Source organism: Somniosus microcephalus, chromosome 1 (assembly GCF_052327205.1).
Source record: "Somniosus microcephalus isolate GS21.2 chromosome 1, FLI_Smic_1.0, whole genome shotgun sequence".
NCBI lineage: Eukaryota > Metazoa > Chordata > Chondrichthyes > Squaliformes > Somniosidae > Somniosus > Somniosus microcephalus.
Genome location: NC_140987.1, coordinates 18550635 through 18838992, shown reverse-complemented (window position 1 = coordinate 18838992; position 288358 = coordinate 18550635). Strand labels below are relative to the sequence as shown.

General features: G+C 50.7%; 1 protein-coding gene across 1 annotated transcript; it reads left to right on the top strand.

The window, feature by feature from the left end:
* Positions 1-49395: 49395 nt before the first annotated feature.
* On the top strand, positions 49396-226104 carry LOC147123965 (DNA polymerase nu-like). Its single transcript, XM_085972254.1, has 8 exons — positions 49396-49518; positions 76946-77033; positions 116431-116557; positions 157937-158047; positions 159810-159888; positions 185521-185588; positions 191250-191311; positions 223522-226104. Exons 4-8 carry the CDS (start codon positions 157954-157956, stop codon positions 223603-223605), a joined length of 387 nt encoding a protein of 128 aa, XP_085828380.1. The 5' UTR covers positions 49396-49518; positions 76946-77033; positions 116431-116557; positions 157937-157953; the 3' UTR covers positions 223606-226104.
* Positions 226105-288358: the final 62254 nt, after the last annotated feature.

Genomic DNA, 288358 nt, shown 5'->3' with positions numbered 1-288358 from the left:
ATTGATAAAGAGGAGGTACTCAAAAGGCTGGCTGTACTTAAAGTAGATTGGTCACCAGGATCAGATGGGATGCATCCTAGGTCGCTGAGGGAAGTGAAGGAAGAAATCGTGGAGGTGTTGACCATAATCTTCCAATCCTCCTTAGAAACGGGGGTGGTGCCAGAGGACTGGAGAATTACAAATGTTACACCCTTGTTCAAAAAAGGGTGTAAAGATAAACCCAGCAACTACAGGCCAGTCAGTTTAGCCTCGGTAGTGGAGAAGCTTTTAGAAACAATAATCAGGGACAAAATTAACAGTCACTTGGACAAGTGTGGATTAATTAAGGAAAGCCAGCTCGGATTTGTTAAAGGCAAATCGTGTTTAACCGCCTTGATCGAGTTTTTTGATGAGGTAACAGAGAGGGTTGATGAGGGCAATGCGGTTGACGTGGTGTACATGGATTTCCAAAAGGCGTTTGATAAAGTGCCACATAATAGGCTTGCCAGCAAACTTGAAGTCCATGGAATAAAAGGAACAGTGTCAGCACGGATACGAAATTGGCTAAGCGACAGGAAACAGTGGTTAATGGTTGTTTTTCGGACTGGAAGAAGGTATACAGTGGTGTTCCCCAGGGGTCGGTTCTAGGACCACTGCTTTTCATGATATATATTAATAACTTGCATGAGGATATACAGGGCACAATTTCAAAATTTGCAGATGACACAAAACTTGGAAGTATAGTGAACTGTGAGGAGGATAGTGATAGACTTCAAGAAGACATAGACAGGCTGGTGGAATGGGTGGACATGTGGCAGATGAAATTTAAAGCAGAAAAGTGCGAAGTGATGCATTTTGGTCGAAAGAATGAGGAGAGGAAATATAAACTAAAGGGTACAATCCTAAAGGGGGTGCATGAACGGAGAGACCGAGGGGTATATGTGCACAAATCGTTGAAAGTGGCAGGGCAGGTTGAGAAAGCGGTTAAAAAATCTTAAGGAATCCTGGGCTTCATGAATAGAGATAACGGGGGAAAAATTTGGTTGCTTACCGCCTCCCGTTAGCGCCCTAGTTCCCGGACGCGGCGATGTTTGCACCGCTCGTGAAATTGACTAGACATTTTGCGGCGGTGCTAAACACTACCACCACGATCATGACATCAGTCGAGCATGTAACGCCCTGGTTGCGCCCTGGACCCGATATTGAGTGGCGCCCCCTGCCTTACCGCCTGCCGCTAGCAACGACAGGTTGAGGGGAACGTTTTGCAGTCGGGAAGGGACTGGGGGAGCGCTATTTAAAGGCGACCGCTTCCTGCCTTTTTTTTTCGACGACACTTTTGCACCACGCATTCTGAGAGAGAGAGAGAGACTTCTGAGAGAGAGAGAGAGACTTCTGAAAGAGAGAGAGAGACTTCTGGAGAGATTCAACGCTGTGTGAAGGAGTTTTGGGTACTGAGCAGCACTTTGCAGGTTCATTTTGATTTGACCTTCCTTGCATCAATTTAGAAGAGACTGTGGGGGCTGCACTCTGAGCTCTTTCCCTGGGCCTCTCCATTGTTCTTTCCAGCAGATTTGATGTACAGGTCTCTCCAGGCCGAGATTCAAGGCTGCAATGAGCAGGGTGTGGATGGAGAGCAAGATCAACCCTCCCCTTTAAGAACTGGCCTGCGCCAGTGTGTCTGTGTTCCATTGCTGACTGACATCACAGGAGCTTCGCCCGCGCTCTGAGTTAGCACCTCGCTCCTCGGTCTTTGCGCCTTAAGACAGGTGTGTAACGCCTGATTTAGTGCTCCAATCACCTCCCGGGGCGTTAAAAGCCAAGTTTGCAGCCGGAGATGATAATTAGCGCCAGGTGCTAAACTTTGCGCCCGGCCAATAATTGCGCCCCAAATGGGGCGATACCGAATTTCTCCCTCATAGAGTACAAAAGCGTGGAAATTATGATGAACCTGTATAAAACACTGGTTCGGCCTCAACTGGTGTATTGTGTCCAATTCTGGGCACCGCACTTTAGGAAGGATGTGAAGGCCTTAGAGAAGGTGCAGAAAAGATTTACGAGAATGATTCCAGGGCTGAGGGACTTCAATTACATGGACAGACTGGAGAAGCTGGAGTTGTTCTCCTTAGAGCAGAGAAGATTGAGAGGAGATTTGATAGATGTGTTGAAAATCATGAGGGGTCTGGACAGAGTAGAGAGAGGGAAACTGTTCTCATTGGCAGAAGGGTCGAGAACCAGAGGACACAGATTTAAGGTGATTGGCAGAAGAACCAAAGGCGACGTGAGGAAAAAAATTTTTACGCAGCGAGTGGTTATGATCTGGAATGCACTGCCTGAAAGGGTGGTGGAGGCAGATTCAATCGTGGCTTTCAAAAGGGAGTTGGATAAGCACCTGAAGGAAAAATATTTGCAGGGCTACGAGGAAAGGGCAGGGGAGTGGGACTAGCTGAAGTGCTCTTGCCTTCTTCCATGCTGTAACCATTCTACGATTCTATGATTCTATGAGAGGATATGGGGTCAGAAGCTCAGCTCAGGGTCAAATAGGACAGTGTAGTTGTGAAAGGCCAGGTTCAGCCTCAGCGGAGGAGGCCAGGGAGGGGGGATGGAATCAGTGACTAGGGAATGGAGTTTGTGGAAGGGGACCGATGACAATGGCTTCTGTCTTCCCAATATTTAGTTGGATTAAATTGCAGCTCATTCAGGACTGAACATCATTTTTCAATACCCCCCTCTGGCTTCAGGTGTGGTGCCGGAGGACTGGAGGACTGCTAATGTGGTACACTTGTTTAAAAAGGGAGAAAAGGATAGACCATGTAATTACAGGCCAGTCAGCCTAACCTCGGTGGTGGGAAAATTATTGGAAAGAATCCTGAAGGACAGGATAAATCTTCATTTAGAAAGACACAGATTAATCAAGGATAGTCAGCACGGATTTGTTAAGGGAACGTCGTGTCTGACAAACTTGGTTGAATTTTTTGAGGAGGTAACAAGGAGGGTAGATGAGGGTAGTACGTTTGATGTAGTGTATATGGACTTTAGCAAGGCTTTCGATAAGTTTCCACATGACAGACTGGTCACGAAGTTAAAAGCCCATGGGATCCAGGGCAAAGTGTCAAGTTGGATTCAAAACTGGCTCGGAGACAGGAAGCAGAGGGTAATTGTTCATGGGTGTTTTTGTGACTGGAAGGCTATTTCCAGTGGGGATCCGCAGGGCTCAGTAGTAGGTCCCTTGCTTTTTGTGGTATATATCAATGATCTAGACTTGAATATAGGGGGTATGATTAAGAAGTTTGCAGATGATACTAAAATCGGCTGTGTGGTTGATACTGAAGAAGGAAGCTGTAGACTGCAGGAAGATATCAATAATTGGTCAGGTGGGCAGAACAGTGGCAAATGGAATTCAATCTGGAGAAGTGTGAGGTAATGCATTTGGGGAGGGCTAACAAGGAAAGGGAATACACATGAAATAGTAGGAAACTGTAGTGTAGAGGAACAAAGGGACCTTGGAGTGCATGTCCACAGATCCCTGAAGGTAGCAGGCCAGGTAGATAAGGTGGTTAAGAAGGCATACGGAATGCTTGTCTTTATTGGGAACGGTAGCATAGTGGTAATATCACTGGACTAGTAATCCAGAAATTTAAATTAATGATCGCAGAGATATGAGTTCAAATCCCACCATGGCAGCTGGAGAATTTAAATTCTGTCAATTAAATAAATCTGGAATAAAAAGCTAGTATCAGTAATAGTAATCGTGAAACTATCGGATTGTTGTAAAAACCCATCTGATTCACTCATGTCCTTTAGAGAAGGAAATCTGCTGGTTTGGCCTATATGTGACTCCACACCCACAACAATGTGGTTGACTCTTAATTGCCCTCTGAAATGGCCTAGCAAGTCACTAGGCCTTGCAGCGTGCTAAATGGGATAGATTTGGAACAGATCTAGCAGCTCAAAACTGGGCCTCCATGAGGCACTGTGGGCCATCAGCAGCAGCAGAATTGTATTCCACCACAATCTGTAATCTCATGGCCCAGCATATCCCTCACTCTACCATTACCACCAAGCCAGGGGAGTCATACCTAGCACAAAGGAAGATGATTGTGGTGGTTGAAGGTCAATCATCACAGCTGCAGGAGTTCCTCAGGACAGTGTCCTAGTAGGCCCAACCATCTTCAGCTGCTTCATCAATGACCTTCCCTCCAACATAAGGTCAGAAATGGGGATGTTTGCTGATGACTGCACAGTGTTCAGTGCCATTCAGAACTCCTCAGATAATGAAGCAGTCCATACCCGCATGCAACAAGACCTAGACGATGTTCAGGCTTGGGCTGATAATTGGCACGTAACATTAGTGCCAGGCAATGACTATCTCCAACAGGCGAGAGTCTAACCACCTCCCCTTGACATTCAATGGCATTCCCCACTATCAACATCCTGGGGGTCACCATTTAACTGGACCAGCCACATAAATATTGTGGCAACAAGAGCAGGTCAGAGGCTAGGTATTCCACGGCGAGTGTCTCATCTCCTGACTCCCCAAAGCCTTTCCACCATCTACAAGGCACAAGTAAGGAGTATGATGGAATACTCTCCACTTGCCTGGATGAGTGCAGCTCCAACAACACTCAAGAAGCTCGACACCATCCAGGACAAAGCAGCCCACTTGATTGGCAACCCATCCATCACCTTAAACGTTCACTCCCTCCACCACTGGCGTACCGTGGCTGCAGTGTGTACCATCTACAAGATGCACTGCAGCAACTCGCCAAGGCTTCTTCGGCAGCACCTTCCAAACCCGCAACCTCTTCCACCTAGAAGGACAAGGGCAGCAGGCGCATGGGAACACGTTCCCCTCCAAGTCACACACCATCCTGACTTAGAAGTATATCGCCGATCCTTCATCGTCGCTGGGTCAATATCCTGGAACTCCCTACCTAACAGCACCTTGGGGGTACCTTCACCACACGGACTGCAGCGGTTCAAGAAGGCGGCTCACCACCACCTTCTCGAGGGCAACTAGGGATGGGCAATAAATGCTGGCCTTGCCTGCGAAGCCCAGATCCCATAAATGAATAAAAAAATTTTTTAAATAAATTAGCCGTGGCATAGAATACAAGAGCAGGGGGTTATGCTTCAACTGTATAAAACACTAGTTAGGCCTCAGCTAGAGTACTGCGTGCAGTTCTGGTCACCACATTACAGGAAAGATGTGATTGCACTAGAGAGGGTACAGAGGAGATTTACAAGGATGTTGCTGGGAGTAGAGAATCTTAGCTATGAGGAAAGACTGGATAGGCTGGGTCTGTTTTCCTTGGAACAGAGGAGGCTGAGGGGAGACCTTATTGAGGTGTATAAAATTATATGGGCCATAGATAAAGTGGATAGAAAGGACCTATTTCCCTTAGCAGATGGGTCAAAAACCAGGGGGCACAGATTTAAAGTAATTGGTGGAAGGTTTAGAGGGGATTTGAGGGGAAATTCCTTCACCCAGAGGGTTGTGGGGGTCTGGAACTCGCTGCCTGAAAGGGTGGTAGAGGCAGGAACCCTAACCACATTTAAAAAGTACTTGGATGTGCACTTGGGATGCTCTAACCTGCAGGGCTACGGACCAAGAGCTGGGAAGTGGGATTAGGCTGGATAGCTCTTTGTTGGCCGGCGCGGACACGATGGGCCGAAATGTCCTCTTTCCATGCTGTAACTGTCTATGATTCTATGATTCTGTGGATGTCGGAGAAGCAGGCTGACAACACAGAGGCAGTGGAGGGGTTGAGAGAGATGGTGGTGGGTGTCGCCAGTGTACATGTGGAACCTGATGCTATAAGTCTTTGGGTAATGTCGCAGAGTGGCTGCATGTAGATGAGGAATAGGAAGGGACCAAGGATAAATCCTTGGAGGATTCCAGAGGCGTCCTTAAATGAGCAATATGTAAACAGATTAAATTCAAGTATATGCAAATTATAATATATTTTAATATTTCCTTTAGCCATTGTAGCTGTTCATTGTGACAACAGATTATTAATCTACAATCGCAGTACTTGCTATTAGTTATAGATCACAGTGCAACCCTTATAAAGAATTCCGTAGAATGGTTACTACGGTAACTATTATGCTGTAAGGAGAGAGTCCTGCTGCACTTTAGTATTCATTGAATGGAAATCACGACCAGGGAGTCGCTATGAAATTAAACAGTCGTGTGTTTCACAGTGTTAAATGGATTGCCCCGGACCCCCTTGGGCCAGGGTGCTGGATATACACAGCGAGCCAGAAGTGTGCTGTACCTGTTCAGGTTGAGCGGCCCCTGGATTTGGTGGGCTGTCCTGGCAGGGTGCATTTGGAAATTGGGGCGGAAACTGAGAGGCCTGGCTGAGGCTTTGTACTGGGCTGTAGGCCTTGGGACCTTCTTACTCCTGTTAGAGAACAGCGGCGAGAAGGCCTTTGGTACCCAAAATCTTGTGACTGTAAAAAAGTTACCTATTTGGGCCTCTTTGCCTAGCTGACTGGCCTCCTCCAGACCTACTGATTTGAGGTGGTAGGGTGTTCCAGGATTTTGACCTAGCGACGATGAAAGAACAGCAACATATTTCCAAGTCAGGATGATGTGTGACTTGGAGGGGAACTTGGAGGTGGTGGTGTTCCCATGCGCCTGTTGCCCTTGTCTTTCTAGGTGGAAGAGGTCGCAGGTTTGGGAGTTGCTGCCGAAGAAGCCTTGGCGAGTTGCTGCAGCGCATCTTGTAGATGGTACACACTGCAGCCACGGTGCGCCGGTGGTGGAAGGAGTGGATGTTTAAGTTGGTGGATGGGGTGCTGATCAACGGACTGCTTTGTGCTGGATGGTGTCGAGCTTCTTGAGTGTTATTGGAGCTGCACTCATCCAGGCAAGTGGAGAGTATTCTATCACACGCCTTACTTGTGCCTTGTAGATGGTGGAAAGGCTTTGGGGAGTCGGGAGGTGAGTCACTCACCGCAGAATAACCTAGCCTCTGACCTGCTCTTGTAGCCACAGCATTTATGTGGCTGGTTCAGTTAATTTTCTGATCAACGGTGACCCCCAGGATGTTGATGGTGGGGGATTCGGCAATGGTAATTGTAATGTATATACCTTTAAGGGGGGGGGACTATCTTTTACAGCTCATGTATACTGCAGTACCGGCAGTGACCACACCTATATGTAACACTGAGTAGTAATCTGTACAGATCAGTTCCACTGTGAGCCATGTTGAGTAAACACCTGTTGTACCGTTCTCCTGCAGTCTGTGTCTTATTATACACGGACACAACATTGGCGACGAGGCAAGTTCGAACCTACCTGCAACTCTGCATCACCTCCCGGGGATTCGTTCCTGGAGATCAGTGGATTGGAGGTCAAGGCCAGAGACTCGGGCGTCGACCACGGGCAACCGCCCAGTCATCCAGCAGAGACTCGAGAATTGTGGGGGAGGCTGTCGAGAGCCAGGCTTGGCTTTCCAGTCGAGGCGGTCCAGTGAAACGGGCTAGCAACAGGTAGTGCGCAGACCCTTCCCGGACAGCGGCGGGCTAGAGCCCGACCGAGCGGCACAGCAAAGGGCCGAGCAGCGTCGACGGGGGAGAGAGAGAGAGGGCAGAGCGAACAGGGCGCAGCCGGTGTTCAGGGGCCGAGCAGCGTCGGAGAGAGGGAGAGAGAGACGCACAGAAACCCGCGAGGCGCCGCCATTGTCACGAGGACCGCTGAGAGCGGCGTTGGCAGCAGCGCAGGAGAAGTGCGCGAAACCTACAGGGCGCCGCCATTGCCACGAGAACCGCCGGGAGTGGCGTTGGCAGCAGCAGGGGAAGAAGGAAAGCGCGGGAGACGCCATTTTAAGTCATTGGGAGACGCCATTTTAAACCACACCCAAAATGCCGAAGAGTGGCAGTATCACCGCATTTGATAATGAAGTCAAAGATTGGACTACATATGTCGAACGAATAGAGGTGTACTGCAAGGCAAATGAGGTGTCAGATGACAAGAAAGCATCGGTATTGTTAAATTTAATGGGTGCAAAGACGTATGGTTTATTACAAAATCTAGTAACCCCAACAAAGCCAATGGAAAAGAGTTTTGAAGACATAGTAACGACACTTCAGGAACATTTAAACCCCACACCGCTGCTGATAGCAGAAAGATTCAAGTTTCACAAACGGAACCAGCATAAGGATGAAAGCAATGCTGATTATTTAACAGAACTGCGCAAACTATCGAAACACTGCCAGTTTGGAGCGGGACTGGCAGATACCTTAAGGGACAAGTTTGTGTGTGGGCTTCAAAGTGAAGGAACCCAGAAACAGCTTTTATCTGAAAAGGACCTTATGCTGGAAAAGGCTTTCAGCATTGCGGTATCATATGAAGCAGCAGCATGGGGCGCTGCAGAGATACAACAGAGACCGCAAGAATATGGCACAAACGAAATGTCATATGGAACAGAGAAGTGCTATCGCTGCGGCAGAACAACACACGACCAGAATGATTGCTGGTTCAAAGACAAAGTGTGCAGACAGTGTGGAAAAGTAGGACACATAGCACGAGTCTGCAGGTCGGGAAAGAAAACCAGCAATAAGAAACCTACCAAAGGGAAGTACAAGAAGGTACATATGATGACGGAGAATAGTTCAGACGAACAAAAGAGTGATAATGACTCCAAAAGCAGGGAAATGAGTTGTCTGAAACTACATAATGTGATCACAACGGAGGATCACCGAACCATTTGGGTCACTCTCAAGATAGCAGGAGTCCAGGTAAAGATGGAATTGGACACAGGATCAGCCCTAACAGTCATAAACCGACGGGACTACGAGCGACTATTCTCACACATACCCTTGAGAGACACAAAAATTATTTTGAAGACGTACACGGGGCAAAAAGTCTACCCCAAAGGAAAAATAAGGGTGACCGTTATATATAACGGTAAGGAAACACCAAAACTAGACCTGTATGTATTGCAAGATGGAGGACCACCATTACTGGGACGTGAATGGATCCGGAAAATACAACTGGATTGGCATTCCATACAGGCACTGACTGTGGCTGACAAAAAGGATGATGACGTCACACCTGGGCGACTGTCAAAGATCCTAACTGACGCGAAAGAAGTGTTCCAGCAAGGACTCGGAACACTAAAAGGCATGACAGCGACGATTAAAATTGAAGAAAACGCAAGCCCAAAATTTTTTAAGGCCAGATCGGTACCTTATGCGATCCGCCCAGCCGTCAAAGCAGAGCTGGAGAGTCTGGAACGTTCAGGTGCACTGTCCAAGGTAGACTGGAGCGAGTGGGCTACACCCATCGTCCCTGTGATGAAAAAGTCGTTGAGCAGCATGCCTGGGGAACCAAGGAAGGTTCGCATCTGTGGGGACTTTAAGGTAACAGTGAACCCAGTCCTTCACACCGTACAATATCCACTTCCGCGGATTGAAGATATTTTCACCTCGCTATCTGGAGGGAAACGGTTCACTAAGATTGATCTGGCCCAGGCGTATCTGCAAATGGAGGTAGAAGAAGCATAAAAAAAATACCTCACAATCAACACCCATAAAGGTCTCTACCAATACAACCGGCTGGTATTCAGGGTAGCATCAGCTCCGGCTATTTGGCAGAGGGCAATGGAACAAGTCCTGCAAGGGATCCCAGGGACCCAGTGTTATTTGGACGACATCCTGGTCACGGGCGAAAATGACAGTGATCACCTTGCCAACCTGGAGCAGGTGCTCACTAGATTGCAGGAATATGGGCTCCAAGCTAACCGCCCCAAATGCGAGTTTTTTAGAAAACAGATCCTGTATTGTGGCCACGTTATCGATAAAGAGGGGTTACATAAGTCCCCAGGAAGATTGAGGCAGTAGTCAAGGCTCCAGCACCGGAAAATGTGTCACAACCGAGGTCGTTCCTCGGGCTGGTAAACTACTACCATAAGTTCTTGCCAAATTTGTCTACAATACTACACCCACTGAACACCCTACTGCAAACTGAGGTGCCATGGAAGTGGAGTGACGAATGTAGACGAGCTTTCCAGAAGAGCAAAATACTAATCACATCGAAAGAGGTATTGGCCCATTACAACTCGGCATTACCAATTCGGTTGGCATGTGATGCATCACCCTACGGCATTGGAGCGGTGCTGTCGCACAAATTCTCGGACGGCTCAGAGAGGCCAATAGCCTTTGCGTCACAATCACTAACCTCAGCCGAGCATAACTACGCCCAGATTGACAGGGAGGCCCTCAGCCTAGTGTGGGGAGTGAAAAAGTTCAATCACTATCTGCACGGGCAGAAATTCACCTTGCTGACTGATCACCAGCCTCTTGTCTCCATTTTTAATCCGAAGAAGGGCGTTCCGGCAATGACTGCGCAACGACTACAAAGATGGTCACTTTTTTTAGGGGCGCACCACTATGAGATTGAATATGAGGGCACGAAACAGCATGGAAATGCTGATGGGCTATCACGCCTGCCACTGCCTACTGCGGAGGAAGCACCAGCAGTGGATCCTGTCGATATATTCCATTCGACTACAGTTGAATACCTACCGGTAACTAACGCTTGTATCGAAAAGGAAACCCGAAATGACCCGACACTGTCCCGGGTATATGATTTGACGGTGAAGGGATGGCCAGCACATGGCGACTCACTATTGCCAGCATTCTCGACAAGGATAGAACAGCTGTCAGTGTGCCGGGGGACCTTGATGTGTGGATCCCGAGTGGTAATTCCACCCAAGTTAAGGGATAGAGTGCTCAATGAGCTTCATGAGGGTCATCTGGGAGGGGTAAAAATGAAAAGCCTAGCCAGGGCTTATGTGTGGTGGCCGGGAATCGATAACAAATCGAGGACCTGACCAAGAGCTGCTCAGGATGCCAGAAAGTCCAAAATGCACCACCACATGCCCCTCTACACCCATGGGAGTGGCCCTCATCTCCATGGCAATGGGTGCATATTGATTTTACTGGTCCATTCATGGACTCAATGTTTTTAATAGCCGTGGATGCGCACTCGAAATGGCCTGAGGTCATCAAAATGTCCTCCACCACCACGGAGAAAACTATTGCAGTCCTACGGATCATTTTTGCCAGGAATGGCTTGCCAGGACAGATTTGCTCCGACAACGGACCACTGTTTGTGTCTGAAGAGTTCTGGAGATTCTTGAAAAAGAATGGGGTAAGGCATTACACATCCGCCCCGTATCATCCAGCCACAAATGGATTGGCTGAGAGGTCCGTACAAGCATTTAAGAAGGCAATAAAGGCTATGTACAATGACAACATTCCACTGCAGCACAAGGTGGACAATTTCCTGTTCGCCTACCGGAATGCGACACATGCAATCACCAACCAGGCCCCAGCCGTGATGTTCTTTAACCGAAGGTTACGATCTTGCCTGGATTTGCTCAGACCAAACGTACGAAGAGATGTTGAGAGTAAGCAATTCCAGCACATCCATGAGAAGCCAACAAGGAGCTTCAATGTAGGGCAACCAGTCTTGGCCCGCGACTACCGAACAGAAAAATGGCAGCCAGGAACGATATGCACACGGCAGGGCCCACTAATGTACACAGTGGACGTTGGGGAGTGCATCATGAGACGCCATGCTGACCAGATCCTAGAGTCACAGGAACAAGTCAACCCCATGCCTCGCCCATACGTACCTGGTGATGAACCTGACGTACAGGTCGCATCTACCCCAGAAACAGTAGCATCGGAAGCTGATGAACCAACCGACGACAGCGGGCAAGAATCGCCTCCGCACCAAGAGCAAGACACTCGGGAAAGGCACTATCCAGAAAGGATCAGGAAGCCTCCCCAAAGACTGAATATATAAATAGACTATTTTCAGCTAATGTTGCATGTTAAAAGTGTTAATTGTAATTAGTTTGATATTTAATTGTTAAATGAGTGTTATGGTACTGTTAATCTAAAAGGGGAGGAATTGTAATGTATATACCTTTAAGGGGGGGACTATCTTTTACAGCTCATGTATACTGCAGTACTGGCAGTGACCACACCTATATATAACACTGAGTAGTAATCTGTACAGATCAGTTCCACTGTGAGCCACGTTGAGTAAACACCTGTTGTACCGTTCTCCTGCAGTCTGTGTCTTATTATACACGGACGCAACAGTAATGCCGTTGAATGTCAAGGGGCGGTGGTTAGACTCTCAGCTGTTGGAGATGATCATTGCCTGGCACTTGTGTGGCGCAATTGTTTCTTTCCACTTCTGTTGTGCAGGTCTTGTTGCCTGTGGGCATGGACTGCTTCATTATTTGAGGAATTGCGAATGGAGCTGAACACTGTCCAACCATCAGCGAACATCCCCACTTCTGACCTTATGATGGAGGGAAGGTCATTGATGAAGCAGCTGAAGATGGTTGGGCCTAGGACACTGCCCTGAGGAACTCCTGCAGCGATGTCCTGGGGCTGAGATTATTGGCCTCCAACAACCATAACTATTTTCCTTTGTGTCAGGTAGGACTCCAGTCAGTGGAGGGTTTTCCCCTTGATTCCCATCAACTTCAATTTTACTAGGGCTCCTTGATGCCACACTGGGTTAAATACTGCCTTGATGTCAAGGGCAGTCATTCTCACCTCACCTCTAGAATTTAGCTCTTTTGTCCATGTTTGGACGAAGGCTGTAATAACCTTTGGAGCTGAGTGTTCCTGGCGGAACCCAAACTGAGCATCAGGGATCAGGTTATTGGTGAGTAAATGCCGCTTGATAGTAATGTTGATGACACCTTCCATCACTTTGCGGATGATTGGAAATAGGCTAATAGGACGATAATTGGCTGGGTTGGATTTGACCTGGTTTTTGTGGACAGGACATACCTGAGCAGTTTTCCACATTGTTGGGTAGATGCCAGTGTTATAGCTGTACTGGAACAGCTTGACTAGAGGCGCGGCTAGTTCTGGAGCACAAGTCTTTAGCATGATAGCTGGGATGTTGTCAGGATCCATAGCCTTTGCTGTGTCCAGTGTGCTCAGCCATTTCTTGCTATCGCGTGGAGTGAATCGAATTGGCTGAAGGCTGACATCTGTGATGGTGGGGACCTCAGGAAGAGCCTGAGTAGGATCATGTAGGTGCCACTTGTGGCTGAAGCAGATTGCAAACACTTCAGCCTTGTCTTTTGCACTCCGGTGCTGGGCTCCACCATCGTTGATGATGGGGATGTTCATGGAACCTCCTCCTTCTGTTGAACTCGATGGACCGAAAATCAGACGTGCTCTACAATGGGTGGGCAGTCCCTTCTGTCGGATTACCGCCCAGGCGGTGAAGCAAAAATTACCCTCTTCATTTTCAGGAGCCTTTCCCATATGAACTGAAGTATATTTACCTCCTTTTGTATAGCAGGAATATCAGGTTGTCTACTGGGAAGAGTCCAGCTGTTTGCTGCGCACAATAGCTCATGAATATTTATACCAAACAGAAATATGTAAAGCTGATTAGCCCCAACATGTTGTAAGAAAATCACATTTAATTATAAAGTAGAACCACCTCACCTGTACACTGGGACGGAAATCACCATGGGACACAGCATCTTTTAAAAATGTATGTGTAACGATCAAAGGACTTTTTATAGTTCTCTGCTTTATACTATTTCTTCACTAAAAATAGCAAACAGTAAAATGTATCCTTCAGTGTTTAGGTTGAGCCCTGTTCCCTATCTGAATGTAACGTTCCTTGGTGGTGCAGTAGTTAGAATTCACTGCTTGATTCCCCATTGGATTTTAGCCTGGCTCGTTGGTCTAGGGGTATGATTCTCGCTTACTAGAGATTATACTACTGAAAAATTGGGGGTTCAAATCCCAGACGAGTCCTAGTTTTTCTTATGGGATAAGGAGATCGGGCAGGAAAGTGGAGTTGAGGTCGAAGATCAGCCATGACCTTATTGAATGGCGGAACAGGCTCGAAGGGCCATATGGCCGATTCCTGCTCCTAATTCTTATGTTTTTATGTACAAACATGCCTGGTGTCCAGAGCAGTGCATTAGTGTAGACCAGGCGCAACCCGAGTGTTAAAGGTCTGAGTTCTGGGCAAGTGCAATGGGAAATAAAAAACCTTTAAGAGTTGCCCTCCTTGCTAAGAGTGTTTAAACTGTGTAACATTAGGAATAAACTAGATGCCTTCAAGAAGGAGCTGGACTGGTTCTTGACTTGTGCCGGGATCGCATCACACTGAAGGTAAGTGGGTAATTGGTCCATGTGATCTCCTGGACTTGTTTCGATCGCCCGGGAGGGTCGAAGAGGAATTTCTCACAGTTTTTGTTCCTCCTTTTTTGGCCCTGGGTTTTTTCTCTTTTTATTTTGCCTCTCCCAGTAGATTAGATGGCTGCAGGGGTTGGTAGAAAGTGTCTCCTCATGACGCTTCAGCACATCATGAGTGTGGGGCAGGCTTGATGGACCAGTTGGGCTTTTCCTGCCTGTCATTTTCGTATGTTTGCAGGGGTGGGGGATGCGGGAGGGATGCTGTGGCTAAAAATTGCTTCTGGTGGACAGGGGAACTGGCAGTTTCCCTCCTCCCTCCCCTCCCTCCCCGCCCCCTTGGCAGTCTATTCTTCTGCCCTAGACTTTCCGGCCTTCAGATGAGCCCCGAGCCTTGCGAGCAGCTGTCATTGGCGTTTGAACTGAGGGACCTTCCCCTGAAGCCTACACTTTTGCGGGAGTACCGACAGAGATTCCCAGAGCGGGGGCATCTCGACGCCTATGTGGGGATGCACCTTCCCCTCCTCCCCTCTCCCCCACCCAGCGGAGTTTTGGGGCCGCTGTGCGAGGGTTGTTCAAAGTAATTTAAGAAGGCAGTAAAGTTCACCCGCACCCAAGGTAACTTTGGCAAAGGATCAAACCAGAAGACATGGGCAATGTGACCTTGGCCAGTGATCCATAACAAGGCAGCAAACAGGATAATCTTTCACAGTAATCCCCTTCCCTTTGGCTTTTTAATGTCACTGGGATCATGTAACATGCAGCAGTTCATCATATTTATGAGGTAAATATTGTTGTGCCTGCATGATTCTCCTGGAAAATTCTGCTCAAAGACTAAATATTCATAGGCCTAGAAATTCAGTTGCGTTCGCCAGCCGTTAGCGCCATAAGAGGAGTAGATCTCGAGCGCTAGGCACTTAGCGGCCGGGCGCAGAACGATCTGCGCCTACGCCCAACTTCAGTTGACATTTAGCGCCGGCGCAAAGGGTTTGTGCGCGCTCAGCTGCGCGCGCAACTTATGACGTCATTTCGTCGTGCAACGCCGTTTGTGCGCCCCAAACCGGAACTTCAGTGGCGCCCGCCCAATGTGGGCGTGGCGCTGTTAAGAACTGTGAGGTGGAACGCAGCAGAGGCCCTGCGGGCCTCGGGGAGCGCTAATTAAAGGGCACTTAGACTGAACTATAAAGGGCTGCCATTTTGCTGCAATGACTTTAGTGCTACGGATTTCTGGACAGAGACCAAGGAAGAGACCTTACTGATTTGGGCCAACATAGGAGAGGTATTTTTGGCTTCTGGCCAGAGCTTGGAAATTTGACTCATTGTGATTTCACTGTTTGCAAGTATATTATGGGGGCTGCATGGGGTTCCAACCCTCAGTTCCAGCATTATGTGCGAAGGGCTCGCAGACGTTGTGTGAGAGGGGCAGCCATGCCTAGACGCAGAGGGGCCATCAGGCGTCGGCAACGTAGGCCTTACCCACTCAGGGAATACCGCCAGCAGGTGTCCTATCTCACCATGACTGCCGCGCATTGTGTTAAGAGGCTGCGCTTCAGAAGGGAGGTGGTTGCAGAGATCTGCCAGCTGCTTCACAGAGATCTGCGTCCACAGCTGATGTGCAGGACGTCTCTGTCGGTGGAAGTGAAGGTCACGGTGGCTCTGAACGTTTATGCAAGCGGCTCCTTCCAAGCCGCTGCTGGGGACATAGCGAACATCTCCCAGTTCGCCGTGCATCGCTGCATCCGGCAGGTCACCGACGCCCTTTTCACAAGGAGACACCAATTCATCTCCTTCCCCATGACCCTAGAGAGGCAGGAGCAGCGTGCAGTCGGATTTGCGAGGATCGCCGACTTCCCCATGGTGCAGGGCGCCATTGACTGCACGCATGTGGCTATGCGGGCACCTATCGACAATGCCGAGGATTACCGCAACCGGAAGGGCTACCATTCCCTCAATGTACAGCTGGTGTGTGACCACAGGCAGCGCATCCTAGCTGTCAATGCCCGCTTTCCAGGCAGCAGCCACGATGCATTTATCCTGCGCCAGACTACTGTGGCTGACATGTTCCAGGCACAGCCTCCCCCAAGAGGATGGCTTATCGGGGACAAAGGCTATCCTTTGTGTACATGGCTCATGACCCCGCTCCGCGCGCCCAGGACCCCTGCTGAGGAGGCATACAACGAAAGCCATCAAGCCACAAGGAACATCATAGAGCAAACGATTGGCGTCCTCAAGCAATGGTTCCGCTGCCTGGATCGCTCCGGCGGATCTCTCCAGTATTCGCCGGATAGAGTCTCCCAGTTCGTCGTCATTTGCTGCATGCTGCACAACCTGGCTATCCGCAGGACTCAGGCACTGCCACCTCACGTTGGACCACCACCTCAGGAGGACGAGCAGGAGGACCATGAGGAGGAGGAGGAGGAGGGGGAGTACCAGCCCAGGAGGGAGCCACAAGGTCCAAGGGCCGTCCGTCGGCGGCTTATTGAACGACACTTCTAGGCCCCCTGTCAGGGAATGGCTTGCGGCAATGAAGGCACATGAATGCAGCCGCTCCGCAAGCCCTCAGCCGGTTAACGCAACAACCACTTGAAACATCACACATGGACAAGCTGAATAAATAAAAAGCTTTATTGAACAAACTCAGGGCCCTTCCCACATGAAACCCAAAAACAGACAACACCCCCAAAAAACAGTCAAAAACATATCTCACTCCCACAACCTGGGGAGGAATAACAAAACTTGTCCATCCAAATGGCCTTCATCCTCGGCCTTACCAAAATAAACCCCCCCCATAGAGAACACAAACACCCCCAGATAAAAAAACATTTGGCAACACACTCTACTTTGTGTGCCGAGAGGGCGAGTCCTTGTCCAGGCTTTTCCGGCCCCTGGCCGACCTGCTGCTCCGCCTCAACCTGGGCCCTGTGGGTGTTGCAAGGCTGGGGGAAGGCTCCTGAGGGGCACATTGCGTGACGACAGATGCCCTTGGGGGTCGGCCTAGACGAGCTCCGGCCCTCGAGGGGCCGGCTGCTGACTGCTGCAGCTGTGGCTGGGCAGCATCAGTCTCTCCAGCAGCTCGTCGCAGCTTTGCTGGGGGAGTGGCAGTGGCGGCTGCAGCAATGGGGGCAAGCTGGCTGATGCCAGGCGCTCGCTGGTCGCCAGAGACACTGGCACTCGGCCGGGCTGGCACTGCAGCAAGCGCAGCAATCTGGTGAAGGCCAGACCGCTGTGCTGCAGCAGCGCGGCGGGTGCCCTGGCGATGCGTGCGTGACACAGCGAGTGTGGCAGCAGTGAGTGCCCGTACTGCCCTGGTCTGTGCCCGCATCAGACCAGCCAGTGACTGCACGGCACCACTGATCAACTCTCCACTCGCTGCCTGTGCTGCCCTGAAGTCGTCCCGACTCGCGTCCTGTGCTGCCCTGAATTCGGCCCGACTCGCGTCCTGTGATGCCCTGAATTCGGCCCGACTCGCGTCTTGTGATGCCCCGAATTGTTCGAGACCCCTGGCCTGTGCTGCCGCGAGTTGTTCGAAACCCCTGGCCTGTGAGGCCCCGAAATCGGCCACACTATGAGCCAGGGACTCAATGGCCTCAGGCAACCGTCCCACAACCCCCATGAACTCGGTGTGCCGACGATCCGAGTCCGCGGACATTTGATCAAGGAGGCGCACCTCCTGGGCGAGGACCGTCTCCGGACTGGAGGCCAGACTCTCCCTCTGGGGAGAAGGCCGCCGAGCTGGCCGACCCTTCCCGTGTGGCTGCACGCCACTGGGCCCAGGAGCTACACTCCCCTGCAACACTTCCCCCCTCTGGGGAGAAGGCCGCCGAGCTGCCCGACCCTTCCCGCGTGGCTGGACGCCACTGGGCACAGGAGCTACACTCCCCTGCAACACTTCCCCCCTCTGGGGAGAAGGCAGCCGAGCTGCCCGACCCTTCCCGCGTGGCTGGACGCCACTGGGCACAGGAGCTACACCCCCCTGCAACACTTCCCCCTGGCTCTCCTCCAGGGAAGACGTGTCCCCTCCATTGCCATCCCCTGGTGCGGATGAGGGTTCCCCCGATGTGCCGCCTTCCTCTTGCTCCTCCTCGTCCTCCTCTTCCGAGGGACTGACACTCGCAGCTTCAGGGACCTCCTCCTCACCAGCTGAAAGCAGGAAGGCACAAGAGTAGCTTTAGAGTGAGGACAGGGCGTCAGCGAGGGAGGCATGAGTGGTGGCATTCTGCGCATTGGTCGGACAGTGGCAAAGGATGTAGATCTGAAGCGCAAGGGGAACGAGAGAGGTCCAAACGGTCATGTCTTTACCATTGGGGCCCAGCACAGGGTCGGCATCTCCAATTGCAACGGGGCCAATCACCCGGGCACCCATGAGTCGACCCACGCGCTCCTCCAGGTCACTGAGCTGCTGGAACTGGGCACGGCCTCCCCCGGTGACAGTCCGGCTCTTCAGATTCTGGGCCAGCTTGGCCTGCAAGAGAAAGGACGGCCTCTAAGTACAGTGTGGTGCCCTGTTGTTGTGTGCACTGCCTCCCATGGTCGAATAGCTTGGCCAGTGTGGTGCCCTGTTGTTGTGTGCACTGCCTCCCATGGTCGAATAGCTTGGCCAGTGTGTAAAGTGCAGAAAGTGCAATTGATGTTCATGCCAGTGCCATAGCTGCTGGATGAGGGCTGGCCATTAGGCCTTTGAGGTCCCTTTGCCCATAATGTGAGGTGCACATGCAAGGATGAGGAGGACACTGGAAAGGGTACTCACCCCGACCAACCGAGTGAGGTCGTTAAACTTTTTCCGGCATTGGTCACCAGTCCTGGGGACATCGCTGTTGGCTGTGACCCTCTGGGCGATTTCCCTCCAGGCTCTCCTGTACACCCTCTTGGGAGGCTTCTTGCCACTGTCCGGGAACAAGATATGGCTTCTCTTCTCCAAAGCCCTAACCAGCACCTTTAAATCATGGGCAGAGAAGCGCTGCGCTCGCTCACGGGCCCTCTGCATCCTTGCTGGCGCTATTTCTCTTCAGCAGCAGTGTTTAGGCCTAGCTGGAGGGCTGCAGTATCCAGGGCGTGGCAGCAGACCAAGTCGACCCTTCCCCCTTTCAGAGCTGGCCGGCGCCAGGGTGTCTGCTGTCAATCAAAACATGACCGCACCTGCGCTGCGCCCGGCCTCGGCGGTATCAGTCTGCACTGCCGGCTTAGCGCCTAAAGATAGGCGTGCAACGCCAGTTTTAGCGCTCGAGCAAACTCCTTGGCCAAAGCTACTGAATATCGGTGAAGTGGCCTCCACTTTCCGGCGGGCGCAAACTTTAGCGCCCGCCCGACTTTAACGCCCCAAAAGTGGCTATACTGAATTTCTAGGCCATAGTCCTTTAATAATAGACCTTACTTATTCGGAGCCCATGTGTCTGCCTGCCCCAAGTAATGTGTTTCAGAAACAGCAGACTCCTAGTCATAGAGTCATAGAGTCATAGAGTTTTACAGCACAGAAAGAGGCCCTTTGGCCCATCGTGTCCGCGCCGCCCATCCATCCCTGTCCTGTCTAATCCCATTTTCCAGCATTTGGTCCATAGCCTTGTATGCAATGGCATTTCAAGTGCTCATCCAAATGCTTCTTGAATGTTGTGAGGGTTCCTGCCTCTACCACCCTTTCAGGCAGTGAGTTCCAGATTCCAACCACCCTCTGGGTGAAAAAATTCCTCCTCAAATCCCCTCTAAATCTCCTGCCCCTTACCCTGAATCTATGCCCCCTTGTTATTGATTCCCCTACTAAGGGGAAAAGTTCCTCTTTATCTACCCTATCTATGCCCCTCATCATTTTGTACACCTTAATCAGGTCCCCCCTCAGCCTTCTTTGCTCCAAGGAAAACAACCCCAGCCTGTTTAGTCTTTCTTCATAGCTGAGGCGCTCCATCCCAGGTAACATCCTGGTGAATCTTCTCTGCACCCTCTCCAAAGCAATCACATCCTTCCTATAGTGAGGCGACCAGAACTGCACACAGTACTCCAGCTGTGGCCTCACCAGCGTTTTGTACAGCTCCATCATAACCTCCCTGCTCTTATATTCTATGCCTCGGCTAATGAAGGCAAGTATCCCATATGCCTTTTTAACCACCTTATCTACCTGTTCCGCTGCCTTCAGAGATCTATGTACATGTACACCAAGGTCCCTCTGACCCTCTGTACTTCCTAGGGTCCTACCACTCATTGTGTATTCCCTTGCCTTATTTGTCCGTCCAAAATGCATCACCTCGCACTTTTCAGGGTTAAATTCCATTTGCCACTTTTCCGCCCATCTGACCAACCCGTTTATATCGTCCTGTAGCCTGAGGCTTTCCTCCTCGCAATTTACCACCCCACCAATTTTCGTGTCATCTGCGAACTTACTGATCATACCTTTTACATTCTCATCCAAATCATTTATGTAGATCACAAACAACAAGGGACCCAGCACCGATCCCTGAGGTACCCCACTGGACACAGGCTTCCAGTCACAAAAGCATCCTTCGACCATCACCCTCTGCCTCCTGCCACTCAGCCAGTTTAGGATCCAACGCGCCAAGGCACCCTGGATCCCATGGGCTCTTACCTTCTTGACCAGTCTCCTATGCGGGACTTTGTCAAAAGCTTTACTGAAGTCCATGTAAACCACATCCACAGCATTTCCCTCATCCACCCCCCTAGTCACCCCCTCGAAAAATTCAATCAGATTTGTCAGACATGATTTACCCTTGACAAAGCCATGCTGACTATCCCCGATTAATCCTTGCCTCTCCAAGTGGAGACTAATTTTGTCCCTCAGAATTTTTTCCAATAATTTCCCTACCACAGATGTTAGGCTCACTGGCCTGTAATTCCCTGGTTTATCCCTGCTACCCTTCTTGTATAATGGTACTACATTAGCTGTTCTCCAGTCCTCTGGTACATCCCCTGTGGCCAGAGAGGTTCTGAAAATTTGTGTCAGAGCCCCTGCAATCTCCTCCTTTGCCTCCCACAGCAGCCTGGGATACATCTCGTCCGGGCCTGGGGATTTATCCACTTTTTGGCCTGCTAAAACCGCTAGCACCTCCTCCCTCTTGATGCTAATATGTTCAAGTATGTCACAGTCCCCTTGCCCGATTTCTGTGTCTGCATCGTCTCTCTCCATAGTGAACACAGATGCAAAAAAATTATTTAAAACCCCGCCTACATCATCTGGCTCTACACACAGATTGCCACTTTGGTCCCTAATGGGCCCTACCCTTTCCCTGGTTATCCTCTTGCCCTTAATATACTTATAAAACATCTTAGGATTTTCCTTTATTTTGCTCGCCAGTGTTATTTCATGGCCCCTCCTCGCCCTCCTAATTTCTTTTTTAAGTATGCCCCTGCACTTTTTATACTCCTCTAGGGCTTCTTCCGTCTTTAGTCTTTTGTAACTGCCAAAAGCCCCCCTTTTATTTCTAATGCATTTTTGTATATCCCTTGTCATCCAAGGTTCCCTTTGCTTGTTGGTCCCACCCTTGACCTTTACAGGAACATGTTGGCGTTGTACTCTCTCTATTTCCCTTCTGAAAGTCTCCCACTGTCTTGATGTGGATTTTCCTATAAGTAGCTGCTCCCAGTCCACTTTGGCCAGATCCTGCCTTATCATATTAAAATCGGCCTTCCCCCAATTTAGAACCCTTATTTCCGGGCCGTCTTTGTCTTTTTCCATGACCACCTTAAATCTCACCGAATTATGGTCACTGTCGCCAAAATGCTCTCCTACTGACACTGCCACCACTTGCCCGGCTACATTCCCCAGAATTAGGTCCAGTATCGCCCCCTCTCTTGTAGAACTTTCTACATGTTGGCTCAAAAAGCTCTCCTGGATGCACTTTAAGAATTCTGCACCCTCTAAGCCTTTCACACTCTGACTATCCCAATTTATATTGGGGAAGTTGAAATCCCCCACTATTATTACCCTATTATTTTCGCACTTTTCTGAGATTTGCCTACATATCTGTTCCTCTATCTCCCCCTGACTGTTTGGGGGCCTATAGTACACTCCCAGCAAAGTGCTTGCCCCCTTTTTGTTTTTAAGTTCTACCCATATGGCCTCATTAGAGGAACCCGCTAATATATCATCCCTCCTTACAGCAGTAATTGACTCCTTAATTAATATTGCAACACCCCCTCCCCTTTTACACCCCCCTCTGTCTCGCCTGAAGATTCTATACCCCGGAATATTGAGCTGCCAGTCCTGACCCTCCCTCAACCATGTCTCCGTGATAGCAACAATATCGTACTCCCATGTGTTCAACAACAACTTCAGTTCGTCCACCTTATTTGCAAGACTCCTTGCATTAAAATAAATGCCTTCCAGCCCTGCCATATTCCCTTTTGCCTTCACATATTTGCTCTGCCTTGTTTTTTTCTCTGTATTTGGCTGTAAATCACCCCCTGCTATAGCTCCACTCTGTACCCCATCCCCCTGCCAAGTTAGTTTAAACCCCCCCCCCAGCAGTGCTAGCAAACCTCCCCGCTAGGATATTGGTTCCCCTCTGGTTCAGGTGTAAACCGTCCGACTTGTACAAGTCCCACCTTTCCCAGAAGCAGACCCAGTGATCCAGGAAACTAAAGCCCTCCCCCCTGCACCATCCCTTTAGCCACGCATTCATCTGTTCTATCTTCCCATTCCTATACTCACTAGCACGTGGCACCGGGAGTAATCCAGAGATTACGACCTTTGAGGTCCTGCTCTTTAATCCTTCACCTAGCTCCCTAAATTCTTGCTGCAGGACCTCATCCCTCTTTTTACCTATGTCGTTGGTACCAATGTGGACCACGACCTCTGGCTGTTCACCCTCCCCCTCCAGAATGCCCTGCAGCCGCTCAGTGATATCCTTGACCCTGGCACCAGGGAGGCAACAAACCATCCTGGATTCACGTCTACGGCCACAGAAACGCCTATCTGTTCCCCTTACTATAGAATCCCCTACCACTATTGCTCTCCCACTCTTTTTCCCCCCTTGCTGGGCAGCAGGAGCACCCCCAGTGCCAGGAAGTTGGCTGCTGCTGCCTTCCCCTGGTGAGTCATCCCCCTCAACAGTATCCAAAGCGGCATACCTGTTTGAGAGGGGAATGGTCACAGGGGTCTCCTGCACTACCTGCCTGCTTCTATTGCTCCTCCTGGTGGTCACCCATTTCCTATCTTCCTGTGCAGCCCTTCACTTGGCTTATAAAAAAAATAAGAAAACCCAACATTTGAACTGGCTAATCATTAATGAAACTCAAAATCCTCTAATGCCGTCCTGTAGTTGCTGCACTCAAAACCATTAAGCACGCTATCTTGGCACAACAGCGTGTGATCACGCAGTGCAACCGTTAAATTACTTGGCCTAGAAATTCAGTATAGCCACTTTTGGGGCGGTAAAGTCGGGCGGTCGCTAAAGTTTGCGCCCGGCGCAAAGTCGCGCCCCGTTCGCCGATATTCAGTCGCATCGCCCCAAGAGGTTGCTGCTGCGCAAAAACAGGTGATGCACGACTATCTTTAGGTGCTAAGCCGGCGGTGCTGAGCGATACCCCCGAGGCCGGGCGCAGCGCAGGTGCGGCGAGTTCTTGATTGACGGCAGACACTCTGGCGCCGGTCATCTCTTAAAGGGGGAGGGTGGATTTGTTTGCCTGCCACGCCCTGCACACTGAAGCCCTCAACCTAGGCCTGACCACTTCAGCTTCACCTGTACAACGCCCAGGACTGTGGAGAAGGCCAGGGAGAGAGCGCAGCGCTTCAGTGACGGTGACCTGAGGCTGCTGGTTGGCGCAGTGGAGCGCAGGCGCCATGTTTTGTACCCAGAAGGTGGCAAGAGGCCGCTGCCCAGCGCCTACCGGAAAGCCTGGAGGGAGGTGTCCAACAGGGTGTCTTCCAACAGCGTGGTTGCCAGGACTCCTGTACAATGCCGGAAGAAGTTCAACAACCTCACTCGGATTGTCAGGGTGAGTACCCTTTCCAGTGTCCTCCTCATCCTTGCATGTGCACCTCACATTATGGGCAAAGGGACCTGAAAGCCCTAATGGCCAGCCCTCATCCAGCAGCTATGGGACTGGCATGAAAATCAATTGCACATTCAGCACTCTTCACACTGTCCAAGCTATTCGACCATGGGAGGCATTGCAGACAAGATCAGGGCTACACACTGTCCAAGCTATTCGACCATGGGAGGCAGTGCAGACAAGACCAGGGCTACACACTGTCCAAGCTATTCGACCACGGGAGGCAGTGCAGACAAGATCAGGGCTACACACTGTCCAAGCTATTCGACCATGGGAGGCATTGCAGACAAGATCAGGGCTACACACTGTCCAAGCTATTCGACCATGGGAGGCAGTGCAAACAAGATCAGGGCTACACACTGTCCAAGCTATTCGACCATGGGAGGCATTGCAGACAAGATCAGGGCTACACACTGTCCAAGCTATTCGACCATGGGAGGCAGTGCAGACAAGACCAGGGCTACACACTGTCCAAGCTATTCGACCACGGGAGGCAGTGCAGACAAGATCAGGGCTACACACTGTCCAAGCTATTCGACCATGGGAGGCATTGCAGACAAGATCAGGGCTACACACTGTCCAAGCTATTCGACCATGGGAGGCAGTGCAAACAAGATCAGGGCTACACACTGTACAAGCTATTCGACCATGGGAGGCAGTGCAGACAAGATCAGGGCTACACACTGTACTTAGAGGCTGTCCTTTCTCTTGCAGGCCAATGTTGCGCACAACCGGCGCAACCAAACTGAGACCGGGGGAGGCCGTCCTGACCTCAAAGAGCTCTCCGACCTCAACCAGCGTGTGGAGCGCATTATGGGAGGCCGGCTGATTGGCCCCGTCGCCACTGGAGATGCCGACCCTGTTCTGGGCACCAATGGTAAGGGCATCACCTTTTGGACCTCTCTCGTTCCACTTGCGCATCAGATCAGCATCCTTTGCCACTGTCCGACCAATGCGGTGAATGGCACCACTCATGCCTCCCTCGCTGACGCCCTGTCCTCACTCTAAAGCTACTCTTGTGCCTTCCTGCTTTCAGATGGTGAATCGCCAGGTGAGGAGGCGGGCCCTCAAGCTGCCACTGTCAGCCCTTCGGAAGACGAGGAGGAGGAAGAGGAAGCCGGCCCATCAGTGCCACCCTCAGCCGTGCCAGTCCATGGCGATGTAGGGGACACGTCTTCCCTGGAGGGGAGCCGGGGGGAAGGGTCGGAGGAGAGTGAAGCTCCGGGGCCCAGCAGCCTGCAGCAATGCGGGAGGGGTGCGGAAGCTCGGCGGACTTCTCCCCAGAGGGTGAGTGCGGCCTCCAGTCCTGCGACGGTCAGCGCAGAGGAGGTGCGCCTCCTAGAGGAAATGGCTGTCCAGGCTGAGCGCAGGCACACTGAGCTCATGGCTGCAGTGGGAAGGATGCCTGACTCCATAAAGTCACTGGCAAGGAGTGTCCAGGAATTCGGGGCAGCACAGGCCAGGAGTCTGCAACAATTCAGTGCAGCACAGGCCAGGAGTCTGGAACAGTTCAATGCAGCACAGGCCAGGAGTTTGCAGGACATCAATGCAGCACAGGCCAGCAGTCTGCAGGACATCGCGGCAGCACAGGCCAGGAGTCTGCAGGACTTCGCAGCAGCACAGTCGGCTTCTAGCCAAGTGCTCAGTCGTGCCGTCCATTCACTGGCTGGTGTGATGCGGACACAGACCAGGGCCACACGGGCACTAACTGCTGCCACCCTCGCTGGATCAGCCAGGCATCGCCAGGGCACTCGCCGCGCAGCAGCAGCCCAGCAGTCTGTCCTTCAGCTGTTTGCTGCGCATGCTGCAGTGCTGGCCCGTGCGAGTGCCAATGTGTCAGGCGACCAGCGAGCACCTGCGATCTGCCAGGTTGCCACCATTCCTGCAGCCGACACTGCCACTCCGCCATTGCAGCTGCCAGGAGCTGCTGGACACACTGCTGCCGCCCAGCCAGAGTTGGAGCAGTCAGCAGCCGGCCACTCCAAGGCCAGAGCTGGTGCAGGCCGACCCCCAAGGGCATCTGCCGTCTCGCCATCTGCCCCTCAGCAGCCTTCCCCCAGCCTTGCTGCAGCCGCTGGGGTCCCATTGAGGAGGAGCTGCAGGGCAGGAAGGGGCCACTCGCGGAAGCGAGGTGGATCACCCTCGCAGGAGAAAAAGTAGAAGGTGTGGCCATGTGTTTTTTTTATATATGAGGCCGAGAAGGTTTTTTTATATATGAAGGCCAAGGTTGTTGTGTTTTTTGATATATGAAGGTCGAGACTGGTGTTTATCTTTTTTTGTGTAAGGCCGAGACTGGTGTCTTTCTTTATTTGTGTAAGGCCGAGACTGGTGTCCTTCTTTCTTTTTGTAAGGCCGAGACTGGTGTCCTTCTTTCTTTTTGTAAGGCCGAGACTGGTAGTTTTGTGTTTTTGGAGGGGGCTTCTCCACATGAGCATGTAATGTGGGAAGGGCAGAGGTGTTCAATAAATTTTTGTTGTTAAATTGCAGTGTGCATGGTTTTTTGGTTAAGTCCTGGTTGCCCTGCTCGGCTGAGGGCTTGTGGAGCGGCTACATTCATCTGCTGACATTGGCACAAGCCAGTCCCTGAGAGGGGGCCTAGAACCGACGTTCAATAAGCCGGCGACGGGCGGCCCTTGCACTTTGTGCCTCCCTCCTGTGCTGGTCCTCCTCCTCCTCCTCCTGCTCCTCCTCCTGAGGTGGTCCTCCAATCTGTGGTGGCAGTGGCTGAGTCCTGCGGATAGCCAGGTTGTGCAGCATGCAGCAAACGACCACGAAATGGGAGACTCGCTCCGGAGAATACTGCAGGGCTCCACCGGAACGATCGAGACAGCGGAACCGTTGTTTCAGGACGCCGATTGTTTGTTCGATGATGTTCCTGGTCGCTTGATGGCTCTCGTTGTATCGCTCTTCAGCAGGGGTGCTGGGCGCACGGAGCGGGGTCATCAGCCAGGTACACAAAGGATAGCCTTTGTCCCCGATAAGCCATCCTCGTGGGCGAGGCTGTGCCTGGAACATGTCTGCCACAGAAGTCTGTCGCAGGATGAAGGCATCGTGGCTGCTGCCTGGAAAGCGGGCATTGACAGCTAGGATGAGCTGCCTGTGGTCACACACCAGCTGTACGTTCAGCGAATGGTAGCCCTTCCGGTTGCGGTAATCCTCGGCATTCTCCAGAGGTGCCCGCAAAGCCACATGCGTGCAGTCAATGGTGCCCTGCACCATGGGGAAGCCCGCGAATGCTGCAAAGCCCATTGCACGCTGTTGCTGCTTGTCAAGGGCCATGGAGAAGGAGATGAACTGACGTCTCCTTTGGAAAAGGGCATTGGTCACCTGGCGGATGCAGCAATGCACGGCGAACTGGGAGATGTTGGCAATGTCCCCAGTAGCGGATTGGAAGGAGCCGGTGGCATAAAAGTTGAGAGCCACCGTCACCTTCACTGCCACCGACAGAGACGTCCTGCTCCTCAGCTGTGGCTGCAGATCAACGGCAACCAGCTGGCAGATCTCTGTGACCACCTCCCTTCTGAATCGCAGCCTCCGAACACACTGCTCCTCAGATATCTGGAGATAGGAGAACTGCTGGCGGTATACCCTGGGTGGGTAAGGCCTCCTTTGCCGATGCCTGTTGCCCCCTCTCCGTCTAACCAGGGCTGCCACTCTCTCACGGCGTCTGTGAGCCCTTTGGATGTAATTGAGAAAGCCTGCGTTGACACCCATTGCAGCCCCCATAATATGCTGGCAAACAATGAGATGTCAATGAAGGCAAAAACTTTTTGAAAGCTGTGGCCTGAAGCCTAGAAGTACCTGTCCGAGTGTTGGGCCAAAGCAGAAAGCTATCTACCTTGGTCTCTCTCCAAAGATCCGTTTCGCAAGAAGGTGTGCTGCAAAATGGCAGCCTTTTATATTGCAGGATGAGTGCCCTTTAATTTGCGCCCCCCGCGCCCCGCATCGGCTGAGCACCGTTCCACTTCACAGTCGCTAGGGGCGCCAGGCGCACAATGGGGCGACGCGACTGAAGTTCCGGTTGGGGGCGCACAAAGGGCGTTGCACGAGGAAATGACGTCATGATCTGCGCGCGCAGCTGAGCGCGCGCAAAGACTTTGCGCCGGCGCTAAATCTCTACTGAAGTTGGGGCGAGGCGCAGTTCGCGCTGCGCCCGGGCGCAGTTCGCGCTGCGCCCGGGCGCAACCCGCCTAGCGCCCGACATCTACTCCTCCTAAGGCGCTAACGGCTGGCGCAGCCAACTGAATTTCTAGGCCCTAGTCTCTACCTGTAGATTGAAACGTTTTAGAGGTTGCATAGTACAGAACAGTGGAATAGCTGAGGATCTAAGTCAGAAGTGCCTTACTGATATATCCGTTGAGGTTGAGCATAGGAAATATGGGAAATTAGAGGACATTAATAACAAAAGCAAAATACTGCGGATGCTGGAAATCTGAAATAAAAACCGTAAATGCAGGAAATACTCAGCAGGTCAGGCAGCATCTGCGGAGAGAGAAACAGAGTTAACGTTTCAGGTCGGTGACCTTTCATCAGAAGTTCTGACGAAAGTTACCATACACCAAGTAAATGGAACAAGCACAAATAGGATCCTAGACACAAAAGGAGGCCATTCAGGCCATCGTACCTGTTCTCCCTCCAATTCCCTTTTGAAAGTTACTATTGAATCTGCTTCCACCGCCCTTTCAGGCAGCGCATTCCAGATCATAACAACTCGCTGAGTAAAAAGCAATTCTCCTCATCACACCTGTGGCTCTTTTACCAATGACCTTAAATCTATGTCCTCTGGTTACCGACCCTTGTGCCACTGGAAACAGTTTCTCCTTATTCATTATCAAAACCCTTCATGATTTTGAACGCCCCTATTAAATCTCCAATTAAGCTTCTCTAAGGAGAACATCCCCAGCTTCTCTACTCGCTCCACGTAATTGAGGTCCCTCATCCCTGGTACCATATTAGTAAATCTCCACTTCATTCCCTCCAGGGACTTGACATCCTTCCCGGCTTGTGGTTACACGCATTGGACACAATACCCCAGCTGAGGCCTAACCAGTGATTTACAAAGGTTTAGCATAGCTTCCTTGTTTTTGTAGTCTATGGGCTCGATTTTGCCAGGCCTGAGGAGGCGGGATTGGAGGCGTGTGAGGTGTTAACATCGCAAAAAAATGTCGTGCGGGCCCGATCCTGCCTCCATCCCGTCTCCGAGCAATTTTCCCAGAATCGGGGTTTCAGACCCCGTTTCCAGCCCCCCTCCAAGAGGCGGGATAGGCCCTTAAGGCCCTTAACAACCACTTAATTGCCTCTATAATCCAATTTTGAGAGGCCTTTCCGATTTTTAGACATTTCCCCATCCTACACGCCCCCTCTGGAACACGCCAGGTAATCCTGGCGGCCTCACAAGTGGATTGCTTAGTAACAGCTGCAGCTCCACCATTAAAAAGGAGTTTTCAGCAATCATCATTTGCAGGTGGCAGAACTTTGTTGTCTCAGGTCTGGGGGAACTTTTAGCAGGCATACCCATTGTTGTGGAAGTCTGGAGTCTGAGACCCATCTCCAGTGTGACCTCCTGGGAAACCCCTCTCCCCACCTTGACTGAGCGCTTCCTCAACTGAGGCATATAGCAGAAGCATGGGAACCATTTATTTCCTTTCCTCCTGACATCAGAATCGGACGAAGACCAGCCGCGGCAGCAGCAGAACCCTGAACAACAGCAGCACCAACAGCAGGAGCAACAATAGGAGCGCCCAGCTGCTGCTCACCCACCTGAAACTGCACAGGCCAGAAGGCGCCAGAGCGCGACCACATTGCTGCCCGGGATGCAAGGGATGCACTCATGTTGAGCAGATTTGCTTAGCCTGCACAATCAAACACTTTTGTCTCGCACCTTCTTACCAGATCATCGACAATGGACAAGAACCTGTGGATTCCTATCACTCTGACAACCATACTGACAATTGCAAGTCGTCCTAAGCCCTCAGTGTGAAAGTCCCATTTGCGAAATGACACAGGCCACAACTTCAACAGTTTGCCATCATATCTGTTTATGATACCATGACAAGGATGGCTGGTCCAAATACAATACATCACAGCACCCAAGTGACTACCCTTGTGACTACTTGTGCATTATCTTCCTCTTACACGTGCTCCTACGTGGTGCTTCCCCTGTGGCTTCAGCAGATGTGGAGGCCCCTTGCTCACTTTCTTGCTGCTCCTGTCTCGACGCCTTTGGCGGGCGTCCTCTGGGGTTGCGAACCTGTGAGGGCTCGGCAACAGTCTGCTGCTCCTGCGGCTGTGCAGGTGCTGAGACGCCCATCTCAGTTGGATGAGTACTCTGGTGGGGCTCTGACTGAGGGCTTTGCAGTGGCATGGTCGTGTGAGTGCTTGGAGAGGAGCCCCCACTTCCTTGTTGTCTGCCACCAACATCCCTCTCATGGGTCTGCCCCACTTCAGAGCTAGCAAGTGGCTTGACAGCACCTTGCTGCACTTCAGGGGGGCCATGAGGACCCGTTTCTGCACTGGAAGTCCTAATCCAGAGGACTTCCATGAAGGTCTGGTTTCTATGCTCAATAGCTGACCATCGCTCCTCAAGAGATGTCATTCTATTCTGAACAATGACCATGTTTTCAAGACCCTGGCGACTAAGCTCCTCCATGGCCGTAGCCATCCTCTCCTCTACCATAGCCATCCTCTCCTCTATGGTAGCCAGCCTTACCACGGAGTTAGCCATCCTTTCCACAGAGGTTGCCATCCTTTCCGCGGTGATGTGTTCATGCGCCAATGCCTCCACAAAGGCTCTGCTCATGTTCACGATGGAATCCTCCATTCGCTCCACATTCGCAGCGACCCTGGAGACAAAACCTGCCAGAGACTCCTGCACCTGTTCCTGGAGTTCCAGCACCGCTCTCCTTCTGGATGGAGCCGGAGGCACAGGGTCAACATGCAGCTGAGCCGAGCTGGCAGAGTCCTGTGTCCTCCAACAAGGACCCTCCACTGCTTGGTCTGTCTCCACCATCTGCTGATGCTCATTTGTGAGCTGTGATACACCAGGTGCCAACACTGCTCTATCTCGCGAAGGTCCCACCGAGGTGTGAGTGTCTGCACTGGTGCTGGGTGCGCTGAATTCTGCTGACGCTGCGCCCTCAGAGGTTGCAGCTTCCTCTAAGGATTCTGGAAGCTCAGGCTCTTCCTCCTGGACAGTGGGGATGGGGGCTTTCGATGGTCCTGTGGGGGAGTAAAGGAAAGAGTTAGAGATGTGAGGTAAATGTTACATGCACATTGAATAGTGCAGATGATCATAAGTCAATCTGTTAGAGCATCAGATTCATTATCAGTGACTCATGCAATGTCAATGAGAGAGATGCTAAACTATTCTGTCACCAGCTTGCTGTGATGCGCCCGCCTGTCCGTCCCCCACTTGGAAATCCTCCTCGATCCCAGCAATTTCCAGGGCCGCCTCCTCCCAGGCAGTGAGCTGGGCTACTGAGGGTGGCCCTCCTCCTGTCCTCGCTCTTTCCCTCTTATTGTGGGCTCTCTTTTCCTGCAATGAGGGACACAAGTGGAGTTTGAGTGAGAATGAAGGAGTGAGTGTAGAGATTCCATAGCATAGATGCTTAGGAGACAAAGGGCCCTCCCTGTGTGTTGTAAGTTGTTGTTGTTGTTGCATCACAGTGATAGAGAGTGTGAGGGCTGCATGGTCGAATAGCTAAGTGAATGTGACCATAGAGAGAGAGGCAATGGGTAAGTGTGCAGGGATGTAAGTGTCAAGTGTGATGTGGAGGAAGAGGTTAGCAAAGCAGAGTGCTGGTGAGGAGAGGCGATGGGGATCAGATTGAGGGAGATGGGAAAGTCATACTCACTTTTCCTGTGCGGAGAAGGTCATGAAACCTCTTCCTGCATTGCACCCAGGTTCTTGCGGTGATTGATATGGAGTTGACCTCTTGGGCCACTTGCAGCCACACAGCTTTAGTCTGCTGGGTGGCCTTTTTCTCCCTGAGGAAGGGAAGAGCACCTCCTTATTAGATCTTGCTCCCTCCACCAGCCCATATGCTTCTATTTATATGCTGCAAAGTGTTGAATGTCAAACTGCTACACATTTGCCGCTGCCACTTGCCGAACCGTAAAACAACCTTACAGTGTTTTCATTATTTACTGTATGTACCCATACTCTAGCAGGGCACACATTCAAGCTGCAACTTATAATTGAACGCCTTGGCACAATGACACAAGGGCTTCAGATGTAAAAGTCGGATAGCCAGATGGTGAAAGATAGCATATTAGAGCTTAGTCATCAGACTTGGGAACGGTAGCATAGTGGTTACGTTACTGGGCTAGTAATCCAGAGGCCTGGACTAATTAATCTTGGAGATGTGACTTTAAGTCTCACCACAACAGCTGGAGAATTTAAATTCAATTAATTAAATAAATCTGGAATAAAAAGCTAGTATGAATAATGTGTGACCATGAAACAATTGGATTATCGTTTAAAAAAAACACATCTGGTTCACTACTGTCCTTTAGGGAAGGAAATCTGCTGTCCTTACCCGGTCTGGCCTATATGTGACTCCAGACCCACAGCAAAGTGGTTGACTTTTAACTGCCCTCTGAAATGGCTGAGCAAGTCACTCAGTTGTAAAAGTCCGCTACAAAAAACAATAAGAATAAAACTGGACAGACCATTCGGCACCAGCTAGGGACACAACAACGGCACACCCAGCCCAGTCGACCCTGCAAAGTCTGCCTCGCCGACATCTGGGGACTTGTGCCAAAATTGGGACAGCTGTCCCACAGACTCGTCAAGCAACAGCCTGACATAGTCATACTCACAGAATCATACCTTTCAGCCAATGTCCCAAACTCCTCCATCACCATCCCTGACCGACCCTCCAGGGGTGGCGGCACAGTGGTATACAGCCAGGAAGGGGTGGTCCTGGGAGTCCTCAACATTGACTCCGAACAGAATGAAGTCTCATGGCTTCAGGTCAAGCATGGACAAGGAAACCTCCTGCTGATTACCACCTACCGCCCTCCCTCAGCTGATGAATCAGTACTCCTCCATGTTGAACACCACTGAGAGTAGCAAGGGCACAGAATGTACTCTGGGTGGGGGACTTCAATGTGCATCACCAAGAGTGGCTCAGTAGCACCACTACTGACCAAGCTGGCTGAGGCCTGAAGGACATAGCTACCAGTCTGGGCCTGTGACAGGTGGTGAGAGAACCAACACAAGGGAAAAACCTACTGGATCTCGTCCTCACCAATCTATCTGTCACAGATGCATCTGCCCATGCAGTGACAACCCCACAGTCCTTGTGGAGACGCAGTCTCGTCTTCACATTGAGGACACCCTCCATCGTGTTGTGTGGCAGTATCACTGCTAAATGGGATAGATTCAGAACAAATCTAGCAGCTCAAAACTGGGCATCCATGAGGCACTGTGGGCCATCAGCAGCAGCAGAATTGTATTCCACCACAATCTGTAACCTCATGACTTGGCATATCCCTCACTCTACCATTACCATCAAGCCAGGTTCAATAAGGAGTATAGAAGAGCATGCCAGGAGCAGCACCATGCATACCTAAAATTGCAGTGCCAACCTGGGGAAGCTGCAACACAGGACTACATGGTGCTAAAAAGCAGAAGCAGCATGCTATAAACAGAGCTAAGTGATCCACCAATCAATGGATCAGATCAAAGCTCTGAAGTCCTGCCACATCCAGTCATGAATGGTGGTGGACCATTAAACAACTAACGGGAGAAGGAGGCTTCATGAATATCCCCATCCTCAATGATGTGGAGGCCAGCACATGAGTGCAAAAGACAAAGCTGAAGCATTTGCAACCATCTTCAGCCAGAAGTGCCGAGTGGATGATCCATATCTCCCTCCTCCTGAGGTCCCCACCATCACAGAAGTCAGTCTTCAGCCAATTCGATTCACTCCACGTGATATCAAGAAATGGCTGAGCGCACTGGATACAGCAAAGGCTGTGGGCCCCAACAACATCCCGGGTGTCATGCTAAAGAATTGTGCTTCAGAACTAGCCGTGTCTCTAGCCAAGCTGTTCCAGTACAGCTATAACACTGGCATCTATTTGACAATGTGGAAAACTGCACAGGTATGTCCTGTCCACAAAAAACAGGACAAATCCAATTCAGCCAATTACTACCCCATCAGTCTACTCTCAATCATCAGCAAAGTAATGGAAGGTGTCATCGACAGTGCTATCAAGCAGCACTTGTTGACCAATAACCTGCTCACTGATGCCCAGTTTGGGTTCCACCAGGACCACTCGGCTCCTGACCTCATTACAGCCTTGGTCCAAACATGGAGAAAAGAGCTGAATTCCAGAGGTGAGGTGAGAGTGATTGCCCTTGACATCAAACCAGCATTTGACCGAGTGTGGCATCAAGGAACCCTAATAAAACTGAAGTCAATGGGAATTGGGGGGGAAAACTCTCCACTGGCTGGAGTCATACCTAGTACAAAGGAAGATGGTTGTGGTGGTTGGCGTTCAGGTAACATTCATGGCACACAAGTGCCAGGCAATGAATATCTCCAACAAGCGAGCGTTTAACCACCGCCCTTTGACATTCAACAGCATTACCATCGCCGAATCCCACACCATCAATATCCTGGGGGTCACCATTGATCAGAAACTTAACTGGACCAGCCACATAAATACTGTGGCAACAAGAGCAGGTTCAGAGGCTGGGTATTCTGCGGCGAGTGTCTCACCTCCTAGAATCATAGTATCATAGAAAGTTACAGCACGGAAGTAGGCTGTTTTGGCCCATCGTGTCCGCGCCGGCCAACAAAGAGCTATCCAGCCTAATCCCACTTCCCAGCTCTTGGTCCGTAGCCCTGCAGGTTAGAGCATCCCAAGTGCACATCCAAGTACTTTTTAAATGTAGTTAGGGTTCCTGCCTCTACCACCCTTTCAGGCAGTGTGTTCCAGACCCCCACAACCCTCTGGGTGAAGAAACTTCCCCTCAAATCCCCTCTAAACCTTCCACCAATTACTTTAAATCTGTGCCCTCTGGTTTTTGACCCCACTGCTAAGGGAAATAGGTCCTTTCTATCCACTTTATCTATGCCTCTCATAATTTTATACACCGCAATAAGGTCTCCCCTCAGCCTCCTCTGTTCCAAGGAAAACAGACCCAGCCTATCCAGTCTTTCCTCATAGCTAAGATTCTCTACTCCCGGCAACATCCTTGTAAATCTCCTCTGTACCCTCTCTAGTGCAATCATATCTTTCCTGTAATGTGACCAGAACTGCACCCAGTACTCTAGCTGAGGCCTAACTAGTGTTTTATACAGTTGAAGCATAACCCCCCTGCTCTTGTATTCTATGCCACGGCTATTAAAGGCAAGCATTCCGTATGCCTTCTTTACCACCTTATCTACTTGGCCTGCTACCTTCAGGGATCTGTGGACATGCACTCCAAGGTCCCTTTGTTCCTGTACGCTACTCAGTGTCCTACCATTTAATGTGTATTCCCTTTCCTTGTTAGCCCTCCCCAAATGCATTACCTCACACTTCTCCGGATTGAATTCCATTTGCCACTGTTCTGCCCACCTGACCAATTTATTGATATCTTCCTGCAGTCTACAGCTTCCTTCTTCAGTATCAACCACACAGCCGATTTTAGTATCATCAGCAAACTTCTTGATCATACCACCTATATTCAAGTCTAGATCATTGATATATACCACAAAAAGCAAGGGACCGAGTACTGAGCCCTGCGGAACCCCACTGGAAACAGCCTTCCAGTCACAAAAACACCCATCAACCATTACCCTCTGCTTCCTGTCTCCGAGCCAGTTTTGAATCCAACTTGACACTTTGCCCTGGATCCCATGGGCTTTTAACTTCGTGACCAGTCTGCCATGTGGAACCTTATCAAAAACCTTGCTAAAGTCCATATACACTACATCAAATGTACTACCCTCATCTACCCTCCTTGTTACCTCCTCAAAAAATTCAATCAAGTTTGTCAGACACGACCTTCCCATAACAAATCTGTGCTGACTATCCTTGATTAATCCATGTCTTTCTAAATGAAGATTTATCCTGTCCTTCAGAATTCTTTCCAATAATTTTCCCACCACCGAGGTTAGGCTGACTGGCCTGTAATTACTTGGTCTATTCTTTTCTCCCTTTTTAAACAAGGGTACCACATTAGCAGTCCTCCAGTCCTCCGGCACCACACCTGAAGCCAGAGAGGATTGAAAAATGATGGTCAGGGCCTCTGCTATTTCCTCTTTTGCTTCGCTTAACAGCCTGGGATACATTTCACCCGGGCCTGGGGATTTATCCACTTTTAAATCTGCTAAACCCCTTAATACTTCTCGTCTCTTTGTTTATTTGATTTAATACTTTGCACCCCTCATCCCCAATAGCAATGTCTGCTTTGCCCCTCTCCTTTGTGAAAAAAGACACAAAGGGCTGGATTTTCATTGGGCCGTGGAGTCGGTATTGGAGGCGTATGGGGGTTTAAAATCCTGAAATCGGGGGTCCCGACCCCACCCCACCCCCAACCCGCCTCCATTCCAGTTTCAAAGGAGGCGGGTACCCGCCCCGCACTGGGACCCGCCTCCCCGAGGCGGGAAGGGGATTAGTGCCAATTAACTGCTTGTTAACAGGTAGTTTTTAGCCTAATCCCTATTTTCATTGTTGAAATGTGGGATTCCCGACGGCTCCAAACCACGCCAAGTTAGCGAGGCGGACCGTCGGGATGAAGGGCTTGGAGGGGTCGAGATGTCCGGTGTTCAGGTGAGTGATGTGTGCATGAGTGCAGAGGTAAGTGTGTTTGGTGTGTTTAAAGTGTTTAAAGAAGTTCTACTAGCCTTTACTTACCTTTACAGCCTTCCTTCCTTCGGGTCTCTGGAGTCCCTCATCTCACCGGCACAGAAAGCAGAATGGCCGCCAGCTATCAAAATCTACAGCCTCTGCTTTCTGTTCCGGGGAGATCTCTAAATCATCCTGAGAGGAAGGAATTAACTTGGAGTACAGATTGTCAGTGTTTGACAGCTTCAAACAGCTGTGAAACGCTGATATTTCATCTGTCAAAAGGTCTTGACAGATGAAATTTCAATCTGTGATGTCACCTGTTGCCGGGTGGCCCTTAATTGGCCTGTTGAGCCCGCTGGGTGGGCTCAACAAGGTCAATCAAATCTATATCGCGTGGGTTGGCTAGAACTCGATGGAGGCGGGACTACAACCCCAAAAGTTGTAGTCCCGTCTCCTACCCGACTCCTCAATGAAAATCCAGCCCAAAGTATTCATTAAGAACCCTACCAACGTCGCCCGCCTCCACACACAGATTACCCTCATGATCTCTAATAGGCCCTACCCTTTCTTTAGTTATCCTCTTACTCTTAATATATTTATAAAACATCTTTGGGTTTTCCTTGCTTTTACTTGCCAAGAATTTTTCATGCTCTCTCTTTGCTTTCCTAATATCCTTTTTAATTGCACCCCTGCACTTTCTGTACTCGTCTAAAGATTCTGGAGTATATAGCCCTCGGTATCTGTCATACGCCTCCTTTTTTTTCTTTATCCTACCCTGTATGTCTCTAAACATCCAGGGGGCTCTAGATTTGTTAGTCCCACCGTTTTTCTTTAAGGGCACATGTTTGGTCTGAACCCTCCGGATCTCCTCCCTGAATGCCTCCTACTGCTCTGACACTGATTTACCTTCAAGTAGTTGTTTCCAGTCCACTATGGCTAAATCTCCTCTGAGCTTAGCAAAATTTGCTTTTCCCCAATTTAGAATTTTTATTCCTGGTCTATCCTTGTCCTTTTCCATAACTACTTTAAATGTAACAGAATTATGGTCACTAGCACCAAAATGCTCCCCCACTGATACGCCTTCTACCCGCCCAGCTTCATTCCCTAAAACTAAGTCCAGAACCGCCCCCTCCCTTGTTGGGCTTTCTACATACTGGCTTAAAAAGTTCTCCTGGATGCATTTTAGGAATTCCGCACCTTCTATACTCTTCACACTAATTTTATCCCAGTTAATATTGGGGTAGTTGAAATCCCCTACTATTACTGCTCTATAGTTTTTGCACTTCTCAGAAATGTATCTACATATTTGTTCTTCTATCTCCCTCTCACTGTTTGGGGGTCTGTAGTACACTCCAAGCAGTGTGATTGCCCCTTTTTTGTTTTTTAATTCGACCCATATGGCCTCGTTTGATGATCCCTCCAACATATCATCCCTCCTCACAGCTGTAATAGTTTCTTTAATCAATACCGTGACTCCCCCCCCTTTTTTACCTCCTGACTCCTTAAACTATTCCACCATCTACAAGGCACAATTAAGGAGTGTGATGGAATACTCTCCACTTGCCTGGATGAGTGCAGCTCCAACAACACTCAAGGAGCTAGACGCCACCAAGACAAAGCAGCCCGCTTGATTGGCACCCCATTCACCACCTTAAACTTTCACTCCCTCCACCACCGGCGTACCATGGCTACAATGTGTACCATCTACTTGATTCACAGCAGCAATTCGCCAAGTTTTCTTCGGCAGCACCTCCCAAACCCGTGACCTCTACCACCTAGAAGGACAAGGGCAGCAGGCGCATGGGAACACCATCACCTCCAAGTTCTTCTCCAGGTCACACACCATCCTGACTTCGTAGTATATCGCCGTTCCTTCATCGTCGCTGGGTCAAAATCCTGGAACAGCACTGTGGGAGTACCTTCACCACACGGACTGCAGCGGTTCAAGAAGATGGCTCACCACCACCTTCTCAAGAGTAATTCGGGATGGGCAATAAATGCTGGCCTTGCCAGCGACGCCCACATCCCATGAACGAATAAAAAAAATGTGGCTTACAAGCCTTCATTTACAGAGACACACATTACATATCGTGCACCCCTAAGACAAGCTTTTTCTTCCCGAGCCTGCTCCCATATATATTGTATATGAACACAAGCGAGTCCCCAATTAATGCCCACCTCCTGAATGCAATTAACATCAGACAGTAAACACAACCTGGATGCTTGATGCATGGTCAATTACTGATGGCTGCAGGTTGGTCACTGTATGTACTCTAACACAAGGAGGTATAGGGGTACCTCAATTCCAAGAGGCACACACCGGCACCCAGCATCTAGCGACCTGACTTACTACAGCTATTAGGAAAGTGACACGTGAACAGGTTCTAGAAGACACAAATTGTACACTGTCATCAAAGGGAAGCACCAGGGCAAACCAGTAAAGGCACACACACATGCTGCTAAGGGATAATTCATTGCTGGCCTTTATTTCAACTCTGTTAATACAGATTACCTCTGATAAAGTGGAATAAGGTAACAGCAGTCTAAAGGGTAGCTGTCAAAGGTTGTTCAGATAGTGCCGAGGGACGATGTATTGAGTCTCTATACTGTGCACAGTTGAAGGTAAATTCAATAATTCTACCATCCTAGTGGGGAGGCACACTCAAAGGGAACGCGGGTCAGAGAATCAGCAATATGACGCTGCAGCCCTGTCTCCGACCCACTGCCTCGTGAAACGCAAGTCCCCAATGGGAGTGGAGCATCAGGAATTTGATCGTTAGTGCATTGGGCAGATCAGGCACTTAGCTGATGGCCTCGATTATGCGAGTCTTTCGAACCAGCTTTCAGTGGGAAACATCTCTTTGGGTCATTGCCAGCGTCCTGTGCTGTCTTTGGCCCTGGCTGGGCCTCCCCCTCTGCATGCTCCATGGTAAAGTCTCTCTGGATGACAAAGCTGTGCAGCAGGAAGCAGACAACAAACCTAGAGTGTCAGCCTAGATTTTTGTGCTCCAGTGTCTGGAGCAGGACTTGAACCCACAACCATTACTGACTCAGAGGTGAGGGTGCTGCCCACTGAGCCACGGCTGACAATGCAGTAGTCTAGAACTAGGGGGTCACAGTTCAAGATAAGGAGTCGGCCATTTAGGGCTAAGATGAGGAGAAATTTCTTCACTCAGGGGGTTGTGAATCTTTGGAATTCTCTACCCCAGAGGGCTGAGGATGCTGAATCGTTAAAAGAAATAAAACTTATAAACAAATAAATTCTATTGCTGGCTGCTCTTTCAAAATAAAAAACATAAAATGGTCATACCAAGCATTTCTGTCTTAAATTTTGCTCTTCGTATTTCTGCTTTGGGTTCTGTACTCTGACTTGGCTTCTGACTTAATTGATTTCCACAGAACCTTGTAGCCAGTCACATGTTTCAGACAGATGCAAGCCTGGAGGATACTTGCAAACCGCTGCACAGTATTGATTCCCACTTAACAGTCATCAGTGGAACGGAATCATTCAGCCAGATATTTGTATTAATTGGTCCATACTACGTGCCATAAGACAGAAGGGTTGCTGTATCCTACTCAACTTTATTTCCATATTCGCGGCACTACATTATTAAGAAGAAAGGTGTGTGGGATGGAGTGTGGATATGAAACATAGAACATAGAAGCAGGAGTAGGCCATTCGGCCCCTCGAGCCAGTTCCGCCATTTAATGAGATCATGGCTGATCATCCAAATTCGGATACTTTGGTTCTGTCTTCACAAAGGAGGACACAAATAACCTCCCAGAGATGTCGGGGAACATAGGGTCTAATGAGAGGGAGGAATTGAATGAAATCAGTATTTGTAGGGAAATGGTGTTAGGGAGATTGACGGGATTGAAGGCCGATAAATCCCCAGGGCCTGATAATCTACATCCTTGGGTACTTAAGGAAGTGGCCCTAGAAATAGTAGATGCATTGCTGGTCATCTTCCAACATTCTATAGACTCTGGAACAGTTCCCATGGATTGGAGGGTAGCTAATGTAACCCCACTGTTTAAAAAAGGTGGTAGAGCGAAAACGGGGAATTATTGACCGGTAAGTCTGACATCGGCAGTGGGGAAAATGCTAGAGTCCATTATAAAAGATGTAACAGCAGAGCACTTGGAAAACAGTGACAGGATCGGACAAAGTCAACATGGATTTACAAAAGGTAAATCATGCTTGACTAATCTATTAAGCCTAATCGACCCAATCTCTCCTCATACGTCATTCCTGCCATCCCAGCTATCAGTCTGGTGAATCTTCGCTGCACTCTCTCCATGGCAAGAACATCCTTCCTCAGATAAGCTAACCAAAACTGCACACAATACTCAAGGTGTGGTCTCACCAAGGCCCTGTACAACTGCAGCAAGACATCCTTGCTCCTGTACTCGAATCCTCTCACTATGAAGGCCAACATACCATTTGCCTTCTTAACCGCCTGCTGCACCTGCATGCTTACCTTCAGTGACTGGTGCACAAGGACACCCAAGTCTCGTTGCACTTCCCCTTTTCCCAATCTATTGCCGTACAGATAATAATCTGTCTTCCTGTTTTTGCCACCGAAGTGGATAACCTCACATTTATCCACATTATACTGCATTTGCCATGCATCTGCCCAATCACCCAACCTGTCCAAATCATACTGGAGTCTCTGCATCCTCCTCACAGCACACACGCCCACCCAGCTTTGTGTTGTCTGCAAATTTGGAGATATTACATCTAGTTCCCTCATCTAGATCATTTATATATATTGTGAATAGCTGGGGTCCTAGCACCGATCCCTGCGGTACCCCACTAGTCACTGCCTGCCATTTGGAAAAAGATCAGTTTATTCCAACTCTTTGCTTCCTGTCTGCCAACCAGTTCTCTATCCAAGTCAGTACCTTACCCCCAATCCCATGTGCTTAAACTTTGCACGCTAAACTCTTATGCGGGACCTTATCGAAAGCCTTCTGAAATACACCACATCTACTGGTTCTCTCTTATCTATTCTACCAGTTACATCCTCAAAAAATTCCAGTAGATTAGTCAAGCATGATTTACCTTTTGTAAATCCATGTTGACTTTTTCCGATCCTGTCACTGTTTTCCAAGTGCTCTGCTATTACATCTTTTATAATGGACTCCCCAATCCATCCTAGACAACTCGTGCCTCATACCATCGTAGTTTACTTTATTTAAATTCAGGACCCTAGTCTCTGAGTCAATTACTTCACTCTCCATTTTAATGAATAATTCTACATATTATGATCGCTCCTTCCCAACGGGCCTCGCACAACAAGATTGCTAATTAATCCTTTCTCATTACATAATGATCTCTAGTTGGTTCCTCGACATATTGGTCCAGGAAACCATCCCTTATACACTGTAGGAATACCTTCTCCAGAGTATTGTTACTAATTTGGTTAGCCCAATCTATATGTAGATTAAAGTCACCCATGATAACTGCTGCGCCCTTATTGCACGCGTCTCTAATTTCCCGTTTAATGCCATCCCCAACCTCAGCATTACTGTTTGGGGGTCTGTATACAACTCCCACTAACGTTTTCTGCCCCTTGGTATTTCTCAGCTCTGCCCATACAGATTCCACATCATCAGAGCTAATATCCTTCCTTACTATTGTGTTAATCTCCTCTTTAACCAGCAGTGCTACCCCACCTCCTTTTCCTTTTGTCCTGTCCTTCCTGAATATTGAATATCCCTGGATGTTGAATTCCCAAACTTCCTCACCCTTAATAGACACATATGCCTATTGATCCCTGCTTAGTGTCAGCTGTGGCTCAGTTGGCAGCACCCTCACCTCTGCTTAGTCCTATCAAGACTGTGGGTTCAAGTCCCACTCCAGTGATTTGAGCATAAAAATCTAGGCTGACAACATCCAGGGGAGTGCCGCACTATCCAAGGGTGCTGTCTTTCAGATGAGATGTTAAATTGAGGCTGTTAAGTATGTGTATTGTATTGAACAATTAACACAAAGACTTAAACGTATAACTCAACAGGTCTTTACTGGTTGGAGGTAGGGACTATACTGAATACAAGATTACTGCACAGTGCTTATATACCGGTGTGTTCACCCCCGGTATTACGTCTACAGCAGCCTGAGAAAGTAGTACATCTCTTAAGGTGGAACAGGCTTAAGCTCTCTTAAGGTGGAACAGGTTACATACACAACACTCCTCCCTTCTTAGCTTTATAGTCATCCCCCCCATTTAACATAACGTAATAACATATATACATATATAACTTCATGTTTAACGTAACATATCACAGATTCAGTCTCTGCGGAAAACAGTTCACAGATTCAATCTCTGTGGTGTAGTCGGTTCACGTTACTCATTCAATAGTCCTTTCATGGATTTAACAGCTTGAACTTCCGAACTGATTTGGCTCCGTTTGGAGGGACCACGTGTGTGATCTGGTAGAGGTGATAATGGTTCAGATGGGTCATCTTCTGTTTTTACTTTTCCTTTTCTGCTTCTTGGAGACTCTCTGGGCTCCATTGTCAGCTGCCACAGCTGCCAGCTGCATGCGCAGTTCCTCCTTCTCTTCCTCCTGTTTCCGTCGTAGAGCCAGCTTCTCCCGATGTTCCGTAGACTTTTGGTGCTCCTCCATGATTTCTGCACTTTGGGAGTCGAAGTTACAAGCTGGGCAGGACAGGACATCGTAATATTCGGTGTCGTCCACCAGGTCATGGTAATATTCGGTGTCGTCCTGAGCTAGACCAGTGAGAGGGTCGTCTATTTCCTCCATACCCAGCTGGACGTTAGCCAGCTCTTGTTCCAAATCCAGACATCTTTCCTGAAGAGACTTCTTCATGTGTACCTCTGCATCCAGCTTTTTCTGGGCTTTCAGCAAGTCGTTTACTAGTGACCACATTTGTGATTTTAATACTTCAACTTCCTTTGGAGATTGATTGATCGGACTATGCAATCCCTCTACCGGAGCAGCTGTTTCAGCGGTCTGTTGTTCTACATTGACGTGAGTCAGCGTACTTTTGGCATCCAATGGCTGCTCTGTTGCAGTCGTTTCAGTCTGTGTCGTCACATCAGCCATCTCAATGACTTTTGAGAGCTCCGAACCCTTTTCCTTTGAAGATCGCAGCTCGTGTTCAAGTTTTTCCCATTTCAGAGTCTTGTCCCTCAGCATATGAAGGAGTTGGCTGACCGTTAACTCTTCTGACACCAGATTATGGCACGCACCTTCAGAACCTGAATCAGCTTTGATTCGTTCGGCCTCCTCGCGCAGATGGTTGGTGTGCTCCTGCTCCATTTTCTCCATCAGTTGCTTCTGTTGACTTTCCAGATTCTCCCACTCTGTAACAAAGAACTTTATTATTTCATTCATCTCTTGCTCAAAACGGCGAATCATTTGTTCTAATTGCTGTTGTAGTTTGAAATGGAGTTGAGTTCGAGCCCAGTGTCCCTCAAAAATGTGCATATCAGTAGACTTGACAGACTCAGAATTCTCTGTTAAACTATGTTGTTGTTGCTCAGTGGAATTCTGTGCTGAAACTTTGTCTTTTGCACATGGGTTGGTCTTACCATCATCAGTTCTAGAGTCTGGGCTGATTATCTGCACCGAGTTCTCACTCTTTATGGCTTTTAGCGAATGCCAGTCCATATTTATGTTTCTAAACCACTCCCGGCCTAGTAGTGGTGGACCTCCCTCCGGTAGCACATATAAGTCCATTATTTGACTTCCTTCGCCCTTGTTGGCCACTGCAACCTTTATTGTCCCGATGGGGTACACTCTCTGCCCCGTGTAGGTTGTCAATATAATCTCCGTATCCTGTAGGGGAATATGTTGGAATAACCTTCTGTAATCTTTCTTATTCATGACCGACAATGCCGATCCAGTGTCCAATTCCATTTTTACTTGGACTCCTTCTATCTGAAGAGTAACCCAAATTGTCTGGAGGTCTGCACCCTTACCAACGTTGAGTACCCTTAAGCTAGCCAGTTCAATACTGCTTGCGTCTGAATCGGACTCCTGTTCGGCCACCTTGTGTACCTTTGCGTATTTCCCTTGCGGTGACTTCTTGTTGCTGGTCTTCTTCCCTGACCTGCATACTCTAGCTATATGTCCAAGCCTACCACAAGTTCTACATTCTTGGTTTTTAAACCAACACTGGTTCTGATCATGCGTTGTCTTTCCACAACGATAACATTTGCCAGAACTCACACCCAATTTGTGTGCACTGAGCTCCGGTGACCGTAGCTGCATTACTGCCGTGCCTCTCGCTGCGGCTTCGTGTGCTGCTGCCATAGTGACCGCCTTCTCAAGCGTCAGCTCATTCTCCTCGAGCAGTCGCTTTTGTGTATCCTGTTTAAATAAACCACACACAAATTTGTCTCGAAGTGCCTCTGTCAGTCCCGTTCCAAACTGGCAATATTTCGCTAATTTACGCAATTCCAGCAAATATTCAGCATTGCTTTCATGCTGTAGCTGCCTTCTGTCGTAAAATTTAAATCGTTCCGCTAGCATCAGCGGCGTGGGGTTTAGATGATCTTTCAGGACAGTAACAATCTCATCGAACGTCTTATCCGCCGGTTCATCTGGTGATAACAGGTGTTTCAATTGCCCGTATGTCTTCGCACCCATTAAATTTAATAATGTTAGAGCTTTATCTTGGTCATGAATTTTATTGGCCTTACAATAATTTTTTACTCTTTCAACATATATGGCCCAATCTTCGAGGTCACTATCAAAGGTGCTAATATTCCCGTGTTTAGGCATTGTAGATTTGCAATTTCTCAGATTTTATTTTCTTTACTTGTTATCAAAGATGGCAGCTTCCCGCTCTTGCCGTCGTCCTCCGCCCACAAAATGGCGGTTTTCCCGCGCTTGGCGGTCTTCACCCGTCCCCCGACGCCGTCTCCCTTCAGCCCCCGAGTGCGGCCCTTATCAGCGGATGCGATCGATGGCCCGGCTGCGCCTCGCACTTGAAAGCGGCCCGGCCCTTATCTGCCGATCGCTATCGCCCTGTACCTCTCTCTTCCCCAGTCCTGTCTTCTACTCCGGTTCACAAGCTGATGGCGGCTTCAGGGTCCTAATGCCTGTCGCTTCCAGTGGGGTGGTGAGTGGTGAGGTTTGAAACCTCTCTTCAACCGCCGTGGAATAACTGCCGCAGAGTAAGAACCTGACTCGTCGCCAGTGTTAAGTATGTGTATTGTATTGAACAATTAACACAAAGACTTAAACGTATAACTCAACAGGTCTTTACTGGTTGGAGGTAGGGACTATACTGAATACAAGATTACTGCACAGTGCTTATATACCGGTGTGTTCACCCCCGGTATTACGTCTACAGCAGCCTGAGAAAGTAGTACATCTCTTAAGGTGGAACAGGCTTAAGCTCTCTTAAGGTGGAACAGGTTACATACACAACAGAGGCCCTGTCTGCCGTTTCAGCTGGACTTAGAAAATCCTACGGCACAATTCGAAGAAGAGCACTGGAGTTCTCCTGGGCCAATATTTCTCCCTCAATCAACATCACTAAAAACAGATTATCCGGTCATTATCACATTGCTGTTTGCGGGAGCTTGCTGTGCGCAAATTGGCTGCTGCGTTTCCTGCATTACAACAGTGACTACGCTCCAAAAGGTACTTCATTGGCTGTAAAGCGCTTTGGGATGTCCGGTGGTCGTGAAAGGTGCTATGTAAATGCAAGTCTTTCTTTCCTGTATTGTGCTCTGAATTTTACCTTTGTTTATTCTTTATTTCAATATATAGTTGTACTTTGTGCAGGCAGCACCAGACGTGATGTCAAATCTGCTGCTCGAGCAGTTTCACAGCGTTTTACACAGTACTGCAGGGCGTTATAAGATGGTGGCAGACTGCCAGACTCACTGCTCTGACCCTCCTCACACACAGGTCCCTAATTGATGTGACCGAGACACCATTAATACTTGTGCATTTACACTGATATTTTTTTAATGCATTTTATCCTCTCAAACTACTTGGCAAAGATGATCACCAAGCAGTAGGTGGCAGCAGCACAGCGTAAAACTTGAGCAGAAATGTTTCTAAATGTTTGGCAGAGGCAAACGGGCTCGTAGACTGGTCATTGTTACCCGTGCTGCTATTTAATGCTCCCTTTAGTTTGCTTCTTGTTCTGTTCTGCCTTCCTGCACAAATCAAGTTTAAGAAGACTTTTGATAGAGTAAATTGGGAGAAACTGTTTCCACTGCCGGGAGGGTCGGTAACCAGAGGACACAGATTTAAGGTAATTGGCAAAAGAGCCAGAGGGAGAGATGAGAAGACATTTTATTTTTTACGCAGCGAGTTGTTGTGATCTGGAATGCGCTGCCTGAAAGGGTGGTGGAAGCAGATTCAATAGTAACTTTCAAAAGGGAATTGGACATTGAAAAGGAGAAATTTTCAGCACTATGGTGAAAAGAGCAGGGGGTAGAGAGACTAGTTGGATAGCTCTTTCAAAGAGCCGGCACAGGCACGATGGGCTGAATGGCCAGCTCTATGAGCCTCTGACCCGCGGTCAGCTGATGTCTCGCCACTATGGCGGTTCTTAAATGTGAGCCTAGACGCTGATGGTTGGCAGACTATTTAGCTGTGAGTGTCAATCACAGTCGAGCCCAACTGTCCTTATCTGATGATCATACACGCAGGTTCTCCACCGGCGGTTGCTGGTCAGCGATCGGGAGCAGGACCGTGGTCCGATTCCCCCTCCCTTAGCACTGAGGCCAGTTGTAGCTCCCCCTGCTGCCACCCTGGCCTCGGCTGAGATCAGTTCGCTCAGCACAGGCAGCAGTCGAACTTGGGGACTTTCCTGGTGCGTCTATCTCAGCCATCAACTGCCTACAACAACAAACAGGAGCGTTATCAAACAAAATATGACATAAGAAGATATTAGGACAGGTGACCAGAGGCTTGGTCAAAGCGGTAGATTTAAAGGAGCGTCTTTAAGGAGGACAAAGGCGGAGAGGTTTAGGGAGGGAACGTTTATAGCTAATTATCTTAAATCTGTGTTCTCTGGTTATCGACCCTCCTGCCATTGAAAACAAGTTCTTCTTATTTCCTACATTATAAATGACGACACTTCAAAAAGTACTTCATTGACTGTAAAGCGCTTTGGGATGTTCAGTGGTCGTGAAAGGCGCTATAGAAATGCAAGACCTTTCTTTTATTTATTCTATCAAAACCCCTTATAATTTTAAACACCTCTATCAAATCTCCCCTTAGCCTTCTCTGCTCTAAGGAGAGCAATCTCAGCTTCTCCAGTCTCTCCATATAACTGAAGTCCCTCATTCCTGGAATCATTCCAGTAAATCTCCTCTGCACCCTCTCCAAGGCCTTGACATCCTTCCTAAAGTGCGGTGCCCAGGATTGGCCGCAATACCCCAGCTGAGGCCTAACCCAGTGATTTATAAAGGTTTGGCACAATTCCCTTTGTGCTCTATGCCTCGTGGGACTTTGCACCTGTAAGGTGGTAAGTAATTGACTTCATGGGAAGGGGAGAGGCGAAGATTGGCAAGACGGGGAAAAAGAGGTTTGAATGAGCGAACTTTTAGTTTGGCAGCGAGTTCCGACTGGGGCAAAAAGTGAGGTTCAGAAAACAGGTGAGGCACAGTCAGGCTGCAAAACATACCAGACAAGTCACCCTGGGTTACCCTTACAACGCCCAGGTTGCTGGTTGCAGAGAGGGTGCGGCAGAGCCTGGGTAGCAAGTTCTTGCACAGCTGGATTACCTGACCATGGTAAAGGATAACAAACTGAGAAGAACCTTGACAAGGTACAGACTTAGCGAACATAGCCTAGCGATCGAAAAAGGCAGACACAGGCAGACCAGGCTGCCAAGAGAGGACAGGATATGCTCTCACTGCAGTCAGGGAGTGGTGGAGACAGAGATGCACTTCCTCACAGCTTGTGGAAAATATCAGGGCATCAGGGAGAATTTCTACCAAAAATTCTCACAAATATGCCCTGATTTCAGAAATCTGAATGACAACCAAAAACTCCCATTCCTACTGGGAGAGGAGAGAAGCTGTATAACACTGGCGGCACACTATGTTACAGCTTGCCATGAACAGAGGGACAACCAGTAAACTAAGAAAAGAATATATATAAACAATGCGAATGTATATTTATACACTCAGGGATATACCTGTTTATACACTGTATGAATAGAACTGCGTTTATGTGCTAAACCACAAATGTATTTTGATGCTTTGGCAACATAAGATGTAACTTATCATGCCAATAAAGCGATTTGAATTGTGAATTGTGAATTGTGAATTGGAGGGTAAAATATACCCCCCCCCTCCCCCCCCCAAATAATTTCTGATGAAGGGTCCCAGACCTGAAACGTTAACCCTGTTTCTCTCTCCACGGATGCTGCCTGGCCTGCTGAGTATTTCCAGCATTTTCTGTTGTTATTTCATTTTTATTTTTCATTTCAGATTTTTCCCACATTGAATTGCGAATCCTAGCGCACCTCACCTCAGACCCGGAACTCCTGAAGCTGTTCCAGGAACCGGAGCCGCCAGATGTTTTTTCCACCCTTGCTTGTCAGTGGTAAGTGTTGCGATCTCCAAATCCGAAAGTGTTTAAATTGGAACGGTTTACTAAAAGCCAGCTAGCTCTTTTCCCAGCAGGAGTGTGACCTACACTATTCACACAATCATCTCACTGCTTTCTGTGCAAAGCTTCCTGGAGAAGGTTAATTGGCACAAACAACACGGTGTCAGCTGTGGCTCAGTTGGTGAGGTCAGTGCTGCGCTGGAGTGTCGGCCTAGCCTTTTGTGCTCCAGTCTCCGGAGTGGGACTTCAACCCACGACCTCCTGACCCGGAGACCAGAGTGCTACCCACCGAGCCACGGCTAACGCTCGCTTTCCTGCACTAGCTTGTTTCACTTTACAGCAGCCGTAGTTAGCCACTGTGCAGCTGACGGCTGTGTCGCTCGGCAGGGTCCATACACGCCAGTGAGCACAAAGGCTGGTGCGCACGGGACAGGTGGAATTGTTTGACCAGCCAGCAGACAAAAAAAAAAGATGGTCACCACCTGCGCTTTCAACTGGCAATCCCGCGTTCTGGGTTATGGTGGCATTAAGTGATAGATGCACTTCTTAAGTGATAGATACCCTCAAAGACTCCTTGAAAAAGTACAACATCCCCACCGACACCTGGAAATCCCTGGCCCAAGACCGCACAAAGTGGAGGAGAAGCATCCGGGAAGGCGCCGAACACCTCGGGGTCGATTTTGTCGAACCTGTCGGGAAGGCGGCGGGACTTCCCTTTTCGGGTTTCTGACCTGCCTACTTCGACGTCTGGCCAATCTGCGCGATTTTCCCTTGATTGACCTTGTTGAGCCCGCCCAGCGGGCTCAGCAGGCCAATCAAGGGCCACCCGGCAACAGGTGACGTCACAGACTGAAATTTCATCTGTCAAGATTTCTGACAGATGAAATATCAGTGTTTTACAGCTGTTTGAAGCTGTCAAACACTGACAGTCTGATTTCTAAGATGAGTCCTTTTGCGCAGATTTATTTAGAAATCTCAGCAGCACTGAAAGCTAAAGGCTGTCACTTTTGACAGATCGCAGCCGTTCAGTTTTCAGTTCCGGCTGAGTGATGTGCTCCCGACGGCTACAGGAAGAAAGGCTGTTAAGGTAAGTAAAGGTAAGTAAAAGTTCTTTACACACTTTAGACACACCAAACACACTTGGCCTAGAAATTCAGTTGCGTTTGCGCCCAATTAGGGGCGAAAGAGTGGGTTGCGCCGGAAGTTGCGTCGCGCCCGATATTAGGTGGGCCCTAACATCTGCGTTAGCCAGTAGCGCTGCGCCGGCACCGATGACGTCATCGGTGTGCGCAGTGCCCCGGTACCGCCCGAAACCACGCCGATCCCCATCTTCAGTAGCGGCCGCCTCTTCCGTGGCGGGCGCTAACAACATCGGGAGACCGGGTCCTTACTGCAGCCTTAGCGGCGCAAGTTAAGGTGGAGGTGCGGGGCGGCCGCTTTTTCGGCGGCCGCCTGCCCGCACCTCCTTCCCCGGCCTCCTCCACCCCCCCCCCGCGGCATTGCCGGCTGGTTTCCGTGGAGCCCGGCACTTCTCCGTTGTGCCGGGCTCTTTTGCCGGCACTTGCAATCGGGGCTCCGGCCGTTGCAGGCACCTCCCCCTTAAGAGAAGGGGGAGGCCTGCAGTACAGCAGCCTGCCGCACCGCATCGGGTGGCGCAGCGGGACCGGGAGCGCTGAAATTCACTTTCAGCGCCCCAAGCGGGGCGGCCAAACCTTGGAACAGCGCCCGGTTCCGCTTTGGGGCGCTGAAAGTGAATATGGGGCGGGCACAACTGGCTCCGCGGCGGGCGCAAAATTTACGGCGCAAACGAGCTGGCGGGGCTATACCCAATTTCTAGGCCACTTACCTTTACACTCATGCACCCATCACTCACCTGAGCGCCGACATCGCGCGACCCCTTCAACTCATTCAACCCGACGGCCCGCCTGCTCTAACTTGGCGTGGTTTGGAGCCGTCGGGAAACCCACACGAAACCCCTCAAAATGGGGATTAGGCTAAAAACTGCCTGTTAACAGGCAGTTAATTGGCACTAATCCCTTCCCGCCTGGTTTCGGCGGGTCCCAGTGCGGGGTGGGTACCCGCCGCCCCTGAAACTTACGTGGGGTGGGGTTTTGGGCGGGATGGTGTCAGGACCCCCAAAGTCGGGATATTCCCCCCCCCACACGCCTGAAACCCCGCCTGACGGCTCCCCGAAAATCTAGCCCCTCGAGTCTCTTTGCCGGGAGCAAGCGGAAGCCAAGCGCAAACAGCGGAAGGAGCGCACGTCAACCCAAGCACCCCACCCACCCGCCCCTTCAACCACCGTCTGCCCCACCTGTGACAGAGACTGTAGCTCCCGCACTGGACTCATCAGTCACCTGAGAACTCATTTTTAGTGTGGAAGCAAGTCTTCCTCGGTTCCAAGGGACTGCCTAAATAGAAGTGATAGATGGTGCCTGTTTGAGTGACAGTCTCCCAGACCCCAGCAACAATGCAAAAGTGTCTGTAGCTTAACACTGTGAACACCATTGCTGGGAGTTTGATCACATGATGTTCTGACAACATGACATCTGACCGTGTGACCTCCGATCACGTAACCGCTGATCACGTGCCATCATGTGGACGCACTGAGGTGGGAAATTTAAATCGCTGCTCTCCCGGGCTGGAAGCAGCGCTCGGGATAGGGACACCCAATTCCGGAAGACTCCCCTTCATTCCGGGAGGGTTGGGAACTCTACATTATGCCTCCCCCGATTTAGTTGCCTGAGTAGGTATTGTGACTGTTAGGGTAGATCCTTTTCCCTTTGTCTCCCTTCAGTCCAATAGCTCACCTCGGCTTGGTTTAGCAGGTATGGAGCCAGCTATGATTGGCATCTTGCTGAATGAATTCTGGTGCAATTATTTTTTTTAAATTATTCATTCACAGGATGAGGGCGTCGCTGGCAAGGCCAGCATTTATTGCCCATCCCTAGTTGCCCTTGAGAAGGTGGTGGTGAGCCGCCTTCTTGAACCGCTGCAGTCTGTGTGCTGATGGTACTTCCACAGTGCTGTTAGGGAGGGAACGCCAGGAGTTTGACCCAGCGATGATGAAGGAATGCTATATATTTCCAAGTCTGGATAGTGTGTGACTTGGAGGGGAACTTGGAGGTGGTGGTGTTCCCATGCGCCTGCTGCCCTTGTCCTTCTAAGGTGGTAGAGGTTGCGGGTTTGGGAGGTGCTGCCGAAGAAGCCTTGGAGAGTTGCTGCAGTGCATCTTGTAGATGGTACACACTGCAGCCACGGTACGCCAGTGGTGGAGGGAGTGAATGTTTAAGGTGGTGGATGGGGTGCCAATCAAGCGGGCTGCTTTGTCCAATTACGCGCACAGGCTAGAGTTTCGATCCTTTCCAATCATTTGATCTCCAGCATCAGAGAACTGAGCTTTGAGAAGAGGCTGGAGAAACTTCAATCATGAAAGGAGGTGACTAAGAGCTGTGACCTTATAGACGTATACAGGATAGTAGACAGTATATCCATCTTGTGATCTGCCAAACTGACAGTTCAAACACTTGATCACCAATCTGCTGCTTTCTGTTGTGGACTCACTCTGAAAGAAGCCTGACTATAGCCTTTCCTGTGTGAAATCGGTCTGCTCTTATTGTCCAGTCTGAACACAATGCAAATTATATCTCTGCCTATTGAGGAGAAATCAGAGGCGCAATAAGGAAATGGTGTTAGGAAAATTGATGGGACTGAAGGCCGATAAATCCCCAGGGCCTGATAATCTACATCCCAGGGTACTTAAGGAAGTGGCCCTAGAAATAGTAGATGCATTGCTGGTCATCTTCCAGAACTCGATAGACTCTGGAACAGTACCCATGGATTGGAGGGTAGCTAATGTTACCACACTATTCAAAAATGGTGGTAGAGAAAAAGCGGGGAATTATAGACCGGTAAGCCTGACATCGGTAGTGGGGAAAATGCTAGAATCTATTATAAAAGATGTAATAGCAGAGCACTTGGTAAGCAGTGACAGGATCGGACAAAGTCAACATGGATTTACAAAAGGTAAATCATGCTTGACTAATCTACTGGAATTTTTTGAGGATGTAACTGGTAAAATAGATAAGGGAGAACCAGTGGATGTGGTGTATTTGGACTTTCAGAAGGCTTTCGATGAGGTCCCACATAAGAGATTAGCGCGCAAAATTAAGGCACATGGGATTGGGGGCAAGGTATTGACTTGGATAGAGAACTGGTTGGCGGACAGAAAGCAAAGAGTTGGAATAAACGGGTCGTTTTCCGAGTGGCAGGCAATGACTAGTGGGGTACCGCAAGGATCGGTCCTAGGACCCCAGCTGTTCACTATATATATTAATGATCTGGACGAGGGAATTGGATGTAATATCTCCAAATTTGCAGACGACACAAAGCTGGGTGGGAGGGTAAGCTGTGAGGAGGATGTCGTGAAACTCCAGTACGATTTGGACAGATTGGGTTATTGGGCCGAAACATGGCAAATGCACTATAATGTGGATAAATGTGAGGTTATCCACTTTGGTGGCAAAAACAGGAAGGCAGATTATTATTTGAATGGCAATAGATTGGGAGAAGGGGAAGTGCAAAGAGACCTGGGTGTTCTTGTGCACCAGTCGCTGAAGGTAAGCATGCAGGTGCAGCAGGCGGTTAAGAAGGCAAATGGTATGTTGGCCTTCGTAGCGAGAGGATTCGAGTACAGGAACAAGGATGTCTTGCGTGCAGTAGTCACCACATTACAGGAAAGATGTGATTGCGCTAGAGAGGGTACAGAGAAGATTTACAAGGATGTTGCTGGGAGTAGGGAATCTTAGCTATGAGGAAAGACTGGATAGGCTGGATCTGTTTTCCTTGATATAGAGGAGGCTGAGGGGAGACCTTATTGAGGTGTATAAAATTATGAGAGACATAGATAAAGTGGATAGAAAGGACCTATTTCCCTTAGCAAAGGGGTCAAAAACCAGGGGGCACAGATTTAAAGTAATTGGGGGAAGGTTTAGAGGGGATTTGTGGGGAAATTTCTTCACCCAGAGGGTTGTGGGGGTCTGGAACTCACTGCCTGAAAGGGTGGTAGAGGCAGGAACCCTAACCACATTTAAAAAGTACTTGGATGTGCACTTGGGATGCTCTAACCTGCAGGGAAGTGGGATTAGGCTGGATAGCTCTTTGTCGGCTGGTGCAGACACAATGGGCCGAAATGGCCTCCTTCCATGCTGTAACTTTCTATGATTCTATGATTCTATGATCCTTGATGCCACACTGGGTCAAATGCTGCCTTGATGTCAAGGGTAGTCACTCTCACCTCACCTCTGGAATCCAGCTCTTTTATCCATGTTTGGACCAAGGCTGTAATGAGGTCTGGAGCAGAGTGGTCTTGGTGGAATCCAAACTGGGCATCAGTGAGCAGGTTATTGGTGAGTAAGTGCTGCTTCATAGTACTGTCGACAACACCTTCCATCACTTTGCTGATGATTGAGAGTAGACTGATGGAGCAGTAATTGGCCGGATTTGATATGTCTTGCTTTTTGTGGACAGGACATACCTGGGCAGTTTTCCACATTGTCGGATAGATGCCAGTGTTGCAGCTGTACTGGAACAGCTTGGCTAGAGGCGCGGCTAGTTCTGGAGCACAAGTCTTCAGCACGACAGCCGGGATGTTGTCGGGACCCACAGCCTTTGCTGTATCCAGTGCGCTCAGCCGTTTCTTGATATCACATGGAGTGAATCGAATTGGCTGATGACTGGCTTCTGTGGTGGTGGGGACCTCAGGAGGAGGCCGAAATGGATCATCCACTCGCTGTTGTGGAATGTCACATCATATCACATCAAATCAATTGCATTAGTTACAATATTGGGTTTATTTTAGTCATGAAAAGCAATCTCTTTATTCTAAGGAACTGTTGTAAAGCATTTAACATACTATCCCATCCCTTAATCTAACTGTGACAGTCTATAACTAGATGGTAAAAATACTAATTTGATCTGAACTTTAAAGTGTGATTCTGCAATTCATTGATCTCTACTGAGGGAGTACTACGTTGTCAGAGGTGCTGTTTTTCAGATGAGAGGTTAAGCCAAGCCCCCGCCTGCCCTTTCAGTAGATGTAAAGGATGCCATAACACTATTTTTAAGAAGAGCAGGAGCGGTCTATCTGGTGTCCTGGGCCAATATTTGTCCCTCAACAAATATCACCAAAACAGATTATCTGGTCATTATTACATTGCTGTTTGTGGGATCTTGCTGTGCGCAAAGTGGCTGCCATGTTTCCCACGTTAAAAACAGTGACGACACCTCAAAAGTACTTCATTGGCTGTGAAGCACTTTGGGATGTCCTGAGGTTGTGAAAGGCGCTATAGAAATGCAAGTCGTTCTTTTTTATCCCTTTGGGCAAGAAACCTATCTAGAGACCTCACAGGCGCCAGGCCCATGGTTTAGCATCGATTAGTTTGAATCTCAGAGGCAGAGGTTGCCCAACCCCCTTTTCTACTTCTGGATATTCCAGCCCGGTGTTATGGGTGATTGAATCTCCTCTAACACAGCACCAATGGGAGGCCTTTAGATCAGGTGAATTGTCACAGCCATTCGCAAACGTCATCAGGCGTTTGTGGGAAAAATCACGCTGAGGACAGGTCCAGACATGGAGGATCATCGAGTCTACAGCACAGAAACAGGCCCAACTGGTCTATGCCGGCGTTCATGCCCCACACGAGCCTCCTCCCGCCCCGCTTCATCATCTCACCCTATCAGCATATCATAGAAACATAGAAACATAGAAGATAGGATCAGGAGTAGGCCATTCGGCCCCTCGAGCCTGCTCCGCCATTCAATGAGATCATGGCTGATCACCCAAATTCAGTACCCTGTCCCTGCTTTCTCCCCATATCCCTTGATCCCTTTAGCCTTAAGAAATATATCTAACTCCTTCTTGAATATATTTAATGAATTGGCCTCAACTGCCTTCTGTGGTAGAGAATTCCACAGGTTCACCACTCTCTGGGTGAAGAAATTCCTCCTCATCTCTGTCCTAAATGGCTTACCCCTTATCCTTAGACTGTGACCTCTGGTTCAGGACTCCCCCGCCATCGGGAACATCCTTCCTGCATCTAGTCTGTCTATTCCTGTTAGAATTTTATAAGTTTCAATGAGATCCCCTCTCATTCTTCTAAACTCCAGAGAGTATAAGCCCAATCGACCCAATCTCTCCTCATACGTCATTCCTGCCATCCCAGGTATCCTTCTATTCCTTTCTCCCTCATGTGTTTATCTATCTTCCCCTTTCTCCTAAATTCCTTATTGGATTTATTAGTGACTATCGTATATTTATGGCCCCTAGTTTTGGACTCCTCCACAAGTGGAAACATCTTCTCTACGTCTACCCTATCAAACCTTTTCAGAATTTTAAAGACCTCTATCAGGTCACCCCTTATCCTTTTCTTTTCTAGAGAACAGAGCCCCAGCCTGTTCAATCTTTCCTGATAAGTATATCCTCTCAGATCTGGTATCATCCTTGTGAACCTTTTTTACATCTTCTCCAGTGCCTCGATATCCTTTTTATAATATGGAGACCAGAACTGTGCACAGTACTCCAAGTGTGGTCTAGCCAATATTATATACAAGTTTAACTGTCATGAGCAAGAAGTTAGGAGCAGTTCCATTGCAGCATGAGATTCAGTTCAATCAAGAGCCATAAGTGATTGAATGGCACTAAAATTGTCAAAATTAATATCCTCACATGGTCACATGTAAGAGGAGATTCTGCAGGAGAAAATTGCAGACAAATGGAAAGAAGTCTAAAAGGCCCTCAAGAGTAATGATGCTATAGTAAATGGCACAATTACCTTGCATAACCAGCAGCTGATCATACGCACCCACCGTCTCTCCATCTCTGATGGGCATGTTGTGAAATTGCGTCGGCAGTTTCAGGTCAGAAGCCCTCAAGTTCCATACCAACAATTTCCTGGAGCGATATATAACCCTAAACACCTCAGTGGCTTTGGGAACAAGATACAGTGATCAGCAAGAGTAAATGAGGCACGCTTATTTTTCCATCAGGCCAGAACAGGTAGAAAACCAAAGGTGTTGACCATGAATGAGGTGATTTTAGAGTTGTGTTAACAAATGATAAAGGTTGATATTAACTAAACTAGACCTATATTCCCTAGAGTTTAGAAGAATGAGAGGTGATCTCATTGAAACGTATAAAGGGGCTTGACATGGTAGATGTAGGGAGGATGTTTCCCCTGGCTGGGAAGTCTAAAACTATGGGTCACAGTCTCAGAATAAAGGGTCGGCCATTTAGGACTGAGATGAGGAGAAATTTCTTCACTCAGAGGGTGGTGAATCTTTGGAATTCTCTACCCCAGAGGGCTGTGGATGCTCAGTCGTTGAGTATATTCAAGACAGAGAGCGATAGATTTTTGGATATGGGGATAGGGTGGGAAAGTGTTGCGTTCAGCCATAATCTTACTAAATGGCGGAGTAGGCTCGAAGGGCCGAGTGGCCTATTCCTGCTCCTATTTCTTACGTTCTTATTAGAGAAAACTCCCCCACCTATCCAAAGACCAAATCAGCAAGAAAAGATTCAGGAAAGTGGGCACAGACAAGGAGGTTACAGCAGGTTGTTAAAATCATTGGATTTGTGGAATATTGTGCCTTGACAAATCATTAACCATAGTGATGATTGAAGAGAGATCCTAAGATTGTCTAGCCAAGGTTCATTGCAGTTTCACTCATTGGCCTGGATGCTTTCCAGCCATCTAACTATGTACCATCACATTATGACAGATTTTCTGTCACCCACTTAAAGTGGGTGCAGATGTTATGGACGTTATTATAAAATGAAGTAAACTCGTGTAGTTGTTGTATCTCAATCAATCAGAAGTTCCTTCAGATGCACTCCCTTTGAATACCATAAGTGCATCCTATCTCTGTGTCAACTGAGGCTCAGTTGGTAGCACTCTCGTCTCTGAGTTAGAAGGTTGTGGGTTCCACTCCAGAGACTTGAGCAGAAAAAAATCTAGGCTGACACTCCAGTGCAATACTGAGGGAGTGCTGCACTGTCGGAAGTGCCGTCCTTTGGATGAAATGTTAAACCCTGCTCTCTCAGGTGGACGTAAAAGATCCCATGGCATTATTTCAAAGAAGAGCAGAGGAGTTCTCCTGGGTGTCCTGTCCAATATTTATCCCTCAATCAACATGACTAAAAAAAAACTGTTTATTTGGTCATGATCACTTTTGCTGTTTGTGGGAGCTTGCTGTGTGCAATTTGGCTGCCGCATTTCCTACATTACAACAGTGACTACACTTCAAAAAGTACTTCATTGGCTGTAAAGGGCTTTGGGAAGTCCTGAGGTTGTGAAAGGCGCTATAGAAATGCAAACCTTTCTTTCTTTGTTTCATTCTTTAAACTTTCTTGAGCATGAACACCCTGAAGATGCTCTTCTCTCACACTCCTATCTTTCTACTCTTCTCCATTTATTTTATTTTATCCACATCTCTGCCACATGGAACTTTCAGCTGTCCATGTTGCTGGATTCCTTGCTCCTTGTCCTTATAATGGCCTGTTAGTAGTTGCTATGCTGGATTGCTCTGCTTGAGTGAGTTAGCCTTGCATCATACAAGTGCTTGAACCCATTCAGGGATTTACAGTGGAAAGGTTTGCTCTGCATATTTTGTAAAGCTGCTGGTTGAAGACCAAAAGGAAACCTTCCCTGGGTGTCAGTTTTATAGGACCGCAGCTGCAACTAAAAGATGGCTGCAATCTCTAGCACTTTAAAAACAAAACAATGAGGTTTTGTACAGTGGGACACTCTTTATTGGAACAATAGTTCGTGCTTATATAGCACCCTTGGCATAGAAAAATGTCCCACAGCACTTCACAGAACCGTAAGGGAAAAATTAACACAGTTTGGCAAACACACCCCTGTTTGGATAAATGAGTAATTTGGATAACTGATCGCATTTTGATCCCGATGTTAAACTGTACTGGGAGATATTCATTGAGCAACTGCACTGATACACTATCTGACAATATAATTATACCTACAGGTCAAGCATAATGAAGGAACGACGATATATTTCCAAGTCAGGATGGTGTGTGACTTGGAGTTCTCCTCCAAGTCACACACCATCCTGACTTGGAAGTATATCGCCGTTCCTTCATCGTCGCTGGGTCAAAATCCTGGAACTTCCTACCTAACAGCACTGTGGGAGTATCTTCACCACACGGACTTCAGCGGGTCAAGAAGGCGGCTCACCACCACCTTCTCAAGGGCAATTAGGGATGGGCAATAAATGCTGGCCTTGCCAGTGATGCCCACATCCTAAGAATGAATTCAAAAATGCTGTGAGCTCTAGCCAGTCACATTATGTCACATTGTAAAAGAAAATATATAATATATATACATCGTAATGCACATCACAATACTCTGTTGGACTGAAACATTTAATATTCAAATAGGACATCACTCCAAATCAGAGATTGGCTTGGGTTCAAAAACACAAAAAGTAGTAACCAAATAAATGTTGACAACTGCCACTCCTGGTATACACAAATCAGTAACTTGGACTAATTGAGTGTTACATTAAGGGTTCTCAGGGTAAAAGAACATATAGAGTCATAGAGTCATAGAGTTTTACAGCACAGAAAGAGGCCCTTCGGCCCATCGTGTCTGCGCCGCCCATCCATCCCTGTCCAGTCTAATCCCATTTTCCAGCATTTGGTCCATAGCCTTGTATGCAATGGCATTTCAAGTGCTCATCCAAATGCTTCTTGAATGTTGTGAGGGTTCCTGCCTCCACCACCCTTTCAGGCATTGAGTTCCACATTCCAACCACCCTCTGGGTGAAAAAGTTTCTCCTCAAATCCCCTCTAAATCTCCTGCCCCTTACCCTGAATCTATGCCCCCTTGTTATTGACCCCCCCACTAAGGGGAAAAGTTCCTCTTTATCTACCCTATCTATGCCCCTCATTATTTTGTACACCTCAATCAGGTCCCCCCTCAGCCTTCTCTGCTCCAAGGAAAACAACTCCAGCCTGTCCAGCCTCTCTTCATAGCTGAGGCGCTCCATCCCAGGTAACATCCTGGTGAATCTTCTCTGCACCCTCTCCAAAGCAATCACATCCTTCCTATAGTGAGGCGACCAGAACTGCACACAGTACTCCAGCTGTGGCCTCACCAGCGTTTTGTACAGCTCCATCATAACCTCCCTGCTCTTATATTCTATGCCTCGGCTAATGAAGGCAAGTATCCCATATGCCTTTTTAACCACCTTATCTACCTGCTCCGCTGCCTTCAGGGATCTATGTACATGTACACCAAGGTCCCTCTGACCCTCTGTACTTCCTAGGGTCCTACCACTCATTGTGTATTCCCTTGCCTTATTTGTCCGTCCAAAATGCATCACCTCGCACTTTTCAGGGTTAAATTCCATTTGCCACTTTTCCGCCCATCTGACCGACCCGTTTATATCGTCCTGTAGCCGGAGGCTTTCCTCCTCGCAATTTACCACCCCACCAATTTTCGTGTCATCTGCGAACTTACTGATCATACCTTTTACATTTTCATCCAAATCATTTATGTAGATCACAAACAATAAGGGACCCAGCACCGATCCCTGAGGTACCCCACTGGACACAGGCTTCCAGTCACAAAAGCAACCTTCGACCATCACCCTCTGCCTCCTGCCACTCAGCCAGTTTAGGATCCAACGCGCCAAGGCACCCTGGATCCCATGGGCTCTTACCTTTTTGACCAGTCTCCTATGCGGGACTTTGTCAAAAGCTTTACTGAAGTCCATGTACACCACATCCACAGCATTTCCCTCATCCACCCCACTAGTCACCCCCTCGAAAAATTCGATCAGATTTGTTAGACATGATTTACCCTTGACAAAGCCATGCTGACTATCCCCGATTAATCCTTGCCTCTCCAAGTGGAGATTAATTTTGTCCCTCAGAATTTTTACCAATAATTTCCCCACCACAGATGTTAGACTCACTGGCCTGTAATTCCCTGGTTTATCCCTGCTACCCTTCTTGAATAATGGTACTACGTTAGCTGTTCTCCAGTCCTCTGGTACATCCCCTGTGGCCAGAGAGGTTCTGAAAATTAGTGTCAGAGCCCCTGCAATCTCCTCCCTTGCCTCCCACAGCAGCCTGGGATACATCTCGTCCGGGCCTGGGGATTTATCCACTTTTTGGCCCGCTAAAACCGCTAGCACCTCCTCCCTCTCGATGCTAATATGTTCAAGTATGTCACAGTCCCCTTGCCCGATTTCTATGTCTGCATCGTCTTTCTCCATAGTGAACACAGATGCAAAAAATTCATTTAAAACCCCGCCTACATCCTCTGGCTCTACACACAGATTGCCACTTTGGTCCCTAATGGGCCCTACCCTTTCCCTGGTTATCCTCTTGCCCTTAATATACTTATACTTATAAAACATCTTAATATACTTATAAAACATCTTAGGATTTTCCTTTACTTTGCTCGCCAGTGTTATTTCATGGCCCCTCCTCGCCCTCCTAATTTCTTTTTTAAGTATATCATGTGGTTGTCTACGTAACTAGATCATTAGTGAATGTGACAGGATGATGATTACAGCCTCTTCAGTGCAGCGCTGAGAGAGAGCTGCGTCGTTCAGATGAGAACTTCAATCGGAATCCTTGACTTAAGTTTGCGATGTGGCTGTAAAAGATCCCACGGCATTGTTCTAAGATAAGCAAGGAGTTCTCCTACTGCTCAGGCCAACTTTCCTCCCTCAACCATGAACAGATTACATCAAATGTAAGAAGTCACACAACACCAGGCTATAGTCCAACAGTTTTATTTGAAATCACAAGCTTTTGGAGCGCTGCTTGTGATTTCAAATAAAACTGTTGGACTATAACTTCAATCGGAATCCTTGACTTAAGTTTGCGATGTGGCTGTAAAAGATTTCGGAGCGCTGCTTGTGATTTCAAATAAAACTGTTGGACTAGAACTTCAATCGGAATCCTTGACTTAAGTTTGCGATGTGGCTGTAAAAGATCCCACGGCATTGTTCTAAGATAAGCAAGGAGTTCTCCGAGTGCTCAGGCCAACTTTCCTCCCTCAAAGGACCTCAAAGGTTGTAATCTCTGGATTACTCCCAGTGCCACGTGCTAGTGAGTATAGGAATAGGAGGATAGAGCAGATGAATGCGTGGCTAAAGAGTTGGTGTAGGGGGGAGGGTTTTACTTTCCTGGATCACTGGGCCTGCTTCTGGGAAAGGTGGGACTTGTACAAGTCGGACGGGTTGCACCTGAACCAGAGCGGGACAAATATCCTTGCGGGGAGGTTTGCTAGCACTGTTGGGGGGGGTTTAAACTAACTTGGCAGGGGGATGGGATACAGAGGGGAGCTGAAATAGGGGGTGATGTGCTGCCAATTATAGGGAAAAAAACAAGTCAGCTTGGTAGACAGGGCAAATATATAAGGGCAAGGCTGGATGGCATCTATTTTAATGCAAGGAGTCTTGCAAATAAGGTGGATGAACTGAAGGTGTTGATAAACACATGGGAGTATGATATTGTTGCTATCACGGAGACATGGTTGAGGGAGGGGCAAGACTGGCAGCTCAATATTCCGGGGTACAGAATCTTCAGGCGAGACAGAGGGGGAGCTATAAGAGGAGGGGGTGTCGCAATATTAATTAAGGAGTCAATTACTGCAGTAAAGAGGGATGATATATTAGCAGGTTCCTCTAATGAGGCCATATGGGTGGAGCTTAAAAACAAAAAGGGGGCAAGCACTTTGCTGGGAGTGTACTATAGGCCTCCAAACAGTCAGGGGGAGATAGAGGAACAGATATGTAGGCAAATCTCAGAGAAATGTGCAAATAATAGGGTAATAATAATGGGGGATTTCAACTTCCCCAATATTAACTGGGATAGTCAGAGTGTGAAAGGCTCAGAGGGTGTAGAATTCTTAAAGTGCATCCAGGAGAGCTTTTTGAGCCAGCATGTAGAAAGTCCTACAAGAGAGGGGGCGGTACTGGACCTAATTCTAGGGAATGTGGCCGGCCAAGTGGAAAAAGTGCTAGTAGGTGAGCACTTTGGTGACAGTGACCATAATATGGTGAGATTTAAGGTGGTCATGGAAAAGGACAGGGATGGGCCGGAAATAAAGGTTCTAAATTGGGGGAAGGCCGATTTTAATAGGATAAGGCAGGATCTGGCCAAAATGGACTGGGATCAGCTACTTGTAGGAAAATCCGCATCGGAGCAATGGGAGGCTTTCAGAAGGGAGATTGAGATCATACAATGGCAACATGTTCCCGTAAAGGTCAAGGGTGGTTCCAAAAACCACAGGGAACCTTGGATGTCAGGGGATATACGAGAATGGATTAGAAAAAAAAGGAGGGCTTTTGGCAGATACAAAAGGCTAAAGACGGAGGAAGCCCTAGAGGAGTACAAAAAGTGCAGGGGGATACTTAAAAAAGAAATTAGGAGATCAAGGAGGGGCCATGAAATAACACTGGCGAGCAAAATAAAGGAAAATCCTAAGATGTTTTATAAGTATATTAAGGGTAAGAGGATAACTAGGGAAAAAATAGGGCCCATTAGGGACAAAAGTGGCAATCTGTGTGTGGAGCCGGAAGATGTAGGAAGGGTTCTAAATGAATTTTTTGCATCTGTTTTCACTATGGAGAAGGACGATGTAGACATAGAAATAGGGCGGGGGGACTGTGATATGCTCGAACATATTAACATCGAGAGGGAGGAGGTATTGGCGGTTTTAGCAGGCCTGAAAATGGATAAATCCCCAGGCCCGGACGAAATGTATCCCAGGCTGCTGTGTGAGGCAAAGGAAGAGATTGCGGGGGCTCTAACACATATATTCAGGACCTCTCTGGCCACAGGGGATGTGCCAGAGGACTGGAGAACCGCTAATGTAGTACCATTATTCAAGAAGGGAAGTAGGGAAAAACCGGGGAACTACAGGCCAGTGAGCCTAACATCAGTGGTAGGAAAATTATTGGAAAAAATTCTGAGGGACAAAATTTGTCTCCACTTGGAAAGGCAAGGGTTAATCAGGGATAGTCAACATGGCTTTGTCAAGGGAAGATCATGTCTGACTAATTTGATTGAATTTTTTGAGGGGGTGACTAGGTGTGTGGATGAGGGTAACGCAGTGGATGTGGTATACATGGATTTCAGTAAGGCCTTCCATAAAGTCCCACACAGGAGACGGGTCAAGAAGGTAAGTGCCCATGGAATCCAGGGTGCCTTGGCACATTGGATACAAAACTGGCTTAGTGGCAGAAGGCAGAGGGTGATGGTCGAAGGTTGTTTTTGTGACTGGAAGCCTGTGGCCAGTGGGGTACCACAGGGATCGGTGCTGGGTCCCTTGCTGTTTGTGGTCTACATTAATGACTTGGATATGAATGTAAAAGGTATGATCAGTAAGTTCGCGGATGATACAAAAATTGGTAGGGTGGTAAATAGCGAGGAGGGTAGCCTCAGTCTGCAGGACGATATAGATGGGTTGGTCAGATGGGCGGAACAGTGGCAAATGGAATTTAACCCGGAAAAGTGCGAGGTGATGCACTTTGGGGGGACTAACAAGGCAAGGGAATACACAATGAATGGTAAGACCCTAGGCAAGACGGAGGGTCAGAGGGATCTGGGTGTGCAAGTACACAGATCCCTGAAGGCGGCGGAACAGGTGGATAAGGTGGTAAAAAAGGCATATGGGATACTTGCCTTCATTAGCCGAGGCATAGAATATAAGAGCAAGGAGGTTATGATGGAGCTGTATAAAACACTGGTTAGGCCACAGCTGGAATACTGTGTGCAGTTCTGGCCGCCACACTACAGGAAGGATGTGAACACTTTGGAGAGGGTGCAGAGGAGTTTCACCAGGATGTTACCAGGGCTGGAGCGCTTCAGCTATGAAGAGAGACTGGGCAGATTGGGTTTGTTTTCCTTGGAGCAGAGGAGGCTGAGGTGGGACATGATTGAGGTGTACAAAATTATGAGGGGCATAGATAGGATGGATACTGAGGAGCTTTTTCCCTTAGTAGAAGGGTCAATAACTAGGGGGCATAGATTCAATGTAAAGGGCGGGAGGTTTAGAGGGGATTTGAGAAAGAACTTTTTCACCCAGAGGGTGGTTGGAGTCTGGAACTCACTGCCTGAAAGGGTTGTGGAGGCAGAAACCCTCACAACATTTAAGAAGCATTTGGATGAGCACTTGAAATGCCATAGCATACAAGGCTACGGACCAAATGCTGGAATATGGGATTAGATTAGACAGGGCTTGATGGCCGGCGCGGACACGATGGGCCGAAGGGCCTCTATCCGTGCTGTATAACTCTATGACTCTATAACCTGGTGTTGTGTGACTTCTTACATTTGTCCACCCCAGTCCAACACCGGCATCTCCACACCAAGATTACATCAACAACAACTTGCATTTATATAGCACCTTTAACGTAGTAAAACATCCCAAGGTACTTCACAAGAGGGTCAAACTAAATTTGACACTGAGCCACATAAGGAGATATTAGGACAGATGGCCAAAAGCTTGGTCAAAGAGGTAGGCTTTAAAGAGCGTTTTAAAGGAGGAGAGAGATATAGAGAGGTGGAGAGGTTTAGGGAGGGAATTCCAGAGCTTGGGGCCCAGGCAGCTGAAGGCACGGCCGCCAATGGTGGAGCGATTAAAATAGGCGATGCGCAAGAGACCAGGATTGGAGGAGTGTGGAGATCTTGGAGGATTGCAGGGCTGGAGGAGGTTACAGAGATAGGGAGAGGCGAGGCCATGGAGGGAGTTGAAAAGAAAGATGAGAACTTTAAAATTGAGGCATTGCCAGACCGGGAGCCAATGTAGGGGTGATGGGTGAACCGGACTTGGTGCGAGTTAGGACACGGGCAGTAGAGTTTTGGATGAGCTCAAGTTTACAGAGGTTGGAAGATGGCAGGTGACTAGGTGAGTGTTGGAATAGTCAAGTCTAGAGGCAACAAAGGCATGGATGACTTAAAAATCAGGAGAGATGTAAAACAAGCTGCTAATTCGCTGTCGCCCATTTCACACTATCGCACGAAGTCAAGATCTACCCCATTGCCTGGTAAAGTATTGAGCCATGCGAGTCCGCAGAGGTCCCAGGGTCAATCCCCGCTCTGTGCTGAGTGAGCTGATTTCCACTGAAGCAACGGTTAGTCTACTACAATGGCTGTCAGTGGCCTGAGCTAGGGAGGAGGGAAATAATTAGCCCCTCCTGATCACTTTCCAGGGCCCCCTGCTGGCTGCATGCGGACATCAAGGGCTAGATTTTCATTGAGGCGGGTAGGAGGCGGGACTACAGCTTTCGGGGTTGTAGTCCCGCCTCCATCAAGATATAGCCAACCCACACAATTTTGACTTGATTGAGCTTGTTGAGCCCGCCCAGCAGGCTCAGCAGGCCAATTACGGGCCACCCGGCAACAGGTGACGTTACATATTGAAGCCGTCAAACACTGACAATCTGCACTCTAAGTTAATTCCTTCCTCTCAGGATGATTTAGAGATCTCCCCGGAACAGAAAGCTGAATGCTGCAATTTTTGACAGATCACGGCCATTCTGCTTTCTGTGCCGGTGAGATGAGGGACTCCCGAGACCTGAAGAAAGGCTGTAAAGGTAAGTAAAACTTCTTTAAACACTTTAAACACACCGAGCACACTTACCTCTGCACTCATGCACCCATCACTCACCTGAACACCAGACATCTCGACCCCTCCAAGCCCTTCATCCCGACGGCCCGCCTCGCTAACTTGGCGTGGTTTGGAGCCATCGGGAATCCCGCATTTCACCAATGAAAATAGGGATTAGGCTAAAAACTGCCTGTTAACTACCTGTTAACAGGCAGTTAATTGGCACTAATCCCCTTCCCGCCTCGGGGAGGTGGGTCCCAGCACAGGTCAGGTATCCACCTCCTTTGAAACTGGCATGGAGGCGGGTTGGGGGCGGGATGGGTTCGTGGGATTTTAACCCCCCACGCGCCTCCAATCCCACCTCCACGGCCCAATGAAAATCCTGCCCCAAGTGAGGGCAAGATCTTGCTAAGCTGTGATGCTTGCTAGAGCTGAATTGCCTGCCAAGACTCACAGCTATCTAGGCTCACACTTGAAGAGATGCTTCTTGAGCCGGGTATGGAAGGGTGAGTGCCGTGGAAGCTGCAGTTTGCACCTTCAGGAGAGGTGAGAAAATTGGATGGGTGACCTCAAAGTGTTTTACTGCCAATGACGTACCTTTTGAAGTTGTAATGTTGTAATGTCGGAAACGCAGCAGCCAGTTTGCGCACAGCAAGCTCCCACAAACAGCAATGTTGGGAGGAGAAAGACTTTTAAAAAACAGGGTCTGAATGAGATTTAAGGGCAATTTTTACAAATCCATTCTCCCAGCACAGACCGTCACCTTGCTGAGAGTGCATCATTTCAATTTTTTACATAGGATTCCATAGGATACACATGACAGAAACAGGCCATTCGGCCCAACCAGTCCATGCCGGCGTTTATACTCCACTCGAGCCTCCTCCCATCTTTCCTCATCTAAATCTATCAGCATAACCCTCTATTCCCTTTTCTCTCCTATGCTTGTCTAGCCTCCCCTTAAATGCATCTATACTATTCGCTTCATCCACTCCCTGTGGTAGCGAGTTCCACATTCTCACCACTCTCTGGGTAAAGAGGTTTTTTCTGAATTTACCCTTTACTGTTCTAGATCAAATACTGTATGCTACTCTATGGCTCGTAGAGCCATGGGACTGTCCTCAGGGAATTTCAGGTCTGATTGATGTCGATTGTAATGCGTCAGGTTGATATCCTGCAGTTTCTATCTAATTGCCTTTGGGAGTTGGGAAGAAATCTCAGATCTGTCTCTGTAGACATTTTCTGTTCGGTTGGTCCTTTCCCTTGGGCTACGATACAAGTTTGCGGGAAGTTTGCACGTGTACAAATTGTCCCGTGCCTGCTGGAAGGAAGTGACCACTCCTTTCTCATTGCACATCACTTATGTAATTGATCAGAATCAGGTAGAAAGCACTGCAAAGCTCTTTTAGATTTTATCTTGTGTCAGCCGTGGCTCAGTGGGCAGCAGTCTCGACTCTGAGCTAGGAGGTTGTGTGTTCAGAGTCCCACTCCAGAGGCTTGAGCGCAAAAATCTAGGCTGATACTGCATCTGCCCAATCACCCAACCTGTCCAAATCATACTGGAGTTTCTCGGCATCCTCCTCACAGCACACACGCCCACCCAGCTTTGTGTCATCAGCAAACTTGGAGATATTACATCTAGTTCCCTCGTCTAGATCATTAATATATATTGTGAATAGCTGGCGTCCAAGGACCGATCCCTGCGGTACCTCACTAGTCACTGCCTGCCACTTGGAAAAAGACACGTTTATTCCTACGCTTTCCCATCGCATATTCCAAATTGTCCAATTCTGTCGCTCACATTCTATCCACTAAGTCCTGCTCATCAATCATCACCCCTGGCCTTGTCGTCCTCCACTGACTTGCCATCCCCCAACACATCTGTTTCAAAATCTTTTTTGTTGTGTACAGATCCCTCCTTGGCTTTGTGCACTCTACTGTGCAACTTTCTTCAGCCCCACACCTCCGTTTGCAGCCTTCACTATTCCTACCCTGGTTCACTTTGTTCCTAAATAGTGACTAAAAGTCGACAAATCCCAAGGACCGGATGACCTACATCCTAGGGTTTTGAAAGAGGTGGCCGTTGGAATAGTGGGCGCATTGGTTGACATCTTCCAAAATTCTATAGATTTTGGAACGGTTCCTGCAGATTGGAGGAGAGCAAATGTAACCCCACTATTTAAGAAAGGAGGGAGTCAGAAAACGGGGAACTGCAGACCTGTTAGCCTCACATCAGTAGTTGGGAAAATGCTGGAATCTATTATAAAGGATGCAATAACTGGGCACTTAGAAACTAATAGTAAGATTGGGCAGAGTCAACATGGATTTATGAAAGGGAAATCCTGTTTGACAAACCTATTGGAGTTCTTTGAGGATGTAACTAGTGGAGTAGACAAAGGGGAACCGGTAGATGTGGTGTATCTGGATTTTCAGAAGGCCTTTGATAAGGTCCCACACAAGAGGTTGGTGAACAAAATTAGGGCACATGGAATTGGGTGTAATATACTAACTTGGATTGAGAATTGGTTAACAGACAGAAAACAAAGAGTAGGGATAAACGGGTCTTTTTCGGGATGGCAGGCTGTGACTAGTGGGGTACCGCAAGGATCGGTGCTTGGGCCCCAGCTATTCACAATCTATATCAATGATTTGGATGAGGGGACTAAATGTAATATTTCCAAATTTGCTGATGATACAAAGCTAGGTGGCAGTGTCAGTTGCGAAGAGGATGTGAAGAGGCTTCAGGGGGATCTCGACAGGCTCAATGAGTGGGCGAGAACATTGCAGATGGAATATAATGTGGATAAATGTGAAGTTATCCACTTTGGTAGAAAAAACAGAAAGGCAGAGTATTTCCTAAATGGTGAAAGATTGGGGAATGCAGATGCTCAAAGGGACCTGGGTGTCCTTGTATATGAGTCACTGAAAGTGAATGTGCAGGTATAGCAAGCCATTAGGAAGGCAAATGGTATGCTGGCCTTCATTACAAGAGGATTTGAGTACAGTAGTAAAGAAGTCTTACTCCAATTATATAGGGCCTTGGTGAGACCACACCTGGAGTACTGTGTGCAATTTTGGTCCCCTTACCTAAGGAAGGATATACTTGCCATAGAGGGAGTGCAACGAAGGTTCACGAGATTGATTCCTGGGATGGCGGGACTGTTGTATGAGAAGAGATTGAGTAAACTAGGCCTGTATTCTCTTGAATTCAGAAGAATGAGAGGGGATCTCATTGAAGCATACAAAATTATTACAGGGCTTGATAGGGTGGATGCTGGGAGAATGTTTCCCTTGGCTGGGGAGTCTAGAACCAGGGGCCACAGCCTCAGGATAAAGGGTAGGCCATTCAGGACTGAGATGAGAAGAAATTTCTTCACACAGAGGGTGGTGAATCTCTGGAATTCTCTACCCCAGAGGGCTGTGGCGGCTCAGTCATTGGGTATATTCAAAACAGAAGTCGATAGATTTCTGACTAGTAAGGGCATCAAGGGATATGGCGATAGGGCCGGTGAATGGAGTTGAGGCAGAAGATCAGCCATGATCTCATTGAATGGTGGAGCAGGCTCGAAGGGCCGAATGGCCTACTCCTGCTCCTATTTCTTATGTTCTTATGATCTTATCCTGCTTAAATAGAAGGGAGACTGTAATTCCCAATGTTCATCTAAAAATATTACTGCTGTTGGCTGGAGCAGTTTCTCCAATGCCTGACTGAACATCGCAGAGTGCTACAGACAGTTCATAGCTCTGTCTTTGGTTCACTGTGCGCAATAAAGAATTGATGAAGATTCGGTTTAGCAGCTACTTCGCAATAGTCGGGACAAGCAAGGCAGCGGCAAGATAAAAAAAAAGGTGTCTGCGGCCATCCATTATGTGACAGGTATTCGCCTGTCACTGGCAACCTCGCCAAACCCAAATCAAAATGAATTAGGAGAGTACGTTTCAAGCAATCCCGCAGAAGAGCACTTGTGGTGCGATTTGAGGCAGCCCTGAGACTGTGACAGAAGCTGACAAGCTAGCCTGTCTGGTTCTGTTCAAGCTGAGCAGTGATCGGTGACTGGGGTCATGTGCTGTCGGCTGCAGGCTGCAAATGCAGCAGGATCAGATGTGCATCTCCAGCCTGCCCCGCACACACACACACAGCACCATATTATCACAGTGCACAGCTAATTCTGTATTCTGCACTGCAAAACGCCAAACAGGTCCCATGGCGTGAAAACATTGTCACGAAGAATAAGCATTAAAATAAAATTCATGGGATTTTTTTTCTGAAGCTGTTGGGTAGCATCTCCTATGATTTTAACTGTCTATTTGCTGCATAGTAACTACTCCCATCAATATTTTGCACCCAATGATATTCAATTGAAAATAGTAAGTAGGTCAAGATGTTCTATAAATATGTGGCAGTGGGTTGGATGATATTTGCCAGGTTAATTAGTCTTGAAGTTCTAGGATTATATGGGCCGATTTTCCTTCACCCCCACCACCATCCCAGCCCCGGCTAATGTAGGAGTCGCCTACATTACAACAGATTACAACCTGGGATGAGAGGGTTGTCCTATGAGGAGAGATTGTGTAGAATGGGCCTATACTTTCTTGAGTTTAGAGGAATGAGAGGTGATCTCATTGAAACATATAAGATTCTGAGAGGGATTGACAGGCTAGATGCTGAGAGGTTGTTTCCCCTGGCTGGAGAGTCTAGAACTAGAACTGAGATGAGGGATATGGGGAGAAGGCAGGGACAGGGTAGTGAATTTGGATGATCAGCCATGATCTCATTGAATGGCGGAGCAGGCTCGAAGGGCCGAATGGCCTACTCCTGCTCCTATCTTCTATGTTTCTATGTTTCACTGAGAGGGTTGTGAATCTTTGGAATTCTCTGCCCCAAAGGGCTGTGAATGCTGAATCGTTGAGTATATTCAAGGCTGAGATCAATAGATTTTTGGACTCTAGGGGAATCAAGGGATATGGGGATCGGGCAGGAAAGTGGAGTTGAGGTCGATGATCAGCCATGATCTTATTGAATGGCGGAGCAGGCTCGAGGGGCCAAATGGCCGACTCCTGCTGCTACTTCTTATATTCTCATATTCTTAACAGTGACTACACTTCAAAAGTACCTCATTGACTGAAGAGCTTTTGGACATTCTGAGGTCGTGAAAGGCGCTGTATAAATGCAAGCTCTTTGGGATGGCAGGACTGTCGTATGAGGAGAGATTGGGTTCACTAGGCCTGTATTTACTAGAGTTTAGAAGAATGAGGAGATCTCATTGAAACATATAAAATTCTGACAGGGCTAGACAGACTGGATGCAGGAACGATGTGTCCCCTGGCTGGGGGGGTCTAGAACAAGGGGTCACAGTCTCAGGATACAGGGTAGGACATTTAGGACTGAGATGAGGAGAAATTTCCTGCCCCTTGCTGGGCCTTGTTCTGGGCAGAAGAACTTCAGGCCTGAGGGACACTGCAGCTACATTTCTGGCCCTCAGCATCGGCGCCTTCTGGCTATCGCTGGTGAGCAGCAGCAAGAAGCCCTGAGGCTTGAAGGTCACCCTGGGTGCCAATCAAGTTTCAGGCACCTTCCTACCTCCTCCTCAGCCTGCCCCAACACTGCTGGCCCAAGGCCCAATGGCTGCTGTCTTCAGGTGCCCGTGAAAGTGGAAGCCCAACAGGCAGGAAACATAGAAACATGGAAGATAGGAGCAGGAGTAGGCCATTCGGCCCCTCGAGCCTGCACTGCCATTTAATGAGATCAGCCAAATTCAGTACCCTGTCCCTGTTTTCTCCCCATATCCCTTAATCCCTTTAGTTTTAAGAAATATATCTAACTCCTTCTTGAATATATTTAATGAATTGGCCTCCACTGCCTTCTGTGGTAGAGAATTCCACAGGTTCACCACTCTCTGGGTGAAGAAATTCCTCCTCATCTCAGTCCTAAATGGCTTACCCCTTATCCTTAGACTGTGGCCCCTGGTTCTAGACTCCCCCGCCATCGGGAACATAGAAACATAGAAGATCAGAGCAGGAGTAGGCCATTCGGCCCCTCGAGCCTGCTCCGCCATTCAATGTGATCATGGCTGATCATCCAATTTCAGTACCCGGTCCCTGCTTTCTCCCCATACCCCTGGATCCCTTTAGCCTTAAGAAATATATCCAGCTACTTCTTGAATATATTTAATGAATTGGCTTCTACTGCCTTCTGTGGTAGAGAATTCCACAGGTTCACCACTCTCTGGGTGAAGAAATTCCTCCTCATTTCTGTCCTAAATGGCCTACCCCTTATCCTTAGACTGTGACCCCTGGTTCTGGACTCCCCGACCATCGGGAACATCCTTCCTGCATCTAGTCTGTCTAGTCCTGTTAGAATTTTATAAGTTTCAATGAGATCCCCTCTCATTCTTCTAAACTCTAGCGCATATAAGCCCAATCGACCCAATCTCTCCTCATACGTCATTCCTGCCATCCCAGGTATCAGTCTGGTGAATCTTCGCTGCACTCCCTCCATGGCAAGAACATCCTTCCTCAGATAAGGCGACCAAAACTGCGCACAATACTCAAGGTGTGGTCTCACCAAGGTCCTGTACAACTGCAGCAAGACATCCTTGCTCCTGTACTCGAATCCTCTCGCTATGAAGGCCAACATACCATTTGCCTTCTTAACTGCCTGCTGCACCTGCATGCTTACTTTCAGCGACTGGTGCACAAGGACACCCAGGTCTTGTTGCACTTCCCCTTCTCCCAATCTATTGCCATTCAGATAATAATCTGCCTTCCTGTTTTTGCCACCAAAGTGGATAACCTCGCATTTATCCACGTTATACTGCATCTGCCATGCATCTGGCCAATCACCCAACCTGTCCAAATCATACTGGAGTTTCTCTACATCCTCCTCACAGCACACACGCCCACCCAGCTTTGTGTCATCTGCAAACTTGGAGATATAACATCTAGTTCCCTCGTCTAGATCATTAATATATAATGTGAATAGCTGGGGTCCAAGGACCGATCCCTGCGGTACCCCGCTAGTCACTGCCTGCCACTCGGAAAAAGACTCGTTTATTCCAACTCTTTGCTTTCTGTCTGCCAACCAGTTCCCTATCCCATCTGCTTTAACTTTACACACTAATCTCTTATGCGGGACCTTATCGAAAGCCTTCTGAAAGTCCAAATACACCACATCCACTGGTTCTCCCTTATCTATTCTACCAGTCACATCCTCAAAAAATTCCAGTAGGTTAGTCAAGCATGATTTACCTTTTGTAAATCCATGTTGACTTTGTCCGATCCTGTCACTGTTTTCCAAGTGCTCTGATATTACATCTTTTATAATGGACTCTAGCATTTTCCCCACTACCGATGTCAGGCTTACCGGTCTATAATTCCCCGTTTTCCTCTTTAACCAGCAATGCTACTCCACCTCCTTTTTCTTTTTGCCTGTCCTTCCTGAATATTGAATACCCCTGGATGTTGAATTCCCAACCTTGGTCACCTTGGAGCCATGTCTCCGTAATCCCAATTATATCATATCCGTTTACATCTATTTGCGCAGCTAATTCATCCACCTTATTACGAATGCTCCTCGCATTAAGACACAAAGCCTTCGGGCTTGTTTTTTTAATACTCTTAGAAATTTTAGAATTATTATTTACTGTGGCCCTGTTTGATTTACACCCTTGATTTCTCTGCCTTCCACTTTTGCTTTTCTCCTTCCTGTCTTTTGCTTCTATCCTTGCTTCCCTATCCTCTGTCTTCCTGCACAGGTTCCCAACCCCCTGCCATTTTAGATTAAACCCTCCCCAACAGCACTAGCAAACACTCCCCCTAGGACATCGGTCCCTGTCCTGCCCAGGTGCAAACCGTCCAGTTTGTACTAGTCCCACCTCCCCCAGAACCGTTTCCAATGTCTCAGGAATTTGAATCTCTCCCCCTTGCACCATTTCTCTAGCCACGTATTCATCTGAAATATCCTTCTATTGCTACTCTGACTAGCATGTGGCACTGGTAGCAATCCTGAGATTGCTACCTTTGAGGTCCTATTTTTTAATTTACCTCCTAACTCCCTATATTCAGCTTTTAGGACCTCATCCCATTTTTTACCTATATCATTGGTACCTATGTGCACCACGACAACTGGTTGTTCACCCTCCCCCTCCAGAATGCCCTGCAGCCGCTCCGAGACATCATTGACCCTTGCACCACGGAGGCAACATACCATCCTGGAGGCTCGTTTGCGGCCGCAGAAATGCCTATCTATTCCCCTTACAATAGAATCCCCTATCACTGTAGGTCCCCTGCTCTTTTTCCTCCTGTCGTGTGCAGCAGAACCACCCATGGTGCCAGGAAGTTGGCTGCTGCTGCCTTCCCCCGATAAGCCATCTCCCCAACAATATCCAAAGCAGTATATCTGTTTGAGAGGGGGATGGCCACAGGGGTCCCCTGCACTACCTGCCTGCACCTACTACTCTGCCTGGCGATCACCCATTTCCTTCCTGCCTGTTTATAAACTATTAACCTTAACTGTCAAACTGTAGAGTAGTATAAATACTCACCTGGCCGTACTCACCCAATCAGCTGCTTCCTCTTGCCCGCGTCACTTTTTGAATTGTGACGTGGCTCTGGAACACCGCCGCCGGTCTGTGAGATTGGTAAGCCTCTGAAAAATGCCCGCGAAAGTGAGTTTAAATTCTCACTGTACCGCCGCTCTCCTGCTGCTCCCGACACTGGCCTCTGAAAAAAGCCCGTGAAACGTTAACTCTGTTTCTCTCTCCACAGATGCTGCCTGACCTGCTGAGTATCTCCAGCATTTTCTGTCTCTGAAAAAACTATTGGCTGAGCCCCATTACACTACCACTTCCATACCCTTCTTAAATTTTTCTTTCAAATATTTATTCATTTCCCTTTTAAGAGCTCGTGGTGATTTCTGCTTCTTCCACTGTTTCTGATAGGGCATTCCAGGTCTCCACAACCCTTCTTTAAAAACATTTCTTCTGGTGACAGTCTTAAAATTATATCCTCTTGTTAATGACTCATCGACCAATGGAAATAGTTTTTCACTATTTACCTTTATCAAAATTTTGAGCACCTCTATTAGAGGTGATGTTCACCTCCTCTTTGCTAGTAAGAGAGCCCCAGTTTCTCCTCTTAAATAAAGCCTCTTATTCTTGGGATCATCTTAGTGAATCTCTTCTGCACCCTTGCCATGGCCTTTTTTTAAATTAATTCTCGGGTTGTGGGTGTCGCTGGCAAAGCCAGCATTAATTGTCCACCCCTGACTGCCCTTGAGAAGGTGGTGGTGAGCTGCCTTCTTGAACCGCTGCAGTCCGTGTGGTGTTAGGCACGAGGGAGTTCCAGGTTTTTGACCCAGCAATGATGAAGGAACGGCGATATATTTCCAAGTCAGGATGGTGTGTGACTTGGAGGGGAACTTGCGGGTGGTGGTGTTCCCATGTGCCTGCTGCCCTTGTCCTTCTAGGTGGTAGAGGTCGCGGGTTTGGAAGGTGCTATCGAAGTAGCCTTGCCATCCTTGTCGAAGTAACGAGCCCAAAACTGGACGCAATATTCTAACTGCGGCTTAACTATCTTCTTCTCCCCTTCCTCCTCGATCCCCATTTCTTAGACTTTCTATTCCCTGTCTCCTTCCTGTTCCGTGTCGTAAAGTTCTCTCAGCCCTCTCTCCGCACACGAGGTGTGCTGTAGGAATATAAATTGTAGCAGATTGGAATTGCTTCAGCTTCTGTTCTCCTTTGTCTATATTCATAAAATCTTTGTTATGCTGTTGGTAGGAAAGGAATTTCTGTGGATCAGGTGAAGAACGCAGATCGAGAGCAAGCCAAACGAATTGTCTATGCCGTGGTGTATGGAGCAGGTAAGGTTCCCCAAGCTAATAGGAGGGAATAAATAAATAAGGTTTAATTTTCAAATATCTTTTATACATTTTTGCATAGAATGTGAGGTATATTCCCATATTAATCATACAGTTGTTAAAAATATATTCTCGGGATGTGGGCATCATTGGCAAGGCCAGCATTTGTTACCCAGCCTTAGTTTCCCTTGAGAAGGTGATGGTGGGTCTTCTTGAACCGTTGTAGTCCATGTGGAGAAGGTGCTACCACAGTGCAGCTAGGTAGGGATTTCCAGGATTTTGATCCAATGGCCATGAAGGAACGGCCGATATATGCCCACGTCGGGATGGTGCGTGACTTGGAGCGGAACTTGGAGGTGATGGTGTTCCCAAGCCCTTGCCCTTCAAGGTGGTGGAGGTCGCGGGATTGGGAGGTGCTGCCGAAGAGGCCTTGGCGAGTTGCTGCAGTTGCAAACTCTTAAAGAAAGAAGGTATTGAGTATCACAGAGAACTGTCTTTCATAATGAGACAAGTCTTAACAACAACAAGTCCAACTTGCTCTGATATAGCATTTAACGAAAAGGTGCTTTACAAAGTGGGGCTCTGGCACTGAGCAGGAGGTTGGGAGGAAGGTTGGGGCAGCTGGCCAAAGGCACAGTCGAAAGAGGTAGGTTCTGAGGAGGCTTTTGAGAGTGGGGAGAGACATGGCGAGGTTGAGGGATTTAGGAAGAGCGGGGTTGATTTGCAGTTTGACACTGCTGATGAAGAGCTTTGTGTGTCGAGTGTGCCAATCAGGAATTTGCACCAACACTCAGTTCGTGCATGCGCAGAGGAACAGGAGGAGGCCATTCAGCCCCTCCAGCCTGTTCCGCCATTCAGTTAGATCATGGCTGATCTGTATCTTAACTCCATCTACCCACCTTGGTTCCCTAGCCCTTAATACCGTTACCTAACAAAAATCTATCAATCACAGTTTTGAAATTTTCAATTGACCCCCAGCCTCAACGGCTTTCTGGGGGAGAGAGTTCCAGATTTCCACTACCCTTTGTGTGAAGAAGTGCTTCCTGACATCACCCCTGAACGGCCTGGCTCTAATTTTAAGGTTATGTCCCCTTGTTCTGGACTCCCTCACCAGAGGAAATAGTTTCTCTCCATCTACCCTATCAACGCCGTGAAACACCTCGATCAGATCTTCTATACTCGAGGGAATACAAGCCCAGTCTTTGATACTTAGAATCATAGAAACTTACAGCCATTCGACCCATCGTGCCCGTGCTGGCTCTTTGAAAAAGCAGTCGTGCTTAGTCACACACCCCTGCTTTTTGTCTGTAGCCTGTCCTCGGAATATAACCCTTTTAGCTTTAGGATTTTTCCATCGACACCATCGTGTGATGCACGCTGACCTCCATGCCTGAATTTCCTACGGGCAAAATGTTCCGCGACCCCGCGTCACGGGCAGAGCTTCGTTAATGGACGGGAAAGCCCGGTCGGAGTGCCTACTGATAGTCCGCCCCCCACCCTCCCTCCACAGGTGAGGCCCGGCTGGTGGCTTGGTCCATCGGCCACCCTTGCCCGATATGCTCTCCCGGCACCTTGCAAAAATTCTGTGTAGGGAGCACGAGTTTGTAGGATTACAACTAGAATTCCAGGGGTAAGGGGAGAGGGGTGGGGCAGTGATGGGTAAAGGCTCTGCCACCAATGGGAGCCCCTTCAACAAGATGGATGGCACATTGGTGCAGTGTGTGGGAGCTACAGTGCACTGTATCATGCAGTGGTGGGACGCGAGTGTCAAATTTTTGTTTGTTAACGTTCCTGTGAAGCACCTTGGGACGCTTTGCTACGTTAACGGCGCTATATAAATACAAGTTGTTGTTGTTAACGGCGCTATATAAATGCAATTTGTTGTTTATAAATGCCAGTTGTTTTTTGTACTTACCCCTAAAGTGACTTTGTGACCTCAGTGGTGCCAGCATGGGGAGGAGCCAGGGATTGCCTTGAAGGGAGGATGGAAGGGACGGTGAGGTGGCCCGTCTCCCCAGCCACCCTTGGGCACTCCCTCGAGCAACACTGACAGAGGCTAGGGAGCTGAACCCAAGCCTCTTCCCTCGGCTGAGGAGGTTCGCTCCAAAGGGAGTCCACAACGAGCCACCCGTACATGTTGAATTCTTTTTTAAAACTTTTTTTGAAATTAAGTGGCAAACCTATCCATAGGGAACTGCCGAGGGGGAATTAACTGCACCTGACTGCAGAGGAGTTAATTAGCGTGAGCTCAGACACTGTGACCACTGGTTCCAGTTCCCTTTAATCTTAGTTTTGTAATTTGCTTTACTCCTGGAAGGAATTCTGACAACCTGTTTAAAAATTAAACTTGGCACTTGGCGATGTACAACTGCTGCATCATTTCACGAATCGAGCACTAAATTGTAGTTGTTTCGAAGGCTGAGTTTGGAAGCAGTGAGAACATAAGAATTAGGAGCAGGAGTCGGCCATTCGGCCCCTTGAGCCTGCTCCACCGTACGGCCCCTCGAACCTGCTCCACCATACGGCCCCTCGAGCCTGCTCTGCCATACGGCGCCTCGAGCCTGCTCCGCCATTCGGCCCTTCGAGCCTGCTCCGCCATACGGCCCCTCAAGCCTGCTCCGCCATACGGCCCCTCGAGCCTGCTCCGCCATACGGCCCCTCGAGCCTGCTCCGCCGTACGGCCTCTCGAGCCTGCTCCGCTGTACGGCCCCTCGAGCCTGCTCCGCCGTACGGCCCCTTGAGCCTGCTCCGCCATACGGCCCCTCGAGCCTGCTCCGCCATACGGCCCCTCGAGCCTGCTCCGCCGTACGGCCCCTCGAGCCTGCTCCGTTGTACAGCTCCTCAAGCCTGCTCCGCTGTACGGCCCCTCGAGCCTGCTCCGTTGTACAGCTCCTCAAGCCTGCTCTGCCGTACGGCCCCTCAAGCCTGCTCCACCATACGGCCCCTCGAGCCTGCTCCGCCATACGGCCCCTCGAGCCTGCTCCGCTGTACGGCCCCTCGAGCCTGCTCCGTTGTACAGCTCCTCGAGCCTGCTCCGCTGTACGGCCCCTCGAGCCTGCTCCGTTGTACAGCTCCTCAAGCCTGCTCCGCCATACGGCCCCTCGAGCCTGCTCCACCATACGGCCCCTCGAGCCTGCTCCGCCATACGGCCCCTCGAGCCTGCTCCGCCATACGGCCCCTCGAGCCTGCTCCGCCACACGGCCCCTCGAGCCTGCTCTGCCATTCAATAAGATCATGACTGATCATCGACCTCAACTCCACTTTCCCACTCCATCTCCATATCCCCCGATTCCCCTAGAGTCCAAAAATCTATTGGTCTCAGCCTTGAATATACTCAACGACTCAGCATCCACAGCCCTTTGAGGTTGGGGTGAGGGTGAGACTTCCCCTGGATCTTACAAGTAACAACATCCTAAATGTGATTTTGTGAAAAAATCCTCCTTTCCGTATTTCTAAGGAATTCCGTTAAATATGGAGCAGAAGGAGTCTTCATGAATACATTTACAATCCTGTACTGACAGGTGAACTAGCTGTGTAGAATACAGGGGGGAAAACCCTCAGAGCAGTTCTTAACAAATATTAATAATTAAATAATTCTAGTATGCAAGTTGGAGGATACTTGTTGATGAAAGATATATATAAATATCCTTATAAATTGATTATGATGGCTGTATTACGCATGTACTTTATAAATTATTGATGTACTTTTCTTCATTGGCTTGACAGAGCCATGAATTATTTTGTCTGCACAAAGTTCAGAAATAGATTTTAATCAATATTAGATTAGTTTAAATTAAATGAAAGGTCACTTTGATGTTTTAATCAAAAGGGTCGTGATTACCTCAAATGGAAATAGTGACGGAATCAGTGAGAAGGTGCCAGAAAGTTCTCCATGTGTTTTCAGCCTGAGAACAGCAAGGCGCCCTGTGATATTATTATAATGCATGATGTTTTGCGGCAATGGATGGGGTTCTTGGCAAAAGGCCACTTGAGCAGCCATTCAGGAGCTGCTGTGTTTGTGGAACCATAACCCCAGCATGATTCATTACCCACAAGACAGTAAACAACACCAACAACTGGCCATTGATGTAGTAAAATGTCCCAAGGCCCGTCACAGGAGCATTATCAAACAATCCGAGCCACATAAGGAGATATTAGGGCAGATTGGTCAAAGAGGTAGGTTTTAAGGAGCATCTTAAAGGAGTAGAGAGAGGTGGAGAGGCGGTGAGACTTAGGGAGGGAATTCCAGAGCTTAGGGCCCAGACAGCTGAAGGCACGGCCGCCAATGGTGGAGCGATTAAAATCAGGGATGCGCAAGAGGCCAAAATTGGAGGAGCGCAGATATCCCGGAGGGTTGTAGGACTGGAGGAGATTACAGAGATAGGGAGGGGTGAGCCCATGGGGGCATTTGAAAACAAGGATGAGAATTTTTAAATTGAGGTGTTGCTCAACCGGGAGCCAATGTAGGTCAGCGAGTACAGGGGTGATGGGTGAACGGGACTTGGTGCGACTTAGGACACGGGCAGCAGAATTTCGGATGAGCTCAAGTTTACGGAGGTTGGAAGATGGGAGATCGGCCAGGAGAGCGTTGGAATAGTCAAGTCTAGAGCAGCAGATAAACTGAGGCTGGCGGGTGGAGGGGGAGAAATGGATAGACAACTAGTGGGGTAAAAGTGGAACAAAGGAGAGAGTTTCTTCTTCATTTCCCATCCTCCCCTCGCCACTGCTCATCATATAACCGTACCCAGCGGAAGAGACTGGTCAGGCGTTCTGACCACAATATTCTGCCCATGTATGGCACGGGAGCAGAGTAGTGTCACTCAACCTCTCACTTTATTCCTCCTGTTCTCCTCTTCACTCTGCACTTCCTCCTAACATCATGCAACTCGGTTCCTTGTGAATCCCGGGTGTAGACCACTGCTTGAAGCTGCACATTAGTACCACGCCATGGCATGTCAACTAATCAATGGGTTTCACCTCCTTTGATGGCGCACTGTTTAGTGCGTCCTAATCGCTGAATTCCCTCCCTAAACCTCTCCGCCTCAAGAGGGAGGGCTTTAGTTTCCTGGATCACTGGGCCTGCTTCTGGGGAAGGTGGGACTTGTACAAGTTGGACGGGTTGCACCTGAACCAGAACGGGACAAATATCCTTGCGGGGAGGTTTGCAAGCGCTGTTCGGGGGGGTTTAAACTAAAATGGCAGGGGGTTGGGAACCTGAGCAGGGAGACAGAGGAAAGGGAAACAGGGATAAAAGCAAAACATAGGAAGGAGAAAAACAAAAGTGGCAGTCAGAGAAATCAACGGTTTAAATCAAACGTGGCCACAGTAAATAATAATTCTAATAGGTCTAACAGCGTTAAAAAAACAAGCCTGAAGGCTTTGTGTCTTAATGCGAGGAGCATTTGTAATAAGGTGGACGAATTGGCTGCGCAAATGGAGATAAACGAATATGATTTGGTTTGGATTACGGAAACGTGGCTCAAGGATGGCCAAGACTGGGAACTCAACATCCATGGGTATTCGATATTCAGGAAAGATAGGCAAAAAGGAAAGGGCGGTGGGGTAGCATTACTGGTTAAAGAAGGGATTAATACAATTGTAATGAAGGATATTAGCTCTGATGATGTGGAATCTGTATGGGTAGAATTGAGAAATACTAAGGGGAAAAAAACATTAGTGGGAGTGGTATATAGACCTCCCAACAGTAAGGCGGAGCACTCCCCCACCCCCCTGCCAACCCCACGGGGTCTCCTCGCAGATCGGACCCGAGATCAGCTCGGCACCCCCACGGCGAGCACTGGACGGATGGCTGGTCTGGCGATGTGCTGGATGCTATCACAAAGCACTTTGCGCTGCCGCTGCACTTGGCTCCGCCTTTTCTCGGACCGTCCCCTCCTCTACCTCTGCCAGACGCGATGGTCCTTCAGCAGAAGTGCACTGCCAGGGGGCAAATGAAACTGCTCGGAGAGGAAATGGGGCCACTTCAAAGGAAAATCGATGATGTTGGTGCAATGCTGGGTTGAAGCGGGTGAGCTCCGAGCCTGCCTGGGGACATTTAGGGCCATGCGTATCTCCAGTCAGACTGGAATTAATCTGGTGAAAGTGATACCACTCTACAGTCAGTTAGGAGAGACAAAAGATGCTTTTGTGCTCTGCCAAGTCAAACTATTGCAGTTAGATAACTGCCCTGTAAACTTGTTTTGTCTGTACATTATATTCAGAATTAATCGATCATAAGGGGGCATAGATTTAAAGTACTTGGTAGGAGGATTAGAGGCAATTTGAGGAGAACGTTTTTCACCCAGAGGGTGGTGGGGCTCTGGAACTTACTGCCTGAAAGGGTGATAGAGGCAGAAACCCTCATCACATTTAAAAAGTACTTGGATATGCACTTGAAGTGCCGCAACCTACAGGGCTACAGACCAAGAGCTGGAAAGTGGGATTAGGCGGGATAGCTCTTTTTTGGCCGGCACAGACACAATCGGCCAAATGACCTCCTTCTGTGCTGTAAATTTCATCCTCCTCCTCGTCCCGTCCCTCTTGCTCCTCCTGAGGTGATCCCGCAATCCCTGGTGGGAAGGGCTGGGCCCTCATGATGGCCAAGTTGTGGAGCATGCAGTAGACCACGATGAAATGGGACATTCGCTCAGCCGAGTACTGGAGAGCTCCTCCCGAGCATTCAAGGCAGCGGAACCATTGCATGAGCACCCCGATGGTCTGCTCGGTGACGTTCCTGGTGGCAGCATGGCTCTCATTATATGAGTGCTAGGCAGGAGTGTTGGGGTTGCGGAGGGGAATCATGAGCCTGGTGGAGAGCGGGTAGCCCTTGTCTCTCAGCAACCAGCCGCGAGCTTGATGTGGTGGCTGGAAGAGTGCTGGCACACTGGTCTGGCGCAGGATGAAGGCACCGTGGCTGCTGCCAGGATAGCGGGCATTGATGGTGAGGATTCGCTGTGTGTGCTCGCACACCAACTGCACATTAAGTGAGTGGTAACCTTTGCGGTTACGGAAGGTCTCAGGATTGTTATGCGGTGCCTGTAAAGTCACATGGGTGCAGTCAATGGTGCCCTGCACCATGGGGAATCCCGCTATCCTGGCAAAGCCACATGCACGCTCGTCCTGCTTCTCTCTGGTGATGGGGAAGGAAATGTAGTCCCTTGTCCTACTGTAGAAAGCCTCTGTGACCTCCCGGATGCAGCGATGGATGGCTAAAAGTAAGATGTTAGCTATGTCAACTGTTGTAGACTGGAAGGATCCGCTGGCGAAGAAATTGAGGGCGATGGTGACCTTGACTGCCACTGAAAGAGCCGTGATCGCCCTGATCTGAGGCTGGAGGTCTGGTTGCAGGAGGTGGCAGAGTTCTGTGACCACCTCCTTGGTGAAGCAGAGCCTTGTAATACACTGCTCCTCACGTAATTGGAGGTAAGCGAAGTGCTCTCGGAATACCCTCGGAGGGTAAGGCCTCCTATTGAGAGCCCTGATGGCCCTCCTGCCTCTGAGCACATGTTCCAGTCTTTCTCGCTGCCTACTGTGGTGTATGTAACCGTTCCACCTTTAAGAGAACTATTTTAAGAGTTGCACTACTTTATCTTGGCTGCTGTATACTGTAATACCGGTGGTGACCACACCGGTATATAAGTGCTGTGTAAGGATTTATTGGGCAGTTCAGCCCTGACCTTCGACTAGTAAAGACCTGTTAAAATTTACTCTTGTGGTCTGTGTAGTAATTCTCACTATAACACACAGACTTAACAGTGGCGACGAGTATGATCTTACCCTGCGGCAGAGATACACCCAAGGCAGTTTAACGGGCGTTGAGAGGAGGCATCCGCCCTCATCACCCTGCTGAGAAAAGACGCGGGTCTGAAGAGCAAAGGAAGAATACTGACACAAAGCCTTCCATCAGCAACAGGCAGTGATCATCCCTTCTATCACGGTGGTGGGTAAGCCGATCAGCGACGAGCAGCAAGTCGGCCACGTTGGCTGTGAAGTAGGGGAGGGAAAAACGGAGGATATAAGGGCGGAGAACTCGACCACGGCCGGGGAAAAGAGCCGGACAGAAGTCGGGGCCAGAGGCGCTGAGACTGGGGCAGCGTAAGGCACGGGAGCCGCGGTGAATGCAAACGCAGCCGGTGTAAAAGACCGGGCTGCAAGCGGGCTGGGAGACGCAACAGCGTCGAGAGAGAGCTCGACCGCGACCGGTGAAAAAGGCCGGGCAGCTACCGAGGCCGCGAGGCGCAGCGACCGGGACAGCGTAAGGCGTGGGAGAAAATAAAAAAACCGCGGAGAACTCAGCCGCAGCCGGGGGAAAGGACCGGACTGCAAGAGGGGCTGGGAGGCACGATTTGAGAACCGCTGGGGAGGGCGAACGCAGCAATACGGCAATCGCCATTACAGCCAGCGGGGGAGAAAGGCAAACGCGGGAAGCCGCCATTTTCGTAGGCGGGGGAAGAAGACAAGCGCGGGAAACCGCCATTTTGAAAAAAAAAAGAAAAGAAAAATTTATTTTTGTTTCTCAAGAAGATTGCGAGGATGCCTAAGCGTGATAACATCAACGATTTCGATCCCGATGTTGAAGATTGGGCCACGTATGTAGAACGCATAGAGATTTATTGTAAGGCAAATAAAATATCCGATGAAGATAAAGCACTAACCTTACTAAACTCAATGGGTGCGAAGACATACGGGCTATTGAAGCATCTTCTATCACCAGCTAAACCGGCGGATCAGGCTTTTGCTAATATTGTTGCTGTCCTGAGAAATCATTTGAACCCCACACCGCTGATGTTAGCGGAACGATTTAAATTTTATGCGAGAACGCAACTGAAAGAGGAAAGCAACGCGGAGTATTTAATTGAACTGCGTAAGCTAGCGAAATACTGTCAGTTTGGGGAAGGACTGACAGAGGCACTGAGAGACAAATTCGTGTGTGGATTGTCGAAAGAAGGAACACAAAAGCGGCTGCTTGAAGAGAATGATCTTACACTTGATAAGGCTGTCACTATTGCAGCATCGCACGAAGCCGCAGCGAGAGGCACTGCGGAAATGCAGCTGAAGGCAGCGGTACTCAGCGTAGATCAAATGGCTTTGGGTACAACGAAATGTTATCGTTGTGGAAAGACAACACACGATCAGAACCAATGCTGGTTTAAAAACCAGGAATGTAGAAAATGTGGCAAGCTTGGTCACATAGCTAAAGTATGCCGGTCAGGAAAGAAGACCAGCAACAAAAAGTCACCGCAGGAAAAGTGCAGAAAGGTACATAAGGTGGCTGAGAAGAGTTCGGATGAACAGAATTCGGATTCAGACTCCAACAGCAAGGAACTGGGTAGTCTGAGAATTCACAATGTGAGTAAAGAAGCTGACCTACAAACTATCTGGGTCACACTGCAGATAGCAGGAGTCCAAGTGAAGATGGAATTGGACACCGGATCGGCGTTGACGGTCATGAATAAGCAAGATTACAAAAGGTTATTCACACATATTCCCCTACGGGATACAGAGATAGTATTGCAGACATACACGGGGCAAAGAGTATACCCCATCGGAAAGATAAAAGTCAAGGTGATACACAAGGGCAAAGAACACCAAGGAATGGACTTATATGTACTGTCTGAGGGAGGTCCACCACTTCTGGGACGGGAGTGGATCAGGAAAATAAATATGGACTGGCATTCCCTAAAAGCAATAACGGTAGATTCCGGAAAAAAAGATGTCAAACCTGAACAATTGTCCAGAATATTGGATGAGGTTAAAGAGGTGTTCCAACAGGGACTGGGAACACTGAGAGGAATTAAGGCAAAAATCAAGATTGCAGAACATGCAAACCCAAAATTTTTCAAAGCCAGACCGGTACCTTATGCGATACGACCTGCTGTGGAAGCTGAGCTGGAAGGGCTAGAACGTTCAGGAGTACTGTCTAAGGTGGACTGGAGTGAGTGGGCCACGCCCATTGTTCCCGTCATGAAGCGTTCATCGAGTAACAAGCCAGGGGAACCGGGGAAGGTCCGCATCTGTGGAGACTTCAAGATCACAGTTAATCCGGTGCTTCACACGGTGCAATATCCGCTTCCGCGGATTGAGGATATCTTTGCTTCATTGTCTGGTGGGAAACACTTCACCAAGATAGACCTGGCGCAAGCGTACTTACAGATGGAAGTTGAGGAAGAGTCGCGCCAGTATCTCACAATCAACACGCACAGAGGCTTGTATCGATATAATAGACTGGTTTTTGGAGTGGCTTCGGCTCCAGCAATTTGGCAGAGGGCCATGGAGCAGGTATTACAGGGAATTCCAAACACTCAATGTTACTTGGACGATATCCTGATTACAGGAGATGATGATGAGGAACACCTTGCAAATTTGAAACTGGTGCTCACCAGATTGAAGGAATATGGACTTCGAGTTAATCGCCAGAAATGTGAGTTCTTTCAGAAACGGATCTCGTACTGTGGTCATGTTATTGACCAGGAGGGGCTGCACAAGTCACCTGACAAGATCGAAGCTGTTGTGAAGGCTCCCGCTCCGGAAAATGTATCCCAGTTGAGGTCGTTCCTAGGGTTGATTAACTATTACCATAAGTTTCTGCCAAATCTATCCACGGTGCTGCACCCGCTGAATGCTCTTTTGCAGAAAGAAGTACCATGGAAGTGGAGCGAGGACTGTAAGAAGGCCTTTCGCAAAAGCAAGGCATTGATCACCTCAGAGGAAGTGTTGGCTCATTTCAACCCAACGCTACCTATTCGTTTAGCTTGTGATGCTTCTCCTTATGGTATTGGAGCAGTACTCTCACACAAGTTGCCAAATGGCTTGGAAAGGCCAGTCGCATTTGCATCCAGATCATTGACCTCCGCTGAGCGCAACTATGCTCAGATAGATAGGGAGGCTCTCAGCCTGGTGTGGGGAGTAAAGAAGTTTAATCATTACCTGCAGGGCCAGAAGTTTACACTGCTGACAGACCACCAGCCGTTGGTATCCATATTCAACCCTAAAAAGGGCGTTCCCATTATGACAGCGCAAAGGCTACAGAGGTGGTCCCTTTTCCTAGGGGCACACCAATATGACATAGAATACAAAGGATCAAAACAGCATGGGAATGCTGACGGTTTATCGCGCCTACCGTTGCCAACGGTAGAAGAGGCGCCTACAGTGGACCCAGTGGAGATGTTCCACTCAACCATAGTGGAATGTCTACCAGTAACACATTCTACCATTGAAAAGGAAACGAGAAATGACCCGACTCTCTCACGAGTCTACGATTTAACGGTGAAGGGATGGCCAGCACATGGCGAACCACTGTTGCCAGCATTCTCGCAAAGAAGAGAACAGCTGTCAGTGTGCCGAGGAACCTTGATGTGTGGATCCAGAGTGGTGATTCCACCCAAACTCCAGTATAAAGTGCTAAAGGAGCTTCACGAGGGGCATCTGGGTGGAGTGAAAATGAAGAACCTAGCCAGAGCGTTTGTGTGGTGGCCAGGTATCGATGGAGACATCGAAGAAATGACCAAGAGCTGTCTAGGATGCCAGAAGGTCCAAAACGCCCCACCACAAGCCCCTCTACATCCATGGGAGTGGCCCTCATCTCCATGGCAAAGGGTACATATCGACTTTGCTGGTCCATTTATGGACTCAATGTTCTTAATCGCGGTGGATGCACACTCCAAGTGGCCGGAGGTAATAAAGATGTCCTGCACCACCACGGAAAAAACCATCACAGTATTAAGGACCATATTTGCCAGGAATGGGCTGCCGGAACAGATCTGTTCTGATAATGGACCGCAATTTGTGTCCGAAGAATTCAGGAAGTTCTTAAAAAACAATGGGGTTAAGCACTACACGTCCGCCCCATACCATCCCGCCACCAATGGATTAGCTGAAAGGTTTGTCCAGACCTTCAAGAAGGCCATAAAGGCCATGGGTAATGAAGACATAAATCTACAACATAAGGTAGATAACTTCTTGTTTGCGTACAGGAATGCAACATGTAAAGTCTGTGGGTTGTGCAGTTAATAAATACACAGACTTCAGAAGTAACAAACAAACAGGTCTTTAGTATTCGAAGGTCCGGGCGAATCTGCCCCAGCAATCATGCCACAACACTTATATACTGGTGTGGTCACTATCGGTATTACAGTATACAGAAGCCAAACAAATAGTGCCACACCTAAAGTAGTTCCCTTAAAGGTGAACGGTTACATTCAATAGTTCCCTTAAAGATAGACGGGTACATACACTACACTCCTCCCTTTTTAGCTTATTACTTACAGAGTCCCCGTTAAACATACATATCTTCAAATTCCTATAAAACAAATTACAGATATAATCTCGGTGGAGTCAATGTCAGATAAAACAATTTACAAATATAATCTCGGTGGAAACAGTTCACAGGTTCAGTCTCTGCGGAAACAGTTCATAGATTCAGTCTCTGATCTTGACTCGTTCCGAACAACATTTCTTTGGTGTAGCCGGTTCACCTGGCTAGCGTGACTCCTCCATAGCCTTTTTCTTGACGTAACAGCTTGAACTTTCGTCCTGTTGAACCAGCAGTGCGGACTTTTACAACCAACTGGCTGTCTTGACATTTTCCAGTTTTTCAACTAATTTAGCTCCTTTCGTAATGTCCCGCCTGGAATGGTAGAAGTGCTAATATTTTAGACAGTTATTATCTTCTGCTTCTTCTTTTTCTTTTCTACCTTTTTGAAACTCTCGGAGCTCCTTTCTCGGCTGCCAGCTGTAGCGCCACCAACTCTCTATGTTCCTTAGACCTTAAGTGCTTCATCCGGATTTCAGCACTTTGAGAGTTCTCATCACAAGCTGGGCAGACCACATCCTCATAATATTCAGTGTCACTCAACAGGTCATGGTAATATTCAGGTTCGTCCTGAGTTAGGCCAGCGAGAGAGACTTCTTCTTCCTCCTCACCCGTCTGGACGTTAGCTGACGGTGGTTCCTTCCCTAAACATCTTTCTTGAAAAGCCTTCTTCATGCATTCATATTCATCCCGCTCTTCCTGGGTTATCTGCCATTCCTTCACGACGGACCTCATTTGTGAGTTCAATACCTTCCTTTCCATCGGTAATTGCGTTATCAGGCTATTTAACCCTTCTACTGAAATAACGGTTTCCACATTCTTCTGTTCACCTTGACGTGATTCAATGTACTTTTGGCATCCTTGTAAAATTTGTGTTGCCACCTCAGCTATCTCCGTGACTTTTGAGAGCTCCGAACTCGTTCCCCCTGAAGATTGAAGCTCGTGTTCAGATTGTTCCCCTTGCCGAGTCTTGTCCTTCAGCATATGAAGGAGTTGGCCGACCGTTAACTTTTCCCTGGGAACACGGTGGATCAGAGTCTTCTCCATTTCATCCACCTCTTTCTCCAATACTTCCACCTTACGTTCCTCTTGAACTTTGGCTTTCAGCGCTCGGCAAAGTTGCGCCCTGATGCTCTCTAGTTCATGTTCAGGGACCATTCTTACAGTGTCCTGTTCTTCCACTGAAAGGATTCCCAGTTGAATCTGTTCTTCAAGTTGTTGAACCTCGGTCATTGCCGCCTCATACTTGTCTTGGGTGTCCTTCAATGTTTTTATAAGTTCTTGGACATCCTGTCTTTCATGCTCTGCCATGATTTTCACCTCTAATTGCTCATCTATGGATGGAGCTTCTATCGATGAGTCTGTCTTGGCCTTAAGTTCATCAAGAATTTCCTGCAGCCTTTGGACTTCTTGCTCATGTTCAACCTTTAGTTGTTCATATGCTTCTACTGAAACTAGCTTTTCGGAGGCTGCCGAGTTAACCCCCTCCAGAATTGTAGCCTGGGCCTGTTCATACTGTTCTTTCAACTTCTCACACTCTGCTTGTAAGGAGTCGTAGAGAAGAACTGGAATAAAATCCTGGCTCCCTGAAGATTCCTCTTCCTTTGGTTCATTCTGTAAATATTCTAGTTCCTGAACAGCCTCAGGGGAATGTGATTGGTATTTGACCACGATGGCTCTATGGTCGCTCTCTGCTTGAGCTAGCTGTCTCTGTAGTCTTTCCAGGTTCCCCCATTCAGTGTCCCAGAACTTTTCCATATTTTTCATCTCCTGTACGAGACGGTCACTCAACTGTTCTAATTGTTGTCGTACTTTGACATAAGTTTGCGTCCGAGCTCGGTGTTCTTCCGTCATGGATGAATCCTTTGCTTGAACAGGCTCAGAATTCTCTGTCAACCTGGAGTTCTGCTCTGCAGCTTTATTCTTCTTGGTACCATAAGTCCTTCTGCATGTCTTCGTTTTCTTTCCCATCGTCGGCAAGTCCCTTTTAGCCTTGTCTTCCATTTCCGACTTGGTCTTATCATCATCCATTTCAGAATCTGAGCTAATAGCTTGCACCGAGTCCTCCCTCATTATGGCTTTTAGGTAATGCCATTCCATGTCTATTTTCTTAATCTACTCCCGTCCTAGAAGTGGTGGTCCTCCCTCAGATAATACGTACAAGTTCATTCTTGGGTGTTCTTTACCCCTATCTCTCACCTTGACTCTTATTTTCCCCACGGGGTATACGCTATGCCCTGTGTATGTCTGTAATACGAACTTGGTATTTCTTAAAGGTATGTGAGAGAATAGCCGGTGGTAGTCCCTTCGGTTGATGACTGATAGAGCTGATCCAGTGTCCAGCTCCATTCTTACTTGGACTCCAGCTATTTTTAGTATGACCCAGATGGCCTGTAGATCCGTTTCTTTACCCACATTGTGGATTCTCAGACTACCCAGCTCCTGGTTGTTTGGGTCTGAGTCTGAATTCAGTTCGTCTGAACTCTTCTCAGCCACCTTGTGTACCTTGTTGTACTTTTCTGGTGGTGGCTTCCTTTGATTATTGGTCTTTTTCCTGGACTGGCATACCTTCGCGATGTGACCCAGTTTGCCACACTTCCTACACTCTTGGTTCTTAAACCAGCATTGATTCTGGTCATGCGTTGTCTTCCCACAACGGTAGCATTTTGTTGTGCTTGAAGTAATTTGGTCCACCCCGAGTGCCGCCGCCTTTAGTTGCATTTCCGCCGTTCCTTTCGCTGCGGCTTCGTGCGATGCAGCTATAAGGACAGCCCTGTCCAGTGTGAGGTCGTTCTCTTCCAGTAGTCGCTTCTGCATCCCTTCTTTGGACAATCCGCATACGAACTTGTCCCGCAGCGCTTCTGTCAGATTCCCTCCGAACTGGCAGTATTTCGCTAGCCTACGCAGTTCGACCAAGTATTCCGCATTGCTTTCGTCTTTCTTCTGCGTTCTTGCGTAGAATTTGAATCGTTCAGCCAGCATCAGCGGTGTGGGGTTCAAGTGGTCCTTCAGCACAGCCACAATCTCTTCGAAGGTCTGATCCGCTGGTTTATTTGGTGCTATTAGATGCTTCAAGAGCCCGTATGTTTTTGCCCCCATCGAGTTTAGCAATGTTATCGCCTTGTCGTCTCCCTTTATTTTGTTGGCTTCGCAATAGATCTCTATGCGTTCCACGTACGTGGCCCAGTCTTCTATTTCAGAATTAAAGTCGTTAATATTCCCTCGCTTAGGCATCTTTCTTCCCTTGGGAGCAGCACCAGTATTTCTTTAAGTATTCTTATTTATTTGTTTGTTTCTAAGATGGCGGTTTTCCCGTGAAATCGGCGGTTTCCCGCTCTTTCCTTCTCTCCCCGCCCACTTCAATGGCGGTATGTCAATCAAGATGGCGGTTTTCCCGCGAAAATGGCGGTTTCCCGCTCTTCCTTTCTCGCCCCGCCCACTTCAATGGCGGTTTCCCGCTTCTGGCGTCTTCTCCGCCTAATGGCGGCTTCCCGCGTTTCTTCCCGGTGGAAGGGGTACGCTTCCTCCACAGCGGACAGGTTCAGCCGCTGGCTGGCTACCGCACAGCTCCCCCTACTCGGCTATGTCTTTTCCTCCCGCCCGCACGGCTCTACCGGCGCTGGGTACACCCCGTTAACGGAGGACAGTTCAGCCGCTGGACTGGCTCTCGCGCAGTCTCTCTCTCTGTACCCGGCTCTGTCGCTCTCTCACCCGCACGTTCGGTGCTACCGGCCCTGGGTACCCCGTTGGTGGAGAACAGCTCAGCCGCTGGACTGGCTCTCGCGCAGTCTCTCACCCCGTTTTCGGCTGTGTCTCTTACCCACTCCCGCACGTTCGGTTTTGCCGGCTCTGAGTACCCCGTTGGTGGAGAACAGCTCAGCCGCTGGACTGGCTCCTCGCAGTCTCTCTCTCCACACCCGGCTCTCACCCGCACGGTTCCCGTTCGCCTCCCCAGCCCTCTCGCAGACCGGTGTTTCCCTCCCCGGCTGCGGCTGGGTTTCTCTTCCCGCGCCTACTCGCAGGCTCAGCGCTTTGTGGCTGCGGTCGCTGCCCGGAGTTTTCCCGCCGATCGCGGTCCGGCTGTCACCCGACGCCATTGGACCCGACTTTTGGCCGGCACAGCTCCCCCTCGACCGAGGTCGAGTGCTCTGCCCTTATCCTCCGGATACTTCTACGCCTTCCCCTACTCACAGTCTCTTCGGCCGCCTTGTTTCTTGCTGGTCGGCTCACTCCGCACCGTGGCAGAAGGGTAGTCAGTGCCTGTTGCTGATACAGCTTTTGTTGTTAGTCTTCCTGCTTTCTGTTGTTGCAGCCTCGTGTTTTCTTTTGGTAGCACGACGAGGGCGGTTGTCTCTCTTCGACGCTCTTCATTGCTTTTGGTAGTCTTGCCGCAGGGTACGATCGGACTCGTCGCCACTGTAAAGTCTGTGGGTTGTGCAGTTAATAAATACACAGACTTCAGAAGTAACAAACAAACAGGTCTTTACTATTCGAAGGTCCGGGCGAATCTGCCCCAGCAATCATGCCACAACACTTATATACTGGTGTGGTCACTATCGGTATTACAGTATACAGAAGCCAAACAAATAGTGCCACACCTAAAGTAGTTCCCTTAAAGGTGAACGGTTACATTCAATAGTTCCCTTAAAGATAGATGGGTACATACACTACACAACACATGTGGTTACAAACCAAACTCCCGCCATGATGTTTTTCAATAGAAGACTAAGATGCCGGCTGGACCTGATCAAGCCAAACATCAGAAGGGATGTAGAGAACCGGCAATTTCAAGGCATGAATGAAAGGCCAACTAGAACCTTCCAGATAGGTCAACAAGTTTTGGCCCGAGACTACCGTACCGAGAAATGGCAGCCTGGAACTATTTGCACACGACTAGGACCGCTGATGTATACCGTGGACATTGGTGAAAGCATAATAAGGCGCCATGCTGACCAGATCATAGAGTCATCCGAAAAGGGACAACCTACACCACAACTCTATACGCCTAATGATGAAGCAGAGATACCCATAGTATCTACCTCCGATCCGGTGATACTGGAACCAGATGAACCCGACACTGGCATTCAAGCCGAATCGACCTTGCCAAAAGAACCTACTACATCACCGAAAACTACTACACCACCGAGGCGTTATCCGGACCGAGTCAGGAGGCCTCCTCAGAGACTGAATCTGTGAACTGTTTTTACATGAAGTTGTGTATATGTTATTATGTTATGTTTAATGGGGAATATATACTGTTAAGCTAAAAAGGGAGGATTGTGGTGTATGTAACCGTTCCACCTTTAAGAGAACTATTTTAAGAGTTGCACTACTTTATCTTGGCTGCTGTATACTGTAATACCGGTGGTGACCACACCGGTATATAAGTGCTATGTAAGGATTTATTGGGCAGTTCAGCCCTGACCTTCGACTAGTAAAGACCTGTTAAAATTTACTCTTGTGGTCTGTGTAGTAATTCTCTCTATAACACACAGACTTAACACCTACGCTCCCTCCGCAGTAGATGCTGGTGGATGAGGTCGACTGTCAGTACAGCCCCCAATAATGTTATCAAGTTTAGCAGTTTGATTCTTTGAAGAATAAATGTAGCTTGTTGAGATACCGCAGCAAATGTGGGAGTCGAGACCAGAGCTATTGAAAACACAACTGCTTTATTCCATCCACATGTCAAACAGGAACTAGAAAAGCCCGCGCATCCACTTAAATACTTCCCAGACAGGAAGTGCTCCCGGCAGCCTGTCCCTGCGGGAAACAAGTTGCTGGAGGAAAGGGCCCCCGGCTGGGAGCTTCTGCTTAGACTGTCTGTGCCGCTGTGAGCGGATTATGTCCAGTGGTGGCGTGTCGCCACAGAGCTCCCCCCAGAATCCGCTTAGGAGGAGTGGATGAGTCGTGACGGTGGTCTAATGGTTCTGCCGCAGCGGCTCTGAGTGGTCGCCGGTCTGGTTGGTTGGGTCGGGCGGTTCGCTGCCGGCTGTGCTGGCTTGCCGGGGGGACGGCCTCTAGTTGGAGGCTGGGCCACGGGGACCTGTTCCCCTGGTTCTGTGTGTGCTGGTTTGAGCTGGTCGATGGAGACTGTGTCGACCCTGTCGCCGAGTCGCAGCTTGAAGACCTTGTCCCCGGTTTGTAGTACCTCGTACGGTCCGTCGTACGGGGGTCGCAGGGGCCCGCGGTGCGCGTCGTGTCGCACGAAGACGAAGCGCGCCTGCTGTAAATTTGGCGGGACGTGAGGTGCGAGTTCGCCGTGTCGGTTGACCGGAAGTGGGGCGAACTGCTGAGTGGAAGAGGAAGAGTTGAGCCGCTGCTGTTCGGCCGACCAAGGCTTGGTAGGCTCCGGAAGGAATTCGCCTGGGACGCGCAGCGGTTGTCCGTAGACTAACTCCGCTGCCGAGGACTGGAGGTCTTCCTTGACCGCGGTGCGTAGGCCGAGTAGCACCCACGGCAGGCGGTCAGTCCAGGTACTGTCCTGCAGGCCGGCGCGGAGTGAGGCCTTGAGTGACCTGTGGAAGCGTTCACAAAGTCCGTTGGCCTGCGGGTGGTACGCCGTGGTGCGGTGGAGCGTCACCCCGAGGTTGCGTGCTGTGGCCGTCCAGAGTTCGGAAGTGAACTGGGCGCCTCTGTCGGAGGTTATGTCGGCCGGTACGCCGAACCTCGCAACCCAGGTGTTAACGAACGCCCTGGCGATGTCGGCTGTGGTGGTGGAGGACAGCGGCACTGCCTCAGGCCAGCGTGTGTAGCGGTCGACCATCGTGAGGAGATAAGTTTGGCCTTGCGATGGCGGCAGGGGACCGACGATGTCAACGTGTACGTGGTCGAAGCGGCGGCTGGGTACCTCGAAGTCTCCCAGGGGTGCTTTGGTGTGCAGCTGTACCTTAGCCCGTTGGCAGGCGAGGCAGGAGGTGGCCCAAGTCCGAACATCTCTGCTGAGGCCGCGCCAGACGAAGCGCTTGGAGAGGAGTTTGACGGATGCGCGGGAACCCGGGTGAGAGAGCCCGTGGAGTGCGTCGAAGACGCGGCGGCGCCAGGTCTCAGGGACGACCGGCCTGGGGTGGCCGAGTGAGACGTCGCAAGTGACTGCCGTGGCTTCGGGCCTGTGCGCGACCTTGGCTAGGCGTAGCCCTGGCAGGCTGGTAGCCGCCGAGAGGAGGTCTGGGTCCGTGAGCTGGGCCGCTGCTAGTTGTGCGTAGTCGACCGCGAGGTGATTCGCACAGACGGCGGGACGGGAAAGGCAGTCGGCGACCACGTTGTCTCTACCGGAGACGTGCTGAATGTCCGTAGTAAACTCGGACACGGCCGCGAGCTGGCGTTGCTGCCTAGCGGACCAGGGTTCGGTGTGCTTGGCCATCGCGTATGTGAGTGGCTTGTGGTCCACATACGCAGTGAAGGGGCGGCCTTCCAGGAGGAACCTGAAATGGCGGACCGACAGGTGGAGCGCGAGAAGCTCGCGGTCGAAAGTGGAGTATTTGACCTCTGGGGGGCGCAGTTGGCGGCTGTAGAAGGCAAGTGGCTGCCACGCGCCATTGACCCACTGCTCGAACACGGCCCCGACCGCGTGGTCGGAGGCGTCGGTGGTGAGCGCGACCCGGGCATCGGCCCTCGGGTGCGCGAGCAGAGTGGCGTCGGCGAGCGCGTTTTTGGTGGCGTTGAAGGCGGCTGCCGTGTCAGTGGTCCAGGCTACGCCCATCTTGCCGGATTTTCCTTGGAGGGAGTCGTATAGGGGCTTCATGAGGGCTGCAGCTCTGGGGCTGAACCTGTTGTAGAAGTTCACCATCCCGAGGAACTCCTGGAGGCCCTTGATGGTTGTGGGGCGGGGAAATTGCTGGACGGCCTGCACCTTGTTGGGCAGGGGGACGGCCCCAGCAGGGGTGATGTGGTGACCGAGAAAATCGATCTCGGTTAGGCCGAATTGGCACTTCGCCGGGCTGAGGATGAGCCCGTGTTGGGCTAGGCGCCCGAACAGGATGCGAAGGTGTTCGAGGTGTTCCTGTTTGGAGGAGCTGGCCACGAGAATGTCGTCTAGATAGACGAATAGGAAGTTCAGGTCCCGGAGGACTGAGTCCATAAGGCGCTGGAAAGCCTGTGCTGCATTCTTGAGGCCAAAGGGCATCCTCAGGAACTCGAACAGGCCGAATGGGGTGATGACGGCTGTTTTGGGGATGTCCGCGGGGTGTACGGGGACTTGGTGGTAACCGCGCACCAGGTCGACTTTGGAAAAGACGGTTCGTCCGGCCAGTCGGGCCGAGAAGTCCTGGATGTGTGGCACCGGGTATCGATCGGGGGTGGTGGCGTCGTTGAGGCGGCGGTAGTCCCCGCAAGGGCGCCAGCCTCCGCCGGGCTTGGGGGCGATGTGGAGGGGCGAGGCCCAAGGGCTGCTGGAGCGGCGGATGATGCCGAGTTGTTCCATGGTGGTGAACTCGGCCCGCGCGATTTCCAGCTTGAGTCTGCGGGCGTGGGCTGAAACTGGGGGGCCGGTGGTGGGGATATAGTGTTCCAGACCGTGCTTGGCGGCTTTGGCCGAAAAGGTCGGGTTAGTGAGGGCGGGAAACTCAGCTAGGAGTGCCGAGTAGTCGTCCGTGGCTCTGGCGAGGCAGTAGGTCGTCAGGCCGGCCGAACGGGCCGGGGTAAAGGCGCCGGGGATGGGGGCCATAGTGTTGATGTCGACGAGGCGGTGCCTCGGAATGTCGACAAGGAGGCCGTGGGCGCGTAGGAAGTTGGCGCCGATGAGTGGGCAGAGGACCTTGGCTGTGAGGAACTCCCAGCGGTAGCGGCGGCCCGCGAGGTCGAGCGTGACCATGCGGGTGCCATATGTGCGGATGTCAGAGCCGTTGGCTGCAGCCAGTGTGATACCCCGTGTGCCGCGTTGGATCTCGAGGGCGGAGGCGGGGGTGATGCTGTGCTGGGCCCCTGTGTCGCACAGAAATCGGTGGTTGGTTCTGTCGTCAGTGACGTACAGTAGGGGCTCCTTCTGCCCCGCGGCCATCGCGGGGGCCGGTGCGGGGGGGGTTTGAAGGTACACGGTGGCGTGCAGCGTTGAGCCCTAGCGCCAAAACGGGTGTGGTAGTAGCAGTGACCCGGAGTGGTAAGGCGGTCGGGCCTAGTGGCCCGGGAAGACCGCGAGGTCGTTGCCGTGAGGTCGGGCGCGACGTCACGAGCGGCCTGTGCAGAGAGCAGCCGGTCGGCCTTTTCAGCTATATCATTCAGGTCCGTGGAGTCAGACTCCACAATGAGCGGGCAGATGCTGGCGGGGAGCTGCCGAATGAAAAGCGTGCGAAAAAGGGCGCCGGGATTTTTGTCGTCTGAGAGGGACAGCATGTGGGAAAGCAGGTCTGATGGTGAAGCGTCACCAAGGCCGGGGAGGTCCAGGAGTTGGCAGTGGCGCTGGTAAGAGGACGTTTGAAATTTTTTAAGTAGCGCAGCCTTCAGATGTTCGTACTTGCCATCCGTTGGTGGATTCTGCAGCGCTGCCCAAACCTTGGGGACTGTAGCGTAGGTGAGCGAGGCGACGAGGTAGTCGTACTTCGTGGCGTCGACTGTAATGCCTTTCAGCCGGAATCTGGACTCAGCTTGAACGAACCAGGCTTCGGCGAGGTTCTCCCAAAAGTCTGGTAATTTAACCGTGACTGCGTTTGTATCCGCCATGCTAGCTTAGGATTCGTCCTGAGCGTCGGGGTCACCAGTGTTGAGATACCGCGGCAAACGTGGGAGTCGAGACCAGAGCTATTGAAAACACAACTGCTTTATTCCATCCACATGTCAAACAGGAACTAGAAAAGCCCGCGCATCCACTTAAATACTTCCCAGACAGGAAGTGCTCCCGGCAGCCTGTCCCTGCGGGAAACAAGTTGCTGGAGGAAAGGGCCCCCGGCTGGGGGCTTCTGCTTAGACTGTCTGTGCCGCCGTGAGCGGATTGTGTCCAGTGGTGGCGTGTCGCCACAAGCTACTATTTAGTTGCTACAACACTCCTGATAAAAAAACATTGAAATTACTGAATGAAACTGTTGGGAGTATGTGAAACTGACAAGAAACCACTGAAACTGCAGTAACCTGACAGCTGCGAGTGATTACTGATGATTCCTTTAAATAACGTCCCTGGAGCCGGTTTCCTGGTGCTTCACGTCAGCTCTCCCTGTTGGTGTTTATTCCAGGCGCTAAGGTAGGTGGTGACAATCAATTTAGCAGATTGGGCACTCAGTGAGCGTTTCACACTCACTGACATCACAATCCACCTGATGTTGACGTTCCCGGTGATAACTCTTACCAGTGGTGCTACGGCGGGGGGCGGGGGGGATTTGGCATGCATTGCTGGATTTGCCTCGCCCCGGCGATACGGCTCTAGTGCCCCATTAACGCCATCTGCTGCCGCTAACGGGATAAATTTCCCCCCTTTGATTCTAAGGATCCATGAGCCGGAAACAATCTTGAGAATAATTTAAGAAATCTTTCGAGAATATATTAGCTCTGATTTTGCTAGTGTGGGGCATCTTGTGGCATGCCCTGTTAGTTAGACTTGTCTGTGCACATTTAGGTTTTAAAATGTTTTGCCCACAAAGTTGCTGGAAGTGCGAGCTGATATCGGCGCAGCGAGGGCAACGGTGCACCTGGGACCTTGGTGAATGACGAGGTCAACAGTTTATCTCCTTAACCAATGAGATTTTAAGGATTGAGAAATAAGCAGAGGAAGGACTGAGAAGAAGGGTGAATTAGTCAAATCAGGTCCAGAAAGAGAAATAAAAAGAGGGAAAGAATGATTGGATTAAGAGAGGGAGAAAAAAGAGACAGAAAGGAAAAGTAAGAAAAAAACATAAAAATGAAAAACTTGACATTTTTAACCTCCAACAATAATTCACAACCTGAAGAAATGAGACTCCAGATTTGTAATTGTTCAGTTTCTGGGCCAGAGAGCTTGATTGGCAGTCATGAACAATTATCACATCATTAAGAGTACTTACGCTGTTAATTACTAGACTTAACTTTCGGTGGCAAATTTAATGAGCAATGAAAAAGCAGCAACTTCATGAAGCGTTAAGGGCGCGATGACGTTTTCGTGAAGCTAACAGCGGAACGGCGCAAATCGTCCAGCAACTTGCGGCGATTCACAGTTCACGAGGGACCTCTTCCTTGCCTCAAGTTGCTGGATCATATGCGCATTAATAACGGCGAGCGTCGTTCGGATGCCCTTATTATTTCAGCAAAACCTGGGCTATTAATTTGCATAGGAGAAATAAAACCAAACGGAAAGGCTTGTATTCACGCAGCACCTTATTGCGTTGCTCACAAATGTACCAAGGTGCCTCGCACACAATCAGCTACCTTGAAATGTAGTGACTGCTGTTATGTAAATTTAAAAATAATTATCATGTAAATTAGGCAGGTTCATTCAGCTGCTTTTTAAGTTAATTTTTATTTGATTTTAACCACATTGTGAGTAAATGCAAATGATTATGAACTATGTTCTGCAGCACGGCTATAAGTTATGGTACCCACGCAGCCATTAGGATTAACATGCAGGAGAACTCATTTATTTGGAACAATTATAAACAGTGCCGTGCATCACATTGCTGCCCCCTCTTCACGATCTTGCCAATTAAAAATTAGTTTATTTTTAATGCGATGCAATTAACTTAAGATAAAATTGAGACCTTTGGCTTCCCCAGCAATGATTAAGCGACAACTACAGTAGACTATAATATGTTTTAAAAACTGCTGGATCAGGCGTTAAACCGAGGCCCCGTCTGCCCTCTCAGGTAGATGTAAATGACCTCGTGATCCTGGGTCAATATTTATCCCTCAACCAACATCACTAAAAAAAACAGATGATCTGGTCATTATCACATTGCTATTTGTGGGAGCTTGCTGTGCACAAATTGACTGTAGCGTTTCCTACATTATAACAGTGACTACACTTCAGAAGTACTTCATTGGGTGTAAAGCGCTTTGGGACGTCCTGAGGTCATGAAAGGGGCTATAGCAATGCAAGGACTTTCTTTTTAAGACTGGCCTTGCAATCCCTCGGACGTTCTACTGCTGCATCACTGTAACTGCGCCAGAAGCAAGCTGGGAACCCCCTTTACATATTCTGGAGGAAGCAGGAAATGCTGGAAATACTCAGCAGGTCAGGTAACATCTGTGGAGAGAGAAACAGATGTCAGTGACCTTTCATCTCTCCCCAGATGCTGCCTGACCTGCTGAGTATTTCCAGCATTTTCTGTTTTTATTTCGGATTTCCAGCATCCGCAGTGTTTTGCTTTTGACATGTTCTGGAGGGTTTGATTTGCTATTGCCCAACTACTTTGGCGTCTGCCTTTGTGCCGCCTGCTGTGTAGTTGCTATTCCTCCACCCCCCACCATTTCACACACAGGTCTCCCATTGGGAATTTCCTCGTGATTTTGTTTTCATAGAATCATAGAAATTTACGGCACAGAAGGAGGCCATTCGGCCCATCTTGTCCGTGCCGGCCGACAAAGAGCTATCCAGCCTAATCCCACTTTGCAGCTCTTGGTCCGTAGCCTTGTAGGTTACGGCACTTCAAGTGCTTTTTAAATGTGACGAGGGTCTCTGCCTCCACCACCCGTTCAGGCAGTGAGTTCCAGACCCCCACCACCCTCTGGGTGAAAACATTTCTCCTCAAATCCCCTCTAATCCTTCTACCAATTACTTTAAATCTGTGACCCCTGGTTATATTGACCCTTCTGCTAAGGGAAATAGTTCCCTCCTATCCGTTCTATCTAGGCACTTCATAATTTTATACACCTCAATTAAATCTCCCCTCAGCCTCTTCTGTTCCAAAGAAAACAACCCCAGCCTCTCCAATCTTTCCTCGTAGCTAAAATTCTCCAGTCCTGGCAGCGAAGAGCAGCAGTAACAAAGGGGTGCCAGGCTGATCAAAACGTACCCACAGAATGTAGAGGTGGCAGCGCACTTACCTGCATTGAGCCCATGCTGCAAATGGACCAATAACCCATCTCCACCACCGCCACTGCACTACCGGTGATTGGAAAGGTCACAACCGCCCTTAACTTTAATGCTACGGGGTCATTCTTGGCTGCTACATTTGGACATCGCTAACATTAGCCAATCAGCTGTGCACAGCTGCATAAAGTAAGTCGCGATGCATTGTTTGCTAGAGCCAACAATTTCATCTCCTTCCCCGTTACCTCTTTGGGATCCAGAAATTTGAGACATGATGTGGTGAGTGTAGGGTGCTCGGGAGGAACAGGTGACTTTGGACCTCTGGTTCCCAAAGCTCTCCACTACTGGGGGGTTTTCCTCACCTCATGTCTGGGTCTGTTGTAGACTCATTGATAGAGACTGGTTGCTGTGATTAGTCAACAACACCATTGTCGTTGGATCGTGCGCCTACCAGGATGGCAGAAGGTGAACTCGATGGGCCTTGGTCTTTTTTCATCTAGCAGTTTCGAGGATCCTACAACAATTAATGCCAACATGACAGAGCATTAGGCACCTGTTGAGGGTGCTTTACAGTGCATTGAACCATTGCACTCATTGGTCTGTAATGCTTGATGCTGCCAGTGGATGCAAAACTGGGACAATATTCCATACCCCACTGCTGACATCTCTCACGTTGGTTTGTGACCAAAAGCATTGTATAAATAGTACTGGACTCAGAATATTTCTGGGTTTGAGAATTATTTTCACATTCTACACGAAAACATGATGGCTGCCAAGCATCACTGCAGTAAATTAATGCTGCTGTTTGTAACTGAGTACTGTATATACATAAGGCAGAGTAATAGAATCGTACAATTCCTGCCCCTCCTCCCATGATGGACTGGTGAGTTTATCCATAAGTAACTGAACCATACAAGCTGGGAAAGTCTCAGATGTAGATCAGGGATAGTCCAGGTACAGACTAGGAATTTCCCAGGTGCGGTCCCTGGTCTGATCTCTGTTGGGGCAATGACGACAAAGAAGAAAGAAAGACTTGCATTTTTTGAGGTAGCTAATGCCGCCTCAAACAGCAATGAGATACATGACCAATTAATGTGCTTTTTGGTGGTGTTAGTTGAGGGATGAATGTTGGCCAGGACACGAGGAGAACTCCCTGCGTTTCTTCAGATAGTTCCATGGGATCTTCAACTTCAGCTGCCTTGGCCCTGTTGTTTGGAATTCTCCCTGAACCCAAAGCACCTCCCTTCGCCTTTAAAAACTTACGCTTTTCAAGCAATCTTTCATTTACCTCCCCTAGCTCTTCCACCATGACTCAGTGTCCTTTCTTTTATTCCTTTTATCTATATCTATATATATAAAGCGGTCGATCTGTCTGTCTGTCATTCCGTCTGTCTGTCTGTCTGTCTGTATTGAATAAACTCGAAAGTTATAGAGCGTACCTACACGTGTGTTACATCGAAAGAAAGCTTACAATTCCAGAACCGTCATAAGCATATTTACGTTTTGGCCAGACAAAAATTGCGTCTGCGGTATCCAAAAAACGTTCAACATTCCGCTCATTATCCGCTCATTAGCATCGAGTGACGTTGAGGTCGACCAATCATACAGCCGAGCGACCCGACGGTCGACCAATCGCTGCGTGGCGGGGGCGGGTTCTTGGCGCTTGCGGGCGAGCCCTCCTAGAGTCGAGTGACGGGACGATTGACCAATCCTATGCTTCGGTGACCCGATGGTCGACCAATCGGTGCGTGTGTGGGCGGGCCTTATCGTTCTGAACTGAGGTGAGTCGCCGCCATCTTGATTCCAAACTTTTCATTTCTTTTTCCCGCTTTCTGCGTGTTTCTTTTCAAATCTATATTTCCAGCAAAAAAGAAGTTGCTTTTAAAACACAAATTGTTTTTAAAAAAAAGTTAATTAATTTGTAAATCTTTTCTGTAACATCTAGAATTTTCCTACCTTTAACTGTTTTTCCAGGCCTGTAAGCCTGGGCCTCTGTTGCCCAGCCATGCCCGAGCTAGGCACCTCCCGTCGCGCTGAACAAGTGGCTCGCGATCTCCGCCATCTTTGTGAAGGCTGGAGGGGGCGGGCCTGAGCCGAGCGTCGCCACCGCCGCCATGTTAGTAAAGGCGGGTGGGGCAGGAGTCAGCGCACGTGACTTGAGTTCGGCCGGGCCTCACGCGGTAGGTTGCGCGGCGGCGTCTCTCTCTCTGCTCTTGAAGCCAGCTCGGGCGGGGCTTGGGAGATCGGGCCTCCGGAGATCGGGGGGGGGGGGGGCGAGCCTCGGGAGATTGGGGGGGGGGCGGGGCTCGGGAGATTGGGCCTCGGGAGATCGGCGATCGGGGGGCGAGGCTCGGGAGATCGGGCCTCGTGAGATCGGGCCTCGGGAGGGCGGGGCTCGGGACATCGGGGGGCGGGGCTCGGGGACTCCCCCCCTCCTCCCTCTCCCCCTCCTGCCCTCCCCCTCCCCTCCCCCACTCCCCCTCCCCCTCTCCCCCCTCCCTCCTCTCCCCCCTCCCCCTCCCCCCTCCCACCCGCCCCCCCGCCGCCTCCCCTCCCCTTCCCCCCTCCCCTCCCCTCCCCCCTCCCCTCCCCCCCCCTCCTCCCCCCCTCCCCTCCCCTCCTCCCCTCTTCCCCCCTCTCCCCGCCCCTCCCCCCCCCCCCTTCCCCCCAGTCGCTCTCTCTCTTCCCCCCCCAGTCACTCTCTCTCTTCCCCCCAGTCGCTCTCTCTCTTCCCCCCAGTCACTCTCTCTCTTCCCCCCAGTCGCTCTCTCTCTTCCCCCCAGTCACTCTCTCTCTCTCTTCCAACAACAACATGCCCTCAAAAGACCCTCGGCTCTGCCGGGCACTTCAGCTAGTTATTTATATTTTCCTTCCCCGTCCACAAGGCACCTTGGGACATTTGACATTTTCTAAAGATATTGGTACTGAATGTCTTTGCCGTTTGTGGTGTATCTGGGGCTTAGAATCAGCACAAGACAATTTGCTGGCTTGGGAATTGAGGCGGAGGGAAACCTGCTGTCTTTACCTGGTCTGGTCTACTTGTGAGTTCAGACCCACACCAATGGCCTCTGAAGTGGCCTAAAAAGCCATTCAATTGTATCAAACTCAGGGCAAGAAATGTTGGCTTTGCTGGTGAGGTCCACATGCCGAGAATGAATTTTAAATATGGGTAACTAAAGTGACACACTGCTTGCCTCAATGTTGCTTGTATATGGAAGGGGAAATTGGTCAGGAAAGTGCATGTTTGTGGCTGTTGACTGAGCAAAGCATCTATCTTGAACAGGATGTTCTCCCCCATCCCCCACAATAGGCAGCATGGGGGTATGGCAGCATTGTGGTTATGTTACTGGACTAGTCATCCTGGCCTTGACTAATGATCTGGAAACAAGAGCTCAAATCCCAGCACGGCAGCTGGGGAATTTAAATTTAATTAAATAAATCTGGAATAAAAAGCTAATGGCCCAGAAATTCGGGTCGGGGGCTTCCCGTGGGTGTAAGCCCCCGACCTGCACTCACCTTGCGCGCCGGCCGTTGTGCTGTGGGCCCCCGTGGGATTCCGATCCTGGGCCTGCTCCAGCTGCCGGCGCGCAGTGCTTGCATATCCCAGGGGCGCAGTTAGTTCGATGCATCCCCTGGGATCACGTGAGCCAATCGGAGCAGGGGATGCTCCATTCATAAGTCTGACATGAAGTGCTGTCAAACTTAGAAATACTACGGGCCCCAAAACATCACTAAATCTTCAAATAAATTTAAAAAAACATCACATTTTTTAAATAAACTATAAATTACATGAAATAACTATTTTAAACAATAATTTAAATTTTTGAAAAAAATAATTTTATTTTCTAACGGGGCTAAAAATAAACTTACCTTTCTTTAAAGTATTTAAAAATAATAAACGTGTGGAAAAAATGTTTTAATTTTAATTAATTCACCACTTACCTTGTAAAAAGCAGGCCTTACGCCTGCTTTTTACATGTCTAACTTCTGGAGACTTACCCTCCCGGGAAAACCTGTAAAAAAAAACGAAGTTCGATGCGCACGCGCAGCCTCTCCCGCGCACGCGTTCGACCTCTGAACCCCTGCTTTCAGGGGAACGGAAGTGCCGGTTTCCTGCGCATGTGCAGTGCATGCAGGAAACCGGCACTTCCATTGGGCCTATGGGTGAGTACCCCGTGCGTACTCACCCGTGGAGACCCGAATTTCTGGGCCATTATCAGTAATGGTGATTCATGAAACTACTAGATTGTTGTAAAAACCCATCTGGTTCATTAATGTCCTTTAGGGAAGGAAATCTGCCGTCCTTGCCTGGTCTGGCCTATATGTGACTCCAGACCCACAGCAATGTGGTTGACTCTTAACTGCCCTCAAAAGTGGGCCTAGCAAGCCACTCAGTTGATTTCAGGGTGGCGGCTCACCACCACCTTCTCAAGGGCATTTAGGGATGGGCAATAAATGCCGGCCTGGCCAGCAACGGCCACGTCCCATGAATGAAGAAAAATAATACTGACAGGACTCTTGCATACATAATGGCAACTTAGGTAAGGGAATGGAGTGTGATTGGCCTCCGTGGGACTGTATCCCAACGAGGATTCAAAATCTCCAGGAGAGGAGGGGAGGGGAGAAGATTGGTGAGAAGATAAAGAGTTTGCATACAACTGAAAAACTCAATTAAGGAAGGTGTCACAGAAAAAGATTCCTGAAAATTCTAGCAGAACTGGGTCAAAGGGAAAAAGGACATCATTGTTAGGGGATTAAAAAGGAGCTTGGGGAGCCAGGCCGATTCAGCACCAGATTTCATGGTTAGACTGTCTCATTAGGTTAATACAATGCAGATCAGCAAACTGAAATCACAAACAGGGAGACCAGTAAATCTTCCTTCATCAGATTGAACAGACAAACAATTTCATTATTACAACAAGAACTTGCATTTAAATAGCGCCTTTAATGTAGTAAAATGTCCCAAGGCGCTTCACAGGAAAGTTATAAAATGAGTTTTGACACCGAGCCACGTAAGGAGATATCAGGACAAGATGTAGGCTTTAAGGATCATCTTAAAGCAGGAGAGAGAGGCGGGGAGGTTTAGGGAGGGAACTCCAGAGCTTAGGACCTAGGCAGCTGAAGGCACAGCCACCAACGGTGGAGCGAAGGAAATTGGGGATGCGCAAGAGGCCAGAATTGCAGAGATCTTGGAGGGTTGTAGGGTTGGAGGAGGTTACAGAGATAAATGTAAGAAATCACACAACACCAGGTTATAGTCCAACAGCTTTATTTGAAATCACAAGCTTTCGGAGCGCTGCTCCTTCATCAGGTGAAGTGGAGAGATGCATAAAAACACAGCTTATATAGTCAGAGAATAATGTCAGATGTTTACAGGTAATCTTTCTAACTGCCATTTATCACACCTCGGCAGAGAGATAATCACAGCAATCAAAGGTGTAAATGGTGTCCAAACAGGTCAGTCAGGAAAACATTACAACAAAGAGCAATGAGGTGGGGTCATAAGGGGTCAAATGTTGCAGATGCTGGGGTCTGTATGAAAAACAAAAAAACAGACAAAAAACATTTTTTTTGCTGGAAATCACAGCAGGTCCGGCCGCATCTGTGTGGAGAGAACAAGCCAACGACGACTCGAGTCTGGATGACCCTACGTCAGGTGGGGTTACATGTAGCGTGACATGAACCCAAGATCCCGGTTCAGGCCGTCCTCATGGGTGCGGAACTTGGCTATCAGTTTCTGCTCGATAATTTTGCATTGTCGTGTGTCTCGAAGGCCGCCTTGGAGAATGCTTACCCGAAGATCGGAGGCTGAATGTCCTTGACTGCTGAAGTGTTCCCCGACTGGGAGGGAACACTCTTGCCTGGCGATTGTTGCACGGTGTCTGTTCATCCGTTGTCGCAGTGTCTGCATGGTCTCGCCGATGTACCATGCTCCGGGGCATCCTTTCCTGCAACGTATGAGGTAGACAACGTTGGCCGAGTCACATGAGTATGTACCATGTACCTGGTGGGTGGTGTCCTTACGTGTGATGATGGTATCTGTGTTGATGATCTGGCATGTCTTGCAGAGGTTGCTGTGGCAGGGTTGTGTGGTGTCGTGGTCGCTGTTCTCCTGAAAGCTGGGTAATTTGCTGCGAACGATGGTCTGTTTGAGGTTAGGCGGCTGTTTGAAGGCGAGTAGTGGAGGCGTGGGGATGGCCTTAGCGAGGTATTCATCGTCATCGATGACATGTTGAAGGCTGCGAAGAACATGGCGTAGTTTCTCCGCTCCGGGGAAGTACTGGACGACGAAGGGTACTCTGTTGGTTGTGTCCCGTGTTTGTCTTCTGAGGAGGTCTATGCGATTTTTCGCTGTGGCCCGTCGGAACTGTCGATCGACGAGTTGAACATCATATCCCGTTCTTACGAGGGCGTCTTTCAGCATCTGTAGGTGTCCATCGCGTTCCTCCTCGTCTGAGCAGATCCTGTGTATTCGCAGGGCTTGTCCATAGGGGATGGCTTCTTTAACGTGGTTAGGGTGGAAGCTGGAGAAGTGGAGCATCGTGAGGTTGTCCGTGGGCTTGCGGTAGAGTGAAGTGCTGAGGTGTCCGTCTTTGATGGAGATTCGTGTGTCCAAGAATGAAACCGATTCTGAGGAGTAGTCCATGGTGAGTTTGATGGTGGGATGGAACTTGTTGATGTTATCGTGTAGTCTTTTCAGTGATTCTTCGCCGTGGGTCCATAGGAAGAAAATGTCGTCGATGTATTCAGAATTCATTAGACTCGGGAACAGTGCCGATGGATTGGAGGGTAGCTAACGTTACCCCACTATTCAAAAAGGGGGGTAGGGAAAAAGCAGGTAATTACAGACCTGTAAGCCTTACATCAGTTGTGGGCAAAATGCTGGAGTCCATCATTAAGGATGAAATAGCGGAGCACTTAGCAAATGGGGACAGGATAGGACAGAGTCAACATGGATTTACAAAGGGTAAATCGTGCTTGACTAATCTATTGGAATTTTTTGAGGGAGTAACTGGTAGAATAGATGGGGGAGAGCCAGTAGATGTGGTGTACCTGGACTTCCAAAAGGCCTTCGATAAGGTCCCACATAAAAGATTAGCATGGAAAATTGAGGCTCATGGGATAAAGGGGAAAGTTTTGGCGTGGATAGGGAACTGGCTGTCAGATAGAAAACAGAGAGTTGGAATAAACGGCTCATTTTCTGAATGGCAGGCAGTAACAAGTGGGGTACCACAGGGATCTGTCCTGGGCCCCCAGCTGTTCACAATTTACATTAATGACCTGGATCAGGGAGTCGGATGCAGCATTTCCAAATTTGCAGACGACACTAAACTAGGAGGGGGGGTGGGCTCAGAGGAAGAGACCAGGAAGCTCCAGAGCGATTTGGACAGACTGGGCGATTGGGCGGATAAATGGCAGATGCACTATAATGTGGACAAGTGCGAAGTTATCCACCTTGGGTGCAGGAACGGGAGGGCAAATTATTATTTAAATGGCAATAGATTGGGAGAGGGGGAAGTACAGAGAGACCTGGGTGTTCTTGTACACCAGTCACTGAAGGCGAGCATGCAGGTGCAACAGGCGGTCAAGAAGGCAAACGGTATGCTGGCCTTCATAGCAAAAGGGTTAGAATACAGGAACAGGGATACCTTGCTGCAGCTGTACAGGGCACTGGTGAGACCACACCTCGAGTACTGTGTACAGTTTTGGTCGCCTCATCTGAGGAAGGATGTTCTTGCCATGGAGGGGGTGCAGCGGCGATTCACCAGGCTGATACCAGGAATGGCGGGAATGACCTATGAGGAGAGACTATGTAGTTTAGGGATGTACACACTGGAGTTTAGAAGATTGAGAGGGGACCTCATAGAAGTGTATAAAATTCTGACAGGTCTAGACAGACTGGATGCAGAAGGAATGTTTCCCTTGGCGGGTGAGAACAGAACTAGAGGACATAATTTAAGGATAAGGGCTAAACCATTTAGGACAGAGATGAGGGGGAATTTCTTCACTCAGAGAGTGGTGAACCTGTGGAACTCATTGCCACAGAGGGCAGTGTACGCCAGCTCATTAAATATATTTAAGAGGGAATTAGATATATTTCTACGGGCAAAAGGGGTTAAGGGTTACGGAGAGAAGGCGGGGACGGGATACTGAATTAAAGGATCAGCCATGATCTCATCGAATGGCGGAGCAGGCACGAAGGGCCGAATGGCCTACTCCTGCTCCTATCTTCTATGTATCTATGTATCTATGTATCTGGTGTATAGCGTTGGTTGGAGGTCCTGTGCAGCGAAGAAGTCTTGCTCGAACTTGTGCATGAAGATGTTGGTGTATTGGGGTGCGAATTTAGTCCCCATGGCTGTTCCGTGTGTTTGGGTAAAGAACTGGTTGTCAAAGGTGAAGACATTGTGGTCAAGGATGAAGCTGATGAGTTGTAGGATGGCGTCTGGAGATTGGCTGTTGTTGGTGTTGAGTACTGAGGCTGTCGCAGCGATGCCGTCATCGTGGGGGATACTGGTGTAGAGTGCCGAGACGTCCATCGTGGTGAGGAGTGTTCCTGGTTCGACTGGTCCGTGGGTGCTGAGTTTCTGTAAGAAGTCTGTAGTGTCACGACAGAAGCTGGGGGTTCCCTGTACGATGGGTTTCAGGATGCTCTCGACGTATCCAGAGAGGTTCTCGCACAGGGTTCCGTTGCCTGATACGATAGGACGTTCGGGTGTGTTGGCTTTGTGTATCTTTGGGAGGCAGTAGAAGTCTCCCACGCGGGGAGTACGTGGGATGAGAGCACGTAGGATGCTTTGAAGGTCTGGATCGAAGGCCTTGATCAGTCTGTTGAGTTGGCGGGTGTGTTCTTTGGTCGGATCTGCGGGTAACTGTCTGTAGTGTTCCTGGTTGTCCAGTTGTCGGTATGCTTCTTTGCAATAGTCCGTTCTGTTCTGTATGACGATGGATAGAGAGGGGACGAGGCCATGGAGGGATTTGAAAACAAGGATGAGAATTTTAAAATCGAGGCGTTGCTTTACCTGGAGCCGATGTAAGTCAGCCAGCACAGGGGTAATGGGTGAATGGGACAGGACGGGACTGAATAATGGTATAAAAGAAAATTCAGACCCAAGTGGTCTAGCATTGGGAGTAATAGAATCATAGAATCATAGAAATTTACGGCACACAAAGTGGCCATTTGGCCCATCGTGTCCTTGCCAGCCGAAATAGAGCTGTCCAGCCTAATCCCATTTTCCAGCTCTTGGTCCGTAGCCTTGTAGGTTACAGCACTTCAAGTACATATCCAAATAACTCAAAGAGGATAAAACCCCTGGTCCGGATGGATTGCATCCACACATTTTAAAAGAATCTAGGGAAGAGATAGCAGAGGCATTACTACACATATTTAATAATTCGTTAGAAAAAGGTGTAGTGCCAGAGGACTGGCGGACAGCTAACGTAATACCTATATTTAAGAAGGGGGATAGACCATGTCCAGGGAATTATAGACCAGTCATCTTAACATCGGTGGTAGGAAAAATAATGGAATCCCTACTAAAGGAAAAAATAGAAGAACATCTAGAAACCAAAAACTTAGTAATGAATAGTCAGCATGGATTTCAAAAGGGAAAGTCTTGCTTGACCAACCTCATTGAATTTTTTGAAGAGGTAACAGAGAGAGTAGACAAGGGTAATGTAGTAGATGTAATTTATCTAGATTTTCAAAAGGCCTTCGATAAGGTACCCCATAATAGACTGATGAACAAGATCAGAGAATGCGGAGTCAGGGGACAAGTAGCAGAATGGATTGCTAGCTGGCTTCAAGACAGAAAGCAGAGAGTGGGAGTAAAGGGCAGCTATTCAGAGTGACAGAAGGTGGGTGGTGGTGTTCCACAAGGATCAGTGCTGGGACCACTGTTGTTCACAATTTATATTAACTTGGAGGGTGCGAGTCTAGGTGGGGTACAGGAACAATGGGATCTCGGAGTACAAATACACGAATCACTAAAAGTTGCGACACAGGTTAGTAAGGCCATAAAAAAGCATACCAAGCATTAAGGTTTATTTCTAGAGGTATAGAATTGAAAAGTAGGGAAGTTATGCTAAACCTGTATCGAACCTTGGTTAGACCACACTTAGAGTACTGCGTACAGTTCTGGTCGCCATATTATAAAAAGGATATAGAGGCACTGGAGAGGGTGCAGAGAAGTTTTACGAGGATGATACCAGAAATGCGAGGTTATACATAACAGGAAAGGATGAACAGGCTGGGTCTCTTTTCTCTTGAAAAAAGAAGGCTGAGGGGTGACCTATTGGAGGTCTTTAAAATTATGAAATGTTTTGATAGAGTGGATACAGAGAGAATGTTTCCACTTGTGGGAAAGAGCATAAATAGAGGCCATCAACATAAGATAGTCACCAAGAAATCCAATCGGGAATTCAGAAGAAACTTCTTTACCCAGAGAGTGGTGAGAATGTGAAACTCGCTACCACAGGGAGTGGTTGAAGCGAATAGTATAGATGTATTTAAGGGGAGGCTAGACAAGCATATGAGGTAGAAGGGAATAGAAGGTTATGTTGATAGATTTAGATGAGGAAAGACGGGAGGAGGCTCGAGTGGAGCATAAACGCCGGCATGGACTGGTTGGGTCGAATGGCCTGTTTCTGGGCCGTAATGTTATGTAAATGTGATGAGGGTTTCTGCCTCTACCACCCTTTCAGGCAGTGAGTTCCAGACCCCCATCACCCTCTTGGTGAAAAAAGTTTTCCTCAAGCCCCCTCTAATCCTTCTACCAATTACTTTAAATCTCTGCCCCCTGGTTATTGACCTCGCTGCTAGGGGAAATAGGTCCTTCCTATCCACTTTGTCTAGGCATTTCATAATTTTATACACCACAATCAAGTCTCCCCTCAGCCTCCTCTGTTCCAAAGTAAACAAGCACAGCCTATCCAATCTTTCCTCATAGCAAAAATTCTCCAGTCCCGGCAACATCCTCGTAAATCTCACTCTGAACAGCTATCTAGTGCAATCACATCTTTCCTGTAATGTAATGACCAGAATTGTACGCAGTACTCTAGCTGAGGCCTAACTAGTGCTTTATACAGTTCAAGCAGAACCTCCATAATTCATGCACTGAGCTGACAGATCTGAAATAAAAGTTGAGTCAGCTTCAACCCAATTGTCAATGACATCATGTGAAGTAGTAGACCTGAATGAGACAGAGCAGCCAGCGTGCATGGGACTCGCCAATAAAGACAACATATTGTTATCCAGATCTCCCATTCCACCTTGTGCCAAAAGAATTGGAGGCTCAGTCCACTCATTAATAGAACACCGATACAGAATGTACTGTAGATGCAATTTTAGAATGCAAGGATTGGGCGAGTTGAGCATTCAGCTTCTTATTAAGATTCTGGATTTTGAACTTAAGTTATTTTGAAGCTGTAGAATGGCTGATGTGTAACTGGCCCAATTAGCGGAGGGAACGTGGAAGAACTGCCTTCCTTCAGTGGATCGTCGAGACGAATACTCACCACTGGGCCTCAGTGAAGAGCAGAGGCTACTCCCCGCGCCCCAACAAGACACCAACCACTGCACATTATACCACTGGATCAGCTTTGAATGCAAGCCCACCATCATACTGCCATTGTACCATGAAGAAGCATAACGCGCAGAGAGTAGCAGAGATTAGATACATCATGGTCCCAAAAGCACCAAAATCTATATATTACTAAAATCCCGTGTAGTGCACCCAGTCCCTGTCAACAACCCTTACTTCCTTTTGCCGTGCTTTCTGGCCATGCTTTTGTGTCAGTATCTCCCATTCTATATTCTATATCGTGTCAGCCATGTCTCAGTACGTAGCAAGTCAAGTCCCGCTCCAGAGACTCGAGCACAAAAAATCTAGGCTGACAATCCCAGTGCAGTGCTGAGGGAGTGCTGCACTGTCAGATGTTCCGCCTTTCAGATGAGATGTTAAGCCGAGGCCCCGTCTGCTCTCTCAGGTGGATGTAAAAGATCCCATGGCACTATTTCGAAGAAGAGCAGGAGCGTTATCCCCGGTGTCCTGGCCAATATTTATCCCTCACTCAACATCAGTAAAAAAAATTATCTGGTCATTATCACGTTGCTATTTGCGGTGCGCAAATTGGCGACCTCGTTTCCTACATTACAACAGTGACTACACTTCAAAATACTTCATTGGCTGTAAAGCGTTTTCAGACATCCTGAGGTCGTGAAAGGCGCTATATAAGTGCAAGTCTTTTCTTATTGCTATACCAGAATTTCCATTTCAATTTTGCCACGTCAACTTACATGGTGTAATTACAAGCTCTGGCCACTATGTGGGGCCACGGGTCTCCCACCCCAGACCGTCTGCCAGCACGTTTTCCCCTTTTATGCAGATAAGCTTTTTTTACATTTACATTTCCACCCCGCCACCCCCCCACCACCATGCTACCTCCTCGCCACAATTATCTAGATATAAAATATTCATATTTTTAAATCCTGAAAATGAATATTTTAACACTGACCAACAAATATATAAATGGACTCACTGCTGTGCCAATAAATAAATGAACTGACTCTCCAATGTTGCAGATACTCGCACTCAACTGCGATTTGAAAATTGTTTGGCATTTCCTGCTGCTGTCTTCTCCCCCCAATCCTCTCACTACCCAAATTCCATATTATTATAGCTGACGGGTAAATAAAAGGATTGGCTGCTACCCACTGTTTGAAAACTGTTTTCCCTCCTCCTCACTATTTTGACTGTTCCCACTGCTGTCCTGTTCCCTGATCCTTCCAATGCCAAGAGATTGTGGCCAGTTATTTTTTTATTCATTTATGGGATGTGGGCGTCGCTGGCAGGGCCAGTATTTATTGCCCATCCCTAGCTCCCCTTGAGAAGGTGGTGAGCCGCCTTCTTGAACCGCTGCAGTCCGTGTGGTGAAGGCACTCCCACAGTGCTGTTAGTGAGGGAGTTCCGGAATTTTGACCCAGTGACGATGAAGGAATGGCGATATATTTCCAAGTCAGGATGGTGTGTGACTTGGAGGGGAACTTGGAGGTGGTGGTGTTCCCATGCGCCTGCTGCCCTTGTCCTTCTAGGTGGAAGAGGTCGCGGGTTTGGGAGGTGCTGTTGAAGAAGCCTTGGCGAGTTGCTGCAGTGCATCTTGTAGATGGTACACACTGCAGCCACGGTGCACCGGTGGTGGAGGGAGTGAATGTTTAAGGTGGTGGATGGGGTGCCAATCAAGCGGGCTCCTTTGTCCTGGCTGGTGTCGAGCTTCTTGAGTGTTGTTGGAACTGCACTCATCCAGGCAGGTGGAGAGTATTCCATCACACTCCTGACCTGTGCCTTGTGGAAAGGCTTTGGGGAGTTAAAATAACAGGCGTCAGCAATCTCTCTCCGATCCTGCCCTGTACCCATAGCAACCTGCTCGTTTGAGCAGATGAACAGGACTCTCACAGGAAGGAAATGTCGTCCATGTTTTAAATATGCAGATCGGGTCCGAAGACGTCACCAGGATCCGATCTGCAATTTGGAGCTGCGGCCCGAGCGGGGGAGGGGGCAGTGTCGTGCCTGCTTCCCCCCGTCAGGGAAAAACCTACCGGGAACCGGATCCTGGCCCAGAAGAGGCCCAGAAGGTAAGCGTTAAAAATGTATTTTTCCAGTTTCCTCATGGGTCAGGAGGGGCAAGTGCGCTTCCCTCCACCTCTCTCTCATCCTTTAGGACCCTCCTTAAAAGCCGCCTCTTTGGCCAAACCTTTTGCCACCCCTCCTAATATCTCTTTCTTTAGCTTGGTGTCTGTCCACTTTTAACTGATTACGCTTCTGTGAAGTGCCTGAGGACGTTTCTCTTACATTGAAGGCGCTGTGTAAATTCATCCCGAGAAATAATTTTTAATAAAACAGGGACTGTGTGTTGGGAGATTCTGTTGCATTGGACAGTGAGCAAGGCAAATACATGACTCACTACATGTTTCTACATTAAAGGCTCTATATAAGTGGTGTTATTAAACAGGTATTCCCCAAGCTGCTTTTTAAAGGAATTAGTAGTTATGGCAATAACTGACTTCGATCAGAATCAATTCTCTGTGCGGAGATAAAAATAAATTACCTGATCATCGTTTCGGCTAGTTTTATTTGATAATAATATTCGGGTTTTTCTCACAGGTAAGGAACGTTTATCCGAGTGTCTCGGAGTCTCTGCAAGCAAAGCCAGTGAGTTTATTGAAAGTTTCCTACAGAAGTATAAGGAGGTCCGCACGTTTACTCAGAGGACCATACAGCAGTGCCACCAGCAAGGTATTCTTAAATAATCATCACCTTCCCATGCGTAGAAATCGATGGCAGGTCGGTGTTGTTTTTATGCAGTGCTTCCCTTGCTCACTGTCCAATGTACGTCTGTTTTTTTAAAAATACATTCATGGGATGTGGGCAGCGCTGGCAAGGCCGGCTTTTATTGCCTATCCCTAGTTTCCCTGAGAAGGTGGTGCTGGGCCTGCTTCTTAAACCGCTGAGAGTGGTTTGATACAACCGAGGGCGTTTAAGAGTCGACCACGTTGGTGTGGGACTGGAGTCACATGTAGGCCCAGACCGGGTAAGGATGGCAGGTTGGATTTTTAGCGACAATCCTATAGCCTCACAGTCACTTTTACTGATATATAGAAACATAGAAACATAGAAGATAGGAGCAGGAGTAGGCCATTCGGCCCCTCGAGCCTGCTCCGCCATTCAATGCAATCATGGCTGATCATCCAAATTCAGTACCCTGTTCCTGCTTTCTCCCCATATCCCTTGATCCCTTTAGCCTTAAGAAATATATCCAACTCCTTCTTGAATATATTTAATGATTTGGCCTTGGGATTTGAAATCTGTTCTCTGGATTATTAGTCAAAGTCTCTCTATTACGACTCCATTAATTTAACCACTACAGCCTTCTGTGGTAGAGAATTCCACAGGTTCACCACTCTCTGGGTGAAGAAATTCCTCCTCATTTCTGTCCTAAATGACTTACCCCTTATCCTTAGACTGTGACCCCTGGTTCTGGACTCCCCGACCATCGGGAACATCCTTCCTGCATCTAGTCTGTCCAGTCCTGTCAGAATTTTATAAGTTTCAATGAGATCCCCTCTCATTCTTCTAAACTCCAGCGAGTATAAGCCCAAACGACCCAATCTCTCCTCATATGTCATTCCTGCCATCCCAGGTATCAGCCTGGTGTATCTTCGCTGAACTCCTTCCATGGCAAGAACATCCTTCTTCAAGCTTTTTATTTCCAGATTTTTAGAGTTCAGTTCAAATACTCAAACTGTCCTGGTGGGATTTGAAATCTGTTCTCTGGATTATTAGTCAAAGTCTCTCTATTACGACTCCATTCATTTAACCACTACAGCCATAGCTTAGTCCAGTTTTGTCCTCACTCAATGCCTGCATATCTGCATTTCCAACAGTAGTGACCACTCAAATTTAAAAAGGAACAGTATGGGCTGGATTTTACCAGCCCTGCAGAGGCGGGTTTGGAGGCGGGACTGCTGGGAAAATCCCCCAAAATGGGAGCGGGTCCCAAACCCGCTCCCAACCCGCCTCCAACCTATCTTCCCGGTAGTCGGGTCCCCGATTTGCGCAGGGACCCGACTTCTGGCAGTGGGAAGAGGATTATAGCTACTTAACTGCCTGTTTTTCGACTGCTGCTGCGGGCTTCCCGATGCCGGGGAACCCCGCCAGGGTAAATGGGGCGTGCTCTGGGTCTGTTGTTATGTTGGTGTTTGGATGACAGCTGCAGAAGTGGTGTGAAGGATGCAATGGGACACTGGTTAGTATCAGAGGTAAGGACATGCTGGGAAAGTCATTTTTAATGTGGTTAGATGTTTCTGCAGGTGACAAGCTGTGAAGTGTTTGTGTAGCCTCATCTCATCGGGAGAAGTGACAGATGGCTTCTGCAATCTCAGCTGCAGCTGCCATCTGTTTTATCCTCAGGAGAGAGTAATTGGAGAGTCTGGGTGCAAGGGCTCACCTTTGGACAGTGATTGTCAGTGTTTGACAGCACCTCAATGCTGTCAAACACTGTCAAATCATCTGTCAAACAAGAGTGGTGCATATGCCTTTAAGAAAGCCGGCAGATGAAGTGTCATCAACTGGAACCCGAAAACCAGCAGTCCCACCACAAACTCGGCCTGGAAGGTAAGATGAGTTTGAATTATTCCCCTCTCAAGTCTATAAACTAACATTGTATTGGGTTAAACTCGGTCCAAGAATCTGAACTGCAGTTGTTTTTTCTTTAAATTGCTTATCATAGAATGATACAGCAGTGAAGGAGGCCATTCGGCCCATTGTGCCTGTGCCGGCTCTTTGGTAGAGCTATCCAATTAATCCCACTCCTCTGCTCTTTCCCCATAGCACTGTATTTTTTTCCTTCAAGTATTTATCCAATTCTATCCTGAATGTTACCATTGAATCTGCTTCCACCGCCTCTTCAGGCAGCGCATTCCAGATCACAACAACTCCCTGCATAAAAAATGGCGTCTCTCATTCTTTTACCAAACACCTTAAATCTGTGTCCTCTGGTTACCAATCCTTCTGCCACTGGAAACAGTTTCTCCTTGTTTACTCTATCGAAACCGTTCATGATTTTGGACACCTCCATCAAATCTCCTCTCAACCTTCTCTGCTCGAAGGAGAACAACCCCAGCTTCTCCAGTCTCTCCACGTAACTGAAGCCCCTCATCCCTGGTACCATTCCAGTAAATCTTTTTTGCAGCCTCTCCAAGGCCTTGACATCCTTCCTAAAGTGCGGTGCCTTAATATAATACTCCAGCTGAGTCCTAACCAGTGTTTTATAAAGGTTTAGCATAACTATACCCTTTAATGGATTTAAAGGAACCGCCACCATACCAAAACTAAACAAAAAATACCCTGTTTTTGTCACAGTCATCTTATTTAGTTTTGTGGTGCTCCTGGTTCTGTAGCACACGCAATGCTAGGAGCTCTGCATGGGTTAGGGCTAGAATGTCTTGGGCCAGCTGCCAGTAAAGATGCTGCTGCCTGCCCCTACAGCACCGCCAGTTTTCTTTGATGGCGGCAGTGGGGCCCTAACGCCCTCCCTCTTCATAATTAAACTGTTGGCCACCAGAGGCAGCAAGGAAGAGTACAGCCCTCGAACAAAGAGAGTGGCCCAGGAGAGAAATGTTCACCATTTGGATGGACCCTCGTGGAAGAAACATAGAAACATAGAAGATAGGAGCAGGAGTAGGCCATTTGGCCCCTCGAGCCTGCTCCGCCATTCAATGAGATCATGGCTGATCATCCAAATTCAGTACCCGGTCCCTGCCTTCTCCCCGTATCCCTTGATCCCTTTAGCCTTAAGAAATATATCTAACTCCTTCTTGAATATATTTAATGAATTGGCCTCTACTGCCTTCTGTGGTAGAGAATTCCACAGGTTCACCACTCTCTGGGTGAAGAAATTCCTCCTCATCTCTGTCCTAAATGGCTTACCCCTTATCCTTAGACTGTGACCCCTGGTTCTGGACTCCCCCGCCATCGGGAACATCCTTCCTGCATCTAGTCTGTCTAGTCCTGTTAGAATTTTCTATTTTTATAAGTTTCAATGAGATCATCTGTGTCGGTAGGCACTGAGCATCTGGAGCACCATTCAAGTGTTTCAGCTGCATAAAGAGGCGTGACCTAACATCCATTGAAATTGGAGGCCTAGTGACCTTAGCACACATTCACTGTGGGAACGTTATGTACCAAATACACAGTCAGCGAACTCTATTTTGTCTGGCATATCTGGAGCCTGGCCTATCGTTCTGGCAGACTACTCCTCAAGTTACGGCGAGAGTATTCCAGAAAGGGCACCTGTTTTTGGCCCTATCCTAACCTTTCCTTTAATTATTTATTTTTCTGTCTTCTTGCTTCATTTTGGCTGAGATATGAGTCTGAAAAAAAATTGTTTTTCCAACCAACTGAAAGGCCAGATTTTGAAAATTGAGCTGGTAAACCTGATCTCGAAAGAACATGAGAAATCTAAGAACATAAGAACTAGAAGCAGGAGTAGGCCATTCAGCCCTTTGAGCCTGCTCCGCCATTCAATGGGAAAGGGTCACATTGAGACTCAGCAGTAGGCCCCTTAGGTCAACAGCACCCGGATAAATAGACTTCTGCGATGCTCAGTAGGTTAAGATGTACTTCTTACCATGACCCTACTTCCTGCAGCCATGTTGTATCTCTGTGAGCCAACCTACAGCAACTGAGCAACAGAATTTGACCCGTGTTACCTTGACAACCCAAATGTTGTTGTTTGCCAATATTTGTTCCACCACATCCTTCTGATTTATCCTTTATAATAAAAATTCTCCCATATACAAAATAATAATAAAAATATCCCACAGAGTTGAGTAACATGTAGTAATTCTTCAACTTATTGATACTTGCATCATTCCATCTTGTACCCCAAATTAATCTTTGGCTGCCCTAAGTTCTAGCCCTATGTATAGTATTTCATCGTGACAGCCCTTAAAAGTTAACTAATAACTGATGGCCATGCAAGCATTTGCACAATCAACAGTTTAATTTGCAGACAACACTCTACCCTTCTATAAGTCTGTAAATCTTTATAAGTCTAATGCAAGGTAAACCACTCAGAGTCATTTTTTTAATTAATTCTCGGACGCAGGTATCTCTGGCAAAGCCAGAATTTATTGCCCATCCCTAGTTGCCCTGGGAAGGTGGTGATGAACCCTTGCATGTAGCAGTTTGATATGACTAAGTGCCTCACTAGGCAACTTCAGAGGGCAGTTAAGAGTCAACCATGTTGTTGTGGGACTGGAGTCACACATAGGCCAGACCGGGTAAGGACAGCAGGTTTTCTTCCCTAAAGGACATTAGTGATCCACTTGGATTTTTACGACAATCCGACAGCTTCATGGTCATTTATTTTTTTTACTGACACCAGTTTTTTATTTCCAGATTATTTTTGAAACTGAATTTAAATTCTCCAACTGCAATGTTTGTGGTGTATGTAACCTGTTCCACCTTAAGAGAACTACCTTAAGAGATGTACTACTTTCTCTTGGCTGCTGTATACTATAATACTGCAATACCGGTGGTGACCACACCGGTATATAAGTGTTGTGCAAGGATTTGCTGGGCAGTTCAGCCCTGACCTCCGAATAGTAAAGGCCTGTTAAAAGTTATTCTTGTTGTCTGTGTCCAGTGATTGATCCTAAACATAACTGGGACACACAGACTCAACAGTGGCGACGAGTCCGATCTTACCCTGCGGCAATTTTACATCCAAGGCAGCTTCGTCCTCAAAACGGGCGTCGAGAAGAGGCATCCGCCCTCATCATCCTGCTGAGCACCATCGCACGGGAGGCATCGAGAACCCGGGTTAAAAAGAAAAAGAATTCTGACCACGAAGCCCTCCATCAGCGACAGGCAGTGATCATCCCTTCTACCACGGTGGTGGGTAAGCCGATCAGCGACACGAGCAGAAAGTCGGCCGCGTTGACTGTGGAGTAGGGGAGGGAAAACGAAGGAATAAGGGCGGAGAGCTCGACCACGGCCGGTAGAAAGGGCCGGGCTGCAATTGAGGCTGAGAGGCGCAGCGACTGGGGCAGCTTAAGGCTCGAGAGCCGCGGAGAACTCAAACGCAGCCGGTGTACAGGACCGGGCTGCAAGCGGGGCTGCGAGGCAAAGCAGCGTCGGGGAGTTGAGAAGCTTAAGGCACGAGAGCCGCGGAGAATTCAAACGCAGCCGGTGTAAAGGACCGGGCTGCAAGCGGGGCTGCGAGGCAAAGCAGCGTCGGGGAGTGAGAACCGCTGGGGAGGCGAGAACGGCAGCAGCAAGGCAATCGCCATTGCAGCCAGCGGGGGGGAAGAAGGCAAACGCGGGAATCCGCCATTGTAGTCGGCGGGGGAAGAAGACGAGCGCGGGAAAGACCGCCAAGCGCGGGAAGCCGCCATTTTAGTAGGCAGGGGAAGAAGACAAGCGCGGGAAGCCGCCATTTTGAGAAAGAAAAAAAAAAAATTTTAAACTTGCAAGGATGCCTAAACATGGGAGCATTAATACCTTTGATAGTGATATCGAAGATTGGACCACGTATGTAGAACGCATGGAAGTTTATTGTAAAGCAAATAAGATACCAGATGATGAGAAAGCGTTAACCTTATTAAGCTCAATGGGTGCGAAGACATACGGGCTATTGAAGCACCTTCTATCACCAAATAAACCGGCGGATCAGACTTTCGCGAATATTGTTACTGTCCTGAAAAATCATTTAAACCCCACGCCGCTGATGATAGCGGAACGATTTAAATTTTACAGGAGAACGCAGTTGAAAGACGAAAGCAACGCTGAATTTTTAATTGAACTACGTAAACTATCGAAGTACTGTCAGTTTGGAACAGGACTAGCAGATGCGCTGAGAGATAAATTTGTGTGTGGATTGTTAAAAGAAGGAACACAAAAGCGGCTGCTTGAGGAGAATGATCTTACGCTTGATAAAGCTGTCACTATTGCAGCATCGCAAGAAGCCGCAGCGAGAGGCACTGCGGAAATGCAGCTACGGTCACCGGAACTTTGCACCAATCAAATGGTCTTGAGTACAGTAAAATGTTATCGTTGTGGAAAGACAACGCACGATCAGAACCAGTGCTGGTTCAAAAATCAGGAATGCAGAAAATGTTGCAGGCTTGGTCACATAGTTAAAGTATGCCGGTCAGGAAAGAAGACCAGCAACAAAAAGTCACCGCAGGAAAAGTACAGAAAGGTACACAAGGTGACAGAGAACAGTTCAAACGAACAGAAGTCAGATTCAGACTCCAGCAGTAATGAACTGGGTAGTCTAAGAGTACACAATGTTGGTAAGGAAGCAGACCTCCAAACAATTTGGGTCGCACTTCAGATAGCAGGAGTCCAAGTGAAGATGGAATTGGACACTGGATCGGCATTGACGGTCATGAATAAGAAAGATTACAAAAGGTAATCCCACATATTCCCCTACGGGATACGGAGATTGTATTGAAAACATACACGGGGCAAAGAGTATACCCCATCGGGAAGATAGAGGTAAAGGTGGTCCACAAGGGCAAAGAAAGCCGAGGAATGGACTTATATATGTTACCTGAGGGAGGTCCACCACTACTGGGACAGGAGTGGATTAGGAAAATAAATATGGACTGGCATTCCTTAAAAGCACTAACGGTAGATTCCGGTACAAAAGATGTCAAACCTAAACGATTGTCCAGAATATTGGACGATGCTAAAGAGGTGTTCCAACAGGGACTGGGAACACTGAGAGGAATTACGGCAAACATCAAGGTTGAAGAACATGCAAACCCGAAATTTTTCAAAGCCAGACCTTATGCAATACGACCTGCTGTGGAAGCTGAGCTGGAAGGGCTAGAACGTTCAGGAGTACTGTCTAAGGTAGACTGGAGTGAGTGGGCCACGCCCATTGTCCCCGTCATGAAGCGTTCATCAAGCAACAAGCCGGGGGAACCGGGTAAGGTTCGCATCTGTGGGGATTTCAAGATCACTGTTAATCCGGTGCTTCACACGGTGCAGTATCCGCTTCCGCGGATTGAGGATATCTTCGCTTCGTTGTCTGGCGGGAAACACTTCACCAAGATAGACCTGGCACAGGCGTACTTACAGATGGAAGTTGAGGAAGAGTCACGCCAGTATCTCACGATCAACACGCATAGAGGCTTGTACCGGTATAATAGACTGGTTTTTGGAGTGGCATCGGCTCCAGCAATTTGGCAGAGGGCCATGGAGCAGGTATTACAGGGAATTCCAGGCACACAATGTTACCTGGACGATATTCTGATTACAGGAGATGATGACGAGGAACACCTTGCAAACTTGGAACTGGTGCTCACCAGATTGAAAGAATATGGACTTCGAGTTAATCGCCAGAAATGTGAGTTCTTTCAGAAGCGGATCTCGTACTGTGGTCATGTCATTGACCAGGAGGGGCTTCATAAGTCTCCTGACAAGATCGAAGCTGTTGTGAAGGCTCCCGCTCCGGATAATGTATCCCAATTGAGGTCGTTTCTAGGGTTGATTAACTATTACCATAAGTTTCTGCCAAATTTATCCACGGTGCTGCACCCGCTGAATGCTCTTTTGCAGAAGGGAGTACCATGGAAGTGGAGCGAGGACTGTAAGAGGGCCTTTCGCGAAAGCAAGGCATTGATCACCTCAGAGGAAGTGTTGGCTCACTTCAACCCAACGCTGCCTATTCGTTTGGCTTGTGATGCTTCTCCATATGGTATTGGGGCAGTACTCTCACACAAGTTGCCAAATGACCAGGAGAGGCCAGTTGCGTTCGCATCCAGATCATTGACCTCCGCTGAGCGGAACTATGCTCAGATAGATAGGGAGGCTCTCAGCCTTGTGTGGGGAGTAAAGAAGTTTAATCATTACCTGCAGGGCCAAAAGTTTACGCTTCTGACAGACCACCAGCCGTTGGTATCCATTTTTAACCCTAAGAAGGGTGTTTCGGTGATGACAGCACAGAGACTCCACAGATGGTCCCTTTTCCTAGGAGCACATCAATATCAGATAGAATTCAAAGGTACAAAGCAGCATGGTAATGCTGATGGGCTGTCGTGCCTGCCACTACCTACAGAGGAGGAGGCACCGACGGTTGACCCTATTGAGTTATTTCACTCGACCATCATCGAATGTTTACCAGTCACCAATGCAAGTATTGAAAGAGAAACCAGGAACGACCCGACACTGTCCAGGGTCTACGAAGTGACAGTGAAGGGATGGCCAGCACATGGTGATCCACTGTTACCGGCATTCTCAGCAAGACGAGAACAGCTGTCCGTCTGTCAAGGAACATTGATGTATGGAACAAGGGTGATTATTCCTCCTAAGTTAAGAGAGAGAGTGCTAAAGGAACTGCATGAAGGTCATCTGGGGGGAGTCAAGATGAAAAGCCTTGCTAGGGCTTATGTGTGGTGGCCGGGTATCGACCAACAGATAGAGGATCTGACGAAAAGCTGCTCAGGGTGCCAAAAAGTGCAAAATGCACCTCCGATTGCACCGCTGCATCCATGGGAATGGCCTTCAACCCCATGGTAACGTGTACATATTGACTCTGCTGGTCCATTCATGGACTCCATGTTTTTAATTGCGGTGAACGCACATTCTAAATGGCCAGAAGTGATTAAGATGACTACCACTACCTCGGAAAAGACGATCGCGGTGCTGAGAACGATATTTGCAAGAAATGGATTGCCAGAACAAATATGTTCAGACAACGGACCGCAGTTCGTGTCAGAAGAATTCCAGAAATTCATGAAGAAGAATGGGGTGAAACATTATACCTCTGCCCCATATCATCCGGCTACAAACGGGTTGGCCGAGAGATTTGTACAAACGTTTAAAAAAGCAATAAAGGCCATGAGCGAAGATCAGATTCCACTACAACACAAGGTGGACAAATTCCTACTGGCATATCGAAACGCCACTCATGCAGTGACAAACCAAAGTCCTGCCATGATGTTCTATAACAGGAGGTTGCGGTCCAGGTTGGACTTGTTAAAACCAAATGTGCGGAGGGAAGTTGAAAACAAACAGTTCCAGCATATAAATAACAAGACCACTCGGAGCTTCGAAATAGGACAACCAGTGTTAGCCCGGGACTATAAAAACGAGAAATGGCAATCTGGAACAATTCGGGCCAGACAAGGACCCCTGATGTACACGGTAGATATTGGTGAAAATGTAATACGGCGTCATGCTGACCAACTGGTAGAATCGAGAACAAGGGTTGAACCCATGGTTACGGCAGAGACAACCGTGAAAGAAGTTAGTGAACCTGAAGCATCTACCTCAGAAGTGAATGTACCTGATGATGATGTCCAATCCATAAGAGACCAACTAGATGAGTCACCCCAGCAACGAGAATCAGAGACCCCTGAAAGGCGTTATCCAACTCGAATCAGGAGGCCTCCTCAGAGACTGAGGCCTAGAAATTCAGTCGCGCCACTTCTGGGGCGCTAAAGTCGGGCGGGCGCTAAAGTTAGCGCCCGCCGGAAAGTGTAGGCCACTTCGCCGAAGTTCAGTAGATTTGGCCAAGGAGTTTGGGCGAGCGCTGAAACTGGCGTTGCACTCCTATCTTTAGGCGCTAAGCCGGCGGTGCGGACTGATAACGCCGAGGCCGGGCGCAGCGCAGGTGCGGTCATGTTTTGATTGACAGCAGACACCCTGACGCCGGCCAGCTCTTAAAGGGGGAAGGGTCGACTTTGTCTGCTGCCACACCCTGGATAGTGGAGCCCTGCAGCTAGGCCTGAACACTGCTGGTGGACCCAAATAGCGCCTGAAGCCATGCAGAAGGCCCGTGAACGAGCGCAGCGCTTCTCAGAGCATGCTTTGAGGGTGCTGCTTAAGGCTTTTGAAAAGAGAAGAGAGATCTTGTGCCCAGACAGTGGCAAGAAGGCTCCCAGGAGGCAGTACAGGAGAGCCTGGAGGGAAATCGCCCACAGGGTGTCATCCACCAGCGATGTCCCCAGGAGTGCGGACCAATGCCGCAAGAAGTACAACGACCTCACTCGGATGGTCAGGGTGAGTACCCTTTCCAGTGTCCTCCTCATCCTTGCATGTGCACCTCACATTATGGGCAAAGGGACCTGAAAGGCCTAATGGCCATCCCTCCTCCCGCAGCTATGGCACTGGCATGATCATCAATAGCACTTTCTGCACTTTACACATTGGCCAAGCTATTCGACCATGGGAGGCAGTGCACACAACAACAGGGCACCACACTGGCCATGCTATTCGACCATGGGAGGCAGTGAACACAACAACAGGGCACCACACTGGCCATGCTAATCGACCATGGGAGGCAGTGCACACAACAACAGGGCAACACACTGTACTTAGAGGCCATCCTTTCTCTTGCAGGCCAAGCTGGCCAAGAATATGAAGAGCTGGAATGTCACCGGGGGAGGCCGTGGCCAGTTCCAGGAGCTCAGTGACCTGGAGGAGCGTGTGGCTCGACTCATGCGTGGCCGGGTGGTTGGCCCCGTTGCTATTGGAGACTTCGACCCTGTGCTGGGCCCCAATGGTAAGGACATGACCGTTTGGACCTCTCTCGTTCCCCTTGCGCTTCAGATCTACATCCTTTGTCACTGTCCGACCAATGCGCATAATGCCACCACTCATGCCTCCCTCGCTGACGCCCTGTCCTCACTCTAAAGCTACTCTTGTGCCTTCCTGCTTTCAGCTGGTGAGGAGGAGGTCCATGAAGCTCAGAGTGCCAGTCCCTCGGAAGAGGAGGACGACGAGGACCAAGAGGAAGGCGGCACATCGGGGGAACCCTCATCCGCGCCAGGGGATGGCAATGGAGGGGACACGTCTTGCCTGGAGGAGAGCCAGGGGGAAGTGTTGCAGGGGGGTGCAGCTCCTGGGCCCAGTGGCGTCCAGGCAGGCGGGAAGGGTCGGGCAGCACGGCTGCCTTCTCCCCAGAGGGGGGAAGTGTTGCAGGGAAGGGCAGTTGCTGGGCCCAGTGGCGTCCAGGCACGCGGGAAGGGTCGGGCAGCTCGGCGGCCTTCTCCCCAGATGGAGAGTCCGCCCTCCAGTCCGGAGACGGTCCTCGCCCAGGAGGTGCGCCTCCTTGATGAAATGTCCGCGGCCTCCGAGCGGCGCCACAACGAGTTCATGGGGGTTGTGGGACAGTTGCCTCAGGCCATTGAGTCCCTGGCTCATAGTGTGGCCGCTTTCGGGGACTCACAGGCCAGGGGTGTCGAGCAACTCGCGGCAGCACAGGCCAGGGGTGTCGACCAACTCGCGGCAGCACAGGACGCGAGTCGCGAGTTCATGAGTGGTGCCGTGCAGACACTGGCTGATCTGATGCGGGCACAGAACAGGGCAGTTCGGGCACTCACTTCTGCCACACTCGCTGTGTCACGGAAGCATCGACAGGGCACCCGCCGCCCTGCTGCAGCACAGCGGTCTGGCCTCCACCAGATTGCTGCGCTTGCTGCAGTGCCAGCCCGGCCGAGTGCCAATGTCTCTGGCGACCAGCGAGCGCCTGGCATCAGCCAGCTTGCCCCCATTGCTGCAGCCGCCACTGCCACTCCCCCAGCCAAGGTGCGACGAGCTGCTGCAGAGACTGATGCTGCCCAGCCACAGCTGCAGCAGTCAGCAGCCGGACCCTCCAGGGCCGGACCTCGTCTAGGCCGACCCCCAAGGGCATCTGCCGTTACGCATTGCGGCCCTCAAGAGCCTTTCCCCAGCCTTCCAACACCCACAGGGCCCAGGTTGAGGCGGAGCAACAGGTCGGGCAGGGGCCGGAGAAGCCTGCACAAGGACTCTCCCTCTCGGCAGACCAAGTAGAGGGTGTCGGCAACTGTTTCTTTTATATGGGGGTGTTTGTGTTCTGGAGGGGGGGGGCTTATTTTGGAAAGGCCGAAGATGAAGGCCAATTGGATTGACAAGTTTTGTTATTCCTCCCCAGGTTGTGGGAGTGAGATATGTTTTTCACTGTTTTTTGGGGGTCTTGTCTGTTTTTCTGTTTCATGTGGGAAGGGCCCTGAGTTTGTTAAATAAAGCTTTTTATTTATTCAGCTTGTCCAGGTGTCATGTTTCAAGTGGTTGTTGCGTTAACCGGCTGAGGGCTGCATTCAGGTGCATTCATTGCCACAAGCCATTCCCTGACAGGGGGCCTAGAAGTGTCGTTCAATAAGCCGCCGGCGGACGGCCCTTGGGCCTTGTGGCTCCCTTCTGGGCTGGTACTCCTCCTCCTCCTCCTCCTCCTCATGGTCCTCCTGCTCGTCCTCCTGAGGTGGTGGCCCAACGTGAGGTGGCAGTGCCTGAGTCCTGCGGATAGCCAGGTTGTGCAGCATGCAGCAAACATCGACGAACTGGGAGACTCTATCCGGCGAATACTGTAGAGATCCGCCGGATCGATCCAGGCAGCGGAACCGTTGCTTCAGGACGCCAATCGTTTGCTCTATGATGTTCCTTGTGGCTTGATGGCTTTCGTTGTATGCCTCCTCCGCAGGGGTCCTGGGCGCGCGGAGCGGGGTCATGAGCCATGTGCACAAAGGGTAGCCCTTGTCCCCAATAAGCCATCCCCTTGGTGGAGGCTGTGCCTCGAACATGTCAGCCACAGTAGTCTGGCGCAGGATAAATGCATCGTGGCTGCTTCCTGGAAAGCGGGCATTGACAGCTAGGATGCGCTGCCTGTGGTCACACACCAGCTGTACATTGAGGGAATGGTAGCCCTTCCGGTTGCGGTAATCCTCGGCATTGTCGATAGGTGCCCGCATAGCCACATGCGTGCAGTCAATGGCGCCCTGCACCATGGGGAAGTCGGCGATCCTGGCAAATCCGACTGCACGCTGCTCCTGCCTCTCTAGGGTCATGGGGAAGGAGATGAATTGGTGTCTTCTTATGAAAAGGGCATCGGTGACCTGCCGGATGCAGCGATGCACGGCGAACTGGGAGATGTTCGCTATGTCCCCAGCAGCGGCTTGGAAGGAGCCGCTTGCATAAAAGTTCAGAGCCACCGTGACCTTCACTTCCACCGACAGAGACGTCCTGCACATCAGCTGTGGACGCAGATCTCTGTGAAGCAGCTGGCAGACCTCTGCAACCACCTCCCTTCTGAAGCGCAGCCTCTTAACACAATGCGCGGCAGTCATGGTGAGATAGGACACCTGCTGCCGGTATTCCCTGAGTGGGTAAGGCCTACGTTGCCGACGCCTGATGGCCCCTCTGCGTCTAAGCATGGCTGGCCCTCTCACACAGCGTCTGCGAGCCCTTCGCACATAATGCTGGAACTGAGGGTTGGAACCCCATGCAGCCCCCATAATAAACTTGCAAACAGTGAAATCACAAAGAGTCAAATTTCCAAGCTCTGGCCAGAAGCCAAAAATACCTCTCCTATGTTGTCCCAAATCAGTAAGGTCTGTTCCTTGGTCTCTGTCCAGAAATCCAAAGCACTAAAGTCATTGCAGCAAAATGGCTGGCCTTTATAGTTCAGTGTAAGTGCCCTTTAATTAGCGCTCCCCGAGGCCCGCAGGGCCTCTGCTGCGTTCCACTTCACAGTTCTTAACAGCGCCACGCCCACATTGGGCGGGCGCCACTGAATTTCCGGTTTGGGGCGCACAAACAGCGTTGCACGACGAAATGACGTCATAAGCTGCGCGCGCAGCTGAGCGGGCGCAAACACTTTGCGCCGGCGCTAAATGTCAACTGAAGTTGGGCGTTGGCGCAGACCAGCCTGCGCCCGGGCGCTAAGTGCCTAGCGCTGGAAATCTACCCCTCTTATGGCGTTAACGGCTGGCGAACGCAACTGAATTTCTAGGCCTGAATCTTTGAACTGTTTTGCATGAAGTTGTATATATATATATATGTTATTATGTTATGTTAAATGGGGATATAACTGTTAAGCTAAAAAGGGAGGATTGTGGTGTATGTAACCTGTTCCACCTTAAGAGAACTACCTTAAGAGATGTACTACTTTCTCTTGGCTGCTGTATACTGTAATACTGTAATACCGGTGGTGACCACACCGGTATATAAGTGTTGTGCAAGGATTTGCTGGGCAGTTGAGCCCTGACCTCCGAATAGTAAAGACCTGTTAAAAGTTATTCTTGTTGTCTGTGTCCAGTGATTGATCCTAAACATAACTGGGACACACAGACTCAACAATGTTGGGATTTGAACTCATGTTCTCTGGATTATTGTGCTCACTGACCTATCTTGGCCCCTTGTGTTTAAACCTCTGCATGACCTTGCCCCTTTTTCCAGTGCTATAATCCCCCAACCCCCACAAACTCTCCATTCCTCTGACTCTGGCCTCCTATGCCTCTCTTCGTCCCACCATTGGCGGCCGTGCCTTCAGCCGCCTAGGACCCACGCTCTGGAATTCTCTCCCTCAACCCGTCCATCTCTCCACCTCTCTTCCTTAATAATAGAAAGATAGACTTGCATTCATACATCGCTTTTCATGACATCAGGATGTCTCAAAGTGCTTCACAGCCAATGAAGTACTTTTTGAAATGTAGTCACTGTTGTATTGTAGAAAACAAGGCAGCCAATTTGCGCACAGCAAGCTCCCACAAACAGCAATATGATAACGACCAGCGGGCTTAGCAGGCCAATTAAGGGAAAGCCGGTTGCAGAGAACGTCAACGTATAATGTTTCATCAATTTTTGACAGATGAATTGTCATCGTTTGACAGCTCGGCAAAGCTGTCAAACAGTGACATTCTCTGTAGTTTGATGAGGTCTTGAATTCACGACCTCATCAAACCTCTTTCTTTTGCAGAAATGAGATGGTTGTTGCATTGGAGAATGCAACGGCCATCTGTCATCTCCAACGCAGAGGTGCGAGACTGTAAGATTCGCAAAATTGAACATTGTCCTATAAGGGTCTATTGGCAGAAGAGGCCTTAATTTTAAAGACTGTTTTAAAAGAAGCCCAGGAAAAGGGGCACACAAAATGGCCACCAGACCCCGTGACCAGCTTTTGGGACACTTTAAAATGGTTCCTGCAGTCCCCAGACAGCCTTTGTGGATTCAGCCCACAGTAGGTTCAGGAAGGCAGTTTCAGGGAAACCGAAACCAGACAGAACCACATACATATGGATTGGATGCAGATCCGGTCAGATCGGCCTGTAGATAAAGGCCATCTAAATGTTTACCCAGACAAAGGAAAACAGTTTCATATTCATAGGGGGAACATCAAGAACCGTTTAAGACATCAGAAGGACATTAAAAACAATACAGGGTCATTCCAGACCAGAGATGGCCATTACCGGCCATCCCAAAGTAGTTTAAAACATAATAACTACCCCGCTGTGCTACAAGCCCGCCAAAAGTTAAACAAAGACTAACCTTGATTTGGCGGGAGATAGGGGCTTCCACGGAAATGTATAACTGGAGTCCCGGGGTAGCCATCGGGAGCTTTTGCAGCTTTTTCAGCCTGGAGCCTGTAGCTGGTAGCTTTTGAGCTAGCTTGCTCTTTCGAGAGCCGTGGAGGAACATCGATCCGGAGACCAGCCAAAAAGGTGATTCGAGTCTGCGTCCCGCCCCGGGGTAACCATCGGGAGATCATCGACAAACCCCGGGCCGTTGACGAGACGAAGGACAGCAGCCCTTCAGAAGAAACCTATCTGAAAATGGTAAACCAGCTGGGCTCTGCGAAGAAACCTATTTGACCATGATCAAATAGGTGGTCTCCGTCCACGCCGCCGTCCAGGCCCGCCAGCATCCAGCCTGTCCGTGACCTTCACCTCGAGGAAGAAGAGAGAGAGTCGCAGTCCGCTGACCATGTGGAGACAGGACGCCTGAAAGGATCAAAACGCAGACCTTTTTTTCAAAACTCTATACTTTCCAACTGGATTGGTGAGCATGTTTCTGGCCCCTCACAATCTGATCTAGATAGAAACATAGAAACATAGAGATAGGAACAGGAGTAGGCCATTCGGCCCTTCGAGCCTGCTCCGCCATTCAATGAGATCATGGCTGATCTTCGTCTGAGATCATAGCTGATCTTACCAGTTCAGTACCCCGTCCCCGCCTTTTCTCCGTAACCCTTAATCCCCTTAGCCTTCAGAAATATATCCAATTCTCTCTTGAAAATATTTATTGAATTAGCCTTCACAGCCCTCTGTGGCAGGGAATTCCACAGGCTCACCACTCTTTGAGTGAAGAAATTCTTCCTCATCTCTGTTTTAAATGATTTGCCCGCTATTTTTAGACTGTGGCCCCTGGTTCTGTGCTCCCCTGCCATTGGAAACATTCTCTCTGAATTCAGCCTGTCCAGGCCTGCCATAATTTTATATGTTTCGATGAGATCCCCTCTCAATCTTCTAAACTCCAGTGAGTACAAGCCCAAACTATTCAATCTCTCCTCGTAGGTCATTCCCGCCATTCCAGGTATCAGCCTGGTGAATCGCCGCTGCACTCTTTCCATGGCAAGAACATCCTTCCGCAGATGGGGCGACCAAAACTGTACACAATACTCCAGATGCGGTCTCACCAGCACCTTGTACAGCTGTAGTAAGGTATCCCTATTCCTATACTCGAACCCCCTTGATATGAAGGCCAACATACCATTTGCCTTCTTAATCGCCTGTTGCACCTGCATGCTCTCCTTCAGTGACTGGTGCACAAGAACACCCAGGTCCCTCTGCACTTCCCCATCTCCCAATCTATTGCCATTTAGATAATAATCCACCCTCCTGTTTTTACCCCCAAAGTGGATAACCTCGCATTTATCCACATTATAGTGCATCTGCCACGTATCCGCCCATTCCCCCAACCTGTCCAAATCGCACTGTAGCCTCCTGACATCCTCATCAGAGCCCACCCCTCCTCCTAGTTTAGTGTCGTCAGCGAATTTGGAAATATTGCATCCAATTCCCTGATCCAGATCATTTATATATATTGTGAACAGCTGGGGTCCCAGGACAGATCCTTGCGGCACCCCGCTGGTCACTGCCTGCCACTCCGAAAACGAGCCGTTTATTCCAACTCTCTGTTTTCTATCCGCCAGCCAGTTCTCTATCCACGTTAATACTTTGCCCCCAATCCCATGAGCCTTAATTTTGCATGATAATCTTTTGTGTGGAACCTTATCGAAGGCTTTCTGGAAGTCAAGGTACACCACATCCACTGGCTCTCCCCCATCTATTTTACCAGTTACTTCCTCAAAAAATTCCAGCAGATTAGTCAAACACGATTTACCCTTTGTAAATCCATGTTGACTCTGTCCGATCCTTTCCCCATTTGTCAAGTGCTCCGCTATTTTATCCTTAATAATGGACTCTAGCATTTTGCCCACAACCGATGTAAGGCTTACTGGTCTATAATTCCCTGCTTTCTCTCTACCCCCCTTTTTAAATATTGGGGTAACATTAGCTACCCTCCAATCCACGGGTACTGTTCCCGAGTCAATGGAGTTCCGGAAGATGATCCTTAGAGCATCTGCTATCTCCAGGGCCACCTCCTTAAGTACCCTAGGATGTAGTTTATCAGGCCCCGGGGATTTGTCGGCCTTCAGTCCCCTCAACTTACCCAACACCATATCCCTAGAGATACTAATTTCTGTCAGCTCCTCCCTCTCATTAGTCCCTATGTTTGTCGATATTCCTGGGAGGTTATTTGTGTCCTCCTTTGTGAATACAGAACCAAAGTATGAGTTTAATTGGTCTGCCATTTCCTTATTCTCCATTATATATTCTCCCGAATCGGACTGCAAGGGACCGACTTGGGATTTTACCAGTCTTTTCCTCCTGATATACCGATAAAAGCTTTTGCAGTCTGTCTTTATGTTTGCTGCAAGTTTACTTTCGTATTCTATTTTCCCCTTCCTGATTAATCCCTTTGTCCTCTTTTGCTGTATCCTGTACTGCCCCCAATCTTCCGGTCTGGTGCTTTTTTTTGCCAGTTGATATGCCCTTTTTTTTGATTTTATGCTGTCCCTAATTTCCCTCGTTATCCACGGTTGAGTCACCTTTTTAGGTTTATTTTTATGCCAAACCGGTATAAACATGTTCTGGAATTCTTCCATTCTATCTTTGAATGCTTGCCATTGTCTATCCACTGTCAATCCCCCCAGAAACACCACCCAATCAATCTTACCCAATTCCCGTCTCATACCCTCGTAATTCCCTTTATTTAAGTTCTGGACCTTAGTCTCTGATTCAATTTCCTCACTCTCCATCTCGACTGAGAGCTCGATCATATTATGATCGCTCTGACCCAAGGGGCCTCGTACAAGAAGATTGCTGATAAGTCCCTTCTCATTGCACAATACCCAGTCTAAAATGGCCTGATCTCGAGTCGGCTCCTCGACATATTGGTCCAGATAACCGTCCCGAAAACATTCCAGGAATTCCTCCTCCTCAGAATTTTTACTAATTTGGGTAGTCCAATCAATATGTAAATTAAAGTCACCCATGATGACAGCTGTGCTCTTATCGCACGCTTCTCTAATTTCCCTTTTTATGCCTTCCCTCACCTCCATATTACTATTTGGAGGCCTATATATCACACCCACTAACGTTTTCCTCCCCTTGCTATTTCTCATTTCTACCCATACAGATTCCGTTTCATCCGAGTTAATATCCTTCCTTTCCATTGCATTAATCCCCTCCTTTACCAGCAATGCTACCCCACCTCCCCTACCTTTTTGCCGATCCTTCCTAAATGTTGTATATCCCTGGATGTTAAGTTCCCAGCCTTGCCCACCCTGCAGCCACGTTTCTGTAATCCCAATCAAATCATACTTGTTTACCTCTATTTCCACAACTAATTCATCCACCTTGTTCCTAATGCTTCTAGCATTAAGATACAAAGCCTTCAGGCTTGCTTTTTTCACACTCTCATTATGAATTAGTTTGGCCCTTTGTGTTTCTCTCCTTTGCTTATTGCTTCTCACCTTTCTACCATCTATTTCTGACTTCATATGACTTCCCTCTTTTCCACTACCTAGGTTCCCATCCCCCTGCCAAATTAGTTTAAATCCTCCCGAACCGCCCTAGAAAATATTACCCCGAGGACATCGGCTCCCTCACAGTTCAGGTGTAGACCGTCCCCTTGGTACAGGTCACTCCTCCCCAAGAACTGGTTCCAATGCCTCAAGAATTTAAATCCCTCTCCCTTGCACCACTGCTCAAGCCACGTATTTAGCTTATCTATCTTACTCTCTCTAAACTTATTAGCTCGTGGCACTGGTAGCAATCCAGAGATTACTACCTTTGAGGTCCTACTTTTCAATTTAGCTCCTAACTCCCTAAATTCAGCTTGTAGGACCTCCTCCCTCTTTTTACCTACATCGTTGGTACCTACATGTACCACGACAACTGGCTGATCCCCCTCCCCCTTCAGAATGCTCTGCACCCGCTCCGAGACATCCTTGACCCTTGCACCAGGGAGGCAACATACCATCTTGGAGTCTTGGTCTCGGCCACAGAAACTCCTATCTATCCCCCTTACAGTTGAATCCCCTATCACTATAGCCCTATCCCTCTTTTTCCCGCCCTTCTGTGCAGCAGAGCCAGTCATGGTGCCCTGAACCTGGCTGCTGGTGCCTTCCCCTGATAAGTCATCTCCCCCAACAGTACCCAAAACGGTAAACCTGTTTTGGAGGGAGATGACCGCAGGAGATAGGCTTAGGGGGTGGGCATTTAAGGGGTAATTTTAATAATGAGTTGTTGTCCCTCGATGTTCCGTGTGTATCCCCATTTCGTGATGACTTTTGTAAAGTATAATATGCCTGTATGTATCTTAGCCAGTAATGTATTATGATTTGTTTTTCCCTCCCATGTACCTTATTGGCTTGCAGTTTGATTTGTTCCTTTATGCAATAAAGTTTCATTTTGTTTTCATTAAACCTGGCCTATAGAGTTTTCTCTGCACTGTAGTTCCTGCCTCAAAGTCCAGTGTATAGAATCTAAGGGGGAGTGGGTCGAACCACTCAAAAGCTTACTGTGCAAGAGAGAGAGAGAGAGACCTCTGCGATCTCTAAGAACCCCTTACAAGACTCTCCGCATACCCACCGACTGAAGCCTGCAGGAAGAAACAAAGGTAAGTACACTTTTAAAAACACTTTGCACTTACCTCAGATACTCACCTCTCCACTCTTACACCCATCACTTACCTTCACAGCACACTTTTGCATCCCCCCCCGACCCCCGCAGACCCACTACTCGCCTCGTTGACCTGGCGGGTTTCGGAGCCTTCGGGAAGCCCGCACTTGTGAGGGCAAAAGGGGATCATTCTATTTTCTGCCTGTTAACTACCTGTTAACAGGCAGTTAATAAGCTTTAATCCCTCCCGCTTCCGAGGAGATGGGACCCGGCGCGGGACGGCCACCCGCCTCCTGGGAAGGTGGCATGGAGGCGGGTTGGGGGTGGGTTGTGCACCCGCCCCCAAATTCTGCCATTTTCCCGGCAGTCACGCCTCCATACCTGCCTCCCCAGGGCTGGCAAAATCACGCCCAATACTCCAGTAGAGGCCAAACCAGTGTTTTATACAGGTTCATCATAATTTCCACACTTTTGCACTCTATACGTCTTTTCATGAAGCCCAGGATCCCAAAGAAGAGTGAGTGTGTTGGATAGTACTAGAGAAGAAAGTAGTACTAGAGGTAGAAATAGTATCATATTAGATAGGAGCAGACTAAGAAAGACTACGAAAAATTCAAAAATGGGTTTAGAATTCATGTACAGTGTGCTCACAAAGTGTGGTGAATAAGGTTGGTGAACTACAAGCACAATTAACCGAGTGGCGGAAATGTGGCTTATAAATGGTGAGGACTGGGCACTTAATGTTCTTATAAAGGTAAGTGAGCCAAGGGTTATGGGGAGTGGGCGGGAAAGTGGAGTTGAGGCCAAGATCAGATCAGCCATGATCTTATTGAATGGCGGAGCAGGCTCGAGGGGCCAAAGGACCTACTCCTGCTCCTACATCTTATGTCTCATGTTCTTATGTTAATATTCAAGAGTATAAGGTGTTCAGAAAAGATAGGGAAGGAAAAACGGAAGGTGGGTTGGCAGTGCTGATTAAGGAAGACATTGTAGTGTTGGAAAGGGAGGATGTTCTTGAGGGGACAAGGACAGAATCCATTTGGTTAGAGTTGAGGAGCAAAAAGGGTATGATCACGCTATTGGGGGTATTCTACAGGCCTCCAAATAGTGAGAGGGAGGTAAAGGAGCAAATCTGCAGGGAAATCGCAGAGATATGCAAGAGCTATAGTGTGGTGATATTGGGGGACTTTAATTACCCAAATATCGATTGCGATAATGCTAGGGTAAAGGGAAAGGAGGGGGAGGAATTTCTGAAATGTGTTCAGGAGAATTTCCTTGACTAGTATGTTCTTGGCCCAACTAGGAAGGAGGCATTGCTGGATCTGGTGCTGGGGAATGAGGTGAGCCAGGTCAACCAAGTGTCTGTGGGAGAACACTTGGGTACGAGTGATCATCGTATCATAAGATTTAGATTAGCAATGGAGAGGAGCAAGGAACAATCTAGAGTGAAACTTCTAAACTGGAATAGGGCTAACTTCAATGGGATGTGAAAGGATCTCGCCAGGGTAAAATGGAACCAAAGACTGACAGGAAAAACTGTAACTGAACAATGGGTGATCTTTAAGGAGGAGATGCTCCAAGTACAGGCTAGGTACATTCCAACAAGAGAGAAGGGTAAGGTAACCAAAGCAAGGGCTCTTTGGATGACGAGGGAGATAGAGAAGATGATGAAACAAAAAAAGAGGGTGTATGATGAATGTCAGGTGAACTCTAGGGGTGGTGCCTATTAGGGACAAAGAAGGTGATATATGCTTAGAAGCACAGGGCAAGGCTAGAATACTCAATGAGTACTTTGTATCGGTGTTTACTAAGGAGGTGGATGCTGACAAAATATCAGTAGAAGTGGAAAAGATAGAAGCAATGGAAGGGGTGAAAATTGATAGGCAGGATGTACTAGAAAGGCTGGGTATGCTTAGAGTGGATAAGCCACCTGGTCCAGATGGCTTGCATCCCAGATTGCTAAGGGAATTGCGGGAGGAGATAGCAAAAGGGCTTGCCATAATTTTCCAATCTTCCATAGATGTGGGGGAGGTGCCTCAGGATTGGAAAGTGGCAAATGTGACACCATTGTTCAAAAAAGGGTGTAAGGACAATCCGAGTAACTACAGGCTGGTCAGTTTAACATCAGTGGTGGGTAAAGTTTTAGAAATAATAATCAAGGAAAAAATTAACGGGCATTTGGAGAGGTTTAACCCAATTAAGGCGAGCCAACACAGATTTGTAAAAGGCAGATCGTGTTCAACTAATCTAATTGAATTTTTTGATGAAGTAACAGGGGGGATTGATAAAGGAAATGCAATGGATGTTGTCTACATGGATTTTAGGAAGCCGTTTGACAAAGTACCACATAGAAGGCTGGTTAACAAAATTGAGGCGCATGGAATAGGTGGGTCAGTGACAGCTTGGATAAGGAATTGGCTTAAGTACAGAAAACAGTGAGTTGTGGTAAATGGCTGTCTTTCAGACTGGAGGATGGTAGACAGTGGTGTTCCCCAAGGGTCAGTGCTGGGGCCACTGCTTTTTTTGATATATATAAATGACCTGGATATTGGAATACAGCGTAGAATTTATAAATTTGCCGATGACATCAAACTTGGGGGTGTGGCAAACAGTGAGGATGATACCAATCGACTGCAACAGGACATAGAAAGGCTAGCAGAATGGGCAGACAAGTGGCAGATGGAATTTAATACAGAGAAGTGTGAGGTGATGCATTTTGGCAGAAGGAACAGGGAGAGGCAATATACACTTAATGGCACAGTTTTAAAGAGTGTGCAGGGACAGAGGGACCTGGGAGTTAATGTGCATGGGTCCCTGAAGGTGGCAGGACATATTGAGAGAGTGGTTAGCAAAGCATATGGGATCTTGGGCTTCATAAATAGAGGTTTTGAGTACAAAAGTAGAGAAGTTATGCTGAACCTTTATAAAGCGCTGGTTAGGCCACAACTGGAGTATTGCGTCCAGTTCTGGTCACCACACTTTAGGAAGGATGTGAAGGCACTTGAGAGGGTGCAGAGGAGATTTACCAGAATGGTTCCGGGGATGGGGGATCTTAGCTATAAGGACAGGGTGGAGAAGCTGGATTTGTTTTCATTAGAGCAAAGGAGGTTGCGGGGTGATTTAATAGAGGTGTTCAAGATTATGATGGGTTTGGATAGGCTAGACGGGGAAAGACTGTTCCCACTAGTTGATGGTACAAGGACTAGGGGACACAGATTTACGGTTTTGGGTAAGAGATACAGGGGGGATGTGAGGAAAAACTTTTTTACGCAGCGAGTGGTGAGGACCTGGAACTCGCTGCCGACGGAAGTGGTGGAAGCGGAGACACTCAGGCCTAGAAATTCGGTTGGCTTTGCGCCCAGTTTTCACCCAAAGAGGGCTTTTGCGCCAATAGAGGAGTTCGCGCTGATATTCAGCGCTGCAGTAATGGCGGCGGTAGCCGGTAGCGCTGCGCCGGCACCGATGATGTCATCGGTGTGCGCAGTGCCCCGGTTCTGCCCCGATGCCGGCCCGAATCCCATATTCAGTTGCCGCCGCCTCCTCCGTGGCGGCCGCTACTTACATCCGGAGACCAGGGCCTTACTGCAGCCTTAGTGGGGCGCATAAAGGTGGAGGTGCGGCCGGCCGCTTTTTCGGCGGCCGCCTGCCCGCACCTCCTTCCCCGGCCTCCTCCACCACCCCCCCCGCGGCATTGCCGGCTGCTTTCCGCGAGCCCGGCACTTCTCCGTGGTGCCGGGCTCATTTGCTGGCACAATCCAGCGGCGATCTCCCCGTTGCAGGCACCTCCACCTTAAGAGAAGGAGGAGGCCTGCAATACCGCAGCCTGCCGCACCGCATCGGGTGGCGCAGCGGCGCCTACAGCACTGAAATTCAGTTTCAGCGCCCCAAGCGGGGGCGGCCACACCCTGGAATAGCGCCCGGTTCCGACTTGGGGCGCAGAAACCGAATATCTGATGGTCGCTAATGGCTCCCCGCCCAGCGCTAACTTTTGGGCGCAAACCAGCTGGCAGGCCCAAACTGAATTTCTAGGCCTCAATGTTTTCAAGGGGAGACTGGATAGGCACTTGAGGGAAATTAACCTGCAAGGCTACAGCACGGACTCAATGGGCCGAATGGTCTCCTTCTGTGCCGTTATGACACTATGGGGTACAAATTGGGTAGCGCCGTGGTACTGCCGGCCTTCCTCTCCTTATTAAAGGGGAGGGGCCTGGCGCAGCGGGTCCCGGCGCCCAGCTGGGCCACCAAGGATTGGGAGTGCCGGCAAACGAGCCCGGTACTCAAGAGGAGTGCCGGGCTCACAGAGAGGGGGGGGCTTCACGGGGGCCGGGGTCAGCAACGGGGGCAGGTGCTGGCAGGTGGCAAGCAACAAAAATGGCCGCCTGCCACCTCCCCTTTAATTAGCATTGCCCCAGCCGCAGGTAGGCCCCCCTGACCCCGGCGGACACAGCGTCCGGCGGTAAGTCGGGGGGCGCCACCCTTTATTACAACCGGGGCGCGAGCGGGGCGCTGCGCAGGGTGATGACATCACCACTGGCGGTGCTAATGGTTAACTCCCACTGAATTTCGCGGGAGGTGTTAGCGGCACCGTGCCCAGGCGCTAGTTGATTTGCGCCCAGTTGGCGACCTCTTAGGGCGCTAACGGGATGCGCAAATCAACCGAATTTAGCCCTCTATGACTCTAAATGCTTTTTTAACTACTTTCTCAACCTGCCCTGCCACCTTCAACAATTTGTGCACATATACCCCTAAGTCTCACCCACTTTTGGATTGTACATTTTAGTTTATATTTCCTTTCTTCATTCTTTCTACCAAAATGTATCACTTTGCACTTTTCTGCATTAAATTTCATCTGCCACGTATCTGCCCATTCCATCAGCCTGTCTATATCCTCTTGAAATCTATCACTACCCTCCTCACTGTTGACTATACTTACAAGTTTTGTGTCATCTGCAAATTTTGAAATTGTGCCCTGTACACCCACATCCAAGTCATTAATATATATCAAGGAAAGCTGTGTTCCTAGAACCGACCCTGAGGAACACCAGGAGAGGAAGGCCGGCAGTACCGCGGCGCTACCCAATTTGTACCTCCAGTCTGAAAAACAACTGTTCAGCATTACTCTCTGTTTTTTATGTTGTCTACCATTCTATTCTCATGCCCTCTCTTTGCCCCTCTTATTTTCTTTTTCACTTCTCCTCTGAACTTTCGATATTTAGCCTGATTCCCTGATGTATTCTCGACCTGACATCTGTCATACGCGCTCTTTTTCTGCTTCATCTTACTCTCTCATCGTCCAGGGAGCTCTGACTTTAGTTGCTCTACCTTTCCCCCTAGTGGAAATGTACCCGACTGTACCCGATCGATTTCCTCTGTAAAGGCAGCCCATTGTTTCCTTACAGTTTTGCCTGCCAATCTTTGATTCCAGTTTACCCGGGCCAGACCCATTCTCATCCCACTGAAATTGGCCTTCCTCCAATTAAGTATTTTTACTCTAGATTGCTCCCTGTCCTTTTCCATAGCTAATCTAAATATTATGATATACTATGATCACTGTTCCCATCATCTTTAAGATCAAGATCATCTATGCAGCTGCCTCTGTCACTTCCTCTCCTAACGCCTGCCCGAGGTCCAACCTCCCCCGTCTCCACCCACTCTAGCCCAGCCCACCTGTCTTATTGCACTTTCTTGCCCATTCCCCTTGTCCTCTCCAAGTTTCCTTGTCCATTAAACCCACCTTTTGTTCCCTCAATTCCATTGCCACTCAACTCCTTGCAATTCAACTCTCCTTCCTGGCTCCAGGATAGCAGATATTATCAGTGTCTCCCTTTTATCGGGCACTGATTGTCTTCTCATCAAAATACATTCTCAAACACCCTTGACTCATCCCTCCTCTCCAGTTACTGCTCCATCTTTGACTTCCCTTTCCTCTCTAAGGCCCTTTGCCTCCGAAATTCATGTTCACCTTTCCTGAAATTCCCTGTTAAAATCCCTCAAGTCCACCGCCCACCCTTCTCACAGCACTGAAGCAGTCCTAGCCAAAGTCCCCAACAATACACTCCGTGACTCTGCTGCATTATCTGTCCTGGTCCTTTTCAGTTTCTCCTCGTCAATGAACGCTGCTAGATTAGAATAATGTCTTTCCACTTAACAGTCAGATGCCCTTGAGATCAAACATAGCGTTTAATTAACAGTATTGGTAATGGTGGTGACCAAATAGTACAGTGCCCCCGCCCCCCCCCCCTTAAGGCAGGAAATCATTTACATCTAATATTTAGATTGTAAATCACCTTCAGATTTCCAAACTGTTGGTGAAGAGCATCATTGCTAAATGACAGTGTCAGTCATGGCTCAGTTGGTAGCACCCTCGCCTCTGAGTCAGGAGGTTGTGGATTCAAGCACAAAAATCTAGGCTGACATTCCATTGCGGTACTGAGGGAGCGCTGCACTGTCGGAGGTGCCGTCTTTTGGATGAGACGTTAAACCGAGGCCCAGTCTGCTCTCTCTGCTGGAAAGCGCTTTGGGACGTCCGGTGGTCGTGAAAGGCGCTAAATAAATGCAAATCTTACTTTCTTTTAATGTCTTCTCTTCACGCTGGTGACTGCTTGAACCATTAATTTAGCCATTAGAACATCAGCTGTTTCCAAACAGTGCTGCTTTCCTAATGTCCCACTCAATGCTGCATGGCAAGTCCATGTAAACAGCAGATGGTGGGGTGGCATTGACCCTCAGTGATAATATAATTACCAATGCTGTCATTGCCAGCCATGGAAAATCTCTCACCTATTATCCTGTCAGTCACTGGTTGTTTAGAAACATAGAAACATAGAGATAGGAACAGGAGTAGGCCATTCGGCCCTTCGAGCCTGCTCCGCCATTCAATGAGATCATGGCTGATCTTCGTCTGAGATCATAGCTGATCTTACCAGTTCAGTACCCCGTCCCCGCCTTTTCTCCGTAACCCTTAATCCCCTTAGCCTTCAGAAATATATCCAATTCTCTCGTGAAAATATTTATTGAATTAGCCTTCACAGCCCTCTGTGGCAGGGAATTCCACAGGCTCACCACTCTTTGAGTGAAGAAATTCTTCCTCATCTCTGTTTTAAATGATTTGCCCGCTATTTTTAGACTGTGGCCCCTGGTTCTGTGCTCCCCGGCCATTGGAAACATTCTCTCTGAATTCAGCCTGTCCAGGCCTGCCATAATTTTATATGTTTCGATGAGATCCCCTCTCAATCTTCTAAACTCCAGTGAGTACAAGCCCAAACTATTCAATCTCTCCTCGTAGGTCATTCCCGCCATTCCAGGTATCAGCCTGGTGAATCGCCGCTGCACTCTTTCCATGGCAAGAACATCCTTCCGCAGATGGGGCGACCAAAACTGTACACAATACTCCAGATGCGGTCTCACCAGCACCTTGTACAGCTGTAGTAAGGTATCCCTATTCCTATACTCGAACCCCCTTGATATGAAGGCCAACATACCATTTGCCTTCTTAATCGCCTGTTGCACCTGCATGCTCTCCTTCAGTGACTGGTGCACAAGAACACCCAGGTCCCTCTGCACTTCCCCATCTCCCAATCTATTGCCATTTAGATAATAATCCACCCTCCTGTTTTTACCCCCAAAGTGGATAACCTCGCATTTATCCACATTATAGTGCATCTGCCACGTATCCGCCCATTCCCCCAACCTGTCCAAATCGCACTGTAGCCTCCTGACATCCTCATCAGAGCCCACCCCTCCTCCTAGTTTAGTGTCGTCAGCGAATTTGGAAATATTGCATCCAATTCCCTGATCCAGATCATTTATATATATTGTGAACAGCTGGGGTCCCAGGACAGATCCTTGCGGCACCCCGCTGGTCACTGCCTGCCACTCCGAAAACGAGCCGTTTATTCCAACTCTCTGTTTTCTATCCGCCAGCCAGTTCTCTATCCACGTTAATACTTTGCCCCCAATCCCATGAGCCTTAATGTCGCACAATTGTTGAAAGTATTGTGACTTCATTTATCAGTCCTGGCAATGTTAGATTGCACGCTATTAACATAAGAACATAAGAACATAAGAAGTAGGAGCAGGAGTAGGCCATATGGCCCCTCGGGCCTGCTCCGTCATTCAATAGGATCATGGCTGATCCGAACCTAGACTCACGTCCACTTCCCTGCCCGCTCCCCGTAACCCCTAATTCCCTTATCAGCTAGGAAACTGTCTATCTCCGTTTTAAATTTATTTAATGTCGCAGCTTCCACAGCTCTCTGAGGTAGCAAATTCCATAGATTTACTACCCTCTGAGTGAAGAAGTTTCTCCTCATCTCAGTTTTGAAAGGGCAGCCCCTTACTCTAAGATTATGCCCCCTAGTTCTAGTCTCACCCATCAGTGGAAACATCCTCCCCGCATCCACCTGATCAAGCCCCCTCAGAATCTTACATGTTTCGATAAGATCACCTCTCATTCTTCTGAATTCCAATGAGTAGAGGCCCAACCTACTCAACCTTTCCTCATAAGTCAACCCCTTCATCTCCGGAATCAACCGAGTGAACCTTCTCTGTACTGCCTCGAGAGCAAGTATATCTTTTCTTAAATATGGAAACCAAAACTGTACGCAGTATTCCAGGTGTGGCCTCACCAGTACCCTGTATAACTGAAGCAAGACTTCCCTGCTTTTATACTCCATCCCTTTTGCAATAAAAGCCAAGATTCCATTGGCCTTCCTGATCACCTGCTGTACCTGCATACTAACCTTCTGTGTTTCATGCACCAGGACCCCCAGATCCCTTTGTACTGTAGCACTTTGCAGTTTCTCTCCATTTAGATAATAACTTGCTCTTTGATTTTTTCTGCCAAAGTGCATAACCTCACACTTTCCAACATTATATTCCATCTGCCAAATCTCTGCCTACTCACTTAGCCTGTCTATGTCCTTTTGCAGGTTTTAACTGGAAAGAAACCCCACAGCTGCTTTATAGTTTTCCTTGATGTCACTGTCCTATCATCTGCCTGTGCTGTCCAATACAGACTTCTACCAATCATATTTACTTCTACCATGTGGTTTTCTCCGTATTTCTCTCATGCATTGGGTTGGCATATCAGACATCCAGCAATTCTGCTTTAACACTTGTTTCTTGACCTGTGGAGCATAGTTAGACAGCTTGGGATAGACCTCAATCAATCTCGCTGAAAGGGTTGGCTGTTATTCTCATTCTCTGAAAGTTTCCATTCAATCTGAAGCTTTACTAATAAAGTTAATCAAACACTATTGGCAGGATTTTCATTAGGCCGTGGAGGCGGGATTGGAGGCGTGTAGGGGGTTAAAATCCCGAAATCGGGGGTCCCGACACCATCCCGCCCCCAACCCGCCTCCATGCCAGTTTCAAAGGAGGTGGGTACCCGCCCCACACTGGGACCCGCCGCCCCGAGGCGGGAAGGGATTAGTGCCAATTAACTGCCTGTTAACAGGTAGTTTTTAGCCTAATCCCTATTTTTAATGTTGAAGTGTGGGATTCCCGACGGCTCCAAACCACGCCAAGTTAGAGGAGGCGGACCGTCGGGATGAAGGGCTTGGAGGGGTCGAGATGTCCGGTGTTCAGGTGAGTGATGGGTGCATGAGTGCAGAGGTAAGTGTGTTTGGTGTGTGTAAAGTGTTTAAAGAAGTTTTACTTCCCTTTACTTACCTTTACAGCCTTCTTTCCTCAGGTCTCGGGAGTCCCTCATCTCACCGGCACAGAAAGCAGAATGGATGCCAGCTGTCAAAAATTGCAGCATTCAGCTTTCTGTTCCGGGGAGATCGCTAAATCATCCTGAGAGGAAGGAATTAACTTGGAGTACAGATTGTCAGTGTTTGACAGCTTCAAACAGCTGTGAAACGCTGATATTTCATCGTCAAAAGGTCTTGACAGATGAAATATCAATCTGTGACATCACCTGTTGCCGGGTGGCCCTTAATTGGCCTGCTGAGCCCGCTGGGCGGGCTCAACAAGGTCAATCAAGTCAAAATCGCGTGGGTTGGCTAGAACTCGATGGAGGCGGGACTACAACCCCGAAAGTTGTAGTCCCGCCTCCAACCCGACTCCTCAATGAAAATCCAGCCCTATGGCTCCGATTTTAACCCCCTCCCCGTCCAGCGGGAATGGTGCGAGGGAGGGGTTAAAATTAAAAAAATTCTACCTCCTGGCTCCAACCCGCCGCCTTCCCGTCCCTTTTACCACCCCAAATTAGGCCGGCCCTTCTTGATTTGCTTGCTGTGGCTCAGTGGGTAGCACCTTTGTCTCTGAGCTGGAAGGTTGTGGGTTCAAGTCTCACTCTGGAGACTTGGGTACAAAAATCCAGGCTGACACTTCAGTGCAGTGCTGAGGGAGTGCTGCACTGCTGGAGGTGTCGTCCTTCAGATGAAATGTTAAACCAAGTCTTTCTTTCTTTCCTTTTTCTTTTTGCCTTCCCTTCACTCCTTTTCCTTCTCATTTCTTTCACTCCCTTCTCTACTTTCCTTCCCTTCTTTTCCTTCCCTTCTTCCTTCATTTCCTCTTCCTCCTTTTCTTTTCTGCATGATTGTTCTGTGTTTGTGATGTAACAGATACTTTGCTGGGGGTAATTTTGCAATAATTACAAGTGAATTGCAAGTCAGCTCGCTTCCATCGTACAGACGCACCACTTAATCCTCTTCCTATTTGGCTTGATTACATAAGAACATAAGAAATAGGAGCAGGAGTAGGCTAATCGGCCCCTCGAGCCTGCTCCACCATTCAATAAGATCATGGCTGATCTGATCCTAACCTCAAATCTTCTATCACTCTGCATCCACCCGAACCCATGTGATCTCCCGGGAGAGGCGAAAAACCAGATAAAGACCCAATGGCCAATTTGGGAGAAAAAAATCTGGGAAATTCCTCTCCGACCCATCTAGGTGATCAAAATTCTTCCAGGAGATCACTCTGTCCCTATATTTTCTACAGTACTTACCTTCTGTAAAGGCGATCTCCACCCCAGCCAGGAACAGGAATAAAACCATCTCCTGAAATCTAACACAGAATTAGAACACAGTAGGAGCAGAACCAGGCTACACGGCCCCTGGGCCCACTCCACTACCCACAGGGCCATGACCATTCCGAACCTAGACTCATGTCCAATTTCCTGCCCGCTCCCCGTAACCCTTAATTCCCTTTACTTCTAGGAAACTATCTATTTCTGTTTTAAATTTATTTAATGATGTAGCTTCCACAGCATTCTGAGGCAGCAAATTCCACAAACCTACCACCCTCAGAGTGAAGAAGTTTCTCCTCATCTCAGTTTTGAAAGAGCAGCCCCTTATTTTAAGATTATGCCCCCTAGTTCTAGTCTCACCCTTCATTGGGAACATCCTCACCGCATCCACCCGATCAAGCCCCTTCACAATCTTATATGTTTCAATAAGATCACCTCTCATTCTTCTGAACTCCAATGAGTAGAGTCCCAATCTACTCAACCTCTCCTCATATGACCACCCCCTCATCCCCGGGATTAACCGAGTGAACCTTCTTTGTACTGACTCGAGTTCTTTGCGGGTGAGATTGTCACCTCTTCATCTCAGTTATGGGGTTCGTCTGGCCTTGGCAGCACAGCTGGAACTGATAACCCAACGTTCTCATTCAGTAGGAGGTCGATGACCTCCCTCCTGTCTCAGTACCAGGATTGCATCGTGTGATATACAAAAGCAAAAGGAATTCGGAAAGTTGGCAACATTTTGTATGCAAGAGTATTCTGGCAAGAAGAACGTTAACCTCAGCTGCAAACCTGGACAATCGATGCTGTGTTTCAGGAAGATCGTTATTCAAAACGCATTCTAATTAAAGGAATTTAAGCTGCTTCACAGGGAGTGCAGATCCGAATGTTCTCAAATGGCTGTGGAGCTACCTGGATGCATGAGAAAGAAGTAATATTAAACACCCAGCTGAAGGGAATCATTGTGGACCATGAGATAAAGGCCAGTGGCTGGTACTCAGGAGCTCTGTAACTTTAGATCTGTTTTTTGAGTGCATTTCTGTGGGCGAATATGAAAAGGCCTTTGTCTGATTGCTAGGTCTGTCTAGAGAAGCTGAACATGATATAACAAGGTCACTTCATTCACGTGGTGATCAAAAGGCTTAGCTTTCGAGAGCTCTGTTTTCTGCCCAAAGCCAAATATACAAAAGGTTACAGCTTTTTTTTTAAAACAAGAAGTTTATTCTAAAGATTCAATTAATTGGGAGTCCCCTTAATAATTTAAAAGAAAAAAGGATGTCTTTTGGTGCTTGCCAAGCCTTGGCTAATGGAACATTTTCCCACATCAGGCACCCAGTATTAGTGTCAATCACTGCTGGTTGGGATTGAAAACACCAGATACAGCTAACTCCAGCGTGGCCCAGTCATGTCTCCCAACTCCAACCTCAGAAGAATCTCCTCTACTGTACCTGGGTGTAATTTTTTCCAATTCCCACCCCGGCCATATTTGAGCATAAAAATAAACCTAGTAAGTTTCAGTGCACTGCGGAAGTAGCACCTACAGCATAACGAAAGGCCATTCACCCTGTCGGTTGGGCGGGAGTTATTTGTACGTTGTACTCTTTGGCAAGATTTCATAACAATTTCATTGTTTCCTTACTTCTCTTTAGTGTGTGTCAGTCGTGGCTCAGTGGGTAGCACTCTTGCCTCTGAGTCAAGAGATTGTGGGTTCAATACCTACCCCAAGAGGCTTGAGTACACAATCTCGGCTGATGCTCCAGTGCAGTACTGAGTCCGAGGTGCCGTCTTTCAGGTGAGACGTTAAACCAAGGCCTTGCCTGCCCTCACAGGTGGCTGCAAAAGATCCCATGGCACTATTCGAAGAAGAGCAGGGTGGGGTGTGTAGCAGGCGGAGTGTCTAACGGGCAGAGCATTTAACGGGTGGCCAATTGGCTATTGAATGTCACTGCCTAAGATGAATTTCACCCCCTCACTGTCTCGACTCATGATAATAGAAAGGGCCACTTGAGAGGGTGACTCAGTACAGACCAGGGATTGAACCTGGGGTCTTCCATGTCACATGCTCAGCAGAGAGCCAACACTTTTAGGACAGAGGGGGAGATTTTGCAGAAAAAAGGAACAAAATAAAAATATGTAAACACCGCACTCAGTTAGATTTTTGAAGAACACCTTTCATCTCTGTGATGAAATATATTCCATTCATCACTGCCTGTTTTCTGTGTCTTCTAACTGCCTGCTTTCTGTGTCTTTTCCCTTCCCCCAGTCCTCATGTATTATGCATTGGAATGTGCTGGAACTGGTTGTGTGCAGGGCTCCGCCCATACCTGGCTCCTTTGTAATCTAACTTCAGTCCGGCATCAGCCTCCTGAAGGTAGACATCTCTCTATTTTACGTGTTATGTTCTGAGTTAATAAAAGCCTTACTTTTGTTCTGCTAACTTCGAGTCTCGGAATAATTGAGGCACATCAATTTTATTAACTCAATTTTCAACACTATGGATCAACTCCTGAAACCCGAACGTTTGGATTTGGATCAACATGCTCCGGACGCATCAGCACGCTTCGGACACTGGTTTGACTGTATGGAATTCTTCCTGGACAATTCCGCAGCCGTCAAAGACGCTACGGACACTGCGAAGATGAGACTCGGAATGCTACGGAATTGGGTAAGCCACCGGGTTTACCCCCTCATCCAAGACGCCGATACGTACCTGGCCGCCTGCAACACCTTAAAGGCGCATTACCAGCAGCCTACGAATGAGGTGTATGCTAGGCATCTACTCGCTACTCGCGCACAGCGACCTGGGGAATCGGTGGAGGAGTTCCTAAGCATCCTGAAAAAGCTTGGCAAGGACTGTAAGTGCCGAGATGTAAAAGCCGCAGTGTACACCGACGAGCTTGTTCGCGATGCCTTTATCACAGGCCTCAGCTCCACTCACATCCGGCAAAGACTGCTGGAAAAAACGGGGTTGGACCTGAAACAGGCTGCGGACACCGCGCGGTCCCTGGAGATGGCCCAGAGAAACTCGGACGCCTACTCTTCAGCCCGCGCCGCCCACGCCGCCACGTGTGCGCCGAGGGCGCCGCCATCTTGGAAGGCATCTTCCCCGCCCGGCAGCCCGACACCGGCGGGGCCCAGCTCTCCCCCCAGAAGCCCTACGACAGCCGCGACGCGTCAAGGACCCAACTGCTACTTCTGCGGGCAGCCAAAGCACACCAGAAACCTGTGCCCGGCGAAAGGCACCACCTGCTTTAAGTGCGGTAAGAAGGGGCACTTCGGGAAGGTGTGCAGAGGGAACCCCGCCGGAAAACCAACCGCCGGAAAACCCGCCACCGCCGCGTGTGCGCCGTGGGAGCGGCCATCTTGGACGCCATCTTGCCCGACCTCGTGGGGTCCGCCATCTTATGAGCAGACAGCGTGGACGCCATCTTGTCTCGATCAGGGCCCTACAGTGGCATCGGTCACAGTGGACCAGACCAGGCCGCATCCGCTATCCAAATCAATGGTGGACATCGAGGTAAACGGGTGCCGGGTTAAATGCTTAATTGACAGTGGAAGCACGGAGAGTTTTATCCACCCTGAACTGGCACAACAACTCTCCCTAAAGGTGGTCCCTGCTCAGGGTACCATCTCTATGGCCGATAAAACCCAGACATCGACCATTCTGGGTTACTGCACGGTACAATTGTGCGTTAACGGAACTGTGTATGATAATTTTAAAGTATTAATCATGAAGAATCTATGTGCGAGCGTGATCTTGGGTTTGGATTTCCAGTGCAACCACCAAAGCATCACGCTCAAGTACGGTGGGTCCCAGCCGCCCCTCACAGTGTGCGGTCTGGCTACCCTGAAGGTAAAGCCGCCTTCGCTATTCGCGAACCTTACCCCTAACTGCCGGCCAATAGCGACCAAAAGCAGGAGGTACAGCTGGGAGGACAGGCGGTTTATCGCGACCGAGGTAGACAGGCTCCTGAAAGAGCGCATTATTGAACACAGCAACAGCCCGTGGCGCGCCCAAGTGGTAGTGGTAAGGGGTAGCGAGAAGAAACGGATGGTGATCGACTATAGTCAAACGATCAACAGGTACACCCTACTAGACGCCTACCCGCTACCCCGCATATCAGAAATGGTGAACCAAATCGCCCAATACCGGGTGTTCTCCACCATCGACCTCAAGTCAGCGTACCACCAGCTCCCTATCAGACCAGAGGACCGCCCGTACACCGCCTTCGAGGCGAACGGACGCCTCTACCAATTCCTCAGAGTCCCCTTTGGGGTGACGAACGGGGTCTCGGTCTTTCAGAGGGAGATGGATCGCATGGTCGATGACCACCACTTGCAGGCAACCTTCCCCTACCTCGACAACGTCACCATCTGCGGTCACAACCAGCAGGATCACGACTCGAACCTCGAGAGGTTCCTGAAAACCGCACAAAAACTCAACCTCACCTATAACGAGGACAAGTGCGTTTTCAACACCACGCGCCTCTGCATACTGGGCAGCGTGGTGGAGAATGGGGAAATCGGACCAGACCCCGACCGATTGCGCCCCCTACGGGAGCTGCCCCTGCCCAACACTCCCAAAGCCCTGAAAAGGTGCCTGGGGTTATTTTCTTACTATTCCCAATGGGTCCCCAACTACTCCGACAAAGCCCGCCCCCTCTTGAAAGCATCCTCTTTTCCGCTCTCTGCTGAGGACCACGCCGCCTTCAAAAGCATTAAGCAGGATATTGAGCGGGCCACGCTACAGGCAGTGGACGAGAACACTCCATTTCAAGTGGAAAGTGATGCGTCCGACTTCGCCTTGGCGGCCACCCTCAACCAGGCGGGGCGGCCCGTAGCTTTCTTCTCGAGGACCCTCCAAGGCCCCGAGATCAGACACTCCTCCGTGGAAAAGGAGGCCCAAGCCATCGTGGAGGCAGTGCGCCACTGGCGCCACTACCTAGCCGGCAAACGCTTCACCCTACTTACCGACCAGCGATCGGTAGCGTTTATGTTCAACAATAAACAGAGGGGGAAGATTAAAAATGATAAGATTCTTAGGTGGCGGATCGAGCTCTCCACTTTCGAGTACGACATCATTTACCGGCCAGGGGCCCTTAACGAATCCCCTGACGCCCTCTCACGAGGGATGTGTGCCAGCGCCACCGAGGATCGGCTACAGACCCTCCACAACGACCTCTGCCACCCAGGGGTCACGCGGCTGTTCCACTTCATAAAGTCCCGTAACTTACCCTACTCGATTGAGGAAGTTCGGTCTCTGACCAGGAACTGCCGCACTTGCGCTGAGTGCAAGCCTCGGTTCTACCGCCCAGATAGAGCCCACTTAATCAAAGCTACACGGCCCTTCGAGCGGCTCAGCTTAGATTTCAAGGGCCCCCTCCCGTCCGTCGACCGCAATGTTTACTTCCTGAACATTGTGGACGAATACTCCCGTTTCCCATTCGCCTTCCCCTGCCCAGACATGACCAGCGCCATGGTCATTAAATGCCTCAACAGCCTGTTCTGCCTGTTCGGTATGCCGAGCTATATCCACACGGATAGGGGGGCGTCCTTCATGAGTGAAGAGCTACGCCAGTACATGCTGTCCAAGGGGATCGCCACGAGCCGTACCACCAGCTACAACCCCCGGGGTAACGGCCAGGTGGAGCGAGAGAACGGGACAGTGTGGAAAGCAGTCACTCTAGCTCTAAGGACCAAGGGCCTCCCTATCTCCCGCTGGCAGGAAGTCCTCTCGGATGTGCTCCATTCGATACGGTCGCTATTGTGTACGGCCACTAATACCACGCCTCATGAACGAATGTTTGTCTTTCCCCGGAAATCCACCTCGGGCGTATCCATGCCGTCATGGCTCTCCACCCCAGGTCCGGTACTCGTGCGAAGGCATGTGAGGGGCCACAAGACGGACCCTCTCGTGGAGCCAGTACACCTACTCCACGCCAACCCCCAATACGCATATGTCCGGCACGCCGACGGAAGGGAGGACACCGTGTCCATAAAAGACGTCGCCCCAGCCGGCATCAACAACAACCACGGCAATAGCAGCGACGACGATCACAGCAACCCTTACCCACCCACTATTCTTTCATCACCCCCGGAAGAACATCGACCAACGGCACCCCCACCAACTACCCCTTCAACAACCCCGGCGGCACCCCCGGCAGAGACCCAGGAGGCTACCGGGGACACCCAGCCGACACCCGCGGCACCACAACAGCCACGTCGGTCGCAGAGGACTATCAAACCCCCGAACAGACTAAATCTATAGAAGGGGTGAATGTGATGAAATATATTCCATTCATCACTGCCTGTTTTCTGTGTCTTCTAACTGCCTGCTTTCTGTGTCTTTTCCCTTCCCCCAGTCCTCATGTATTATGCATTGGAATGTGCTGGAACTGGTTGTGTGCAGGGCTCCGCCCATACCTGGCTCCTTTGTAATCTAACTTCAGTCCGGCATCAGCCTCCTGAAGGTAGACATCTCTCTATTTTACGTGTTATGTTCTGAGTTAATAAAAGCCTTACTTTTGTTCTGCTAACTTCGAGTCTCGGAATAATTGAGGCACATCAATCTCGTCTCCTTAATGCTGCCTGGAGATTCACACCAGGCAAGTATAAATACCCAAATTAATGGTGGTGGGGAGGGGGGGAGGGGAGGTAATGGTGGGGAGGGTGGGGGAGGGGAGGTAATGGTGGTGGGGAGGGGGAGGGCAAGTAATGGTGGTGGGGAGGGGGGAGGGGAGGTAATGGTGGTGGGGAGGGGGGAGGGGAGGTAATGGTGGTGGGATGGGGGGAGGGGAGGTAATGGTGGTGTGGAGGGGGGAGAGAGGAGGGGAGGTAATGTTGGTGGGGAGCGGGGGGGGGGAGGTAATGGTGGTGTGGAGGGGGGAGAGGGGAGGGGAGGTAATGGTGGTGGGGAGGGGGGGTAATGGTGGTGGGGAGGGGGGTAATGGTGGTGGGGAGGGGGGAGGGGAGGTAATGGTGGTGTGGAGGGGGGAGAGGGGAGGGGGGGTAATGGTGGTGGGGAGGGGGGAGGGGAGGTAATGGTGGTGTGGAGGGGGGAGAGGGGAGGGGAGGTAATGGTGGTGGGGAGGGGGGGTAATGGTGGTGGGGAGGGGGAGGGGAGGTAATGGTGGGGAGAGGAGGTGTGGGGAGGGGGGAGGGGAGGTAATGGTGGTGGGGAGGGGGAGGGCAAGTAATGGTGGTGGGGAGGGGGGAGGGGAGGTAATGGTGGTGGGATGGGGGGAGGGGAGGTAATGGTGGTGTGGAGGGGGTGGGGAGGGGAGGTAATGGTGGTGGGGAGGGGGGGGTAATGGTGGTGGGGAGGGGGGAGGGGAGGTTATGGTGGTGTGGAGGGGGGAGAGGGGAGGGGAGGTAATGGTGGTGGGGAGGGGGGGTAATGGTGGTGGGGAGGGGAGGTAATGGTGGGGAGAGGAGGTGTGGGGAGGGGGGAGGGGAGGTAATGGTGGTGGGGAGGGGGAGGGGAGGTAATGGTGGTGGGGAGGGGGGAGGGGAGGTAATGGTGGTGGGATGGGGGGAGGGGAGGTAATGGTGGTGTGGAGGGGGGAGAGGGGAGGGGGGGTAATGGTGGTGGGGAGGGGGGAGGGGGGAGGGGAGGTTATGGTGGTGTGGAGGGGGGAGAGGGGAGGGGAGGTAATGGTGGTGGGGAGGGGGGGTAATGGTGGTGGGGAGGGGGGAGGGGAGGTAATGGTGGGGAGAGGAGGTGTGGGGAGGGGGGAGGGGAGGTAATGGTGGTGGGGAGAGGGGAGGGGAGGTAATGGTGGTGGGGAGGGGGGGAGGGGAGGTAATGGTGGTGGGGAGTGGGAGGGGAGGTAATGGTGGTGGGGAGGGGGGAGGGGAGGTAATGGTGGTGGGGAGGGGGAGGGGGAGGGGAGGTAATGGTGGTGGGGAGGGGGGAGGGGAGGTAATGGTGGTGGGGAGGGGGAAGGGGAGGTAATGGTGGTGGGGAGGGGGAGGGGAGGTAATGGTGGTGGGGAGGGGGAGGGGAGGTAATGGTGGTGGGGAGGGGGGAGGGGAGGTAATGGTGGGGAGGGGGGAGGGGAGGTAATGGTGGTGGGGAGGGGGAGGGGAGGTAATGGTGGTGGGGAGGGGGGAGGGGAGGTAATGGTGGTGGGGAGGGGGGAGGGGAGGTAATGGTGGTGGGGAGGGGGGAGGGGAGGTAATGGTGGTGGGGAGGGGGAGGGGAGGTAATGGTGGTGGGGAGAGGGGAGGGGAGGTTAATGGTGGTGGGGAGGGGGAGGGGAGGTAATGGTGGTGGGGAGGGGGGAGGGGAGGTAATGGTGGTGGGGAGAGGGGAGGGGAGGTAATGGTGGTGGGGAGGGGGGGAGGGGAGGTAATGGTGGTGGGATGGGGGGAGGGGAGGTAATGGTGGTGTGGAGGGGGGAGAGGGGAGGGGAGGTAATGGTGGTGGGGAGGGGGGGGTAATGGTGGTGGGGAGGGGGGAGGGGAGGTTATGGTGGTGGGGAGGGGGGGTAATGGTGGTCGGGAGGGGGGAGGGGAGGTAATGGTGGGGAGAGGAGGTGTGGGGAGGGGAGGTAATGGTGGTGGGGAGAGGGGAGGGGAGGTAATGGTGGTGGGGAGGGGGGGAGGGGAGGTAATGGTGGTGGGGAGGGGGAGGGGAGGTAATGGTGGTGGGGAGGGGGGAGGGGAGGTAATGGTGGTGGGGAGGGGGAGGGGAGGTAATGGTGGTGGGGAGGGGAGGTAATGGTGGTGGGGAGGGGGAAGGGGAGGTAATGGTGGTGGGGAGGGGGAAGGGGAGGTAATGGTGGTGGGGAGGGGGAGGGGAGGTAATGGTGGTGGGGAGGGGGAGGGGAGGTAATGGTGGTGGGGAGGGGGGAGGGGAGGTAATGGTGGTGGGGAGGGGGAGGGGAGGTAATGGTGGTGGGGAGGGGGGAGGGGAGGTAATGGTGGTGGGGAGGGGGGAGGGGAGGTAATGGTGGTGGGGAGGGGGGAGGGGAGGTAATGGTGGTGGGGAGAGGGGAGGGGAGGTTAATGGTGGTGGGGAGGGGGAGGGGAGGTAATGGTGGTGGGGAGGGGGGAGGGGAGGTAATTGTGGTGGGGAGAGGGGAGGGGAGGTAATGGTGGTGGGGAGGGGGGGAGGGGAGGTAATGGTGGTGTGGAGGGGGGAGAGGGGAGGTAATGGTGGTGGGGAGGGGGGAGGGGAGGTAATGGTGGTGGGGAGGGGGAGGGGAGGTATTGGTGGTGGGGAGGGTGGGGGAGGGGGGTAATGGTGGTGGGGAGGGGGAAGGGGAGGTAATGGTGATGGGGAGGGGAGGTAATGGTGGTGGGGAGGGGGGAGGGGAGGTAATGGTGGTGGGGAGGGGGAGGGGAGGTAATGGTGGTGGGGAGGGGGGAGGGGAGGTAATGGTGGTGGGGAGGGGGGAGGGGAGGTAATGGTGGTGGGGAGGGGGAGGGGAGGTAATGGTGGTGGGGAGGGGGAGGGGAGGTAATGGTGGTGGGGGAGGGGAGGTAATGGTGGGGAGGGGGGAGGGGAGGTAATGGTGGTGGGGAGGGGGAGGGGAGGTAATGGTGGTGGGGCGGGGGGAGGGGAGGTAATGGTGGGGAGGGGGGAGGGGAGGTAATGGTGGTGGGGAGGGGGAGGGGAGGTAATGGTGGGGAGAGGGGAGGGGAGGTAATGGTGGTGGGGAGGGGGAGGGGAGGTAATGGTGGTGGGGAGGGGGGAGGGGAGGTAATGGTGGTTGGGAGGCGGGGGGGAGGTTAATGGTGGTGGGTAGGGGTGGGGGAGAGGAGGTGTGGGGAGGGGGGGGAGGGAGTGTCTAGTCATGATGCTCTAGGTATTAAGGGTGTGGGGCAAGCTTTATGGGCCGGCTGGTCTCTTCTTGCCTGTCTTTTTCCTATGTTTGTACGTGTAACCCTCTATTGATCTTGTCCAAGTAATTGAAAAGACAAGAGGTTGACATTGTTGAGAGTAATGCATTGTAGGATTAAATTCTTCTCAGATTTTCCTCCTCCAATTTGTTAAATGCCACCCCATTCATTTGGTCAATCAGTGTTTGATGCAGCCATCATGGACAATAATTCATTTTAAAAGAACCATTGTGCCATACCGGTGGGGATGGGTGCGACAGATTTTCATCGTTCTCTGTCATCTTGTTGCCTTAGGCTACGTTGTGTCAATAATGGGGCGCAAGAGGCCGTTGCCTCACATCAACTCACAGGATTACAGCTCACGAAATCAGGCGGAGAGGCAGGCCGTCAACTTTGTAGTGCAAGGTAAGAGCGGGAAATTCAAACAGGTCCTGTAGGGGCTCCAGCCTGTTTCCGATGTAGTGACTACCTCACCTGATCATGAGTATGATCTTGTGTATAAAATTATGAGGTGCCTAGACAGAGTGGGTAGGAAGGACCTATTTCCCTTAGCAAAGAGGTCAATAATCGGGGGACATAGCTTTAAAGTAATTGGTAGAAGGATTAGAGGGGAGTTGAGGAGAACTTTTTTCACCCAGAGGGTGGTGGGGGTCTGGAACTCACTGCCTGAAAGGGTGGTCGAGGCAGAAACCCTCATCACATTTTAAAAGGTATTTGGATATGCACTTGAAGTGCCATGAATTGCAAGGCTACGGACCAAGAGCTGGAAAGTGGAATTAGGCTGGAGAGCTCCTCTACATTGGGGAGACCAAACGCAGATTGGGTGACCGCTTTGTGGAACACCTCCGTTCAGTCCGTAAGGGTGACCCCGAGCTTCCGGTCGCCTGTCATTCCAATTCACCGCCCCATTCCCACTCAGACCTCACTGTACTCGGGCTCTTGCATTGTTCCACGGAAGCTCAGCGTAAGCTCGAGGAACAGCACCTCATCTTCCGATTAGGCACTTTACAGCCTTCCGGACTCAATATCGAGTTCAACAATTTCAGATCATAACCTCGGCACCTATTACATTTTTACTTATATGTTTTATCCACCCCTTTGTTTTGGTTACCCTCCCCCTTTCCTTTTTTCTCTCCCACATGGCAGCTGTCTCCCATTCTGCCAGCGCGTTTCACACCTAATCTAGAGCCGTCTTTTGTCTCCACTAGTCCTATCACCATCTCGTCTGGTTTTGAATACCTCTTAATGTCTCTTCACTTCTCTTTTGTTCTCTCCCAGCCTGGTCTCTTAATCTATTTCATTCCCTGTGCCTCTTTAGTCTTGACAAAGGGTTTTGACCCGAAACGTTGACTCTATTTTCTCTCCACGGATGTTGCCTGGCCTGCTGAGTTTTTCCAGCATTTTCTGTTGTTATTTCTGGAGAGCTCTTTGTCGGCCGCCACAGACACGATGGGCCGAATGGCCTCCTTCTGTGCCGTAGGTTTCTGTGAATCTATGATGAGCAGGGTTGCCAACTCTCCAGGACTGTCCTGGAGTCTGCAGGAATTAAAGATTAATTTCCAGGACTCTGCTGCGAGCAGCACCCGGGAGAAAAGTCACAGGGACATCGAGCATCATCCGGTGGGCTGACGGAGAGCCCGTTTGGCGCGGGAGCTCCCCAAAGATGGACGTGTCGGGTGACCAATGGCAAGAGCGTGGGGGCGGGGTGGGGCGGGGCGGTTGGAGGCGGAGCTCATGTGAGGAAACCTCCAGGAATACGTCCAACCAGAGTTGGCAACCCAAATCATGAGCTGCGCATCGTATCAAAGTTGCAAAGGTTATAGCCCAGAAACGATTGCTGCCGACAGTTGCTTAACACGTTCGTTTGACATTCCTTTGTGCATTGTTTCAACGGAGGCATTAACCCATTGAAAATAAACAGGCCAATACCGGCGTTAAAATAACAGGCGGAGGAGGACCTTCAGCCCAACCTGTTCGACGTTTGTCCAGTAATATGGACAGTAATCATTTCCGTGTCTATATCCTGAAACAGTGGCGGTAAGATGGGACTGACACCGTATGGGATTAGATTGAAGCAGAGATATGATGTGGTGATGTGATAATTCAGGACTCCAGTTGTTGATATATACTAATGCTGTTTTGTATTATGTCATTATATTTTGTTTAGGCTCCGCAGCTGATTTATGTAAAATGGCGATGATTAAGATTTTCATGTGTGTTGCCTCGTCTTCCTCTCTTACGGCCAGGTAGGGATCTGGTCTTATACTTTCCTATTATATCAGTTTTGTTCTTATTGTTGTATTGACCAAGGGATCAGATCAAAGCTCTGCAGTCCTGCCACATCCAGTCATGACTGGTGGTGGGCAATTAAACAATTAACGGAGGAGGAGGCTCCATGAACATCTCAATTCTCAACGATGGAGGAGCCCAGTACGTGAGTGCAAAAGACAAGGCTGAAGCATTTGCGACAACCTTCAGCCAGAAGTGCCGAGTGGATGATCCATCTCGGTGTCCTCCTGTGGTCCCCATGATCACAGATGCCAGTCTTCAGCCAACTCGAATCATTCCACATGATATTAAGAAACCGGCTGACCACTCTGGATACAGCAAAGGTTATGGGCCCCGACAACGTGCCGGCTGTCGTGCTGAAGACTTGCGCTCCAGAACTAGCCGCCCCTCTAGCCAAGTTGTTCCAGTACAGCTACAACACTGACATCTACCCAACAAAGTGGAAACTTGCCCAGGTATGAAGGAGTTAGATATATTTCTTAAGGATAAAGGGATCAAGGGATATGGGGTGAAGGCAGGGACAGGGTACTGAGTTTGGATGATCAGCCATGATCTCATTGAATGGCGGAGCAGGCTCGAGGGGCCGAATGGCCTACTCCTGCTCCTATCTTCTATGTTTCTATGTTTCCATGTCCTGGCTACAAAAAGCAGGACAAATCCAATCCGGCCAATTACCGCCTCATCAGTCTACTCTCAATCGTCAGAAAAGAGATGGAAGGTGTTGTTGACAGTGCTATCAAGCAGCACTTACTCACCAGTAACCTGCTCACTGATGCTCAGTTTGGATTCTGCCAGGACCACTCGGCTCCTGACCTCATTACAGCCTTGGTCCAAACATGGACAAAAGAGCTGAATTCCGGAGGTGAGGTGAGAGTGACTGCCTTTGACATCAAGGCAGCATTTGACAGAGTGTGGCATTTAGGAGCTCTAGTAAAACTGAGGTCAATGGGAATCAGGAGGAAAACTCTCCAGTGGCTGGAGTCATAGCTAGCATAAAGGAAGATGGATGATCCATGGTGGTTGTTGGAGGCCAATCACCTCAGCCCCTGGACATAGCTGCAGGAGTTCCTCAGGGCAGTGTCCTAGGCCCAACCATCTTTAGCTGCTTCATCAATGACCTTCCCTCCATCATAAGGTCAGAAATGGAGATGTTCGCTGATTACTTCACAGTGTTAAGTTCCATTTGCAACTCCTCAGATAACGAAGCAGTCTGCGCCCATATGGGGCAAGAACTGGACAACATCCAGGCTTGGGCTGATAAGTGGCAAGGAACATTTGCACCACACGTGGCCAGGCAATGACCATCTCCACCAAGAAAGAGTCTAACCATCTCCCCTTGATGGCATTATCATCATCGAATCCCCCACCATCAACATCCTGGGTGTCACAATTGACCAGAAAGTTAACTGGACCAGCCACATAAATACTGTGGCTGCAAGAGCAGGTCAGAGGCTAGGTATTCTGCAGTGAGTGTCTCACCTCCTGACTCCCCAAAGCCTCGCCACTATCAAGGCACAAGTCAGGAGTGTGATGGAATACTCTCCACTTGCCTGGATGAGTGCAGCTCCAGCAACACTCAAGAAGATCAACACCATCCAGGACAAAGCAGCCCGCTTGATTGGCACCCCATCCACCACCTTAAACATTCACTCCCTCCACCACTGGCGCACCGTGGCTGCAGTGTGTACCATCTACAAGTTGCACTGCAGCAACTCGCCAAGGCTTCTTCGGCAGCACCTCCCAAACCCGCGACCTCTACCACCTAGAAGGGCAAGAGCAGCAGGCACATGGGAACACCACCACCTCCAAAGTCCCCTCCAAGTCACACACCATCCTGACATAGAAATATATCGCCGATCCTTCATTGTCGCTGGGCCAAAATCCTGGAACTCCCTCCCTAACAGCACTGTGGGAGTACCTTCGCCACACAGACTGCAGCGATTCAAGGAGGCAGCTCACCACCACCTTCTCAGGGCAACTAGGGATGGGCAATAAATGCCGGCCTTGCCAGCGATGCCCACATCCCATGAATGAATACATTTTTAAAAATTGAAATCTAAAATGATTTTCTGTGACTGTTTAGAGCAATTTGTTTTTAGTAGAACTAGATATCTGTTAATATATTTAAAATCTTACATCTGCAAACACTTCCTCTCAGCTTTTTCTATTTTAATTTATAACTCCGGAGACTTGTGCACAAAATCTAGGCAGTACTGAGGGAGTGCGGCAATGTCGGAGGGTCAGTACTGAGGGAGCGCGGCACTGTCGGAGGGGCAGTACTGAGGCTCCACTGCACTGTCGGAGGGGCAGTACTGAGGGAGTGCGGCACTGTCGGAGGGGCAGTACTGAGGGAGCGCCGCACTGTCGGAGGGGCAGTACTGAGGGAGAGCTGCACTGTCGGAGGGGCAGTACTGAGGGAGTGCGGCACTGTCGGAGGGGCAGTCCTGAGGGAGAGCTGCACTGTCGGAGGGGCAGTACTGAGGGAGAGCTGCACTGTCGGAGGGGCAGTACTGAGGGAGTGCTGCACTGTTGAAGGGGCAGCACTGAGGGAGCGCAGCACTGTCGGAGGGGCAGTACTGAGGAAGCACAACACTCTTGGATGGGCAGTACTGAGGGAGCGCTGCACTGTCGGAGGGACAGCACTGAGGCAGCGTTGCACTGTTTGAGGGGCATTACTGAGGGAGCGCCGCACTGTCGGAGTGGCAGTACTGAGGGAGCACTGCACTGTCGGAGGGGCAGTACTAAGGGAGAGCTGTCTTTCGGATGAGATGTTAAACCAATCTGCCCTCTCAGCTGGATGTAAAAGATCCCATGGCATTATCGGAAGAAGAGCAGGGGAGTCCTGGCTAATATTTATCTTTCAACTAACATCACTAAAACAGATGATCTGGTCATTATTTCATTGCTGTTTGTGGGACCTTGCTGTGCTGAAATTGTCTGCCGCGTTTCCTACACTTCAAAAAGTACTTCATTGGCTGTAAAGCGCTTTGGGACGTCCTGAGGTCGCGAGAGGTGCTGAAGAAATGTAAGTCTATGGGCTAGATTTTCAGTAGCTTGTGCCAGCAGTTAGCGCCTTAAGAGAAGTGATTTCCGGGCGCTATGCGTGTAGCGCCCGGGCGCAGCGCAGTTTGCGCCCCGCCCCAAATTAAGTTGCCCGTTAGCGCCGGCGCAAAGTTTAGCGCCCGCCCGGATGCGCGCGCAGAAAATGACGTCACATCCTCGTGCAACGCCCTTTGGCCGCCCCGATTGCAAACTTCAGTCGGACCGCCCCATTGTGCGGCGGGCGGCCGGAGCGTTTGGAAAAAGGAACGCAACACAACCAGCGCGGGCCCCGGGGGGCGCTAATTAAAGGGAACGTCCTCTCCAGTATAAAGGCCATCCTTTTTTCAGAAAACAGTCTTGTGCAACGCATTTCTGGAGACACAACAAGGAGGATAGCTAACTGGTTTCAAGCAGCAAGAGGCAGGTATTTTTGGACTCAGGCAATAGCGCTGCAAGTGGCCATTTGGAAATTAGACTGTTTGCCAGGATTTGATGGGGGCTGCATGGGGTGCCAACGCGCAGCTGCAGCGCCATGTCCGTAGGGCTCGCAGACGCATTGTGAGAGGGGCAGCCCTGGCTAGAGGCAGAGGGGGCTACAGGCGTCGGCCACGTAGGCCTTACCCAGTCAGGCTATACCGCCAGCAGCGCTCCTACCTAAACATGAGTGCCGCGCGATGTGTTAGAAGGCTCCGATTCCGAAAGGAGGTGATTGCAGAGATCTGCCACCTGCTTCGCCGAGATCTGCGGCCAAAGCTCAGGTGCAGGACGTCTCTGTCGGTGGAAGTGAAGGTGACGGTGGCATTGAACTTCTATGCCACCGGCTCCTTCCAATACGCTGCTGGGGACATAGCAAACATCTCCCAGTATGGCGCGCATCGCTGCATCCGCCACGTGACCGAAGCACTGTTCAGAAGGAGAAGCCAATTCATCTCCTTCCCCATGGCCCTCGAGAGCCAGCATCAGCGCGCATTGGGATTTGCCAGACTCGGGGAATTCCCCTTGGTGCAGGGCGCCATTGACTGTACGCATGTGGCTTTGCGGGCCCCTCTGGAGCATGGCGAGCAGTATCGCAACAGGAAGGGCTACCATTCTCTGAATGTGCAGCTGGTATGTGACCACAAGCAGCGCATCATGGCAGTCAATGCCAGCTTCCCAGGCAGCAGCCACGATGCCTTTATCCTGCGGCAGAGTACTGTGCATGACATGTTCCAGGCACAGCCTTCCCCAAGAGGATGGCTCATCGGGGACAAAGGCTATCCTTTGTGCACCTGGCTCATGACCCCGCTCCGCGCGCCCAGGACCGCTGCTGAAGAGGCCTACAACGAGAGCCATCAAACCACCCGCAACATCATCGAGCTAACTATTGGGGTCCTCAAGCAGCGGTTCCGCTGCCTTGATCGCTCCGGAGGAGCTCTCCAGTATTCGCCGGACCGGGTCTCCCAATTTGTGGTGGTTTGCTGCATGCTACACAACCTGGCTATCCGCAGGACTCAGGCACTGCCACCTGACGTTGGACCAGCACCTCAGGAGGAGGAGCAGGAGGAGCATGAGGAGGAGGAGGAGGAGCAGGAGTACGTTCCCAGGAGGGAGCGACCAGGGCCAAGGGCCGCACGACGCCACCTTATTACACGGTACTTCTAAGCCCCCTGTCAGGGAATGGCCAGGGGCCATGAGGGAAGATGAATGCAGCCGCTCCGCAAGCCCTCAGCCGGCGAAGCCACCAAACACTAAGAAGAACAACCATGGAGACTGCATGAATAAAGATAATTTTTTATTGCACAAAAATGAAAAGCCCTTCCCACATGAATCCCCAAAAACAATAAACGGGCCCCACAAAAAGCCCAACAAACGACTCACTCGCACAAACTGGGGAGGAGCCACTCCACCTTTATTCAAACCGGGCCTCAACGTCGGCCTAACGCAAAAAATAAGCCCTCCAAAAGCACAACCATGGGCAAAATAAAGATGGCCACCGCCATATTAAAGGAAAGCTGCCCACACCCTCTACTGAGTGGCCCGCGAGGGCGAGACCTTGGCCAGCATTTTGCCTCCCCTGCCCTGCCTGCTGCTCCTTCGCAAGCTCTGCCCAGTGGCTGCTGCGAGGCTGGGGGAAGGCGCCTGAGGCTCAGATGCCCTTCCGCCAGATGCCGCTGGGGGGCGGCCTACACGGCGTTTGGGCCTTGAGGGGCCGTCTGCTGAGTGGCGCACCTGAGCCTGGCCACCATCAGCTGCAGCCGCTTGCCGTTGACGCCCCAGAGGGGGAATGGCGGCGACGGATGGCGCAATGTGGGCCAGCTGGCGTCTGGGATGCGCTGGCTGGTGCTGTGGCGCGGTGGCACTCGGCCGGGCCCGCACTGCAGGATCCGCAGCAATCAGCCGACGGGCGGCTTGCTGGGATGGTCCAGCGCGGCGCCTGCCCTGGCGATGCCTGCCTGAGACAGCGCGTGTGGCAGCAGTGAGTGGCCCTGTGGTCCTGGTGTGCGCGCGCATCACATCCGCCAGGGTCTTGACGGCATCAGTCAGCATGCGGCCAGTCGCGGCAGTTGCTGCCCCGAACTCGCGCACACTGGTCGCCAGCGACTCGATGGCCTCAGGCATGCGCCCCACCACGCTCATGAGCTCCGTGTGGCGCCGGTCCGAGTCGTCGGCCATCTTATCCAGCTTCCGCACCTCCTCCGAAGTGAAGGTGTCCGGACTGGAGTCGCGACTCTCCCGCTGGGGAGGAGGGGGCCGAACTAGGGGACCCTTGCCGCGTTGGTGACGGCGAGTGTGCCGAGCAGCAGCACTCCCCTCTGATCCTTCCCCCCTTTGGGGGGAAGGCCGCGGGCCACGCGCACGGCTGCTGGGTGGCTGGACGCCACTGGTCCCAGAAGCTGCATTGCCCTGCGACAGTTCCTCCAGGCACTCGTCCAGTGAGGAGGTGTCAAGCATTTCCTCCTCTCCTGCGGGACGTGACTGTTCCCCCGAAGGTCCGGCTTGCTCCTCCTCCTCCTCCTGGTCGGAGGTGCTGTCACTGGCAGCTTCAGGGTCCTGGTCGTCACCAGCTGAAAGCAGGAATGCACAAGAGTAGCTTCAGAGTGAGGAGACGGCGTCAGCGAGGGAGTTAGGACTGGTGGGATTCAGCGCATTGGTGGGACAGTGGCAAAGGAGGTAGCTCGGATGGGCCAGTGCGACGCGAGAGGGCCAAAAGGCGAGGTCCTTACCATTGCCGGGCAGTGGAGGGTCGGATACACCGCACGCTGTGGGGACAATCACACGGGCTCCCATGAGCACACACACGCGCTCCTCCAGCCGAGTGAGCTTCTGCAGCTTGGCGCGGCCACCCCTGGCACGGGCCTGGCGATTAAACGCTACTTTAGCCTGCAAGAGAAAGGACGGGCTGTAAGTGCGCAGTGAAGCCCTGATGTAGTGTGCACTGCCTCCCATGGTGGAATAGCTTGGACAGAGTGAAGCCCTGATGTACTGTGCACTGCCTCCCATGGTGGAATAGCTTGGACAGAGTGAAGCCCTGATGTAGTGTGCACTGCCTCCCATGGTGGAATAGCTTGGACAGAGTGAAGCCCTGATGTAGTGTGCACTGCCTCCCATGGTGGAATAGCTTGGACAGAGTGAAGCCCTGATGTACTGTGCACTGCCTCCCATGGTGGAATAGCTTGGCCAAAGTGTAGAGTGCCGAATGGCCATTTGATGCTCATGACTGTCCCAATGCTGCTGGCTGAGGGCTGGCCAATAGGACTTTCAGGTCCCTTTGCCCATCATGTCAGGTGTACATGCAAGAATGAGGAGGAGACTGGAAAGGCTACTCACCTTCACAATCCTGGTCAGATCGTTGTATTTCTTACGGCATTGTTTGTGGGTCCTGGGGGCCTCGCCGGTGAACGTCACCCTCTGGGCGATCTGCTTCCAGGCTTTGGTGTAGTCATGGTGGGTTGGATTCCTCCCACTCTCTGGAAACAAGATCTTGCGCCTCACCTCCAGAGCTGTGACCATTATGTCCAGATCACCCTCTGAGAAGCGCAGGGCACGCTGACGGGCCTTCTCTGGCGTTGCCATGACTCCCTGGGGCTGAGCAGCAGTGTTGAGGCCTCTTTGCAAGGCTGCAGTGTGCAGGGCGTGGCAGCAGACCAATTCGTCCCTTCCCCCTTTAAGAGCTGGTCGGCACCACGGGGTCTGCTGTCAGTGCAAAAATGACCGCACCCGTGCTGCGCCCCGCCTGGGCGCTATCCCTCTGGACCGCCGGCTTAGCGCCTAAAGGTAGGAGTGGAATGCCTCTTTTAGCGCTCCACCACTCTCTTAGGGCGAAGCCACTGAATTTCCGGCAACGGGGCGCTACTTTGGGGCGGGCGCTAACTTCGGGCGGGCGCTAAGGTTAGCGCCCCAAAACTGTCTATACTGAAAATCTAGCCCTTTCTTTCTTATTTCTTTGTTTGAAAGGGTCCATTTCCAAATCTTTTGTGTGAAAACAATACTTTTTCAGTCAAAACAAAGCCTTTAGGGCATTGAAATTTAATTCCACTCCTGTTGTTGGCACAATTAGATGGTGCAACATTGATGAAATTGTGCATCTGATGATCAAACTCAGCACTGACACCACAGGCGGTGGGAAGCCTTAGACAGCTTGTGGCTTCAACCGTGGCAGTGAATTCCACCTTCTCATCGCTCTCGCTGTGTAGAACGGACAACGCCCGTCTTAGCCTGGAGCAGCAGTATCGAGTGCATGAGTGGCGATTGAGATGGAAGCACACTGGAGATGTCCTCTGTGGGGTAAAGCCATGCGCATCCTTTTCCCCACAGTGATTGGTCCTTGGTGCCTGCTGAGTAACGTCCGTGAGACACAGAGAGAAGTGTTTCTGTACGGCCAATGGGAAGATGCAACAGCAGCAGCACAAATGGGCAATGTGGATGAGCAAGGCTCATCACAGGACATCCACAAGAGGGTTCGAGTGATTTACAACCTGCCTGCATGGCACCGAGTCAGCAAAAGAAAAATGCACGGAACCTCTTTGTTTGCAACTTCAGTGACTGTAAAGTTGCCTTGTGACCAGTCTCTTTGACTCCACCAAGGCAGCTAATGGGCATCATAGGGCTTTAAGTTTGCTTGCATTGGTAAAGAAATGAGATGTGTTATTGCTCTTTGGTAAATGGCGCTTAATCCATCATTTTCCACTTCAGTGGTTAATTGGGAAGATTTCATAACTACTGTCAGTAGCAGTTTGGTTTTCGCTTTGAAGGATCACATCATTCCATAATTGCTCCATATATTTGCACAGCCATCTATTAATATGACTACCAATATTCTTTTTCAGTTCATATTCCTTTCTTCATGTTCCTCTCACATTTGTACTAATACATTTTTTATTCATTCTGGGGATGTGGGCGTCACTGGCAAGGCCAGCATTTATTGCCCATCCCTAATTGCCCTTGAGAAGGTGGTGGTGAGCCGCCTTCTTGAACTGCTGCAGTCCGTGTGGTGAAGGTACTCCCAACAGCGCTGTTAGGGAGGGAGTTCCAGGATTTTGACCCAGCGACGATGAAGGAACGGCCGCAATATGCCCAAGTCAGTGTGACTTGGAGGGGAACTTGCAGGTGATGGTGTTCCCATGCACCCGCTGCCCTTGTCCTTCTAGGCGGTAGAGGTTGCCGGTTTGGGAGGTGCTGTCGAAGAAGCCTTGGTGAGTTGCTGCACTGCACTGTGCGCCAGTGGTGGAGGGAGTGGATGTTTAAGGTGGTGGACAGGGTGCCGTACTAGGCTTTGTCTTCCTTGAGTACACAACTCTTTCCCAGCCTCCTAACCACACACACTTATCTACTGCTGTGCCTGCTTTTCCCCAAATCAATAGTCTTTTCCAGGTAGCTAAGCTTGCACATTTAACTAGATGTAAGGCATCTGCAGAGGACTGGAAGAGAGTACTCCCCTATATTGTCTTATCATTTGCACATCGCCATTCAAGCTACTGAAATGATCTCACATCAGCGCTGGTCAAACAGAAAAAGAAACAGTGACACCATTGACTTCCAAAAGAAAAGCGGAGTCCCCAGTACAGATCCCTGGGGAACATCACTTGTCACATCCCGCCAATCAGTGTACTTTATTCCTACTCTCTATCTCCAACTCCCCAACCAATTACCGATCCAGGTCACAAGGTTACCTCCAGTTGGGTGCACTCTCCTTTTTTGCTAATAATCTCTTGTGCGGAACCTTATTTAATGCCTTCTGGTAGTGCAGACATAAGGCGGCAGCAGTCCACACACATTTATGGGGGCATGGAGGGAATGTTCTACTCAGCATTGCAACACACTTCACCGACGCACATTGTAATACAAAACAGCATGCATCCTACACATGGAGAACTGTAACAGCTCGTGTGCTGTGAAAAGAAAAGGAAAATAACACAAATAACCGAAGCATAAAAATTTTGCACATTTTGCATTTAATCAACAACATACATCACAATGTCACATTGCTGCAAGCTGAAGGAAATTATGAGCGAGGAATCCCGAACTGCCGCAGGCCACACTTACACTGAAGTGGTAAATTCACACCGCGAGAAGTGCTTTGCTCTAATGTTGGAGTGTAAATACAGCCTCAGTGGTGCTCCAAATCGTGTCACGATCCACTAGATCTGCCTGTTGCTTTTATCTCTTAACGCATTCATTTATTTATAGTGTTTTTGGTCGTACTGATCAAGATCGCAATGACGTGCAGTGTTACCTCCAACCGTGCACTGTGTAGCTCGTCCATTTGAACGATGCTCTTGGGTGTCAGACAAGGCCATCCTCCTCTGTCATACTCCCTCCACTGACGCTGGGCAATCGAATACTTTTCTCTTTACGTGTCGAGTGTTGGAATTTGGCTGGCAGCCGTGGCTCAGTGTGGTAGCACACTTGCCTCTGAGTGAGAAGGTTGTGGGTTCAAGTCCCACCTCATGAGGCTGATGCTCCAGTGCAGTACTGAGGAGATGCTGTATTGTTAGTGGTGCTGCCTTTTGGGTGAGACGTTGGCTGCAAAGCACTTTGGAATGTCCTGAGGCCGCACAAAAATGCAAGTTCTTTCTGTCTTCCTTTCTCATCAAACTCTGACAACCCAAATGCAGCAGAACCAGCAGTCGAGCAAAGCTGCCTCTGCTCAAACAATGGGCTGTGACACTCACCTCAGAAAAGCAGGTTGTTCTCCCTGCATCCTGGTCAACATTCTCCCTGTAACCAACTACATAACTACAGTGACTACACTTGAAAAGTAATTCATTAGCTGCAAAGTGCTTTGGGACGACCCAAATAAACGCAAGTTCATTTCTTCCCTCTTTTTAGCCAACGCCACTAAAAGCAGATTAACTGGTCATCCATCTTATTGTTTATTATTTGGGAATTTTGCTGTGTGCAAAACAGCTGCTACATTAACCTACATAACAACAGTCATTGCACTTCATTATATGTGATGTCCATTGAGATGTTTCTGAGAGATACAATAAGGTGCTATACAAAATGCAAACTGCTTTGTATCATTTTTTGTTTTATTCATTCCTGGGATGTGGGCGTCGCTGGCAAGGCCAGCATTTATTGCCCATCCCTAAGTTCCCTTGAGAAGGTGGTGTTGAGCTGCCTTCTTGAACCGCTGCAGTCCATGTGGTGAAGGTACTCCACAGTGCTGTTAGGGAGGGAGTTCCAGGATTTTGACCCAGCGACGATGAAGGAACGGCGATATATTTCCAAGTCAGGATGGTGTGTGACTTGGAGGGGAACTTGGAGGTGGTGGTGTTCCCATGCGCCTGCTGCCCTTGTCCTTCTAGGTGGTAGAGGTCGCGGGTTTGGGAGGTAGCTTCTTCGGAACAAGTTAACTTTATCTTCACGTTGATCGATACATCAATAGGGAGCCCTTATTGAAACTGTCCAAAGATAAGGCTGAGTTGTTGATTTTTAATACTGTTGTGGCCAAATCTTCCCAGAAGTTTTGAAGCTATTCATAGAATCATAGAATCGTACAGCACAGAAAGTGGTCGTTCAGCCCGTCCTGCCTGTGCCGGCTCTTTGAAAGAGCTCTCCAATTAGTCCTTCTCTTTCCTTGTAGCCTTGCAATTTTTTCCAGCATTTATCCAATTCTCTTTTGAAAGTTACTATTGAATCTGCTTCCACCACCCTTTCAGACAGCGCATTCCAGATCACAACAACTCGCTGCGTAAAACCGCATCTCCCTTCCGGCTCTTTTGCCAGATTGAGAGACTTACAACTTAGTTTTTATAGCCCCCACACCCCCTCAAAAGTAGAATTTAAAAAAACACACATTAGGTCACTTATCTCAGCCACATTGTAGGTAAACACCAGGGCAGGGCCAGTCCCAAAGGGAGGAGGGGGAGTCAGCAAGACAGCCATCACCAGACTGGCCTCACTTACTTACCAGTGATCATTTCAGTGTGGCACTGGTGGGGATGGGGAGAAGGTCACTTGGCACCTCCCTCCCTCTTCTTCCTCCTTGTTGTAGTTGGTAGGTGGTTTCGGGAGATAAGAAGTTTTGCATTTAAATTAAACCAAAAAGCAGAAGTTGTGAGATTGGATGATTTATTGGCAGCAAAGCTGAGGCCAGTTTTCATTGTGCCTTACGTATGTGCGTATGTGGGGCCGATGACATGGTCAAGTGCATCTGACTTGCATCCCTTTACAAAACATTGCTTTACGCACTGGGCACAGGCTGCTGACAAATGACATTCAAAGGCAAGAGAGATGTGCAGTGAAGCGTGAATCGTTTCGACTGTGTGAACTGGATGGACGACAGCATGCAGTCTGTCTCTGGTGAATTGCCAGTCCCTCCATGGCGGCATCTTACTTTTCATTGGCTGTTCTTTTAAAGGTACCCAAGTCTCCTCCGTCAGAAGGTACAGTAGAGTCGTGGTTATGTTACTGGATCAGTAATCCAGAGAACGTGCGTTCAAATCCCACCACGCCAGTTTCAGAATTTTGAGTCCCAGTTTAAAAACAATCTGGAAATAAAAAGCTGGCTTCGGTAAAAGTGACCATGAAGCTATTGGATTGTTGTAAAAACCGAACCGGTTCACCAATGTCTTTTAGTGAAGGAAACTTGCCGTCCTTGCCCGGTTGATGGGTAAGGCAGAAGTGAAAAGTGATAGATTTATTCCCCTCTCCCTGCTCATTGAGCCTCCACACACTGTGCAGCATTGCTCACCAAGAGTCTGGACAGGCATGCTGACTCCAGACCTATGCTGATGCTTCGAAACAAGTCACTAAATTAGAGCACCCACTAGTTACTCAGTCTTCACATCGCTATATATATATAAAATACTGCAAGTCTTTCTTTCTTTATTGCACAACAGAGGAGTCAGTACTTGTAAATGGAAGAAATTGAATGATGGTGATTACTAGTGATAGCCTGTAAAAGGGAGCACACCAGGGAGAGAGTTGAAATCTCTTTAAACATACTTATAGTGCTGACTAGTTTATACTGTCATTTATGATAAAGTGCAGTGTTTAAGTGAAAGAAAAGAAGAAAGAAAAATTTGCATTTCTGCAGTGTCTTTCACGACCTCAGGATGTCCCAAAGTGCTTAACAGCCAATGAAATACGTTTTGGAGTGTAGTCACTGTTGTAATGTAGGAACTGAGGCAGCCAATTTGCGCACCGCAAGCTCCCACAAACAGCAATGTGATAATGACCAGATCATCTGTTTCAGTGATGTTGGTTGAGGGATAAATATTGGCCAGGACACTGAGGAGAACTCCCCAGCTCTTCTTCGTGCCATGGGATCTTTGACATCCACCTGAGAGGGCAGCCGGGGCCTCGGTTTGATGTCTCATCCGAAAGACGGCACCTCCGCCAGTGCAGCACTACTGGGAGAAGAGCAGGGAATTTTCCCAGTGTCCTGACCAACATTCCTTTTCAACCAACACTGTGAAAACCAGAATAAATTGGCTATTCCACTCATTGCTGTGTGTGGGATCTTGCTGTGCATAAAATGGCTGCCAACGTTGCTCATGTAATCACACTCATTGTGCTTCAAACTAATGCTTTGTGATATGTTTGAGACTTGCGATAAGGTACTATGGGCTAGATTTTCAGTTGCTTGCGCCAGCAGTTAGCGCCTTAAGAGAAGTGATTTTCGGGCGCTATTCGTGTAGCGCCCGGGCGCAGCGCAGTTTGCGCCCCGCCCCAAATTAAGTTGCCCGTTAGCGCCGGCGCAAAGTTTAGCGGCCGCCCGGATGCGCGCGCAGAAAATGACGTCACATCCTCGTGCAACGCCCTTTGGCCGCCCCGAATCCAAACTTCAGTCGGACCGCCCCATTCTGCGGCTGGCGTCCAGAGCGTTTGTAAAATGGAACGCAACACAGCCGACGTGGGCCCCGGGGAGCGCAAATTAAAGGGCACTCCTCCTGCACTATAAACGGCAGTCTGCATGTGTTGTGTGGAAGGATCCAGTGTGTTGTTGTGAACGGTGTATTTATGTTTCCGGCCACCACCACCTCCACCACCACCTCCTCCTCCTCCTCCTCCCTCCTCCCTCCTCTCCTCCCTCCTCCCTCCTCCTCCTCCTCCTCCTCCCTCCTTCCTCCTCCTCCTCCTCCTCTCTCCTCCCTCCTCCTCCTCCTCCTCCTCCTCCCTCCTCCTCCAAAAAAAACACATGCACCCTTCCCCTTTAAGAGCTCACTGGCACCAGAGTGTCTGCCGTGCGCTGCGCCCGAGCTCGGGCGCTGCGCTCTGCACCGCCGGCTTAGCGCCTAAAGATAGTAGTGGAACGCCTCTTTTAGCGCTCCACCAACCTCTTAGGGCGAAGCCACTGAATTTCCGGCAACGGGGCGCTACTTTGGGGCGGGCGCTAACTTCGGGCGGGCGCTAAGGTTAGCGCCCCAAAACTGTCTATACTGAAAATCTAGCCCCCAGTTAATGCTTTTTGTAATCAGGCACCTTTCTCCATTCTTTGAGAGTCTGTGTGTTTATAAATATATAAACGGTACAAACACTTTTCCTTGAACCTCTATCCATCCCTGACTATCAGTGTGAGGTTTGTGACTCTAATTTGTGCCAGAACAGCCATATGGTGTTTCAAAGTGAGAAAAACAAATTGTCTGAGCCGCATCTAAACTTAGCACTAAGCTCTGTTGCTGAACAAACTATAAGGGTGGATTTTAACCCCCTCTTCCCCAGCCCAGCGGCAACAGTGTGGGCGTAAGTTGTAAGATGGTGGGGTGGGGTGGGGGTTGTGCACATTCCCACTGCACCCCCATCCGTAATTACTAACCTAACTTCAGGCACAGGAAGGCCGCCCGCCCCAGAGGAACGGGGACCTAATCTAGATGGCAGTGTCGCGTTCCGGTGATGCCATCCGGAGGAGAACTCAATTTTAACTGTGGGCCTGACTACAGCCCAAACGGCCTCTGGTCTGCCAGATAAAGCCGGCGGCAGCAAGGATCTGGGCCCAGGTGCCTCCTTTAATAAAGGTTCCTTGTGGGCCAGGTGAATGATACCTTGAGGCCACCACCCCCCGCCCCGCCCTTGGCCACAGGTTCACCCCCCACCCCTCCCCCCAATCTGTACTCACCTTGCTGGGGTCCATTTTCCGGGGCGGCCTGAAACCTTCCCCACCTCTTCCTTTTGACTCCCGCCCACCGGCGGTAATGTCATTCCGCCATCCTCGGACGGGAGTCAGAGCCAGGACATGCAACTGAGTCCCGGGAGTTCAAATCTGCTGAGCCTCCTGCCACGGGGAGAGGCGGCAGGGGGACGGTTCGCTGCTTGCTTCAGTCCCTGCACCCTGCGCTTATTGCCACGTCAATCTGGATATTGGTCATCAGAATGAGACTGGAGTCCGTTTTTCACCTATCGAACGACAGTCTTTACAAAGTGCCTCCTGCCCCCAAAGTGGATGGTGGGAGCAGGGTGACAGAAGAAACAAGATGAAGGAATTGTTTGAAACAATTTTCCTTTCTAACACTGATGGTCTCAGGTGGGGCAGCACTAAGGATGGGCTTGGGGGGGAGCGGGGGCTGCAACAGAGCATGGCCCCCGGGTTAGGGAGCGGAATTTCAGTTAGGTTCCCAATTCCTGGTTCCTATCCAGCTGAAAGTGTGTCCTTTGGTACCACGCTGACAATCATAAGAAACATAAGAATCGGGAGCAGGAGTCGGCCGTACGGCCCCTCGAGCCTGCTCCACCATTCAATAAGATCATGGTTGATCTTCGACCTCAATTCCACTTTCCCGCCCAATCCCCATATCCCTTCATTCCCTTAGAGTCCAAAATTCTATCGACTTCTGTCTTGAATATACTCAATGACTGAGCATCCACAGCCCTCTGGGTGGAGAATTCCAAAAGATTCACAACCATCTGAGTGAAGAAATTTCTCCTCATTCCTGTCAGGGCTCGTGCATGAAGAATGGCTGGTGAGATACCGGCAGACGGTCAAGCATCTGTGGATCTTCACACCTGGAATGGGTACCATTCTGAAGCTGGTCCCTACATCTTCAATGTTATTCCATGAAGAGATCATTCTTTTCACCTTGGCAGTCTCAGCCGTTGACCGTTCATTCACCCGTTGAGCCTCCACTGTGTTTCCAGTGTGCTTTTCGTTAACCAGGCGCAGTAAAGTTAAAAAAAACGTGCATTTACATAATGCCTTTCATACCCTAACTGGGAGAGAACTCCCCTGTTCTTCTTCAAAACAGTGCCACGAGATCTTTCACGTCCACCTGAGAGGGAAGACGGGGCCTCGGTTTAACATCTCAGCTGGAAAACAGCACATCCAACAGTGCAGCACTCCCTCAGCACTGCACTGAAGCATCAACCTGGATTCTGTGCTCGAGTCTCTGGTGTGGGGATTGAACCCACAACCTTCTTACTCAAAGTTCAGAGCGCTACTCACTGAGCCAAGCATTCATTGGCTGGAGGGCAAGTGGAACTGGCTGGTTGATAACTGAACAGTAGCAAAAGCTCTTATCTCCCCAATGTCTATTCATTGTCACCGCCTTAAACGCCTTTAACATTGATGGAGTACGATAGACCTTGTGTCATAGTTAAAATTGAATAAATATCAAGTGAAGTTAAATAAATGATCATTCATCCAGATATTTTCCCAGCCTCTCTTATTAGTTTCTTGTCGAGTGTCACTGCCTGTTAAAGGACAAATTAATTCCCTTTGGGTAGAAAGATGTCCCACGCCCCATTTTCATCCCAAAGATGTGACACACAGGCCGTGTGATACTGTGATTTAACATGATCCATATTATTGTGTATGGAAACAAAGAAAAACATAAAGACATTATCCTTCTAATAATTAGATTCTCATTTTTGTTCAGGTTAGCCAGGGATATTATGAACTGGAAGTGCAATTTTATATTTGAGCATGTCCCTTTGATGTGCTCCTAGTCCCCTAACACCTCAATTTTAAAATTCTCATCCTTGTGTTTAAATCCATCTCTGGCATCACCCCTCCATACCTCTGCAACGTCTTCCAGCCCTACACCCACACAAGCCTCTCAATATTCTGTTCCTCTGCCTCTGGCCTCTTAGACCTCGCCACCCCCCACCCACCATTGGTGGCCAAGCCTTTAGGTATCTGGAATTTTTTTTTATTCATTGGATGTGGGCATCGCTGGCAAGGCCAGCATTTATTGCCCATCCCTAGTTGCCCTTGAGAAGGTGGTGGTGAGCCGCCTTCTTGAACCGCTGCAGTCCGTGTGGTGAAGGTACTCCCACACTGACTTTGTTGTAACGGCTTGCTAGGCCATTTCAGAGGGCAGTTAAGAGTCAACCACATTGCTGTGGGTCTGGAGTCACATATAGGCCAGACCGGGTAAGGACAGCAGATTTCCTTCCCTAAAGGACATTAGTGAACCAGATGGATTTTTACGACAATCCGATAGTTTCATGGTCATCATTACTGATACTAGCTTTTTATTCCAGATTTATTTAATTATATTAATTTAAATTTAATTTGAATTCATGTGTCCAGAATCATTAGTCCAGGCCTTTGGATTACTAGTCCAGTAACATAACCACTAGGCTACTTTTTTTTTAAATTCGCTTATGGGATCTGGGCGTCGCTGGCAAGGCCAGCATTTATTGCCCATCCCTAGTTGCCCTTGAGAAGGTGGTGGTGAGCCGCCTTCTTGAACCGCTGCAGTCCATGTGGTGAAGGTACTCCCACAGTGCTGTTAGGATTTTGACCCAGCGACGATGAAGGATCGGCGATATACTTCTAAGTCAGGATGGTGTGTGACTTGCAGAGGAACTTGGAGTTGGTGGTGTTCCCATGTGCTTGCTGCCCTTGTCCTTCTAGGTGGAAGAGGTCGCAGGTTGGGGAGGTGCTTCTGAAGAAGCCTTGGCGAGTTGCTGCAGTGCATCTTGTAGATGGTACACACTGCAGCCATGGTACGCCGGTGGTGGAGGGAGTGAATGTTTAAGGTGGTGGATGGGGTGCCAATCAAACGGGCTGCTTTGTCCTGGATGGTGTCGAGCTTCTTGAGTGTTGTTGCAGCTGCACTCATCCAGGCAAGTGGAGAGTATTCCATCACACTCCTTACTTGTGCCTTGTAGATGGTGGAAAGGCTTTGGGGAATCAGGAGGTGAGACACTCGTCGTAGAATACCTAGCCTCTGACCTGCTCTTGTTGCCACAGTATTTATGTGGCTGGTCCAGTTAAGTTTCTGGTCAATGGTGACCCCCAGGATGTTGATGGTGGGGGATTCGGCGATGGTAATGCCGTTGAATGTCATGGGGAGGTGGTTAGACTCTCGCTTGTTGGAGATAGTAATTGCCTGGCACTTCTGTGGCGCGAATGTTACCTGCCACTTATCAGCCCAAGCCTGAACGTCGTCCAGGTCTTGTTGCATGCGGGCATGGACTGCTTCATTATCTGAGGAGTTGTGAATGGCGCAGTCATCAGTGAACATCCCCATTTCTGACCTTATGTTGGAGGGAAGGTCATTGATGAAGCAGCTGAAGATGGTTGGGCCTGGGACACTGCCCTGAGGAACTCCTGCAACGATGTCCTGGGGCTGTGATGATTGACCTTCAATCACTACAACCATCTTCCTTTGTGCTAGGTATGACTCCAGCCAGTGGAGAGTTTTCCCCCTGATTCCCATTGACTTCAATTTTACTGGGGCTCCTTGATGCCACACTCGGTCAAAGGCTGCCTTGATGTCAAGGGCAGTCACTCTCACCACACCTCCGGAAACCCCTCCATGAACTCCTCCCCTCTCCTTCTTTAAGGCCCTCCTGAAAACCTACCTCTACAACCAAACTTTTGATCGCCCCTCCTAATCTCACCTTCTTTGGCTCAGCGTTCATTTTTGTTTGATTACACATCGGTGAAGTGCCGTGGGATGCTTTTCCATGTTAAAGGTGCTATATAAAGGCAAGTTGTTGTTGTCACTGTTGACCGTGGTAAATAATATCTCGCACCAGTGTTGTGTTTCCGGGTGCATGCCAATTAACCCTTTCACTCCTAAGTTCCAAAAGATTCGACTTGACCCGTGTTGGTGGCAGTGATTATATTTTACTCAGTGAAAGTGAGACTTGATACATTACAGCATCTGAGCAGTAGTTATGAAAGTTTATATTGCTCATTGGGCCCTGGGTAGAAGACGCGATCTCCACGGGTCAACCCCTGTCGGCCCTGGCCTCTTGGCTCACTCGTCCGCCCGGTGTGACACGTGTGGGTCCTCCGCCAACCCGAAACCCTCCTCGGCTCGTCTGGTGGATGTTCCCAAGCTTCTTCCCGAATGCTTCTACAATCTAAGAGTCTGAGAGACTCCCTTCTTATACTTCTTCTTACCAGCAAAGCCTGTGGTGACCAGTTAACCCAATCATTGACTCACAACTGAACCCCGCCCCCCCCACTCCATCCAATTACAAGGATGCCCCGTACCTAATGATCCCGCCTGCCCCTGTCAGCTCCCCATCTCACGACACCTTGACATCAGCTGCTTTTGACCATCAAGACTCATATCTGGGGGTAGTTATGGCAACACAAACGGAGCGTGCCTCCATAGGCAGATATATGGTGTCCTTGCCATTTGCCTGCAGATATCATAACATTCCACACAGCGGCAGCCACACATGACCTTGCTAGTTGTGTTCCCACAGACAAGCTGTCTGTTTTTCACTTTTAAAATCTTAGCCAAGGGAGGCCCAACGCCTGCATTTAAAATCTAACCGCTTCTGCCCAGGGCATATTATAACAGGGTTTACAAGTAGATTATAAGTGTAGAAACAACCATTAAATCTTTATAAGGTACAATTAATAATCGAATCAATTGATTTAGTTCAGGTTAGTTAGTGGAGATACTCAGAAATGAAGATTTCCCCCTTTCTTACACTAGATTTTCAACTTGATATTTCTTTTTTCTACTATTTCTACCTGGCTGAGGTGGGTTATCAAGTCCTGCCGTACATTTTTGCTGCCAGTTGGTGAGGCGAAGGGAAGAGGGAATGCAGAAGAGGCTCGAGTCAGGTGAACGGAGGATTCTGAGGGCTGGAGGAGGTTATAGAGATAGGGAGCGGCGAGGCCATGGAGGGATGTAAACGCAAGGGTGCGAATTGGTTGGTGGACTGGGAGCCAATCCAGGACAGCGAGCACAGGTGTGGTGGGTGAGTGAGACTGGGTGCGGGATAAGATACAGCCGGCAGAATCTGGGATGAGCTGAAGTTTACAAAGCATGGCTGATGGGAGGCTGGCCAGAAGAACATTGGAACAGTCGAATCTGGAGCTGACAAAGACATAGATGAGGGTTTCAGCCGCAGATGGGCTGAGGCAGGGGCAGGGGCGGAGATGGACGATATTATGGAGGTGGAAGAAGGCGGTCTTTGGGATGATGAGCATATGAGATCGGAAGCTCCAGATCAATACCAACATGGCTAACTCTTGAATCCCCACTGAAGTGTGCAAAATTATGAGGGACCTAGACAAAGTGGATAGGAAGGACCTATTTCCCTTAGCAGAGAGATCAATAACCAGGGGGCATAGCTTTAAAGTAATTGGTCGGAGGTTTAGAGGGGAGTTGAGGAGAAATGTTTTCACCCAGAGGGTGGTGGGGGTCTGGAACTCACTGCCTGAAAGGGTGGTAGAGGCAGAAACTCTCATCACATTTAAAAAGTGCTTGGATGTGCACTTGAAGTGCAGCAACCTACAAGGCTACGGACCAAGAGCTGGAAAGTGGGATTAGGCTGGATAGCTCTTTTTCGACCGGGGCAGACACGATGGGCCGAATGGCCTCCTCGGGGCCGTAAATTTCTATGATTCTATAAGTGGCCCAGCAAGCCACTCAGTTATATCAAATCAGGGCAACTAGTGATGAGAAAAAAATGCCGGCCTTGCCAGCGATGCCCACATCACGAGAATGAATTTTTCACGAAGGATAATCCTGGAGTAATGGAATGGTTTGGCAGAGGAGAAAGAGGCCAAATAGTGCTGGTGGGCCAGCCAGATCTGGTGCTGATGGTTAAACTAGTTTTGCACCAGATACGCCCAAGTCTGCACCCCTTGGATTTGAGGGAAGAAAGATGGGAGCCACACCAGGGGGACAGGGGCATCAACGATGGAGGTGAAGGTGTGGTGGAGTAAATTAACAACTGCCAAAGTATTGTGGTGAATCGGTGGGGGTTGGGTGGGGGTGGCGGTCAAAAGTTAGGCAGTTGGGAGTTTGAAAGCATAGTCCATAGAATGTGGAACTCACTACCACAAGGAATGGTTGAGGCGAATAGCATAGATATATTTAAGGGGAGGCTAGATAATCACTTGAGAGAGAAAGGAATAGAAGAATATGCTGATTGGGTGAGATGAAGAAGGGTGGGAGGAGGCGCGTGTGGAGCACAAACACTGGCATGGACCAGTTGGGCCAAATGACCTGTTCTGTGCTGTATCTTCTATGTAAGATTCATTAACGCCCAAGATAATTACAGAGAAGAGTTCTGATAGTGTCAGAGGAGAGCGGCAGGATGTGTTTTTCCACAGTGTGTTTGGAGAGAGCCCATGACCATCGTACAAGGTTATTCATTTTCTCCTTTTCTGTATAGCTGACGAATCATTAGCACCCTTTCATTTGCTGATGATATTGATCTTATAGTTGTGGTTGCGCAAAAATTAAGAGTCAAAGCAGCTAATAGAACCTGTGTAACGACTCGTGTAATGGCCCCGACAGCAGCTTCCTGCAGAGACGCTGAAGATAGCAGAGAGAACTGATGCACATTATGGTTGGGGAGCAAACAGTGGCACAAGGTGACAGAATTCAATTACTTGGGCAGGGCCTTCAATCAAACTAGCAACTGCTCAGGGGAGATAAAGAGAAAACAAAACTGGCAACAGGGTGACGGTTGCTTGGCAGAGTGTTCAGAAAGACAGTGACGTCGCGCCCGGAGACCCAGACTAGACCAATACAGACCAGCATCTCCCCAATCTTTGAATAAGGCACTGAAGGCGGGCAGCTGACAATGACACTTGATGAGTATTTGAAACTAACTTGCTATGTCAGACGCTACAAGCGAGCTGGCAAGGTTATATTGTTCAAAGCACCTTAAGGTCATCAGTACAAAGATAGGGCCTGTGGTTTTCTGAAACCCACTCTCATTAGATCCCTGTTCTCCCTTGCTTGTGTCAGCTGTGGTAGCACTCTTGCCTCAAACGAGCTGCATATTCATGGCCCAGCAGTGTTCCTCCTTCCTAAAGGTTATTCTCGTTGTACACAGGTGGGCTAAGAGACACTTGCAAATCTCGCTATTTGGGGAAAAAAAGTCATCTTTGACCTTCTGTTGCTATCAGGCTCTCATGGGGAAACTTGCTGACAGAAGCAGCAGTTACTTGAGATGCACAGAGCAACATAGACATCTGTCAAACACCAATCATGCCTATCCAAGCGCAGGAACGAACCTAAGGCTTCGGGCAGCAGTGGCCTTAACATGGGCAGATTGAACGAGGCTTCTGGCAGTTCTAGACTCAAAGTTCACCTTGAGTCCATCGCAGAGCTCCTCAAGTGTCTGCTTATTGGGCCCACACCTCTTGACCTTGGTGTCTGACTGAACCAGGAAACCAACCTGACTGAAATAGCCCTGCCTGTCCTTTAAAGAGGAGAGCAAAACTTTTTTCATTCCATCTTTTTGGTAGACAATGAATAGGAGGGGTTCACATTGTCACAAGTGGAAGTTACGGGGCTTTTTAAGGGTCCCAGGACTAAGAAATGTGATCAAGCTAACTTTATAGGGCTTTATAATACAAAATTGCAAATATTCCAATTTGTTTTGTCCTTTTGCTGTTTAAGCCCGTGTGGGGGTCATAAAATGACTGATTTCCCAATCAGGGTCTGAAGTGGCTTGTGCTCCTGGGCACACCTGTGCTGGTAAAGTGGAATCCGGATTCAGCACGGGCCAAGTAGAGGACTGAATTATGAGGAAAGGTTTGAGAAACTTGGGCTGGAATTCTGCCGGCGCTCAGTGGACGGGATGGATGGCGGGTCAGCTGTTAAATTGAAAATGATTGACAGCGTGTCGGGAACCCATTGCCAAAATGTGCACACCTGCATTTCTCGATGTCGGGCCTGCCAACGCTGAGCAGACCCAACAGGCAGCGGCGGGGGAGACAATAAAAATCATTAGTGGCTTGTTTACGGCCACTTAACAATGGTTTTTCCCCAGCTTTTTGGATTTGACAGGTCGCCCACCGGTTTCCCGCCGTGCCTAGACCTCATCTGTGAAGCTGAGGCGGGAGGTTGGTGGCCATTGAATCAGCTGATGAGTTGACAGCTTCAAATGTCAAGTCAAAGCTCCCAGCTGATTGAGAGATGTTCCCTTAACCACTAGATTCTCTAAACTGCATTTCCACTACAGATTCAGGATGCTGCAAGTCTTTGCACAAGTCTCCATCCAGTCTGACCTCATTTCCTCTCCCATCGTTGACAGGTCGCTTCTGTCATCTCTACTTCACCTGCCATCTATTCCATCAGCATGGGTGCACTTTATACTCTCTCACCTTAGTTCTCAGAATCCCACCATGATCAGCCCAAACACCAGCATCACCAAGCACACCAACAGCACCAGGCACACCAGCAGCACCAGACACACCAGCAGCACCAAATACAACACCAACCTTCTCTGCAATCAACTGATGCTGCACAGGACACAGAGCATCCGCACCCAACCACATTGCTGCCTGGGACGCCACGGATGGCCTCACCATGGCCAGATTTACTTCACTTGACGCTGTACACACTGGCTGTCACATGATGCATCAGGTTGACACCACCCCACAACAACACCATAAAGCATCTCTACAATGCCCAAGCCATTCCTTTCACACTCATGACCATTACAGCCAATTAAGTACTTTTGAACTGTAGTCACTGTTGTAAGGTAGGAAACGCGGCAGCCAATTTGTGCACAGCAAGCTCCCACAAACAGCAATGTGATAATGACCAGCTAATCTGTTTTAGTGATGTTGGTTGAGGGATAAATAGTGGCCAGGACACCGGGGAGAACTACCCTGCTCTTCTTCGATATAGTGCCATGGGATCTTTTACGTCGACCTGAGCGAGCAGACGGGGCCTCGGTTTAACGTCTCATCCGACAGACGACATCACCGACAGTACAGCACACCCTCAGCACTGCACTGGGATTGCTAGATGAAAAAAGAACCAAGACCCATCTAGTTCGCCGCCTACCATCCTGGTGGTTGCACGATACGACGATAATGGAGTTGTTGAATAATCACAGCGATCAGTCTCTATCAATGAGTCTACAGCAGACCCAGATCTGTGAGGAAAACTCCCAGTGTTAGGGGGGATTAAATATGTGGGGTTACAAGGTTACGGGGATAGGGCTTGGGTGGGATGGCTGTCGGTGTAGGGACCGGGTGCTAGGGTTTGGATGATCAGCCATGATCTCGTTGAATGGCGGGGCAGGCTCGAAGGGCCGAATGGCCTACTCCTGCTCCTAGTTTCTATGTTTCTATGGTCCACAGTCCACTGTTCCTCCCGAGCATTCTGCACTCGCCACCAGTGTTCCCCGTAAGATGCTCTTTGTTCTGCGCGGCCTGTTTCTTTTAGTGCGCGGTCCCTTTAAATTTCCGTGCAGGTGCGGGATTTATAATGGAGAAGCCGTTGAACAGCCTGCGCAGGACCTTTTCCATTACAGCCGCACAACTTAGCGGGAACATTGCTCACCACTTGTCATGTCTCAAATTGCTCATATACTGTATCCTCAAAATATAATTTTCTGAAAGAAACCTGCATTGGGAAGGAACACGGTCTGTAGTAACTGTTAACGTGAGAATCACGGGACACTCCCCATCCCTTCGGTAAAATGAGCTGACCAGAGCTGAGAGTGATGAACACTTGAACGCTACCGATTATTGCATTGTCCAGTTTTATTCTACCGTGGGCAAAATATGCCGAACACTGAGTATAATAAAAAACAATTGGTACTCTGCGTTCTATTAAAAAATGAAAGAATGCACGTACACTAGCCTGCTTTGGTGGGCCCTTTACTTAACATGAAAGCACAAACTCTCCCTGACCGTGGCAGAGGTTCTCCTCCTGCTGCTGTCTCCCTTTTTGGTGTCCAGGTTTTGTTGAAAACGTCTCTCCCTGTCCCACAGAGATCATAGAATCGTTCAGCGCAGAAGGAGGCCATTCGGCCCATCGTGCCAGTGCTGGCTCTTTGAAAGAGCTCTCCAATTAGTCCCACTCCTGCTGCTCTTCCCCATAGTCCTTTTCAAGTATTTATCCTAATCTCTTTTGAAAGTTATTCTTGAATCTGCTTCCACCGCCCTTTCAGGCAGCGCATTCCAGATCACAACCACTCGCTGCATAAAAAACGTCTCCTCATTTCCTCCCTGGTTATAGAGTCATAACGGCACAGAAGGAGGCCATTCGGCCCATCGAGTCCGTGCCGGCTCTCTGTAGAGCAATCCAGTCAGCCCCATTCTTTTGCAAATTATCTTAAATCTGTGTCCTCTGGTTACTAACCCTCCTGCCAGTGGAAACAATTTTGTCCTTATTTACTGTATCAAAACCCTTCATAATTTTGAACATCTCTAATAAATCTCCCCTTAACCTTCTCTGCTCTCAGGAGAACAATCCCAGCTTCTCTAGTCTCTCCACATAACTGAAGTCAGATCCAAAGTGTTCGTCTACACCGAGGTGTTGGATGCCTTCCTGAATGACTAGACGCTGCTAATGAATTGCCTACTGTCTGGCGTCTGCAGGAAACCGCTTCCCATATTACATTACCAGCCATCCGCCCCACCTGCGGAATCGCAACTCAGCAATGGGGCTGCCCTCGAAAGATAACATTCTTTCGGCAGCGCTTGCTCAGGGTACATTTCAAAATCCATCTTTTCCGTGGGGAAATAGGCAAAGAAATGCCAAGCTGTGACAGAGACATTAACCGTTGCGGCTAAACAGTGGAGTGCGAGTGCTTTATAGGTCGGTGGATAACGGGGGTGACAGTACATACTTTATGTCTATAGAGAGCCGATGATATGTACATGCTGATAGAATCTGTCAGTACACAATGTAACCATGTCAGTCAAAACTCACCTGAACTCTCTGTTCTAGGCTAGTCGCCCAGATTCATGATGAGCTGCTGTTTGAGGTTGAAGATTCCCAGATTCAGGAACTAGCAGGTCTGTTTATTTCCAAACCCCGGATACCATTCATGTTTGTGAGATGAACCGCAGCCTCCTTTTAACATGACTGGCCCTTAGCTTACAATTACAGTCCTGCCACTATTATCAGTTTACCAGGAGCTTCTGCCATTTGCGCTTGTGCTGGAATAGAATGCTCCGTTGTGAAAGTGAACTGCAGCTCACCATCTCTGGGCAAATCTCATCTGCTGAGCTGCTCTCTGCTCCCTTCATCGAGGCGTGTGAGCGAAAGAGTTAAGTAGAGAGCGAATAGGAAGGGAAAATGTCAAACCCTGCTGTGCCTCGCCATCTCCAACGCTACGAGCCCTGTCTCTGCAAATGATGTCCGTATTGTTCAATAGTGTCAGAGTTTGCAATGTAGTGCAACCTCCTCTTCTCCTGCCAGCTGTGGCTGAGTGGGTGGCACTCTTGCCTTCAAGTCAGAAGGTTGTGTGTTCAAGCCCCGCTCCAGAGACCTGAGCACAAAATCTAGGCTGACACTCCCAGTGCAGTGCCGAGGGAGTTCGTTCTTTCTTTCATTCTGTGCCAGCTTCTCCCTGCAGGAAGAGTGGCCGTGGGTTAGCGTGTGCCCTGTTGAAGGGTTTTGAGGATGTGTGAGGCAACTTAATGTGCATGCTAAGAGGAAGAAGCAGCACGCAAGGGCAAGTAAGGCAGTAGGTGTGCGAGCAGTCACAGATCCTGAGTGTGCAAATACCAGCAGAAGGAGGTGTAGTGAAGTGTCCCATTGTGATTGGCAGCGGAGGTGGGGGGCGGGGAAGAGAGGTATTGCTAGCGCTGGGGCTAAAGTCTGGTGTTACAGGGCTGTGTAGAGAGTAAGAGAGATATGAAGAGGAGCTTACCTTAACTGCGCTGGTAAGGTCATTCAACTTTTTTCCTGCTCAGCAACCAGGTCCTAGGAACTATGTTGCTGGCATTGACCCGCCAACCCACCTCTTTCTGCTGTCGCTGGCTATTTTCCCAGGGCACCCCTCACCTGTCTGAAGGAAATAGGACCTCCTTCCTATTTCTCAACCTGCTCCACAAGCACCTCCATCGGGGTGCTCTGGCCGGCATCGTGCTGCCTGCTGCCTCAGTAACATGCTGCCCACCCATTGCCTTTGAGAAGCGCACCTCCCCTTTAAAGTCTGCAGGCTGCATTTAAGTGGCGGCAGCCTCACCAGATGTCCTGCCCTCCCAAACGGCCAGATGTCTATCAGCAGCACACTTAGAGCTGGCACCTCGCCTCCAGTACTTAAATCAGGCCTGGCCACTAAAGTCGATTGAGCCTCTCACCAACCTCATCGGAGTGTAATGATATCAGCAAATAGTGATGTTATTTGCCTGTTCGATTATGATGCCTTAATAGCATGTTTGCATGTATTGATTACTTATGCCTGACCAGCAGAGGTCATGTGAGAGACAAGCAGTTTGGTTTAGTTTCAGTTTCGTTCTAGATGCATCACAAGCATCGTGTCTCCTGTAAAGCTGTATAAAAGAGTTGAACAAGCTTTAGATTAAAAGTCATTCTCTTTCATAAATGTCTCGTCATTGAACCCACAAAGAAATCAATACATGGTGTCAGAAGTGGCTGAAAGAGATGAAGAGAAAAAATCTGAAGTTAAATCAGCTCTCCACAAATTAGCAAGCCAAAAGAGAACATCGTTGCTTACCATTGGAGAATAGCTAACGAAGTGAAAAAATGGAAGGTTTACACCCACTGGCGACGCTTCAGTTGACAGGTAATGTGGCTGAAAATTGGAGGAGGTTCAAACAACGTTTGGGGTTGTATTTATCAGCAATCGGAGCTGACGAGAAAAGTAATAAAAGGAAATCGTCACTGTTCTTACATGTCGTGGGTGATGAAGCGCTGGAGGTGTATAATAACTTCACATTCGCTGCTAATGGAGACAAAATGAAGCTAGATAAAATAATGGAACAGTTTGAGGCCTACTGCATACCTAAATGTAACGTGACGTTTGAGAGGCACAGATTTTTCACATGTGTACAGAAAACGGGTGAGACTATTGATCAGTATGTGACTGAACTGAGAAACCGAAGCAAAACATGTGAATTTGGGGGACTGACAGACTCGCTGATAAAAGACAGACTGGTGTGTGGTATTCCAGATAATGGTCTAAGGGAAAGACTGCTAAGAGAGCAAGATCTAGACCTGGGAAAAGCCATAGCACCGTGTAGGGCTACAGAGACTGTGAAGTTGCAGGCAAAGGAGCTGTTCAGTGACAATAGCTGCAACGTGGATGCAGTGAGAAAGAACGGATACAAACCGTTTAACAAAAAGAGCGCCAATGTGAAAAAAGAGGCGTGGCCAGCGAACGAAAATGAAAGGGACAATCGAAAGACATGCAGTCGATGCGGTACACAACATACACCAAAAAAGCGTCCAGCATATGGTAAAACATGCAATAGTTGCAACAAAAACACCCATTATGCCCGTTGCTGCAAGAACCAAGTGCAACAAAGCAAGGTCCATGCAGTAGATGAAAGCGACATAGAGGAGTTCTATGTAGATGTTGTGTCTGAAAACAAAAAAGAAGAAAGAGACTGGATGTTGACACTAAAAGTGAATGACATACACATTCCATTTAAATTGGATACTGGAGCACAAGTTAATGTGATATCAGAGACTGATTTTAAGAAAATTAGACCCAGACCAAAGATACATGGGCCTAGAAATTCACTTGGGCGTGGGCAGCTCGCTCGCGCCCAAAAGTTAGCGCTGGGTGGGGAGGCATTAGCGCACGCCGTATATTCGTCTTCTGCGCCCCAATTCGGAAGCGGGCGCTATACCAGGGTGTGCCCACCTCCATTTGGGGCGCTGCAACTGAATATCGGCGCGCTAGTTGCCGCAGCGCCACCCGATGCGGTGCGGCAGGCTGCGGTACTGCAGGCCTCCTCCTTCTCTTAAGGGGGAGGTGCCTGCAACGGCCGGAGCCCCGATCGCGAGTGCCGGCAAAAGAGCCCGGCACAACGGAGAAGTGCCAGGCTTCACGGAAACCAGCCGGCAATGCCGCGGGGGGGGGTGGAGGAGGCCGGGGAAGGAGGTGCGGGCAGGCGGCCGCCGAAAAAGCGGCCGGCCGCACCTTCAGCTTTAAAGCGCCCCACTATGGCAGCAGGACGGCCCCGTTTTCTGTTCGCTGTTTGCGCCCGCTTCGGAGGAGGCGGGCGCAAATAAATATGGGGATCGGCGCGGTTTCGGGGCGTTACGGGCCATCGCGCACACCAATGACGTCATCGGGCCCGGCGCAGCGCTAACGGCTACCGCCGCCAATACCGCTGCACTCAATTTCCACGCTACCACCCCGCCGGCGCAAAAGACCTCTTTAGGCGCTAAGTGGGCGCAAGGCCCACTGAATTTCTAGGCCATGGAATCAAAGTGAAAGTGACAGGATACTCAGGTACTGATATACCAGTGAAAGGAAGATGCATTGTCAAAGTAACACACAAGGACAGAGAGCACACGCTAGCATTAATCGTGTTGCCAAAGGATGTGCAAGCCATACTAGGTTTAAAAGCCTGTGAGAGACTGAACCTGGTAAAGAGAGTCCTCGTTGTGGAAAGCGAAGGAGAGACAGTCTATGATGAACTCATGAAAGAGTACAAAGACCTATTTAAGGGTCTAGGCTGCATTCCAGGAGAACACACGATCAGAGTAGATAAAAGTATGACACCGGTCATACATCCATGCAGAAAAGTTCCGTTTGCTCTTCAAAAGCAACTGAAGGCAGAGTTGGACAGGATGGAAAGCCTGAACGTGATTCAGAAGATAGATGAGCCAACTGAGTGGGTGAGTTCCCTCGTCGTAGTGGACAAAAAGAATGGAAAGCTCAGAATTTGCCTGGATCCAAGAGATCTAAACAGAGCAATAAAGAAAAGAGCACGAGAGGTGATGTACTGGCCACGAATCAACCAAGATGTGACAAATGAGGTGTCAAACTGCACAATATGCCTGAAATATCGAGCAAGCAATCCGGTAGAACCACTAAAGCCACACCCAGCGCCAGACAGACCTTACCAGAAGGTAGGTGCTGACCTATTCGTATGTCAAGGGAAGGACTATCTTGTAGTCACAGACTATTACTCCCTGTATCCAGAGGTCTGTAGACTGTACACCACCACTGCAGATGCTGTGATAACATGTATGAAAGCCATATTCTCCAGACATGGCGTGGCAAGCGAGGTCTTCACAGACAACGGACCCCAGTTTTACAATGCAAGTTTCCGACACTTTGCCAAAGAGTGGGACTTTGTCCACACAACGTCAAGTCCTCACTTTCCACAGTCCAATGGTCTAGTGGAAAAATCGGTCCAGACAGTGAAAAGACTGATGTACAAGGCAAAAGACAGTGGAACTGACTTCTACCAGAGCATGCTTGTATACCGCACAACGCCGCTCGAGTGTGGTATGTCACCAGCCCAACTCCTGATGGGACGTCGGCTAAGGTCAAACCTACCCATCCCGGAGAACCTCTTGAAAACGAAAGAGGGGGAGAAAGTGAGGAAGTTCAAAGAGCAGCAGAAAGAAAAGCAAAAGTACTACTATGACAGAGGAACACAAAACCTACCTGAACTCCACACTGGTGACCAAGTAAGGTTCAAAGACAAAACAAACACATGGACTCAGAAGGGAACTGTCCTGAGTGAAGTTCAACCAAGATCATACACCATTCAGACAGATGAGGGTGCTGTTCTGAGAAGAAATCGTCGAGATCTTCTCATGGGACCAGCCACAGCAGGTCAAGAGACTGATACTGTTGAACAACCTGATCACATAGCTGAGAACCAATCATCTGAGGCAACAACTCAGATTCAACGACAATCAATCAGAAAATCCTCAAGACACGTGAAGCCTCCTGAGAGACTCATTGAGCAAATTTAAGGACTATTGTTATAGAAGGAAGTAATGTTATCTTATTCTTTCTTCAAGTTCTAGTGTATTGACATATTTCATGTGAACACACAAAGCAAGGTTAAAAAACCTTGATCATGATAATGATAATGTAAGTTCATTAAGTGTTACAGTTAAAATGCAGATTAATACAAAGAAAACATGTTGTTAGTTAAAAGTAAAATACTTTTGTTTTAAGAAAGGGAGATGTAATGATATCAGCAAATAGTGATGTTATTTGCCTGTTCGATTATGATGCCTTAATAGCATGTTTGCATGTATTGATTACTTATGCCTGACCAGCAGAGGTCATGTGAGAGACAAGCAGTTTGGTTTAGTTTCAGTTTCGTTCTAGATGCATCACAAGCATCGTGTCTCCTGTAAAGCTGTATAAAAGAGTTGAACAAGCTTTAGATTAAAAGTCATTCTCTTTCATAAATGTCTCGTCATTGAACCCACAAAGAAATCAATACACGGAGCAGACGTCCCTCCCCTACCCACCTGATCAGCGTCACAGATAGAAATCCACCCCACTATGGTTTTTACTGATAGATATCAATTGACGGTGTACAATATTATTTTAGCACCTCCATTAAAGCAGTTGGATGCAAACTCATTACGCATTCCTAGAGTAACAGCGCAATTTGAAACCGGCCTATACTGATTTTCATTAGCACAATATAATTGACTCATTGCGAAATAAGAACCAAAGTCCAGCCTACCTTGACAACTCACCGTTCTTTTTCCAATTGTAGGACTTGTGAAAAGCACCATGGAATCACTGCAAATTGTGGAGGCTCTCGGAGTGCATCTGAAGGTACGATACACTTATGTGTGCATTAGAACTGAAAGGGCATCAGTCCAATTAAATTACAGTTTCCCACGAGTTTTGAAAGAAATACATAATAATAATCATTGAAAGTGGGTCAACAGAATGAAGCGTGGGCTGCATTGCTCTGAAAACTGCAGAATGGCTGTGTAGGCAGAATTAGGAGTGAAACCCAGCAAATAGGGTTGGGTAAGGTAGGATTGGGTAGGCTGGGATTGGGTAGGGTAGGATTGGGTAGGGTAGCGTAGGATTGGGTAGGGTAGGATTGGGTAGGGTAGGATTGGGTAGGGTAGGATTAGGTAGGGTAGGATTAGGTAGCGTAGGATTGGGTAAGGTAGGATTGGGTAAGGTAGGATTGGGTAAGGTAGGATTGGGTAAGGTAGGATTGGGTAGGGTAGGATTGGTTAAGGTAGCATTGGGTAAGGTAGGATTGGGTAAGGTAGGATTGGGCAAGGTAGGATTGGGTAGGGTTTGATTGGTTAAGGTAGGATTGGGTACTTTTGGACTGGATAATGTAGAATAGGGTAGGGCAGGTTTGGGTAGGGTAGGATTGGGTAAGGTAGGATTCGGTAGGATTGGGTAGGGTAGGATTGGGTAAGGTAGGATTGGGTAAGGTAGGATTGGGTAAGGTAGGATTAGGTAAGGTAGGATTGGGTAAGGTTGGATTGGGTAGGGTTGGATTGGGAAGGGTACGATTGAGTAAGGTACGATTGGGTAGGGTAGGATTGGGTAAGGTAGGATTGGGTAGGCTATGATTGGGTAGGGTAGGATTAGATAAGGTAGGATTGGGTAGGATAGGATTGGGTAGGATAGGATAGGGTAGGGTTGGATTGGGTAAGGTAGGATTGGGTAAGGTAGGATTGGGTAAGGTAGGATTGGGTAAGGAAGGATTGGGTAGGGTAGGATTGGGTAGGGTAGGATTGGGTAGGGTAGGGTAGGATTGGGTAGGGTAGGATTGGGTAGGGTAGGGTAGGATTGGGTAGGGTAGGATTCGGTAGGGTAGGATTGTGTAGGGTAGGATTGGGTAGGGTAGGATAGGGTAGGGTAGGATTGGGTAGGTTTGGATTGGGTAGGGTTGAATTGGGTAGGGTTGGATTGGGTAGGGTAGGATTGGGTAGGGTAGGATTGGGTAGGGTAGGATTGGGTAAGGTAGGATTGGGTAGGTAGGTTTGGGTAAGGTAGTATTGAGTAGAATTGTGTAGGATAGGATAGGGTAGGGTAGGATTGGGTAATGGAGGACTGGGTAGTGTTTGATTGGGTAAGGTAGGATTGGGTAAGGTAGGATTGGGTAGCTTTGGACTGGGTAAGGTAGATTAGGGTAGGGTAAGATTTGGTAGGGTAGGATTGGGTAAGGTAGGATTCAGTAGGATTGGGTAGGGTAGGATTGGTTAGGGTAGGATTGGGTAGGGTTGGATTGGGAAGGGTTGGATTGGGTAGGGTAGGATTGGGTAGGGTAGGATTGGGTAGGGTAGGATTAGGTAGGGTGAGGATTGGGTAGGGTAGGATTGGGTAAGGTAGTATTGGGTAAGGTAGGATTGGGTAGGTTAAGGTTGGGTAGGCTAGGATTGGGTACAGTAGGATTGGGTAAGGTAGGATTGGGTAGGGTAGGATTGGGTATGGTTGGATTGGGTAGGGTAGGTTTGGGTAGGGTAGGATTGGGTAATGTAGGATTGGGTAGGGTGGGATTGGGTAGGGTAGGATTGGGTAGGGTTGGATTGGGTATGGTTGGATTGGGTAGGGTTGGATTGGGTATGGTAGGATTGGGTAGGGTAAGATTGGGTAAGGTACGATTGGGTAAGGTAGGATTGGGTAGGGTAGGATTGGTTAAGGTAGGATTGGTTAAGGTAGCTTTGGGTAAGGTAGGATTGGGCAAGGTAGGATTGGGTAGGGTTTGGTTGGGTAAGGTAGGATTGGGTAGGTTTGGACTGGGTAATGTAGAATACGGTAGGGTAAGTTTCGGTAGGGTAGGGTTGGATTGGGTATGGTTGGATTGGGTATGGTAGGATTGGGTAGGGTAAGTTTGGGTAAGGTACGATTGGGTAAGGTAGGATTGGGTAGGGTAGGATTGGTTAAGGTAGGATTGGTTAAGGTAGCTTTGGGTAGGGTAGGATTGGGTAAGGTAGGATTGGGTAGGGTGGGATTGGGTAGGGCAGGATTGGGTAGGGTAGGTTTGTGTAGGGTAGGATTGGGTACGGTATGATTGGGTAGGGTAGGATTGGGTAAGGTAGGATTGGGTAAGGTAGGATTGGGTAAGGTAGGATTGGGTAGGGTTGGATTGGGTAGGGTAGGATTGAGTACGGTACAATTGGATAGGGTAGGTTTGGGTAAGGTAGGATTGGGTAGGGTAGGATTGGGTACGGTAGGTTTGTGTAGGGTAGGATTGGGTATGGTAGGATTGGGTAGGGTAGGATTGGGTAAGGTAGGATTGGGTAAGGTAGGATTGGGTAAGGTAGGATTGGGTAAGGTAGGATTGGGTAGGGTTGGATTGGGTAGGGTAGGATTGAGTAAGGTACAATTGGGTAGGGTAGGATTGGGTAAGGTAGGATTGGGTAGGGTAGGATTGGGTAGGGTAGGATAGGTTAGGGTAGGATTGGGTAAGGTAGGATTGGGTAGGGTAGGATTGGGTAGGGTAGGTTTGGGTAGGGTAGGATTGGGTAGGATAGGATTGGGTAAGCTAGAGTTGGGTAGGGTAGGATTGGATAAGGTAGGATTGGATAGGATAGGATTGGGTAGGTTAGGATTCCGTAGGGTAGGATTGGGTAAGGCAGGATTGGGTAGGTTAGGATTGGGTAGGGTAGGATTAGGCAGGGTAGGATTGGGTAGTGTTTGATTGGGCAAGGTAGGATTGGGTAGGTTTGGACTGGGAAATGTAGAATATGGTAGGGTAAGTTTGGGTAGGGTAGGATTGGGTAAGGTAGGATTGGGTAGGGTGGGATTGGGTAGGGTAGGATTGGGTAGGGTTGGATTGGGTATGGTTGGATTGGGTAGGGTTGGATTGGGTATGGTAGGATTGGGTAGGGTAAGATTGGGTAAGGTACGATTGGGTAAGGTAGGATTGGGTAGGGTAGGATTGGTTAAGGTAGGATTGGTTAAGGTAGCTTTGGGTAAGGTAGGATTGGGCAAGGTAGGATTGGGTAGGGTTTGGTTGGGTAAGGTAGGATTGGGTAGGTTTGGACTGGGTAATGTAGAATACGGTAGGGTAAGTTTCGGTAGGGTAGGGTTGGATTGGGTATGGTTGGATTGGGTATGGTAGGATTGGGTAGGGTAAGTTTGGGTAAGGTACGATTGGGTAAGGTAGGATTGGGTAGGCTAGGATTGGTTAAGGTAGGATTGGTTAAGGTAGCTTTGGGTAGGGTAGGATTGGGTAAGGTAGGATTGGGTAGGGTGGGATTGGGTAGGGCAGGATTGGGTAGGGTAGGTTTGTGTAGGGTAGGATTGGGTAGGGTAGGATTGGGTAAGGTAGGATTGGGTAAGGTAGGATTGGGTAAGGTAGGATTGGGTAGGGTTGGATTGGGTAGGGTAGGATTGAGTACGGTACAATTGGATAGGGTAGGTTTGGGTAAGGTAGGATTGGGTAGGGTAGGATTGGGTACGGTAGGTTTGTGTAGGGTAGGATTGGGTAGGGTAGGATTGGGTAAGGTAGGATTGGGTAAGGTAGGATTGGGTAAGGTAGGATTGGGTAGGGTTGGATTGGGTAGGGTAGGATTGAGTACGGTACAATTGGATAGGGTAGGTTTGGGTAAGGTAGGATTGGGTAGGGTAGGATTGGGTACGGTAGGTTTGTGTAGGGTAGGATTGGGTATGGTAGGATTGGGTAGGGTAGGATTGGGTAAGGTAGGATTGGGTAAGGTAGGATTGGGTAAGGTAGGATTGGGTAAGGTAGGATTGGGTAGGGTTGGATTGGGTAGGGTAGGATTGAGTAAGGTACAATTGGGTAGGTTAGGATTGGGTAAGGTAGGATTGGGTAGGGTAGGATTGGGTAGGGTGGGATAGGTTAGGGTAGGATTGGGTAAGGTAGGATTGGGTAGGGTAGGATTGGGTAGGGTAGGTTTGGGTAGGGTAGGATTGGGTAGGATAGGATTGGGTAAGCTAGAGTTGGGTAGGGTAGGATTGGATAAGGTAGGATTGGATAGGATAGGATTGGGTAGGTTAGGATTCCGTAGGGTAGGATTGGGTAAGGCAGGATTGGGTAGGTTAGGATTGGGTAGGGTAGGATTAGGCAGGGTAGGATTGGGTAGTGTTTGATTGGGCAAGGTAGGATTGGGTAGGTTTGGACTGGGAAATGTAGAATAGGGTAGGGTAAGTTTGGGTAGGGTAGGATTGGGTAAGGTAGGATTGGGTAGGCTGGGATTTGGTAGGGCAGGATTGGGTAGGGTAGGTTTGTGTAGGGTAGGATTGGGTACGGTAGGATTGGGTAAGTTAGGATTGGGTAAGGTAGGATTGGGTAAGGTAGGATTGGGTAAGGTTGGATTGGGTAAGGTAGGATTGGGTAGGGTTGGATTGGGTAGGGTAGGATTGAGTAAGGTACAATTGGGTAGGGTAGGATTGGGTAAGGTAGGATTGGGTAGGGTAGGATTGTGTAGGGTAGGATTGGGTAAGGTAGGATTGGGTAGGTTAGGATTGGGTAAGGTAGGATTGGGTAGGGTGGGATTGGGTAGGGTAGGATTGGGTAAGGTAGGATTGGGTAGGGTAGGATTGGGTAGGGTACGATTGGGTAGGATAGGATTGGGTAGGTTAGGATTCCGTAGGGTAGGATTGGGTAAGGCAGGATTGGGTAGGGTAGGATTGGGCAGGGTAGGATTGGGTAGGGTAGGATTGGGTAAGGTAGGATTGGATAAGGTAGGATTGGGTAAATTAATATTGAGTAGGATTGGGTAGGGTTGGATTGGATAAGGTAGGATTGGGTAGGGTTTGATTGGGTAAGGTAGGATTGGGTAGATTTGGACTGGGTAAGGTAGGATAGGGTAGGGGAAGATTGGGTAGGGTAGGATTGGGTAAGGTAGGATTGGGTAGGGTAGGATTGGGTAGGGTAGGATTGGGTAGGGTAGGATTGGGTAAGGATGGATTGGGTAGGGTTTGATTGGGTAAGGTAGGATTGGGTAGAGTTGGACTGGGTAAGGTAGGATAGGGTACGGTAAGATTGGGTAAGGTAGGATTGAGTAGGGTAGGATTGGTTCAGGTAGGATTGGTTAAGGCAGGGTTGGGTAGGGTTGGATTGGGTAGAGTACGATTGGGTAGGGTAGGATTGGGTAAGGATGGATTGGGTAGGGTTTGATTGGGTAAGGTAGGATTGGGTAGAGTTGGATTGGGTAAGGTAGGATAGGGTAGGGTAAGATTGGTTAAGGTAGGATTGGGTAGGGTAGGATTGGGTAGGGTAGGATTGGGTAGGGTAGGATTGGGTAAGGTAGGATTGGGTAAGATAGGATTGGGTAAGGTCGGATTGATTAAGGTACGATTGGTTAAGGTAGGATTAGGTAGGGTTGGATTGGGTAGGGTAGGATTGGGTAAGGAAGGATTGGGTAGGGTAGGGTTTTGTAGGGTAGGATTGGGTAGTGTAGGGCTTGGTAAGGTAGGATTAGGTAGGGTAGGATTGGGTAGGATTGGATTCTGTAGGGTAGGATTGGGTGAGGCAGGATTAGTTAAGGTAGGATTGGTTAAGGTAGGATTGGGTAAGGTAGGATTGGGTAAGATAGGATTGTGTAGGCTAGGATTGGGTTGGGTAGGATTGGGTAAGGTATGATTGAGTAGTATTGGGTCGGATAGGATAGGGTAGGGTAGGATTGGGTAGTGTAGGATTGGGTAGGATAGGATAGTGTAGGGTAGGATTGGGTAGTGTAGGATTGGGTAGGATAGGATAGGGTAGGGTAGGATTGGATAGGGTAGGATATGTTGGGTAGGATTGGGTAGGCTAGGATTGGGTAGGGTAGAAACATAGAAACATAGAAGGAGCAGGAGTAGGCCATTCGGCCCCTCGAGCCTGCTTCGCCATTCAACGAGATCATGGCTGATCATCCAAATTCAGTACCCTGTTCCTGTCTTCTCTCCATATCCCTTGATCCCTTTAGCCTTAAGGAATATATCCAACTCCTTCTTGAATATATTTAATGAATTGGCCTCTACTGCCTTCTTTGGTACAGAATTCCACAGGTTCACCACTCTCTGGGTGAAGAAATTCCTCCTCATCTGTGTCCTAAATGGCTTACCCCTTATCTTTAGACTGTGACCCCCTGGTTCTGGACTCCCCGACCATCGGGAACATCCTTCCAGCATCTAGTCTGTCTAGTCCTGTTAGAATTTTATAAGTTTCGATGAGATCCCCTCTCATTCTTCTAAACTCCAGCGAGTACAAGCCCAATCGACCCAATCACTCCTCATACGTCATTCCTGCCATCCCAGGTAGCAGGTAGATTAGGATTTGGTAGGGTAGGATTGGGTAGAGTAGGATTGGGTAGATTAGGATTGGGTAGGGGTGGATTGGGTATGGTAGGTGATGCGCTATCAATTACTCAAAAGACTGAGGTTAAGCGAGTAACTAACAGGCTTTTATTAACAAGAGAATGAAGGTGTTCCTCGAGTGGTCGACCAGTCCAGAATACAGAGGGACTGTGGAGCAGTCACCTTTATACCTGGACTCGTGGGAGAAGTCAGCCGAGGCATGTACAGACATGTACACAGTGGAATACAAACACACACACAGGCAGGTATAACAGTGGTTTACCACAGTAGGATTGGGTAGGATAGGATTGGGTAGGATATGATTGGGTAGGGAAGAATTGGGTAGGGAATGATTGGATAGGGAAGGATTGGGTAGGGAAGGATTGGGTAGGGAAGGATTGGGTAGGGAAGGATTGGGTAGGGAAGGATGGGTCGGGTAGGATTGGGTAGGGAAGGATTGGGTAAGGTAGGATTGGGAAAGGTAGGATTGGGCACAGTAGGATTGGGTAGGGTAGATTGGGTAGGGTAGGATTGGGTAGGGTAGGATTGGGTAGGGTAGGATTGGGTAAGGTAGGATTGGGAAAGGTAGGATTGGGCACAGTAGGATTGGGTAGGGTAGATTGGGTAGGGTAGGATTGGGTAGGGTAGGATTGGTAGGGTAGGATTGGGTAAGGTAGTTGGGTAGGGTAGGATTGGGTAGGGTAGGATTGGGTAAGGTAGGATTGGGTAAGGTAGGATTGGGTAGGGTAGGATTGGGTAAAGTAGGATTGGGTAAGGTAGGATTGGGTAAGGTAGGATTGGGTAAGGTAGGATTGGGTAAGGTAGGATTGGGTAAGGTAGGATTGGGTAAGGAAGGATTGGGTAAGGTAAGATTGGGTAAGGTAGGATTGGGTAGGGTAGGATTGGGCAGGGTAGGATTGGGTAAGTTAGGATTGGGTAAGGTAGGATTGGGTAGGGTAGGTTTGGGTAGGGTAGGATTGGGTAAGGTAGGATTGGGTAGGGTAGGATTGGGTAGGGTAGGATTGGGTAGGGTAGGATTGGGTATGGTAGGATTGGGTAAGGTAGGATTGGGTAAGGTAGGGTTGGGTAAGGTAGGATTGGGTAGGGTAGGATTGGGTAGGGTAGGATTGGGTAGGGTAGGATTGGGTATGGTAGGATTGGGTAAGGTAGGATTGGGTAAGGTAGGGTTGGGTAGGGTAGGATTGGGTAGGGTAGGATTGGGTAGGGTAGGATTGGGTAAGTTAGGATTGGGTAAGGTAGGATTGGGTAGGGTAGGTTTGGGTAGGGTAGGATTGGGTAAGGTAGGATTGGGTAGGGTAGGATTGGGTAGGGTAGGATTGGGTAGGGTAGGATTGGGTATGGTAGGATTGGGTAAGGTAGGATTGGGTAAGGTAGGGTTGGGTAAGGTAGGATTGGGTAGGGTAGGATTGGGTAGGGTAGGATTGGGTAAGGTAGGATTGGGTAGGGTAGGATTGGGTATGGTAGGATTGGGTAAGGTAGGATTGGGTAGGCTAGGATTGGGTAGGCTAGGATTGGGTAGGATAGGATTGGGTATGGTAGGATTGAGTAGGATTGGGTAGGATAGGATAGGGTAGGGTAGGATTGGGTAGGGTAGGATTGGGCAAGGTAGGATTGGGTAGGGTAGGATTGGGTAGTGTAGGATTGGGTAGGGTAGGATTGGTTATGGTAGGATTGGGTAGGATAGCATTGGGTAGGGTAGGATTGGGTTGGGTAAGATTGGGTAGGGTAGGATTGGGTACGGTTGGATTGGGTAGGGTTGGATTGGGTAAGGTAGGATTGGGTAGGTTTGGACTGGGTAAGGTAGAATAGGGTAGGGTAAGATTGGGTAGGTTAGGATTGGGTAAGGTAGGATTTGGTAGGATTGGGTAGGGTTGGATTGGGTAGGGTTGGATTGGGTAGGGTAGGATTGGGTAAGGTAGGATTGGGTAGGGTAGGATTGGGTAGGGTAGGAATAGGTAGGGTAGGATTGGGTAAGGTAGGATTGGGTAAGGTAGGATTGGGTAAGGTAGGATTGGGTAAGGTAGGATTGGGTAGGCTAGGATTGGGTAGGGTAGGATTGGGTAAGGTAGGATTGGGTAGGCTAGGATTGGGTAGGGTAGGATTGGGTACGGTAGGATTGGGTAAGGTAGGATTGGGTAAGTTAGGATTGGGTAGGGTAGGATTGGTTAGGGCAGGATTGAGTAGGATAGGATTGGGTATGGTAGGATTGGGTAAGGTAGGATTGGGTAGGCTAGGATTGGGTAGGCTAGGATTAGGTACAGGAGGATTGGGTACGGTAGGATTGGGTAAGTTAGGATTGGGTAAGGTAGGATTGGGTAAGGTGTGATTGGGTAGGGTAGGATTGGGTAGGGTAGCATTGGGTATGGTAGGATTGGGTAAGGTAGGATTGCGTAAGGTAGGATTGGGTAAGGTAGGATTGGGTAGGCCAGGATTGGGTAGGGTAGGTTTGGGTAAGCTAGGATTGGGTAGGGTAGGATTGGGTAGGGTAGGATAGGGTTCAGTAGGATTGGATACGGTAGAATTGGCTAAGGTAGGATTGGGTAAGGTAGGATTGGGTAAGCTAGGATTAGGTAAGCTAGGATTGGTTAGGATAGGATTGGATAGGATAGCATTGGGTAGGGTGGGATTGGGTAGGCTTGGATTCCGTAGGGTAGGATTGGGTAAGGCAGGATTGGGTAGGGTAGGATTGGGTAGGGTAGGATGGGGTAGGGTAGGATTGAGTAGGTTAGGATTGGGTAGGGTAGGATAGGGTAGGATAGGATTGGTTAGGGTGGGATTGGGCAGGGTAGGATTGGGTAGGGTAGGATTGGATAGGGTAGGATTGGATAGGATAGGGTAGGGTAGGATTGGGTCGGCTAGGATTGGGTAGGATAGAAACATAGAAACATAGAAGATAGGAGCAGGAGTAGGCCATTCGGCCCCTCGAGCCTGCTCCACCATTCAACGAGATCATGGCTGATCATCCAAATTCAGTACCCTGTTCCTGCCTTCTCTCCATATCCCTGGATCCCTTTAGCCTGAAGAAATATATCCAACTCCTTCTTGAATATATTTAATGAATTGGCCTCTGCCTTCTTTGGTACAGAATTCCACAGGTTCACCACTCTCTGGGTGAATAAATTCCTTCTCATCTTTGTCCTAAATGGCTTACCCCTTATGCTTAGACTGTGACCCCTGGTTCTGGACTCCCCGACCATCGGGTACATCCTTCCAGCATCTAGTCTTTTTTTTTTATTCATTGATCGGATGTGGGCGTCGCTGGCTGGCTAGGCCTGCATTTAGTGCCCATCCCTAATTGCCCTTGAGAAGATGGTGGTGAGCCGCCTTCTTAAACCGCTGCAGTCCATATGGTGTAGGTACACCCACAATGCTGTTAGGAAGGGAGTTCCAGGATTTTGGCCCAGCGACATTGAAGGAACGGCGATACAGGTCCAAGTCAGGATGGTGTGTGGCTTGGAAGGGAATTTGTAGGTGGTGATGTTCCTATGCGTCTGCTGCCCTTGTCCTTCTAAGTGGTAGAGGACGCGGGTTTGGAAGGTGCTGTTGAAGGAGCTTTGGCGAGTTGCTGCAGTGCATCTTGTAGATGGTACACACTGCAGCCACAGTGCGCCGGTGGTGGAGGGAGTGAATGTTGAAGGTGGTGGATGGAGTGCCAATCAAGCGGGCTGCTTTATCCTGAATGGTGTCGAGCTTCTTGAGTGTTGTTGGAGCTGCACTCATCCAGGCAAGTGGCGAGTATTCCATCACACTCCTGACTTGTGCCTTGTAGATGGCGGAAAGGCTTTGGGGAGTCAGGAGGTGCGACACTCGCCGCAGAATTCCCAGCCTCTGGCCTGCTCTTGTAGCCACTGTATTTATATGGCTGGTCCAGTTCAGTTTCTGATCAATGGTAACCCCCAGGATGTTGTTTGTGGGGGATTCAGCGATGGTAATGCCATTGAATGTCAAGGGGAGATAATTAGAGACTCGCTTGTTGGAGATGGTCATTGCCTGGCACTTGTGTGGTGCGAATGTTACTTGCAACTTGTCAGCCCAAGTCTGAATGTTGTCAAGGTCTTGCTGCATATGGACACGGACTGCGTCAGTATCTGACAAGTCTCGAATGGTGCTGAACAGTGTGCAATCATCAGCGAACATCCCCACTTCTGACCTTATGATGGAGGGAAGGTCATTGATGAAACAGCTGAAGATGGTTGGGCCTAGGACACTGCCCTGAGGAACACCTGCAGTGATGTCATGTGATTGAGATAAATGACCTCCAACAACCACAGCCAACTTCCTTTGTGCTAGTTATGATTCCAACCAATGGTGAGTTTTCCCTTTGATTCCCATTGACTTCAGTTTTGCTAGGGCTCCTTGATGCCACACTCGATCAAATGCTGCCTTGATGTCAAGGGCAGTCACTCTCACCTCACCTCTTGAGTTCAGCTCTTTTGTCCATCTTTGGACCAAGGCTGTAATGAGGTCAGGAGCTGAGTGGCCCTGGCGGAACCCAAACTGGGCGTCAGTTAGCAGGTTATTGCTGAGTCAGTGCCGCTTGATAGCACTGTCGACGACACCTTCCATCACTTTGCTGATGATTGAGAGTAGACTGATGGGACGGTAATTGGCCGGGTCCGATTTGTCCTGCTTTTTGTAGACAGGACATACTTGGGCAATTTTCCACATTGCTGGGTAGATGCCAGTGTTGTAGCTGTACTGGAACAGCTTGGCTCGGGGCGCAGCTAGTTCTGGAGCACAAGTCTTCAGTACTAATGCCGGAATGTTGTCAGGGCCCATAGCCTTTGCAGTATCCAGTGTCTTCAGCCGTTTCTTGACATCACATGGAGTGAATTGAATGGGCTGAAGACTGGCATCTGTGATGCTGGGGACCTCAGGAGGAGGTCGAGATGGATCATCCACTCGGCACTTCTGGCTGAAGATAGTTGCAAATGCTTCAGCCTTGTCTTTTGCACTCACGTGCTGGGCTCCACCATCATTGAGGATGGGGATATTTTTGGAGCCTCCTCCTCCTGTTAACTGTTTAATTGTCCACCACCACTCACGACTGGATGTGGCAGGACTGCAGAGCTTTGATTTGATCCGATGGTTGTGAGATCGCTTAGCTCTGTCTATCGCATGTTGCTTCCGTTGTTTGGCATGCAAGTAGTCCTGTGTTGTAGCCTCACCAGGTTGACACCTCATTTTTCGGTATGCCTGGTGCTGTTCCCGGCATGCTCTCCTGCACTCTTCGTTAAACCAGGGTTGATCTCCCGGCTTGATGGTAATGGTAGAGTGAGGGATATGCCGGGCCATGAGGTTACAGATTGTGGTTGAATACAATTCTGCTGCTGCTGATGGCCCACAGCACCTCATGGATGCCCAGTTTTGAGTTGCCAGACCTGTTCGAAATCTGTCCCATTTAGCACGGTGGTAGTGCCACACAACACAGTGGAGGGTATCCTCAACAAGAAGACGGGACTTCGTCTCCACAAGGACTGTGCGGTGGTCACTTCCACCAATGCTGTCATGGACAGATGCATCTGCAACAGGTAGATTGGTGAGGACGAGATCAAGTAGGTATTTTCCTCTTGTTGGTTCCCTCACCACCTGTCGCAGACCCAGTCTGGCAGCTATGTCCTTTAGGACTCGGCCAGCTCGGTCAGTTGTGGTGCTACCGAGCCACTCTTAGTCTGTCTAGTCCTGTTAGAATTTTATAAGTTTCGATGAGATCCCCTCTCATCATTCTTCTAAACTCCAGCGAGTACAAGCCCAATCGACCCAATCTCTCCTCATACGTCATTCCTGCCATCGCAGGTATCAGGTAGGGTAGGATTTGGTAGGGTAGGATGGGGTAGATTAGGATTGGGTAGGGGTGGATTGGGTAAGGTAGGATTGGGTAGGATAGGATAGGATTGGGTAGGGTAGGATTGGGAAGGGTGCGATTGGGTAGGGAAGGATTGGGTAGGGAAGGATTGGGTAGGGTAGGATTGGGTAGGGTAGGATTGGGTAGGGTAGGATTGGGTAAGGTAGGATTTGGTAGGGTAGGATTGGGTAGGGTAGGATTGGGTAAGGTAGGATTGGGTAAGGTAGGATTGGGTAGGGTAGGATTGGGTAAGGTAGGATTGGGTAGGTTAGGATTGGGTAGGTTAGGATTGGGTAAGGTAGGATTGGTTAAGGTAGGATTGGGTAAGGTAGGATTGGGTAGGGTAGGATTGGGTAGGGTAGGATTGGGTAGGTTAGGATTGGGTAGGTTAGGATTGGGTAGGGTAGGATTGGGTAGGGTAGGATTGGGTAAGGTAGGATTGGGTAAGGTAGGATTGGGTAGGGTAGGATTGGGTAAGGTAGGATTGGGTAGGGTAGGATTGGGTAAGGTAGGATTGGGTAGGGGAGGACTGGGTAGGGTTGGATTGGGTAGGGTAGGATTGGGTGGGGTAGGATTGTGTAGGGTTGGATTGGGTAGGGTAGGATTGGGTGGGGTAGGATTGGGTAAGGTAGGATTGGGTACGGGAGGATTGGGTAAGGTAGGATTGTGTAGGGTTGGATTGGGTAGGGTAGGATTGGGGAATGTAGGATTGGTTAAGGTAGGATTGGTAGGGTAGGATTGGGTAAGGTAGGATTGGGTAGGGTAGAATTGGGTAGGGGAGGATTGGGTAGGGTAGGATTGGGTACGGGAGGATTGGGGAAGGTAGGATTGGGTAGGGTTGGATTGGGTAGGGTAGGATTGGGGAATGTAGGATTGGGTAAGGTAGGATTGGTAGGGTAGGATTGGGCAAGGTAGAATTGGTAGGGTAGGATTGGGTAGGGTAGGATTGGGTCGGGTAGGATTGGGTAAGGTAGGATTGGTAGGGTAGGATTGGGTAAGGTAGGATTGGGTAGGGTAGGATTGGGTAGGGGAGGATTGGGTAGGGGAGGTTTGGGTAGGGCAGGATTGGGTAGGGTTGGATTGGGTAGGTGTGGTAAACCACTGTTATTGTTGTTCACTGTTGTTGTTGTTGTTGCACACTGTTGTACCTATGCATGCCTCAGCATGTCTCTGCTGGCTCCGCCCCTGGCTCCACCCACAGGCCCAGGTATAAAGGTGACTGCTCTGCAGCCCCCTGCCTTCTTGGAACCCAGTCAACCACGAGAGGCATGCTCTGTTCTTTGCTAATAAAAGCCTTTTAGTTACTCTCCTAACTCTCCGTCTTTTATGAGTAATTGATAGCGCATCAATTTTATTAGCAAAAACAAAATGTTGACAACAAACGCTGAGCAGCAGGCTGCTGCACCAAACGCTGAGCAGCAGGAGCTGCTGCGAGCCCTCAGACCAACATGCCTGGACCTAGACCCCCAAGAAGCGGGTTCGGCTACCAAATTCGCGCATTGGCTGCATTGCTTCGAGGCCTACCTGCAAGCCTCAACTGTGACCCTGGACGAAAACAAGCTGGAAATCCTGGCCTCAAAGGTGAGCCACCAAGTTTATACAATAATCCAGGATGCAACGACCTACGCGGCGGCTATCGATCTGCTAAAAGGGCAATACGCACGCCCGGTAAATATGGTCTATGCCAGGCACCTCTTAAGATCCCGCAGACAGCAGCCCGGGGAATCGGTGGAGGCCTTCCTACGGGCACTACGGATACTCGGCCGAGGCTGCGATTGCAAAGAAGTATCAGCCGCAGCACACACGGAGGGACTGATCCGAGATGCTTTTGTTGTGGGTCTAAGGTCCGACTACTCCCGGCAGAGACTGTTGGAAAAGGGAGAAATGGACCTGAGAAAGGCAGTGTCCCTCGCGCTCTCGCTCGACGCGGCCCACAGGAATATGGACGCCTTCTCCCCTAACCGCTCCGCAACGTGGACGCCACAACCTTGGGTCATGGGACCGCCACCTTCAACTGCTGCTGCGATGTCCAAGGCACAGAAATGTTATTTTTGTGGCCAGGCAAAACACCCCAGAGCACGCTGCCCAACGAGAAACGCTACCTGCTCCGGCTGCGGGAAGAAAGGACACTATGTCAGCGCCTGCAAAGGTAAAACCGCTAACGCCAGCAGCGCCGCGTGCGAACCGTGGGGGCAGCCATCTTGTCCGCCATCTTGGGCTCCCCCAGCCGCGTGGGGATCGGGATCATGGGCGCCGCCATTTTGTCCGCCATCTTGGACGTCTCCAACTTCAACCACGGGGGACCCGGACTCAACCACCGCCTCATCTGACGACCACATTGACTCGCTCGACCATACGCTGGCCTCCGTGACGCTGGACCAATCTCTCCCTCATCAACTGTCCAGGTCCATGATGGACATTACGGTAAACGGCCGCGCCACTACCTGCCTTTTTGACAGCGGGAGCACGGAGAGCTTTATCCACCCTGACACGGTGCGCAGTTACTCTCTCCCGGTCCTGCCGACGCGCCATCGGATCTCTTTGGCTTCCAAAGCCCAGTCAGCGGACGTCGTTGGCTACTGTGTAGTGACCCTTTCAGTACGGGGCACAGAATACAAAAATTTTAAACTTCTGGTCATGCCACATCTCTGCGCTGCCGTTCTACTGGGGTTGGATTTTCAGTGCCACCTTAAGAGTGTCACATTAGCGTACGGCGGACACCTCCCCCCACTCACAGTCTGCAGCCAGCAGCTTTTAAATCGCCCGCCGCGCACCATTTGCAGCCTCTCCACCCTTAAAGTCCCCCCCCCTCCTTGTTCGCTAACCTCACCCGCGACTGTAAGCCCATCGCTACCAAAAGCAGGCGTTACAGTGCCGGGGATAGGAGCTTCATTAAATCCGAGGTAGCGAGACTCCTGAAGGAAGGGATTATTGAAAGTAGCACCAGCCCATGGCGAGCACAAGTGGTGGTAGTGAAGACTGGCGAAAAACAGCGCCTAGTTATTGACTACAGCCAGACGATCAATCGCTACACCCAGCTAGATGCATACCCACTCCCCCGCATATCTGACATGGTCAATCAGATAGCACAATACCGGGTGTTCTCGACGATTGATCTGAAGTCGGCATACCACCAGCTCCCCATCAGGGCTGAGGACCGCCAGTACACAGCTTTTGAAGCTGACGGTCGTCTCTACCACTTCCTCAGAGTTCCCTTCGGCGTCACCAACGGGGTTTCAGTCTTCCAATGGGAGATGGACCGGATGGTTGACCAGAACGCGCTCCAGGCCACTTTCCCCTATCTAGACAACGTCACCATCTGCGGCCACGACCAGCAGGACCATGATGTTAATCTAGAGAAATTCCTCCGTACGGCCCAGCGGCTGAACCTAACATACAACAAGGACAAGTGTATGTTTCGTACCACGCGCCTTGCCATTCTTGGCTGTGTAGTGGAGAACGGAGTCATCGGCCCCGACCCCGACAGGATGCGCCCCCTTATGGAGCTCCCCCTCCCCCACTGCCAAAAAGCACTGAAGAGATGCCTAGGGTTTTTCTCGTACTATGCTCAGTGGGTGCCCAACTATGCGGACAAAGCCAGACCCCTCATCAAGTCCACCTCCTTCCCCCTGACAGCAGAGGCCTGTGCAGCCTTCACTCTCATAAAAAGAGATATTGCAAGGGCCACGATGCACGCAGTGGATGAGTCCATCACTTTCCAAGTGGAGAGCGACGCATCCGACTTTGCCCTAGCTGCAACCCTTAACCAGGCGGGGAGACCCGTGGCCTTTTTCTCAAGGACCCTCCAGGGCCCCGAGATTCGACACTCCTCTGTCGAAAAGGAGGCCCAGGCCATTGTGGAAGCTGTGCGACATTGGAGGCATTACCTGGCCGGAAAACGATTTACCCTGCTCACTGACCAGCGTTCAGTAGCTTTTATGTTTAATAATAAGCAGAGGGGCAAAATCAAGAATGACAAGATCTTGAGGTGGAGAATCGAACTCTCCACCTACAATTACGATATCTTGTACCGGCCCGGGAAACTCAATGAGCCCCCAGATGCCCTATCACGTGGTACATGCGCCAACGCGCAGGTTGATAGACTGAAGACCCTCCACAATGACCTCTGCCACCCGGGGGTCACCAGGTTTTTTCACTTCATCAAATCCCGTAACCTGCCCTACTCCATCGAGGAGGTCAGGACCATGACCAGGAACTGCCAAATCTGTGCCGAGTGCAAACCGCATTTTTATAGGCCAGACAGAGCAAGCCTGATCAAAGCCACGCGCCCCTTTGAACGGCTGAGCATCGATTTTAAAGGGCCCCTCCCCTCCTCCGACCGCAATGTGTACTTCCTCAACATAATTGACGAGTACTCCCGTTTCCCGTTTGCCATCCCTTGCTCAGACATGACCAGTACCACGGTCATTAAATGTCTGAATGACCTCTTCGCCTTGTTCGGTTTCCCTAGCTATATTCATAGCGACAGGGCTCATCCTTTATGAGCGACGAACTTCGTCAGTACCTGCTCGCGAGAGGTATTGCTACAAGCAGGACCACCAGCTACAACCCCCGGGGGAATGTCCAGGTGGAAAGGGAGAATGCGACGGTCTGGAAGGCAGTCCTTTTAAACTTGAAATCTAAGGGCCTTCCGACCTCTCGCTGGCAGGAGGTCCTCCCTGCGGCGCTCCATTCCATTCGGTCACTGCTCTGTACAGCCACCAATGCCACCCCTCACGAGAGAATGTTCTCCTTCCCCAGGAAGTCCACATCGGGGATCTCGTTACCGACATGGCTGACTTCTCCAGGACCCGTCCTACTGCAGAAGCACGTGAGGTCCCATAAGACGGACCCCCTGGTCGAGAGGGTGAGCCTCCTCCATGCCAACCCTCAGTATGCTTACGTGGTGTACCCGGACGGGCGGGAGGACACAGTCTCCATACGAGACCTCGCACCTTCGGGTGCTCCCGAAACACCTCCCTCGCCACCCACCACTACCCACGCCTACCCCCAGTACGCTTACGTAGCGTACCCGGACGGGCAGGAGGACACAGCCTCCACACGAGATCTCGCACCTTCGGGTGCCCCTGAAACACTACCATTGCCATCCACCACTACCCACAACCCAACCCCGCTAGATGGCATGCCGCAGCCCCAGGACCTGTCATTGACCACCCAACCACTCAATGAGACGCCAGATTCAACGTTGGATGCTGCACCATCACCGCCGCCACCACGACGATCAGGACGGCACACAAGGCCACCTGATAGACTCACTTACACGAACCTTTAGTACACTTCACCCCGCCGGACTCAATTTTAAACAAGGGGTGAATGTGGTAAACCACTGTTATTGTTGTTCACCGTTGTTGTTGTTGTTGCACACTGTTGTACCTATGCATGCCTCAGCATGTCTCTGCTGGCTCCGCCCCTGGCTCCACCCACAGGCCCAGGTATAAAGGTGACTGCTCTGCAGCCCCCTGCCTTCTTGGAACCCAGTCAACCACGAGAGGCATGCTCTGTTCTTTGCTAATAAAAGCCTTTTAGTTACTCTCCTAACTCTCCGTCTTTTATGAGTAATTTATAGCGCATCAGTAGGGTAGGATTGGGTAAGGTAGGATTGGGTACGGGAGGATTGGGTAAGGTAGGATTGGGTAGGGTTGGATTGGGTAGGGTAGGATTGGGGAATGTAGGATTGGGTAGGGTAGGATTGGGTAGGGTAGGATTGGGTAGGGTAGGATTGGGTAGGGTAGGATTGGGTTGGGTAGGATTGGGTTGGGTAGGATTTGGTAGGTTATGAATGAATTTGAGCTTGCGACACGTAATGCCAAGCGATTGGCAAGCAAGGCAACCCATCGATCGGCCTCACTTGGCTTTCAATTCAATAGGTACGACCACTATTGGGCTCTGCTCCCAAATACACATCCACAGCAACTTAGACTCATCCATCGATTCAACGGGAGATCCTATCGGTCATTTGCTCCCATTTTTCCTGGTCCTGTCTTCCCACCATGTTGAGGCCATTTCCATTTTTCCTGTTCACAAACCCCATCTGGAGTAATTGGATTCAGTCCTGAGCACCGCACCTCAGGAAGGATATAATGGCCCAGAAATTCGGGTCGGGGGCTTCCCGCGAGTGTAAGCCCCCGACCTGCACTTAACTAGCGCGCCGGCCGTTGAGCTGTGGGCCCGCGTGGAATTACGATCCGGGGCTTGGTCCAGCTCCTGGCGCGCAGTGCTTGCGTATCCCAGGGGCGCAGTTAGTTCGATGCGTCCTTTGGGATCACGTGGGCCATGGGGAGCCAATCGGAGCAGGGAATGCTCCATTCATAAGATTGACAGGAAGAGCTGTCAAAACTTATAAATACTACGGCCCCAAACATCACTAAATCTTCAAATAAATTTTAAAAAAACATCACATTTTTTAAATAAACTATAAATTACATGAAATAACTATTTTAAACAATAATTTAAATTTAAAAACAAATAATTTTATTTTCTAACGGGGCTAAAAGTAAACTTACCTTGCTTTAAAGTATTTAAAAATAATAAACCTGTGGAAAAAATGTTTTAATTTTAATTAATTCACCACTTACCTTGTAAAAAGCATGCCTTACGCCTGCTTTTTACATGTCTAACTTCTGGAGGCTTACCCTCCCGGGAAAACCTGTAAAAAAAAACGAAGTTTGATGCGCACGCGCAGCCTCTCCCGCGCATGCGTTCGACCTCTGAACCCCTTCGTTCAGGGGAACGGAAGTGCCGGTTTCCCGCGCATGCGCAGTGCATGCAGGAAACCGGCACTTCCATTGGGCTTGCAGGTGAGTACCCCGTGCGTACTCACCCGTGGAGAACTGAAGTTCTGGGCCATTGGCCCCAGAGGCGATGCGGCACAGATTCACCAGAATGATACCGGGGCTGAGAGGGTTAAATTAGGAGGACAAGGTTGTACAAACTTGGCTTGTATTCCCCTGCGTATAGGAGATTGAGCGATGATCTGATTGAGGAGTTTAAAATGGTAACAGGATTTGATAGGGTAAATACGGAGAAACTGCTTCTTCTGGTGGGGGTGTCTAGAATGAAGGGACATACTCTTAAAATTAGAGCTGGGCCGTTCAGGAGTGAAATTAGGAAGCACCTTTTCACACAAAGGGTAGCGGAAATCCAGAACTCCCTCCCCCAGAAGGTTGTGGATGATTGGGGATAATTAGAGCTTTCAAGACTGAGATTGATAGACTTTTGTTCGAACAGAAGAATTAGGAGCAGGAGTCGGCCATTCGGCCCCTCGTGCCTGCTCTACCTTTCAATGAGATCAGGGCTGATCTTCTACCTCAGCTTCACTTGCCTTCCCTATCCCCATATTCCTTGATTCCCTTAGTGCCCTAAAACCTATCGATCTCCATCTTCAATATACTCAACGACTGAGCATCCACAGCCCTCTGGGGTTGAGAATTCCAAAGATTCACAACCCGCTGAGTGAAGAAATGTCCCCTCATCTCAGTCCTAAATGGCCGACCCCTTATCCTAAGACTACGACCCCCTAGTTCTAGACTCTCCAGCCCGGGGAAACAGCCTCTCTGCATCTACCCCGTCAAGCCCTCTAAGAATTGTATACGTTTCAATGAGATCACCTCGCATTCTTCTAAACTCCAGAGAATATAGGCACATTCTGCTCAATATCTCCTCATAGGACAACCCTCTCATCCCAGGAATCAAATCTAGTGAAACATTGTTGTACCTCCTCTAAGGCAAGTATATCCTTCCTTAGGTAAGGGTATCAAGGGATATGGAGCAAAGGCGGGTAAATAGAGTTAAGATACAATTCAGCCATGATCTCATTGAATGGCGAGCAGGGTCGAAGGTGCTGACTGCTCTACTCCTATTCCTATGTTCCTATGTCCTTGATGAACTGCAGTACTCTGTTTCTTGGAGGTGAGTGCAGTGCTCACTGTTAATTAACTGTCCGCACTTTGTTAAAGTGCAATTACCTGTCATTAAGTCCTAAAGCACCCCTCCCATACCCCTCCGTGGCCTCCAGATCTCCTGCCACAGCTGTCAGCCTTTCTGGCCAGCTTGCTGAGCTGGACACCTTCCGGCTCGGTTTTGAAATTGACGTGACAGTCTGACCACCTCTTAAACAGACTCAGGTCTTTAATCTATGTTTTTTAAATTGAGATATTGCTGATTTATCATCCTGTGTGCTGGTTCAAATTCTGGAGCCTAACAATTACTCATTACACTGTAACCAGGGATTATGTAAATGTTGCTTATTCTGGTTCACCCTTGCAGTGTGCAGAGTGGTGCAGTAGTGTGACTGCCATTAATTCTGAATTTTGTCTTATTAGTACATATAATGATGGCTTGATCTAAAATACACATATTCAGACATACCAGTCTTTAACCAGGTGATTCTGCAATGTCTCTTAAAATAAGTAATTACAAAAAATTACATAGAATCTACAGCACAGAAACAGGCCATTCAGCACAATTGGTCTATGTCGGTGTTTATGCTCCACACTGTAAGGGTTTGGGGGCTTCTTTAAACTGGTTTAAAGTAATTTTCCTGGTCTTGCAGCCTTTGCCTGCGCTCAGACCAATTCCAATAAAACCAATTTTAAAACAGCGGTTTCGAATCGCTACCCCGCCTTCCAGTTCTGACTGCAGGGCTTATAATTATTGATATTGGCCCAGAACTTGGTGTCGGGGGCTTGCCGCGCGTGCAAGCCCCCGATGTGCGCTCACCCTGCGCGCCGACATCTGAAACCTGGCCCGCAGTGGATTTCCTTTCACAGGCCAGGTTCTGATGTCGGCGCGCTGTGCTAACCTGACCCAGCGGCGTAGTTAGTGCGATGTGCCGGCTGGGATCAGGTGAGCACTGTTCAGCCAATCAGGGGAGGGGAAACTTCATTCATAAGTTTGAGAGTAAGAACTGTCAAACTCATGAGAAGTACTGCACCCCAAAACACTACTTAAACTTTAAATAAAATTTTAAAAAACATCCCAATCATTAAATTAAGTATAAATAAGTTAAAAAAAATAATTTAAACAATTTTTTTTTGAAAAAAATAAATTTTTAATAAAAAGGGTCTAAAACTAAACTTACCTTATTGTAGATTCTTTAAAATAATAAACCTGTGGGAAAAAAATTTCTAAATTGCACTAAAACACCACTTACCTGTAAAAATAAATACTTACGTGTGCTTTTTACAAGCGTAAAGACCGGAGGCCTTTACACATGCGCAAATCCCCCAAAACACAGGAAATCCAAGACGCACGCGCTGCCCCCTACAGCGCACGGGCTAGCCTCTTCAACTCTTGGGTGAGAGGAGAGGAAATGCCGGTTTTCAGCGCCTGCGCTGTGCATGCTGAAAACCGGCATTTCCTCCGGCCAGACGCATGAGTACCCCTTCCGTACTCACGCGTTTGGGGAGGAATTTCTGCCCCATTAAAACAGACACGTAGTTTGGATGAGAGAAAAAATCAAGTTTTATTAACTAAATAAACTACAATCCAAGAATAAACTATACCACACGAACACAGTAAAATTGCTTAACGTGGGGTAAGGCAGACGGCAAAAACGAGAGGTAAGTGACTACAATGTTGGTTAAACAATCTTAGCAATATCCCCTTAAATTACCATCCCCCAAGCTCCTGCTACGTTGCCTTGTTGAGGAGTCAGAACACCCTGCTCACCTGTGGTCCAGCGAAGTAAGAGGCCAGATAGCTTCTCAGCCGTTATCTTTATACCTGGTCAGGTCCTGCTGTTCTGCCCTGCAAGGGCTGTGTGCAAAATTCCCCGCCCAAAGAGTCCAATACACAAGAGAAAGCTGTGATTGGCTAACTCAAAGTGGTTAGACTGGGTTAATGTGTCTTCCGGAGCTCCCTGGGCTGAAACAAAAGAGAATGCAACAGCCCTATTGTCCAGAATGCTAAGTGATTTAGACCCATTCAATTGTTAAACGTTTCCCATTCAAGGTACAAAAGTCTCTTCTGCAGTTTAGATGTATCCACTCGATTGCTTTGTAAACAAAGCATTGTCCTTTGTCTTCGGCCATGTGGTGACAGCCATTTTTATCCCTGGAAATTTAAAAGCACAACGCCCAGGGATTCTTTAATCAAAAAAATTGATCTTCAGAACTGTAAATTATTGCGAATTCTTACAACACGAGCCTCCTCCCACTCTATTTACTTCATCTCACCCTATCAGCATATCCTCTATTCCTTTCTTCATGAAACACAAAAGGTTAGCATGTAGGTACATCAAGTAATCAAAAAGGCAAATGGAATGTTGGCCTTTATTGCAAGGGGGTTGGAGTATAAAAGTAGGGAAGTCCTGCTACAACTGTACAGGGCGTTGGTGAGACCACACCTTGAGTACTGCGTACAGTTTTGGTTTCTTTATTTAAGGAAGGATATACTTGCATTGGAGGCAGTTCAGAGATGATTCACAAGGTTAATTCCAGAGATGAGGGGGTTGACTTACGAAGAAAGGTTGAGCGGGTTGGGCCTATACTCATTGGAATTTAGAAAAATGAGAGGTTGATCTTATTGAAACATATAAGATACTGAGGGGGCTCGACAAGGTAGATGCAGAGAGGATCTAGAACTCGGGGGCATAATTTCAGAATAAAGGGTCGCCCTTTTAGAACTGAGATGAGGAGGAATTTCTTCTCTCAGAGGGTCGTAAATCTGTGGAATTCTCTGCCCCAGAGAGCTGTGGAGGCTGGGTCATTAAATACATTTAAGGTGGCGATAGACAGATTTTTGCAAGATAAGGGAGTGAAGGGTTATGGGGAGCGGGCTGGGAAGTGGCTTTGAGCCCAAGATCAGCCATGATCTTATTGAATGGCGGAGCAGGCTCGAGGGGCCAAATGGCCTTTTCCTGCTCCTATTTCTTATGTTCTTATGTCCTTCCTCACGGGCTCATCCAACTTTCCCTTAAAGGCATCTATGCTCTTTGTGTCAACCAATCCCTGTGATAGCGAGTCCCACATTCTCACCACTCTCTGGGTAAAGAGGTTTTTCCTGAATTCTTCATTGGATTTATTAGTGACTATTTTGTATTTATGGCCCATAGTCAGTAACTCGGAGCCAGCACAAATGCCGGTGTAGTAACCTGGCCACCTAACGCCGGCCATCGCGTATAGCGGGCACATTGCCTTTGCACAAACGTGCTTGCTGTACGCAGTGGGAGCTGCAATCCCATTCTCCGTGAAAGGAATCAGATTCCCGGCTTTTGCCTATTGTCCGCTCCTCTCCTCATCACTTGCTCGTCTAGTTCTGATGAGTCGCATACACCCAGCCATCCCCCCTCCTTCCCTCCACCCCAGCCCCCTGTCTTTTCCCGTTCCGGATGCTGATGGGTCTGCTGTGTATTTTTCCAGCGAGTTCTGATGTCAGTTCAGTAATCCCAGAACGGTTCGATTTACTGCTTTCACCGCAGACCGAGTGAAGCTGCCTTGCGAAGATTCACAGTGGGGTCGATATACGCACACATTGAGTAATAACAGTCTGCAATAAATCAAATCAATTCTCCGAGCTCATGCAAAACTGAATAATTTGAATAATAAAAGAGCAGCGATTAGTTCCTTGTTTTATGAGAAGAAAGGAATGTAGCCACGAGAACATTAAAAAGATTAAGGATATTATGCACACGATTAAATTTATAATGCCAACTTGTCTGGAAACGTAGAGTTTTACTTAACAACAAGTTTAAGCTGTATTAGAGCGATTGTTACAAATGGCTATATGGCCTTTTATGAATTATAGAGCCAAGTCCCTAACCTAAATGAATGAGTTTTACACCTCCTGAACCTGCGGCCTCTACCGCCTAGAAGGACAAGGGCAGCAGGCGCATGGGAACACCGCCACCACCAAGTTCCCCTCCAAGTCACACACCAGCCTGACTTCGACTCCGTTCCTACATCGTCGCTGGGTCGAAATCCTGGAGCTCCCTCCCTAACAGCACTGTGGGAGTGCCTTCATCACACAGACTGCAGCGGTTCAAGAAGGCGGCTCACCACCACCTTCTGAAGGGATGGGCAATAAATGCTGGCCTTGCCAGCGCCGCCCACATCCCACGAACGAATTAAAAAAAAAATAGAATTAGTGAATTTACAGCAGAGAAACAGGCCATCTGGTCTCTGCCGGTGTTTATTTTCCACATGATACTCCTCCCACCTTACTCCATCTTACCGTATCAGCTTATCCTTCTTTTCCTTTCTCCCTCAAGCGTTTATCTAGCTTCCCCTTAAAGGCATCTATGCTTTTCGCCTCACCCACTCCCTGTGGTAGCGAGTTCCACATTCTAACCACTCTCTGAGTAAAGAAGTTTCTCCTGCATTCCTTATTTCATTTGTTAGTGACGATCATATTTATGACTCCCCTAGTTTTGGATGGAGTAGAGAATGTGGATACAGTCTATCGTTGCAATTATATGGCGCTAATGTCCCCTTTAAGCTGCGCAGCTCTCTGCAGCTCCCGTGCAGCTCTCTTCAGCTCCCGTGCAGCTCTCTGCAGCTCCCACGCAGCTCTCTGCAGCTCCCGCGCAGCCGGCTCATTGGCTTACCGGCTTTTAATGGGCTGTATAACCCCTTAAAGGGGCCACACACCCTCCAAAAAACATTACAGGAACATTGTTCAGCGCATACCAATCTGAGACCAGTCCATGGCTGAGTAGGCAGTATTCACAGAGATCAGAGCTACATTGCCACTTAGACTTCTTGAACTCCTCAGTAAATTCCAAAGCCAGTTGCAGCCCACACGCTCAGTGGATGCCTGCCTGACAACCACACAGACATTTATACTTGTGCACATCATCCCAAAATGAAGCATTGGAAGTGAAATTAACAACTTAAAGAAAAATAAAACTTTTGTTCAACCTGTGGGATTTAGAGGCCAAAAAAGTTGGCGTTTATCTCATGGTTTATTAAGGAGAAGTTTGATAAATGCGTGTGGGGGAAAAGGATACGTTGATGGGGCTAGTTGAAGAAGGATGGGAGGAGGCTCGTGTGGAGCATAAACACCGGCATGAACCAGTTGGGCCGAATGGCCTGTTTCTGTGCTGTAAATTCGATGTCGTTTATCGCTGTGCTTCAGTTTTGCTCTACCTCCTGCTCTACAATCGCACTCTGGGAGACTGGTGTTACACTGCTGCCTGCGACTGGAAACCGGTTCTGAATGTACCCACCTGCCAGGGTTTCCACCTTTGCTGCATTCCGGAGTCAGTTCTCTGATCTAACTCTACTGTTTTCTGTGACACAAAAAGAGCTGTATAACTGCAGTCCACGATAGGTAGATTGTACGTGGTCTGGGGAAGCTTGTTGGGATGAATGGCCTTTCACAATTCCAAGTGTGGTACCCAGTCACTTTCAATGTTTCCATTTTCATTTAAATGACATAGGATTACATAGGATATACGGCACAGAAACAGGCCATTTGGCCCAACCAGTCCATGCCGACGTTTATGCTCCACTCGAGCCTCCTCCCGTCTTTCCTCATCTAAATCTATCAGCATAATCCTCTATTCCCTTCTCCCTCACACGCTTATCTCGCCTCCCCTTAAATGCATCTGTACTATTCGCGTCAGCTACTCCCTGTGGTAGCGAGTTCCACATTCTCACCAGTCTTAGGGTAAAAAAGTTTCTTCTGAATTCCCCATTGGATTTCTTGGTGACTATCTTATATCCTTTTTATAATATGGCAACCAGAACTGTACGCAGTACACTATGTGTGGTCTAACCATGGTTCGATACAGATTTAGCATAACTTCCCTACTTTTCAATTCTATACCTCTAGGAATAAACCCTAGTGCTTGGTTTGCTTTTTTTAATGCATTACTTGATGTGATTTATTACTTTTTGTTGTGAACTAGCAGATCTGCAATGGTGTTGTTGATGGCCAGAGAATATATTGGCCCAGTAATTCCGGGCCCAACGCGTGAGTACGGACGGGGTACTCACGCGTGGGCCCGATGGAAGTGCCGGTTTTCAGCATGCACAGCGCATGCGCGGAAAACCGGCATTTCCTGTCCTCTGAACCAAGGGGCTCAGAGGGCGAACGCGTGCGCGCAGGACTCTGCGCGTGCGCGCTGAAATTCCTTTTTTTCCACAGGTTTGCGCGTGTGTAAGGGCCTCTCCTTTTTACGAATGTAAAAAGGAGATGTAAGGACTTCATTCTTTAAGGTAAGTGGTCTATTACTTAAAATTATAACATTTTTTCCACAGCTTTATTGTTTTTAAGGACTTTACAGTAAGGTAAGTGTAGTTTTAGACCCGATTTTTAAAAAAATTATTTTTTTCATAAATTTGATTAATTGTTTAAAATTGTTTTTTAAAGTTATTTATAGTTCATTTAGTTAGTGGGATGTTTTTAAAAATTTTATTTAAAGTTTAACTAGTGTTTTGGGCGCCCGTACTTTTCATGAGTTTGACAGTTCTTACTATCAAACTCATGAATGAAGTTTCCCCTCTCCTGATTGGCTGCACAGTGTTCACCTGATCCCAGCTGGCACATCGAACTAACTACACTGCTGGATCAGGTAAGCACAGCGCGCCGACATCTGAACCGGAATTCCAAGCAGGCCCAGGCTTCAGATGTCGGCGCGCCGGGTGAGTGCACATCGGGGGCTTGCACGCGCGGCAAGCCCCCGAACCTAATTTCTGGGCCATTGTTTTCTAGCACCCTCCATAAACTTCAGCTCATCCAGAACTCTGCTGCCCGTCCTAACTCGCACCGAGTCCCCCTCTGCTCGCTGACCTACATTGGCTCCCGGTCTGCCAAAGCCTCTATCTCATTGAAACTTATAAAATTCTGACAGGACTGGACAGATTAGATGCAGGAAGGATGTTCCCGATGGTCGGGGAGTCCAGAACCAGGGGTCACAGTCTAAGGATAAGGGGTAGGCCATTTAGGACAGAAATGAGGAGGAATTTCTTCACCCAGAGAGTGGTGAACCTGTGGAATTCTCTGCCACAGAAGGCAGTGGAGGCCAATTCATGAAATATATTCAAGAAGGAGTTGGATATATTTCTTAAGGCTAAAGGGATCAAGGGGTATGAGGAGAAAGCAGGGACCGGGTACTGAATTTGGATGATCAGCCATGATCTCATTGAATGGCGGAGCAGGCTCGAGGGGCCGAATGGCCTACTCCTACTCCTATCTTCTATGTTTCTATATTTAATATTCTCACCCTCGTGTTCAAATCCTTCCATGGCCTCGCCCTGTCTTATCTCTGTAACCTTCTCCTGCTGTACAATCCCTCCGAGACCTCTGCATTTCTCCAATTCTGGCCTCTTGCGCATCCCCAAATTTAATTGCTCCACCATTGGCGGCCGTGCCTTCAGCTGCCTGAGCCCTAAGCTCTGGAATTCCCTCCGCCTCTCTACCTGTTTACCTCTCTCTTCTCCTTTGCATATAGACACCAACGATATAGGTAAAAAACGGGATGAGGTCCTAAAAGTGGAATATAGGGAGTTATCATTTATCTGTAGTGTAATTGGTGGGATTGATTTGATTTAATTTAATTTCAATTAATTAAAGGTTAAGTCATGGCAGGACAGCCCGGTGCCATGGTATGCTCCTCCTGCGCTATGTGGGAACTCAGGGACATTTCCTGTGTCCCTGAGAACTACGTGTGCAGGAAATGTGTCCAGCTGCAGCTGCTGGCAGACCGCATTGCGGTGCTGGAGCAGCGATTGGATACAACTGGACCATTCGCGATGCTGAGGACGTTGTGAATAGCACGTTTAATCAGTTGGTCACACCGCAGATAAAGGTGGCACAGGCAGAAAGGGAACGGGTGACCAACAGGCAGAGTAGTAGGCACAGGCAGGTAGTGCGGGGGTCTGCTGTGGCCATCCCTCTCTCAAACAGATATACCGCTTTGCATACTGATGCGGGGGATGGCTTACCAGGGGAAGGCAGCAGCAGCCAACTTCCTGGCACCAGGGGTGGTTCTGCTGCACAGGACAGGAGGGAAAAGAGGGAGAGCTATAGTAATAGGGGATTCAATTGTAAGGGGAATAGATAGGCGTTTCTGCAGCCGCAAACGAGACTCCAGGATGGTGTGTTGCCTCCCTGGTGCAAGGGTCAAGGATGTCTCAAAGCGGCTGCAGAACATCTTGGAAGGGGAGGGTGAACAGCCAGTTGTCGTGGTGCATATAGGCACCAACGATATAGGTAAAAAACGGGATAAGGTCCTAAAAGGGAGTTAGGAGGTAAATTTAAAAATAGGACCTCAAAGGTAGTAATCTCAGGATTGCTACCAGTGCCACGTGCTAGTCAGAGTAGAAATAGAAGGATATTTCAGATGAATACGTGGCTAGAGGAATGGTGCGAGGGGGAGGGATTCAATTTCCTGGGACATTGGAACCGGTTCTGGGGGAGGTGGGACCAGTTCAAACCGGACGGTTTGCACCTGCGCAGAGCCGGGACCGATGTCCTAGGGGGAGTGTTTGCTAGTGCTCTGGGGGAGGGTTTAAACTAAAATGGCAGGGGGTTGGGAACCTGAGCAGGGAGACAGAGGAAAGGGAAACAAGGATAAAAGCAAAAGATAGGAAGGAGAAAAACAAAAGTGGCAGTCAGAGAAATCAACGGTTTAAATCAAACATGGCCACAGTAAATAATAATTCTAATAGGTCTAAGAGTGTTAAAAAAACAAGCCTGAAGGCTTTGTGTCTTAATGCGAGGAGCATTCGTAATAAGCTGGATGAATTGGCTGCGCAAATAGAGGTAAATGAATATGATTTGATTGGGATTATGGAAACATGGCTCCAGGGTGGCCAAGGCTGGGAACTCAACATCCAGGCAGGGGTATTCAATATTCAGGAAAGATAGACAAAAAGGAAAAGGAGGTGGGGTAACATTGCTGGTTAAAGAGGAGATTAACACAATAGTAAGGAAGGATATTAGCTCTGATGATGTGGAATCTGTATGGGTAGAACTGAGAAATACCAAGGGGCAGAAAACGTTAGTGGGAGTGGTATATAGACCTCCAAACAGTAATGCGGAGGTTGGGGATGGCATTAAAAGGGAAATTAGAGAAGCGTGCAATAAGGGCACAGCAGTCATCATGGGTGACTTTAATCTACATATAGATTGGGCTAACCAAATTAGTAACAATGCTGTGGAGGAGGAATTCCTGGAGTGTTTACAGGATGGTTTCCTGGACGAATATGTTGAGGAACCAACCAGAGATCAGGCCATCTTAGACTGGGTATTATGTAATGAGAAAGGATTAATTAGCAATCTTGTTGTACGAGGCCCCTTGGTTCGGAGTGATCATAATATGATCGATTTCTTCATTAAGATGGAGAATGAAGTTGTTGACTCAGAGACTAGGGTCCTGAATTTAAATAAAGGAAACTACGATGGTCTGAGGCGCGAGTTGGGTAGGATTGATTAGGGAATGTCACTCAAAGGGTTGACGGTGGATAGGCAATGGCAAACATTCAAAGACCGCATGGATGAACTACAGAATTTGTTCATCCCAGTTTGGCATAAAAATAAAACAAAAAAGGTGACTCAACCGTGGCTAACAAGGGAAATTAGGAATAGCATAAGATCCAAGGAGAGGACATATAAATTGGCCAGAAAAAACATTAAACCTGAGGATTGGGAGCAGTTTAGGATTCAACAAAGGAGGACAAAGGGATTAATTAAGAAGGGGAAAATTGAATATGAGAGTAAGCTTTCAGGGAACATAAAAACTGACTGTAAAAGCTTTTATAGATATGTGAAGAGAAAAAGATTGGTGAACTCAAGCGTAGGTCCCTTGCAGTCAGAATCAGGGGAATTTATAATGGGGAACAAAGAAATGGCAGACCAACTAAATACATATTTTGGTTCTGTCTTCACAAAGGAGGACACAAATAACCTCCCAGAGATATCGGGGAACATAGGGTCTGTTGAAAGGGAGGAACGTAGGGTCTGATGAAAGGGAGGAACTGAAAGAAATCAGTATTTGTAGGGGAATGGTGTTAGGGAAATTGATGGGATTGAAGGCCAATAAATCCCCAGGGCCTGATAATCTACATCCTAGGGTGCTTAAGGAAGTGGCCCTAGAAATAGTAGATGCATTGCTGATCATCTTCCAACATTCGATGGACTCTGGAACAGTTCCCATGGATTGGAGGGTAGCTAATGTTACCCCACTATTCAAAAAAGGTGGTAGAGAGAAAACGGAGAATTACAGACCGGTAAGTCTGACATCGGTAGTGGGGAAAATGCTAGAGTCCATTATAAAAGATGTAATAGCAGAGCACTTGGAAAACAGTGACAGGATCGGACAAAGTCAACATGGATTTACAAAAGGTAAATCGTGCTTGACTAATCTACTGGAATTTTTTGAGGTTGTAACTGGTAAAATAGAAAAGGGAGAACCAGTGGATGTGGTGTATTTGGACTTTCAGAAGGCTTTCGATAAGGTCCCACATAAGAGATTAGCGTGTAAAGTTAAGGCACATGGGATTGGGGGCAAGGTATTGACTTGGATAGAGAACTGGTTGGCAGACAGGAAGCAAAGAGTTGGAATAAACGGGTCTTTTTCCGAGTGGCAGGCAGTGACTAGTGGGGTACCGCAGGGATCGGTCCTTGGACCCCAGCTATTCACAATATATATTAATGATCTAGACTATGGAGCTAGATGTAATATTTCCAAATTTGCAGATGACACAAAGCTGGGTGGGCGTGTGTGCTGTGAGGAGGATGCCGAGAAACTCCAGGATGATTTGGACAGGTTTAGTGATTGGGCAGAAGCATGGCAGATGCAATATAACGTGGATAAATGTGAGGTTATCCACTTTGGTAGCAAAAACAGGAAGGCAGATTATTATCTGAATGGCAATAGATTGGGAGAAGGGGAAGTGCAAAGAGACCTGGGTGTCCTTGTGCACCAGTCGCTGAAGGTAAGCATGCAGGTGCAGCAGGCGGTTAAGAAGGCAAATGGTATGTTGGCCTTCGTAGCGAGAGGGTTCGAGTACAGGAACAAGGATGTTTTGCTGCAGTTGTGCAGGGCCTTGGTGAGACCACATCTTGAGTATTGTGTGCAGTTTTGGTCGCCTTATCTGAGGAAGGATGTTCTTGCCATGGAGGGAGTGCAGCGAAGATTCACCAGGCTGATACCTGGGATGGCAGGAATGACGTATGAGGAGAGATTGGGTCGATTGGGCTTATACTCGCTGGAGTTTAGAAGAATGAGAGGGGATCTCATTGAAACTTATAAAATTCTAACAGGACTGGACAGACTAGATGCAGGAAGGATGTTCCCGATGGTCGGGGAGTCCAGAACTAGGGGTCACAGTCTAAGGATAAGGGGTAAGCCATTTAGGACTGAAATGAGGAGGAATTTCTTCACCCAGAGAGTGGTGAACCTGTGGAATTCTCTACCACAGAAGGCAGTAGAGGCCAATTCATTAAATATATTCAAGGAGTTGGATATATTTCTTAAGGCTAAAGGGATCAAGGGATATGGAGAGAAGGCAGGGACAGGGTACTGAATTTGGATGATCAGCCATGATCACACTGAATGGCGGAGCAGGCTCGAGGGGCCGAATGGCCTACTCCTGCTCCTGTCTTCTATGTTTCTATGTTTCTATGTTTAAGACGCTCCTTATAACTTACCTCTTTGACAAGCTTTTGGCCACCTCTCCTATTATCTCCTATTGTGGCTCGATGTCAAATTCTGTTTGATAATCGCTCAGTGAAGTGCCTTGGGATGTTTTACTACATTAAACGTGCTATATAAATACAAGTTGTTGTTGGTTTATAACAATATGAGTATTATTATCGACAAGGTGTGATGTGGAAAGTGTTACAGGAAGTCAGTGTGACACTTCCGAGACGTACATGCTGCATGCAAGATTTTTAATACTTTATAGGTTCTTTTTTCTGTTCTTCACAGGTCCCTTTAAAAGTGTCGCTCACCTCTGGGAAGTCCTGGGGCTCAATGAGAGAGCTGCAAGATGTGGAGACTCCCAGCCAGTAACCGTGTCAACGTGTGGTTCACGATGTTTGCCAATGCTTTAATAAGCACCAATTGTCTTTTTGCTTTCATTGCTCCTAATGGCGTCATGCCTGTAACTTTGCTCTCTTTTTTCTGGAGCTTGGGACAAAACCAGGAACACTTAACTGTTTTTTACCAGATTGTATGGATTTCGTTCAATTGATGTAATCAGCAAAAATGTTGCTAAGCAGCCTTTTGGTTGCACTGTGTGGGGAAGCAGATTGTTTCCTCATAGTTTGTTTGAGGTTTGTGACTTTTGCTGGGTAGCAATTAACCATTAGTTGGTGTCTCCCTGACTGCGCTTGCTGTGATTGTGTCGCGGTTTTCAAGAGTTGTCACTGCTCAATCAAGATCCCTTCACCGAGTTTATAAGCAGAGTGCACGACAATGCAGCCAGTAACTCAAAGGTGTGGCCACTTGGGCCTCCTGGGAAGAATGTTTAGCTTAAATATAAAACTAGGAGAAAAGTAACATTTAAAAAAAATTGAAGGTGTTGCTGCTGCAGCAGAGATCAAGTCCCACCACAGCCAGAGAGGTAGCCTCACAGCCAAGAAGCAAGCAAGTGTAAAATGGGATTCATCAGTAACTTTCCTGCTGGCATTAATGCTATTTCCCTTTACATTATCATTTGTACACCGATTTTTCACTTAAATGTAGAAATAATTTCATCCAGTCAGTGGCATGGCTGCCATGGCCCTCACACGACTGTGCTGGTCGGTTTACGATCTCCCTCTGTGACCGTCTGATGCCGGATGAGGTTTGGACCACTGGGGATTTCATCAGTATGAACTCTCCAAGGCCAATCACTGGGCTGTGATATCTTGGGGATTTCATCAGTATGAACTCTCCGAGGCCAATCACTGGGCGGTGATATCTTGGGGATTTCATCAGTATGAACTCTCCAAGGCCAATCACTGGGCTGTGATATCTTGGGGATTTCATCAGTATGAACTCTCCGAGGCCAATCACTGGGCGGTGATATCTTGGGGATTTCATCAGTATGAACTCTCCGAGGCCAATCACTGGGCTGTGATATCTTGGAGAATTCATCAGTATGAACTCTCCGAGGCCAATCACTGGGCTGTGATATCTTGGAGAATTCATCAGTATGAACTCTCCGAGGCCAATCACTGGGCTGTGATATCTTGGAGAATTCATCAGTATGAACTCTCCGAGGCCAATCACTGGGCTGTGATATCTTGGGGATTTCATCAGTATGAACTTTCTGAGGCCAATTACTGGGCGGTGATATCTTGGGAAATTCATCAGTATGAACTCTCCGAGGCCAATCACTGGGCTGTGATATCTTGGAGAATTCATCAGTATGAACTCTCCGAGGCCAATCACTGGGCTGTGATATCTTGGAGAATTCATCAGTATGAACTCTCCGAGGCCAACCACTGGGCGGTGATATCTTGGGGATTTGATCAGTATGAACTCTCCAAGGCCAATCACTGGGCTGTGATATCTTGGGGATTTCATCAGTATGAACTCTCCGAGGCCAATCACTGGGCTGTGATATCTTGGAGAATTCATCAGTATGAACTCTCTGAGGCCAATCACTGGGCTATGATATCTTGGGGATTTCATCAGTATGAACTCTCCGAGGCCAACCACTGGGCGGTGATATCTTGGGGATTTGATCAGTATGAACTCTCCAAGGCCAATCACTGGGCTGTGATATCTTGGGGATTTCATCAGTATGAACTCTCCGAGGCCAATCACTGGGCGGTGATATCTTGGGGATTTCATCAGTATGAACTCTCCGAGGCCAATCACTGGGCGGTGATATCTTGGGGATTTCATCAGTATGAACTCTCTGAGGCCAATCACTGGGCTGTGATATCTTGGGGATTTCATCAGTATGAACTCTCCGAGGCCAATCACTGGGCGGTGATATCTTGGAGAATTCATCAGTATGAACTCTCCGAGGCCAATCACTGGGCTGTGATATCTTGGGGAATCCATCAATAGAGAAACATGACAGCCCTTCTATCTCACTCCAACTGACGTTGATTCAGCATGAGTAATATTGGTATCAGAGTGATGTATGAATATGGAGGAAATTGGGCGGAGGTGTTTCAGCATTGTCCCGCTCCACCAGACAGTGAAAGAATGATGCCTTGGATTCAGCAGCCACAATGGGGCAGGAGAGAAGCAAAAAAAAATTCTGTTCTGGCCCAAATGAATGAAAGCATGACACTGCTTTGCTGATTCTATCAGGGAGAGTTCATACTAATTAATTCCCCAAGATATCACACCCAGGAAAATCTCCTCACATGACACCCTCCCCCCCCCCCCGCAGCCCTTAAAGAGAGGCCTTTCCGAGGAAACTATGTGCCGAAATCTAGCCCTCAGTGTTCAAGTTGACCAGAATTGTTCTTAAATTGTCTGACGACTCCTGCGTCGTCGTGTGTCTAGCGTCTTTTTTTGTGGTGTCAGTATTTCAGAAAGTTCCCTTCATTAAATCTGCTGACTTCGTTCATTTGTATTCTTGTTGTGTTTTGCTCCAGTTCCCGCTGCTCAAGACTGCCCTCCTTGGAGTTCAGACAAAGTAGAGTAATGAGTAGTGCACTAACAGTCATGTAAAGCATATGGAAACATCCCCAATGTACAAATTGTACAAATCCCAAGCACTTTGAAGCCCTAATCAACTAAAGCCCCTTGATAGTAAGGCTATAAATAAATATATATATATTATATAAATAGAGTCATAGAGTACAAAAGCCAGGAAATTATGCTAAACCTATATTAAAACATCGGTTCAGCCCCAGCTGGAGTACTGTGTCCAATTCTGGGAACCACACTTTAGGAAGGACATGAATCTTTGGAGAGGGTGCAGAAGAGATTTACAAGAATGGTTCCAGGGATGAGGGATTACAGATACGTGGATAGACTGGAGAAGCTGGGGTTGTTCTTCTTGGAGCAGATTTGATAGAGATGTTTAAAATCATGAAGGGTTTAGACAGAATAAATAAAGAGAAACTGTTTCCAATGGCTGAAGCGTTGATAACCAGAGGACACAGATTTAAGGTGACTGGCCAAAGAACCAGAGGCGACCTGAGGAAAAACTTTTTAACTCAGCGAGTGGTTAGGATTTGGAATGTGCTGCCTGATAGGGCGGTGGATACAGATTCAATAGTAGCTTTCAAAAGAGAATTGAATAAATACTTGAAGGAGAAAAGGATTGCAGGGAGATGGGGAAAGAGCGGGGGAGTGGGGCTAACTGGATTGCTCTTCGAAAGAGCCGGCGCAGACTGGATGGGCCCAATGGCCTCCTTCTGTGCTGTACTATTCTATGATTCTATAATAGCAAACGGTTAATTATATACAATGACATAGAATGTACAGCACAGAAACAGGCCATTCGGCCCAACAGCTCTATGCCGGAGTTTATGCTCCACGTGAGCCTCCTCCTTCCTTCATCTCACCCTATCACCATATCCTTCCATTCCTTTCTCCCTCATATACTTATCTAAATGAAATACTTCAATAGATGAATACTCTAAAACTACTTCTGCAGCAAATAGTCCTCAACATTGACTCCGGACTCCATGAAGTCTCGTGGCTTCAGGTCAAGTATGGGCAAGGAAACCTCCTGCTGATTACCACCTACCGCCCTCCCTCAGCTGATGAATCAGTACTCCTCCATGTTGAACACCACTTGGAAGAAGCACTGAGAGTAGCAAGGGCACAAAATGTACTCTGGGTGGGGGACTTCAATGTCCATCACCAAGAGTGGCTCGGTAGCACCACGACTTGAGTCCTGAAGGACATAACTGCCAGTCTGGGCCTGCGACAGGTGGTGAGTGAACCAACACAAGGGAAAAACCTACTTGACCTCGTCCTCACCAATCTACCTGTCGCAGATGCATCTGTCCATGACAGTATTGGTAGCAGTGACCACCGCACAGTCATTGTGGAGACGAAGTCCCGTCTTCACACTGAGGACACCCTTCATCGTGTTGTGTGGCACTACCACCATGCTAAATGGGATAGATACAGAACAGATCTAGCAGCTCAAACTGGGCATCCATAAGGCGTTGTGGGCCATCAGCAGCAGCAGAATTGTATTCCACCACAATCTGTAACCTCATGGCCCGGCATATCCCTCACTCTACCATTACCATCAAGCCAGGGGACCAACCCTGGTTCAATAAGGAGTGCAGAAGAGCATGCCAGGAGCAGCACCAGGCATACCTAAAAATGAGGTGCCAACCTGGGGAAGCTGCAACAGAGGACTACATGCATGCTAAAAAGCGGAAGCAGCATGCTATAGCCAGGGCTAAGCGATCTCACAATCAACGGATCAGATCAAAGCTCTGCAGTCCTGCCACATCCAGTTGTGAATGGTGGTGGACCATTAAACAACTAACGGGAGGAGGAGGCTTCATGCATATCCCCATCCTCAATGATGGTGGAGCCCAACACGTGAGTGCAAAAGACAAGGCTGAAGCGTTTGCAACCATCTTCAGCCAGAAGTGCCGAGTGGATGATCCATATCGGCCTACTTCCGAGGTCCCCACCATCACAGAAGCCAGTCTTTAGCCAATTCGATTCACTCCATGTGATATACAGAAATGGCTGAACGCACTGGATACAGCAAAGGCTATGGGCCCCGACAACATCCTGGCTATCGTGCTGAAGACTTGTGCTCCAGAACTAGCTGCGCCTCTAGCCAAGCTGTTCCAGTACAGCTACAACACTGGCATCTATCCGACAATGTGAAAAACTGCCCAAGTATGTCCTGTCCACAAAAAGCAGGACAAATCCAACCTGGCCAATTACTGCCCCATCAGTCTACTTTCAATCATCAACAAAGTGATGGAAGGTGTCTTCGACAGTGCTATCAAGCGGCACTTACTCACCAATAACCTGCTCACTGATGCCCAGTTTGGGTTCCGCCAAAACCACTCGGCTCCCGACCTCATTACAGCCTTGGTCCAAACATGGACAAAGGAGCTGAATTCCAGAGGTGAGGTGAGAGTGACTGCCCTTGACATCAAGGCAGCATTTGACAGAGTGTGGCATCAAGGAGCCCTAGTAAAACTGAAGTCAATGGGAATCGGGGGGAAAACGTTCCAGTAGCTGGAGTCATACCTAGCACAAAAGGAAGATGGTTGTGATGGTTGCAGGTCAATCATCACAACCCTAGGACATTGCTGCAGGAGTTCCTCAGGGCGGTGTCCTAGGCCCAACCATCTTCAGCTGCTTCATCAATGACCTTCCCTCCAACATAAAGTCAGAAATGAGGATGTTCGCTGATGACTGCACATTGTACAGCGCCATTCACAACTCCTCAGATAATGAAGCAATCCATGCCCGCATGCAACAAGACCTGGACGATGTTCATGCTTTGGCTGATAAGTGGCAGGTAACATTCGCGCCACAGAAGTGCCAGGCAATGAGTATCTCCCAACAAGCGAGAGTCTTAATCACCTCCCCTTGACATTCAATGGCATTACCATCGCCAAATCCCCCACCATCAACATCCTGGGGGTCACCATTGACCAGAAACTTAACTGGACCAGCTACATAAATACTGTGGCAACAAGAACAGGTCAGAGGCTAGGTATTCTGCGGCGAGTGTCTCACCTCCTGACTCCCCAAAGCCTTTCCACCATCTACAAGGCACAAGTAAGGAGTGTGATGGAATACTCTCCACTTGCCTGGATGAGTGCAGCTCCAACAACACTCAAGATGCTCGACACCATCCAGGACAAAACAGCCCGTTTGATTGGCACCCCATCCACCACCTTAAACATTCCATTCCTCCACCACTGGCGTACCATGGCTGCAGTGTGTACCATCTACAAGATCCACTGCAGCAACTCGCCAAGGCTTCTTCGGCAGCACCTCCCAAACCCACAACCTCTTCCACCTAGAAGGACAAGGGCAGCAGGCGCATGGGAACACCACCACCTCCAAGTTCCCCTCCAAGTCACACAGCATCCTGACTTAGAAGTATATCGCCGTTCCTTCATCGTCGCTGGGTCAAAATCCTGGAACTGCCTCCCTAACAGCACTGTGGGAGTACCTTCACCACATGGACTGCAGCAGTTCAAGAAAGTGGCTCACCACCACCTTCTCAAGGGCAACTAAGGATGGGCAATAAATGCTGGCCTTGCCAGTGACGCCCAGATCCCATAAGCGAATAAAAAACATGTTTTTACATTAATGAGTAGTACAATAATAATTACACTACCATCACATTCAATGGCGTGCATCAGCACAAGGAACAGCTCATGAGAAATATTATCTTGTAGCCCTCTATTGACAATTTGTAGTCTTGTTTTATAGTATTGTGCCAATTAGCACTGTTGCTTCATACAACCAGTGTTAGCATTGGAATATTCTCCACATTTAGTGTATAAAATCATGAGGGGCCTAGATAGAGTGGATGGGAAGGACCTATCTCCCTTAGCAGAGAGGTCAATAACCAGGGGGCATAGATTTAAAGTAATTGGTAGAAGGATTGGAGGGGAGTTGAGGAGAACTTTTTTCACCCAGAGGGTGGTAGATGCAGAAACCCTCATCACATTTAAAAAGTACTTGGATATGCCCTTGAAGTGCTGAAACCTGCAGGGCTACGGACCAAGAGCTGGAAAGTGGGATTAGGCTGGAGAGCTCTTTGTTGGCCGGCACAGACACGATGGGCCAAATGGCCTCCTTCTGTGCTGTAAATTTCTCTGATTCTATGATTACTAAGTTCCAATAGCAATATGACAATGAATGTTTAGGCAACTTATTACTCTAAAGCTTTTGTGCAGGATTTCAGTGATAAATGTGTAGTGCCCGTTCCCACAGTGCATTAACCTATAGATCCACCAGTATGTCGCTGCAGTATCTTGTCATCACAGTTCAACAGCAGCATTGTGTTGTGTCAGTTCTGGCTCTGTGGTAGCACTCTTACCTTTGAAGGTCACTGGTTCAAAAGCCCCCTTGAGGATTTGTGTCTCTAATCTATGCTTCCACCAACTGAATTCCACTTTCTTAACCTTCTCTGTTATTATTATGGGAATTTTTCCTCCTCTGACCCTTGACATGTTTAACAACAAGAGAGAGGGAAGGGGACTCTCAAACATTCAGGGGAAAGGGCGGGGTGCAGGTATTCGTGTTGACCTCTCGGGACGAATGCCTACTAAATAATTTAGTTCGAGTTCGGATGAATAATCACTAAGTTGTTTATTAACTGGAACTGACGAAATACAACAGGTAAGCTGGCTTTATACAGGAGCAATGCGAGATAGGCCTTACCCCGACGGGGACTCCACGAGGACTGAGTCTGTAGTCCTCGGGAGAGCGTGATGACGTCATCACGCTTAGTCATGTTTTCCCGCTCTTCGGATGCCATGTGACCGCGTCCTGACGCTAGCGCGTTGGCCCGTGCGTGGGGCGGTCACGTGACTCGCGCCGATACGTCGGCGTGTTCACCCGGTGCGGAGGCTGGCCGTTGAGGCCGAAGTCGCGACCGCGGTAGCAGGAGCTGGAGGCCGAGCTGAACCGGCGCTTGCCGCGGGGGATCGTGTCGCTCATGTCTGCCAGCCGATGCGGCCGAAGTCGCGGTAGGCCGGGCTGTGCCGGCGGCTGTCGCGCGTACGTCACGCAATGCGTGATGTGACGTCAGCGTGCTAGGGCGCGTCTTAAAGGGGCAACGGCCCCCACAGGTAAGTTAAAGGGGCAATGGCCCAAACAGGTAAGTAATACACGTACAGTTAGGTTAAAGTGAATTATATACATTATATGTGTAAGGGACACCCGGTGGAACCGCCACATGCGCCCCCCCAGAATTCGCTTTAACGAAAGTCCAAAGATGAGATGGTCTGACGAGCAGTTGGTCTCAGTGGGCGTGCTGTCTCGACTTGGCGGGCGAGGTCTGAAGATGCTAGTCGTCAGCGGATCCTTACGCACGTCATGGCGAATAAAATGTATCCGTCAGGCGAAGGACCGTGGAAACGTGCGAAACAGCAGGCCATGTCAGAGTGACGGGCAGGTCGGGCGGACGCGGGCGATCGCTCTGTTGATGGTAGAAGTCCTTGTTCTGACGAACTCTGCAGGAACGCCAATCGGGCGATCCAGAAGGACTTTACGGGCGAGGTTGGTGAACTCGCCGACAGGTGAGCATAATCGTTGGGAGCCTAGCATGCACAGAACGGTGCGTATCATAGTGCTACGACGATCGCACAACGGAGAGTGAGCCGTTGCTACGCAGAGCAGTGCTCGGTGCGGACTGCAACTTTCACGTGGCTGATCACGGCCGCGGGCTGTCCGTTGGACCCGTCCTCGATGTTTGCTGTGTCAGTAGATGTTTACGTTTGTTAAGGGGGAATGGGCGGCCGCAGCGAGCGAGTGGCTGAAAAACAGCATCGGCATGTAACGGGCTAGAATGGCAAATGTCGGCCCGCGTCAGGTGCTGTCCAAGCGTCGGAGTTGGAGACGGGCAGGCCCTTAGTTCCTAGTTCTGATCATTCTGTTGATTCGGTCTTTTCTGTTACCAGCAGCACCACCCTCAACAAAAGGTATTGTCTTTTCGTTCATGCCACCACGTGGCGAGGACAGTTTGAAGGGCCACAAGACATCGTTGGCCATGTTGAAGTTCTTGCCGACTGTGTAGATCCCATGGATCAGATCGCCAATACAAATTATGTCATACTTTCCAAGCTGCTTTGCAATCGAGGCATTGGCAGTGAAAGCGATGCGCTGGTGTTGGATCTGTCGAAACCACATTTGTAAATCAATTCACGGACAGACTTCAGATTTGGATATTCCCATGTAATGTATGGCTCTGCAATACAGAGCATGTTGATTGAAGCTTTATTCGTTTTTGAATTTCAGATGCTTCGAAGTGGGAAGGAGCGTTTAGGATGATAGTAGGACTAAAAGGTTCACTGGCCTGTGTTGAGCCGCATTTTTTCGAATCCTCATCACTGATGGGAGTGACCGAATCGAGTTCTTCATGAGGAAGGCAATTAGAAAAGCCACTGTCCACAGGGTGACGGAACAATTTTACCCCTTGAGTGCCCCTGCCAAAGCGTTTGAAACAAAAAACTGGTGAGGCAGCAACATTGAGGAAGCAATTGAGCAAGGGGGTGTGCATCTTGAGCACCGTCTCTGAATCTTGCCCTACTTGTCTGTTGAAGACTGGGCAATCAATCACACGCATGTCAAAGGCAGATCCTAAAAAGGATGGTTTGTGAGTCTCGTTGGCTGTAGCGATGGTGTAAGGAGGCTGAGCTGCAGATTCATCGCAATATTTCCCAAACAAGCCAACCGGAAGGATTCACTGAGCAAGACTGCTACGTAGACGCTCTTTTGGGCAATTAATGTTCCGAGTGTGTCCTCCGAAGAAAATGGTCACCGTCATTGCATTAAGTCTCTGAGAGGCTTCCGGGAATGCCATTTTAAACAGTAGAGCGGACAGAAGTCATCGGTGATGTCTCATCTCAACATTACGTTCAAATCTGTGCCTTGCGGTGCTAAAGGAACTGGAAGTTAACTAAGCGGACGAGGAAACATTTGTTATTTATTGTCAATTGACGTGCAGCTGTGCTTCAATTCCTTGATGGGTACAGCTTCGCACGAATCCTGTGCCCCCTAGCCCTGGTAGGCAGGTTACTGCTGGACTTGGTACGGACCATGCCACTGTTTGAATGAGCACGAGTCTTGTGTGGTTTACCACCAGGAGTGACAGTGCTGTTCTTAGCTTTGTGGACGTAGGCACCTCTCGTGCCCAGGTAAAGGTCCGTTTCAGCGCGGCAAGATACTCCCTCAATCTGCAGGAGAGCAGTGTGCTCTCTTTGGTTGCGAAAGCCTCGTTTATAGCCAGTAAACGCAGTTTTGCAGAACATATGGATATTACAAGTCCTGATATCAGTAATGAAACAGTAGAAGGAATAGTAACCTGCTTCCGGTAGGTTTTCTTTCACTGTTCCTGTAGGGAGCCTATTCGTCGGCTCTTGTCAGGTCATTAAAATCAGAGTGCAGGTTTTCGACCTTCTGTAGCTTAAAACCTGTTTCTAGCACGTGCTCTATGGAGAGGAATCGCTTCCGGACCCTTGTGCTGATGGACCAGAGAAAGGGTGGGACAGACCGGGTCGTCGTCGCGGTCGGTGGGGGGAAACTGCCGGAAGGGCGGCAACGCTGCTTGTCGTTTCTGTTGATTAGTGAAACTACTGCCGAGAAGGCGGCACGCTTCTCTTACTCGCCGGCAAGTATGATAGGTAACACAACCAGCAGGCCGACGGGCTGGTGCGTCGTCGGCGGGGAACGAGTCTTCGTGTTGCACAAGGGGTGGCGCCTCGTGGCTTGCGAGGGATGGGTCCTCAAGGTTTGCGAGGGGTGGGTCCTCGTGGTTCGCGAGGGATGGGTCCTTGCGTTTCAAGAGGAGTGAGTCCTCGTGTTTGGGGAGGAGCGAGTCCTCGTGGTTCGCGGGGGTGAGTCCTCGTGGTATCCCCGCCGGGCACGCTCCGATCTTATGGGCCCAAACATGCTGTACCCCGCGCTTGTAGAGATTTATACTTGCTGTTGCGTTGGACGTATGGGCGGACGACCCGCATGGCGGTAGAAAAGTCGAACACGGGGGCAGTAAGCAAATGCGTGGTCTGCTCCGCGTCGATGGTCCCGGCGAACTGGGCTTCTACCTTGCCAAAGCACGAGGGCGGTTGTTTCTCCCTGAAGTGCGGCAGCGACAGCAAAATGGCTGGTGCTTCCATGGTGTGCTTCTTTTGCGAAAAACGTTCGCAAAATCGAGGTCCGGCTGTTTTTTTGTTTTTTTTTTGTCCATGAAAAACGTGATCACCTCCAGGCTGTGCTGCCCTTGCGAATACGTTCACAAAAACGGGGTCGCCAGGTTCAGGCTGTGTGCTTCCTCCATGAAAACCGTTCACGGAGTCGGTTGTTCGTCGGTCGTCATCTGTGAAGACGAGGTTCAGGATGCGCGTTTCTTCCGTGAAAAACGTTCACGGATACGGGGTCACCAATTGTAGTGTAGGAATTGATGAGCGCCCGTACTCACGTCGCTGGAGGTGTTGTTGGCTGCGCTTCGGCCGTGAAAAACGTTCACGGTCTCGGGGTCACCAATTGTAGGTATTCGTGTTGACCTCTCGGGACGAATGCCTACTAAATAATTTAGTTCGAGTTTGGATGAATAATCACTAAGTTGTTTATTAACTGGAACTGACGAAATACAACAGGTAAGCTGGCTTTATACAGGAGCAATGCGAGATAGGTCTTACCCCGACGGGGACTCCACGAGGACTGAGTCCGTAGTCCTCAGGAGAGCGTGATGACGTCATCACACTTAGTCACATTTTCCCGCTCTTCGGATGTCATGTGACCGCGTCCTGACGCTAGCGCGTTGGCCCGCGCTTGGGGCGGTCACGTGACTCGCGCCGCTACGTCGGCATGTTCACCCGGTGCGGAGGCTGGCCGTTGAGGCTGAAGTCGCGACCGCGGTAGCAGGAGCTGGAGGCCGAGCTGAACCGGCGCTTGCCGCGGGGGATCGCGTCGCTCATGTCTGCCAGCCGATGCGGCCGAAGTCGCGGTAGGCCGGGCTGTGCCGGCGGCTGTCGCGCGTACGTCACGCAATGCGTGATGTGATGTCAGCGCGCTAGGGCGTGTCTTAAAGGGGCAACGGCCCCCACAGGTAAGTTAAAGGGGCAATGGCCCAAACAGGTAAGTAATACACGTACAGTTAGGTTAAAGTGAATTATATACATTATATGTGTAAGGGACACCCGGTGGAACCGCCACAGGGGGAGGAATAAAAAGGGGAAGCCCTGGCGATGTCTTTAGAGCCTATTGTTCTCTAGCTTCCCATTATAGGGCAGGTGCTGTGAGGCAGAATCTTCTCTCCTCCATTTCTCCTTAGTTCTTCCCTCCATTTCTCTACCTCTCCTTGCCCTTCCCTTCTTCAATTTTGCAGGCATTTTGTTACCTGATTCACAACCATTTCTGATTCAACCTGTCGCGCCATTTTTCCAATATTATTACAATCCTCCATTTATTTACAGGCACATTTTATGTGATTTCCGCGCCTCACTTGGCTATGTGCGTTTGATTGGAAGAGCCAGTTAGCTGTTTCTACGGGTACCCAGTCTAATTTCTATTGCTTCTGTTTGCTGTTAATTATCCAGACTGGATCAGTTACATTGGACTCATCTGCCTGTCAACCACGTTGCCTGGCAACCATCATCCAGCTGGCCCTTGACTCACTGAAGTGCAAATCGATTCTTCTCTTCCCGTCCTTGATCAGAAAATCATTTGTACATCCCAGTTTTCAGTTCCCTGATTTCGAACACAGTTCTAGCCTCTCCAGCCAGAGGAAACAACCTCTCAGCATCTCTCAACACATCTAAGGCAGAAATAACAACAGAAAATGCTGGAAATACTCAGCAGGCCAGGCAGCATCCGTGGAGAGAGAAACAGGGTTAACGTTTCAGGTCTGGGACCCTTCATCAGAACTGGAAAAAGCTGGAGATGTAACAGATATTAAGCAGGTGCAGAGACGGGGGGGGGGGGTTAGGAGGAGAGGAAGAAATAGAAAGAACATCCTGTACTTTTGTAAGAGGCAGGAAAGATAAAATGTTGCAAATGGGAATGGCAAAAATCATACTGCATGAAAAATGGGGGCAGGGATAATTATCTGAAATTGTTGAACTCAATGTTGAGTCCGGAAGGCTGCAAAGTGCCTAATCGAAAGATGGGGTGCTGTTCCTCGAGCTTACGTTGAGCTTCATTGGAACAATACAATAGCCCGAGGACAGAGAGATCAGAGTGGGAGTGAAGTGGAGAATTAAAGTGACAGGCAGCCGGAAGCTCAGGGTCATCCGTACGGACTGAACGGAGGTGTTCCGCAAAGCGGTCGCCCAATCTGCGTTTGGTCTCCCCAATATAGAGGAGACCGCATCGTGAGCAGCGAATACAGTATATTAAATTGCAAGAAGTACAAGTAAATCGCTGTTTCACCTGGAAGGGGTGTTTGGGGCCCTGGACAGTGGGAAGGGAGGAGGTAAAAGGGCATGTGTTGCATCTCCTGCGCTTGCACGGGAAGGTGCCAGGTGAAGGAGCAGGGCTGTTGGGGGTGATTGAGGAGTGGACCAGGGTGTCGCGGAGGGAGCGGTCCCTTCGGAATGCTGAAAGGGGAGGTGAGGGGAAGATGTGTTTGGTGGTGGGATCACGTTGGAGGTGGCGGAAATGGCGGAGGATGATCCGTTGAATGTGGAGGCTGGTGGGGTGAAAGGTGAGGACAAGGGGAACCCTATCGTGGTTCTGGGAGGGAGGGGCAGGGGTGAGAGCAGAAGTGCGGGAAATAGAACGGACACGGTCAAGGGCTGTGTCAACCACAGTAGAGGGGAATCCTCGGTTGAGGAAAAAGGAAGACATGTCAGAAGCACTAGTATGGAAGGTGGCATCGTCAGAACAGACGCGGCGGAGACGGAGAAACTGGGAGAATGGAATAGAGTCCTTACAGGAAGCGGGGTGGGAGGAAGTGTAGTTCAGGTAGCTGTGGGAGTCGGTGGGCTTGTAGTGGATATTTGTTGAAAGCCAATCGCCAGAAATGGAGACGGAGAAGTCAAGGAAGGGAAGGGAAGAGTCGGAGATGCACCATGTGAAGGTGAGGGCAGGGTGGAAAGTGGAAGTAAAGTGAATGAACTTATCCAGTTCAGGGCGAGAGCAGGAAACGGCACCAATACAGTCATCGATGTACCGGAAAAAGAGGTGAGGGAGGGTGTGGTGTATGTAACCTGTTCCACCTTAAGAGAACTTAAGCCTGTTCCACCTTAAGAGATGTACTATTTTCTCTGGCTGCTGTATACGTAATACCGGTGGTGACCACCGGTATATAAGTACTGTGTAGTGATATTGTATTTAGTATAGTCCTGACGTCCAACTAGTAAAGACCTGTTGAACTTTATTCTTGTAGTCTGTGTCAGTAATTAATCTTAATACAACTGGAACACACAGACTTAACAGTGGCGACGAGTCCGATTCTTACCCTGCGGCAGTTTATATCCACGGCGGCTTCGTCCACAGAACGGGCGTCGAAGAGAGGCATCCACCCTCATCACCCTGCTGGAAGACACGTCGCGCGGCAGGCATCGAGAACCCGGAGTGCAGAAGACATCCTGAACTCGAAGCCTCCATCAGCGGCAGTCAGCTATCTTCTTTCTACCTCGGTAGTGGGTAAGCCGGTCAGCGACGCGAGCAGAAAGTCGGCTGCGTTGGCTGTACAGACGGGGGGAGGAAGACGGAGGAATAAGGGCGGTGAGATCGATCGCGACCGGAGATAAGGGCCGGGCCGCATTCGGGCCGAAAGGCGCAGCGCGGGGACATCGATCGCGGCTGGTGATAAGGGCCGGGCTGCTTTCGGGCCAAAAAGGTGCAGCGTCTGGGGCGACTGAAGGCGCGAGCGCCGTGGTGAAGGCGAACGCAGCCGGTGCTAATAACTGGGCTGCAAGAAGGGCTGCGAGGCGCGACATCGGGGAAGCGCGAATGCCCGAGGGAGCCGCGGTGAAGCGGAGACAGCGTCGGGGGAGTTACTAACCGCTGGGAAAGGGGAGCAGCAGTGGCACGCCAAACGCCATTGCAGCCAGTGGGTGAAGACCGCCAAGCGCGGGAAAACCGCCATTTTGTAGGCGGAGGACGAAGACAAGAGCGGGAAGCCGCCATCTTGGGATAAAATAAATTGCAACGATGCCTAAACATGGGAACATTGATACCTTTGATGGCGACATCGAAGATTGGGCCATGTATGTAGAACGCATACAAAATTATTGTAAAGCAAATAAAATCCCAGATGCAGAGAAAGCACTAACTTTATTGAACTTAATGGGTGCAAAGACATACGGGCAATTGAAACACCTTGTATCACCAGATGAACCGGCGGATAAGACGTTCGAGGAGATTGTTACTGTCCTGAAAAATCATCTAAACCCCACGCCGCTGATGCTAGCGGAACGATTTAAATTTTACAGCAGAAGGCAGCTGAAGGATGAAAGCAATGCTGAATATTTAATGGAATTGCGTAAGCTAGCAAAGGACTGTCAGTTTGGAACGGGACTGACAGACGCGCTAAGAGATAAATTTGTGTGTGGATTATTAAAAGAAGATACACAAAAGCGACTGCTCGAGGAGAATGAGCTGACGCTTGAGAAAGCGGTCACTATGGCAGCAGCACACGAAGCCGCAGCAAGAGGCACGGCAGTAATGCAGCTACGGTCACTGGAACACAGTACAAATAAATTGGGTTTGAGTACTGTAAAATGTTATCGTTGTGGAAAGACAACACACGATCAGAACCAGTGTTGGTTTAAAAAACAAGAATGCAGAATGTGTGGCAGGCTTGGCCACATAGCTAAAGTATGCCGGTCAGGAAAGAAGACCAGCAACAAAAAGTCACCGCAAGGAAAATACATAAAGGTGCACAAGGTGACAAAGACCAGTTCGAACGAACAGAAGTCAGATTCAGACGCTAGCAGTAATGAACTGGGTAGCTTAAGAGTACACAACGTTGGTAAGGATGCAGATCTCCAGACAATTTGGGTCACTCTTCAGATAGCAGGAGTCCAAGTAAAGATGGAATTGGACACTGGATCGGCATTGACGGTCATGAATAAGAAAGATTACAAAAGGTTATTCCAACATATTCCCCTACGGGATACAGAGATTATATTGAAAACATACACGGGGCAAAGAGTGTACCCCATCGGAAAGATAGAGGTAAAAGTGGTCCACAAGGACGAAGAAAGCCAAGTAATGGACTTATATGTGCTACCTGAAGGAGGTCCACCACTACTGGGACGGGAGTGGATTAGGAAAATGAATATGGACTGGCACTCCTTAAAAGCACTAACGGTAGATTCCGGGGAAACAGATGTCAAACCTAAACGATTGTCCAAAATATTGGATGATGCTAAAGAGGTGTTCCAGCAAGGACTGGGAACACTGAAAGGAATTACGGCAAACATCAAGATTGATGAACATGCACAACCAAAATTTTTCAAAGCCAGACCGGTACCCTATGCAATACGACCTACTGTAGAAGCGGAACTGGAAGCGCTAGAACGTTCAGGTGTACTGTCTAAGGTAGATTGGAGTGAGTGGGCTACGCCCATTGTTCCCGTTATGAAACGTCCTTCGAGCAACAAGCCAGGAGAACCAGGGAAGGTTCGCATCTGTGGAGATTTCAAGATCACCGTTAATCCGGTGCTTCACACGGTGCAATATCCGCTTCCGCGGATTGAGGATATTTTTGCTTCGTTGTCTGGCGGGAAACACTTCACCAAGATAGACCTGGCGCAGGCGTACTTGCAGATGGAGGTTGAAGAAGAGTCACGCCAGTACCTCACGATCAACACGCATAGAGGTTTGTACCGGTATAATAGGCTGGTTTTTGGAGTGGCATCTGCTCCGGCAATTTGGCAGAGGGCCATGGAGCAGGTATTACAGGGAATTCCAGGCACACAATGTTACCTGGACGATATTCTGATTACAGGTGATGGTGATGAAGAACACCTCGCAAACTTGGAACTGGTGCTCAACAGACTGAAAGAGTACGGACTTAGAGTTAATCGGCAGAAATGTGAGTTCTTTCAGAAGCGGATCTCGTACTGTGGTCATGTCATTGACCGGGAGGGGCTTCATAAGTCTCCTGACAAGATAGAGGCAGTTGTAAAGGCTCCTGCTCCGGATAATGTCTCTCAGTTGAGGTCGTTTCTGGGATTGATTAACTATTACCATAAGTTTCTACCGAATCTATCCATGGTACTGCACCCGCTGAACGCTCTTTTACAGAAGGGGGTACCATGGGAATGGAGCGAAAACTGTAAGAAGGCATTTCACAAAAGCAAAGAATTGATCACCTCAGAGGAAGTGTTGGCTCACTTCAACCCGACACTGCCTATTCGGTTGGCTTGTGATGCTTCTCCATATGGTATTGGGGCAGTACTCTCACACAAGTTGCCAAATGGCACGGAAAGGCCAGTCGCGTTTGCATCCAGATCATTGACCTCCGCTGAGCGCAACTATGCGCAGATCGATAGGGAGGCTCTCAGCCTTATATGGGGAGTGAAGAAGTTTAATCATTACCTGCAGGGCCAAAAATTCACACTTCTGACAGACCATCAGCCGTTGGTATCCATTTTTAACCCTAAGAAGGGTGTTTCGGTGATGACAGCACAGCGACTCCAGAGATGGTCCCTTTTCCTAGGGGAATTCAAAGGTACAAAGCAGCATGGCAATGCTGATGGGCTGTCGCGCCTGCCACTACCTGAAGCAGAAGAGACGACGAAAGTTGACCCTGTTGAGTTATTTCATTCGACCATCATCGAGTGTTTACCAGTCACCAATGCAAGTATTGGAAGAAAAACCAGGAACGACCCGACACTGTCCTGAGTTTACGAGGTGACAGTGAAGGGATGGTCAACACATGGTGATCCTCTGTTACCGGCATTCTCGGCAAGGCGAGACCAGCTGTCCGTCTGCCATGGTACTTTGATGTACGGGACAAGAGTGATTATTCCTCCCAAGTTACGGGAAAGAGTTCTAAAGGAACTGCATGAAGGTCATCTGGGGGGAGTTAAGATGAAAAGTCTTGCTAGGGCTTATGTATGGTGGCCGGGCATTGACCAACAGATAGAGGAGTTGACAAAAAGCTGCGCTGGGTGCCAAAAAGTGCAAAATGCACCTCCGATCGCACCGCTACACCCATGGGAATGGCCTTCAGCCCCATGGCAACGCGTACATATTGACTTTGCTGGTCCATTCATGGACTCCATGTTCCTAATTGCGGTGGACGCACATTCCAAATGGCCAGAAGTGATCAAGATGAATACCACTACTTCAGAAAAGACAATTGCGAGGTTAAGAACAATATTCGCAAGGAACGGATTGCCAGAACAGATATTTTCGGACAACGGGCCACAGTTCGTGTCGGAAGAATTCCAAAAATTCTTAAAGAAGAATGGGGTGAAACATTATAGCTCTGCCCCATATCATCCGGCGACAAACGGGTTGGCCGAGAGATTTGTCCAAACATTCAAAAAGGCAATAAAGGCCATGAACGATGATCAGATTCCGTTACAACACAAGGTGGACAATTTCCTAATGGCATATCGAAACGCCGCTCATGCAGTGACTAACCAAAGTCCTGCCATGATGTTTTAAAGCAGGAGGTTGCGGTCCAGGTTGGACTTGTTAAAACCAAATGTGCGGAGGGAAGTGGAAAACAAACAGTTCCGGCATATTAATAACAAGTCCACTCGAAGTTTCGACGTAGGACAACCAGTGTTGGCAAGGGGCTATGGAAACGAAAAATGGCAGTCCGGAACAATTCGGGCCAGACAAGGACCTCTGATGTACACAGTAGATATTGGTAACAATGTGATAAGGCGTCATGCGGATCAACTGGTAGAATCAAGAGCAAGGGTCGAACCCATGGTTGCGACAGAGACAACTGTGGAAGACGTTAATGAACCTGAAGCATCTACCTCGGCAGGGACTGTACCTGATGATGACATCTAATACATAGGAAACCAACAAGAAGAGTCACCTCAGCAACAAGAATCAGAGACCACTGAAAGGCGTTATCCAGACCGAATCAGAAGGCCTCCTGAGAGACTGAACCTTTGAACTGTTTATACCTGAAGTTATATATGTTATTATGTTATGTTAAATGGGGATATGACTGTTAAGCTAAAAAGGGAGGATTGTGGTGTATGTAACCTGTTCCACCTTAAGAGAACTTAAGCCTGTTCCACCTTAAGAGATGTACTACTTTCTCTGGCTGCTGTATACGTAATACCGGTGGTGACCACCGGTATATAAGTACTGTGTAGTGATATTGTATTTAGTATAGTCCTGACCTCCAACTAGTAAAGACCTGTTGAACTTTATTCTTGTAGTCTGTGTCAGTAATTAATCTTAATACAACTGGAACACACAGACTTAACAGAGGGGAACTGAGTAGGACTGGAACAAAGAATGTTCCACATGTCCCATAAACAGGCAGGCATAGCTAGGGCCCATGCGGGTTCCCATAGCAACACCTTTAATTTGGAGGAAGTGAGTGGAGTCAAAGGAGAAGTTGTTCAATGTGAGAACAAGTTCAGCCAGGCGGAGGAGGGTGGTGGATGGGGACTGGTTGGGCCTCTGTTCAAGGAAGAAACAGAGCGCCCGAAGGCCGTCCTGGTGGGGGATGGAGGTGTAGAGGGATTGGACGTCCATGGTGAAAAGGAGACGGTGGGGCCCCAACTGTCTCCTTTTCACCATGGACGTCCAATCCCTCTACACCTCCATCCCCCACGAGGACGGCCTTCGGGCGCTCTGTTTCTTCCTTGAACAGAGGCCCAACCAGTCCCCATCCACCACCACCCTCCTCCGCCTGGCTGAACTTGTTCTCACATTGAACAACTTCTCCTTTGACTCCACTCACTTCCTCCAAATTAAAGGTGTTGCTATGGGAACCCGCATGGGCCCTAGCTATGCCTGCCTGTTTATGGGACATGTGGAACATTCTTTGTTCCAGTCCTACTCAGATCCCCTCCCTCACCTCTTTTTCCGGTACATCGATGACTGTATTGGTGCCGTTTCCTGCTTTCGCCCTGAACTGGATAAGTTCATTCACTTTACTTCCACTTTCCACCCTGCCCTCACCTTCACATGGTCCATCTCCGACTCTTCCCTTCCCTTCCTTGACTTCTCCGTCTCCATTTCTGGCAATCGGCTTTCAACAAATATCCACTACAAGCCCACCGACTCCCACAGCTACCTGAACTACACTTCCTCCCACCCCGCTTCCTGTAAGGACTCTATTCCATTCTCCCAGTTTCTCCGTCTCCGCCGCGTCTGTTCTGACGATGCCACCTTCCATACTAGTGCTTCTGACATGTCTTCCTTTTTCCTCAACCGAGGATTCCCCTCTACCGTGGTTGACACGGCCCTTGACCGTGTCCGTTCTATTTCCCGCACTTCTGCTCTCACCCCTGCCCCTCCCTCCCAGAACCACGATAGGGTTCCCCTTGTCCTCACCTTTCACCCCACCAGCCTCCACATTCAACGGATCATCCTCCGCCATTTCCGCCACCTCCAACGTGATCCCACCACCAAACACATCTTCCCCTCACCTCCCCTTTCAGCATTCCGAAGGGACCGCTCCCTCCGCGACACCCTGGTCCACTCCTCAATCACCCCCAACAGCCCTGCTCCTTCACCTGGCACCTTCCCGTGCAAGCTCAGGAGATGCAACACATGCCCTTTTACCTCCTCCCTTCCCACTGTCCAGGGCCCCAAACACCCCTTCCAGGTGAAACAGCGATTTACTTGTACTTCTTGCAATTTAATATACTGTATTCGCTGCTCACGATGCGGTCTCCTCTATATTGGGGAGACCAAACGCAGATTGGGCGACCGCTTTGCGGAACACCTGCATTCAGTCCGTACGGGTGACCCTGAGCTTCCGGTTGCCTGTCACTTTAATTCACCGCTTCACTCCCACTCTGATCTCTCTGTCCTCGGGCTATTACATTGTTCCAATGAAGCTCAACGTAAGCTCGAGGAACAGCACCTCATCTTTCGATTGGGCACTTTACAGCCTTCCGGACTCAACATTGAGTTCAACAATTTCAGATAATTATCCCTGCCCCCATTTTTCATGCAGTATGATTTTTGCCATTCCCATTTGCAACATTTTATCTTTCCTGCCTCTTACAAAAGTACAGGATGTTCTTTCTGTTTCTTCTTCCCCTCCTAACCCCCCCCCCCCCCCACTGTCTCTGCACCTGCTTAATATCTGTTACATCTCCAGCTTTTTCCAGTTCTGATGAAGGGTCCCAGACCTGAAACGTTAACTCTGTTTCTCTCTCCACGGATGCTGCCTGGCCTGCTGAGTATTTCCAGCATTTTCTGTTGTTATTTCTGCCTTAGATGTGTTGAGAGATGCTGAGAGGTTGTTTCCTCTGGCTGGAGAGGCTAGAGCTAGGGTACATAGTCTCGGGATAAGGGGTCGGCTGAGATGAGGAGGGATTTCTTCATTCAGAGGGTTGTGAATCTTTGGAATTCTCTGCCACAGAGGACTGTGGATGCTGAGTCGGTGCGTGACATGAATCTTGTCATCCGTGTGGAAATGACTTATGAAATGATACTGGGCAGCCTGCTGGTGGCGCTGTCCAGGGAGAGTATAAATACTCGGGTATGGGCCCAGCTTGCTCGGGACATTCTTTAACAGGAACTAGTGAAGGACACAACTAGATCTCCATGTTGAAAAACAGTTGATTAAAGCCTTGTTTAATACTCAGACCAAGTGCCTAGTAGTTCTCTTAAGTCAGTGAGTATATTCAAGGCTGAGATCGATAGATTTTTGGACTTGACGGGAATCAAGGGATATGGGGATCGGGCAGGAAAGTGGAGTTGAGGTCGATGATCAGCCATGATCTTATTGAATGGCGGAGCAGGCTTAAGGGGCCGTATGGCCCACTCCTGCTCCAATTCTTACATTCTTTTGTTCTTATATCTTGGTTTCGTCTGGTTTGCCAGGCGTTCTGCTTGCACTGCAGCCAGTAAGAGAGATAAGGATATAACTTCAGACTGGAGTTGCCAATCCTCCAGGATTGCCCTGGAGTCTCCATGAATTTAGGATTAATCTCCTGGACACTGCTGCAAGACACATCATAGGGGCAATGGTGTTTTTTTTTCATTTTCTTTGCACACTTTAATTTATTACTAATAGAAAAGCAAAATACTGCAGATGCTGGAAATCTGAAATAAATACAGAAAATGCTGGACATACTCTATTTTCTGTTTCTTCTTTATTTTATTAGTTAGAACAATATTGAAGACGGTGGAAAGAGGCTGTTTGACTGATAGTCAAGAATCCTCCAGTCGGGTAACTTCCAATCTGTTCACTTTCCAATTAGAGTGGGAAGGCGGGACAGCGCGAGGATTGACGTGCTGGGTGACCAATGGCAGGAACATAGGGGCGGGGCAGTTGGCGGCAGGAGGTTATGTGATGAATTCTCCAGGAATACATCCAACCAGAGTTGGCGACCCCAGTTCAGGCGCACGGGCTAAATTGAGACACCGTTTTCCTTCTTCTGTCACCCCCTGCCATCCGCCATAGCTGCTTTAATCTGATCATCATATTTGCCGTGCTGTTAGAACATAAGACATAAGACGTAGGAGCAGGAGGAGGTCATTTGGCCCCTCGAGCCTGCTCCACCATTCAATAAGATCATGGCTGATCTGATCTTGGCCTCAACTCCACTTCCCTGCCTGCTCCCCATAACCCTTGACTCCCTTACCGTTCAAAAATCTGTCTATCTCCACCTTAAATATATTCAATGACCCAGCCTCCACAGCTCTCTGGGGAAGAGAATTCCAAAGATTCACGACCCTCTGAGAGAAGAAATTCCTCCTCATTTCCGTTTTAAAAGGGTGCCCCCTTATTCTGAAATTATGCCCCCTAGTTCTAGATACCCCCACTAGGGGAAACATCCTCTCTGCATCTACCCTGTCGAGCCCCTTCAGAATCTTACATGTTTCAATAAGATCCCCTCTCATTCTTCTAATCTCCAATGAGTATAGGTGCAACCTGCTCAACCTTTCTTCATAAGACACCCCCTTCATCTCCGGAATCAACCTCGTGAACCTTCTCTTAACTGTTCCTTACTTCTGGAGACAGATTGCCTGTAAAAGCAGATCTGGCCTACTCTCCAGTGTGGGGTGGGGTCCCCTCTCACTGGTATCTCTTGTGGGGCTTTTCAATGGGTACCTCTTGGGTCAAAGAGCTCTGGTGAAAGCCTCTAGAGTTAGGCGATGTCATTAATCCTGCAGCCTTCCAAACCCTCCGAACTGTTGAATACACAGAGTGCATTAGTATTAGCTGCCACTTATCAGCAAGTAGGACCTCCTGTGGACAGAAATAATGGGCGATGGAGGCAAAATATCCGGCCACATACTGATTGCCAGCACTATTAGTAGCTCTTAATGTGCGGTGAATCTTAATATGTGGTTCTGGTATTAAGCTTCCTCAATTAAAGGAACAGCGGCCTGCTTTGACTCTTTATGCATGGAGGTTGATTTGCTGGTGACAGATAAAATGACCGTGAAAGCTGAAAACCCGACTGGTTCACTAATGTCCTTGAGGGAAGGGAAGCGGCCGTCTTTACCCGGTCTGTGTCTGCACATGACTCCAGTCCCACTCTCTGTGGTTGAATCTTTGTGTCCTCAGGGTAACTAGAGATGGGAATAAATACTGCCTCGCTAGTTTCGTTCACATCTCAAGAATAAATATCTTCCAGCATCGAGACTCCTCTCAGAAACCCAGCTTTCCACAATCTCAACAATTGGCATTTATACAGCGTCTTTAACGTAGTAAAACATCCCAAGGGCGCTTCGCAGGAGCGTAATGACAAAACCTGACACCGAGCAAAAGAAGATCTTAGGACAGGTGACCAAAGGTTTGGTCAAAGAGGTAGCGTTCAAGGAGCAACATAAAGGAGGACGGAGAGGTAGGGAGGTGGAGAGATGTAGGGAGGACGGAGAGGTAGGGAGGTGGAGCGATGTAGGGAGGACAGAGAGGCAGGGAGGACGGAGAGGTAGGGAGGTGGAGAGATGCAGGGAGGCGGAGAGATGTAGGGAGGACGGAGAGGTAGGGAGGTGGAGAGATGTAGGGAGGCGGAGAGATGTAGGGAGGACGGAGAGGTAGGGAGGCGGAGAGATGTAGGGAGGATGGAGAGGTAGGGAGGTGGAGAGATGTAGGGAGGTGGAGAGATGTAGGGAGGCGGAGAGATGTAGGGAGGCGGAGAGATGTAGGGAGGCGGAGAGATGTAGGGCGGCGGAGAGATGTAGGGAGGACGGAGAGGTAGGGAGGTGGAGAGATGTAGGGAGGCGGAGAGATGTAGGGAGGCGGAGAGATGTAGGGAGGACGGAGAGGTAGGGAGGCGGAGAGATGTAGGGAGGACGGAGCGGTAGGGAGGTGGAGAGATGTAGGGAGGCGGAGAGATGTAGGGAGGCGGAGAGATGTAGGGAGGACGGAGAGGTAGGGAGAACGGAGAGGTAGGGAGGACGGAGAGGGAGGGAGACGGAGAGGTAGGGAGGACGGAGAGGTAGGGAGGATGGAGAGGGAGGGAGACGGAGAGGTAGGGAGGACGGAGAGGTAGGGAGGATGGAGAGGTAGGGAGGGGGAGAGGTAGGGAGGCGGAGAGGGAGGGAGACGGAGAGGTAGGGAGGACGGAGAGGTAGGGAGGACGGAGAGGGAGGGAGACGGAGAGGTAGGGAGGACGGAGAGGTAGGGTGGACGGAGAGGTAGGGAGGACGGAGAGGTAGGGAGGACGGAGAGGGAGGGAGACGGAGAGGTAGGGAGGACAGCGAGGTAGGCAGGCGGAGAGGTAGGGAGGTGGAGAGGTAGGGAGACGGAGAGCTAGGGAGGCGGAGAGGTAGTGAGGACGGAGAGGTAAGGAGGATGGAGAGGTAGGGAGGACGGAGAGGGAGGGAGGTGGATAGATGTAGGGAGGCGGAGAGATGTAGGGAGGTGGAGAGGTAGAGAGGTGGAGAGATGTAGGGAGGCGGAGAGATGTAGGGAGGTGGAGAGGTAGGGAGGTGGAGAGATGTAGGGAGGCGGAGAGATGTAGGGCGGCGGAGAGATGTAGGGAGGACGGAGAGGTAGGGAGGCGGAGAGATGTAGGGAGGATGGAGAGGTAGTGAGGCGGAGAGATGTAGGGAGGACGGAGAGGTAGGGAGGACGGAGAGGTAGGGAGGACAGCGAGGTAGGCAGGTGGAGAGGTAGGGAGACGGAGATGTAGGGAGACGGAGAGATAGGGAGGCGGAGAGATAGGGAGGCGGAGAGGTAGGGAGGACGGAGAGGTAGGGAGGACGGAGAGGTAGGGAGGACGGAGAGGTAGGGAGGCGGAGAGGTAGGGAGGTGGAGAGATAGGGAGACGGTGAGGTAGGGAGGACGGAGAAGTAGGGAGACGGAGAGATAGGGAGACGGAGAGGTAGGGAGGACAGCGAGGTCGGCAGGCGGAGAGGTAGGGAGGTGGAGAGGTAGGGAGGTGGAGGGATAGGGAGGAAGAGGTAGGGAGACGGAGAGGTAGGGAGACGGACTGGTAGGGAGGCGGAGAGGTAGGGAGACGGAGAGGTAGGGAGGACAGCGAGGTAGGCAGGCGGAGAGGTAGGGAGGACGGAGAGGTAGGGAGGACGGAGAGGTAGGGAGGACGGAGAGGGAGGGAGATGGAGAGGTAGGGAGGTGGAGAGGGAGGGAGACGGAGAGGTAGGGAGGTGGAGAGGTAGGGAGGAAGGAGAGGGAGGGAGACGGAGAGGTAGGGAGGAGAGCGAGGTAGGCAGGCGGAGAGGTAGGGAGGTGGAGAGGTAGGGAGACGGAGAGATAGGGAGATGGAGAGGTAGGGAGGTGGAGAGGTAGGGAGGACGGAGAGGTAGGGAGGACGGAGAGGTAGGGAGGTGGAGAGATGTAGGGAGGCGGAGAGATGTAGGGAGGTGGAGAGGTAGAGAGGTGGAGAGATGTAGGGAGGCGGAGAGATAGGGAGGCGGAGAGGTAGGGAGGACGGAGAGGTAGGGAGATGGAGAGGTAGGGAGACGGAGAGATAGGGAGACGGAGAGGTAGGGAGACGGAGAGGTAGGGAGGATGGAGAGGTAGGGAGGACGGAGAGGTAGGGAGGCGGAGAGGTAGGGAGGCGGAGAGGTAGGGAGGAGGAGAGGTAGGGAGACGGAGAGGTAGGGAGGACGGAGAGGTAGGGAGGACGGAGAGGTAGGGAGGCGGAGAGGTAGGGAGGCGGAGAGGTAGGGAGACGGAGAGGTAGGGAGGACGGAGAGGTAGGGAGGTGGAGAGGCAGGGAGACGGAGAGATAGGGAGACGGAGGTAGGGAGACGGAGAGGTAGGGAGGATGGAGATGTAGGGAGGCGGAGAGGTCGGGAGGACGGAGAGGTAGGGAGGACGGAGAGGTAGGGAGGTGGAGAGGCAGGGAGACGGAGAGATAGGGAGACGGAGGTAGGGAGACGGAGAGGTAGGGAGGATGGAGAGGTAGGGAGGACGGAGAGGTAGGGAGGCGGAGAGGTAGGGAGGCGGAGGTAGGGAGACGGAGAGGTAGGGAGGTGGAGAGGTAGGGAGACGGAGAGGTAGGGAGACGGAGAGGTAGGGAGGACAGCGAGGTAGGGAGGCGGAGAGGTAGGGAGGACGGAGAGGTAGGGAGGCGGAGAGTTAGGGAGGCGGAGAGGTAGGGAGACGGAGAGGTAGGGAGATGGAGGTAGGGAGACGGAGAGGTCGGGAGGTGGAGAGGTAGGGAGACGGAGAGGTAGGGAGACGGAGAGATAGGGAGACGGAGAGGTAGGGAGGGCGGAGAGGTAGGGAGACAGAGAGGTCGGGAGACGGAGAGATGTAGGGAGGACGGAGAGGTAGGGAGGTGGAGAGGTAGGGAGGTGGAGGGACATGGAGACGGAGAGGTAGGGAGACGGAGAGGTAGGGAGGTGGAGAGGTAGGGAGGTGGAGAGGTAGGGAGGTGGAGAGGTAGGGAGGACAGCGAGGTAGGTAGGCGGAGAGGTAGGGAGGTGGAGGGATAGGGAGACGGAGAGGTAGGGAGGACAGCGAGGTAGGCAGGCGGAGAGGTAGGGAGGTGGTGGGATAGGGAGACGGAGAGGTAGGGAGACGGAGAGGTAGGGAGGATGGAGAGGTAGGGAGGACGGAGAGGTAGGGAGGACGGAGAGGTAGGGAGGCAGAGAGGTAGGGAGGACGGAGAGGTAGGGAGGACGGAGAGGTAGGGAGACGGAGAGGTAGGGAGACGGAGAGGTAGGGAGGCGGAGAGGTAGGGAGACGGAGAGGTAGGGAGGACGGAGAGGTCGGGAGGACGGAGAGGTAGGGAGGCGGAGAGGTAGGGAGGACGGAGAGGTAGGGAGGACGGAGATGTAGGGAGACGGAGAGATAGGGAGACGGAGGTAGGGAGATGGAGAGGTAGGGAGGTGGAGGGATGTAGGGAGGCGGAGAGGTCGGGAGGACGGTCAGGTAGGGAGGACGGAGAGGTAGGGAGGCGGAGAGGTAGGGAGACAGAGAGATAGGGAGACGGAGGTAGGTAGATGGAGAGGAATGGAGGTGGAGGGATGTAGGGAGGCGGAGAGGTAGGGAGGACGGAGAGGTAGGGAAGACGGAGAGGTAGGGAGGCGGAGAGGTAGGGAGACGGAGAGATAGGGAGACGGAGAGATAGGAGACAGAGGTAGGGGGACGGAGAGGTAGGGAGGATGGAGAGGTAGGGAGGACGGAAAGGTAGGGAGGCGGAGAGGTAGGGAGACGGAGTTAGGGAGACGGAGAGGTAGGGAGGTGGAGGGATGTAGGGAGGCGGAGAGGTAGGGAGGACGGAGAGGTAGGGAGGACGGAGAGGTAGGGAGGCGGAGAAGTAGGGAGGTGGAGAGGTAGGGAGGTGGAGGGATAGGGAGGGAGAGGTAGGGAGACGGAGAGGTAGGGAGCCGGACAGGTAGGGAGGCGGAGAGGTAGGGAGCCGGAGAGGTAGGGAGACGGAGAGGTAGGGAGACGGAGAGGTAGGGAGACGGAGAGGTAGGGAGGACAGCGAGGTAGGCAGGCGGAGAGGTAGGGAGGACGGAGAGGTAGGGAGGACGGAGAGGTAGGGAGAACGGAGAGGGAGGGAGACGGAGAGGTAGGGAGGTGGAGAGGGAGGGAGACGGAGAGGTAGGGAGGTGGAGAGGTAGGGAGGACGGAGAGGTAGGGAGGACGTAGAGGTAGGGAGGATGGAGAGGGAGGGAGACGGAGAGGTAGGGAGGAGAGCGAGGTAGGCAGGCGGAGAGGTAGGGAGGTGGAGAGGTAGGGAGATGGAGAGATAGGGAGATGGAGAGGTAGGGAGGTGGAGAGGTAGGGAGGACGGAGAGGTAGGGAGGACGGAGAGGTAGGGAGGTGGAGAGATGTAGGGAGGCGGAGAGATGTAGGGAGGTGGAGAGGTAGAGACGTGGAGAGATGTAGGGAGGCGGAGAGATGTAGGGAGGTGGAGAGGTAGGGAGGTGGAGAGATGTAGGGAGGCGGAGAGATAGGGAGGCGGAGAGGTAGGGAGGACAGAAAGGTAGGGAGACGGAGAGGTAGGGAGGACGGAGAGGTAGGGAGGACGGAGAGGTAGGGAGGACGGAGTGGTAGGGAGGCGGAGAGGTAGGGAGGCGGAGAGGTAGGGAGGCGGAGATGTAGGGAGGCGGAGAGGCAGGGAGACGGAGAGGTAGGGAGGACGGAGAGGTAGGCAGGACGGAGAGGTAGGGAGGCGGAGAGGTAGGGAGGACGGAGAGGTAGGGAGGACGGAGAGGTAGGGAGGCGGAGAGGTAGGGAGGCGGAGAGGTAGGGAGACGGAGAGGTAGGGAGGACGGAGAGGTAGGGAGGACGGAGAGGTAGGGAGGCGGAGAGGTAGGGAGGACGGAGATGTAGGGAGGCGGAGAGGTCGGGAGGACGGAGAGGTAGGGAGGACGGAGAGGTAGGGAGGTGGAGAGGTAGGGAGATGGAGAGTTGGGAGACGGAGGTAGGGAGACGGAGAGGTAGGGAGGATGGAGAGGTAGGGAGGACGGAGAGGTAGGGAGGCGGATAGGTAGGGAGGCGGAGGTAGGGAGACGGAGAGGTAGGGAGGTGGAGAGGTAGGGAGACGGAGAGGTAAGGAGACGGAGAGATGTAGGGAGGACGGAGAGGTAGGGAGGCGGAGAGTTAGGGAGGCGGAGAGGTAGGGAGACGGAGAGGTAGGGAGACGGAGGTAGGGAGACGGAGAGGTAGGGAGGTGGAGAGGGAGGGAGACGGAGAGGTAGGGAGACGGAGAGATGTAGGGAGGACGGAGAGGTAGGGAGGCGGAGAGTTAGGGAGGCGGAGAGGTAGGGAGGCGGAGAGGTAGGGAGACGGAGAGGTAGGGAGGCGGAGAGGTAGGGAGATGGATAGATAGGGAGACGGAGAGGTAGGGAGGGCGGAGAGGTAGGGAGACAGAGAGGTCGGGAGACGGAGAGATGTAGGGAGGACGGAGAGGTAGGGAGGTGGAGAGGTAGGGAGGTGGAGGGACATGGAGACGGAGAGGTAGGGAGACGGAGAGGTAGGGAGGTGGAGAGGTAGGGAGGTGGAGAGGTAGGGAGGTGGAGAGGTAGGGAGGACAGCGAGGTAGGCAGGCGGAGAGGTAGGGAGGTGGAGGGATAGGGAGACGGAGAGGTAGGGAGGACAGCGAGGTAGGCAGGCGGAGAGGTAGGGAGGTGGAGGGATAGGGAGACAGAGAGGTAGGGAGACGGAGAGGTAGGGAGGATGGAGAGGTAGGGAGGACGGAGAGGTAGGGAGGACGGAGAGGTAGGGAGGCAGAGAGGTAGGGAGGACGGAGAGGTAGGGAGGACAGAGAGGTAGGGAGACGGAGAGGTAGGGAGGACGGAGATGTAGGGAGGGCGGAGAGGTAGGGAGACGGAGAGGTAGGGAGGACGGAGAGGTAGGGAGGACGGAGAAGTAGGGAGGCGGAGAGGTAGGGAGGACGGAGAGGTAGGGAGGACGGAGAGGTAGGGAGGACGGAGAGGTAGGGAGACGGAGAGGTAGGGAGGACGGAAATGTAGGGAGACGGAGAGATAGGGAGACGGAGGTAGGGAGATGGAGAGGTAGGGAGGTGGAGGGATGTAGGGAGGCGGAGAGGTCGGGAGGACGGACAGGTAGGGAGGACGGAGAGGTAGGGAGGCGGAGAGGTCGGGAGACGGAGAGATAGGGAGACGGAGGTAGGTAGATGGAGAGGAATGGAGGTGGAGGGATGCAGGGAGGCGGAGAGGTAGGGAAGACGGAGAGGTAGGGAGGCGGAGAGGTAGGGAGACGGAGTGATAGGGAGACAGAGAGATAGGGAGACGGAGGTCGGGAGACGGAGAGGTAGGGAGGATGGAGAGGTAGGGAGGATGGAGAGGTAGGGAGGCGGAGAGGTAGGGAGACGGAGGTAGGGAGACGGAGAGGTAGGGAGGTGGAGGGATGTAGGGAGGCGGAGTGGTAGGGAGGACGGAGAGGTAGGGAGGACGGAGAGGTAGGGAGGCGGAGAGGTAGGGAGGACGGAGAGGTAGGGAGACGGAGAGGTAGGGAGGCGGAGAGATGTAGGGAGGACGGAGAGGTAGGGAGGATGGAGAGGTAGGGAGACGGAGAGGTAGGGAGGCGGAGAGATAGGGAGACGGAGAGGTAGGGAGACGGAGAGGTAGGGAGGCGGAGAGGCAGGGAGACTGAGAGATAGGGAGATGGAGAGGTAGGGAGACGGAGAGGTAGGGAGGCGGAGAGGTAGGGAGGTGGAGGGATGTAGGGAGGCGGAGAGATGTAGGGAGGACGGAGAGGTAGGGAGGTGGAGAGATGTAGGGAGGCGGAGAGATGTAGGGAGGACAGCGAGGTAGGCAGGTGGAGAGGTAGGGAGACGGAGAGGTAGGGAGATGGAGAGATAGGGAGGCGGAGTGATAGGGAGGCGGAGAGGTAGGGAGGACGGAGAGGTAGGGAGGCGGAGAGGTAGGGAGATGGAGAGGTAGGGAGGACGGAGATGTAGGGAGACAGAGAGGTAGGGAGACGGAGAGGTAGGGAGGCGGAGAGGTAGGGAGGACGGAGAGGTAGGGAGGACGGAGAGGTAGGGAGACGGAGAGGTAGGGAGACGGAGAGGTAGGGAGACGGAGAGGTAGGGAGGTGGAGAGGTAGGGAGGACGGAGAGGTAGGGAGGACGGAGAGGTAGGGAGACGGAGAGGTAGGGAGACGGAGAGGTAGGGAGACGGAGAGGAAGGGAGACGGAGAGGTAGGGAGGTGGAGGGATAGGGAGACGGAGAGGTAGGGAGATGGAGAGGTAGGGAGGATGGAGAGGTAGGGAGGCGGAGAGGTAGGGAGGCGGAGAGGTAGGGAGACGGAGAGGTAGTGAGGCGGAGAGGTAGGGAGGACGGAGAGGTAGGGAGGACGGAGAGGTAGGGAGGACAGAGAGGGAGGGAGACGGAGAGGTAGGGAGGACAGCGAGGTAGGCAGGCGGAGAGGTAGGGAGGTGGAGAGGTAGGGAGACGGAGAGATAGGGAGACGGAGAGGTAGGGAGGCGGAGAGGTAGGGAGGACGGAGAGGTAGGGAGGACGGAGAGGTAGGGAGGACGGAGAGGGAGGGAGGTGGAGAGCTGTAGGGAGGCGGAGAGATGTAGAGAGGTGGAGAGGTAGAGAGGTGGAGAGATGTAGGGAGGCGGAGAGATGTAGGGAGGACAGCGAGGTAGGCAGGTGGAGAGGTAGGGAGACGGAGAGGTAGGGAGATGGAGAGATAGGGAGGCGGAGAGATAGGGAGGCGGAGAGGTAGGGAGGACGGAGAGGTAGGGAGGCGGAGAGGTAGGGAGATGGAGAGGTAGGGAGGACGGAGATGTAGGGAGACAGAGAGGTAGGGAGACGGAGAGAAGTAGGGAGGACGGAGAGGTAGGGAGGTGGAGAGGTAGGGAGGACGGAGAGGTAGGGAGGTGGAGAGGTAGGGAGGTGGAGAATTAGGGAGGCGGAGAGGTAGGGAGACGAAGAGGTAGGGAGATGGAGAGGTATGGAGGACGGAGAGGTAGGGAGGACGGAGAGGTAGGGAGGCAGAGAGGTAGGGAGGATGGAGTGGTCGGGAGGACGGAGATGTAGGGAGACGGAGAGATAGGGAGACGGAGGTAGGGAGATGGAGAGGTAGGGAGGTGGAGGGATGTAGGGAGGCGGAGAGGTAGGGAGGACGGAGAGGTAGGGAGGACGGAGAGGTAGGGAGGCGGAGAGGTAGGGAGCCGGAGAGATAGGGAGACGGAGGTAGGGAGACGGAGAGGTAGGGAGGACGGAGAGGTAGGGAGGACGGAGAGGTAGGGAGGCGGAGAGGTAGGGAGACGGAGGTAGGGAGACGGAGAGGTAGGGAGGTGGAGGGATGTAGGGAGGCGGAGAGGTAGGGAGGACGGAGAGGTAGGGAGGACGGAGAGTTAGGGAGGCGGAGAGGTAGGGAGGACGGAGAGGTAGGGAGACGGAGAGGTAGGGAGGCGGAGAGATGTCATAGAGTCATAGAGCCATAGAGTCATAGAGTTTTACAGCACATAAAGAGGCCCTTCGGCCCATCGTTTCTGCGCCGCCCATCCATCCCTGTCCAGTCTAATCCCATTTTCCAGCATTTGGTCCATAGCCTTGTATGCAATGGCATTTCAAGTGCTCATCCAAATGCTTCTTGAATGCTGTGAGGGTTCCTGCCTCTACCACCCTTTCAGGCAGTGAGTTCCAGATTCCAACCACCCTCTGGGTGAAAAAGTTCCTCCTCAAGTCCCCTCTAAATCTCCTGCCCCTTACCCTGAATCTATGCCCCCTTGTTATTGACCCCCCTACTAAGGGGAAAAGTTCCTCTTTATCTACCCTATCTATGCCCCTCATCATTTTGTACACCTCAATCAGGTCCCCCCTCAGCCTTCTTTGCTCCAAGGAAAACAACCCCAGCCTGTTTAGTCTTTCTTCATAGCTGAGGCGCTCCATCCCAGGTAACATCCTGGTGAATCTTCTCTGCACCCTCTCCAAAGCAATCACATCCTTCCTATAGTGAGGCGACCAGAACTGCACACAGTACTCCAGCTGTGGCCTCACCAGCGTTTTGTACAGCTCCATCATAACCTCCCTGCTCTTATATTCTATGCCTCGGCTAATGAAGGCAAGTATCCCATATGCCTTTTTAACCACCTTATCTACCTGTTCCGCTGCCTTCAGAGATCTATGTACATGTACACCAAGGTCCCTCTGACCCTCTGTACTTCCTAGGGTCCTACCACTCATTGTGTATTCCCTTGCCTTATTTGTCCGTCCAAAATGCATCACCTCGCACTTTTCAGGGTTAAATTCCATTTGCCACTTTTTCGCCCATCTGACCAACCCGTTTATATCGTCCTGTAGCCTGAGGCTTTCCTCCTCGCAATTTACCACCCCACCAATTTTCGTGTCATCTGCGAACTTACTGATCATACCTTTTACATTCTCATCCAAATCATTTATGTAGATCACAAACAACAAGGGACCCAGCACCGATCCCTGAGGTACCCCACTGGACACAGGCTTCCAGTCACAAAAGCATCCTTCGACCATCACCCTCTGCCTCCTGCCACTCAGACAGTTTAGGATCCAACGCGCCAAGGCACCCTGGATCCCATGGGCTCTTACCTTCTTGACCAGTCTCCTATGCGGGACTTTGTCAAAAGCTTTACTGAAGTCCATGTAAACCACATCCACAGCATTTCCCTCATCCACCCCCCTAGTCACCCCCTCGAAAAATTCAATCAGATTTGTCAGACATGATTTACCCTTGACAAAGCCATGCTGACTATCCCCGATTAATCCTTGCCTCTCCAAGTGGAGACTAATTTTGTCCCTCAGAATTTTTTCCAATAATTTCCCTACCACAGATGTTAGGCTCACTGGCCTGTAATTCCTTGGTTTATCCCTGCTACCCTTCTTGTATAATGGTACTACATTAGCTGTTCTCCAGTCCTCTGGTACATCCCCTGTGGCCAGAGAGGTTCTGAAAATTTGTGTCAGAGCCCCTGCAATCTCCTCCTTTGCCTCCCACAGCAGCCTGGGATACATCTCGTCCGGGCCTGGGGATTTATCCACTTTTTGGCCTGCTAAAACCGCTAGCACCTCCTCCCTCTCGATGCTAATATGTTCAAGTATGTCACAGTCCCCTTGCCCGATTTCTGTGTCTGCATCGTCTCTCTCCAAAGTGAACACAGATGCAAAAAATTCATTTAAAACCCCGCCTACATCATCTGGCTCTACACACAGATTGCCACTTTGGTCCCTAATGGGCCCTACCCTTTCCCTGGTTATCCTCTTGCCCTTAATATACTTATAAAACATCTTAGGATTTTCCTTTATTTTGCTCGCCAGTGTTATTTCATGGCCCCTCCTCGCCCTCCGAATTTCTTTTTTAAGTATGCCCCTGCACTTTTTATACTCCTCTAGGGCTTCTTCCGTCTTTAGTCTTTTGTAACTGCCAAAAGCCCCCCTTTTATTTCTAATGCATTTTTGTATATCCCTTGTCATCCAAGGTTCCCTTTGCTTGTTGGTCCCACCCTTGACCTTTACAGGAACATGTTGGCGTTGTACTCTCTCTATTTCCCTTCTGAAAGTCTCCCACTGTCTTGATGTGGATTTTCCTATAAGTAGCTGCTCCCAGTCCACTTTGGCCAGATCCTGCCTTATCATATTAAAATCGGCCTTCCCCCAATTTAGAACCCTTATTTCCGGGCCGTCTTTGTCTTTTTCCATGACCACCTTAAATCTCACCGAATTATGGTCACTGTCGCCAAAATGCTCTCCTACTGACACTTCCACCACTTGCCCGGCTACATTCCCCAGGATTAGGTCCAGTATCGCCCCCTCTCTTGTAGGACTTTCTACATGTTGGCTCAAAAAGCTCTCCTGGATGCACTTTAAGAATTCTGCACCCTCTAATCCTTTCACACTCTGACTATCCCAATTAATATTGGGGAAGTTGAAATCCCCCACTATTATTACCCTATTATTTTCGCACTTTTCTGAGATTTGCCTACATATCTGTTCCTCTATCTCCCCCTGACTGTTTGGGGGCCAAGAGTACACTCCCAGCAAAGTGCTTGCCCCCTTTTTGTTTTTAAGTTCTACCCATATGGCCTCATTAGAGGAACCCGCTAATATATCATCCCTCCTTACAGCAGTAATTGACTCCTTAATTAATATTGCAACACCCCCTCCCCTTTTACACCCCCCTCTGTCTCGCCTGAAGATTCTATACCCCGGAATATTTAGCTGCCAGTCCTGACCCTCCCTCAACCATGTCTCCGTGATAGTAACAATATCGTACTCCCATGTGTTCAACAACAACTTCAGTTCATCCACCTTATTTGCAAGACTCCTTGCAGATGTAGGGAGGACGGAGAGGTAGGGAGGACGGAGAGGTAGGGAGACGGAGAGGTAGGGAGGCGGAGAGATAGGGAGACGGAGAGGTAGGGAGACGGAGAGGTAGGGAGGCAGAGAGGTAGGGAGACTGAGAGATAGGGAGACGGAGAGGTAGGGAGACGGAGAGGTAGGGAGGTGGAGAGGTAGGGAGACGGAAATATAGGGAGACGGAGAGGTAGGGAGGCGGAGAGGTAGGGAGACTGAGATAGGGAGACGGAGAGGTAGGGAGACGGAGAGGTAGGGAGGCGGAGAGGTAGGGAGGTGGAGGGATGTAGGGAGGCGGAGAGATGTAGGGAAGACGGAGAGGTAGGGAGGTGGAGAGATGTAGGGAGGCGGAGAGATGTAGGGAGGTGGAGAGATGTAGGGAGGACGGAGAGGTAGGGAGGACGGAGAGGTAGGGAGGTGGAGAGATAGGGAGGTGGTGAGATAGGCAGGACAGAGAGGTAGGGAGGCGGAGAGGTAGGGAAGACAGAGAGGTAGGGAGGTGGAGAGATAGGGAGACGGAGAGGTCGGGAGGACAGCGAGGTAGGGAGGCGGAGAGGTAGGGAGGCGGAGAGGTAGGGAGACGGAGAGGTAGGGAGGACGGAGAGGTAGGGAGGACGGAGAGGTAGGGAGGTGGAGAGGTAGGGAGGATGAGAGGTAGGGAGGTGGAGAGGTAGGGAGGACGGAGAGGTAGGGAGACGGAGAGGTAGGGAGACGGAGAGGTAGGGAGGTGGAGAGGTAGGGAAGTGGAGAGGTAAGGAGGTGGAGAGGTAGGGAGACGGAGAGGTAGGGAGGCGGAGTGGTAGGGAGGCGCAGAGGTAGGGAGGACGGAGAGGTAGGGAAGACGGAGAGGTAGGGAGACGGAGAGGTAGGGAGGACGGAGCTGTAGGGAGACGGAGAGATAGGGAGATGGAGGTAGGGAGATGGAGAGGTCGGGAGGTGGAGGGATGTAGGGAGGCGGAGAGGTCGGGAGGACGGACAGGTAGGGAGGACGGAGAGGTAGGGAGGCGGAGAGGTAGGGAGACGGAGAGATAGGGAGGCGGAGGTAGGTAGATGGAGAGGAATGGAGGTGGAGGGATGTAGGGAGGCGGAGAGGTAGGGAGGACGGAGATGTAGGGAAGACGGAGAGGTAGGGAGGCGGAGAGGTAGGGAGATGGACAGATAGGGAGACAGAGAGATAGGGAGACGGAGGTAGGGAGACGGAGAGGAATGGAGGTGGAGGGATGTAGGGAGGCGGAGAGGTAGGGAGGACGGAGATGTAGGGAAGACGGAGAGGTAGGGAGGCAGAGAGGTAGGGAGGCGGAGAGGTAGGGAGACGGAGGTAGGGAGACGGAGAGGTAGGGAGGTGGAGGGATGTAGGGAGGCGGAGAGGTAGGGAGGACGGAGAGGTAGGGAGGACGGAGAGGTAGGGAGGCGGAGAGGTAGGGAGGACGGAGAGGTAGGGAGACGGAGAGGTAGGGAGGCGGAGAGATGTAGGGAGGACGGAGAGGTAGGGAGGATGGAGAGGTAGGGAGACGGAGAGGTAGGGAGGCGGAGAGATAGGGAGACGGAGAGGTAGGGAGACGGAGAGGTAGGGAGCCGGAGAGGTAGGGAGACTGAGAGATAGGGAGATGGAGAGGTAGGGAGACGGAGAGGTAGGGAGGCGGAGAGGCAGGGAGATTGAGAGATAGGGAGATGGAGAGGTAGGGAGACGGAGAGGTAGGGAGGCGGAGAGGTAGGGAGGTGGAGGGATGTAGGGAGGCGGAGAGATGTAGGGAGGACGGAGAGGTAGGGAGGTGGAGAGATGTAGGGAGGCGGAGAGATGTAGGGAGGTGGAGAGATGTAGGGAGGACGGAGAGGTAGGGAGGACGGAGAGGTAGGGAGGTGGAGAGATAGGGAGGTGGAGAGATAGGGAGGACAGAGAGGTAGGGAAGCGGAGAGGTAGGGAGGACGGAGAGGTAGGGAGGATGGAGAGGTAGGGAGGACAGCGAGGTAGGGAGGTGGAGAGGTTGGGAGGCGGAGAGGTAGGGAGGTGGAGAGATAGGGAGACGGAGAGGTCGGGAAGACAGCGAGGTAGGGAGGCGGAGAGGTAGGGAGGCGGAGAGGTAGGGAGGACGGAGAGGTAGGGAGGACGGAGAGGTAGGGAGACGGAGAGGTAGGGAGACGGAGAGGTAGGGAGGTGGAGGGATAGGGAGACGGAGAGGTAGGGAGATGGAGAGGTAGGGAGGATGGAGAGGTAGGGAGGCGGAGAGGTAGGGAGGAGGAGAGGTAGGGAGACAGAGAGGTAGTGAGGCGGAGAGGTAGGGAGGACGGAGAGGTAGGGAGGACGGAGAGGTAGGGAGGACAGAGAGGGAGGGAGACGGAGAGGTAGGGAGGACAGCGAGGTAGGCAGGTGGAGAGGTAGGGAGGTGGAGAGGTAGGGAGACGGAGAGATAGGGAGACGGAGAGGTAGGGAGGCGGAGAGGTAGGGAGGACGGAGAGGTCGGGAGGACGGAGAGGTAGGGAGGACGGAGAGGGAGGGAGGTGGAGAGCTGTAGGGAGGCGGAGAGATGTAGAGAGGTGGAGAGGTAGAGAGGTGGAGAGATGTAGGGAGGCGGAGAGATGTAGGGAGGACAGCGAGGTAGGCAGGTGGAGAGGTAGGGAGACGGAGAGGTAGGGAGATGGAGAGATAGGGAGGCGGAGAGATAGGGAGGCGGAGAGGTAGGGAGGACGGAGAGGTAGGGAGGCGGAGAGGTAGGGAGATGGAGAGGTAGGGAGGACGGAGATGTAGGGAGACAGAGAGGTAGGGAGACGGAGAGAAGTAGGGAGGACGGAGAGGTAGGGAGGTGGAGAGGTAGGGAGGTGGAGAATTAGGGAGGCGGAGAGGTAGGGAGACGAAGAGGTAGGGAGATGGAGAGGTATGGAGGACGGAGAGGTAGGGAGGACGGAGAGGTAGGGAGGCAGAGAGGTAGGGAGGATGGAGTGGTAGGGAGGACGGAGAGGTAGGGAGGACGGAGAGGTAGGGAGGACGGAGATGTAGGGAGACGGAGAGATAGGGAGACGGAGGTAGGGAGATGGAGAGGTAGGGAGGTGGAGGGATGTAGGGAGGCGGAGAGGTAGGGAGGACGGAGAGGTAGGGAGGACGGAGAGGTAGGGAGGCGGAGAGGTAGGGAGCCGGAGAGATAGGGAGACGGAGGTAGGGAGACGGAGAGGTAGGGAGGACGGAGAGGTAGGGAGGACGGAGAGGTAGGGAGGCGGAGAGGTAGGGAGACGGAGGTAGGGAGACGGAGAGGTAGGGAGGTGGAGGGATGTAGGGAGGCGGAGAGGTAGGGAGGACGGAGAGGTAGGGAGGACGGAGAGTTAGGGAGGCGGAGAGGTAGGGAGGACGGAGAGGTAGGGAGACGGAGAGGTAGGGAGGCGGAGAGATGTCATAGAGTCATAGAGCCATAGAGTCATAGAGTTTTACAGCACAGAAAGAGGCCCTTCGGCCCATCGTTTCTGCGCCGCCCTTCCATCCCCGTCCAGTCTTATCCCATTTTCCAGCATTTGGTCCACAGCCTTCTATGCAATGGCATTTCAAGTGCTCATCCAAATGCTTCTTGAATGCTGTGAGGGTTCCTGCCTCTACCACCCTTTCAGGCAGTGAGTTCCAGATTCCAACCACCCTCTGGGTGAAAAAGTTCCTCCTCAAATCCCCTCTAAATCTCCTGCCCCTTACCCTGAATCTATGCCCCCTTGTTATTGACCCCCCTACTAAGGGGAAAGGTTCCTCTTTATCTACCCTGTATATGCCCCTCATCATTTTGTACACCTCAATCAGGTCCCCCCTCAGCCTTCTTTGCTCCAAGGAAAACAACCCCAGCCTGTTTAGTCTTTCTTCATAGCTGAGGCGCTCCATCCCAGGTAACATGGCTGACTATCCCCGATTAATCCTTGCCTCTCCAAGTGGAGACTAATTTTGTCCCTCAGAATTTTTTCCAATAATTTCCCTACCACAGATGTTAGGCTCACTGGCCTGTAATTCCTTGGTTTATCCCTGCTACCCTTCTTGTATAATGGTACTACATTAGCTGTTCTCCAGTCCTCTGGTACATCCCCTGTGGCCAGAGAGGTTCTGAAAATTTGTGTCAGAGCCCCTGCAATCGCCTCCTTTGCCTCCCACAGCAGCCTGGGATACATCTCGTCCGGGCCTGGGGATTTATCCACTTTTTGGCCTGCTAAAACCGCTAGCACCTCCTCCCTCTCGATGCTAATATGTTCAAGTATGTCACAGTCCCCTTGCCCGATTTCTGTGTCTGCATCGTCTCTCTCCAAAGTGAACACAGATGCAAAAAATTCATTTAAAACCCCGCCTACATCATCTGGCTCTACACACAGATTGCCACTTTGGTCCCTAATGGGCCCTACCTTTTCCCTGGTTATCCTCTTGCCCTTAATATACTTATAAAACATCTTAGGATTTTCCTTTATTTTGCTCGCCAGTGTTATTTCATGGCCCCTCCTCGCCCTCCGAATTTCTTTTTTAAGTATGCCCCTGCATTTTTTATACTCCTCTAGGGCTTCTTCCGTCTTTAGTCTTTTGTAACTGCCAAAAGCCCCCCTTTTATTTCTAATGCATTTTTGTATATCCCTTGTCATCCAAGGTTCCCTTTGCTTGTTGGTCCCACCCTTGACCTTTACAGGAACATGTTGGCGTTGTACTCTCTCTATTTCCCTTCTGAAAGTCTCCCACTGTCTTGATGTGGATTTTCCTATAAGTAGCTGCTCCCAGTCCACTTTGGCCAGATCCTGCCTTATCATATTAAAATCGGCCTTCCCCCAATTTAGAACCCTTATTTCCGGGCCGTCTTTGTCTTTTTCCATGACCACCTTAAATCTCACCGAATTATGGTCACTGTCGCCAAAATGCTCTCCTACTGACACTTCCACCACTTGCCCGGCTACATTCCCCAGGATTAGGTCCAGTATCGCCCCCTCTCTTGTAGGACTTTCTACATGTTGGCTCAAAAAGCTCTCCTGGATGCACTTTAAGAATTCTGCACCCTCTAATCCTTTCACACTCTGACTATCCCAATTAATATTGGGGAAGTTGAAATCCCCCACTATTATTACCCTATTATTTTCGCACTTTTCTGAGATTTGCCTACATATCTGTTCCTCTATCTCCCCCTGACTGTTTGGGGGCCAAGAGTACACTCCCAGCAAAGTGCTTGCCCCCTTTTTGTTTTTAAGTTCTACCCATATGGCCTCATTAGAGGAACCCGCTAATATATCATCCCTCCTTACAGCAGTAATTGACTCCTTAATTAATATTGCAACACCCCCTCCCCTTTTACACCCCCCTCTGTCTCGCCTGAAGATTCTATACCCCGGAATATTTAGCTGCCAGTCCTGACCCTCCCTCAACCATGTCTCCGTGATAGTAACAATATCGTACTCCCATGTGTTCAACAACAACTTCAGTTCATCCACCTTATTTGCAAGACTCCTTGCAGATGTAGGGAGGACGGAGAGGTAGGGAGGACGGAGAGGTAGGGAGACGGAGAGGTAGGGAGGCGGAGAGATAGGGAGACGGAGAGGTAGGGAGACGGAGAGGTAGGGAGGCAGAGAGGTAGGGAGACTGAGAGATAGGGAGACGGAGAGGTAGGGAGACGGAGAGGTAGGGAGGTGGAGAGGTAGGGAGACGGAGATATAGGGAGACGGAGAGGTAGGGAGGCGGAGAGGTAGGGAGACTGAGATAGGGAGACGGAGAGGTAGGGAGACGGAGAGGTAGGGAGGCGGAGAGGTAGGGAGGTGGAGGGATGTAGGGAGGCAGAGAGATGTAGGGAAGACGGAGAGGTAGGGAGGTGGAGAGATGTAGGGAGGCGGAGAGATGTAGGGAGGTGGAGAGATGTAGGGAGGACGGAGAGGTAGGGAGGACGGAGAGGTAGGGAGGTGGAGAGATAGGGAGGTGGTGAGATAGGCAGGACAGAGAGGTAGGGAGGCGGAGAGGTAGGGAGGACAGAGAGGTAGGGAGGTGGAGAGATAGGGAGACGGAGAGGTCGGGAGGACAGCGAGGTAGGGAGGCGGAGAGGTAGGGAGGCGGAGAGTTAGGGAGGCGGAGAGGTAGGGAGGACGGAGAGGTAGGGAGGACGGAGAGGTAGGGAGGTGGAGAGGTAGGGAGGATGAGAGGTAGGGAGGTGGAGAGGTAGGGAGGACGGAGAGGTAGGGAGACGGAGAGGTAGGGAGACGGAGAGGAAGGGAGGTGGAGAGGTAGGGAAGTGGAGAGGTAAGGAGGTGGAGAGGTAGGGAGACGGAGAGGTAGGGAGGCGGAGTGGTAGGGAGGCGGAGAGGTAGGGAGGACGGAGAGGTAGGGAAGACGGAGAGGTAGGGAGACGGAGAGGTAGGGAGACGGAGAGGTAGGGAGGTGGAGAGGTAGGGAGGTGGAGAGGTAGGGAGGTGGAGAGGTAGGGAGATGGAGAGGTAGGGAGGCGGAGTGGTAGGGAGGCGTAGAGGTAGGGAGGCGGAGAGGTCGGGAGGTGGAGAGATGGGGAGACGGAGAGGTAGGGAGGACGGAGAGGTAGGGAGGACGGAGAGGTAGGGAGACGGAGAGGTAGGGAGACGGAGAGGTAGGGAGGTGGAGAGGTAGGGAGGTGGAGAGGTAGGGAGGTGGGGAGGTAGGGAGACGGAGAAGTAGGGAGACGGAGAGGTAGGGAGGACGGAGAGGTAGGGAGGACGGAGAGGTAGGGAGACGGAGAGGTAGGGAGACGGAGAGGTAGGGAGGTGGAGAGGTAGGGAGGTGGAGAGGTAGGGAGGTGGAGAGGTAGGGAGACGGAGAGGTAGGGTGGCGGAGTGGTAGGGAGGCGTAGAGGTAGGGAGGCGGAGAGGTCGGGAGGCGGAGAGATGGGGAGAGGGAGAGGTAGGGAGGACGGAGAGGTAGGGAGGACGGAGAGGTAGGGAGACGGAGAGGTAGGGAGGCGGAGAGGTAGGGAGGACGGAGAGGTAGGGAGGACGGAGAGGTAGGGAGGACGGAGAGGTAGGGAGACGGAGAGGTAGGGAGGCGGAGAGGTAGGGAGGCGGAGAGGTAGGGAGGACGGAGAGGTAGGGAGACGGAGAGGTAGGGAGGCGGAGAGGTAGGGAGACGGAGAGATAGGGAGACGGAGAGGTAGGGAGGACGGAGATGTAGGGAGGACGGAGGGGTAGGGAGATGGAGAGGTAGGGAGGCGGAGAGGTAGGGAGACGGCGAGGTAAGGAGGTGGAGGGATAGGGAGACGGAGAGTTAGGGAGACGGAGAGTTAGGGAGGTGGAGGGATGTAGGGAGGCGGAGAGATGTAGGGAGGACGGAGAGGTAGGGAGGCGGAGAGGTAGGGATGTGGAGAGATAGGGAGGCGGAGAGGGAGGGAGACGGAGAGATAGGGAGACGGAGAGGTAGGGAGATGGAGAGGTAGGGAGGCGGAGAGGTAGGGAGGTGGAGGGATGTAGGGAGGCGGAGAGATGTAGGGAGGACGGAGAGGTAGGGAGACGGAGAGGTAGGGAGGTGGAGAGATAGGGAGGCGGAGAGATAGGGAGACGGAGCGGTAGGGAGACGGAGAGGTATGGAGGACGGAGAGGTAGGGAGGCGGAGAGGGAGGGAGACGGACTGATAGGGAGACGGAGAGGTAGGGAGGCGGAGAGGTAGGGAGACGGAGAGATAGGGAGACGGAGAGGTAGGGAGACGGAGAGGTAGGGAGGCGGAGAGGTAGGGAGGTGGAGGGTTGTAGGGAGGCGGAGAGATGTAGGGAGGACGGAGAGGTAGGGAGACGGAGAGGTAGGGAGGTGGAGAGATGTAGGGAGGCGGAGAGATGTAGGGAGGCGGAGAGATGTAGGGAGGACGGAGAGGTAGGGAGGACGGAGAGGTAGGGAGACGGAGAGGTTGGGAGGCGGAGAGGCAGGGAGACGGAGAGGTAGGGAGGCGGAGAGGTAGGGAGACGGAGAGGTAGGGAGACGGAGAGATAGGGAGGCGGAGAGGTAGGGAGGTGGAGGGATGTAGGGAGGCGGAGAGATGTAGGGAGGACGGAGAGGTAGGGAGGTGGAGAGATGTAGGGAGGCGGAGAGATGTAGGGAGGTGTAGAGATGTAGGGAGGACGGAGAGGTAGGGAGGACGGAGAGGTAGGGAGGTGGAGAGATAGGGAGGACAGAGAGGTAGGGAGGTGGAGAGATAGGGAGACGGAGAGGTAGGGAGGACGGAGAGGTAGGGAGGACGGTGAGGTAGGGAGGTGGAGAGGTAGGGAGGACGGAGAGGTAGGGAGGACGGTGAGGTAGGGAGGTGGAGAGGTAGGGAGGACGGAGAGGTAGGGAGGCGGAGAGGTAGGGAGGCGGAGAGGTAGGGAGACGGAGAGGTAGGGAGGACGGAGAGGTAGGGAGGCGGAGAAGTAGGGAGACGGAGAGGTAGGGAGGTGGAGAGGTAGGGAGGATGGAGAGGTAGGGAGGATGGAGAGGTAGGGAGACGGAGAGGTAGGGAGGTGGAGAGGTAGGGAGGTGGAGAGGTAGGGAGGTGGAGAGGTAGGGAGACGGAGAGGTGGGGAGGCGGACTGGTAGGGAGGCGGAGAGGTAGGGAGGCGGAGAGGTTGGGACGTGGAGAGATGGGGAGACGGAGAGATAGGGAGGACGGAGAGGTAGGGAGGACGGAGAGGTAGGGAGACGGAGAGGTAGGGAGGACGGAGAGGTAGGGAGACGGAGAGGTAGGGAGGCGGAGAGGTAGGGAGGCGGAGAGGTAGGGAGGACGGAGAGGTAGGGAGACGGAGAGGTAGGGAGGCGGAGAGGTAGGGAGACGAAGAGGTAGGGAGACGGAACGGTAGGGAGACGGAGAGATAGGGAGACGGAGAGGTAGGGAGGACGGAGATGTAGGGAGGACGGAGAGGTCGGGAGGACAGAGAGGGAGGGAGACGGAGAGGTAGGGAGGCGGAGAGGTAGGGAGACGGAGAGGTAGGGAGGTGGAGGGATGTAGGGAGGCGGAGAGATGTAGGGAGGACGGAGAGGTAGGGAGGCGGAGAGGTAGGGAGACGGAGAGATAGGGAGACGGAGAGGTAGGGAGGACGGAGAGGTAGGGAGGATGGAGAGGTAGGGAGGACGGAGAGGTCGGGAGGACAGAGAGGGAGGGAGACGGAGAGGTAGGGAGGACAGCGAGGTAGGCAGGCGGAGAGGTAGGGAGGTGGAGAGGTAGGGGGACGGAGAGATAGGGAGACGGAGAGGTAGGGAGGCGGAGAGGTATGGAGGACGGAGAGGTAGGGAGGACGGAGAGGTAGGGAGGACAGAGAGGGAGGGAGGTGGAGAGCTGTAGGGAGGCGGAGAGATGTAGAGAGGTGGAGAGGTAGAGAGGTGGAGAGATGTAGGGAGGCGGAGAGATGTCGGGAGGACAGCGAGGTAGGCAGGTGGAGAGGTAGGGAGACGGAGAGGTAGGGAGATGGAGAGATAGGGAGGCGGAGAGATAGGGAGGCGGAGAGGTAGGGAGGACGGAGAGGTAGGGAGGCGGAGAGGTAGGGAGATGGAGAGGTAGGGAGGACGGAGATGTAGGGAGACAGAGAGGTAGGGAGACGGAGAGAAGTAGGGAGGACGAAGAGGTAGGGAGGTGGAGAGGTAGGGAGGACGGAGAGGTAGGGAGGTGGAGAGGTAGGGAGGTGGAGAATTAGGGAGGCGGAGAGGTAGGGAGACGAAGAGGTAGTGAGATGGAGAGGTATGGAGGACGGAGAGGTAGGGAGGACGGAGAGGTAGGGAGGCAGAGAGGTAGGGAGGATGGAGTGGTAGGGAGGATGGAGAGGTAGGGAGGACGGAGAGGTAGGGAGGACGGAGATGTAGGGAGACGGAGAGATAGGGAGACGGAGAGGTCGGGAGGACAGCGAGGTAGGGAGGCGGAGAGGTAGGGAGGCGGAGAGGTAGGGAGGCTGAGAGGTAGGGAGGACGGAGAGGTAGGGAGGACGGAGAGGTAGGGAGGACGGAGAGGTAGGGAGGTGGAGAGGTCGGGAGGTGGAGAGGTAGGGAGGTGGAGAGGTAGGGAGGACGGAGAGGTAGGGAGACGGAGAGGTAGGGAGACGGAGAGGTTGGGAGGCGGAGAGGCAGGGAGACGGAGAGGTAGGGAGGCGGAGAGGTAGGGAGACGGAGAGGTAGGGAGACGGAGAGATAGGGAGGCGGAGAGGTAGGGAGGTGGAGGGATGTAGGGAGGCGGAGAGATGTAGGGAGGACGGAGAGGTAGGGAGGTGGAGAGATGTAGGGAGGCGGACAGATGTAGGGAGGTGGAGAGATGTAGGGAGGACGGAGAGGTAGGGAGGACGGAGAGGTAGGGAGGTGGAGAGATAGGGAGGACAGAGAGGTAGGGAGGTGGAGAGATAGGGAGACGGAGAGGTCGGGAGGACAGCGAGGTAGGGAGTCGGTGAGGTAGGGAGGCGGAGAGGTAGGGAGGACGGAGAGGTAGGGAGGACGGAGAGGTAGGGAGGTGGAGAGGTAGGGAGGACGGAGAGGTAGGGAGGCAGAGAGGTAGGGAGGCGGAGAGGTAGGGAGACGGAGAGGTAGGGAGGACGGAGAGGTAGGGAGGCGGAGAGGTAAGGAGACGGAGAAGTAGGGAGACGGAGAGGTAGGGAGGTGGAGAGGTAGGGAGGATGGAGAGGTAGGGAGGACGGAGAGGTAGGGAGACGGAGAGGTAGGGAGGTGGAGAGGAAGGGAGGTGGAGAGGTAGGGAGGTGGAGAGGTAGGGAGACGGAGAGGTGGGGAGGCGGACTGGTAGGGAGGCGGAGAGGTAGGGAGGCGGAGAGGTCGGGACGTGGAGAGATGGGGAGACGGAGAGATAGGGAGGACGGAGAGGTAGGGAGGACGGAGAGGTAGGGAGACGGAGAGGTAGGGAGGCGGAGAGGTAGGGAGGACGGAGAGGTAGGGAGGACGGAGAGGTAGGGAGGACGGAGAGGTAGGGAGACGGAGAGGTAGGGAGGCAGAGAGGTAGGGAGGCGGAGTGGTAGGGAGGACGGAGAGGTAGGGAGACGGAGAGGTAGGGAGGCGGAGAGGTAGGGAGACGAAGAGGTAGGGAGACGGAAAGGTAGGGAGACGGAGAGATAGGGAGACGGAGAGGTAGGGAGGACGGAGATGTAGGGAGGACGGAGGGGTAGGGAGACGGAGAGGTAGGGAGGCGGAGAGGTAGGGAGACGGAGAGGTAGGGAGGTGGAGGGATGTAGGGAGGCGGAGAGATGTAGGGAGGACGGAGAGGTAGGGAGGCGGAGAGGTAGGGAGACGGAGAGATAGGGAGACGGAGAGGTAGGGAGACGGAGAGTTAGGGAGGTGGAGGGATGTAGGGAGGCGGAGAGATGTAGGGAGGACGGAGAGGTAGGGAGGCGGAGAGGTAGGGAGGTGGAGAGATATGGAGGCGGGGAGGTAGGGGACGGAGAGGTAGGGAGGATGGAGAGGTAGGGAGGCGGAGAGGTAGGGAGACGGACTGATAGGGAGACGGAGAGGTAGGGAGGCGGAGAGGTAGGGAGACGGAGAGATAGGGAGACGGAGAGGTAGGGAGACGGAGAGGTAGGGAGGCGGAGAGGTAGGGAGGTGGAGGGATGTAGGGAGGCGGAGAGATGTAGGGAGGACGGAGAGGTAGGGAGACGGAGAGGTAGGGAGGTGGAGAGATGTAGGGAGGACGGAGAGATGTAGGGAGGCGGAGAGATGTAGGGAGGACGGAGAGGTAGGGAGGACGGAGAGGTAGGGAGACGGAGAGGTAGGGAGACGGAGAGGTAGGGAGGCGGAGAGGTAGGGAGACGGAGAGGTAGGGAGACGGAGAGATAGGGAGGCGGAGAGGTAGGGAGGTGGAGGGATGTAGGGAGGCGGAGAGATGTAGGGAGGACGGAGAGGTAGGGAGGTGGAGAGATGTAGGGAGGCGGAGAGATGTAGGGAGGTGGAGAGATGTAGGGAGGACGGAGAGGTGGGGAGGCGGAGAGGTAGGGAGGGTGGAGAGGTAGGGAGACAGAGAGGTCGGGAGACGGAGAGATGTAGGGAGGACGGAGAGGTAGGGAGGTGGAGAGGTAGGGAGGTGGAGGGACATGGAGACGGAGAGGTAGGGAGACGGAGAGGTAGGGAGGTGGAGAGGTAGGGAGGTGGAGAGGTAGGGAGGTGGAGAGGTATGGAGGACAGCGAGGTAGGCAGGCGGAGAGGTAGGGAGGTGGAGGGATAGGGAGACGGAGAGGTAGGGAGGACAGCGAGGTAGGCAGGCGGAGAGGTAGGGAGGTGGAGGGATAGGGAGACAGAGAGGGAGGGAGACGGAGAGGTAGGGAGGTGGAGAGATAGGGAGGACAGAGAGGTAGGGAGGTGGAGAGATAGGGAGACGGAGAGGTCGGGAGGACAGCGAGGTAGGGAGTCGGAGAGGTAGGGAGGCGGAGAGGTAGGGAGGACGGAGAGGTAGGGAGGACGGAGAGGTAGGGAGGTGGAGAGGTAGGGAGGACGGAGAGGTAGGGAGGCGGAGAGGTAGGGAGGCGGAGAGGTAGGGAGACGGAGAGGTAGGGAGGACGGAGAGGTAGGGAGGCGGAGAGGTAAGGAGACGGAGAGGTAGGGAGGTGGAGAGGTAGGGAGGTGGAGAGGTAGGGAGGTGGAGAGGTAGGGAGACGGAGAGGTGGGGAGGCGGACTGGTAGGGAGGCGGAGAGGTAGGGAGGCGGAGAGGTCGGGACGTGGAGAGATGGGGAGACGGAGAGATAGGGAGGACGGAGAGGTAGGGAGGACGGAGAGGTAGGGAGACGGAGAGGTAGGGAGGCGGAGAGGTAGGGAGGACGGAGAGGTAGGGAGGACGGAGAGGTAGGGAGGACGGAGAGGTAGGGAGACGGAGAGGTAGGGAGGCGGAGAGGTAGGGAGGCGGAGAGGTAGGGAGGACGGAGAGGTAGGGAGACGGAGAGGTAGGGAGGCGGAGAGGTAGGCAGACGAAGAGGTAGGGAGACGGAAAGGTAGGGAGACGGAGAGATAGGGAGACGGAGAGGTAGGGAGGACGGAGATGTAGGGAGGACGGAGGGGTAGGGAGACGGAGAGGTAGGGTGGCGGAGAGGTAGGGAGACGGAGAGGTAGGGAGGTGGAGGGATGTAGGGAGGCGGAGAGATGTAGGGAGGACGGAGAGGTAGGGAGGCGGAGAGGTAGGGAGACGGAGAGATAGGGAGACGGAGAGGTAGGGAGGCCGGAGAGGTAGGGAGGACAGAGAGGGAGGGAGACGGAGAGGTAGGGAGGACAGCGAGGTAGGCAGGCGGAGAGGTAGGGAGGTGGAGAGGTAGGGAGACGGAGAGATAGGGAGACGGAGAGGTAGGGAGGCGGAGAGGTAGGGAGGACGGAGAGGTAGGGAGGACGGAGAGGTAGGGAGGACGGAGAGGTAGGGAGGCGGAGAGGTAGGGAGACGGAGAGGTAGGGAGATGGAGAGATAGGGAGGCGGAGAGATAGGGAGGCGGAGAGGTAGGGAGGACGGAGAGGTAGGGAGGCGGAGAGGTAGGGAGATGGAGAGGTAGGGAGGACGGAGATGTAGGGAGACAGAGAGGTAGGGAGACGGAGAGAAGTAGGGAGGACGGAGAGGTAGGATGGTGGAGAGGTAGGGAGGACGGAGAGGTAGGGAGGTGGAGAGGTAGGGAGGTGGAGAATTAGGGAGGTGGAGAATTAGGGAGGCGGAGAGGTAGGGAGACGAAGAGGTAGGGAGATGGAGAGGTATGGAGGACGGAGAGGTAGGGAGGACGGAGAGGTAGGGAGGCAGAGAGGTAGGGAGGATGGAGTGGTAGGGAGGACGGAGAGGTAGGGAGGACGGAGAGATAGGGAGACGGAGAGGTCGGGAGGACAGCGAGGTAGGGAGGCGGAGAGGTAGGGAGGCGGAGAGGTAGGGAGGCGGAGAGGTAGGGAGGACGGAGAGGTAGGGAGGACGGAGAGGTAGGGAGGTGGGGAGGTAGGGAGGTGGAGAGGTAGGGAGGTGGAGAGGTAGGGAGGACGGAGAGGTAGGGAGATGGAGAGGTAGGGAGACGGAGAGGTTGGGAGGCGGAGAGGCAGGGAGACGGAGAGGTAGGGAGGCGGAGAGGTAGGGAGACGGAGAGGTAGGGAGACGGAGAGATAGGGAGGCGGAGAGGTAGGGAGGTGGAGGGATGTAGGGAGGCGGAGAGATGTAGGGAGGACGGAGAGGTAGGGAGGTGGAGAGATGTAGGGAGGCGGACAGATGTAAGGAGGTGGAGAGATGTAGGGAGGACGGAGAGTTAGGGAGGTCGGAGAGGGAGGGAGGTGGAGAGATAGGGAGGACAGAGAGGTAGGGAGGTGGAGAGATAGGGAGACGGAGAGGTCGGGAGGACAGCGAGGTAGGGAGTCGGTGAGGTAGGGAGGCGGAGAGGTAGGGAGGACGGAGAGGTAGGGAGGACGGAGAGGTAGGGAGGTGGAGAGGTAGGGAGGACGGAGAGGTAGGGAGGTGGAGAGGTATGGAGGCGGAGAGGTAGGGAGACGGAGAGGTAGGGAGGACGGAGAGGTAGGGAGGCGGAGAGGTAAGCAGACGGAGAAGTAGGGAGACGGAGAGGTAGGGAGGCGGAGAGGTAGGGAGGATGGAGAGGTAGGGAGGACGGAGAGGTAGGGAGACGGAGAGGTAGGGAGGTGGAGAGGTAGGGAGGTGGAGAGGTAGGGAGGTGGAGAGGTAGGGAGACGGAGAGGTGGGGAGGCGGTCTGGTAGGGAGGCGGAGAGGTAGGGAGGCGGAGAGGTCGGGACGTGGAGAGATGGGGAGACGAAGAGGTAGGGAGACGGAAAGGTAGGGAGACGGAGAGATAGGGAGACGGAGAGGTAGGGAGGACGGAGATGTAGGGAGGACGGAGGGGTAGGGAGACGGAGAGGTAGGGAGGCGGAGAGGTAGGGAGACGGAGAGGTAGGGAGGTGGAGGGATGTAGGGAGGCGGAGAGATGTAGGGAGGACGGAGAGGTAGGGAGGCGGAGAGGTAGGGAGGTGGAGAGATATGGAGGCGGGGAGGTAGGGAGGACGGAGAGGTAGGGAGACGGAGAGGTAGGGAGGCGGAGAGGTAGGGAGACGAAGAGGTAGGGAGACGGAAAGGTAGGGAGACGGAGAGATAGGGAGACGGAGAGGTAGGGAGGACGGAGATGTAGGGAGGACGGAGGGGTAGGGAGACGGAGAGGTAGGGAGGCGGAGAGGTAGGGAGACGGAGAGGTAGGGAGGTGGAGGGATGTAGGGAGGCGGAGAGATGTAGGGAGGACGGAGAGGTAGGGAGGCGGAGAGGTAGGGAGGTGGAGAGATATGGAGGCGGGGAGGTAGGGGACGGAGAGGTAGGGAGGATGGAGAGGTAGGGAGGCGGAGAGGTAGGGAGACGGACTGATAGGGAGACGGAGAGGTAGGGAGGCGGAGAGGTAGGGAGACGGAGAGATAGGGAGACGGAGAGGTAGGGAGACGGAGAGGTAGGGAGGCGGAGAGGTAGGGAGGTGGAGGGATGTAGGGAGGCGGAGAGATGTAGGGAGGACGGAGAGGTAGGGAGACGGAGAGGTAGGGAGGTGGAGAGATGTAGGGAGGACGGAGAGTTAGGGAGGACGGAGAGGTAGGGAGACGGAGAGGTAGGGAGACGGAGAGGTAGGGAGGCGGAGAGGTAGGGAGACGGAGAGGTAGGGAGACGGAGAGATAGGGAGGCGGAGAGGTAGGGAGGTGGAGGGATGTAGGGAGGCGGAGAGATGTAGGGAGGACGGAGAGGTAGGGAGGTGGAGAGATGTAGGGAGGCGGAGAGATGTAGGGAGGTGGAGAGATGTAGGGAGGACGGAGAGGTAGGGAGGCGGAGAGGTAGGGAGGGCGGAGAGGTAGGGAGACAGAGAGGTCGGGAGACGGAGAGATGTAGGGAGGACGGAGAGGTAGGGAGGTGGAGAGGTAGGGAGGTGGAGGGACATGGAGACGGAGAGGTAGGGAGACGGAGAGGTAGGGAGGTGGAGAGGTAGGGAGGTGGAGAGGTAGGGAGGTGGAGAGGTAGGGAGGACAGCGAGGTAGGCAGGCGGAGAGGTAGGGAGGTGGAGGGATAGGGAGACGGAGAGGTAGGGAGGACAGCGAGGTAGGCAGGCGGAGAGGTAGGGAGGTGGAGGGATAGGGAGACAGAGAGGTAGGGAGACGGAGAGGTAGGGAGGATGGAGAGGTAGGGAGGACGGAGAGGTAGGGAGGACGGAGAGGTAGGGAGGCAGAGAGGTAGGGAGGACGGAGAGGTAGGGAGGACGGAGAGGTAGGGAGACGGAGAGGTAGGGAGGACGGAGATGTAGGGAGGGCGGAGAGATAGGGAGACGGAGAGGTAGGGAGGACGGAGAGGTAGGGAGGACGGAGAGGTAGGGAGGTGGAGGGATAGGGAGACAGAGAGGTAGGGAGACGGAGAGGTAGGGAGGTGGAGAGATAGGGAGGACAGAGAGGTCGGGAGGTGGAGAGATAGGGAGACGGAGAGGTCGGGAGGACAGCGAGGTAGGGAGTCGGAGAGGTAGGGAGGCGGAGAGGTAGGGAGGACGGAGAGGTAGGGAGGACGGAGAGGTAGGGAGGTGGAGAGGTAGGGAGGACGGAGAGGTAGGGAGGCGGAGAGGTAGGGAGGCGGAGAGGTAGGGAGACGGAGAGGTAGGGAGGACGGAGAGGTAGGGAGGCGGAGAGGTAAGGAGACGGAGAAGTAGGGAGACGGAGAGGTAGGGAGGCGGAGAGGTAGGGAGGATGGAGAGGTAGGGAGGATGGAGAGGTAGGGAGACGGAGAGGTAGGGAGGTGGAGAGGTAGGGAGGTGGAGAGGTAGGGATGTGGAGAGGTAGGGAGACGGAGAGGTGGGGAGGCGGACTGGTAGGGAGGCGGAGAGGTAGGGAGGCGGAGAGGTCGGGACGTGGAGAGATGGGGAGACGGAGAGTTAGGGAGGACGGAGAGGTAGGGAGGACGGAGAGGTAGGGAGACGGAGAGGTAGGGAGGCGGAGAGGTAGGGAGGACGGAGAGTTAGGGAGGACGGAGAGGTAGGGAGGACGGAGAGGTAGGGAGACGGAGAGGTAGGGAGGCGGAGAGGTAGGGAGGCGGAGAGGTAGCGAGGACGGAGAGGTAGGGAGACGGAGAGGTAGGGAGGCGGAGAGGTAGGCAGACGAAGAGGTAGGGAGACGGAAAGGTAGGGAGACGGAGAGATAGGGAGACGGAGAGGTAGGGAGGACGGAGATGTAGGGAGGACGGAGGGGTAGGGAGACGGAGAGGTAGGGTGGCGGAGAGGTAGGGAGACGGAGAGGTAGGGAGGTGGAGGGATGTAGGGAGGCGGAGAGATGTATGGAGGACGGAGAGGTAGGGAGGCGGAGAGGTAGGGAGACGGAGAGATAGGGAGACGGAGAGGTAGGGAGGCCGGAGAGGTAGGGAGGACAGAGAGGGAGGGAGACGGAGAGGTAGGGAGGACAGCGAGGTAGGCAGGCGGAGAGGTAGGGAGGTGGAGAGGTAGGGAGACGGAGAGATAGGGAGACGGAGAGGTAGGGAGGCGGAGAGGTAGGGAGGACGGAGAGGTAGGGAGGACGGAGAGGTAGGGAGGACGGAGAGGGAGGGAGGTGGAGAGCTGTAGGGAGGCGGAGAGATGTAGAGAGGTGGAGAGGTAGAGAGGTGGAGAGATGTAGGGAGGCGGAGAGATGTAGGGAGGACAGCGAGGTAGGCAGGTGGAGAGGTAGGGAGACGGAGAGGTAGGGAGATGGAGAGATAGGGAGGCGGAGAGATAGGGAGGCGGAGAGGTAGGGAGGACGGAGAGGTAGGGAGGCGGAGAGGTAGGGAGATGGAGAGGTAGGGAGGACGGAGATGTAGGGAGACAGAGAGGTAGGGAGACGGAGAGAAGTAGGGAGGACGGAGAGGTAGGATGGTGGAGAGGTAGGGAGGACGGAGAGGTAGGGAGGTGGAGAGGTAGGGAGGTGGAGAATTAGGGAGGCGGAGAGGTAGGGAGACGAAGAGGTAGGGAGATGGAGAGGTATGGAGGACGGAGAGGTAGGGAGGACGGAGAGGTAGGGAGGCAGAGAGGTAGGGAGGATGGAGTGGTAGGGAGGACGGAGAGGTAGGGAGGACGGAGAGGTAGGGAGGACGGAGATGTAGGGAGACGGAGAGATAGGGAGACGGAGAGGTCGGGAGGACAGCGAGGTAGGGAGGCGGAGAGGTAGGGAGGCGGAGAGGTAGGGAGGCGGAGAGGTAGGGAGGACGGAGAGGTAGGGAGGACGGAGAGGTAGGGAGGTGGGGAGGTAGGGAGGTGGAGAGGTAGGGAGGTGGAGAGGTAGGGAGGACGGAGAGGTAGGGAGATGGAGAGGTAGGGAGACGGAGAGGTTGGGAGGCGGAGAGGCAGGGAGACGGAGAGGTAGGGAGGCGGAGAGGTAGGGAGACGGAGAGGTAGGGAGACGGAGAGATAGGGAGGCGGAGAGGTAGGGAGGTGGAGGGATGTAGGGAGGCGGAGAGATGTAGGGAGGACGGAGAGGTAGGGAGGTGGAGAGATGTAGGGAGGCGGACAGATGTAAGGAGGTGGAGAGATGTAGGGAGGACGGAGAGTTAGGGAGGACGGAGAGGGAGGGAGGTGGAGAGATAGGGAGGACAGAGAGGTAGGGAGGTGGAGAGATAGGGAGACAGAGAGGTCGGGAGGACAGCGAGGTAGGGAGTCGGTGAGGTAGGGAGGCGGAGAGGTAGGGAGGACGGAGAGGTAGGGAGGACGGAGAGGTAGGGAGGTGGAGAGGTAGGGAGGACGGAGAGGTAGGGAGGTGGAGAGGTAGGGAGGCGGAGAGGTAGGGAGACGGAGAGGTAGGGAGGACGGAGAGGTAGGGAGGCGGAGAGGTAAGGAGACGGAGAAGTAGGGAGACGGAGAGGTAGGGAGGCGGAGAGGTAGGGAGGATGGAGAGGTAGGGAGGACGGAGAGGTAGGGAGACGGAGAGGTAGGGAGGTGGAGAGGTAGGGAGGTGGAGAGGTAGGGAGGTGGAGTGGTAGGGAGACGGAGAGGTGGGGAGGCGGTCTGGTAGGGAGGCGGAGAGGTAGGGAGGCGGAGAGGTCGGGACGTGGAGAGATGGGGAGACGGAGAGATAGGGAGGACGGAGAGGTAGGGAGGACGGAGAGGTAGGGAGACGGAGAGGTAGGGAGGCGGAGAGGTAGGGAGGCGGAGAGGTAGGGAGGACGGAGAGGTAGGGAGACGGAGAGGTAGGGAGGCGGAGAGGTAGGGAGGCGGAGAGGTAGGGAGGACGGAGAGGTAGGGAGACGGAGAGGTAGGGAGGCGGAGAGATAGGGAGACGGAGAGGTAGGGAGGACGGAGATGTAGGGAGGACGGAGGGGTAGGGAGACGGAGAGGTAGGGAGGCGGAGAGGTAGGGAGACGGAGAGGTAGGGAGGTGGAGAGGTAGGGAGGTGGAGAGATATGGAGGCGGGGAGGTAGGGGACGGAGAGGTAGGGAGACGGAGAGGTAGGGAGGTGGAGGGATGTAGGGAGGCGGAGAGATGTAGGGAGGACGGAGAGGTAGGGAGACGGAGAGGTAGGGAGGTGGAGAGATGTAGGGAGGAAGCAGAGATGTAGGGAGGCGGAGAGATGTAGGGAGGCGGAGAGGTAGGGAGACGGAGAGGTAGGGAGACGGAGAGGTAGGGAGACGGAGAGGTAGGGAGGCGGAGAGGTAGGGAGACGGAGAGGTAGGGAGACGGAGAGATAGGGAGGCGGAGAGGTAGGGAGGTGGAGGGATGTAGGGAGGCGGAGAGATGTAGGGAGGACGGAGAGGTAGGGAGGTGGAGAGATGTTGGGAGGCGGAGAGATGTAGGGAGGTGGAGAGATGTAGGGAGGACGGAGAGGTAGGGAGGCGGAGAGGTAGGGAGGGCGGAGAGGTAGGGAGACAGAGAGGTCGGGAGACGGAGAGATGTAGGGAGGACGGCGAGGTAGGGAGGTGGAGAGGTAGGGAGGTGGAGGGACATGGAGACGGAGAGGTAGGGAGACGGAGAGGTAGGGAGGTGGAGAGGTAGGGAGGTGGAGAGGTAGGGAGGTGGAGAGGTAGGGAGGACAGCGAGGTAGGCAGGCGGAGAGGTAGGGAGGTGGAGGGATAGGGAGACGGAGAGGTAGGGAGGACAGCGAGGTAGGCAGGCGGAGAGGTAGGGAGGTGGAGGGATAGGGAGACAGAGAGGTAGGGAGACGGAGAGGTAGGGAGGATGGAGAGGTAGGGAGGACGGAGAGGTAGGGAGGACGGAGAGGTAGGGAGGCAGAGAGGTAGGGAGGACGGAGAGGTAGGGAGGACGGAGAGGTAGGGAGACGGAGAGGTAGGGAGGACGGAGATGTAGGGAGGGCGGAGAGGTAGGGAGACGGAGAGGTAGGGAGGACGGAGAGGTAGGGAGGACGGAGAGGTAGGGAGGTGGAGGGATAGGGAGACAGAGAGGTAGGGAGACGGAGAGGTAGGGAGGTGGAGAGATAGGGAGGACAGAGAGGTCGGGAGGTGGAGAGATAGGGAGACGGAGAGGTCGGGAGGACAGCGAGGTAGGGAGTCGGAGAGGTAGGGAGGCGGAGAGGTAGGGAGGACGGAGAGGTAGGGAGGACGGAGAGGTAGGGAGGTGGAGAGGTAGGGAGGACGGAGAGGTAGGGAGGCGGAGAGGTAGGGAGGCGGAGAGGTAGGGAGACGGAGAGGTAGGGAGGACGGAGAGGTAGGGAGGCGGAGAGGTAAGGAGACGGAGAAGTAGGGAGACGGAGAGGTAGGAGGCGGAGAGGTAGGGAGGATGGAGAGGTAGGGAGGATGGAGAGGTAGGGAGACGGAGAGGTAGGGAGGTGGAGAGGTAGGGAGGTGGAGAGGTAGGGATGTGGAGAGGTAGGGAGACGGAGAGGTGGGGAGGCGGACTGGTAGGGAGGCGGAGAGGTAGGGAGGCGGAGAGGTCGGGACGTGGAGAGATGGGGAGACGGAGAGTTAGGGAGGACGGAGAGGTAGGGAGGACGGAGAGGTAGGGAGACGGAGAGGTAGGGAGGCGGAGAGGTAGGGAGGACGGAGAGGTAGGGAGGACGGAGAGGTAGGGAGGACGGAGAGGTAGGGAGACGGAGAGGTAGGGAGGCGGAGAGGTAGGGAGGCGGAGAGGTAGGGAGGACGGAGAGGTAGGGAGACGGAGAGGTAGGGAGGCGGAGAGGTAGGCAGACGAAGAGGTAGGGAGACGGAAAGGTAGGGAGACGGAGAGATAGGGAGACGGAGAGGTAGGGAGGACGGAGATGTAGGGAGGACGGAGGGGTAGGGAGACGGAGAGGTAGGGTGGCGGAGAGGTAGGGAGACGGAGAGGTAGGGAGGTGGAGGGATGTAGGGAGGCGGAGAGATGTAGGGAGGACGGAGAGGTAGGGAGGCGGAGAGGTAGGGAGACGGAGAGATAGGGAGACGGAGAGGTAGGGAGGCCGGAGAGGTAGGGAGGACAGAGAGGGAGGGAGACGGAGAGGTAGGGAGGACAGCGAGGTAGGCAGGCGGAGAGGTAGGGAGGTGGAGAGGTAGGGAGACGGAGAGATAGGGAGACGGAGAGGTAGGGAGGCGGAGAGGTAGGGAGGACGGAGAGGTAGGGAGGACGGAGAGGTAGGGAGGACGGAGAGGGAGGGAGGTGGAGAGCTGTAGGGAGGCGGAGTGATGTAGAGAGGTGGAGAGGTAGAGAGGTGGAGAGATGTAGGGAGGCGGAGAGATGTAGGGAGGACAGCGAGGTAGGCAGGTGGAGAGGTAGGGAGACGGAGAGGTAGGGAGATGGAGAGATAGGGAGGCGGAGAGATAGGGAGGCGGAGAGGTAGGGAGGACGGAGAGGTAGGGAGGCGGAGAGGTAGGGAGATGGAGAGGTAGGGAGGACGGAGAGGTAGGGAGGTGGAGAGGTAGGGAGGTGGAGAATTAGGGAGGCGGAGAGGTAGGGAGACGAAGAGGTAGGGAGATGGAGAGGTATGGAGGACGGAGAGGTAGGGAGGACGGAGAGGTAGGGAGGCAGAGAGGTAGGGAGGATGGAGTGGTAGGGAGGACGGAGAGGTAGGGAGGACGGAGAGGTAGGGAGGACGGAGATGTAGGGAGACGGAGAGATAGGGAGACGGAGAGGTCGGGAGGACAGCGAGGTAGGGAGGCGGAGAGGTAGGGAGGCGGAGAGGTAGGGAGGCGGAGAGGTAGGGAGGACGGAGAGGTAGGGAGGACGGAGAGGTAGGGAGGTGGAGAGGTAGGGAGGTGGAGAGGTAGGGAGGTGGAGAGGTAGGGAGGACGGAGAGGTAGGGAGACGGAGAGGTAGGGAGACGGAGAGATAGGGAGGCGGAGAGGTAGGGAGGTGGAGGGATGTAGGGAGGCGGAGAGATGTAGGGAGGACGGAGAGGTAGGGAGGTGGAGAGATGTAGGGAGGCGGACAGATGTAAGGAGGTGGAGAGATGTAGGGAGGACGGAGAGGTAGGGAGGACGGAGAGGGAGGGAGGTGGAGAGATAGGGAGGACAGAGAGGTAGGGAGGTGGAGAGATAGGGAGACGGAGAGTTCGGGAGGACAGCGAGGTAGGGAGTCGGTGAGGTAGGGAGGCGGAGAGGTAGGGAGGACGGAGAGGTAGGGAGGACGGAGAGGTAGGGAGGTGGAGAGGTAGGGAGGACGGAGAGGTAGGGAGGTGGAGAGGTAGGGAGGCGGAGAGGTAGGGAGACGGAGAGGTAGGGAGGACGGAGAGGTAGGGAGGCGGAGAGGTAAGGAGACGGAGAAGTAGGGAGAAGGAGAGGTAGGGAGGCGGAGAGGTAGGGAGGATGGAGAGGTAGGGAGGTGGAGAGGTAGGGAGGTGGAGAGGTAGGGAGACGGAGAGGTGGGGAGACGGAGAGGTGGGGAGGCGGACTGGTAGGGAGGCGGAGAGGTAGGGAGGCGGAGAGGTCGGGACGTGGAGAGATGGGGAGACGGAGAGATAGGGAGGACGGAGAGGTAGGGAGGACGGAGAGGTAGGGAGACGGAGAGGTCGGGAGGCGGAGAGGTAGGGAGGACGGAGAGGTAGGGAGGACGGAGAGGTAGGGAGACGGAGAGGTAGGGAGGCGGAGAGGTAGGGAGGCGGAGAGGTAGGGAGGACGGAGAGGTAGGGAGACGGAGAGGTAGGGAGGCGGAGAGGTAGGGAGACGAAGAGGTAGGGAGACGGAAAGGTAGGGAGACGGAGAGATAGGGAGACGGAGAGGTAGGGAGGACGGAGATGTAGGGAGGACGGAGGGGTAGGGAGACGGAGAGGTAGGGAGACGGAGAGGTAGGGAGACAGAGAGTTAGGGAGGTGGAGGGATGTAGGGAGGTGGAGAGATGTAGGGAGGACGGAGAGGTAGGGAGGCGGAGAGGTAGGGAGGTGGAGAGATATGGAGGCGGAGAGGTAGGGGACGGAGAGGTAGGGAGGATGGAGAGGTAGGGAGGCGGAGAGGTAGGGAGACGGACTGATAGGGAGACGGAGAGGTAGGGAGGCGGAGAGGTAGGGAGACGGAGAGATAGGGAGACGGAGAGGTAGGGAGACGGAGAGGTAGGGAGGCGGAGGGGTAGGGAGGTGGAGGGATGTAGGGAGGCGGAGAGATGTAGGGAGGACGGAGAGGTAGGGAGACGGAGAGGTAGGGAGGTGGAGAGATGTAGGGAGGACGGAGAGATGTAGGGAGGCGGAGAGATGTAGGGAGGACGGAGAGGTAGGGAGGACGGAGAGGTAGGGAGACGGAGAGGTAGGGAGACGGAGAGGTAGGGAGGCGGAGAGGTCGGGAGACGGAGAGGTAGGGAGACGGAGAGATAGGGAGGCGGAGAGGTAGGGAGGTGGAGGGATGTAGGGAGGCGGAGAGATGTAGGGAGGACGGAGAGGTAGGGAGGTGGAGAGATGTAGGGAGGCGGAGAGATGTAGGGAGGTGGAGAGATGTAGGGAGGACGGAGAGGTAGGGAGGCGGAGAGGTAGGGAGGGCGGAGAGGTAGGGAGACAGAGAGGTCGGGAGACGGAGAGATGTAGGGAGGACGGAGAGGTAGGGAGGTGGAGAGGTAGGGAGGTGGAGGGACATGGAGACGGAGAGGTAGGGAGACGGAGAGGTAGGGAGGTGGAGAGGTAGGGAGGTGGAGAGGTAGGGAGGTGGAGAGGCAGGGAGGACAGCGAGGTAGGCAGGCGGAGAGGTAGGGAGGTGGAGGGATAGGGAGACGGAGAGGTAGGGAGGACAGCGAGGTAGGCAGGCGGAGAGGTAGGGAGGTGGAGGGATAGGGAGACAGAGAGGTAGGGAGACGGAGAGGTAGGGAGGATGGAGAGGTAGGGAGGACGGAGAGGTAGGGAGGACGGAGAGGTAGGGAGGCAGAGAGGTAGCGAGGACGGAGAGGTAGGGAGGACGGAGAGGTAGGGAGACGGAGAGGTAGGGAGGACGGAGATGTAGGGAGGGCGGAGAGGTAGGGAGACGGAGAGGTAGGGAGGATGGAGAGGTAGGGAGGACGGAGAGGTAGGGAGGCGCAGAGGTAGGGAGGACGGAGAGGTAGGGAGGACGGAGAGGTTGGGAGGACGGAGAGGTAGGGAGACGGAGAGGTAGGGAGGACGGAGATGTAGGGAGACGGAGAGATAGGGAGACGGAGGTAGGGAGATGGAGAGGTAGGGAGGTGGAGGGATGTAGGGAGGTGGAGAGGTCGGGAGGACGGACAGGTAGGGAGGACGGAGAGGTAGGGAGGCGGAGAGGTAGGGAGACGGAGAGATAGGGAGACGGAGGTAGGTAGATGGAGAGGAATGGAGGTGGAGGGATGTAGGGAGGCGGAGAGGTAGGGAGGACGGAGATGTAGGGAAGACGGAGAGGTAGGGAGGCGGAGAGGTAGGGAGACGGAGAGATAGGGAGACAGAGAGATAGGGAGACAGAGGTAGGGAGACGGAGAGGTAGGGAGGATGGAGAGGTAGGGAGGATGGAGAGGTAGGGAGGCGGAGAGGTAGGGAGGCGGAGAGGTAGGGAGGACGGAGAGGTAGGGAGACGGAGAGGTAGGGAGGTGGAGAGATGTAGGGAGGACGGAGAGGTAGGGAGGATGGAGAGGTAGGGAGACGGAGAGGTAGGGAGGCGGAGAGATAGGGAGACGGAGAGGTAGGGAGACGGAGAGGTAGGGAGCCGGAGAGGTAGGGAGACTGAGAGATAGGGAGATGGAGAGGTAGGGAGACGGAGAGGTTGGGAGGCGGAGAGGCAGGGAGACTGAGAGATAGGGAGATGGAGAGGTAGGGAGACGGAGAGGTAGGGAGGCGGAGAGGTAGGGAGGTGGAGGGATGTAGGGAGGCGGAGAGATGTTGGGAGGACGGAGAGGTAGGGAGGTGGAGTGATGTAGGGAGGCGGAGAGATGTAGGGAGGTGGAGAGATGTAGGGAGGACGGAGAGGTAGGGACGACAGCGAGGTAGGGAGGCGGAGAGGTTGGGAGGCGGAGAGGTAGGGAGGTGGAGAGATAGGGAGACGGAGAGGTCGGGAGGACAGCGAGGTAGGGAGGCGGAGAGGTAGGGAGGACGGAGAGGTAGGGAGACGGAGAGGTAGGGAGACGGAGAGGTAGGGAGACGGAGAGGTAGGGAGGTGGAGGGATAGGGAGACGGAGTGGTAGGGAGATGGAGAGGTAGGGAGGATGGAGAGGTAGGGAGGCGGAGAGGTAGGGAGGCGGAGAGGTAGGGAGACGGAGAGGTAGTGAGGCGGAGAGGTAGGGAGGACGGAGAGGTAGGGAGGATGGAGAGGTAGGGAGGACAGAGAGGGAGGGAGACGGAGAGGTAGGGAGGACAGCGAGGTAGGCAGGCGGAGAGGTAGGGAGACGGAGAGATAGGGAGACGGAGAGGTAGGGAGGCGGAGAGGTAGGGAGGACGGAGAGGTAGGGAGGACGGAGAGGTAGGGAGGACGGAGAGGGAGGGAGGTGGAGAGCTGTAGGGAGGCGGAGAGATGTAGAGAGGTGGAGAGGTAGAGAGGTGGAGAGATGTAGGGAGGCGGAGAGATGTAGGGAGGACAGCGAGGTAGGCAGGTGGAGAGGTAGGGAGACGGAGAGGTAGGGAGATGGAGAGATAGGGAGGCGGAGAGATAGGGAGGCGGAGAGGTAGGGAGGACGGAGAGGTAGGGAGGCGGAGAGGTAGGGAGATGGAGAGGTAGGGAGGACGGATATGTAGGGAGACAGAGAGGTAGGGAGACGGAGAGAAGTAGGGAGGACGGAGAGGTAGGGAGGTGGAGAGGTAGGGAGGACGGAGAGGTAAGGAGGTGGAGAGGTAGGGAGGTGGAGAATTAGGGAGGCGGAGAGGTAGGGAGACGAAGAGGTAGGGAGATGGAGAGGTATGGAGGATGGAGAGGTAGGGAGGACGGAGAGGTAGGGATGCAGAGAGGTAGGGAGGATGGAGTGGTAGGGAGGACGGAGAGGTAGGGAGGACGGAGAGGTAGGGAGGACGGAGATGTAGGGAGACGGAGAGATAGGGAGACGGAGGTAGGGAGATGGAGAGGTAGGGAGGTGGAGGGATGTAGGGAGGCGGAGAGGTAGGGAGGACGGAGAGGTAGGGAGGACGGAGAGGTAGGGAGGCGGAGAGGTAGGGAGCCGGAGAGATAGGGAGACGGAGGTAGGGAGACGGAGAGGTAGGGAGGACGGAGAGGTAGGGAGGACGGAGAGGTAGGGAGGCGGAGAGGTAGGGAGACAGAGGTAGGGAGACGGAGAGGTAGGGAGGTGGAGGGATGTAGGGAGGCGGAGAGGTAGGGAGGACGGAGAGGTAGGGAGGACGGAGAGTTAGGGAGGCGGAGAGGTAGGGAGGACGGAGAGGTAGGGAGACGGAGAGGTAGGGAGGACGGAGAGTTAGGGAGGCGGAGAGGTAGGGAGGACGGAGAGGTAGGGAGACGGAGAGGTAGGGAGGCGGAGAGATGTCATAGAGTCATAGAGCCATAGAGTCATAGAGTTTTACAGCACAGAAAGAGGCCCTTCGGCCCATCGTTTCTGCGCCGCCCATCCATCCCTGTCCAGTCTAATCCCATTTTCCAGCATTTGGTCCATAGCCTTGTATGCAATGGCATTTCAAGTGCTCATCCAAATGCTTCTTGAATGCTGTGAGGGTTCCTGCCTCTACCACCCTTTCAGGCAGTGAGTTCCAGATTCCAACCACCCTCTGGGTGAAAAAGTTCCTCCTCAAATCCCCTCTAAATCTTCTGCCCCTTACCCTGAATCTATGCCCCCTTGTTATTGACCCCCCTACTAAGGGGAAAAGTTCCTCTTTATCTACCCTATCTATGCCCCTCATCATTTTGTACACCTCAATCAGGTCCCCCCTCAGCCTTCTTTGCTCCAAGGAAAACAACCCCAGCCTGTTTAGTCTTTCTTCATAGCTGAGGCGCTCCATCCCAGGTAACATCCTGGTGAATCTTCTCTGCACCCTCTCCAAAGCAATCACATCCTTCCTATAGTGAGGCGACCAGAACTGCACACAGTACTCCAGCTGTGGCCTCACCAGCGTTTTGTACAGCTCCATCATAACCTCCCTGCTCTTATATTCTATGCCTCGGCTAATGAAGGCAAGTATCCCATATGCCTTTTTAACCACCTTATCTACCTGTTCCGCTGCCTTCAGAGATCTATGTACATGTACACCAAGGTCCCTCTGACCCTCTGTACTTCCTAGGGTCCTACCACTCATTGTGTATTCCCTTGCCTTATTTGTCCGTCCAAAATGCATCACCTCGCACTTTTCAGGGTTAAATTCCATTTGCCACTTTTTCGCCCATCTGACCAACCCGTTTATATCGTCCTGTAGCCTGAGGCTTTCCTCCTCGCAATTTACCACCCCACCAATTTTCGTGTCATCTGCGAACTTACTGATCATACCTTTTACATTCTCATCCAAATCATTTATGTAGATCACAAACAACAAGGGACCCAGCACCGATCCCTGAGGTACCCCACTGGACACAGGCTTCCAGTCACAAAAGCATCCTTCGACCATCACCCTCTGCCTCCTGCCACTCAGCCAGTTTAGGATCCAACGCGCCAAGGCACCCTGGATCCCATGGGCTCTTACCTTCTTGACCAGTCTCCTATGCGGGACTTTGTCAAAAGCTTTACTGAAGTCCATGTAAACCACATCCACAGCATTTCCCTCATCCACCCCCCTAGTCACCCCCTCGAAAAATTCAATCAGATTTGTCAGACATGATTTACCCTTGACAAAGCCATGCTGACTATCCCCGATTAATCCTTGCCTCTCCAAGTGGAGACTAATTTTGTCCCTCAGAATTTTTTCCAATAATTTCCCTACCACAGATGTTAGGCTCACTGGCCTGTAATTCCTTGGTTTATCCCTGCTACCCTTCTTGTATAATGGTACTACATTAGCTGTTCTCCAGTCCTCTGGTACATCCCCTGTGGCCAGAGAGGTTCTGAAAATTTGTGTCAGAGCCCCTGCAATCTCCTCCTTTGCCTCCCACAGCAGCCTGGGATACATCTCGTCCGGGCCTGGGGATTTATCCACTTTTTGGCCTGCTAAAACCGCTAGCACCTCCTCCCTCTCGATGCTAATATGTTCAAGTATGTCACAGTCCCCTTGCCCGATTTCTGTGTCTGCATCGTCTCTCTCCAAAGTGAACACAGATGCAAAAAATTCATTTAAAACCCCGCCTACATCATCTGGCTCTACACACAGATTGCCACTTTGGTCCCTAATGGGCCCTACCCTTTCCCTGGTTATCCTCTTGCCCTTAATATACTTATAAAACATCTTAGGATTTTCCTTTATTTTGCTCGCCAGTGTTATTTCATGGCCCCTCCTCGCCCTCCGAATTTCTTTTTTAAGTATGCCCCTGCACTTTTTATACTCCTCTAGGGCTTCTTCCGTCTTTAGTCTTTTGTAACTGCCAAAAGCCCCCCTTTTATTTCTAATGCATTTTTGTATATCCCTTGTCATCCAAGGTTCCCTTTGCTTGTTGGTCCCACCCTTGACCTTTACAGGAACATGTTGGCGTTGTACTCTCTCTATTTCCCTTCTGAAAGTCTCCCACTGTCTTGATGTGGATTTTCCTATAAGTAGCTGCTCCCAGTCCACTTTGGCCAGATCCTGCCTTATCATATTAAAATCGGCCTTCCCCCAATTTAGAACCCTTATTTCCGGGCCGTCTTTGTCTTTTTCCATGACCACCGAATTATGGTCACTGTCGCCAAAATGCTCTCCTACTGACACTTCCACCACTTGCCCGGCTACATTCCCCAGGATTAGGTCCAGTATCGCCCCCTCTCTTGTAGGACTTTCTACATGTTGGCTCAAAAAGCTCTCCTGGATGCACTTTAAGAATTCTGCACCCTCTAATCCTTTCACACTCTGACTATCCCAATTAATATTGGGGAAGTTGAAATCCCCCACTATTATTACCCTATTATTTTCGCACTTTTCTGAGATTTGCCTACATATCTGTTCCTCTATCTCCCCCTGACTGTTTGGGGGCCAAGAGTACACTCCCAGCAAAGTGCTTGCCCCCTTTTTGTTTTTAAGTTCTAACCATATGGCCTCATTAGAGGAACCCGCTAATATATCATCCCTCCTTACAGCAGTAATTGACTCCTTAATTAATATTGCAACACCCCCTCCCCTTTTACACCCCCCTCTGTCTCGCCTGAAGATTCTATACCCCGGAATATTTAGCTGCCAGTCCTGACACTCCCTCAACCATGTCTCCGTGATAGTAACAATATCGTACTCCCATGTGTTCAACAACAACTTCAGTTCATCCACCTTATTTGCAAGACTCCTTGCAGATGTAGGGAGGACGGAGAGGTAGGGAGGACGGAGAGGTAGGGAGACGGAGAGGTAGGGAGGCGGAGCGATAGGGAGACGGAGAGGTAGGGAGACGGAGAGGTAGGGAGGCAGAGAGGTAGGGAGACTGAGAGATAGGGAGATGGAGAGGTAGGGAGACGGAGAGGTAGGGAGGTGGAGAGGTAGGGAGACGGAGATATAGGGAGACGGAGAGGTAGGGAGGCGGAGAGGTAGGGAGACTGAGATAGGGAGACGGAGAGGTAGGGAGACGGAGAGGTAGGGAG

Excerpts from the sequence above, each read along its gene's own strand:
- LOC147123965 (XM_085972254.1), top strand. The coding sequence starts at position 157,954 with ATGGGGCGCAAGAGGCCGTTGCCTCACATCAACTCACAGGATTACAGC. Across the intron at positions 158,048-159,809 it reads CGTCAACTTTGTAGTGCAAG|GCTCCGCAGCTGATTTATGT; the intron begins GTAAGAGCGGGA and ends TATTTTGTTTAG. Across the intron at positions 185,589-191,249 it reads CCAGATTCAGGAACTAGCAG|GACTTGTGAAAAGCACCATG; the intron begins GTCTGTTTATTT and ends TTCCAATTGTAG.